The sequence below is a fragment of the Scomber japonicus genome, chromosome 5, assembly GCF_027409825.1.
Source record: "Scomber japonicus isolate fScoJap1 chromosome 5, fScoJap1.pri, whole genome shotgun sequence".
NCBI classification, from domain to species: Eukaryota; Metazoa; Chordata; class Actinopteri; order Scombriformes; family Scombridae; genus Scomber; species Scomber japonicus.
The window spans coordinates 27,033,123-27,286,410 of record NC_070582.1 but is presented as its reverse complement, the minus strand read 5'-3'; the positions used below and the strand labels follow the sequence as shown (position 1 = coordinate 27,286,410).

General features: G+C 40.7%; 11 protein-coding genes and 1 pseudogene across 17 annotated transcripts; 8 read left to right on the top strand and 4 right to left on the bottom strand.

The window, feature by feature from the left end:
- Nucleotides 1–14,448: 14,448 nt before the first annotated feature.
- Nucleotides 14,449–219,477, top strand: has3 (hyaluronan synthase 3). Of its 6 annotated transcripts, XM_053319198.1 has the most exons (6): nt 14,449–14,458; nt 208,297–208,383; nt 212,242–212,335; nt 212,461–213,011; nt 214,732–214,833; nt 215,001–219,477. In XM_053319198.1, the coding sequence occupies exons 2-6, from the start codon at nt 208,375–208,377 to the stop codon at nt 215,928–215,930; spliced, it is 1,686 nt and encodes a 561-aa protein (XP_053175173.1). In that variant the 5' UTR covers nt 14,449–14,458; nt 208,297–208,374; the 3' UTR covers nt 215,931–219,477. The 6 variants fall into 6 exon arrangements, 5 of the variants coding, with proteins under 5 accessions (XP_053175173.1, XP_053175172.1, XP_053175175.1 ...); XM_053319197.1 differs by lacking the exon at nt 14,449–14,458 and having other exon boundaries at nt 208,275–208,383; XM_053319200.1 differs by lacking the exons at nt 14,449–14,458; nt 208,297–208,383 and adding an exon at nt 208,435–209,493.
- On the top strand, nt 37,668–58,525 carry st3gal2 (ST3 beta-galactoside alpha-2,3-sialyltransferase 2). The gene is made up of 8 exons (XM_053319971.1): nt 37,668–37,703; nt 39,414–40,064; nt 53,212–53,271; nt 53,746–53,879; nt 56,339–56,518; nt 56,717–56,762; nt 57,573–57,692; nt 58,352–58,525. The coding sequence occupies exons 1-8, from the start codon at nt 37,668–37,670 to the stop codon at nt 58,523–58,525; spliced, it is 1,401 nt and encodes a 466-aa protein (XP_053175946.1).
- On the bottom strand, nt 68,537–83,705 carry aars1 (alanyl-tRNA synthetase 1). The gene is made up of 20 exons (XM_053319192.1): nt 83,618–83,705; nt 80,228–80,383; nt 79,908–80,096; nt 79,676–79,821; nt 79,013–79,204; nt 78,576–78,720; nt 77,758–77,903; nt 77,505–77,613; nt 77,248–77,398; nt 75,743–75,867; nt 74,739–74,883; nt 74,450–74,628; nt 73,666–73,779; nt 73,362–73,568; nt 72,978–73,162; nt 70,525–70,633; nt 69,925–70,038; nt 69,598–69,804; nt 69,093–69,206; nt 68,537–68,730 (listed from the first exon to the last, which is right to left on the bottom strand). Exons 2-20 carry the CDS (start codon nt 80,369–80,371, stop codon nt 68,551–68,553), a joined length of 2,901 nt encoding a protein of 966 aa, XP_053175167.1. The 5' UTR covers nt 80,372–80,383; nt 83,618–83,705; the 3' UTR covers nt 68,537–68,550.
- Nucleotides 84,452–86,633, top strand: exosc6 (exosome component 6). Its single transcript, XM_053319202.1, has 2 exons — nt 84,452–84,779; nt 85,978–86,633. Exons 1-2 carry the CDS (start codon nt 84,502–84,504, stop codon nt 86,522–86,524), a joined length of 825 nt encoding a protein of 274 aa, XP_053175177.1. The 5' UTR covers nt 84,452–84,501; the 3' UTR covers nt 86,525–86,633.
- Nucleotides 91,384–92,049, bottom strand: LOC128359478 (fibroin heavy chain-like). The gene is made up of 3 exons (XM_053319970.1): nt 92,045–92,049; nt 91,916–91,974; nt 91,384–91,809 (listed from the first exon to the last, which is right to left on the bottom strand). Exons 1-3 carry the CDS (start codon nt 92,047–92,049, stop codon nt 91,397–91,399), a joined length of 477 nt encoding a protein of 158 aa, XP_053175945.1. The 3' UTR covers nt 91,384–91,396.
- LOC128359477 (uncharacterized) lies at nt 105,872–108,459 on the top strand (annotated as a pseudogene).
- LOC128359476 (fibroin heavy chain-like) lies at nt 150,786–151,581 on the top strand. The gene is made up of 4 exons (XM_053319968.1): nt 150,786–150,790; nt 150,875–150,933; nt 151,041–151,465; nt 151,537–151,581. Exons 1-3 carry the CDS (start codon nt 150,786–150,788, stop codon nt 151,451–151,453), a joined length of 477 nt encoding a protein of 158 aa, XP_053175943.1. The 3' UTR covers nt 151,454–151,465; nt 151,537–151,581.
- LOC128359475 (fibroin heavy chain-like) lies at nt 162,140–162,802 on the top strand. The gene is made up of 3 exons (XM_053319967.1): nt 162,140–162,144; nt 162,222–162,280; nt 162,387–162,802. The coding sequence occupies exons 1-3, from the start codon at nt 162,140–162,142 to the stop codon at nt 162,800–162,802; spliced, it is 480 nt and encodes a 159-aa protein (XP_053175942.1).
- On the top strand, nt 175,170–196,576 carry tango6 (transport and golgi organization 6 homolog (Drosophila)). Of its 2 annotated transcripts, none has more exons than XM_053319191.1 (18): nt 175,170–175,307; nt 175,847–176,499; nt 177,024–177,140; nt 177,768–177,927; nt 178,158–178,264; nt 178,977–179,139; nt 179,458–179,525; nt 179,862–179,974; nt 180,723–180,899; nt 181,053–181,179; nt 182,173–182,382; nt 183,916–184,059; nt 185,510–186,055; nt 187,899–187,956; nt 188,102–188,260; nt 191,386–191,537; nt 192,633–192,746; nt 196,315–196,576. In XM_053319191.1, the coding sequence occupies exons 1-18, from the start codon at nt 175,256–175,258 to the stop codon at nt 196,489–196,491; spliced, it is 3,297 nt and encodes a 1,098-aa protein (XP_053175166.1). In that variant the 5' UTR covers nt 175,170–175,255; the 3' UTR covers nt 196,492–196,576. The 2 variants fall into 2 exon arrangements, with proteins under 2 accessions (XP_053175166.1, XP_053175165.1); XM_053319190.1 differs by having other exon boundaries at nt 177,018–177,140.
- A 5,030-nt stretch (nt 219,478–224,507) lies between the features above and the next one.
- chtf8 (CTF8, chromosome transmission fidelity factor 8 homolog (S. cerevisiae)) lies at nt 224,508–227,327 on the bottom strand. The gene is made up of 3 exons (XM_053319203.1): nt 227,193–227,327; nt 226,263–226,386; nt 224,508–225,149 (listed from the first exon to the last, which is right to left on the bottom strand). The coding sequence occupies exons 1-3, from the start codon at nt 227,210–227,212 to the stop codon at nt 224,880–224,882; spliced, it is 414 nt and encodes a 137-aa protein (XP_053175178.1). The 5' UTR covers nt 227,213–227,327; the 3' UTR covers nt 224,508–224,879.
- A 107-nt stretch (nt 227,328–227,434) lies between these two features.
- utp4 (UTP4 small subunit processome component) lies at nt 227,435–235,549 on the top strand. Its single transcript, XM_053319195.1, has 17 exons — nt 227,435–227,519; nt 227,699–227,862; nt 229,255–229,443; nt 229,555–229,639; nt 229,866–229,955; nt 230,077–230,288; nt 230,380–230,551; nt 231,176–231,267; nt 231,432–231,528; nt 231,614–231,678; nt 231,829–231,951; nt 232,044–232,200; nt 233,601–233,707; nt 233,843–233,938; nt 234,089–234,274; nt 234,373–234,483; nt 235,289–235,549. The coding sequence occupies exons 2-17, from the start codon at nt 227,704–227,706 to the stop codon at nt 235,403–235,405; spliced, it is 2,058 nt and encodes a 685-aa protein (XP_053175170.1). The 5' UTR covers nt 227,435–227,519; nt 227,699–227,703; the 3' UTR covers nt 235,406–235,549.
- A 3,074-nt stretch (nt 235,550–238,623) lies between these two features.
- il17c (interleukin 17c) lies at nt 238,624–240,936 on the bottom strand. Its single transcript, XM_053319966.1, has 3 exons — nt 240,895–240,936; nt 240,509–240,735; nt 238,624–238,870 (listed from the first exon to the last, which is right to left on the bottom strand). The coding sequence occupies exons 1-3, from the start codon at nt 240,934–240,936 to the stop codon at nt 238,624–238,626; spliced, it is 516 nt and encodes a 171-aa protein (XP_053175941.1).
- Between the last annotated feature and the right edge of the window lie 12,352 nt (nt 240,937–253,288).

The window sequence follows — 253,288 nt, the reverse complement described above, 5'->3', positions numbered from 1 at the left end:
TCAGTCACCTTCTCTTTCCTTTCCTTTTTTTGTTACTTCTCCTCTCTCCTTCCATGTCTTCTCTTCTTTATACCCTTGACACCCATCTGCCCTTCTTCCAGCTTCTCCCCACTCTTCCTCCCCTTTTGTCCTCTCACCCCCCTTTCCCATTTATCTCTCCGTCTCTCGTTTTTCCCCTCCATCGATTTGCCTGCCGGCGTTGCTAAGAGACACCGGCGGCCGGAGTGCTGTGAAGGATAGAATAGATGGAGGGGCAGTTTCTCCTGCTTGTTGAAAAAGAAAAGAGGTGAAGATTGGAAGGGGAGTTCTGGTCTCTCTTTACACCTCTTTTCTTTCCTTGTCTTCTCCCCTCTCTGTGTTTCCATTGTGTTTGTTGCAAATGGACACTAGATAACATCAGGGGCTGCCAAACATTTAAATGTCAGCATAGTTCCTGATAGATGCAGTTTAGGCGAGAAGGCTGCTGGATGAGATTTCATCTTCCTATCTGATTTTGTTGACAAGCCAGAAACTGTCTGTACTACAAGCGAGGAGATGGTGCAGAGGTCATGATGAAACATGATGACTTTGCATATGTTTTTGGGTAAACACACCATTGATCACATGTTTTCATTTTGTTCTGTATGCTGGTTGAGAAGTATGGCCATTATTCAACACATCTATTTTTTGAATTGTTAAATGCATTTTACTATCTAACATAGAGTGAGACTGACCAGGGGGAGGAGTGTGCATCACCTTACCTACATCCCAATGCCCTTATTTGATCGTACCTCCATCGATTAGTGAGGTAGCATGAAGTCTTTTGCAGGCTGACACGCCCCCTTATTGGATATCAGTTATGGGATGGTGCAGTTTGATGAGACTGCACTGATACTTCACAACATCATTGCAGTTCCAAACTGGACTAGATAGACAGATAACAGATTCAACTCAAGTGTATTATCCCAAGTTTGTTTTCTGATTCATCATCTAGTTAAAAATAGAGAATCTGCCTTATTCATCAGTCAGATACAAAACAAAAGAACCCTTAAAAACTTTATTTATTAGAAAGTTTTTTTCTATTAATGATCTGATCTTTATTATGGAGAAAATTAAAGTCAGGGAGAGTGTGTCTGTCAGTAAGAACAACAATGCAATCCCTTTCTTCTTCATTTATTTAGTCACACGTGAGTCTGAATATCCCTGAGCGTCAAGTAGAAACTATAGTTCCACATCAGATTTATAATTTACACCTTTTCCATTTTCCCTAAAACACAAACCGCTGCCGTTGTTATCAGAAATGGACGTTATCAGAAATGGACGTTATCAGAAATGGACGTTATCAGAGAATTTTTCATAGGAGGAGAACTTCTGGTTGTATAGGGGGTGCACTTGAGGTAGTCCAGTATGAATGGAGGCCTATGGAGCTGTAGCCCCAAAATGTCATTTTCATGGCGTTAAAAAAAATTCTTCCAGTTTTCTGCCAATTTTCTTTATGTTTTCAGTAGAAGCTGTAGAGACAATAGATATAGTTCTATAGTTCAATAGAACTGTAGTTCTATATTTATGGGCAAAACTGTCTCCACTGTACCAAAGGGCATTAGTATTTTTTCATTTCAATATGTATAATTTAAATGTCTAGAAGTAGGTGTAAATAATTATTTTAGCCATTTAGCTCCATTCACTCACATTCATTGAGGACTACCTCCCGAGTACCATGTAGGTGAATTGCAGCCAATTTCGGTACAATGCCATTAATAGGTAGTGAACAGGCTCTCCGTAGAAGGTCTCTGACGTTACTTTGAGTGACGCTTCAGAGGAAAAGACGTCTAATTGAAAAGCAGATTTCCTCGTTTCCTCTTCTCAGCTGTCCCTTATGTCACCACGTCTTCTGTGGGACACTCAAGGAAACGACGGCAGTGAGGGAAACGTGGATGTAATTAACAGAATTGAGATGTACGCCTTGTATTTATATGATCTTTCCTTTATTCTTAACTCTTAACACAGCATGGACTGAGCTATTGAAGCTCCTCCACCATGTTTACTAGCTGATTTTATGGACTGAATGTTTTTGCAATAGACAACATAAAAAGCTTTTTTTTTAATGAGACAAACCTGTTTTCATGTAAGACTTTATCAGTGCTTTGTGTGTATAGAATAATGTGGGTAGCCAGTTTCCTGCGCACACCCAAGATAACTCTGGAATAGGAAGCAAAATTAAAAAACAGTTCACGAGAAACAATAAAAGTACACTGGAGTCAGAGCTGCCTTAAGGTAGTACCGTTCTCTTGTATTTTCAGTTCGACTATGGCAGGAGAAACTGTCGCTCAACATTTTTGTTAAATGTGTCTCTACCTGTTTTATCTGTTTTTAAAAAGCACCGTATGTCAGGACTAAGATTAACCAACGCCTCGTTCACCTCTCCTCTGTCCCTCATCCCATGGGGACATTTTTAAAAGAACATAACAACACAAACTCATCTTCTAAGAAAACCCAGGGGCTTAAATGTAAGCAGGGAGAGTCTCACACTAGCTTAGCAACGAGTCATAACCTTCAGCCTGTCCTCTCGGTTTAATCATGTAACTGGTAAAAATAAACAGAAACGTCAGCAGACTGTCACCCAGGCAAGTAAAATCAACAGTACCAACCACACTCAATATCACAACATTATGTTAGTGTGGCACAGAGTGACAGAAAAAACTGCTTTATGACTCACCTCAACCCCTCCATTATATTTTTTTCCCTTCAGGTTGCAAGTTCCCACACTTTCATCATGTACATCTTAGAGGATTTCACTTTTTGGTGGCCTGTTTTTAAAGGCATTTAGTTAACTTGACTTGTTTTTGAATAGGTCCAGTGTTAATGACCCGCAGAAGCTGCCACACATCATCTATCTCTAATGCATTGAGCTCAATGCTCCAATTCCCACTCTGGATTTTTCCTGGCTTTAAAAGAGGCTTAGATGCTGCCTCAACAAAGCAGGCCTGGCTTTGTAATCATGGCCAATATAACACCTAAACCCCTTCTGTTTGAATTTTATGCTGGTATAGACACTGTTGTGGCGCAGGCTAACACATCACTCTGTTTTAGTTGAGGCAGTATTTAGCTTGTAGATCTACTTTATGCTATGTTTCCATTACTTAGAGGGCCAAAACCAACTCATTAATTTGTCAGAATTCATCACCGCAAATCTACTCTCTCTAAATGTTTCATTTTGGGGTTGTTCTGGTGTTTCATCATGTCCCCCCGGTGGCCTCGGAGCATTTTATCAACATCTACCTCGTCTGTTTTTCTGTCTTATTTCTAATAGGTGGCTCTCAACAGTACAGCCTGAAAAGCCAAGCTAACCTTGTTTAGTCATACGCTATTTACGACTATTTACAAGTGTTTGTTGCTAAGTGTCCAGTAAAAAGAAGTGTTCCCCTCTGTCCATTCAATTCAAATTCTTCCCAAGCCTACAGTCATTTATGATCTTATAAAGGGCGCTGCAGTTAAAATATCCACAAGCGTATAGAGTTGTATAAATCAGCAGAAATGTAGACTCATTTATTATTCTTTATGTTTAATATTTAAGATTTTAAGGGTTTTCATACGCACATAGGCAAACACAAACTCAGCAACTGTGAGAAGCATTAACTGAGCGTGAAAAAAATCACAAACAAGTGCTGTGTTAAAAAAAAGACAAGATATATATATATATATATAATTGTCTACCACAGTTTCACAAATACCCAAAAAGGTGCAGTTTATGATGCATTAGAATCTGTTTACAAAACATAAATCTGTCATATGAGGTGACAGACCATGCAAATTCAAATGATTCATGCAAACTAAGGAACTGTGGGAAAAACTGGAGATAGAATTTGTTTAATTAATGAGAATTGTATGTGCCTGCACTCAGCCACGGTGACAAGACAGCAATGCTTTTGATGTATCAACAGCAGTAAAATTGAAAAGGGCCCGCACATAAATATGTCACGCCATAAAACACACACACACACACACACACACACACACACACACAAAAGCGACAATGACCTTGGAGCTCAGAGAAAGTGCCGTTAAATGTAAAAATGTGCAAGGCTAAACATGCTTCATGTGCTTCAGACGTGCTGTTCATTCTTTTTAAACTGAGCCTGGAGGGCCTTTAACACAACTGTCCAAATAATTGTGTTCTTAACTTGCAATGTGGTGTCATGCCCAGGGCCTGACCCACACTGGAGTCAAAAAATTCAGATATCGCTATATCGTCCGATACAGAATCTATACATAAACACACATTTTTTGCTGCTGTAAGATGGAAATGTAGGAATGTCAGCTTAGTCTTCTTCTGAGTCTAGAGACAAGTTAGGGGAGTTAACAAATTCCTTTGTACAGTACTGTGCAAATGTCTTAGGCCACCACCATCATGCAAACAGAAAATACAGGAACCATGTACACAAAAAGTAACATTAATTATTCAATATTATTATTAATTAAGGTTCAATTCCATTTAGGTTTAAGAGAGCCAGGTTCCTGCTATTGCTAAAGTGTAAGGGGAGGTCACACTAAATAAATAGAAGCTGTTTTCTTTAGGCAAGGCAAGGCAAGGCAGTTTTATTTGTATAGCGCATTTCATACACAATGGCAACTCAATGTGCTTTACATAAAACAGAAAAACATGTAATTTGAGAAACTTAAAACATACAATTAACCCCCACCCCCACCCCCCCATAATAAAAACAAAGTACAGAAAAATAGCAAGACATAAATAAAATGATTGCAGCATAAAATAATAAATTTGCTTTAAAATCATTAAAAGGACATAGAGTGCAAATGAAAGATTAAAATGTAAAGTGCTTTATAAGAGCTCAATCATAAGCACAGGAGAAGAGAAATGTTTTTAACCTGGATTTAAAAATGTTCACAGTTGGGGCTGATTTCAGTTCTGCTGGTAGTTTGTTCCAGTTGTGTGCAGCATAACAGCTAAAAGCTGCTTCACCATGTTTAGTTTGAACTCTGGGCTCAACTATCTGACCTGAGTCAGTAGATCTCAGAGCTCTACTGGGTTTATATTCTACTAACATGTCATTCATGTATTCTGGACCTAAACCATTCATTGATTTGTAGACCAGTAGCAGAACTTTAACATCTATTCTATAGTTGACTGGGAGCCAGTGTAAAGACTTTAGAACTGGAGTAATGTGCTCTGATCTCTTTGTTCTGGTTAAAACTCGAGCTGCAGAATTCTGAATGAGCTGCAGCTGTTTAATGCTTTTTTGTGGGAGTCCAGTCAGAAGACCGTTACAGTAGTCGAGTCTACTTGAGATGAAAGCATGAATCAACTTCTCCTGGTCTGTTTGAGACATAAAACCCTTTACTCTGGATATGTTATTAAGCTGATAGAAGGCTGTTTTGGTGACTGATTTGATGTGACTGCTGAAAGTCAAATCTGATTCTATCAGCACGCCAAGGTTTCAGACTTGGTCCCTAGTTTTAAGAGAGAGTGACTCCAGATGTTTACTGACAGCAATCCTCTTCTCTTTATTGCCAAAAACAATGACCTCAGTTTTTTCCTGATTTAATTGAAGAAAATTTTGGTTCATCCAATCAGTGACTTGCTCTAAACAGTGACACAATGACTGTATTGGACTGTAGTCATCTGGGGACAGTGCTAGGTATATCTGTGTGTCATCTGCATAACTGTGATAGTCTACATTAGAGTTCTGCAGAATTTGACCCAAGGGCAGCATATATAGACTGAACAGAAGGGGTCCAAGAACTGACCCCTGAGGAACTCCACATGTCATAGCCACTCGATCAGATTCATAACTTCCAATGGTCACAAAATAACTCCGCTCTTCCAAGTAGGACCTGAACCAGTCTAGGACTGTTCCGCTGAGTCCTGCCCAAGTTTCCAACCTGTTCAACAGTAAACTGTGATCCACAGTGTCAAACGCAGCACTGAGATCAAACAGGACCAGAACTGACACCTTGCCTGAGTCAGTGTTCAACCTTATGTCATTTAACACTCTAATAAGAGCTGTTTCTGTACTGTGGTTAGGTCGGAAGCCTGATTGGAATTTGTCAAAAAGTCCACTGGAGTTCAAGAAATTACTGAGTTGATTAAAAACCACTTTCTCAACGATCTTGGCTATAAAAGGAAGATTTGAGATAGGTCTGTAGTTGGTTAACATGGAAGCATCCAGCGTTCTCTTTTTTAAGAGTGGCTTAATGGCAGCTACTTTTACAATTTTTTCTGTTTTTTTAATACTGGATACACATTTCCTGTATTTTCTGGTTGTATTCTATTAAATAGACATAATAAATAGAAATAATTATATGTGGTCATTATATCAGCCTAAGACTTTTGCACAGTACTGTATATCTGCAGACTATAAACAAACTGATGAGGGACTTTGATGTGTCAGCTGAAAAAGATGATGTGGAAATGTCTGATTTTTAACTGAATTTGACAGATTTTCCTTCTATTTACAGATAATGGGAGCTGAAGACACACAGTCCTCCCTGACAAGTCTTAGGCCACCATTAGACTTGTTGTTTTAGCAATGCTTTAATGACCATATATAATTATTTCTCAGTCTCTTTATTACAATACAACCAAAAAATACAGGAAATGTGTATGCAGTATTTAAAACCTAAATGGAATGGAGCCAAAATTAATAATAATGTTTAATAATTAATGTTACATTTTGTGTATATATTTCCTGTATTTTCTGTTTGAATGATGCTGGTGGTCTAAGACTTTTGCACAGTACTGTATATCTTGGAATTTCTTGGTACAGCCAGTGAGTGAAAATCTTTTTTTTTCTAGTTTTAGATGTGAAGAACTTCCTTGACCCAACGGTCACGTGATGAGAGACGGGCGAGCCTCCAATCGAGCAAGATCAGTCGCCAGGCAAACAGGGTCGTAAAAGCCAGAGCCCACCACATCGCCACAGAGAGGTTAGTGTCAAGAGGGGTGCCAAAAATGGCTGATAATGGGTATGAAAGCCACGATATTTAACAATTTAACAATAAACACTGTACAGAAACAGTAAACTTAACTGGGAATTTAAGAATTATAAATAACTACAAATAAAAAAACACAGAACAAAAAATTTTAAAATTTAAATGCTGACATACATAACTTTTTAAAAAAAGGGTGCATATCGGAAAACATATACATCAATACTGATACCAATATCTGCTCTAGTCACACCATTCATTTCTCAGAGCAAACCCTAATAACCCTGCACATGTGATTTACAGAGCAGTTACTATAGCAGACAAAAAAAGCAATTCAATCGAAAGTTTATGTCATTAAATTATTTTTTCATGATCACAAAATGCAGTTTATGATTACGTATCGGCTTAAACAATCAATTATTCAATTCAATTATTCAATCAATTATTAAAAAATTGGCGTCGTTAAATCTCTTTCTTCTTCAGTCCGTTGATTGATTCGGGCCACTTAGACACTTAACACATGAAGTCGGTAATGTACACACAGTCGGGCAGAGATCAAGCCTGGCACCAACTACTGGACATCAGCTGACAGACTTAAGCAATGAGCCAAAAGGTTGCTAATAGGATTCTTACATTTAAACCACACACACACGCACACACACACACGCACACACACACACACACACACACACACACACACACACACACACACACACCTCATTATACTCCTGCTGCATTCTAAGAATAGTGAGGACAGATTTGAAATGTAAATCCCTTCTGTCGAGTAACACGACTCTTCACAGTGTGTGTGTGTGTGTGACTGGCCAACCACAGCATCGCCCGCTGAGTCAGCACACAGCAAACTAACTGTTAATGTGTTGGCTTTTAAAAGAAAAAAACAAAGTATTTTCTATCTGAACAAAGATTCACACAGAGTTTTCTTTTTGTACCAGTTTTAGTTTTGAACAGTCTTGAATAGTGATCCCTAGAATGCAGAGTGATGCCACCTCTAAGTTTAGTTCCATATGTGATATATTTTTAATTGCTTCTCAAAATTGTAATAACGTTAAAGTGATAGTGATAGCTTACTTACTAATGTTGTTAGTAAGTAAGCTAAATAAATCATATCATTTTGTCAATTTAACATTACATAACACTGTAAATTTCCCCATTGTGGAGCTAATTAAGGATTATCGTATCTTATTGTGTCGTGTCCTATTGTATCTTATCTTATCTTATGGTATGGTATGGTGTGGTATCTTATGGTATGGTATGATGTAGTATCTTATGGTATGAGATCTTATGGTATGGCTATCTTATATCTTATCTTATCTTATGTATGGTATCTTTTCATATGTTATTTTATCTTATGATATGATATGGTATCTTATTGTATGGTACGGAATCTTATCATATGGTATGGTATCTTATCATATGGTATGGTATCTTATCGTATGGTATGGTACGGTATCTTATCATGGTACGGTATCTTATCGTATTGTATGGTATGGTATGGTATCGTATGGTATGGTATGGTATCTTATGGTATGGTATGGTATTGTATGGTATGGTACGGTATCTTATGGTATGGTATGATATGGTATGGTATCTTATCGTATGGTGTGGTATCTTATGGTATGGTATTGTATGGTATGGTATGGTATCTTATCGTATGGTGTGGTATTGTATGGTATGGTATCTTATCGTATGGTATGGTACGGTATCTTATCATGGTATGGTATGGTATGGTATCGTATTGTATGGTATGGTACGGTATCTTATCATGGTATGGTATCTTATCGTATTGTATGATATGGTATGGTATCTTATGGTATGGTATGGTATGGTATGGTATCTTATGATATGGTATGGTATTGTATGGTATGGTATGGTATCTTATCATATGGTATGGTATTGTATGGTATGGTATCTTATCGTATTGTATTGTATGGTATGGTATGGTATCTTATCTTATGGTATGGTATGGTATCTTATCGTATGGTATGGTATCTTATCGTATGGTATCTTATGGTATGGTATGGTATTGTATGGTATCTTATTGTATGGTATGGTATCTTATCGTATGGTATGGTATCTTATTGTATGGTATGGTATCTTATTGTATGGTATGGTATGGTATCTTACCATATGGTATGTTATGGTACGGTATCTTATCATGGTATGGTATGGTATGGTATCGTATTGTATGGTATGGTACGGTATCTTATCATGGTATGGTATCTTATCGTATGGTATGGTATCTTATTGTATGGTATGGTATGGTATCTCATCGTATGGTATCTTACCGTATGGTATGTTATGGTATGGTATCTTATCATATGGTATGGTATGGTATCTCATCGTATGGTATCATATTGTATGGTATGGTATCTTATCGTGTGGTATCATACTGCATCATATTGTGTAAATAAAGAAGAGGAGACAAACTTATCAGTTGCTACTAAACATGTACTGGTGTTCAGTATTGGTGTGTCATCTTTCACCAACGAGGCATCCTAAAATAAATAATAGTTACACACCAGTTCCATTAAAAGCGAAGAGGGTTGTGTGATTCAGGATCTTGTAAAAACTGTACCTGCAAAAAAAATTCATACTGTGCACAGTTATCCAAATGATAAGAATTTCAGTTCATGATCATGTTCATGTCAAGGTTAGGAGTTCAGCTTTTAAATAATTTACATACTTCTTAATGAAAGCTCTCTTAGGGCACTGCTTGTGTGTGTGTGTGTGTGTGTGCAAATTTGGTCATGACAGCAAGTTGAGTGTGTAATAAGCTGGAGAAATTGTATGATGTGCATCCAGTTTAAACACTGGCTGGAAAAGCCTGCAGTGAAGTCTAGTTCATGGGCCTTCATGAAAGACTTGTGATACAAAAAGGCACCAGGCTGAGTTGACATTGTGCTGGTTTATAATGTGAAACCCCTCCAGTCTGTTAAACTGCATGCAGTAGCATAGAAACGATGATACTGCACGATACTGAATGCATAGCAGGGGGGGAAAAGTGTTCTCCACACGCACACACTCTCTCTCTCTCTCTCTCTCTCTCTCTCTCTCTCTCTCTCTCTCTCTCTCTCTCTCTCTCTCTCTCTCTCTCTCTCTCTCACACACACACACACACACACACACACACACACACACACACACACACATAATCCTATCACTTTAAACTACTTACAGTAACTGTTATTCTCTCTCTTTCTCTGTCACTAGTGCACGCAAACAGTATCCTATCATTGTAAACTACTTAATTATCTCATGTACATTTAACTCCGAACTGTTGACACGTGTATTTGAATCAATGCTAAAAGCTACTTAGCGTAAAACCAAAGGAGAGCTTGTAGCCCGCAGTGTACTGTACTACTATTTATATAAATTACTACGTACTGCTACTATTTATGTAAATAACTGGAAATCAATTAAGTCTGACTTTTGTTTCTATTAATCTTCATTTGTTTGCCATTTCATTGGCCTGTAGAATGGCTTCTGTTCCTGCCAATAAAAGCACACAATCGCTGATGGAAAATTGCATCACTTTTTGCTCATGGAGCAAAAAAAAAAGGAAACATCATTGAAATCAAATTAGTGTCAAAATTAAATGTAATAGATCATGTATCGTGCTAATGTAAAACAAAATTGTGTCATACATAGTAGGAAACAGGAACTGGTATTTTTTTTTGGTAACACACCTGATGGTGATTAGTCACCACTACATTCTACAGAAGTCTCCAATGAAGTGTTAAATCTTTCCAAACACCAGGTCAGAATCCACTTACATGCAATCACTTTGAGTGATTACGTCTGACAAGGAGTCATTCCACAAGGTCTTAGATGACAGAAGGAACCCATCCTGGGCAGAAAAAACGCATGGGGAACTGGGACGCATTCTGTCAATTTCATCCAATGACTCTGCTTTTTGACCACCTTAAAAAAGACCTGGATGAATTGGCAAGAGAAGCTCCCTAGAGAGATCAAAGAAATTAAAATTAAAAAAATGCAACAGAGACAAAAAAGATTCAAGTGAGTACAACATCTATAACTGGAGGAACCTTAAACGAAGCCCCAAAAGATGGCTACATGATGTCAAGAAACTGACCAGCTCTCATCACCCTCAAGTTCTCAAACTATAGACAAGCCAGGCATGACAATCAGAAGAAGGGGTTGAGGCCAAGCAAAGGCCTTACTTAACACAGGAAGAAGACAAAGACCCTGGACTAGCTCCTAGGTCCAACAACGGAGGAAATGGCTGTCTTTAATCTGTCCACTAAATCTTGAAATGAATCTCATCTCTGTGTTAAATAAAGAACTCTCTTTCATACCAATTAACCATGTCAAAGACTTTAGTGTCAAAGTAGATCTGTTTTTCAGAAACATACATTTAAAGGCATTTTTCAAACAAAACAGATCCACCAACTCACCACCACTCACTAGCAACTGGAAAATGAATATTCTCATCACCTAGAGAATATATTCTTATGAAAGAAGTATTTGGATTATGATTTCAAACATATCAATCTTCTAGATGTGTGGATCATCAGAGAGCTTGTATACAGATCTGTTTCAAAAACCTACTGCTAAAAATACTTTACTAAGCGCAGGCTCGGATCATCCCTTGCCGTTAAAAAATAGTCTCCCCTCTAGACAGTTTTGCAGATTAAAACAAATTTGCCAGAAAAACTGATGATTTTGACAGGAACATGAGTGGTATGAAAAACAATTTTCAACAAAGAGGATACAAGAAATCTGTCCTAAATGATGCTGCCACTAAAATAAAAGACAGATCTAGGTCTCATCTCTAAAAAAAATAAACCCATAGCGAAATCAAATGAGCATGTAATATTTACAGCAGCGTATTCTAAGAGTACACAAATAAATATATTTGAATGTGATTGTCAACTCAATGGTATATTCAAAGAATGACATCTTATGCTACATGAAAAAGATAAAAACCTGAGAGACCATGTGGTACATTCATACTTAGCTCCTCCTCAATCAGTACCAGCCCAAGCCAATTTAACACCTTCATCCCTGAGGGAAACAGCTGCTATGGTTGTTGTAGTCAGTGTATTATACTTGAACATTGGAACAGTTGTAAACATCCTCACACAGGTAAAGAGATCCCTATAAAAGGAGTTATTTCATGTTAAGTCAGTCATTTATCATATCACTTGCCTTTATGGTAAGATATATGTTGGAAAGATGAGTAGAGCACTCATATAGCAGAACATAGAAGCACTATTAGATGCAAAAACATGAATTATCCAGTAGCAGCACATTTTGGCAAATTTAGTCATCCAATTTCTTCTCAGATATATTAGTATTGGAAAAGTATCACTCCATCCAGGAGGAGGTAAATTGGGTGTTTTACTTTCCAGGAGGGAACACTGTTGGATGCACCATCTGAGAACCACCTTATGGACTAAATATAGATTATGACTTGAAGTGTTTTCTGTAATATACCTTTATTTATTGTATATTTAGATCAGGTTGTTTATGATGTTCATCCAATATATTTGAATGTACTTAATCCAAAAGAAACTGGACTGTAAAACTAAATATCTATATGTGGTAACATGGTTGTTTTTGTTACTTTATTTGAAGACGATTGATTAGCTGTACATTCTGTTATTGTTTGTTAAAAGGTTTGATTTGCTGAAGGCCCCTTGATTGCTTTGTCTCACCCTCATGATGGAACATGATGACCTGTACGTGGCCTATATAACATACCAGCGCCTGTTTCCTACTATGATTGTTGATATGGAGGAGGGCCTGAGGGCTGAAACATCATCATCTGTAGCTTTCTCAACAGTCAGTGTTGCCTGCTCTCTTTCTGTGTCTGCTTTTTGAAAGCAGGCTGGAGCCAAGTGAAATGGTACCCTGTAATGTGTTTCCTGAATATACCAAGTTAAACAAGCGGGGCAAAAGCACCAGTAAACACCATTAAAATTTAGTCAGTTTCCAGCTGTTCACCCAGACTAAATAGCATAGCAATGCTCAGCAAAAAACTTTCAGCATTTCTCACATGATGAAATCAATTTCCGAAATACCAGATTAGATTTCTGGGCAGTCACGTGCTTTACACTGCAGAGGGTACTTTGGAATTTGAACTCAGCCAAATAATATAAAAATAGATCACCATCTTGTGAACACATCCTGGTAATGTTCATCATATCATTAGAAACCTGCACTGGCGGAAATCAGAACCCCTTTCCAATCTTGTCTAATTAACTCATCAGGAAAAGCTTCAACTAGGTTAATCTGATACCCAGGGAGCAGACAGAGTTTTAATAGTGTCACCCAAACCTAACTGGGTTAGTCTTGTCTCCTCCCCTCCCCTCTTCTCTCCTCCTCTCTTTATCGTTCCTGTACAAATTTTTTGATGGCACAGTCTCTGTCACTTTTTGTCCAGAGGGATTTCGTACTGTGTTAACACACACAGGGTCATCTTACTCATACAGCCTCAAAAAGGTTACTTTGTCTCTCTTGGTGTGCCTCCCTCCGAGTGTATTACTTTCAGTGCGAACTAGCTCAATTGCATAAGACTCTCACAAGTAATGTTCACAGAATAAAGAAGTAGACACACAGCATCCAATTGATGTTCCCTTTACCGCAATGAGAGCTCTGGCAATAGACATGCTGGGTATTAGACAGATGGGCTTGCTTTCAGTGGAGAACAGCATGTTCATGGATGTAAAATAGACAATCAAAATGTTGGTTTTGTTGACAAATGTGTGGACTGCCAGATGCATGCCAACCTGTCTGAGCAGAAACATCTGAGCAGGTGGATCCAAAAAGTACACACTGAGAATACCCCAAGGTTCATTTTTTTGTATTTCACCCCACCCTCCAGGCATAAAAAAGGGAACTAGATATATGTATATATGCAATCAACAGTGAAAACATGAAATGACTTGGGCTACTATAATGACTTTATGAAATTCAGCTTGTTGCACAAGTATACATTCAGTGTTTTTCTGTAGGGTGTCATGGACCTTAGCTTAAGAAACTGGTACACCTATCACAAATTCATTATGGCATTTGTTCACTGATGTGTCATTTTTTTGTGATCATATCTGTATTGAGTTCTGCTGGTGTGTGGCGTCATAAAAAAAAAAGAGGCAAATGCCACTTGTCAGTGTTATAAGGAAGGTCTGCAGGTGGTTGTTCAAATCACTTGTTGTGACAGTCCTAGTTCCCCTCAAGTAGCCCCGAAGCAAGAGAAGCTACCAATTGTGTACCACTCTGCTGCAAAACCTCCTGCAGCTTTATGTAATACGTTGCAATGTCAGGCAGGTGCTTGCAATGTGTCACTGTGTTTGTATAAGGAAGCAGGTGTTAGTTTGGGAGATGAAGTGTGACAGGTGAAGGATCTATCTGTTCAATGTGAGAGGCATGTGCCAGAGGCAGAGACTTGTTTGGAAAAGTTGGACAAACTAAGTTGTGAACTTAGAGCCCGACCGATGTGTCGGTCAACCGATATTATTGGCTGATATTGGCCTATCACAGATATATCGGTACTGGTGAATGTTGTCCAATCTGTGCCGATTTTTTAAAAAGTTATATAAGCAGCATTTTATGTATACTTGATCATTTTTCTTAATTCAACTTTAATATATGCTTTTTTTTTTTGTTCAGTGTTTTTTATTTATTTATAGCTAATTATAATTATTGCATTTCCAGTAGTGTTTACTGTTTCAGTGCACTGATGTCATTTAAACAATAAAGTTCATTACATTCTTTGTAATAAGTGTTGATAACCACATTTGAGGGATCATTGTGTGTTTATGTATATATTCTGTACATGTAACCAATATATCAATAGCAGCATCAGCCCCCCAGAATCAGTCGGGCCCTAGTGAACATACAGTTTAGCTTGTGTAGGCCTTGCATATCTTAAGTAGGCAAATATCATTAGTACTGTGTGTGCATGAATCAATGTGCATCAATCCATCAAAATATACACCCACAACAGCAGCCTGTAAATATACTTTGTGCGTGTGTGTGTGTGTGTGTGTGTGTGTGTGTGTGTGTGTGTGTGTGTGTGCACCTATCTACAAGCTGCGGTCAGTTTGTGTGCATGCTTAGTCATACCTATTATAGCCTCCCTTTTGTTCCAGACGGGTGGCAGGAAAGTAGACAGACCGCTTCATCCATCACATCAGCTTACTGGTCAACTAAGGGCTTTGTTCTCTCAGGATTACGGTGCACTCTTTAAATGTTTCTGCCTCACTTGGTAGCACATGTACAGACAGCCATCATACCTCTTTAACTTCAGTGATGTTCAGATTTGGAGCTTTGAAAAAGCCCCATCCTGCTCCTGCTAGCAAGCAGTTGATGTAGCTGGTTGCTATTTTGTTAGCAGCTCCACAGTTGGAATCGTTACTGGTACCATGAAAATCACTGATCTGAGCCTCATGAGTCTTACCACGTCGCTTATGAACATATTGTCACCAGAAATGTTCATGTCACTGATTTTCACGCCTTCCTCTACAATATTTTCCAGTTAATCTGACATGTAAAGAATAAGCTGCTGGCTCTGTTCCTCAAGTAAAAAAAAAAAAAAAAGAAGTTTCTTTTCTTTCTGTCTGCCACTCTGTTGTATGCCAATGCAGAAAGGAGCGGTTCCCAGGGCTGCTGTCTGTCACGCATTCACTTCACCTTCTTATCTCTTTGTCTCTTCTCACCCTCTCATCTCTCCGCGGAGTGAGGGAAAGCACCCCAAGGGAGAGCGAGGCAGAGCAAAGGGATCCCTCATGCTCTCTTTTCAAGAAACGTCGAGGCCTAGTTAATCAGCTTCCCCCTGCAAAACCAGAGAGGCTCTGCTGCTCTGAACCACACATCTAACTCAAATTTAACACATCAGTTTACAGTGGTTAAGTGAGCATGCATGCCATTTTAATCACATCCTGTGCAAATGAGAGACGAGGGGCTACAACTCTCTCAACATTCTGTAACCAGTGCAGCATTTATACTTTTTCTAAATATGAATCCTTGCAATGTAAACTCCTCCTCTAAAAGAAATGATGTGCAAATTGGAGTGAGACTGGACAGACAAATGTAATTAAAATGTTAATTGTAGGATTACTTATCGTCATGACAACACTGAATTCAGATAGGAGAAGTGAAATGTAACACCAGACAGTATGCACAATGACTCTGCAGCTTTTAGTTGTTCTCAGAAGCTTTGAGGCAAATTAAATCAGAGGTTTGCAGTAATTACTCGGTGTGGGCCGGCTCTCATATATTAATCCCCTGTTGTGTTGTAAATGTAATTGACTTTTTCTATGCTTCTAATTGTTTATCTGGACACAACTGGTAATAGAAATGTTACGCCTGTTGGGATATAATGGTATATTTGCTTTGACTAAGCTCTTACGAAATAATGTCAGACATGCTTTAGTGTTCTGTTGTCAGGGCTACAGTTGCTCTGTAAACTCGCCTCCACTGAAAACTGTCCCATCGTTTCAATCTGTGCACCTACGCCTCAAAATATTGACTATACTCCCTTAACTTATATTGAAATATATTGTCTCACTAGCTGACACGGCTCCTGGCTCACAGAGCTGATTCTTGGTAATTACAGTTGTTAATCCAAAGCTGCTTTTCTCTTCCCATATCCGTTTACATTAGATTAAAGTGATAAAGCAATTCTGTCTCACAGGTGCAGCTTTTATGTTTTGGCTGATAGAAAAACTGATTAATGATCAGCGTTGGGCAGTAACGCAGTCACAGAGGCGTGTGTCATTTGTCTGCTGTACACAGTAAAGTGGAAGTATAGAGGAAAGATGGAAAAACTTCTTGCCATCTGTGTACGTGGCTCATAAGGGAGAGATGCTCTTGTAATGGTAACATTGTTTATAGAGTGTAGACTGGGGTGTCCCCCAGTGTGTTATTCATTATTAGGGCAGAGCATCGTCTAGCACCTAGAGAGCCCAGGGCTTTACTGAGGCAGGCTTACCCAAGGAGTTTGCTTCAAGGGCTGAATTCCAAAGCAGTGTCATCCCTGCCTGCATGTGTTTAGATGGATAGTCTCTGCAGCAGTAGCAGCTGGCACTGGGCCTCAGGACGAAGGACTCTCCTCCTCATCTTCCCTTTTGTATTCCTCTCGCCTCTCTCCTTAGGACTCAAGACTAATGGAAAGAAAAGGAAGGGAGGGTGAGAGTGGAGGAACAGCCTAGAGACACTAGCAGGGAGATTAGAGGGGAGAGAGACAAGTGGTTGGTTCATGCTTTCTGTGTGGCTGGAAAGTGCGGGAGCACCGTACGAATGCAGACATGCCATCTGTGTGCTTTGGCAATCTTGTTTCTTGCACCACCTACTCGGGCTGTCGCGGTGAAGGAATTTCCCCTGCGGTGATTCAGGGTGATTCAACAGCGTGGTATGCCGTCTACGCGGTATGTGGTATCAGCACCAGGGTTTCTTTTGGTGAAAATCATGTCATTTTAGTCTGATGATCTGTTGGCTGAATTGAGCTGCAGTACCTGACTAACACTGGTGTTGTGGCAGGAAACAACCTGACCTGGGATTAATTAATGGAGTCTGGTTGGACGTGACTTTAGATTTCATGATTGGTGGAAAAAACACTTTACCTCACAGGTTAAATGGTAGCCTGGTCGAATGTGTGGTGACCTGGGAGAGTTTCAACATATAACCAAGTCAAAAATTTCATACAGTGTTTTAAACTAATTAGCATCACCACCGACTCCTGTTCAGCTTACCACAAGCCCGGCTCTGTTATGAAGGCTGTGCACCAGCTTAGCTCGTGCTCAGTGCACAAGACACTGTGTGAGCCTGGTGGGATTCTCCAGGACTACTGGTCTGGACTGGGTTGGCCACCAAACACTCAGTGCACAATGCGCTGATGTGTAAAACAAGAAGGGACCTCCGAAGGATCTCCGTTCTTGCATCGCACAAATATAGTTTATAATGTTTTCTCACTTGAAGACAGCAACTATCAAGTTTAAAATCACAACTGATAATTAATCTGCTGTACCTAGCAAGCTAATTAAGCTAAAATAAGCTTAAAATTTAAAACTTAAATTGTTTGTCTCTGGCTCACATTTTAATGTTTCCAGCTGACTTGTTTTAAAATGACAAATATGTAAAAGAGGTATTGATAGATCTATGATATTGTGCTCAAATACTAAAGCAATGTTTCATGAAAAAGTCCTCATCCAGAGGTAGAGTGGCCACCAATCGGAAGATTAGCACTTTGATTCCCGGCTCCTACGGTCCACATGTCAATGTGTCCTTGGGCAAGATACTTAACACCAAATAGCTCCCGATGGCTGTGCCAACGGTGTATGAATATTAGATTCTTCCTGATGAGCAGGTTGGCAGTCTGCATGGCAGCCCCTGTTGTCAGTGTGTGAATCAGTGGGTGAATGTGACATGTAGTGTAAAAGTACTTTGAGTGGTCAAAAGACAAGAAAAGTGCTATATAAGTACAGTCCATTTTCTATCTAAGCTATGAGTGGACAAAATCTCTCTGGTTTAGTGTATTGTCATATGGTGTCGGTAGTTCCAATCTCTTTTTCTTTCTTTTTTTTTAGAGCCACTCCTGGTTGCAGCCTTTTCTGCAACTTTTAAAGCTTCAAATGGTACACAATTTCACACACAAAACAGTAATTGTAAGAGCTGTTTCCAGTCTCTAAACTGTCAAAAACTATTATACTACACATGTTTTCCATCTGAATTTTGTTAACAGCCATTTCTGTTGGACATCAGGGATGTTAAGCACCAACTGGGATTTCACACTCACAGAGAAATGCAGTTTCTGCCAATGTAGCAGAACTAGTCGCTGACAGTATGAAAGCTGTGAACAGGTCAGAACAGGAATAGCAATGATCAGTCTCGTTGTAAGGTGCATATAGGTCACACAGTACTCACCTAAATGCAAATTACAGAACGAATTACAGCGCAGAGCAGATTAAAAAGCAAAAAAAGAGGGAGAGTGAGGGAAGGAGGGAGCAAGTGTGAGAGAATCTTCTTGAATGATGAGAAGCTCGAAGAAAAGGTGAAGTGAGAGAAGTGGGGGTATTTAGATGCAGGAGGTAAAGAAGGCTTAAATGTAAAGCCGCATGGCAGGTATGACAACAGTGTTAGATTGTGTGTGAGAGAAAGTGTTGGCAAGTGACTCAAGTGTTAAGAGAGTAATAGTTACATGTGAATGTGAGCAGTTTTGTAATGGTAAATGAACTGGATTTATATATCACCTATCTAGTCTTCTGACCACTCAAAGTGCTTTACACTACAAGTCAACATTCACATATTCACATGTTTCATACACTGATGGCAGAGACAGCCATGCAGGTGCCTGCTCATCAAGAGAAGGATCTTATCTTACACACATGCCAACGGCAGCAGCCTTTAGGAGCTATATGTTCAGTATCTTGCCCAAGGACACTTCGACATGTGCACTTGAGGAGCCAGATATCGAACCACTGATCTTCTACCTCCTGAGCCTAATCAAAATAATTGAGATCTACAGGAACAAGTGAGAGACAGTAAAGTTACACAAAGAGTCATGAGATGCTAGCATGAATCCATTCTCAAAATACAGGAGATAAAAGTGTGGAAAGGGGAAAAGTAAAGATGAAGAAGGATAGGAAGACTAGCCTATGCCTAGCCTGTGCTCATCATTTTCTATGATTCACACTTATTTATGGTCCCTACAGTAGCACACTTTACAAAATAACCCATCTTAATGTCGTGATGCGTGTCTGAGTAGAATTTCCATACAAATGTTAAGGAAAATCACTTTTATATAGGATTTTAAATAAAATCCTGCCACATGGGGTTTCTATACAATAAAGACAATAGAAAGACAGATTATAGGAGGACCGAAAGCAGTGAAAATGAGTAACCTATGGGAAGATGATAAAGGGTATATAGAATGAGCGGGGAGATGAAAGCAGGAGAGAGAAGTTATTGTCTTTTCTATTTCACCGCTACCTTTATTCAGCCATCAGAGAAGAAATATTGTAAGTGCTTGTAACGAAGGGCCCTTCATTACAAGAAACTATGGGAATGTTTGCACTTTATTCACAGTTTGCACTTTATTAGCAGTTTGCACATTGCATATTTGCACATTGAACTTTTGTTGAGGTGTGGTTGTGTTTTCTGCCAGGCGGAGGTATGGATAGTCTGCTTCATCTGAGGGAGAGAGGAAGTTAGATTAGATAGGATTGTGTGCACACCTCCAGTGTATAGTGTGTATATATGTATATACAGTATCTCACAAAAGTGAGTACACCCCTCACATTTTTGCAAATATTTTATTATATCTTTTCTTGGGACAACACTATAGAAATGAAACTTTGATACAATTTAACAGTAAATCTATATGCTATACAAGCTGTACACTTATATCAAAGTTTCATTTCTATAGTTTTGTCCCATGAAAAGATATAATAAAATCTTTGCAAAAAAGTGAGGGGTGTACTCACTTTTGTGAGATACTATATGTATATATATATATATATATATATATATATATGTAGTGGGTTTGTTTATTCTGGGGGGGGGGTGTAAATAGCGAACAGCAATACAGCATTAGGAATCAATGCATTGTAATAATATTGTTTGTGGGGAGCTGGGAAATCATGTTGTTTAAAGAAACCCGTGAGTGGAGGCCTCCAATTAGACTGGACTGGTGACAGGGGATAAAAGGCGCCAGCTACCATCTGCCCTTGTTGCTGGTCAGGTATCTCAGTCATGTATGCTGCTGTGCTGTGCCGCTGTATGTGGTTTTGTCTTATTTGGTAAATAGGCACCCACTATTTGGTGAAACCTGCTATCGCCTGTGTCTGCATCTTTGCTGCATCATCCAGCCGCTTATGGTCAATCTGACAGTGCTCTTTAAGTGCACCCATTTTTTCCAATAATTGGACAAATGCAATGCTATTCAATTCAGATACAGGGTCCAACGACTCATAAATCCCAAAAATAGAATGTTGAGTGAACAACTGACGAGAGAAGTCCATGTCCTTTTGATTCAGAGTGATGACTCAGTGTTTAAGTATATATCAGTGTATATCAGATTGTATAGACAGACAGTAAAGAAGTTGTGGAGCAATCAGGGAAAACAAAAAGCGGCCGAATTTGCTTCTATATCAACAAAAGTTGGTGTAAAGATGCAAAAAAGATTGCTAAGTTAAGACAGCAGCCCAAACATGGAGACTTTATATATAAGCATCAAGCCATTTAATCACCGTGGGAGTTTTCCTCCTCCATCCTGGTCCTGGTGGTGTTTACATCCCACCCCAGGCAAGACTGAATGACACACTGCAAACCCTGGCCGACCAGATAACTGGCTTGGAACAAAAACACATAGACTCACTTTTCACAGTCCTTGGGGACTTTAACAGAACAAAATTAAACCATGAACTACTAAAATATAGACAGCATATTAATTTTCCAACCAGGGATAGCAACACATTGGACCACTGCTCTGTTCCCCGGGCAGCTTTGGCACACTCTGATCACTGCTTGGTTCATCTAATGTCAACCTATAGGCAGAAACTAAAATCTGCAAAGCCTATGGTCAAAACAGTGAAGAAATGGATCAGTGAAGCAGAGCAGTAACTGCAAGATTGTTTCGACTACTGATTGGAGTGTTTTTGAAGATGCAACTGGCAACCTGAACGAACTGACTGACACGGTGGCACCTTACATCAGCTTTTGAGAAGATGTGTATACCAACCAAGACCTTCTGCACAGACAATAATAACAAATCACGGTTCACAGCCAGGCTAAGACAATTTTGTCAGGCCAAGCTGGGATCCCTACAGAAGTGGGGATGGTGCCCTCTACAAGGAGGCCAGAAACTCACTGACAAAAGATCAGATTTCGCCTTTCCACAAACCGGAACATAGCACTGGTTTTGGGCAGGTGCCAGTTCGTACTTGCTTTAACTAGTGAACCGTCTAAAAAGGCGGCTTTCTTTTCCACAGGCGAGAGAGCCAAGTCATTACTTAACTGTACATGTCTCCGGTTTCCTAGCAACATCAACGCCAACTTCAAGCACTTCACACTCCAACTTAGAAAGTGGCAGTAATGCACCTTAACACTGATTGCCATCCACGATAAAGCAGAAAACAACTTTAAGCAGTGGCAGACTACATCATAGCTTTACTTTCTCTGGTATGTATTGCATACTACTTACTAAATGAATGATCAAGTATCCCATTACCAGCAAACTAATCACACTGAAATATATTCAAGCAAGACATGATTGTACGACATGACTGATGGCCATCTCAACCAGTGTCACACTGTATTTGGTGACCTGCAGTGTGAAGAAGTACCCAGATCCTTTACAGCCAAATTAAAAAATTCTCACCCCTCACCCACTCAGAACACCCCAGAAAACCAGGAGAGCACCAGGTCCAGGCGCTGTCTCCCCCTCCTGTTTTAAAGCCTGTGCTAATACACTGGTTCCAATCGTCACGTAGGTCTTCAACAGATCATTGGAACTGTGTTAAGTCCCCTCCTGCTTCAAAGGCATGCTGGTCCCCAAGAAACCCTCCATCACAGGACTGAATGACTATAGGCCTGTCACTTTGACATCTGTGGTCATGAAGTTCTTTTAACAACTGGTGGTATAACTGAAGAATGTCACAGGACAACTGCTGGACCCACTGCCGTTTACCCACTCGGCTAACCAGTCAGTGGATGATGCAGTCAACATGGGTCTGCACTACATCTTGCAACACCTTGACCACCCAGGGCCATATGCAAGCAAATCCTGTTTGTGGATTTCAGCTCAGCATTCAAGACCATCATTCCAGAAATCCTCTTCAGCTCACTGTATCCCCTAACCATCTGTCAGTGGATCATCAGCTTCTTGACAGGTAGGAAATGGCAGGTGAAGCTGGGGGAAATCACTTCTAGTATACAGACAGTCATCACAGATGCTCCCCAGGATTGTGTCCTCTCAACTGTACCTCCAATGACCCAACTCATGAACTCCTCAAGTTTGCAGATGACACTACAGTCATTGGACTCATACAAGATGAAGATGAAGAAGTTGAACGGCAAGTGCAGTCAGAACAACTCATGACAGTGGAGATAACCATCGACTTTAGAATACATGCCTCAGCATTGCCCCCCACCCCACACACACACACATACACAATCACCGACAAACTTATTTGAACCGTGGAAATGTTTCAAGTTTTTGGGAACTTCTCATGACCTGAGGTGGGAAACCAACATTAACTCTATCCTCAAAAAGAAAGAGGATGTAGTTTTTGCGACAACTGAGGAAGTATAGTCTGCCACGGGAGATGTTGAGCCAGTTCTACACCACAGTGATCGATTCTATTCTATCCATTACAGTGTGGTCCGCAGTAGCCACAAAACAGGATAGGAACAGACTGTATTGAACAGTAAGGACAGCAGAGAAAATCATTGGTGCTTCCCTGCCCACCCTCCAGGACTTGTACTCTTCAGGAACCAAGAAAGAGTCAGGGAAAATCATTACAGATTCCTCACACCCTAGACACAACCTCTTTCAACCCCTCCCCTCTGGCAGGTGCTACAGGACCCTGCATACCAAAATGACCAGACACAGGAGCAGTTTCTTTCTTTTGCCTTGCCTTGCCTTTCATAAATAGCTAAACAGTATGTTCTTCTCTGCCATAGCTTCTCTTGTTTCTTCAGTAGATATAACACCCTGCTTCACATCTACGTACATCTACATACTGTTTTGTACAAACACTTTGATTATACAGTAAGAGTATTTTCTAAATATTATAAAGCAATTGCAAGGAGAGTTGGGATATAAAGAAAGAAGAGGGGGGACTGTTTGCACTGATTTTCTCTGTGGTTCACAATCTGCATCTATTGCATGTGACTGACTGATCATACTGGCTATACATTAGGGCTGTGGTCAAAAAATCGATCCGCGATAAGATATCGATTCACGCTGAAAAAGCACGATATCGATCCAAAAATGTCTGGATCGATCTTTTCCAGGTGACTAAAGGCACTATTTTCTTTGACGCGCAAGGCGCACTATAAAAAGCGAGTGCCGGCTAAACGAAACCGAAACTTAAGATAGCGAGATGGCTGAAGCGGCACCACTAAAATCACCTTCTGGAATGAAGGCTGATGTTTGGCAACACTAGCCTGTCTATGCATACTGTATCTTTACCTATTAAATACATAAAAACATTAAAAGCGGAGAAAACGGTTCCCTTTCCCTCCGTCCAAAATGCTGCCATTACGATCAGCTGATAGTCAGCTGACATGACCGACTGGCCTCTCTCTCTCTCTCTCTCTCTCTCTCTCTTTTTCTCTCTCTCTCTCTCACGGCACCACTAAAATCACCTTCTGGAATGAAGGCTGATGTTTGGCAACACTAGCCTGTCTATGCATACTGTATCTTTACCTATTAAATACATAAAAACATGAAACGGAGAAAACGGTTCCCTTTCCCTCCGTCCAAAATGCTGCCATTACGATCAGCTGATAGTCAGCTGATCGTAATGGCAGCATTTTGGCATTTTGGCGTTTTATTTTTTTTTCAATCAAGCCATCTGTTACATGAACAACCTGTAAATGGCATTTCACAAGTATCTGGTTGTCAAAGACTGGGTACAGGGGGTTCTTGTAGTTTTCCAATATAGAGGGCCACTTAATTTTAATTTATTTATATTTTATTTGGTCATTGTTGTTTAGTTCTGGTCATTGTTTTAATGCCATGGATATGTTACTGAAATTTCAAATAATACTTGGATTTTTGTCTAAAATAAATACTTGATTCTTGACTCTTCTCTCTCTGTGTCCCTCTTACACGTACACAATCACAAACACATGGGACAGTATTTATTTGCATTATGTCTGTAAATAGATCGATATCGGATCGAATCGTGGATCGAATCGGATCGTGACCTTACGAATCGGAATCGGATCGATCCAGGAAATTCGGATCGATTCCCAGCCCTACTATACATTATGCGTTTCTGTGCCACCTCGTGTGAAGCGGCTGCTTTGTTTGCTGATACTGACTTTGTCGTGTGTTGCCAAGTCATTTTAGGCCAGTGTACCTGCTGTCACTTGTTTGAATTACTTTCAGTAGCACACAATAATCTGTTTTTTAGTTACAGGACAAGTATGTCCTAAAACAATAGACACTTTTTTTTCTGTAATCATTCCCCCTGTTCATATTGAAAATCTACAGCCCACCGCCGTGCAAAAAATGTAAAAGTTTATCTGTCAATATATGTCAAAGTTAGTGTTTTTAGAGCCAAAGTCCCTATTTTTCTTACTATGCTGAACAGGGAAACACTGTCAGAGGAAACACAAAGAGGGATTTTTTTAAAACTGAAAAGACTGTAAATGTGTAAAATATCCACATTATTTGAATAACCCTGATGACTGAAGCCTCAAATGACTCCAGATAAACCTTTAAATTAATTTTGTCACAAAACAAAGCCTGTGGATTTTGTCCCCCATCACCTACATTGTAAGAACATTTGGAGCATATCATCTAATGGTTAGTACAAACAAGAGGAATGATTACAGCTAGAAAAATCTGCTTCAGTGTTCATATGGGCTGCTGACTTTTTAAATTACATTTAGAATTAAATTGTTGATAAATAATTGACTTCGCTGTAAATATGCTGACAAACATAAATGACAAGAAATCAGCTATTGCTTTCTAACAGTGTATTTGTCAGTTGATTGAAACAGGTGGTGTGACCTGACATCAAAACAGGTTTCATAACAACCTGTACACATGTACTTAATTTGGGCATCGCCTCACCTCACATCATCACTGCTTTGCATGAAGTTGAATTAAACTATACAACTATACGCTCAGTTTGGTAATAAACCTGAAATGTCCTGGAAATATGAAAGCAAGCTGATTAGACCTTTTCAACATCATGTTTTTTTCTTTGGAGAAGCTTGAATAGCTTTGTTGTTTGTAGCTTATTCAGTATTATTGTAATTATGGTGTAATTCAACAGTATAATAACCTGAGTAATAGAGGCTGATGAATTGCTCATGATGCAACCAACAACAACAACAACAAAGCCCTTAAAGTAACATTTCACTTTTTAAAATATTAATATCTCATCATGTTGCTGTTCTTTAAATGGCTACGTGTAATTAGACTTAATTGTATGAAATAAAAGTTGAAAAGTTGTAGGTGTGTGGTGGAGGTGAAGTAGAATCAGGGAGAGATCATGCCTGAAGCAAATGGTTTCATGGTTTTTCACTGAGCATGTGCAGCTGCAAACAAAGTGCGTCTTGTTAAGTGCTATCCTGTGGTGATACCTCATCCTACACTGTGCTCACTGTTCTGGCTCAGAGATGTAAATTGTGTTGGATAAATGGGACACGGCCTCAGACGAAACATCTCCTAGTCAGCGTAAGGCATTATTTCGTACTAAATTAAAGCTTTGTATGTTAATGGTTTCTGTTTTTCAGTCTTTTTGAGGTTGAATGTGTGTGTATGTGGCTTCAGGCGATGCTGCCGCGAGCTTTTCTCTGTACAACATATTTCCTGGCTGATAACATTGTTGCAAGTTTATGAAATACATATGTTTGGTAATTTAGTTCATGGGAAAAAAAGGTGCTTTAGAGCAGCATTAATTGACTTTTCTGGGACACAGGACACGGTCTAAACTAAATATTTACATATGATCATCTTTTAAAGTTGTTATCGAAAACACACTAGCAAAATTGATTAGTGCAGTTTTAAAGAAAATTGTAAGTAATGCAGAATTGTTATTGTTACTCCTTATTGTCAGATGCTTTATGTGAAGCACTGAGGCTTTTGAGGCTTTTCCTTCTACATGAGCCAGTCAAACAGAGGCCAGCTTATATTATCACTGGTTCCCCAGCGATACGAGGGAATTAGGCAACAATCTCACAGCAGTACAATGACATGACATTACTGTATCATGGAAACAAACAGAACAAAGTTAGTGATTGTTCTTTTGCATTTTTTGTTTGAATTTGTAAATGATCTTTTTCATTATCTTGCTGAATCTGGCTGTAATCTTTGTTCTTCTACAGTTAAGCATCCACCCGAGCCCAAGGGTGTAATTACCCCACCCTTGCTCCCTTGCCTACAGTAAAAGAATAGCAGTGGTAGTAGAGGCGCTGCTACAAATGGAAAGCTGAGTTTTGTCACAGTGGTGAAAATCAGAGCAGTTCATGGTTTAGTTTGACCATATCCGTGACTACTTTGGCTCCTCCTCGCAGCACAGTTGGGCCGTTCAGTCTCTCCTCAATAGTAATCTCACACATTTATTCTCGCTCGCTCTTCTCGTTCTATCGGTCTCACTCTGGCAAAATTACAGATAAAGCATGCTCTACATGACATGTAAACGCATTCACACAATATAAGAGAGTCTTTCACACAAACAGCCACACCATTACTCATTTGAATCCACCAGCGGAAAGATGTCAGATGTGTTTAATTGGCCACTGGGGAGCTAATGGATGGACCTTTTTTTTCTCCCTCGCTCATTCTCTCACTGTACTTCCTCTCTACACCTCCCTTCCCTCTGTTTGACTGTGGATTAGAGTCCAAACTCACTGAAAATAACGATATTTAATACAGACTCACTCAACATGTACGGCTAAGCCGAATACAATGCGTTTCAATCGCTTGATTCAAAATAGGTTGACGACGTCTTTAATTCATTTCATGAGGGAATTCTTCAGTGACTCCGCCATTTAAATGTGTTGCTTGCAGTCTTATCTGCAAATTGATTTTGGCGGTGGCAGCTGTGTTGTGCATTCATAGACTTGACACCCATTGTCACATGAACGGATTAGACAGCTTAATGTTTTACATTCATTTCATGTTAGATGAAATCAGGTAAATTAAATTGGTTTTAAAATGTCCCTCCACTATACAAGCAGATACACCTCATTATAGAGGTCAGCATTACTCTTGAGGTATTTCCTGCTTTGCTGAACGATACCACTGTTCATATCAAACCAACCACTTGTTTGTAATAGTGGCACACTCTGCTGATGGTACCAAAGATCGATACAGAAACCTTGTGTATAACAATGAGCAAATATGAATAGTGCTTCACATTAAAAGGGCCTAAAAGGAGCATAAAAAAGGAACAAAGAAAAATATGAATGTAATATAAGACGGAAAATAAAAATAGTAATAAAAAAGTAAAACTAGTACATAGTAAAAGTAGTAAATAGTAAAAGTATAATACAAAATTTTAAAGGACTAGTGTGTAGAATTTAGTGGCATCTAGTGGTGAAGTAACAGATTGCGACCATCTGAATACCCCTACCATCACCCTCCCTTTCCAAACATGTAAGAGCAATTATGGATAGAGCTGCGAAACTTACAATGTAACACGAAAGTCCCTCTCTAGAGTCGCCAGTGTTTGTTTTGTCCATTCTGGGCTACTGTAGAAACATGCTGGGCTCCATGGAAGAGGAACCGTTCCCTATGTTAATATTAAGGGTTCCTTCTAAGGTAACAAAAACAATTCTTATTTTCAGGTCGTCATACACTAATCGAAACATACTTATGAATATTATATGTAATTTCTGCCAAATCCATTCCGCTAAATGCCACTAAATTATACACACTTCACCTTTAAAAAAAGCTCAGTAGTGCATCAGTGTGAAGATGACTGTCAGAAAAGCTAGTTAAAGGCTTAAGTGAAGAAGTAAGTTTTTAGCTTTCTTTTAAAAATATTTAGTGGGCTGGCTTCCCTGATATCTAAAGGTAGTGTGTTCCATCATTATACCACTCAACCAAGTAGTATTGATTATTTAAGAATAGCACTATTTCAGCTGTTTACGTAATCTTAGCATAGAAAATATTATCTAATGAACCCCGCTGAATGTCCTCTTCACCCCCTGTTACAAAATGTTCTTGTCAGTGATGTTATTGTAGCTGTGGGAGCTTGCCTCCATATTCAAATCCCCATCTGGTGTGATTATCTGTGTGACTCTGTCAGTTTCAATGACCTCTGGGGAAAGTACCGTTGATGCATTCATTAGCAATGCAAAAAAAATTGCCACCGACTTTGTTCACTTTTAAACACCTCTGTGCCCATCGTGATATCATGCATTCAACCCCACCGAACTTTATTACAGAAGTGCAGACACAGAGGTTTCCAAAGGCTGAATGTGTCAGGATGAAAAATGAGGAAATATGCATAACCACTACATTTAATGTATTTTATCTATTTGTATATAGACAGCATTACACTAGGCAAGAATAGCTTTATCATTAAAGTGCACACAGATTTATATATTGTCATATTATGTGGATATAAAAGAGAATTAGAAATCTACTTTAATCAGCATTTAAGAGATGTCTCAGTAGTATTCAAGAGTAAGAAATATAGCTACATACAAATACACGATATGACATGCACAAAACTGTAATTATTTAAAGATTGGACATCCAGTCATACATTTAGTACAAAGTATATTTTTTCAGGTCAGGAGACACTATTCTGAACTGATCCTTTACCATTGGACCCAGGCTCCTCTAATTATAGTCATGCTGACAGTACTAAACTTGGAAATTGCACTCATCAATTGCAGAGCACCAAATTATTCAAAATGCTGCTGCCTGAATCTCACATCACACCCTTCCTGTCCTGTCTTACACTGGCTTCCTGTGTCAGCTGGAGTTTATATGAAAGTTCTTTGAGTTATCTGTAAAGGTTTTAATGGATTTCTGTCTGGCTGTGTTTTTACACCTAGCTCACCCTCTGATTATCTCTCTTGTTAAATCTAAAAGCTGCAACCATCTCTGCTTTAGGTATTAAGCTTTGAAAGACACTAGAAGACACTACACAGTGATCATAGGGAGTTTAAATTTTTAACTAAAAACTTACCTCATCCTCTTTTTCTTACCCTTATCTGTTTAATTCCATATTTTACTTGAATTTCTATCATTATTTATATTTTCTTTTTTTGGTTTTTCATCTGTATAATTTACTGTATAATTGCATTTTCATTTACTGTTGCAATTTGAGAAATTATTTTTGAAAGCTTAAAAAGTGATAAGAAGGTGTAAAATATTAACATGAAATAACTTAATTAATCCTTCCACCAAATATCAGAATACACACATCTTTTAAATGTTTAAATCGTTTGTAACTTTTTGGTATAATTGTGTGTAAAACGTCAAAAAATAGAGGAAAATGTTAACTCGTAACTTTAATGGTAATTTATTCTTTTTCTCCTAACTTTTTTGTCTAACTAATCCTAAATCCTAAATCATTATACCAATGAGACCAGATCATCTTAGATTTTGGTTATTGTAATTAGGCCTGTCACAATAATTATCAACTTATTGTACAATAATGTAATTATCAATATCATTGTGTCTATATATGGACTTATTGTATGATACATGGACATGACCCTGATCATTTTATTGACCTCAGTATTGCCACACTTCACATTAGCAGCTAAGAGTCTATTCATGTCACATTGGCTAAACAAGTAGTGTCCTCCATTCCTCACTGTGTACGTCCTGAGTGGAGACTGCAGAGAAGAATTATTGTGATATTTGATTTTGTCCATATCGTCCAGCTCTACATTCATGCTCAAACATCTGAGTGAAGTAACAATATGCGGAGCACATTTCTGATTGGAATGTCACTTTAAGTACTGCACATTTTGTTTGAAGTATTAAGATTACAGCTCACCAGCAGCTCTCGGGTGATTGTGCAAGATAGATTAGGGATTGGTGGCAGTTTTTTGGGGCAGTAATCCAACTACTTCATTTCTCCAGGTGTGATCAGTCAGTTCCGGGGGGAAAAAAAGAAATGGATTTCAGACAGGTCATTTCGCCGGAGAGTCATTAAATACACCGTAGAATGAAGCCAGACTGTCTTAGAAACATTATGATAAAGTCAGAATAAATTGTTCGGCCTTGAATGAAGAATATTTAATCTATAAAACATTTAATCAGGACATATGGAAAGGCTTATCAAGTAGGAGGAACATGAATTGCATAATGAAGCTCTTTTTGCCAATTAAAATTGAAGGACTAGATTTTTGCAGTCATTTAGTGTAATCAGAGTGGCTGTGTGAGACAATAAACTGAAGGCAGCAATGAAAGAACAATCTCTTTCCATGAGATACAGATATTGGGTTTCCATGGCTACAGCCCAGTTGCAGGGCGAGTCCTTTTTTTTCTCGCATTTTTATAAAAACTGAGTCACTTGTATTTGATGATAAATAACACATTATCTTCTTTTCAAATTGGCAGCTCTTTGACTGCGTGTGGAATGATTTTTCTCATCTCGCTGCGTTTCATTTAATGTTTCTCCCTTCATTGTGTCGCTCGGGGCATGTCAGGGTTTGTCTGTGTTTCCAGATGGCGAGCAACACCGAAGTCACAGACACACACACACACACACACACACACATCCAAGCACAGATAGAAGATCCTGGTTGTTGCTGAAGGTGTTTCATTAAGTGGTTTTCACAGAGATAGATTCCACAAAGGTCTTTTAACCTTTAACTTGACTTTGACTGTAACTGAGGCTCAGATGCTATTAGCGGTGCACCTGCTCTATTAAGATTGTTGTTCTCTCAATTATAATTTATCTAAAAGTTTATGAATGAAAAGCAGGAAATTAGGAAGATAATCATGGGTGGATTTGGATCAGTTCCCACTTGACCTCTCGTCGAGTTCAACTGTGATGAACTTTCACATCTGAATTTGAGCAGCTTACCTCAGCAAGCTGTGTTGACAGGGCTGACCTTAAAGCAAACACAGAGCCAGAGACTCTACAATGGTGGAAGATTTTGCACCTTTTAAGCTGTGTGTCATCATACAGTCTTGAATGGTTTACCCTCCTTATAAGCAACCTTTTCTTAAAAACTCTCTTTACTGACTGACACAATGTTTATATCTGAAAACAAAATGCTCCAGTACAGAAAGAAAATGGAAAGAAGCTCAAGTTTTTATTTTATTTTTAGCAGGTGAATGAAAAAAGAAAAATACCAGCAGCAGCAAGTCTTACACAGTGAGGACAGAGCAACAATATTTGCTCTCTTGAAGCTTGGCAACCAATTACTGTAAAAATGACAACCTGTGACCATGTGACCGTGACACAGCGAATATAAAGAGGAGCAGATTGAGAGATGTCCTGGTCTACACATCATATTCTACAGGCTTCAGAAAACGTACAGATTCCCACAAAAATCACACCATAATCATTTGAACGTGTTTTTCAATGAGAATGTGAATAAATATCGTAATTGTATCGTAAGTATCGAATATTGTAAATCATATCGCAATCGTAATATCAGTAAAAAATAATCACAATCAGAGCTGAAAGGTGACATGGTTGCAGATAGTCAACGTAGTCATGATGGAGAGGGACAGAGAACAAGGTAAAGTTCAAACAGACAAAAAAGACAAAAGGTGGAGATCAAAAGGAAACAAGAAGAGCAAAAGGTGGTGGCATAGCGTTTTGGGTACCTGGAAAGACTGCATTTTATTGTTTCTGACTCACGCCATCTGCAGCGGTGATTGAAATAGAGAGAGAGAGAGGGAGAGAGAGAGAGAGAGAGAGAGAGAGAGAGTGGGCTGATGGAGGGGAACGGTGAAAAATAATGACAAATGACAGCTTTGAGTGGCGTTATGAGAGGGTAAAAAAAATGAAAGAAAGCATGCAGAGAAGTGATGGAAAATGACTAGAGCCTGTTTGTTCCTTTTTAAAGAATTAATCAGAACAACTGCAATTGACAGATGTGTCTACTGTAAAGATGGACACCCGAGAGGATAGAAGAGGAGAGAGATGATGAAGGTGTGTGTAGTGACAGCATCATTTTTATTTTCATAAAAACACTGCAGTTACAGTCATGATTGGAGGAGATGGATGAGGATGAACAAAGGGACCAGAAAGTAATTGGAAACAAATGCTAAATGGAGGAGATAGAGGGAAAACATGGGCGTGGATTAGGGTTAGGGTCAGGCGTTGGGGGAGTAGATCATGAGAGAATGATTAGCAAAAGTCATAACAGCTGCTATTAACAGATGTTTCTACTGTGGGATTTTGCTGACGCCTCGTATTAAACTGTGATGGTGAGAGGAGAGGAGAGGAGAGGAGAGTAGAGTGGAGACGGAGACAGTATTAGATCGGACTCATCCCAGACAGATTAATGGCAGGCTGGCAACAGCGTGTTTAGTGAAAGCAACAGTTTAAGGCAAGTAATTAACATAATTAAAGATGGTAATTACACCTGAATCTCCCGGAAGCCTAACTACGTTCCCCCTTTTCTGCATGTTTATCATCTTTTCATGAAACGCAGACTTGTCAGACTGACGCTCAGTTTTCTCGGGAAAGCCTTCGGTGTCAATCACTATTCAGCAGCAGTGCACAGAAATGTGGAGTAAAGCTGCTACAGGAGCTCAGCACTGTGTGCATTGTGAGGACTCCCTGCTGCTACATGCGGCCCATGCTGTTGACCAACGTGTGCATGAAAGCCGCTTGCAGGGAGGTAGATTCACACTGGAGTTAGTCATTGTTTTGCTCAGTCATTATACACTCTCACCTACAGAATGAAAAGAGGAGGTAAGACTGGACTGAGGGCATCATAGACGAAAGCACTCAACAGGAGGCAGAGCGAGAGAAAAGGCTGACATTTTTCCGGCACCTGTTCAGAGCTGTTCACAGAGAGCAGCCCAGCAGTAGAGTACCGGGTGATAATTGCTAGCTGTAAAAATGTGATGGCATCAGCCTTCTGGGAATATTAAAGGACAATAGGTAAGCCAAAAGCAGGTAACGGAGAGAGCGCATGTAGAGAATTTAGGGGGCGGTGGACGACAGTAAAAGTGACGAGCTTTCTGTTAAAGCCGGACAGAAATCAATGCCAGTGAAATGTTACCGCTCAAGAAGGCAGAATGAAAAGAAAAAAAAACAGACAGAATACAAAACACAGGAGTGGAGTTCACATTCTGAGAGCTGCTTCCAAGATGTATACATGCATTAACACCCAGATAGGTGACGCCTTTGGGATGGTACATTTGAGCTGCAGTATGTTGGTGTGGGACTCTGCTCAGAGTTTGCACTAACCTCAATGCATTATAGATCAACTCTGTTTTTTTTGCATAGCAATGAGATGCGAATGCAGTGCAGAAATGAGCATTTGTTCAACCTGGAAAACCTGGTGCAATAAATCATTTAACAGAAGATTTCAATGACAGATGTGCAGAATCTAAAAGGACATCATGGGTAACAGTGGGACATATAGTGGAAAATACAGACTGTTGTTTGCATTTACAGCTGCTAGGGTCCACAATTATCTGCATTTGTCCTTCACTTTCTCAAAAATGAATAGTGAAGTCAGTAAAGAATGCTCTCACTCGCATTCAGAGCATCTCTTATTAAAACTAAAGGGGCATAAGGCCAGCAAGTTAATTACATCTCTTGGCTTCGGTGACAAATGGAAGGAATGCTAACAAGCCGTTGCACAGAATCTCAAAAAAAATGGATGATGAAGTGGAAAACTAAACTAAAGTTCACGTTATAGCAGAATTCCTGTTACTTAAAGTGCAGTTTTTATGTGCATCTGTTTGTTGTTCGTCAGTGCACTTCTACACCCAGGGGACATCCGTAATGATGAACAGCGAAGTTATGAAAAAGCATCAGGACAGGCTGTAAATGTATGCTACTCTCTGACATGTAACGTGATATTTACAGTAAACACAGAAATAGAACATGAAAAGAAAGAAATGTGTCAACCGGGAGGAAGAAAATTTGTCCTAGTTCCCTGGCGCTGATTAGATGGGTCAAGGTTGGGGACTCTGTGGTTTGTGTTGCCGTAACAACCCCGCATCACTTGGTGGCTGCCATGGCAATACATCAAAAATAGAGTTGGGGAAAATAATAGCTCATTGCTGAGTGGGTGGTTTTTTTTTAGGTTTGTAGGGAGCCAAAAAAGGAGGCAGACTGTCTTCATAATGTAATTAGTTATCACATCCTCCTAAGTGCAAAGGGACATCAGGACATGCCAATACACATGGGAAGACGGATGCTTACAAAGCATTTATGGATTTCAGGCAGTAAAAACTTCCTTATGTAACTGAGGAATCAAACACAGGTAAAATGGAAGCTGAAAATCACATGCTCAGTCTCAGGCGACGTGTACTGTATGGCATTGAAAATATAGGAGGAGGAGGAAGAAATGGAAATTCTGAATATGTGGTGCACCTGATTTATATACCTGCTGGCTGACCACTGCGGCAGAGGAAACTATCTGAAATTTAACATCTGTGAAAAACAGAAGTAAAATCTGAGGCACATTTAGTTATCAGACTGACACAGAAGAGAAGAGACTACAGCAGAGAGAAACAATGAGAGGAGAGAGAGGTGGTGAGATAAAGTGTAATCAGTGGGGCTGCAATAACCCATCTCTCTATTATCACTAATTGTGTTGTTTATTCATTGTCAGGTAGTGAAAAATATCCTTCTGAACCTTGTTTTCCTCCACTGACAGTCTAAAAACACAAAAACAGAATTCTATATTCACTCACTGGCCACCTGTTCAATCTAATTCAATCCAATACAACAGCTCTGCTTCAAATTCTACTGTTATGAAGTTTATACATTTTCAGTTTGTGTTGCGTTGCATTGTCAAAAAGGTGATAATACTACTTTATGTTAATTATTGAGGTTATAGTGGGTGATGGTGATGGTATACATGAATGATGAGAGGTTCTGAAATTATGTATAGAGACTAATTATGCAGGGATGCTGTGAAATATGAACAGTATGTAAAGAGTAACATGTATGGTAATATTAGGAACACCATTTAATATAATGCATCTCAGTACGCCACCACCACTTAGTATGACCTCAGTAATAAACAAAGTAGAATTATCACTTTTATACAATATTAACAAAAACTGAAAATGTGTCAACTTCATAAAAGTAGAATTTATAGCAGAGCTGTTGTATTGGAGGGAATTAGATTGCACAGATGTAGAGGCTGGTGACTGTATTGAATTTTTTGTTAATGTGGTTGAAATGATTATTCAACCATCAAAATAATTCAAAATATTCTTGTTTCAGCTCTACTTTGTATTTTAAACAACAATAATTAGTTTGTGTCATCAGTAAAAAAAAACATTGCAGCAAACTTAAAGATGCATTAGAAAGTTCACTTACAGTGTCTCTCCATTTATCACCATAGTAACAGCAGAACAACAGCTTTTAGACTTTCTATTTACCACAGTAGTCTGCTGCTTGACTTGTTCCCTGACTTTAAATGACTCATAGCAGGTCCAGTCCTTTGTGTAATCATATATTCAACCAGTATTAGATTAGCATCTGTTTACAGCAATAATCTACTCAAATAACTAATTTAGTGACTGATCTTTTAGTTAATCTGACAACATCAAGCTATTATATATTCCCACATACTGCAGATCCTTCCTCTTGCAGGAGGAGTATTCGCTTGCTGATCTTCTATTAAACAAGTATTTCAACCAGTAACCAGTATTCTTCAGAAGCAGAAACCACTTTCTTTGGTGTCCCGTTGCTTTCCAGACACGCACAGCACGCATCAAAACAACCCAGCATCAGATCTTATTGAGCTCAAATCCAAAGAACTGTCCTCTTTGGTTGGACTGGGCTCATTTACATTTTAAGTCTTAGTAAACGCCCTGCCAAACTGAAAAATTGCAGTGGAGCTGAATTTCGCACCCTGATGGTAATTTGCAAGTGGGCTGAGTAAATATCCCCCCACAGAGTCATGCATGACGGCGTGGCACATCAGCAGCAAGCACAGTAGCCACCAGATCTGAAAGAAGTTGGTATGGGAGGTTTGTTTTTCTGCTTAGTATTCTCCCTTGACTCTTTTAGTCTATGTCCTGTCAGTCTACTGCAACATTCCCAATCCGGCATGGTGATATTTTGAAATGACTTCAGGACCAATCTACAGACACACAAGCAGAACTGGAGTTTGCGCCACGTTTAACCTCGTCGACTTTTTAGTGGAATGTCTGACAATGAAATAGGTTCAAATTGGTAAAATGGAGAGTAAAGCAGTAATGTGAACCCCACCCCCCCTTGAGGTCAAGTGGTTAGAGGGCATGCCACTTAATCGCAGCATCCCTGGTTTGAATCTGGCCAGGGACCTATGCTGCAGGTCATTCTCCTCTCTTTCTCTCACAGTTTTCTGTTGCCATTCCTGCCTGTTACTATCTAAATAAAGGCAAAAAAAAGCCCAAAATAAAATTTTTAAAAAGCAGACAAAATAAAAAGAGGGTTGCTGAAGACAAATAGAAATAGAAAGGAAAGAGTTGAGGTGAGCTAGGTTATATTGAGTTTAAAGAAGATGAAAAAAAAGTAAAGGAAGATGATCAGAGGGAAACTGGAGAAGAAATAAAGAAGTTGATGTGGTCAGTGAGCCTAATAGTTGTAAGTGACTGTTTTATCTCTGTGTCTCTGCAGGTTTTCCATGGAACAGGGAACCAGACGTCAAGCCAGACATGGCCATCAGAAATCCCTGAACAACAAATATAAACTCACAAACACACACACAGACATTTGATCATGGAATAAACTACTTCATAACTTTACTGGGAGCAGTGGTTTGTGCCTTAGGAGTCCAGGTTAGTCAGAAATACACACACACCTCAGAAAGGGAGTTGTCACTGCAGTGGAAAGACAGCAGTACAGCTTAGGCCAGTGTATTTGTGAAGGTGAGTGAAGCAGGTGTTTATCAGGCATCGGATGAACATGGGCACGGCAGACAGCTGGCATAAAGTGGGCACTGTAGGGGTCTTAACCTCGGATTACAGTTTAGCAGATTAGAGCTAAGCGGCAGTCACCTCAAGCTCACCAGCCCCATGAAACCTATGCTGCAGGCCAAACACACACACACGTATACACACACACACACACACACACGCTGGCACAGCTGTTGAACACAATTAAATTAGTGCAACTGGCAGGCGGTGTGCAACCCCTAGCTTAACACTGTACACAGATTAAATCACAGGCACAAAGACGCGGCCACGTACGCACACTACTCTGGGACTCGGGACAGATGCCGCCCCCACCCTTCCTAAAGTCGTCCTCTCAAAGCCAGCTGGAGAGAAGATGAGATTTGGGGCTGATTGGTTTTGTCTTTTTATCCATCGCATCCTCTCCGCATCACTCCATCCGACACTATCGCCTCTCTTCTGTGGATGAACCATTGTCATAAAAAAAACGCAAGAACGTCGGCCACTCGTGATGATTTGATTATTTCTCCCAGACTTCTTTTTACTTTTTGGGGGTTTTTTTGTCTTTATGAGGACAAAGTGGAAGAGTGAAAGGACTTCTTGATCAATTCTTTTGTAACTGTATTGGAAATCTTGAACCTTGATTGGATGCCATATCAGCCAGACTTGGCAGAAACTTCTCAGCTTTACTTCAAACTTTCTTTGTGACTGGAGGGGGGAAAAGTGTGAAGAGAAACAGCAACAGAGGAGCTCTTTCATCTCAACATAACTGCTTTTCACCAGGCAGCCTTCAGTGCTTCAGTGAAGCAGGCCGACTGAGACAATGGACTGAATAGGGTGAAAGAGGAGAGGAGAGATCTTGAGACACAGAGAGGAGAGAGAGACTAGGCAAGGTCAAGCTCAAGAGGACAGCAAATAGAGGAGAGTGAAAATTGAGAAAACAGCAGATAGCGGAAGAGGAGAAAAGAAAAAGATGTTTTTTGGGGGGGCTTTTTTTGGTGTGGGATTGCTAGAGACGTGATGGAACACCCTTCAGGCCAGACCTCCTCCCTTTTACCACTCCTCCTCCTCCTTCCTTCTTCCCTCCCTCTCTCCGCCGCTCTCAACTAGTCTGCCAGATTTCTTTGGCGACGTCGCTTCAGTGCAACGAGAGACACGGGGGAGAAAGAGAGAAAGCAGAGCGCCGGAGCCCAGCTCAGCATTCACACAGATGGCAGAGAGAGAGGGACCTGCTGCATCTATCCACATGATGTGCGCTGGATTTCACTGAAGATGGACATTGCAGTTAAAACCAAAGAAGAGGGAAGGAAAAGAGAGAGGTGGATATAAAAAGAGCGCAAAGCCAGAGAAGTTAGAAAGTAAAAAAAAAAAGGAGGGAATGAAGAACGGACTCAGAGGTGATAAAGACAGAGGCTGCGCTCGAAGCTGAGGGGGAGATCACCTCTCATCAAAAGCGAAGGACTTCCGAATCAGTCAGGCTACAGCTGTGTGTAATTCAGTTGTTTGTGTGTGTGTGTGTGTGCGTGTGCGTGTGTTAAGACATTGCTGCATGTCATATGAGCACATAGCTGTGGAGGATCCAGCGGGAGACTGAGAGAAAGCGTAGGAGCATCGCTGAGCGCACAGCTTGACTGAGACAAATTGACTCTGACACATTATCCTCCGTTACTGTGTGTGTGTGTGTGTGGGTGTGTGTGTGTGTGTGTGTATGTGTGTGTGTTGTCACTAGTCTGATACAGTGGGTGATCTCGTTGTCCAGAGTGCCAGTCAAGGGGTCTTCCCAGTCACGCTGACCAGGTCAGGAGGAGGTGGGCTGGGGACAGTGGCAGGCCCCGGGGTGGGGGCATGGCCATGGGGGGGCCGCATCCCGTCCTCCACCCTTCACCGGGACAGGCGTTGGGGCTGGGGGTTCTGGGGCGGGGTTCCGTTCAGGGGAGCTCCCAGACTCTCCGAGCTCAGGCCCTGGCTGAGCGGAGGGGCGGCCGGGGCGGCAGGAGGCGGAGGTAGTAGCGGGGAAGGAGGAGGAGGAGGAGGAGGAGGAGGAGGAGGAGCTGAGAAAGGAGGCAGGGTGAGATGTTCCCGCAGAGTCTGGGTTCTCCTGGCCTCGCTGGTTCTCGTCTTTTTCACCTCGCTCTTCTTCTCCGTCTCGCTCCGGGGAGGCTACGGCTTCAACTACCTGGAGCCCCCCGGGTGGGAGGAGTCCCGGCGAGTGAAGCTGGTGCCCAGCTACGTGGGCGCACACCGGTTGTCACCACCTGACACGCAGCAGCAGAAGACGTGCGCCTGCTCTCGCTGCGTCGGAGACCCCGGAGTTTCTGATTGGTTCGATGAGAACTACGACCCAGATATCTCACCCGTTTGGACGAGGGACAACATGCAGCTGCCCTCTGATGTCTACTACTGGTGGGTGGTAAGTAACAATTTCATTTAACTTTACATTCTGGAGTTCTGTGGCTCATAATGTTCATCAAGTGAGGTAACCACCACTTTGAATATGAAGTGTATTCAGTACATGTGCAGGACTTTGGCGGATGATTTCATAGAGAATCGACCTGATTCACCTGATTTTGGGAAATACACTCATTCACTTTCTTTCGTACAGTTACAGTGATACCACTCTCATCCAGCCAGTTGATTTAGTTTAGCATAAATACTGAAAACAGAGAGGAACTTCTATAACCTGATGCGCCTGATAGTTTGTTACACAGAACCATCTGAGAAGTCGTCCTTAGAAACGGTTTGGAAGAGGGCAGGCACTTTCAAAAAAATACTTAGCAGGTGATTGGATGAAACATCTGTCTATCTCCACCTATAATCGTCTTACCCTGCAAGGCAGCTGGATTCACAAGATCATGCAAGAATCATCAAAGGACGCTGATTGGTTGGAACCACCAGGGGTTTGGATGCAAATGCATAACTTGTAGGGCTGGGTATTATTTAAAATATTACAATACCACTACCAATCCAAGTACCCTTAAAGTGATACTGATACCAACTGAGTACTTTATTCAATATTGATTTATTCGTTCGATACCTTAAAGTTATTGAGAGTAGATATTTCTGTGATGATCTTGAAGATACAAATATGAGGCAAATCAGAAGTTCTTTCTTAATACACCTTTAATGCAGGCCCGGATCGTCAGACAGCATGCAGGATAAATAGAATTGACAGCATATATAGTTTTGCTGGCATGTAAGGTATTTCCCAAGAAAGCCTGGCGCCAGAACATGATCCACTTACCACACCGTATACCAAATGTGGAAGACAGACATAAAAAACATACTAACAGGTATCGAGTACTGATACCCAGCCCTAACAGCTTGACAAGATGGATTCTGGCATGATCTTGTGAATCCAGTTGTCTCCTAAACTGCTAGCTTGGCTCTATCAAATAGCAACAAAGTTTGCCTACCAGCACCTCCAAAGTTCAGTGCCATTTTTTAAAATCTTTTTTTTTGTACAGTTAAAACAAATGTGATGTGACATGTTAATTATTGAGCTTTAAAAATGTTTTTGATGCTCAGCTAAGATAATCTCCTCCTTGCTCTATCCCCGTTTGTAAAACAGAGATAGTAGAGTGGTATTGATCTTCTCATCTAACGTTTGGAAAGAAAGTAAATTAGCATATGGATTTACCTAAATGTCCCATACTATTCATTTATGGAGGGCATTGTCTGTCTGTGTTCGTCAATACCACAAGCACAATCAATGCAATTCCAACACTATGTCTTGTATTCTCTGTTGTGCACAACTAATATACTTATTCTAATGTCTGAAAGTGTCTTTATGCTCTAGCTGAGATTTATCCTTTAACATTTAATGCACTTAAAGCCACTATGTGCAAAATTTAAAAATATTCTGATGGCACAGTTTTGTATTTGAAGAAAAGTTTTAGTAATAACATTTAGATGAAAACTGGTGCAGTCTTTCTGTTGTTTTCAGCTCTTTCATCTCAGTGACACTGGCTCATATCCGTTGGTTGGAAGGGGATAATTAGTGAGCATTGTTGCTTGACACTGTGTATTATATTACCCTAGAGAGCTGCCATTGTCAGAAATTTCAAATCTTGCACACAGGGGCTTTAACTTTACCAAATTATTGTATACATGGTTTCATTTTATTAAAATTTTTGTTGGAATAAAGCTACCAAACCCAACATTAGCATACCTGACAGTTACAGTTTTTTTTCTGATTTAATATCCCTGACCTCATTGATATTCATTAAAAACCCCAAAAATAAGATCACATTTTGCACGCTCTATAATAATTATGCTGTAAACATTGTAACAAAGTCATTTTTCACTATTTTTCAACACTGTCTGTAGCATCATCTAACATTTTCCATTGGTGTGTGTGGCACAGAGGAGGGCAATCAGTTACATGAGAGCACTACATTTATTAGGACACAAACATGGGGGGAGTACATCATAATTACAGATCCTTCTCCATCCTCTTCATCCTCCCTTGTCACTGAGCCAACCAATTCCCTCTTACAAGTTCTACATGCCCTTCATGGCTTGTCATATGTCATGGTGTTTGTGGAGAAGTGGAACATTACTGAGTTGGCTACTTGGCTTTTCTTAAACCACTACAGAGTGCTGTACTGTCTGAAAACTGGAATAAATGCGTCTTCTGAGAAAGTGAGAGGGGAAGGTGGGAAGTACTTTAGTGTTTTCAGTTAACACCCAGTTTTAGTTTATGTGTGTGTGTTCGTCTTTGTGGGTGAGTCATTATCCAATTGAATCTAAATAAGTTTGCGTGTTTCTAGTATGATGTCCAATTGTATATGGTGTCCATCAATGGCTATGTTAAAGCTGGACTCTAGGACTCTTTTGTCACAGACTCTATCGTAACTTACTCCGTCCTCACTGTTGCAGCTGTAAAACAGTGGATGAATAGTTTTGAGCATCACACAACCCCTGCAAAAAGACTCATTTCACGATCAAAATTTGATCCATTGTCAGATAACATTTGAAAAGTCTAGAAGAACCACATGATGAAATTATTTTACCACCATTCAAGATAGCAGCTCAGCCAGCAGAAGTCTCTAGTGTGCTCTGCCTATAGAACATGCGCAGAATGCATTCATCCAGCCAGTGCTGGAATGTTGCCATCAACACCAGATTAAAAACCCTGCTTACTGTGAAATACAGGGAGATTTACCTGGCGCTGATGGGCTTAATCAGCATTATGTGAACTCATTTGGCGAGGGCTTGAATGTAAAGAACGTTCATATATATGTAACAGTTCCGCACTGCAGGTTTAAGGTCCTTTTTCAGAGCTGTAGCATCAGTCCAGCTCTGAAATGGCAGAAAACTGCAAACACAGGCCAACAGCTGCCAAATCATTAGGTCACACTGCAAAGGAAACGGGATGAACTGAGAGGAAGAGAGAAAGAAGAAGAAATGAATGCGAGGAAGAAAAGAGGATAGGATCACATATATAATACAGCAAAGAGGGGAAATGTGGACATTAGGAAGATGGAAGCAGTGAAATGATGAAAGAGGGGAATGAGGGATAAAGCAGATTTGCAAATTAAGTGAAGAAATTGAGAAGGAAGAAAACAATTACTGCATATGATCTAGAACACTAAATGAAGAAAGGCACAGGGCCATAGGAAGCAGGATAAACATGCCAGTCTCTGCATTGTTTGTCTGTTTTTGACCTTGTGTTGTCTTGTCAGGGTCTTTCTGTTATTCTGTACTGGAGAAAACATCACATCTAATTGCATAGAGTAGTCTGAACATGCCATGTTGTCTTATGTACCTGCAAATGTATTGTACACAACTCTTGAAATGTCGACTAGATTTCAGACTTTAAATGCTGTTGTTCCAAACAAGTGCTTGTCATGAATGCATTATGTCAGTTCAAAGTTTTTAGAGTAGTGATTCAGGAATTACTATGATTACGAGGGAAAGTATAGAACAGCTTGTATTCAAATCCCCAAGTCATTACTTTGAAAGAAATGACTGTGTATTTGCTGATTATGTGTTCCTTAATGTGCAGTGTCATTAGCCATAACCTTTTATGAGCTTTTGGAAATGGTTTGCACAAAGTGTGAGGACTTGATTCTGAAATGATCATGACTGGTGATTTTAATATTGACACTGGGAAGACAGGTCTTTCAGGTTACAAGGCTTGTCCCCTGATGGGTCTTTACCAATCGATTAATGAACCGACACGTGTCTTCTTTCACTCTTACTATTACTTACTTTGTTTTAGTGTCCGACAAGTCAAGGATAGCAAATAGTGGTGTTTTATGATTGAGTGACTATTCCTTTGTTCTCTATACAAGTTAGATTAAGAAAAATGTGCTGAACTACCATAACTATAACAATTAGGTCCCTTAATTATTATAGAAAAGAAGCACTCACCCATTGTCTGAGTAGAATGGACCGTTCCCTTGCATTGCATTGTATTGACATGGCATGGTGTTCTTTAATATTTTTTAGAAGAGGTTAGAATAAAACAGGACAGAGCTCTGAATGGATGGTGATAATCTGGAGACTATTAAGAAGATAAATAAACAGTATTTTACAAACAGGAAAACAAGAATGATTCATTTGATTAGTTGGGCAGAATACAAACAAAGTGGAGAATGAAGCAAGAAGAATAACAGATAGTGCCAAAAGGGTTTATTTTAAGGAGAAGTTTGTAGAACATAGGAATGACTCAGGTAAGCTATGGACAGCTCTAGCAACTTGGCTACAGCAAAAGGCTGAACATTACAACCAGTAACATCAGTGACACTGTGTTTGCAGTTAAGAAGTCAGTCAATTACCATGACTGTTTGCTGGATAGCTTTATGGCAGGAATGAGCCGGGCTGAAAAGGTACTTACCAAGGTCAATCAAAGTACATGTTTCTTAGCCAGAATTTCAAAAATCCTGCACAGGACCCTGGTAGGAGGTCTAGTCCTGTTCATGGTACAATGGCCTAGCTTTTTACCTTAAAAACAGACTTCACAAAACAAGGTAATTGGAGTTATTCTTAATCTCCCCATGAGAACTCACCTTGATCCTTCTCATTTTGAGAGCCTTGGGTGGTTGAAAGTACAGGAAAGAGTCTCTCAGAGTGAGTTGTGCATTGTACATAAGATTGTGCATACCTTAGATATTATTTCATCCAGGTCAGGGATATTCACAGCTATTCCAATAGGGGCATTTCCACTGACTTTTTTTCGTCCCAGGTTTCAGAGTAACCTGCGGAAGGGAACTTTTATGTACATGGTAGTAAATCTGTGGAATAGATTGTCAGGAAGTCTTGAAATCATAAGCAGCTTGGGAGGTATCAAGCTGTTGCTTTTGCCTCAGAGGTTATTTACAGTAGGATAATATGTCTGGTAAAAGGTGTCTTTCTTTATCTTATTTTCTTGTTTTTTATTGATGTAGGGTATTTATTTTAATTATTATATACAGACCACGACTTGTATATAATCTGTTGAGGGTGCTTTTAAGAAATGTTGATATATTGATGTGTTTACTGCTGATGTGCAGAGTTTGAATTAGTTTAACTGAGTGGCGAGTAGGGCCAGGCATCATCTAACAAAGCACTAAGGTAGACATTGAATAATTAATAAGTTATAAAGTGAATAACTTGCTGTGTGACAGTGTAGGTACCAGTGATGTTTGTATTGCATTGTATTGTTTTGATGAATGTTTTTGTGTCATTCTTGCAGTATCACATCTGCTGTCTTGACCCCTCCCTTGCACATCCCCATTCCTAAAGGGACCACAACGGAAATAGGCCTTAGGGTGTTATTGTGTTATCCTGACTTTTCCTTTTATGTAAGTGCTCAATGCCATGGCAGGGCTGGTGTTTTTAAAATGAAATTGTCAAATAAAATCAATCTATGTTACAGTATCTTTGGAATATTCTGGTCCGTGATGTTGCAGTCAGCAAACGTTCACTGCTGAAGATCAATAAACCATTTAAATGTCGAGTTAATGGATGGGAGGGAGGAGCTGGAGAAAGAATAGAGGGAATGAACAGAGACCTCATGGGGATTAATGTACTAGCCTCCATATTTTTTCCTAACCAATTTTTGGGTACCATAATGTCAAGGTTAAGGTGGTCTCTTGCTGTCAGGAAACAGAAGACAGAATAAGAGGATATTTATTGGTAAATGGTTTACAAGGCAGAATTTATGGATTAACAATAAAAATTAGTTGTTAAAATGTTCCCCAGTCATCTAGTTGCTTTCTCATTTCTGAGGAAAATTCTTCAGTCGAAAGTGATTTAATATGGAGAGCTGATGTAATCAAACAAAATGTTGAAATAACCTTTCTGCTGTCTGGTTTTTCCTCACTTGACTAGCTGTTAATGCTAAATTCAATCAACCAGTGTTAAGAAAGGCTAAAATGATTGTGTATGTATGATTGGATATATGCTCTTCAATCAACCCTAATGTGTTATTGTGCACTTCTGCCTCAGGAGACTTAGAGAATTGAGCATTAAATCAAAGAAACGTTTTACGGAATGATCAATTCAGCAGTACTTAAATTATTTAATTTGATGAAATGTTTTCACATCTACGATGGAAAACATTTACACTCAACCGCCGCCAGTTTTGTTTGATTAAGACACCTAATGTCTTTGGGGAAATCACTCTACAGGAGGTACTTTTCAACAAATAATTTCCCATTCTACAAATAATGATATTGAAAGCTGAGACAGAAAAAATACTATATAAGGCCGCTGATATAAGAACTAATAATTAGGTTGCACTAGCTATTTTGTAAATCCATTAGTGTGTGTATGAAGACCTTCCTAAGCTTTTAGACTATTAGTAGGGTTGGTCAATTAATACTTTTTTTTTCAATTACAATTTGAAGATACGATAATCAAGATAACATCTGAAATTATGGAGTTTATTCCCTATCTTAATTCAAGAGCATATTAAATGGATTTGAGAGCAGTATTTATTGATTTCATGCTCAGATTTTGTGATATTTTCTCTCAAAACTCTGCTCTCTACTCTCGGTTACAACGCTGCTCGCACAGATTTCCTGCGCTCACACTCGAGTTCTTCCTCTCGCACTCAAGTAGTTTGTGCTCGCGGATCTCTGCTCTGCTCTCGGATTTTTTGTGGCTCAAAGCTGTCAACCAATAGAAGGCCGGCTAGTATTGACCAATCAGACTGTCCCTGTTTGTTTATGGGTGCGTTCGCTGTTTTTCGAGGAGCGTCGCAGACGGGCGGGCACTCTTTCAACCGGGTTTATACACTCCTGACCTCCGCTGCTGTAATAAATGTGGTTTCTTTCATTTTTTTGACCACTGTTGGTCAGTGTTTTGGTTTATGCTTTTGGTTCACTGTCAGTGCTCAGCTGTTTTAAGAGAGAAAGCTCTAAAAATCCACTCTACAAAACCCCCAAATATTGAGCTGTTAATTATGTTTGAGGAGGATTTAGCAGCTAAAGAGCTGAATATTTCCCTCAGAAGTTGTTAGAGAACAAAAACAAAGAGAAAAGAGAGTGAATATTGGAGGTACAGTCACCGGTGTCATGACTCCAAATGAATGATAATGTTGATCCTTTACTGCTGATGTGAAAATAAACAAGTGTTTTATATGACACAGATGATTGTTTTGTATTTGAACAGGTTAGAAGCATAGACATATATATGTCTATGGTTAGAAGGGTCCAAGAACAGTGAACGCACCCATAAACAAACAGGGACAGTCTGATTGGTCAATACTAGCCGGCCTTCTATTGGTTGACAGCTTTGAGCCACAAAAAATCCGAGAGCAGAGCAGAGATCCGCGAGCACAAACTACTTGAGTGCGAGAGGAAGAACTCGAGTGTGAGCGCAGGAAATCTGTGCGAGCAGCGTTGTAACCGAGTGCGAGGGAGCAAATTTGAGCGCGAGAGCAGAGTTTTGAGAGAAAATATCACAAAATCTGAGCATGAAATCAATAAATACTGCTCTCAAATCCATTTAATATGCTCTTGAATTAAGATAGGGAATAAACTCCATATGAAATTGAATCACAAACTGATCTATAACAATAAAGGAACACAAAAAGATGAGTTCCCTTAACTTCTTCCACCCCAACACAGTCATTGATTAAGGACAGTCATATGCAGCCACCTACCCATCCAGCTCTCAGAAAGATAAATAGATAACAGATGCCATCACATTCTTCCCAGCAAAAGACATCTACCCAATTAGCAATGTTGGCAACCATGGATTCAAGAAACTGATAAAAACTTTGGACAAGCATTAACAATGCCAACACGTCACCATTTCACCAGAGTTTCACTGCCTATCCTGTCTAGTAAAAGCTGTAAGGAAGTTGCAAATGATGTGTCTACAGCCAAACACTACTATACCACCACTATAGACAGGTCAGGTCAGGTGGTCAGGTCAGACCATGTGATCCTTACATCTGTCTTACAATTCATTACATCAATGCTGATTTTAGTCTCTCCAAACTGCGTTTTTTTCTTGAATACCATAAGGGGCAAAACATCACTCATCGACTAATGGCTGCATGAGATTTAAATGAGGACAAACTTGTCTGCATCACTGGGGACAATGACTTGAACATAAAGCTGACAGCTGACGTCAATGAATGGAAGAGGTACTAAATATTAAATACAAGATTCTCAATGTGCATATATTTGTTGTAATCTAAGAGAATACAATGAAGGATCCCAGGATCGACCATGCAGTAGGGCTCTGCAAAGAGTCAATGAGCAGTTCCTCCTACATTTGTAGAAAAAAGAGGGTGCTCGCAGAGGCGCAGAAGAAGCTGAATCTGCCTTTAAACGCTCAGTAAAGACAGAATGTTCAACCAGATGGGGATCTAGGAAGGCCATGATCGACAGGGTCGTCAAGCAGCAAGAGGCCATTGTCCAGGTCCTTTTAAACGTCTGAAAGGTCAGACATCTCACCCCCCCCCTGGCAGGACATTGATGTACTGGATGCCATCAATAAGTCACTCAGCCCCCTGGTTGAATTCACAGATGCATTTTCTGGAAAGAAAGTGTGTCATTTTAAACCAACCCTCCACCTATTCAAGAACAGGAGGATGATACAGACCTCACCAAAACATCAAATGACAAACACAACACATCAGCTGGTCGACATGGCCTCTGCACTGGACCCTGACCCTGAGCTATAGTCCTACCTCCAGGCAGGAACACTGGATACTGAGGAGGACCCACTGGGGTGACCTGGCAAGGAAGTACCTGTGCATCCCAGCCTTAAGTTCCTCTTCAAAAAGGGTTTTCAGCACAGGTGGAAATATTGTCACCTGCCTGGGCTCATTTCTGAAACCAACCATGTAGATAGGCTGGTGTTTCTGGCTATAAGCCTCCAAGGGATTACATTACCAAAATCAAGCAGTCCTACCAGCATTTGCCAGTTAGTCTTAAGTTGTAGTTGAACATTTATTTCCATCACTTCTGGACCATAACATTGGGCTAACCAAGGGATTGTTTTTTTATTTTCATATTAAATAATTGTGATCTCACCAAAATAATCTTGATTATGACTTTTGCCATAAACAATCAGCCCTAACTAAGCTAATTTACTGAATTAGGTATTCGCTTTACCTGACAACCCTTTGTGAATGTTGGTATGACTTGGTTATTATATTTGTATACATAGAGAAATATGTGTACTAGCTAGTATTATGAATGTAGTTTAGATTGTGAGTAAAATACCAAATTAAGCTAACGTAGTTATTTGGCTATGTAGGTTAACATTATTGATATACAGCCCTGAGAACAGTTACTGCATCCAGCTCGTAGAAGTGTTCTGCCAATGTGAAATATTGGTCTAAGTGAAAAAGAAAAGTTGTATTTACTTGAAAGTAGTTGGGTAGCTTATATTTTAGAAGTCAGTTGAGGGAAGGAAACAAGATGGCATTTGGCATGGCTGCCAAAAAACATCTGCCAAAAATTAATAGCCCCTGAACAACAGCGGTGAAGCATGCCAAACTGGCTCTGGCATCATGCAGGGAGTCAGAGATTGAAGAGGCAAAGAAAGGATCAAGGGATCAAAGATGATGGAAAAACAAAAGGGGAAGAAGAGTAAGAATGAAAGAAAAATGCAGGTGAATGAGTTAACAGCAAAAGAAACAAAGTCAGAGAGAGTAGAGGGGTGTAAAAGAAAGATTTAATGATCTCTGATCAGCACTGATGAGTAGCACGATGCACCAGCGTCCCAGAGAGACAAAGAGATGAAGAAAGACAGGAGGAGGAGAAACAAAAGAGGGAGCAAGGGAAATTAAAGAGAAGGAATTAGACATGAGGGCAGGAGACTGCTGGAGTGTGTGAATGAAAATATAAGCGAATGAGATCTGTGTTGAGAAAAGGGAATTAAGGCCAATGGTGGGAGAAAGGAAGCAGTGACAAAGGAGTGCAAAAATAAAGATTGCTGTGTGGGAGAGAGGGAGAGCAACAGAAAGGAAAACATGATAATGGAGAGCAAAGGCAGTGTAGTGGCTGCTAATATCCTGGTGAAACTTTTGTGTTAGCACTTTGTTTTTGGGCAGTTTTTGTGTGAGTGTGTGCAGGTGCTTGGTTTCTCTTCAGAGTGAATGCACATTTGCCCATGTGGTTTGGCAGATGCTCAGAACAAGATTTATTTATTTTTTTCAAATCTAATTGTAGGCGGCTTCTGGTATGTGGCATCAGTTCAAAGCCATGACCCCCCCCCCCCCCACCCAAAAAAAAAAACTTGACTATGAGGGCCACAATATGTCATGCTTCTCTGTCAGTCTAAACTGAGTTTGATTTGTTAGAAATTGCCATTGGGGACACCATCATTTGTTACATCACAACAAGAAGAGCACATGCTAACAACAGACAATGGCTGTCGTGCAAGATAATACAGCAGTCAGTAAGTAACTTAAAATGTGAGCATGGATTAAAGACAGCCACAACACAACCATTATTCTTTTTTGAAATTGTGTCATTGATGTAATGCACCTAAAGCCAGATGCAGCCAGCCTCAACCAACTTTAGTTCCAGTCCAACAATCGCCACCTTTTTCATGAAAACTAATAGTTGCAGCAGTTTAGCAGGATTGCAAAGGTCAAAAGGAAATTCCATATATATAAATGCTTTCCACAGGGAAGAACATTTGATAAACAGGTTATTTAAAAAGTTGAAATATCTGTTGTTTTACAGTATGTAGCTCTAAACAAATAGTAAGTCACCCATCCAATGATCAACTAACAATGACTCTTATTATCAATTAACTTGACGATTACTATTTTTGAAATATCTAGGCAATTGTTTGGTCTTTAAAAACTCCTAAAATTGTTTTTTTTAAATGCCTGTAGATAATAGATGCAGATTAATTTTCACATTCATGCTTTGAGTTCTACCTTCTGTTTTACATCTACAGGCAAAAAAGTTCCAGTTGTATTATTTTAACTGGTTGTTTTTGTCAGTAAAAAAGGTTCAATGAAAAAAAAACAGAGGAGGAGGAGGCACATTTGTTCAAACTGGAACAACATTTTTTTGCCTGTAGGCGAAGACATCAACTTGTCTCCATATTCAGGTGTAAAAAAAATGCAGCTGTTACTTTCCTGTCCTGTATCTTACTAAGCTATATGCATATTAAAAACACTTTGCTCTTGCTGTTGTAACATACGTAGGCCTGGGTATCGTTTAAAAAATTACGATACCAGTACCAATCCAAGTACCCTTAAAGTGATAATGATCACATTAAAGAACACTTGCATTGATTGGCTGTGAGCAAGTCCACACAAATAGTCATATTTCCTAGCTCTAGGTGCAAGAAGGATGGATTGCAGGTATCATTTGATGGGAGACATTTGGATACTACTTGGTATCGATTTAGTTGGGTCGATATCTTAAAAGTATTGAGTACCGATACCCAGCCCTAAATATAGGCTGTTAATAATAATAATAATAATAATAATAATGCATTTTATTTAAAGGCGCCTTTCAAAGCACTCAAGGGCACCTTACAAGGCACATATAACACAACAACAGTACATCAAACAATATAAATCAGGTGACATTTAGTGCAAAGATAAAGAATATGAATGTGACTACAAAGTGCATTAGTACAATAAATAAACAAGAATGTGATTGCATAGTCAGTGAGAGACAGAATATGCCACTCTGAATAGGTGCGTTTTCAGGCGGGATTTAAAGATGGAGACAGAGTCTGAAGTGCGAATGTCAGGTGGGAGAGAGTTCCATAGGCGAGGGGCAGATCGGAAAGCTCTTGACCCCATCGTAGTTAAGTTGGCCGATGGGGCGAAGAGCTGGTTGGCAGATGAGGATCGGAGAGTTCGAGAAGGTGTGTAGATGTGAATAAGGTCAGAGAGATATGATGGTGCCAGGTTGTGAAGGATCTTGAATGTGAGGAGTAAAATCTTAATAGTTAGCTTCATATTGTTGCTATCACATCTGAACCGTGAAATGTTGTCATGTGTGCCTGAACTTCTCTTGAGTCTCACCACTTAATATATTGCTACAATTTAACATGAAACAGCCTTAGAAGGAGCACCGTGGTTATTACACATAAAATAACCTCAACATCAAGGACAGTTTGTGTTAATGCATCCACATACTTTTCGGTTCACTTACAATGGTTTATATTTCCTAAAGTGCCATAATCACAATTTTACTAGGGTTTATTTAATGCTTTTTGTATATCATAATGGATTCTATTCAAGCTGAAACACTTTAATGTTGTGTTTCGTGTTTTCAAACAGGAAAGTAGAGCCATTCTCAAGGTAGCCAAAAAGGAAACCCTGAATAGAAGTTTTCTTGCAAAAGACACTAATAGCTTCATGTTCATGGTGTTACTTCTCTATAGAGCCTTTGACAGTCAGGCACTTCAAGGGCAAAATAAAGCAGTGCGGAGAATATTAGAGAAAAAATTACAGCATCCTGTAAAGTATCAACTCCTCCTGTTTCCTTTCATCTCCTCTGCCTCTTCCTGCTCCCTTCCTCTTTACATTCTACACACTCCTTTTACTTTTTTATCCACCCACTATATATGCAGGTCGTTTTTTTGACTCATCCAAGCTGGAGAGCCTTGATGTCATCTTCACTGTCACTTTTGTTTATCCATCGGAGTAGAACTGCTTCGGACATCTCACTTATGTTGATGACTGACAGTGTAAAAGAAAACTTGTGAAGAAACTTTAAAACTAGTGTTAGGGTGATAGGGGTTTTTTTGACTCGCATTGAGAGCAGAAAAATCCTACTCTGCCTTTTCTGTCTCTCATTATACATCCTTCTTCCACTGCCATCTGGTTTCTTATTCAGCTTGTTTTTTGACATGTGGACAGCCATGCCTCAACTCTTCTCACCAGACTCTGCCCAATCTGACTGCATCCTGTCAGTCTGACACATGGTTGTTACCTACACACACACACACACAGGTGCACACACACACACACACACACACACACACACACACACACACACACACACACAAACACGCAGAGGGTAACTCAATTTAAAGTGTGCTGTCAGATTTGATTTGTCTGCAGAGAAGAAACTACACATCCTAACCATACCTCTCTCTCTCTCTCTCTCTCTCTTTCTCTCTCCCTCTAGATGTTACAGCCCCAGTTTAAACCCCACAGCATCCAGCAGGTGCTGCTGAGGTTGTTCCAGGTATTTTATATTATTAATTCGTCTTTTCATTACTCTGGTTCTTTCAAATCAGCCAAGTCATTACTTCACACTCTTGGGGGAAAAGGCTGAAGGGAACAGATAGTCTTTATTAGATGTCAGGATTTATCAGCAACCTGACTCATTCCTTTTAAATGTACCTGTTTATCTTTTTTTTTTCTTTTTTTTTTCATCCTGACTTTCAAAGCAGAGCAGTGCTTTCACATGAGGCTGTATGTTTTAATATCTCAGTCTGGCTCCCTGAGGACAGACGGAGGCTCATTTATTTTTCATGGATGGGTCTCATGAAGAATTCACCCCAGTATTGCGAGCAGGATGTATTTTTACAATCAGGTCTCAGCTACAGGTTAGGTTATTGTATGTATCTTTCTCTCCTAGGTGTCAGAGTCCTCTTTTCATTTCCTCTGTTGCTTGAATCCAGTCTGTTTTAATTCGATCATGGCTGTCTTATCGCAGGTGATTCCTGGAAGGTCGCCGTATGGCTCGTGGGATCCGGGACGCTGCCTGCGCTGCGCCGTGGTGGGGAACTCCGGTAACCTCCGCGGGGCCGGATATGGGGCGACCATCGACGGACACAACTACGTCATGAGGTGAGAGGAATGGATGTAATGGCTAAATGGGAAACCGGGGGAGCAGCTGTAGGACACATGAGATTGAGGAAGATAAGAGCAGGAAGAGATGGACATAGAGGCAAAGATGAAGGCTTCACACAGGATGTGTCATTAAAGTTACATCATGCAAGATTGTGTGTGTTTGTGTTTGTGTGTGCACTAAAAGGAGAAAGGCTTACAGAGAAGCAGACAGCAGATGTGTGCGTCTGATTCTATATTTAATCTCGCTCTTTAATGCTGTTCTGTATTCTACTCTCCTATTGGTTGGCAGGGGGTTCGTGTCACTTGGCTCATGGGTCACCACTCTGTCCTAAGAAGTAGAAACATATAGATTGTGTGTGTGTCTCTATTTAACTCTCTCTCTCACACACACACACACACGTGCATTGAAGCACATAAATCCTTTTGTCTCAATCCATTCCCCCGGTTATTTTCATGCAGCAGTGACGGATCACAGGGGCTGATTGTTGTCAGCTGGCGTGAACACACAGCTATACATTGTTTCCCACAGTGAGTGTGTGTTGCGGCTGCAGAGATGACTAGTATTTTGTGTGTGTGTGTGTGTGTGTGTGTTTGTGCGTGCTAAAGGCATTAGCAGCCATTACATTTTGCACTGTAAGCGGACCTGTGTGGGCAGCCTCCAACCTCCAGCTCCTGTAACACTTTCAGGTTACTGCAGTTTGATTCTCATTTGTTTTTAAAATCAGCTTAGCCCACAGCGGTCCCTCTCCCCACCACCACCCACCCACCTCCTGATGATCAGCCTTTTCAGTCCTGCTATCTCGACAAACATCTGTTTTGCTCGCTGGCATATGGGTAGGCGCACTTGGTGGCCTTTTTTTTTTTTCAGGTGCATCTTCGTGTTTGCATAAACAGCTCACTCCTCCAGACAGTGAGCCACGTCTACTGTAAATACAGCAAAGGTCAGAGGTACACAGACAGAGCAGAGAGGATCAGTTACCGATTATCAATTATACTGCACAAAATGTACTTGAAATATACTGCTGAAAAGTCTTTGTCAAGCTATGGGTAAGGACGACAAATTAGAAAATAACAATGCTACAGTATCAGACAAAAGGCTTTTCCAATGTACTGACAGCTCCCAGTGAATTTGATTTAATTTAAGACATAGTCAAACCCAAAAGCAGATGGTCTTCAGCAGCAGAAGGTCTACACTAGATAGATAAGCTTTGTGTGGTTTGCAAAAGAATGTTTCTGTAATGACATGTTGAGAGGTTGGTGTGAACCACATGAATATAACCATCTACTCTGGTTGCTGTTTTTTGTGGTGCATCTGTGGAGCATCAGCAAAAGCAGGATGATGCAACTTTTTTCAGAAATACATTGTTTCTCCTACAAATGACACTCTGAATTTATAAACAACCTCAATTCAGTACATTCAGATTTCAGTTGCTACAGCCTGATTTGGGTTAGTACAACCAGTGGCATATGGTGACTAATGTTAAACAGTGTAACAGACTTTACAGAGTCATTGTTATGTAATGTTTTACCATTATCCTGTCAATTTTACATGTGGCTACAGTGTAGTCAGGCTGAAAACAATGAATTCATATTTTGGTTACTTGGGGGCAGCACAGCAAGCTGTAGACATAAAGTTGACATTATATAGCAAAGATGTCAACAAGCAGTGGCTTATGTACACATCCAGACAGGGAGCAACATTAGCATTCATTTGGTGTCATGTTTCTGTCCACCAGACGAAGTTCAATATTCACTTTGATTTGGTCTCCTTAAAAAAACCTAAGGGAAATATCTGAATCTTTAGCTGCTACATGGTCCACTACATTCACCAGCTGGTTGCTGACATCGTTTGTCACTTGACACTGGGCAGGAAGCATACAACTGCCTGCAGGAAATGCGAGTGGCAAGAGAGTACCAACACAGTGAAGTAAACAATAGAAAAATGAAACTGGAAAGTGGAAAGTGGTGAAATGCTCTGTAGAGCTGAAAGGGACTCTGGTGATAATTCCCTGTGATTTCATCGCTATATTATACATAGCCATCCAGGTTATTGTTAATATAAAATAGAGCAGCTTTAAGTAGCCTACCTTAACATAAAGACTAGAAGCAAAGAGAGCTGTATACCTAACAACATCTTTAAAGCTCATTAATACACACGTTCAGTTGTTTGTTTTGTTTTGGTGTTTTTAGGGTTTTACTGTATGTTAAAGCCTCAAATGGTGAGCTATACAGGTTTAACACTAAAACGAAACTGGTTCTTAGGTTGTAAAATATTTAACTACTCCTTTAAAAGCCCTTAAGTTGGTTTCAGGAGTTGCTGTCAAGTCAGCATGAGTTTTATGAAACAGAACTTGACTGCAGGTAGAGCTGGAGGCCTTCCACTTTGTTCGCTAACCAAGCGTGACCTGAAAAAACACACATCTCTCACACTGTCCCCCTCTCTCGCACGCCACTAGGATAAACCTTGCCCCCACGGTGGGCTACGAGGAAGACGCAGGCAGCCGTACCACTCACCACTTCATGTACCCAGAGAGCGCCAAGAACCTAGCGGCCAACGTCAGCTTCGTCCTGGTTCCCTTTAAAACGTTGGATCTCGTCTGGATCACCAGTGCTCTGTCCACGGGCCAGATTCGATTGTAAGAAGACACACACACACACAGACACACACACACACACACACACACACTGACACACTGCACAGTTATGAGAAGCCACGAGAGTCACTAGGCTGTAACAACCTGTCAGCTGTCAATCATTACAAATTCATAGCAGCAGCAATCACATAAAGAGCTGATTAAATGCGTTTAATCAATTTCTCCTTCGTTCTCTTTCAGTACCTACGCTCCAGTGAAGCAGTTTCTTCGTGTGGATAAAGACAAGGTGTGTGTCTTCAACGTTCACTGCATTACTTTTAGCCATTCTCTCTCTCTCACACACACACACACACACACACAAAGTAAGATAACAACACATACACATAAGCAGTCACACACACACACACACACACACACACACACACACACACAGCGACCCTGCTTTGCCGCAATTATATCATCCCCTCCCTATTGTTGATGAAGGATTACAGTTAGATTATAAACCTTCCCTTTGTTTTAGATAATCTTCTGCTCACTCTTTAATCTGTGAAGATAAATAAACTCGAACTAATCCCCGCCATGTGAGGACTTTATGAATATGTTCGCCTGGTCAGAGACACAGTTTTTTACACAGCGTCTTTTGGAGCCGACCCAAAAATATAGATTTATAAGATTTACTCCAACTGCGAAGCTCTAAGCAGCCTAAAGCCTTGTTTGTTGGCATCAAACACCACCTGGAGGCAGATGAGAAATTTGTAATTACTATTAATCTGGTTAGGAGTGCTATTAATCTTTCAAAGCAATCAAAACCTTGGGGAGTATTAAAATTTAACATGGTAAAAATCTTTTCCTGTTCATTTGAGCCTTTTGAACATGTAGCAGCTGAGATTTGCATGAGGTCGTCATCCTGGGTTAACAATCGTCTTAGGGATAAAGCCACTTGAATTTTACCTTTCATAGACGGGGAACCATGTGGAGAAACAGATCCTCTTCCTTCCATTGCAGGAGTTTGGGTTTAATTCTATCTCTATCTAATTCAGATTTACAGTTAATTGTAATATTTTCCTTTTTGTCTGCATCTCTGCCCATCACCCAGGTCCAAATCTTCAACCCAGCATTCTTTAAGTACATCCACGATCGCTGGACCAGACATCATGGGCGCTACCCCTCCACTGGCATGCTAGTGCTGTTCTTTGCCCTCCATGTTTGTGATGAGGTCAGTTGTTCTCTTTTTCTCTCTGTGTTCATATAACATACTGTCAGTTCTGGCATCATTTTGAAACTACTTTTGCATCATGTGTAGGGCTGGGTGTTGGTACTCAATACCTTTTAAGTTATCGAGCAGAATAAATTGATACCAAGTAGTATGGAAACGTTTCCTGTCAAACGATACCTGCAGTCGATCCTTTTTGCACCCAAAGCTACAAAATATGACTATTTTTACGGACTGGCTCATAGCACACAAGTGTTCTTCGATTTAATGCAATATATATTTGGTCCACCGCCACAGCAGGTACAACCTGTCAGTGGTGGTGAAGTCGTAGTGAATTTGAATTAGCCTGCTTAACAGTTCAGCAGCCAAGATGCCACCTAAACTCTCTACAGTGTGGCTACACTACATACCTGTTACACTGGATAAAAGAGTGCACAACATGTGGAATGGGTATCGAATGAAGTACTCAGTTGGTATCGGGTACTTGGATTGATACTGGTATCGTCATTTTTTAAACAATACCCAGCCCTGTTCATAGTGGACAGATACACATTTAACCATCCAGAGGAGTCAAGAGTCAATTGAATCGACCCTGTACCGCAACCTGTATGACTAAGAATCTCCACAGACACATTTGTAACCTCAAATTTGCTCTCCTCTAGGTCAATGTGTTTGGATTTGGGGCGGACAGCCGAGGAAACTGGCACCATTACTGGGAGCAGAACCGCTACTCCGGAGAGTTCAGGAAGACCGGCGTCCACGATGCTGACTTTGAAGCTCAGATCATTCAACAGCTGGCCAAGGCTGGCAAAATCACCATATTCCCTGGGAAATAACCAGCAAATCACCCAGCATATCTAAGGTTGTATGTTAAAAAGCTGGTTTGGCAACAGACACTATAGAGGCCACTTAGAATGTGTTAGATATTCTCGCTTTCACTTTTTTGGGCTCCCAGTCTCACTGAACGTGAAACAAAACGGTCACAGAGGAAGTGCAAATGGATTTCAGTTGCCCAACTGGTACCAAAAGGTATCATTCCACTCACTTCCCCTCATGTTTGGGAAGTGGCCCACCAGCCGAGACCCTGATTGGATAAAACAGTGTAGACTCTTAAGAACAAGGATAAGGGAACATAAAGATCCAAATGTAGTTCTGCTCAAATAGGATTGACCTAAAAGTGAGAGTTGAGCCTTAAACTAGACTACAGAGCAATTGGCTCAAGATTTCACCTCTAATGACCAGCGCTGGGATTGAGACCACTGATTGGTTTCCAAGGGCAACTTCAACTCAGGAGCAGACAAAAAAAACAAGTGAGGGCCAGACAGAAAGAAAACTCAACCAATTATCAGAAATACCAACTGTGTCTGACACTGAGGGAGCCGGAGAAGGAACGATCAGATGCAAATGTTCCACTTCTGGGCTCAATCCAGTGGAAATGAACAATGTTCACTGTGGATAAGAATCTAATCCTCACCCATTAACATAAATACAGTGTGCTCGGTGCTGAAAAGGTCACAGAAACAGCACCATCAGCAATCTAGGGGACTATTGTTCTACAGCTATGTGGTTTCTGATGGCAAAAAAAAGTGACACAGTTTGTCTTCACTTGCTTAACTGTGGAATTTGGCAACCACTAGGCACTGCACTAAAGGCCTGCAGACAGTATTGACTCAGCAGACAAACTGTGCAGCTGTGAGAAGCTGTTGCACTGTCGAACATTTTGAGACACCGGGACACATTTTCCATCCCTCACAGAGCCATGGGGCTATGACTTGCTTTGCCCTCACTTGAGAGAGAACCACTCTTCTCAAACTCTTTATGGTACGAGACATCGCTTGCCACTTTTCACTGTCATAACTCTGCTTTACATAAGATCTGCCCCACAAGACAGTCTTACAAGGGTCTTGTGTGACTGTGATGGATTGTAAAGCAGTTGATTATATGATCTGAGGTGACTGCTAAGGTTTATATCAAATGACTGTCCTCAAACAAACCAACGCTGATGATGTGTACCAGACTTAGCAAGGCCTTGACACCTTGCAGCAGACTCACAGAAACATAATCAAGACTTTATGCTTTTGGACGTCATGACTCAGTTCACCGCAGCACTGGCACAAGCCTGCACTTCTACCTTAGCTGTGCTACAGTATGTATTCACAACCGTACAGAGAAGAGAAATATTCTGGGAGAATGTTAGTTTGACTGCGTGAGACTCTAATGAGGCCAAAAGTCCATGTCCTTTCCTGTTTGGATGGAGGCACACTGGTTTCTGGACTGGAGTTTAAATTCCCATGTGGTCTGTCAGGGTCTAATTTGCGAGAGGAGGACTGGAGACAGAGAGCCGAGGCATGTAGAAACCAGCCCAACGAAGCCAGCATGAGAAACACATCATTTGCTCCTGGGTTTTTAAGGATGAAAAGAAAAGACAGCAGTTTGCTTTATGTGCAGCAACTTCACGCTTCTACACAAAGTATAGTGGGTTCACCACTTTGAAAACACTGAGACAAAAAGGACCTCGCTCTACTTCTTTCCCTCTCACAGGCCTAACCCTCCCAGTGGAGTTAGAGATCGTCAGGAGCATTTTGTCCCAGATTAAGGCCCCAGTGATGGGATGAAAGAAAACGGAGAACCCTCTGGATCTGGGAATTATTTAACGTGTCAGCAGCTCGGCTTCATTAACCACTAGCCCTGGTCCCCACTCAGCCAATTAAAACTTCAGATATGTCTGGAGGGGGTAAAGCCACCAGACGCCTTAGACTTCACCTACGTACCGCAGAAACTGCACTTCCTGTTTTGATTTTCATGATGATGGCATATCCCCCTGCAGACTGCAGATTTGATTTATTCGTTTTGTACCGTTTAGCATTGAGTTGAAACTTTGGCTGGATTTATACTGTTGGCTCAACTTAGATCTTTTTTCCCACCCAGGTGGCACATAATGTGTTTGACTACTTTCTGTTATCATAAAGTAATATTCCATTAGAGGAACAGTTTGACACTTTGGAAAATGTGCTTAGTCACCGTCTTTCTTTTTGTTGTTATAGTTTTTTCTTTTAACAAGATATGACATATTAAGCAGTGAGCTTTTGAAGCTTTTGGACAGAAGCAAGCTAGCTGGGCCCCCTATTTCCAGTCTTTGTGCTAAGGTAAACTAAGCTAACTGCCTATTGGTTCTAGCTTCTTATGTTTAGCATACAGACATGAGAGGGATATCGATCTGAGTGCAAGCAAATAAATCCCAAAATGTTAAAAAGTTGCACTATTCAAGCATTAGTTACAAACACCAATCAGCTTTTAACCAGTTTCACTAGACTGTATCAGAAAACAGATCTGAATCATAATCAGAGGAAAAAGAAAATGTGTACCACGATGAGGAAGGAAAATTAAAGTGTTTGGTTTGAGCCAAGGCAGTAAATCCATCCAAAGGTGTCGTGACAGAGATGTTTACTGAGATGCAGCTGGTGGCTGACGACTGAAAGCACTCAGGGTTCCTACGCAAATCTGGAAGTTACAAAGTTTTTAATTCGTCTTTTAAGGCACGATAAGTAACATTTTACACAAAACTGATGTTTTTTCATGCCATTGTTCATCTGTCAGCCATATCAGTTACTTCATTGTTGTGCTGATATCTCTGACCTTTAAAGTTCATTCTCCAGACTCTATTGAACAGAGTCTGGAATGGATTCATTCCAACCCATCAAGTCTCGTTGAAATTATAAATATGCAACTAACATTCAAAGTGAAGTTTAGAAAGAAAACTATTTAGTATGTATTAAGAGTAAAACACACAAAAACATGGCTAATCGGATTATCTCAGATAATCTGTTTATCTGGTAATCTGTCTGTAATGTGATTAGATTGGATTGACAGTGGTGCGGAACTATAAGCAAACAATCCCAACTGATTTCATTGGAACATGAAAACATTTTTGATACATGTGTGACATCACTTTTTTCCAATCGAGCACCACCCGTGTCACTTTTAATGCTTCCTTAAAATCTACGAGAAAACTTTACCAGTGACAAAGAGTTTACCGCCATTATATTTTTCTGTATATTATTTCAGTGACTCATAAGGGTGTTATCCAATGATTGTAGTCTTGGAAGACGGTTAAATGGGTGACCAGGAGATGTGTAGGAACCACGAGTGCCAGCGGCTGCAGCAGATGGTACATTCTTGTGAAGTAAAACCTGTGTACATGTGAGACCAGAGCACATTGTTGAACACACACCCCTGTTGGTGTGTTGTTAAAAGTTAAGGGATGTAACCACGTGACATTATGAAGCTTGTTCTTATTAAATGTTTTCATTTCTTTATGTGTTTTATCCATCTTGCTGACTGACCCTTTTGCTGAGAAAGGTCTTGAAGTAGACAAACACAGATAGAAAACATATTGAGGAGTGTCAGGGGTGATATACTGCCCCCAGCAGGTGATGGGAAGAACTGTGCCTCCTTTGCTCATATCAGTTTTGTGTATTATTGTTGTATTATCTTTGGATGAACTTGTGTAATCACATGTATACCTGTTGTACTTTGATCTGCTTTCAGTGATTTTATCTTTCTTTGCACATAACAGGTTTTATAGGATGCTTTAGTGTTGAGCTGGGCTCATTTTACGAGTCGGTGGGAACGTATTGTTTTTGTTTTCTCTCTTACTGTCACACACATACACAGACACACACACATATACACACACACACACACACATACACACAAACACACACATACGTACACATTCATGCTTTTGTGCCTTGTCCTGCTGCTGGACGTTTCTCGCCTACAGCTGCTTCATCAGCAACACGCACACCTGCTACCTGCGTCTTTTAAGTCTACATAGACTGACACTCACACACACACACACACACACACACACACACACACACACACACACACACACACACACACACACACACACACACACACACACACACACACACGTCTGCTGGCTGAGAGCTGTGTGCCTTCTGAGCTGTATACACACACACACACACACACTTACATAAAATCACACTCTCTGCCTTCTGCTCGGGGTTCAGACGCCTTCTTCACTTCTTACTGCTTTCTACACTGACTTTTTCTTCTTTCTTCACTGTAGGCTAAAAAAAGAGGATGTAAACTTGTAATGCAGTGTGACTCACCATTGCTACCTTTTTGAACATATAGTGTATACTTTTAAGGCATTTCTTCCTTTCTAGATTCTAGATAAAAGAGAGATGAAATAGAGTAGGAGGAAAGATGGCAGACAGAGAGGGTCTTCTGCTGGATACAAGCCCAAAACACTGCAGGTACTTGTTATATCTCTGCGTCTAATAATGGTTTCAAACAAGATATCTGAAGGTTTAAACACATCATTGTACCTCTGGAGTCATGGTTCAGTGTTTTCTTGGAGTCTTTAGGTTTTTTTTCTTTGTTATTGTTTTCATTTTGTCCCCAAGATGTTCCTTTCAGTTTCATAAAAATGAATGTGGAAATTGTTTCAGAGATATCACAGTTTTCATCTGAACATTTTTGGGCTCCCTGGCAGCAGAATAATTACACATTCCTGTCACATTCCTGCCGCCTGTGGTTGGTGGGGGGAAAAAATCTAAATAGCCGGCTGTGCACCCAAACAGGCGAGACCCTGTTCCAGCATGGAAACTGTTATCAGTTCCCTCAATTTCTCACAGTTGTATAGCAGAACATTGTGATCAGATAGAGGGGTGAGCAGGGTGATCCCTCTGCTGTGCTTGCCTGTATTAGAGTGAAAGTTGTTTTTTTTTTTCGTTCCACCTACAGCACACGATCTGTTCCCTGCAGCATTTATCACCTAAAGTAGGTCTTTTCTCACACTGCTGACCCAATACACTGATTATTTTTTCTTCTTAAAGCTGACATCTGTGTCGTCGCTGTGTAAGGAACATCAATTAAGAAGTTAAAGCTGCAAGCAGCATGGAATGGGCCCTCGCACCCCTGTTCTTTTTCATGGCAAAACATCGAAATTCACCGCAATGAAGGCAAAAGATTTTGATAACACTTCTTCTCCAAGGCCTTAAGATGACAAATTTGAAGTCAGTTGGGTTAAATCTGTAAGAGTCATGGAAATGGCAAAAATTGCACCAAAATCAAACATTTGAATCAAAATGGCCAACTTCCTGTTGGACTTATGGTATGGCTCCAGTAGACTTTTTTGTTTTGCTTTACATGATACATATGCATACTAAATTTCGTTCATGTACATCAATCTGTAGGGGCTGAATTTCTTAATTTTCTAGCGGACACTGTTGAGCTATTTTGTGACCTCCATTTCTCCAACCTATAAAATATCAATTTTTTCACCTGGACTGACGTGTGTGCAAATTTTCAAGAGTTGTCGTGCATGCCTAGGCCCTCAATAATGCATTCCTTTTGGAAGATGAAAAAAGGAGAAAAAAAACAATTCCTTCAGATGCAAAAGGAGACATTTTTTGGGAAATGTGGTTCTATATTTTGAGGTGGGGGGTTGTTTTTGCTTTTTTAATAGGTGACAGTCAGTTGCCTGGGCAGCGATGTGTTTTCTCAGGTGAAATCTGAATGTGTGGATCAGTCCAATGATACCGATGACAGAAAACAAGTAGTGCTACGTGAAGCTGACACTCTTGGTGAGTTTCTATCACCAATTTCTTTTTAAAGGTACATTATCTTTTCTTTTTTCTTTTCTTTTTTTTTAATTCCAGGCCAGACTCCCCCAAATCATCTCCACCATTAAAATCACCTTTGTTCTACTTACTTGCTGTCAGTAAAATCCTAGTTCCCTTCACATGCGGGACTATTTTTACACTGGTTTGTCTCACACTAATGCGCTGAGGCACATTGCTGTATTAAAGCCACAGACATACAAACATCATCTTATGACTGATCGCCTGAAAACGTGTTATGGAGCCAAGTATGACTGTAAAAGCAAAAGCAGGCGGCACAAATAACTAGACTCTCACTTTCCTGGATTTTTAGAAAAAGAGGGACATAAAACCTGTGATTTTTTAATTTTTTTTTTTTAATGGGGTAATTAACAGAACAAGTGAGGAAATGAACAAATGGGAATGCACACCTGCTCAGCTCAGGAAAAGCAGACATAAAATATCTGTTAAGTATCTCAATCCCCATATGAATCTGCATTTAAAAGAATAATGTATTAAAAAAGGAGACAGCTGAGCATAAAGGCTGGAAACAGTATGCCTGACTGTGTCTAACAGTGATTTTAAAAGATGAGCCTCGCAGCAACTGGCTGCACTTTAGATTTACCTTACAGACCTGAGAGTGGTATTGATCTTCTTAAATAACATTAAGCAAAAAAAAAATAAAGCCCAAGATATCAGTCTCTTCTTCTAAAACAGCAATGATGAGGGTAAATAGGAAGATTTCTCTCTTGTTGTAGTGCTTTACCTAAAATATGAATCAGAAGCTGATTATTGTGTCTGTGTAACACTAGATAGGAAAATTGGATCAATTTATGGTTGTCCTGCAGAGGAAACACAATCTCGTCTCCAGCTGTAACGAAAGACAATCTGAACCAGAGAGGAAAAAAAAAACTTTGGTACACATCTCGTCAACCACTTTTTTTCTTTCCCTCCTGTTGCTATGGTAAAGACTCAATCTCATTCAGTTGTAATGGAGAATTTCTTTCTGCATCAAGGACAAACGAACGAATACATCATGATGAAAACAGTGCTGGTCGAGGCTGTCGGCATCACAGCCAGGCTGCTGCTGTTACCTTTCAGACTGAGGTGAGAGCATCCCTGGGCAGCTTTCTCCTCATCACCCCCGCCGGTCTGCTTTAAACATAAACAGCTCTAGAGCAGCAGTCACTGAGCTGCAGGCTGCACATATCACACTTTCTCTGTGAATTGTAGCATTAACTCTCATACCTCTGTCAGCTCACCTACTACTACCTACAATCTATACCACTAAATACTGCACTCATCAAGCAGGATAAAGGCTGCTTAGCGAATATGTCTGCCATAACAGCAAACTCACAGTTGGCTTGTGTGAAAGCAAGTCTGTACGATCTTTAAGAAAGAGTATCTCAGTTTGGATGGGTGAAGTCTTTTTAATGTGGGTGGTTTCTTGCTGTCTGGATCATCAGTTAGTCCCGGCTTTAATGTCTCAATCTTCAGTAGGACTACGTTTCGGACAAGGCAGCACACGTGTATTTACTACATCGGAACATCTGAATGATATGTGATCAGACTCTTTGTATCTTATGCTATTGTACAAATAAAAGCTTCATGAAACATGAGTTTGGAGTCTGATGTGTTTGTGAAGTTTTGGCACACGCAGGGAAAAAATAGCTTGGAGTTTGCAGCACGTGTATGACTTAGTTTTGGAGGTACCTTCCAAATTATGCAGACTCATACTTGAACTGCACTCAGAGACAAATATTGTACTTAGTCATTTTTTCAGATCAAGATTTTATACATTAAAGATGATCATAAAATATGCAGTTCAACTATCCAGCAGGATGAAGATGCTGCTTCCACATGAATGAACCAGTCAGAAGATTCTAATAGAAATGACATGCTACATAGATTTCAGTAAGCATTCACCTCTTTGCTTTAAGGGCAGCTTTCCAAACTTCTCTAAGCTGCAGTTAAATAGATCCTAATCAAACACACTGGATTAAACATGATTCAATTAAGATAAATTAGATCACTAACTACATTTAATTCAATAATATCAATAAACAAATTAAAATAATAAAACAAATTTGAATAAGATCAAATAAAATAAATATAATTAATTCCAATAATTGAATAAGAAACAATACAAATTTGATTACTAAGATTAGGTAAGAAATTAAATAAATAAATATGCATTTTATCAATTGCATCAGTTTAATTGTCATTAAAAACACTGAAAATAAAGTTAAATATTGTATGTTGAGTAATATTTGGTGTGAATATGCATCCTGTGTGATGATGAGGTAATTCTACATATAGCATCAATGTCAAGGAATAATATCGATGACAGATTTATTTACTTATTATTTTATGACAAACTTGCAGATTTCATTCTAAATGAAAGTAATTTGTCCTTAGACACCAAGCAAATTTCAACCCAATCAGCTTCATGTATTGCAGTTGGAGATTTTACCTACACTTCTGAAGAGTCAATATTTTTGGCTCAAGAAATAATGCTGGAAAATAGTGTTACTGAATAGTCTGGATTTGTTGGTGAGCTGACTAGTTTCTTATTAACTCAGCTATCTGAATAAGCTTTTAAGGTAAGGTAAAGTCAACTTTAATCTCCCTAGGGGGAAATTCAAAATTGACAACAGTAGTCTTGTAATGATGAAGTGATAAAAAAATTAAAAAAAATACTATATACAATAAACAATCTCTAAAATAATCTAATCATAAAAATACAATATACATAAATTCCTTATACTATATACACAAGTGTGAAATGTTCCTAGATTAAACAGTAAGGATAGAGTGATTTACTATTAGCCTCCTGCTGTCAGGCCTGAACACAGTACATAAAACTCCCTCTCAAACTTTACACCAGCACTGTTAATAATATATGCTTTTGTAGCTCTCTCTTATAAATTTATAGCGCAATCACTTTTGTTCAGTGATCCACATCTCATGATCTCAGTCTGAACTCGGGGGGCTAATTGATCAAATCTGAACCGAGCCGATACTTTAAAGCCCAGGACTCTGTAGCTGCCTCCCTGAATTAATCACCTCTAGACATAAATCACACAAAAAAGAACAAAGGCAGACATTTGGCATTTACCAGTAGTATTTATTCCATACTCACAGTGTGACATTTCTCTGACATGAGACAGCTTCGATGATTAAAAGACATTTTTTTCAACTTTCCTGTGTTGGATCGATATGAAATGTCATGAAGTTTAAGTTACACAGAATATTAGACATGGACGTGATCCCCCTTTTATACAATTCATTATTTATTTTATTTACTAGAATTAAACCTGCTGACTTACAGATAATGGCTTATTTGAAAAAGCAAGACTATGGTACAGCTACGATATCAGTGAACAATCACAGGAGAAAGAGAGGGGGAGAGAGAGAGAGAGAGAGAGTCACGCGGCTCACACAGATGGGACGGCGCTGCTGTTTGGAAATGAGATGAAAAGGGTTCAAGGCGACGTAAAAGAACGTAGTGAGTGGTTTAAAGAGCTGGGGATGACTTTTGACTTTTCCTCTAAATCTCTCATCTCTCTAAATTAAGCCCTGAACTAGTGGAGAGAGAGAGAGGAGAGAGAGAGAGGGTGCTTTGGGGCTTGTTTCTACAGTGAGCAGGAGTCTGAAGTGCAAACTATAGTTTCCTTAGCTTCATCTGCATACTAGGCAAAAAAAAAAAAAAAAAAATCAAAGTACATCCCTTCTTTTTTCTCCTCTGTACATGCTATAATGAATCAAATCTGCACTGGTTGTGAGATCCTCTCTCAGTTAGGGTTAGGGTTAGAGATATATATATTCATTCAAGTAGGTTTCATTTTACTGGAGCAAGTCAGAAAGAAAAAAAAGCCTACTTGTAATAAAAAGTAGTGGTTCATTTACTGCTGGCTGACTGTCAGTAGTCATCTGTCAACATGGCGGGAGTTATGTTTGATTTCTAATCTTTTCGGACCCTGAAGGGAGGAGAAAAGAGGAGATGAAATGAGGAGGATGATGATTTCAAACACTCCCTAAACTTGAAGCACCTGACTGACTCAGGACTCCTCGACCCCCCCCCCCCGTCTTTCATCCCCGTCCTATCTGCTTTAATCCCTCTCATCCTTCCCTTTCATATTTCCGACCTCATCGCCTCCTCCTCTTTCCGCCTCCCACGCCCGCCCCCTCTTCTCCTTTTGTTTTGTTTTTTGTTTTAAACGCTCCTCTCAGTTCTCTCCCAGTTTGAGCCGTGCAAACTCGTTGGCCATCTGTAGCACCTCCTGCAGGCACTGTGTGTTCCTGCCCGTGGCCTGGGCCGACATGTCCTTGCCGCCTCCTTTGCCGTCCAGCAGGGGGCACAGCTCCTGAACCCACTCGCTGGCTTTCAGTCCGCGCTTGGCCACATCCTGGAGACGATGGGAGGAGGGAGGTAAAAGTTAAAATCTGCTGCGGATGTATATTTCTATTAATCAATGCTTTATCTGGACTGTGTTTTTCTTTTTCTTTCTGTCTTCCTGCTTTGTTTATTTGTTGAGTTTCTCATTCATTTGCTTATTATATCATTTTAGATTAGCACTATTGGTGTATGGCTCTGAGGCAGGGTGGATGTTATAAAAATGGACAACATGCAATCCTCTATATTTTGGTATTTCATACTACTGTATTACAAAGCTGTTATGTTGTTGGAAAAAAGGAAAAGAAAATGAAAAGAAAGAAAAAGGTGCTGCGGTTCTTGAGGACAGGATGTGTGAATGATCTGGTGTGTTACCTGTGGAACTTGACACAGGCAGGTGATCTTTCCAGCGTCGGGGTCTACGGTGAAGAGCATAGCAGCGGTCTGAGGAGAGTTAGACTTCAGCAGCTTCAGGGACTCGTTCAGAGCCTGGGGAGAGAGTGAGAGGAGGAAAAAGAGGAAGAGTTGAAACAAGGAAGAGGAAGAATTTTTTTTTTTTTTTTTTTTTTTTTTTTTTAAAGCCTTCTAATCAGCACTATTGATGTTTCAAGGTTAGAAATAATGGGACACAGAGCTGATTTTGGTCCCATGGCAATAGCACAATGATAAGCTATGAGACAGAAATGTGCAGCAGTGCAGCGATAAACTGAATTTTAAATACTGTTTTGGATTTGTGCATGATGCCTCATGAAGTCCTGAGGTTCGGATTATAAACTTACTCCTGGATATCATTGCAGGATATTCTTCTACAAGGTTATGGATATCTTTTGGGCAAACAGACTTCAGTGCATCATTCATCGATCCATTTATAAAGTCTCACCTTAGCCGACGCTCCCGTCTCCATCTCCATCACTAGCAGCGGCTGGTTGGGGCTGCTTTCGATCACCTCCTTGGTCTTCTCCAGGACTCTCTTCTGGATGTCGGCCTTGTAGTTGCGGTCCAGGTCGTCCATGGTCTTCTTCAGGCTCTTCAGGGTGTCCCTCATCTCGTCCTTCCGCCACTGAGAGATCACAGCTGTGCCTATCGACTGCACAGAGGACGGAGAGGTTGATAATGCAGCATGGTTTAGGAGTTTAGGAGGTTTGTCTCACACACACACACACACACACACACACACACACACACACACACACACACACACGCATACCTCCGTCATGTCAGCGATCTCTTTCTGTACGTCCTTATTTGGGGCCGTCTGCTGCTTCACCTTGTCTCCCAGGGCAGACAGAGACTGCTGCAGTGCGTCGGCTTTCCTCTGGGCCTGATGGATGTAAAAAAACAAAACATGGAAGTGTGAGAGTGAAACCAGGAAGAGGAGAGATGTGAAATAATGGAAAAGGAAGCAAAGTGGTGGACGGCAGAAGGCTAAAAAGATATATTTTTTAAAAAGAGGGATCAAACTGTAAGTGTGGTTTAAAAACAGTAAAGATGGATTTGTCCTCAGGGCCTGGAGAGAGAGGGAGAGAGAGGGGGAAGCTTCTTTCCAGCTCCAAGTTCATCACAAGTCAAAAAAACAAGCTTCATCAAACTTTCATCACTGGGGAACTTTTTCTCTCTCCAGGGAATCAAGACACACAGTCTTCCAGTCTGACGCTCATTTTTTTAAGCAGACCACTTTTTCTGTTATGAGTGACGCCAGCAAACTGTGACGAGTCATCATTTCATTTCAGGCTGAGACACATGAGTGTGGGTGAATGCGAGTATACGTGAGCATACGCTGGGAGAAAGTGTGTGTGTGTGTCCTGACCTTCTGGGCCTCTGTTCCTGTCACAGCAACAATGCGGCGGATGCCCTTAGCGATGGCCTCCTCTGAGACGATGACAAACGGAGCGGCGTGACCCGAGTTCTGCAGATGGCTGCGGATAACAGAGAGCAACAACAGTGCCGTTAGAAACACTGCGGTGGTATGGGGGAGGGGGGCGGTGTTTGGAATGGGGGTTTGAGGATGCGGAGGAGGAACAGGAGCGGAGCTGAGAAAAACATTACAAAATAGCAGCAGCGGGAACAAGGGAGTCTTTGAAGTGGCTGCAGATTAAAACAACATCAAAGACAACATCAGAATGCACAAACTGTTTACTAAAGTGGAATTTTTGGTGGTTGAATCAGAACCAGCTCTGAGCACTCAGGCTGGTTTTCAGTACGTGGACACATCCAATATTAACTGATAATCATTTTAAGTTTCGACAGTAATCAGGTGAAATGAAAGCCTTGCTATCATGGTTGGCGGGGGGGGGGGGGGGGGGTATCTTGGCATTTAGGTGATTGTAGCGGGCAGGTCTAATTGCTGGATGTAGCTCTACAAAAACGTTCCAGGCCTTCTTCTCGCACAGCGACGCGGCCGGCTAGCCGTAAAAGAAGCTCAAATCCAATGAATGATTTTACTTTAACACGCTGGTGCTGGAAGCTCTGCTGGCTTCATGCAGATGTTAACATTCATTCAACTGTAATTCTCACAGTTGATGCATGATGCTCTCTTGATCCCAGTTGGAAAAACACGCAGTAATTAAAACGCAACACTTCAGATGGAACGCTGTTTGATATCACATCAGGAGCTTGGACAATTAAAGACCAACAGGTTTCCGCTCTGCTGTTTGCCTTTGTTCTGATACATTCACTCACACATTTGTGAAACTACAGAGAACATTTATCATTTTAGTCATTTTGTCCATCCTGACTAGTTTAAAAAATGTCTCATTTATATTTTTGTTGAAGTTTTGATTTCTCCATTATGACTACTGTCTCATTCAGTTATATCATATAACTGAAGAATCTTTCATTTTATGGCAAAATATTTTTTGTATTAAAAAACCTCCAGTCTTAACTCAATATACAGCAAAAGGGCAGCAAAAACCATTTGGGCTGAATAATGTAATTTCCCCAATAACAATAAAAGACTATATGCTATGCATGTGGAAGGCGAGTCAATATGAACCTTTTCCAATAACAACCCATTACAGGTTAATACTTTAAATATTCTCTTGTTTCCTCACAATAAAAATCACTTGACTGCCACCTGATCAGAATAGGTGTAAGTAAGGCTGTCAGTGTTAACGTGTTAATCATGATGTGATTAAGTGCTGAGCATAAGGCATTATATTTTTTATTGTGTTAATTGTGCTGCTTACTGACTGACTCACTGTCACAGATTACAATTGACCTTTGTTAACTGTGTGTAATGCACAGCATGTGCTCGTATGGCAGGCGTCTTTTACTTCTGCATGTTTCTCAATGTGGAACAGTGTAATCCTTCAAAATAAAATGTATTTCACAGAACAAGCACTTTGAAGTTGTATCCTACCTCAACACCACACTGTTGTTGTAGCATTTCTTTTCTATATGTTTGAAGTAAACACTGTTACCTCAGGCTCATTACACTTCAAGTCAAGTTCATGAAGTTACTTTGCATTCATTTGATTCCCAATCAAGATACACTGGTAAGAATTACTTTAAATTGTTAATATGGACTTAGAAACTGTTGTGAAAAGCACAATAAAGGAATTTTAAACATGATCAAAAATGTGATTAATCGCGATTAACTATTGAAATTCAGCGCTATTATAAAGCAGTTTTTCCAGCAGCACCAACTCAAAATATCACATCAAAATTTCATTAAAAGGTGCGTTCACATCAAATATGGTGTGCCACAATTACACACAAAGTTAATGCAAAAACGCTCATTAGCGTCTGGGTGATGCGAAAATTGTTGAAAATATTTAAGTTGAGCAAACATGTTTTGTGTATGTTGGGGCTTTGCAGAGTGTTGTGTGTGTGTGGAGGAGCAGAGGAACAGAACTGTTGGTGGCTGACACACAGCTGCTGTGTGAGGGGGGAGAGAGAGCCGGGAGCAGAGCTGGGGCCGATTTATCTTCACTCTCGTTTCTCAACCCTTCTGCAGCAGTGAGCCGAGAAGCCACTGAGCTCCACTGACGGCTGTTGTAATGTAATTAGTCTCATTTCGTCCATGTTGACTGCTGACTGGAGGGGAAGTGTATTTAAATGTACTTCATGGAGGTACAGAGAGAGCAGAGGGGGGGAAATAACAAAGAACCAGAGTTCCTCAATCCTACTGAGTATCAGTCAGAGGCTGAACTGAAAACACACACACACGCACAGTCAGTAGCTGTTTACACACAAATGATCCCACCGTCAAACTTGTGCAAGTAACTTCTTTGAGATATTAAAATCAAGCATCATACTCACGTTCCACCACAGAACTCGATGGAGGTGAGCGAACCAGCTGCACTGTTGGGGTCGTCCAGCAGGTCCTGAACGGGTATGCCGATAGACACGACTCGGACGGGGTCGGGGTAAGTCTCATCGAACACGGCACGCAAACCCTGAATGGCCTTGGCTCCTGCGAGGGGGGCTTCCATGGCGTACACGGGCTGGACAGAGCCAAGAACATGAGGGAAAGTGTTGTCAGAGGCCGGTTTATATGGAGCTGATGTTCAGAAATGTTTCCAGATTTAAGTAAAATTGTTATGGGAAAGAAAAATTAAAACACAAACTGTTCCTTATCTCATTGGCAGGAGACTAATCATTTACTTTTAGAGCAAATGTGATCATTTGACTTCCTCCTCTCACCTTGGCGTCTCTGATCATGGCACAAGCGATCTCCTCCGTCCGCCGGACCTCCCCCGTGCTCAGGGCACCTTTAGCAGTGAAATCAAAGCGCAGGCGGTCAGGGGCGACCAGGGAGCCCCTCTGGTCTGCCTCCCCCAGAACCCCCCGCAAGGCGAAGTTGAGGATGTGTGTTGCTGTGTGGTTGCTCATGATGGGCCTACGACGAGCCTGAGGAGAGGAGAGAGAGAGAATCATCCTTTTAACTGGATAGATTCTTACTTTGGTGTCTTTTTGCTGCCGTTTCAAATCCTTTGTAAGTCCTCACCTCGTCTACATGCAGTGTGACGCGGTCTCCAACCTTCAGTGTTCCGTAGACGGTGCCCACGTGGAGAACGTAGCCTCCTCTCACCTGAGTGTTCTTCACTGTGAACTCCATCCGCTGTGAAGAAAGAGAGATACAGCATGGTTAGATGTGTTTTCGTTCTGCAGAAGAAAAAAAAAAAAAAAAAAAAAGCAAAACGCAAGAAAAAGCTGATGGTGCTTAGTGTGTGTATTTTTTGCTCAAGCATTTGGAAAACAAATATATTTTTGAGTTTTAAGAACAGATATGAAGAGAAGATTTATCACGTCAGTCTTTGCATCCTCAATAATAAAAGTCAACACAGAACTGACACTTCTAACATCTGAGTACAATCTTTTGAGACTGATGGTCTGCGAACTGAGACAAATGTGAAGAAGCAACAAAACTGTTTTCATGATTTTTATTATCTTTCATCATCTTTCATCTGTTCTCCTGTCAAACAGGTGATATTTCAATATGTCATTTGGCAGCCTTTGTCTCCTAGATTTCTGGCAGACAGGGCCATCAGCCATCTATTGAGACGAATGTTAGAGAGTGACTAAGATACATCTCCTAAATAAAGAGGTGATTTTATTTTAGCTGTGTCAGAAACCTGATATTGCCTTTTACCAGCAATGAGGGTTTTTAAACCTGTAGCTCTGCCCTGATGAGATAACAGTGGTTTTATCTGAAGGCTGCGTGTGAACCTACAGTGGAGCTCGTTACAAACCACTGATAAGCATCCACTGTTTATTTTCGCTGCACTCACGTCCTCCGTGCTGTCGTCCTCTCGGAGCAGGTAACCCTCGTCAAACGTCTGTCCTCCCTGCTCGGCGTAGAAGGACGTCTGGTCGAGCAGCACACCGCACTCCTGACCCGTGATCACTTCGTCGCAGAAGGCGCGGTCGCGGCGCAGAGCCAGCACTGTGGCTGAGGTCTGATGGAAGTCTGCACAGACACACACAAACACACACACACAGGATGAGAGTCAGTGTGTAGATGTCCTGGACGCACGCTGCCGTCCCGCTGAACCGTGTTTGTATTTACAGAGCTAGTACCGTAGCTGCCGCTGTCGTCTGAGGTGTATTTGTATTTGGGAGAGTCGTCTGTGGCGGGGGTCTTCTTGTTTCGCAGCTCATCGATGGCGTAGATGTCGAGCATGATGTGGTCCTGGTCTCCTGCGCCTTTACCCTGAGACTTCAGCTACATACACACAGAAACTGGTGTTACATTAAAGCACAAACTCTACTACACTTTAAACAGATACAAACACAGACATTAATTGGACATTGTACATAATCACAGCTTTACTGATTAAGAAGATCATCATTTTGTTTACCTACCTGGAACAAAGGAGACATGATATATATATTGGCTAATTAAGGACTACTTATCTTTGTCATTGTAAAACTAAACCTGGCTGCATCTAATAATCGCCTTTGTTTGCTGAAGTGCGTATTTACACAGAGGCTTCATCTCTCTTGCTTGTGTAATGACACTTGAGAACATTTGTATAGTTGAGTTATGAGTTTATTTAGGTGCACCGGTGCAATTTAACGCACATCAATACATTCCATATTTCTTATCAACCTCACAAAAGGATTTCCTGTTAATCTGGATTTCCTTCGATTGTACAGGTGTGTCTGATAAGCTGCGAACTGAGTACATGACAGCATGAGGAGGCACAGTGTGTCTGCTGCTCAACACTATTTGTAAACCAGCCCATTATTCAGGGAGCAGAGCTGTGTGACAGCAGTCTGAGGTAGCAAATATACCAGAAAAGATATCGATTTTTTTTGCAAAATCGAACAACAAGGGATTAGTGCAAGGCTGTAAAGTAAATGAGGGTTTATTTAAACAGCAGGTGCACGGCTGCTGATTCTCACTTACAGTGCAACACCAAGAGAACGCTGACACAAGGCGGAACAGTGCACCCAAAGGAGGGGGACACAAAACACTGTTCGCTGAGGTTTCCTAAAGAGCACAGCTGATGCCAAATTTATCTTCTCGATCCCTGCTCCGTGCCCTCCACCCTCTCCTCCTCCTCCTCCTCTCTCCTCACCTGTGCTGCCTTCTTCTCCTCTTCAAAGGCGGCCAAGTCCACCTCCATACCCTTCTCCTCTGCGATGAGGGAGGTCAAGTCCAAAGGGAAGCCGTATGTGTCGTACAGCAGCCATGCTGTGTCACCTAGAGACGAAAAAAAAGCTACTTGATATGCAGCAAGATGTCCACAAGTCAAACAGTAAACATGTCATACCTACAAAACCATTTTGTCACCATTTCAATCAATCAGTGAGAACTTTCTAGTTGGGAAACAAAGCTTTGACTTTTACTCTTGGTCAGTTCACTCTGAACTCTTTCTGAAATTCTCTCTGTCTCCTCGCTGCTGCCGAGCCTGAGGAAACTGTCACATACGCTGTTTCACCCATTCAGTTGATAGGATAAGATTAGTTAGTTACCCAAGGACTCTGTTTGCTAACATTACCCTCAAATCTAAATATTACACAGAACACATTCAGCCTCACTTCAGGAGAAAATCTTTTTTTTTCTTATCGTTTTTAACGATTGGAGGTTGCTGTTTTTTTAATAAACACAGAGTGTGTTGTGCTGTAGTGAAATATTTTATTACTGTGAGACTCCAGGCACATTGGACATTGATCAATAATAATATTATATTTATCATGACGTGATATTTCTCGTAGCATACAGGAGATGTGAGGACTGTGCTACAGCTGAAAACACTTAAATGTCTTTTTTTTTTTAGGCTGCAAATAATTAACCATAATTGAATGACTATGATTAAAATGAACTACACTTGTATGGTCAGTGAATGCTGCTGAGCCAAGAGTTATGTGGAAAATATATGCATAAAATGTTACAATGTAAATCACCAAAAAAAGTTGGAAACTCCCATATTAGTGATGGAGTTCAGAGTTTGTGAACCTGCTTTCTGCTGTTTGGTTTTTCTAACGATGCAAACTCACTGTCACTCCTGTTTTTAGCATTTTGTAACCTCTCATTTTGGTTGAGTGCACAAGCAATGCTGTAACCCTAATGGGGCAAATAAATAAATGAAAGAGTCTGATGTCGAAAGTGATCTGACAAAGGAATCCAATACAGCGTACACTGATGACCCTTGGAGGAAGGTTTACGAGGAGAGCTGAAGGTGCATCAATTTTCACATCAGTTTACACGTATCTAACACAATTTACAGTGTGAAAGATAGCTTTAGTCTTAGTAGAATATTTTCAAATATTGAATAAGAAAGCTCCAAGACATCATGCATGAAGGTCGGACACACAGGATGAAAGAGGTGAGGCCGATCCATAATGGAAAAGGAAGGAAGAAAGGAAGAAAGGAAGAAAGGAAGAAAGAAAGAAAGAAAGAAAGAAAGAAAGAAAGAAAGAAAGAGAATAAAGCAGGATTATTTAGGGAGAACAGAGATGCTTGATGTATTGAAGCTGTTCTAGAAGATGAAGACTGATATCTGAGAAGCAGATTCAGGAGCATAGAGCATTGAATATGTAGACATACACATAGTAATGCTTTTTATTAAGAGTGTCTCACCTGGGATGGTCTTGCTGTCTCCCAGGCTCATGATCTTCCTATCGAGGATACGGCGTCCCCTGCTGAGGGTTTTAAGGAACTGCATCTCCTCCTCATTAATAATATCCTTCACCATTTCGGGGTCTTTCTTCAACTCTGGGAAGGCATCACCCTGAAAATGAGAGAGACAGAAGATGAGGATCAAAGAAGAAGGTGTTTTTTCCACCCTGAATTAAAGAGAACAACAAGGCAGGTGATGAAAAAAATACAAATCTCACCAGGGATTCAACCACCACATCCACCAGAGAGGCAAAGAAACCTTTCTGAGCTCCCAGCTTCTCGTGGGAGTAACGCACGGCACGACGCAGGATCCTCCTCAACACGTAGCTAAACACAAAACGCTGCTGCTATTAAATGCACGGCACAGTCATACAGAACAGCAGAAATAAAGTCTACTTTCCACAGATGCCGTCTATGCTCTGGGTCATTTTTTTCCCCTCCATCTTTGCTCTGAAAATATTAGTTTCTCACCCTCTTCCTGTGTTGTCAGGCCGACCTCCGTCTGAGAGGGCGATGGTGATGGTGCGGGCGTGGTCGGCCAGCACACGGTAGGCCATGTCGATACCGTCAGTATCCTCGGCGCCTACTTTACCGGTGTATGGTCGAGCACCAGTACCCTGAAACACACATACAGAGCCGCAATGTTGTCACATTAAAAGGGAAACTATTAGTCTATTTTAATATAAAGCAGATGTATGTGTTATACAAATACTGTGAAAGTATTAAAGCACAGGGAAATACACACAGCCCATATTCAGAAACTGTGCCTTTAACAAACTGTTTGGACTTCTGTGCGTTTGTGATGTCACAACTATACACTCAGCATTTACCCTACCGTTGCCTTGGAGGGGTCCAAAGACATTATTTTATTTACCTAATTTATGCACATTTGTTTCATTTCATCTCAGTGAGAGTCTCTACTTCGTTTTGCTGTCATTCATGGTCGCACTACTTTGGATGTCAGTTTTGCAAATCTGTCATTGCACACACCTTTTTAAAGGTTTGACAACATTATCCTCAGTAGTGGCTATCGCAATTCAGAGGCGAGTTTTACCCAGAGCCTGGTTTCACTTAGCTACAGTAGGCTACTGGTAGGGTTACTGCATCCATGACTTGCACAGCTGTAACTACAGTAGGTGCTGTTTGACTCTCTACAATCGCTCTACAATCACAATCCAAACTCTCAGTAATGAAGAAACAGCAGCTCCAAATGCTTTAAACAAGCATCAAGGTGTTTTACCATTATTAGACTTAGCAAACTGAAAATTGCATTTCGGGCCTTTCTGTACCTTCTGAATGGCATCAAAGTATGGGATGAAGAGGTCAGTGTCATAGTTGGACATCTTGTTCTGCAGCACTGACACCAGGCGCTCCAGACCCATCCCTGTGTCGATGCTCTTCTTAGGCAGCGGCTTCAGCTCTGTCTCTGACTCTCTGAGGAGGGTTGAACAGGAATATTTTAACAACACAAGCTGATGATGGAAGATGGCAGTCACCAAAACTGTGCAAAGAATGAGCTACCTGTCAGTCCATATGACTTCATGGCGTGTTTATAAAAAGCCATCAGTGTCAACACAGACTATAAAAAAAGTATCAATGTATTCTTTTTCTTTCCTTGGTTCGGTCCTAAGTAACCAAACTAAGAGATAACAGATGACTAAGCATCACTCAGCATTAGAACCTTTCAACACACTATGATCAGTTTTGGTGTGTTTGAGCCTGTTACCTGTTGAACTGGATGAACACCAGGTTCCAGATCTCCAGGACATTGGGGTCATCCATGTTCACCAGGTGAGAGGCGTCTCTCCCTCCAATGCGGTCGTAGTGGATCTCGCTGCAGGGGCCGCAGGGACCCGTGTCTCCCATCTCCCAGAAGTTATCCTTCATGCTGCCTGGCAGGATGCGAGCTTCCTCCATCCTGACAGAAAGAGAGAGAGAGTGAGTGAGTAAAGAGAGATGATTTAATTCATTCTTCAGGTAAAACAGGCAAAAATTGAGCACATATATAACTATATATCTCATATTTTATTGATGTGTTATTTTCTATCTAAGCAGACGCAAAAGGAAGTACAAAGTGAAACCAGCATACTTCCTCATCTCTGACGAAAGAAAAAGTGGAATCAGGATTGAGTTTAGAATAAAAGAGAGGGGGAAGTGTCAGAGTGGGAAAATGGAGGCTGAGATCTTTGACATTAAATGAATAGCAAATATGATTTCAATGAGAAGAGGGGAAAAGAAGAAAAAGACAATCTTCTAGACTGTTTGTGTAGGCAGTGCGGTGGCTCAGTGGGAGGAAAGGTGATTCCCATCAGGAAGGATCACATGACATTATGCACTATTATTAAAATCCCTTCATCCTTCACAAATCTCATTCCCAAGACAGACTCACCCGAGGTCGATCCAGATCTGTTTGCACTCCAGGTCGGGTTCCAGGCCTGCGTCAGCGTGACCTCCGAAGTAGGTGACGTACAGGCGTTCGATGGGAATCCCAAACTCCTTGGTCAGCAGCTCCAAGGCCATCTTACAGGCCAGTTGCTGCAAAACGAGCAAAGAATTGACATCAGTATAGGCTTTGAAAATCCGCATCTGTGACGTATCTGAAAAGGAGGACGATGTAATACCTTGAAGTAGTCCCCGAACGACCAGGACCCCAGCATCTCGAAGAAGGTGTGGTGGTAGACGTCTTTACCCACGTCGTCCAGGTCGTTGTGCTTGCCCCCTGCGCGGATACATTTTTGGGTGTTGGCGGCGCGACGCAGCCTGGCCATGGGGTGGGACGGATCGATGGTGTTGAGGAAGATGGGCTTGAACTAGGAGGGAGGGGAGTTTTGCAATAAGAGCCTTGTGATTTCAGCAAAAAACGGTGTAAATCAGTGAGTGCGTATGAAGGAGAGAAAAGCTGATAGTCGGAAAAGAAGTGAAGAGAGGCGTGGACAGATACCTGGTTCATGCCGGCGTTGGCGAAAAGCAGCGTGGGGTCGTCCAGGGGGATGGTGGCGGACGAGTGAACATATTGGTGCTCATAGCGACGGAAGAAGTCGATGAACTTCTCGCGGATTTGTGCTGCACTCATTGACGAGTCCATTCCGATTCAGCTCTGTGGACACAAAAAGAACAAAAAAAACATACTAGTCTGAACGTGTAGCAACTGGGCTTTGTTATAAAGTGACCAAAAAAAGAGACAAAGAAAACATTTCTACTAGTACATTTCTACAGTACTTGAATTGTTGTAACTCCTTTTACTAAAAGCAACAGCTCTGCCTGTGTGTGTGTGTTTAAGCTTCTTGTGTGTCTCAGAGTCGGCTGAAGCATCGCCCCTCCCTCACAATTAAATACAGGACAAAAAGCAAACAGGCCTGCAGGTAGCACTCATCTCAGGTGCAGGTTTTACTGCAAATTTGGGTCTGACACTAACGTTCAGGTTGGACTGTGCTAGTGCTGACTCAGCACTTCCAGCGTGACAACTACAGCATAGCATGTTAAAAAACCATTTATTGAAACGTTTGCATGGGCTAGTTTCTGAGTGACGTCCTCTAATGAGGAGACCAAAACGACTAGTTGTTGTTTTGCCTAAAACTGCAAGAATCACAGAAGTAATGGTTGTAAAAATCTTCCTCAACTAAATAAGCTACAGCTACAGCTCCAGAGATCAGGTCAGAATTCTGGATGTTAATATGGTGCAGAGTACAGGCATGTGGTGGATAGTTTTATAACAAGGAAGAAAAGCCCACAGCTCACACCAGGGTTGGGTATCGTTTAAAAAATGATGACACCAGTACCAATCAAAGTACCCTTAAAGTGATAATGATACCAGTTGAGTACTTCATTCAATACCCATTCCACGTGTTGTGACTTTTATCCGGTGTAGTAGGCGTGTAGTGTAGACACACTTTAGAGCGTTTAGGTGGCATCTTGGCTGCTGAACTGTTAAGAGTGCTAACTCAGATTCACCATGACTTCACCACCACAGACAGGTTGTAGCTGCTGTGGCAGTGGGACAATCTCATGTTGCATTAAATCAAAGAACACTTACAGTGCATACAAATAGTCATATTTTCTAGCTCTGGGTGCCAAAAGGATGATTGCGGGTCTGTTTGATGGGAGACGTTTCCATACTACTTGGTATTGATTTATTTCAGTCGATATCTTAAAAAGGTATTGAGTACCAATACTCAGCCCTAATGCTAACATTAATTTCCTTTATGATGAGGCTTCTGTCTTTATAACTCATTGTCTGCTGACGGTTTGGGACAGTTCAGATTTTCCAAGAGATAACTATGTGTGTTATCAGTAGCACTAGCTGCTGTTTGTCACTGGGAATTCATGGGTTCATGTTAGCTTGGGTAATAGATGTGTAAAGTGTGTTGTGTGATACAAAAAAAGTCTTAGAAATGCAGCTGCGCATGTATCCTCATGTTTGTAAATAGAGAAGCAATCTATACTTCTCATTAATGCTAAATAGTGAGTATTTAAAGTAAAGCGCTACAGATTAATTCCTGTCCATAATTTTTCAGATTAATCACATAATCTATAAAAACATGTCACAAAACTGTGAATGTCAACTTGATACTTAGGACAAACATCTTTGTAAAGGTGGACGCGCACCTTTGTCTTGCATCTGTCCTAACAGGCTGTCTTTCCCTCCAACAAATTAGCCTTCAGCTCTTCTTGTAAACCTAGCAGCTCAGGAATCCTGTGAGGCAGGTGAGGCTTCTCTCTCATGCTGCAGGGCACTGCCATCACACTGACAACAGATGTCAACCAAACCATTTTGGAGAACACAGGATTGGTCTGGCCAGGAGGAGCTTCACTAGAGTTTAATAATTACAACTGCTACAGTTCAGGAGTCTAATCAATGGACAGAAATGGATCTGACAACAATGGTGATGATCAATTGATAATTCAAGTCATTTATCATTTAAAAAATGCCAAACACAGTTGGTTCTAGTTTCCTCTAATATGAGAATTTTCTGCTTTCCTGTTCATATCATTGTCACATTAACACCTATGTCATCTTCAGGACAATTGAGATGCACATTTTAAATTATTTTCTGATATGTTAACACTCAATAACTCATCAATTAATTTAAAAAGATGGCAGAGATCGTTGGTAATTGTGGCCCTAATCCTTAATCAGTGACATACTGTGTTATGCAACAACCTAAGGACAACATTTTCCACTTTTTTGCCCTTCAAATAACGTCTTGAGTTAAATTCTAACACCCAATGAAAATGTCTCTGAACCACCTCGTCTCTGGTTTCATCCAGTTTCCCAGGACGTGCCAGGGGTTTAGGCTACTTTTTGTTTTTGTTAACTTGCCTGCTCAGATGAGAAACTGCTGCTGATGTACCTTTACCTTCAAGTATAAAAATAAAATTACGCTGGAAAAAGTAGTGAAACAAAATGTAGTCGTTAAATACCCCTGAAGGCCTTGAATTCAATTAAATCAAACTCAAATATTTTTGTCTTAGAACCAAGTACCATGACTACAGTATCACAGAGACCAGTGTGCAGTCTATAATTAACAAGCAGTTTGAACTCCCATCAGAGGACTCATTTGTAAACTAGCTGGCTAAGGAAACCCCACAGCTGGTGCCTTCTGCTCTCTGGGGCCAGCAAGAGGATGGTAAACAACTCCTGTCCCCATCCTGACTACCACACCAAGTTGACAACCATGGTTAAGTGGACGAGGTGGGTGATGGGAGTGGAAATTTCAGCCTCTGAGAAGAATAGCAAGTAGAAAATGACATCCATGCGAGAGAGGGGGAAAAGGATTTATTACTGACACTGACTGAACGGATTTTGGTGCATTATTGGTCGTTATTTATAATCACTGCACTGATAGAGCTCAGGTGGGTGGATGCTGCATTTCCACACAGTTAAGTCAATGGAGCAGCCCTTTGATTTGTCTGCTAGCTACATATCATAAGTTAGCTTTGGGTTGATGAGGCTACTGCAGGTCTGACAGGTTTCTTTTCCCATGCTGACTAAACATCTGCTCGCCAATACCATCTCTACACCTCCACAAGAAACAAGCGCACATCAATTAGTACCATAAAATAGTGCCAGTCACGCCAGACAAATATCACTCATCTACACCTGACTGTACAGACCGGTATACTGCATTATGAGGTCGTCAGTTGATATTAAAAGGCTACGTTGGGTTGAGGCACTAGTCTGAAGAGCTAACTGTTAGCTGAGAGAGGCTAACCTCAATATGTCCAGCCCGAGAGAGAAAGGCCGTGATTCCAACACACAACCCTAACAGAAAAGCTACTTAGCTGAATGAGACTTCATTTCGACATTAGGTGAGAAAACAATAATACTTACAGAAGTCGCTATTCTCGCAGAATGAAGCCGTAACTGCTCCCAAACACACCGCTCTGACTCCACGCTGCTGCTCGACCTGAAGGAAAGCTTAGAGTCAGTGACACACCCACGGAAGCTTCTCATTGGTCAATCGTACCGGCATTTCAGTGAATCTCAAACCCTATTGGACAATTCTACACTCAATCTTAGCTGAGCCCGCCACATCAAAACCACACGCTTCCGTGGCACGGCTGATGCAATGAGAAGACTCTAGTAGTGTCATACATATACACACTCTATATTCATCTTATTGTGTTTATACACATTTCTACTTCACAGCTAAAAATCGTGATGTGATATATTTTGAATGTCAACACGCTAAAATGTATTTTACATATTTATTTTAGTCTAAAATACAAAATGTGCAATATTTACTACTGTATGTCTATCTGTATGTACTGTATGTATCTGAACAGGATACTGCACATAAACACCACCTGTATGTTAATAAACGTTCTATATTTTTGCCATTTAATATAAACAGAAAGGGTTTCACCTGTATTTAAACATTCATTGTGTGTTTTCCTGAGTATGTTTTTGCTGTTTTGCTGTGTAAGCACATTGAGTCACTTGAATAAAAAAGCCATATTAAAATGTCTATAATAATTGTTGGTGTTATTGTTTTTTTGTTTTGTTTTTTTTGGTGTTCAGATTCTGTAGTATTTAATGCGACATGTATCACAAAATTTGTAATAATTTTAAATTTGTAATAATTTTCTGATGTAATTTCCTGCAGCGGAACCATTTCTCTGTCTGCTCTGTTTCTAGGGGGAAGGATTTCAAGCTGGACTGACGTGCATGCTGTTTTTCTGCTACTCATTCAATTCGTTTAGTTTGTCTTCACCATGCCGACTGATACCAAGCGAGTACGCGGCCCAGAGGTGTCTCAAAGCCCGCTTCTTTTTGTGAGCAAGCCGGCGACCGCCCCCCTCTCTCACGGCCCCAGAACGGACGGTCGGCCGCGGGATCAGGTGGACGTCCGGCCTGTTTTCGTCCGGTGCGGGCTGGTGAGCCAGGCCAAAGGCTCCGCGTACATAGAGGCTGGAAACACCAAGCTGATGAGCTGCGTGTACGGCCCCAGAGAAACAGAGCGGAAAGATGAGACCGATATGAAATGTGGAAGGTTAGAGCCCAACCAATATATATATGTTCGGCGAATATGTTGTCCGATGTTTGTTAAGTTTTTTAAGTTATATATAAGTATCCTTTTATGAATTCAAGTTAACATAGCATGTTGTTTTGTTGTGTTTTTTTATTCATCTCTAATTATAATTATTACATTTCAGCGGTGCTTACTGTTCCAGTGCACTGACGTCATTTAAAGCAATAACGTTTATTGTTAAACTCTAATAATATCCTTTGTTCGTTACAAGTGATTAATAACCACATTTGAAGGAATCACTACTAAACAAAAAAGTGTGTCTGTGTATTATGTACATACAACGTTATCGATATCAGAATTTTTTTGTTCCCTAATATTGGTATCACCCCCCGAAAATCAAGTATCAGTCGGCCCCTATTCCCAACATGGTCCAAAGAGGTTAAAAACAAACTGAAACATGCAATATAAAACTAAACATCAGTGCAAACTAGGCCAGTGCACCTCATTAAAGAAAAAACAGGATTTCAATGACAAGTTTGAAGTTCAAACATTGTTCTTTAAATAAACCCAGACCTTTCCAGAGTTCCTCTTGTTTTTGTGTATATTTAATGGAAGGCTTCTGACTACATTATACAAGAGGCACATCACAGGAACTGGTATTATAGCCATGTGAAGTTTGTACCATTGTTATCCAGGGATATTTATTAGGACATCCAATGATGGTAAATGGAGTGCTTTTATGTAACATCTCTCTAGTGTAACAACAACACAAAGCTCTACACTACATTCCACATTCACATATTCATATACTGATGGTGCAGCCTTCAGGGGCAATTTGGGGTTCAGTATCTTGTCCTTGGACTCTTACACATGTGGACTGGTGGAACTGGGGATTGAACAATAATCACAAACGCCCCACGATGAACATTTAGTGATGGATTTATTGCTGTGATTAGGTCAAAAGGAGAACCCTGGAGTGCTGTCACTGAAATGTATTAACTTTTTTTCTTTCAAAAAGTTACCTGTAACTTTTGGCTATACGGTTTAATACAATTTTAATCATGTAAATCTGAAATTAATCTGAGCTTGGTTGTCCTCAAAGCATCCATGTTACTGGTTCATGTTATATGTTTGAAGTGGGTGTTTGTGTGTGTGTGTGTGTGTGTGTGTGTGTGTGATAGGAACAGTTTATGAGGTCTGTCTCTCTCTGTGTATCCAGGTTGACCACCGACATGCGTTTTGCTCCATTCTCCTGCCCAGAGAGGGGCTCCTGGATTCAGGGCAGTCAGGACAAGGACCTCTCCCTGATGCTTCATGAGAGTCTGCAGCCAGCTGTGTGCCTCCACAAATACCCCCGTTCTCAGATCGAGGTCAACGTCATGGTTCTGGAAAACAGCGGTTCGGTTCTGGCCCACGCCGTCACATGCGCCTCTCTCGCTCTCGCAGATGCCGGGATTGAAATGTACGACCTGGTGCTCGGTTGTGCCATGCGCCAGGACGGCTCTTCGTATGTGGTCGACCCTACTTACATGGAAGAGAACAGCTGCAGCTCAGCTATCAGCGAGAACCAGGGCGGTCTGACAGTGGCGTTCCTACCTAGCCTGAACCAGATTTCTGGGCTGCAGTCGGATGGAGAAATGACTGAAGAGACTCTTACAGCTGGGGTTCGGACCTGCATTGAGGGATGCTATAAAATATACCCAGTCGTCCAACAAGCCCTGGCCAAGGCTGTGCGCAGGGCTGCTCCCCCACCATCAGAGAGCTGAGAGACTCATTAAACAATAACTGTTAAGTTCATAGTTTCCAGTCCTCACTTTGATAACGTCATCTATTTTTCTATGTTCGCTATTAAAATCTTTAAATTAAAATTGATAAAACTTATTGAACTGGTAGCTGTGTTTCATTTTTTTTTAAATATTTAGTAATGTGCTTATATGGTATATGGTATGGGACTTGAAGCTTCAAATTTGCCTGACATTAACCCTTAAACAGGCAGGAGTGGAAAATGATTTGATGTTACTAGTTATCTCTTTTACACCTAAGTAAAACATTTTCATAAATATACATTTAAAATATTTTGGATTTTTTATGAGTTGTATCTCCTCAAAATAGATACGTTGTTCCTATTAAGGTATAAAAATTGTCAAAATGGTAAACAATTGAATACTTTATTTGATGAAGAGAGGTGCTTTCCCTGGTCATTAATATCACAAATACTAGTTTAGATAGTATAGACCTACCACAAGCTTCAGTTCTACCACTCTAGTCCTAACAATTCAAGGCACATGCAACTGAACAACCACCCTAACCAATTATTAACAAGTATAAAAGGTGAACCAGGCTTAACTTTTCTGCAACATGTAATAAGATAAGATATTCCTTTATTAGTCCCACAGTGGGGAAATTTAATTGCAGACGTTAAAGAGACAACAGTAGTAAAATATACAGTTTAAAAAATAGCAACATTATGTACAAGAGTAATATTAGTGGTGAATGATAATATACTTTTATATTGTTATCACTGCATTGGCCAATCACATACATTCCCATTCTACTAGAACGCTACGTTAAATGAACTAGGACCAAACCTAGTTTGATTTTGGTTCTGTCATGTACACCAATCATTTTGAATATGCTGTTATGATGCAGCTTATTAATGTACTATGTAACATTGCAAAAATCAGATACATCCTGTCTCAAAATGACGCAGAAAAACTAGTCTATTCATTTGTTACTCATAGGCCTGACTACTGTAATTCATTATTATCAGGCTGTCCTAATAAGTCTCTAAAGACTCTCCAGCTGGTCCAGAATGCAGCTGCTCGTGTCCTGACAAAAACTAGAAAGAGAGATCATATTACTCCTATTTGAGCTTTGCTGCACTGGCCTCCTGTAAAATCCAGACTAGAAATCATAATCCTCCTCACTTTCAAAGCCCTTAATATCATCATATCTGAAAGAGCTCATAGTACCTTATGTACCTACTAGAACATTGCGCTCCCAGCATGCAGGTCTACTTGTGGTTCCTGGTATCTCTAAAAGTAGAACAGGAGGCAGAGCCTTCAGCTATCAGGCTCCTCTCCTGTGGAACCATCTTCCAGATTTGGTCCGGGGGGCAGACACCCTCTCTACATTTAAAAGTACGCTTAAAGCTTTCCTTTTTGATGAAAGCTTATAGTTAGGGTTAGGGTTAGGATTGTCCTGGACCAGCTCCTAGTTTGTGCTGCTATAGGCCAAGACTGCCAGGGAGAGCTCCTCTCTCCTCCTCCCTCTCTCTATCCATTTACATTCATGTACTATTAATGCATTCACTAACTTAAACTTCTTCCCCGGAGTTCTCTGTGCTCTCATCTCACAGGTAACCTGGGGTTGTAGTTGGGGAATGACAGAATCCTGTCCTGTACATTCTATTTTCAATGTTGATTTTGTGTTTCTCTCTCCTATACTTTCTCTAATCTTATTCTTTATTGATTTGGCACTATATAAATAAAGATTGATTGATTGATTGATAAAAACCATGTCTCAACATCACAGGATTTGGTGAACTATAGTCCTCTATCACAGTGTTACCTTAATATTAGATTTGCTGGAGGTTGTTACTCCAAACATTGACTGTATATACATTAATGGTTCCACATGAGTTCAAACTACGGAAGCATATTGTTGACACACCATAAAAGTTTCACGTTATAATGTGATACTGAAGTTTATCTAGATATATTGAGAATTCAGCACTTTGGAATCCCTGTTACACTAAAAGATTTCTCAAATGTCACATCAGGTAATACTGCACTTTTCAAAGGTCTTCAGGGTAACGGCAACACTCCCATTTTGTTTTACAAAACGAAACTGTGGAGAAAAATTGCTTTTTAGGTCAAATTAAGGACAAAAATGAGGCAATGTGTCACCTTTTCAACAAGACCTCAACAGACCAGTCTTCTTTTGTTGACACCTCTCCTTGAAGACCCACACTCCAGAACTCCTTTACCACCAGCTGTTACTAATGAGCAATCAATCCCCACAGCATTGAGAATCATTTAAAAGCAGTTCTTAGTTCATGAAGACACTACAGCAGAGCTCCTGTTTGGAAGGTTTGCTGCTTTGTTAGCAGGTATGAAATTGGTTTGGTCTGGGCTACAATATTGACTGTAATTGTAGCTAATGTTGCTAATCATGATCTCATTTTAAATGTACAGCCTGTTGGGAAGAAGCCACAAATTAGCTTCAACTCTAACCTGAATTTATCCACCTAACTACACAAGGATGAGGTATGTAATTTACTGTATATTCTTTAAATGTTACCAGAATCTTGACTCAAAACCAAATTTCTCTTTTTAGGCTGTTGTGGATTTCATGCCTGCTGATTGGAAGCATCTCTTGTGTCCCTGCAGGGAAAAGTAAGACAAGAACCACTGAAATCAGACACTATAAAGCTCTGTACTTGACTCAACATCCTGTGATGAATGCTAGTTACTGCTAAAACAAAATCGTGTGTCTCCACAGAATACGGCTCAGGTGCTGCTGGCTCAGGTGCTGCTGACCCAGGCTGGCGGTCTGTGCGCTATTACAGCCCTGTGGTCTCCTCATATGGGGCTGCTTATCCTGCTTCTCAGCCCAGTGGGTATGACAGTGGTGCTCTAGGTGGCGGCTATGGATATGGTGGCTATGCTAGCTCAGGTAGTGGTTCTGCAGGGGGCGCCTCTTACGGCTTTGTTACCAGCTCTGATGCTGGTGATGAAAACCCAGAGGCGGTCTTCAGTGATGTGTCTGATCTGGAGCCAGTCTACGCCTTCAGCTCTCGCTCAAGGTACCAGCGAGGAAGAGCAATGTATACTAAAACTCGCTACACCCCAGGAGAGCCTGGTCCTGTAATCACTGAAGCCTCAAACCAGAACTATCCTGCTAAAGCACCAGCCAAAGGCGGCTACTGAGAGCAACTTGTGGTAAGGTACAACTCACTAATGCATATTCTCAGTATTTACAGTGCACTTTATTTACTGAGTTTCTTACCTTGCAGGTCTCCATGCTGCTCCGGACTTGTAAATCTGACTCTAATAAACTGGCTTTAACAAACCTTTGGACTTTCTTGTACTGATTGTATTGCATTACTTTTGAGAGACAACTTCTGATATTTGGAAGGTTTAATAAGCTGCCTGCAGGAACATGACAACTGTCTCACTCCATCTTAAGAACTTACATTGGTTATCCTCACTTGTCAGTTCTGCATCACAGTCCAGGTCACAATTATGATGCAACTGCAGCATCACTGACAAATGCAGTGTTGGCATGACGATGCTGCAATATGAAGGCCTGCCATTCACAGCAGTCGGACTGAATATGTCCAGCAAAGGTGTCAATCTGAAATTTCTTTTATACTTATCACTCTGAGCAAACGGCAGAAAGAGACTCATAAAAACGCCAGAGGACACAACCTACTGCTGTATGAGCAGCGAAAAGCACTTTGCCCGAATACACAGGTATTGCACTTAATTCAGTGACTCTCCAAGGCCTACAGTGTTTAAAAACAGACAGGAATGAAGATAGAACCCTTTATGAAGAGGGTTTTAGGCTCTTAAAACAAATCCCAAAATCCCTAGCAGCGCCCCTGACTGACAATGCACCATTTTAGTCAATTATCCTAAACTACTCTACATGCACATTCATAATAGTAAAAAGCCACTTAGAAACCCTGTTATATTGGATATAGGTACATTGTTAATGCACAGCATTTTTCACCTTCAATCTTTAAGTTATAAACTCAGGAATCTGTTCCACAGCTACCATCCATACCATATGATATGCTTCCTGATCACACCACAAACTTCCACCCTCAGATCTACCCTCAGTTTGGTTGTCTGAGTCTCAAGTACAAAAGCTCTGTATCATGGAAGGAGGGGAAATTAAGCCTCTTGCTCTGCCACACAATGCTTATGGAACAGCCTTCCTAAACATCTTGGGGAAGCACAGAGCATGGTTTGTTTTTAGAGCCTAAAACCCTCTTCAGAAGGGGTTCATCTTAATTCATGTCCATTTTTAAACACTGTAGGCCTTGGAGAGTCACTGAATTAAGTGCAATACTTGTGTATTTGGGCAAAGTGCTTTTCGCTGCTCATACAGCAGTAGGTTGTGTCCTCTGGCATTTTTAATGAGTCTCTTTCTGCAGTTTGCTCAGAGTGATAAGTATAAAAGAAATTTCAGACTGACACCGTCGCTGGACATATTCAGTCAGAGGCAGACTGCTGTGAATGGCAGGCCTTCATATTGAATGTTGCATCGTCATGAGGCCAACACTGCATTTGTCAGTGATGCTGCAGTTGCATCATAATTGTGACCTGGACTGTGATGCAGAACTGACAAGTGAGGATAACCAATGTAAGTTCTTAAGATGGAGTGAGACAGTGGTCATGTTCCTGCAGGCAGCTTATTAAACCTTCCAAATATCAGAAGTTGTCTCTCAAAAGTAATGCAATACAATCAGTACAAGAAAGTCCAAAGGTTTGTTAAAACCAGTTTATTAGTGTCAGATTTACAAGTCCCGAGCAGCATGGAGACCTGCAAGGTAAGAAACTCAGTAAATAAAGTTCACTGTAAATACTGAGAATATGCATTAGTGAGTTGTACCTTACCACAAGTTGCTCTCAGTAGCCACCTTTGGCTGGTGCTTTAGCAGGATAGTTCTGGTTGGAGGCTTCAGTGACTACAAGACCAGGCTCTCCTGGGGTGTAGCGAGTTTTAGTATACATTGCTCTTCCTCGCTGGTACCTTGAGCGAGAGCTGAAGGCGTAGACTGGCTCCAGATCAGACACGTCACTGAAGACCGCCTCTGGGGTTTCATCACCAGCATCAGAGCTGGTAACAAAGCCGTAAGAGGCGCCCCCTGCAGAACCACTACCTGAGCTAGCATAGCCACCATATCCATAGCCGCCACCTAGAGCACCACTGTCATACCCACTGGGCTGAGAAGCTGGATAAGCAGCCCCATATGAGGAGACCACAGGGCTGTAATAGCGCACAGACCTCCAGCCTGGGTCAGCAGCACCTGAGCCATATTCTGTGGAAACACAGGATTCTGTTTTAGCAGTAACTAGCATTCATCACAGGATGTTTAGAGTAGCATACAGCGGTTTAGTGTCTGATTTCAGTGGTTCTTGGCTTACTTTTCCCTGCAGGAACACAAGAGATGCTTCCAATCAGCAGGCATGAAATCCACAACAGCCTAAAAAGAGAAATTTGGTTTTGAGTCAAGATTCTGGTAACATTTAAAGAATATACAGTAAATTACATACCTCATCCTTGTGTAGTTAGGTGGATAAATTCAGGTTAGAGTTGAAGCTAATTTGTGGCTTCTTCCCAACAGGCTGTACATTTAAAATGAGATCATGATTAGCAATATTAGTTACAATTACAGTCAGTATTGTAGCCCAGACCAAACCAAACCAATTTCCTACCTGCTAACAAAGCAGCAAACCTTCCTATCAGGAGCTCTGCTGTAGTGTCTTCATGAACTCAGATCTGCTTTTAAATGATTCTCAATGCTGTGGGGATTGATTGCTCATTAGTAACAGATGGTGATAAAGGAGATCTGGAGTGTGAGTTAATTAACCTGCACGTTAAGAAGCAAACAATCAAGTGGGCACTTTAGGCCTGTACTATGAAGCTGGATTAACATACCCGGTATATCTCTCTGTTACCTGGGTTGATTTACCCAGACATTCGCAATCCTGATAAACGGTACTACGAAGCTGGTTATCAACTCGGTAATTTAACCCAGGATTTTGCAATCTTGGTCACTGCACGCTCACATAAAGGGGAGGTGTTTGCAGCATCTGACCAATCGCACACATGGAGAAACCCTGCAGAGCAGACTACTTTACCATGGAGGAGCAGACAATTATTCTTCAAAAATATGAAGAATTCAAACATCATCCAGACCAAAAGCAACACTGCTGCTGCAGCAAAAGCCAGGAAGGAATGCCGGCAGAAAATTGCCGACTCTGTTAATGCGTAAATTCGTGAGACAATATTAATTCATCGGACAATATAAACGTAGAGCACTCTGATCACTCAATGTCACTTTATTACAGCACAGACATTTTGGGCAGAGTGCTTCCTCAGTACCCTTCCTTTCGTTGCGACATTAAGTTCAACATTCATTTGACATTCAAAATACAAACCTATTATGCAGTTCAACCATTTGAGTGAATGATGTCAAACCAACTGTATACCATACAGAATAATATCCCTCATGTGCTTCAAGGATTATTTTTTAAATATATATTTTGATCGGGGTTGAGCATAGCTCAGCGGGTAGCGCTCCCGCCCCATGTGTTGAGGCTACAGTCCTCGTTGCAAGTGACCCCGGTTCGAATCCCGAGCCGAGGGGTCTTATCCTGCGTGTCATTCCCCCTCTCTCTGCCTGTTTCCTGTCTCTCTCCACTGTCCTGTACATTAAAGGCAAAAAAGCCCAAAAAAATATACTATAAAAAAATATATATATATTTTGGTCAATTAAAAAATATGAATAAAATTCTGCTTTTCTGCACTTTTGCAGCGATTACTCTCAAGATGTTCTTATTGAGTCTTTTTGTCAGGTTTCCTGACACAAGTTCTGAAACTGGAGTGGTGGTAAGGTTATTTATTTATTCTAATTGTAAAAAAAATCACGAAAAGATATATTTGTAAAATAAGCCTTGAGGCATATCAGGGATATTAGTCTGTATGTTATACAGTTGGTTTGACATCATTCACTCAAATGGTTGAAGCGCATAATAGGTTTGTATTTTGAATGTCAAATGAATGATCTCTTATCCAGAATATAACCTGCTCCGGAGCAGGTTAGCCGTTCAGCATAAGTTACCATGGTGATTTACCCCATAAGAACTGAACCAGCGTCGTAGTACGGAAAACCCAGGGTTAACCCTGAAGTTACCTCGATAAGAGAAAATCCAGCTTCGTAGTACAGGTCTCAGGAGTGTCCTGCTGGCCTAATGCTTAGGGCATATACCAAATAACTGCAAGGTCCACATCCATGTTGCATGTTATATCGCTCTGTCTCTCACTGTCTGCCAAATAAAGGCAAAAAGCCTGACAAAAGTGGAAGAACTATTAGCATGCTTGACAAAGTTCTTCTAAACTATTTTCAAACTGAGTTCAACAAATAGTCAAATGTTAAGAACCCAGATTTTCAACTTGTGTAGACAGTTAGGAATTATTTTAAATATGAATCATATTTAAAATAATAGGGTTATGATGCAGCTTATTAATGTACTATGTAACATTGCAAAAATCAGATACATCCTGTCTCAAAATGACGCAGAAAAACTAGTCTATTCATTTGTTACTCATAGGCCTGACTACTGTAATTCATTATTATCAGGCTGTCCTAATAAGTCTCTAAAGACTCTCCAGCTGGTCCAGAATGCAGCTGCTCGTGTCCTGACAAAAACTAGAAAGAGAGATCATATTACTCCTATTTGAGCTTTGCTGCACTGGCCTCCTGTAAAATCCAGACTAGAAATCATAATCCTCCTCACTTTCAAAGCCCTTAATATCATCATATCTGAAAGAGCTCATAGTACCTTATGTACCTACTAGAACATTGCGCTCCCAGCATGCAGGTCTACTTGTGGTTCCTGGTATCTCTAAAAGTAGAACAGGAGGCAGAGCCTTCAGCTATCAGGCTCCTCTCCTGTGGAACCATCTTCCAGATTTGGTCCGGGGGGCAGACACCCTCCCTACATTTAAAAGTACGCTTAAAGCTTTCCTTTTTGATGAAAGCTTATAGTTAGGGTTAGGGTTAGGATTGTCCTGGACCAGCTCCTAGTTTGTGCTGCTATAGGCCAAGACTGCCAGGGAGAGCTCCTCTCTCCTCCTCCCTCTCTCTATCCATTTACATTCATGTACTATTAATGCATTCACTAACTTAAACTTCTTCCCCAGAGTTCTCTGTGCTCTCATCTCACAGGTAACCTGGGGTTGTAGTTGGGGATTGACAGAATCCTGTCCTGCACCTTCTATTTTCAATGTTGATTTTGTGTTTCTCTCTCCTATACTTTCTCTAATCTTATTCTTTATTGATTTGGCACTATATAAATAAAGATTGATTGATTGATTGATTGATTGATTGATTGATTGATAGATAATGTTCAAAATAACTCAACAACCATGTCTCAACATCACAGGATTTGGTGAACTATAGTCCTCTATCACAGTGTTACCTTAATATTAGATTTGCTGGAGGTTGTTGCTCCAAACATTGACTGTATATACATTAATGGTTCCACATGAGTTCAAACTACGGAAGCATATTGTTGACACACCATAAAAGTTTCACGTTATAATGTGATACTGAAGTTTATCTAGATATATTGAGACTTCAGCACTTTGGAATCCCTGTTACACTAAAAGATCTCTGAAATGTCACATCAGGTAATACTGCACTTTTCAAAGGTCTTCGGGGTAACGGCAACACTCCCATTTTGTTTTACATAACGAAACTGTGGAGAAAACTTGCTTTTTAGGTCAAATTAAGGACAAAAATGAGGCAATGTGTCAACAGACCTCAACAGACCAGTCTTCTTTTGTTGACACCTCTCCTTGAAGACCCACACTCCAGAACTCCTTTACCACCAGCTGTTACTAATGAGCAATCAATCCCCACAGCATTGAGAATCATTTAAAAGCAGTTCTTAGTTCATGAAGACACTACAGCAGAGCTCCTGTTAGGAAGGTTTGCTGCTTTGTTAGCAGGTAGGAAATTGGGCTGGGCTGGGCTGGGCTGGGCTGGGCTGGGCTGGGCTGGGCTGGGCTAGGCTAGGCTAGGCTAGGCTAGGCTAGGCTAGGCTAGGCTAGGCTAGGCTAGGCTACAATACTGACTGTAATTGTAGTTAATGTTGCTAATCATGATCTCATTTTAAATGTACAGCCTGTTGGGAAGAAGCCACAAATTAGCTTCAACTCTAACCTGAATTTATCCACCTAACTACACAAGGATGAGGTATGTAATTTACTGTATATTCTTAAATGTTACCAGAATCTTGACTAAAAACCAAATTTCTCTTTTTAGGCTGTTGTGGATTTCATGCCTGCTGATTGGAAGTATCTCTTGTGTCCCTGCAGGGAAAAGTAAGACAAGATCCACTGAAACCAGACACTAAAAAGCTCTGTACTTGACTCAACATCCTGTGATGAATGCTAGTTACTGCTAAAACAGAATCCTGTGTTTCCACAGAATACGGCTCAGGTGCTGCTGGCTCAGGTGCTGCTGACCCAGGCTGGCGGTCTGTGCGCTATTACAGCCCTGTGGTCTCCTCATATGGGGCTGCTTATCCAGCTTCTCAGCCCAGTGGGTATGACAGTGGTGCTCTAGGTGGCGGCTATGGATATGGTGGCTATGCTAGCTCAGGTAGTGGTTCTGCAGGGGATGCCTCTTACGGCTTTGTCACCAGCTCTGATGCTGGGGATGAAACACCAGAGGCGGTCTTCAGTGATGTGTCTGATCTGGAGCCAGTCTACGCCTCCAGCTCTCGCTCAAGGTACCAGCGAGGAAGAGCAATGTATACTAAAACTCGCTACACCCCAGGAGAGCCTGGTCCTGTAATCACTGAAGCCTCAAACCAGAACTATCCTGCTAAAGCACCAGCCAAAGGTGGCTACTGAGAGCAACTTGTGGTAAGGTACAACTCACTAATGCATATTCTCAGTATTTACAGTGCACTTTATTTACTGAGTTTCTTACCTTGCAGGTCTCCATGCTGCTCTGGACTTGTAAATCTGACTCTAATAAACTGGCTTTAACAAACCTTTGGACTTTCTTGTACTGATTGTATTGCATTACTTTTGAGAGACAACTTCTGATATTTGGAAGGTTTAATAAGCTGCCTGCAGGAACATGACAACTGTCTCACTCCATCTTAAGAACTTACATTGGTTATCCTCACTTGTCACTTCTGCATCACAGTCTAGGTCACAATTATGATGCAACTGCAGCGTCACTGACAAATGCAGTGTTGGCCTCATGATGATGCTGCAATATGAAGGCCTGTCATTCACAGCAGTCTGCCTCTGACTGAATATGTCCAGCAAAGGTGTCAATCTGAAATTTCTTTTATACTTATTACTTTGAGCAAACAGCAGAAAGAGACTCATTAAAAATGCCGGAGGACACAACCTACTGCTGTACGAGCAGCGAAAAGCACTTTGCCCAACTACACAAATATTGCACTTAATTCAGTGACTCTCCAAGGCCTACAGTGTTTAAAAACAGACAGGAATTAAGATGAACCCTTTCTGAAGAGGGTTTTAGACTCTTACATCAAACCATGCTCTGTGCTTCCGCAAGATGTTTAGGAAGGCTGTTCCATAGACATTGTGTGGCAGAGCAAGAGGCTTAATTTCCCCTTCCATGATACAGAGCTTTTGTACTTGAGACTCAGACAACCAAACTGTTGGTAGATCTGTGGGTGGAAGTTTGTGGTGTGATCAGGAAGCACATCATATGGTATGGAGGGTAGCTGTGGAACAGATTCCTGAGTTTATAACTTAAAGATTGAAGGTGAAAAATGCTGTGCATTAACAATGTACCTATATCCAATATAACAGGGTTTCTAAGTGGCTTTTTACTATTATGAATGTGCATGTAGTTTAGGATTATTGACCAAAGTGGTGCATTGTCATATTTAAAATAATTCCTAACTGTCTACACAAGTTGAAAATCTGGGTTCTTAACATTTGACTATTTGTTGAACTCAGTTTGAAAATAGTTTAGAAGGACTTTGTCAAGCATGCTAATAGTCTTCCACTTTTGTCAGGCTTTTTGCCTTTATTTGGCAGACAGTGAGAGACAGAGCGATATAACATGCAACATGGATGTGGACCTTGCAGTTATTTGGTATACTCCCTAAGCATTAGGCCAGCAGGACACTCCTGAGACCTGTACTACGAAGCTGGATTTTCTCTTATCGAGGTAACTTCAGGGTTAACCCTGGGTTTTCCGTCCTATGACGCTGGTTCAGTTCTTATGGGGTAAATCACCATGGTAACTTATGCTGAACGGCTAACCTGCTCCGGAGCAGGTTATATTCTGGATAAGAGATCATTCATTTGACATTCAAAATACAAACCTATTATGTGCTTCAACCATTTGAGTGAATGATGTCAAACCAACTGTATAACATACAGACTAATATCCCTGATATGCCTCAAGGATTATTTTTCAAATATATCTTTTTGTCATTTTTTTAATAATTAAAATAAATAAATAACCTTACCACCACTCCAGTTTCAGAACTTGTGTCAGGAAACCTGACAAAAAGACTCAATAAGAACATCTTGAGAGTAATCGCTGCAAAAGTGCAGAAAAGCAGAATTTTATTCATATTTTTTAATTGACCAAAATATATATTTAAAAAATAATCCTTGAAGCACATGAGGGATATTATTCTGTATGGTATACAGTTGGTTTGACATCATTCACTTAAATGGTTGAACTGCATAATAGGTTTGTATTTTGAATGTCAAATGAATGTTGAACTTAATGTCGCAACGAAATGAAGGGCAATGAGGAAGCACTCTGCCCAAAATGTCTGTGCCGTAATAAAGTGACATTGAGTGATCAGAGTGCTCTACGTTTATATTGTCCGATGAATTAATATTGTCTCACGAATTTACACATTAACAGAGTCGGCAATTTTCTGCCAGCATTCCTTCCTGGCTTTTGCTGCAGCAACAGTGTTGCTTTTGGTCTGGATGATGTGTTTGAATTCTTCATATTTTTGAAGAATAATTGTCTGCTCCTCCATGGTAAAGAACTCTGCTCTGCAGGGTTTCTCCATGTGTGCGATTGGTCAGATGCTGCAAACACCACGTGAGTGTGCGGTGATCAAGATTGGAAAATCCTGGGTTAAATTACTGAGTTGATAACCAGCTTCATAGTACCGTTTATCAGGATTGCGAATGTCTGGGTAACAGAGAGATATCCCGGGTATGTTAATCCAGCTTCATAGTACAGGCCTAAAGTGCCCACTTGATTGTTTGCTTCATAATGTGCAGGTTAATTAACCCACACTCCAGATCTCCTTTATCACCAGCTGTTACTAATGAGCAATCAATCCCCACAGCATTGAGAACCATTTAAAAGCAGTTCTTAGTTCATGAAGACACTACAGCAGAGCTCCTGTTTGGAAGGTTTGCTGCTTTGTTAGCAGGTATGAAATTGGTTTTGTCTGGGCTACAATACTGACTGTAATTAAAACTAATGTTGCTAATCATGATCTCATTTTAAATGTACAGCCTGTTGGGAAGAAGCCACAAATTAGCTTCAACTCTAACCTGAGTTTATCCACCTAACTACACAAGGATGAGGTATGTAATTTACTGTATATTCTTAAATGTTACTGAAATCTCAACTCAAAACCAAATTTCTCTTTTTAGGCTGTTGTGGATTTCATGCCTGCTGATTGGAAGCATCTCTTGTGTCCCTGCAGGGAAAAGTAAGCCAATCAGACACTAAACCTCTGTATGCTACTCTAAACATCCTGTGATGAATGCTAGTTACTGCTAAAACAGAATCCTGTGTCTCCACAGAATATGGCTCAGGTGCTGCTGACCCAGGCTGGCGGTCTGTGCGCTATTACAGCCCTGTGGTCTCCTCATATGGGGCTGCTTATCCAGCTTCTCAGCCCAGTGGGTATGACAGTGGTGCTCTAGGTGGTGGCTATGGATATGGTGGCTATGCTAGCTCAGGTAGTGGTTCTGCAGGGGATGCGTCTTACGGCTTTGTTACCAGCTCTGATGCTGGGGATGAAAACCCAGAGGCGGTCTTCAGTGACGTGTCTGATCTGGAGCCAGTCTACGCCTTCAGCTCTCGCTCAAGGTACCAGCGAGGAAGAGCAATGTATACTAAAACTCGCTACACCCCAGGAGAGCCTGGTCTTGTAGTCACTGAAGCCTCCAACCAGAACTATCCTGCTAAAGCACCAGCCAAAGGTGGCTACTGAGAGCAACTTGTGGTAAGGTACAACTCACTAATGCATATTCTCAGTATTTACAGTGCACTTTATTTACTGAGTTTCTTACCTTGCAGGTCTCCATGCTGCTCCGGACTTGTTAATCTGACTAATAAACTGGCTTTAACAAACCTTTGGACTTTCTTGTACTGATTGTATTGCATTACTTTTGAGAGACAACTTCTGATATTTGGAAGGTTTAATAAGCTGCCTGCAGGAACATGACAACTGTCTCACTCCATCTTAAGAACTTACATTGGTTATCCTCACTTGTCACTTCTGCATCACAGTCTAGGTCACAATTATGATGCAACTGCAGCGTCACTGACAAATGCAGTGTTGGCCTCATGATGATGCTGCAATATGAAGGCGTGTCATTCACAGCAGTCGGACTGAATATGTCCAGCAAAGGTGTCAATCTGAAATTTCTTTCATACTTATCACTCTGAGCAGACGGCAGAAAGAGACTCATAAAAACGCCAGAGGACACAACATACTGCTGTACGAGCAGCGAAAAGCACTTTGCCCAAATACACAAGAATTGCAATTAATTCAGTGACTCTCCAAGGCCTACAGTGTTTAAAAACAGACAGGAATTAAGATGAACCCTTTCTGAAGAGGATTTTAGGCTCTTAAAACAAACCATGCTTTGTGCTTCCCCAAGATGTTTAGGAAGGCTGTTCCATAAGCATTGTGTGGCAGAGCAAGAGGCTTACATTCCCCTCCTTCCATGATACAGAGCTTTTGTACTTGAGACTCAGACAACCAAACTGTTGGTAGATCTGAGGGTGGAAGTTTGTGGTGTGATCAGGAAGCATATCATATGGTATGGATGGTAGCTGTGGAACAGATTCCTGAGTTTATAACTTAAAGATTGAAGGTGAAAAATGCTGTGCATTAACAATGTACCTATATCAATATAACAGGGTTTCTAAGTGGCTTTTACTATTGTGAATGTGCATGTAGAGTAGTTTAGGATAATTGACTAAAATGGTGCATTGTCAGTCAGGGGCGCTGCTAGGGATTTTGGGCCCCATGAAAAGAATCTTTACATGGCCCCCCAACACAGCGGCTATTTTACATATAATTATGCATTTTAATGGTATTTTTGACTATCATTACCATATTTGTGAAAGAAGAACAATATGACAGTTGACATGTACAGTAGGGGAAGAACTGAGCATTCTGAATACAATGGAATTCATTTTGATTCATTTATTTGCTGCAACACTGATTCTTTTTTGATGATTCTCTTTATTGGAAGGATTTACACAGGTAACAACATACCAGTACAACATGACAGAAGACTTCCAAACCCGCAACACTGATTCTTAAATTGGAAATAAACTCTTCCATGAAAAATTAGCAATTATAATCAGTGGAGAGAAAAAAATCTCAGCAAAAACAAAAACACCATCAAAATACAAAATGGCCATATATGATTTCTCATCATTTAAGTAGAACTTGATATATGAAAGAATGGCAAATATATAACGTTGCCGACTGAGTCAAACTTCCCTTTGCAACCTTTCAATCACTGGTCCTTGCTCAACTTTTCTCACCAAAAGCCCAATGCCAAGCCTTCTCACGTGCAAAATCACTTATCAGGTCTTTGAAGTCCAGCTTTCTAGCCAACTGACTCTCAATTGACAGCATGGCAAGACTGCAAAGTCTTTCCTGAGACATTGTGGACCTCAAATAGTTTTTTTGAATCATTTTTAGTTTACTGAACGCTCTCTCACCACCAGCAACAGTAACTGGCAGGGTGCAAAATATGCGCAAATTGATGCACACTTCTCCAAAGATGCTTTGCAGCTGCAGCTTACAAATTGCATTCAGGAGTTCAAGAGGGGACAGGTTAGGGGGGAAGTTGGAAGCATATACACTGTTTAGGTGTCTTACTTGATTTTCAAAATCAGGAGTAAGATCACTAGAATACACAGAAGACATTTTGTCCTCACTAATCTGCCCAACTTTCAGAACAGCAGAAAACTCGTTGACAATATGTGCAGTGCCCTGGAACCTAGTGTCCAAGTCACTGATGATACTGTCCATGGCAGTATAAAACACAGTGTTCCGAAACACTGTTTCTGAACTCTCCTGAGTTGTCTCCTCTTCAGAGGTTTCATCATGGAATCTCCGCCTTTTCTTCTGGCGGCTGGACTCCTTGCTTAACTGAGGTGTAACATTAATTTCCCCAGCTATCAATTTTGCCTCAGCTAGGAGAGAGTCCCATGCATCTCTTAGAGACTGCATCTCTTCTGTCAAGTCTCTGATATTGGCTGCCTCTGTCAAGTGATATTTTTCCTGACTGGAGAATAACATTCCTGTTGTCAATACTTTGCAGTACCTTCAGCCAGACAGTGAGAAGAACAACAGCATCAAATGACATAAAGTATTTCCTCAAACTATTAGCTTCTGATCTTGCTTCACTGGTGAGACTGCATGTCATAACTATGCTATCAAGAGATTTGATGACAGAAGGTAGGTGCTTTGCCACAGGTTTAACAGTCTCAATCCTTGCACTCCAGCGGGTATCAGATAGGCGATGCAATGAGCAACCTGTTTGCTCTTTATAGATGACCCAACGCTCTGGTCTGCCACTTACAAATGTGTACAGGCCATTTATGCAGCCGAAAAATGTGGATACCTCTGGGCTTGACTGTGCAGCATGCACATCAACAAGATTTAATGTGTGGGAGGCACATGGTGAATAAGTAGCCAGCTTGTTTTTCTTCAGTATTTGAGCTAGGACTCCCTTTATTTTCCCTGACATGTTAGCCCCGTTGTCATATCCCTGCCCTCTGCAATCACCGATGTCTATCCCATGGTCACAAAGAACTGCATCAATCATCTCTGCTATCTCACTCCCTGTCTTTTTGTGAAAATCCCTGAATTCAAGGAACCTCTCCGTAATTTCCCACTCATCTTTTTCTTTGTCATATTTAACATACCGTAGTAGCACCACATTTTGCTCCGTATGGGAAATGTCTGGTGTGGCATCACAGATGACAGCATAATATATGGCATCCTCCCGTTCCTGCAGAATTCTTTTCAGAACTCGTCTACCACATAAGTTGATAAACTCATTCTGACTGTCAGAGCTAAGTTGCTGGCCAGAAACCAGGGTCATCAGTCAGATGATCTTCTTCCCTTTCAAAGACCTCAACATCAGCTTGTTGTTCTTCCTGCCTCTCTGTTGTCTTTCTGACTCTTTCTGTATTCAGTCCATCCTCCTCTGAATTCCTTTCAACATCTTCGTCCTCACTCTCTGTCGCCTGTGTTTCTGCACTCACTTTCATCTGTACCCTCTTCCTCCACATTCCTCCCTGACAAACCAGAAGAGGGTCCTGGACTTGGCTATGTAGAGTGTACATGACATACATTAATTATATAGTATTTCCTATAATATAACTATTTGTAATAGCATAGTCACCAACATGTAAACTTCTGATTGGACTGCGAGCAGTCACCCCAGTCTGCTGCACACACCACAGATGTTCTCACTGCACGTCTTTAATTTTTTAAAAGGGTTTATGCTTTTTAAACCATTAAAATTGTTCAAAATTTATTTTATTTAATCTTTCCCATAACAGATTCACCTTTGTATTGTTTTGAGACTGTAGTAAAATGTATTATTATTATTTCAACACACACAGCTGCTCACCTCCTTCCTCATGTGGGGGCACTGGGGCTGGTTCAGGGGCAGGGGAAGTTGGGGGCTGACAGACAGCTGCTGGTGCACTTGACTCTGTTCAGAATGAGGCATCATTTTGACAGAGGGGAGATCAACTATTATTGAATAAGAACAGCTTGATAAATGTTTGACTGGATTGATTATTTAACTAATATAGTAGTAAAATGTAAAAATCCAGAGTTTTCTTGAGCTGACATGGTGAGAAAAGTTGTCTCAAAAGTAATGTAATACAATCAGTACAAGAAAGTCCAAAAGGTATGTTAAAGCCAGTTTATTAGTCAGATTTACAAGTCCGGAGCAGCATGGAGACCTGCAAGGTAAGAAACTCAGTAAGTAAAGTGTACTGTAAATACTGAGAATATGCATTAGTGAGTTGTATCTTACCACAAGTTGCTCTCAGTAGCCACCTTTGGCTGGTGCTTTAGCAGGATAGTTCTGGTTTGAGGCTTCACTGGTGACTCCTGATACTGGTATGACTACAGGACCAGACTCTTCTGGGGTGTAGCGAGTTTTAGTATACATTGCTCTTCCTCGCTGGTACCTTGAGCGAGAGCTGAAGGCGTAGACTGGCTCCAGATCAGACACGTCACTGAAGACCACCTCTGGGTTTTCATCCCCAGCATCAGAGCTGGTAACAAAGCCGTAAGAGGCATCCCCTACAGAACCACTACCTGCGCTAGCATAGCCACCATATCCATAGCCACCACCTAGAGCACCACTGTCATACCCACTGGGCTGAGAAGCTGGATAAGCAGCCCCATATGAGGAGACCACAGGGCTGTAATAGCGCACAGACCGCCAGCCTGGGTCAGCAGCACCTGACCCAGCAGCACCTGAGCCATATTCTGTGGAAACACAGGATTCTGTTTTAGCAGTAACTAGCATTCATCACAGGATGTTGAGTCAAGTACAGAGCTTTTTAGTGTCTGATTTCAGTAGTTCTTGGCTTACTTTTCCCTGCAGGGACACAAGAGATGCTTCCAATCAGCAGGCATGAAATCCACAACAACCTAAAAAGAGAAATTTGGTTTTGAGTTGAGATTTCAGTAACATTTAAGAATATAGAGTAAATTACATACCTCATCCTTGTGTAGTTAGGTGGATAAATTCAGGTTATAGTTGAAGCTAATGTGTGGCTTCTTCCCAACAGGCTGTACATTTAAAATGAGATCATGATTAGCAATATTAGTTACAATTACAGTCAGTATTGTAGCCCAGACCAAACCAATTTCATACCTGCCAACAAAGCAGCAAACCTTCCAAACAGGAGCTCTGCTGTAGTGTCTTCAGGAACTAAGAGGTGCTTTTAAATGATTCTCAATGCTGTGGGGATTGATTGCTCATTAGTAACAGCTGGTGATAAAGGAGATCTGGAGTGTGGGTTAATTAACCTGCACGTTAAGAAGCAAACAATCAAGTGGGCACTTTAGGCCTGTACTATGAAGCTGGATTAACATACCCGGTATATCTCTCTGTTACCCAGACAGTCGCAATCCTGATAAACGGTACTATGAAGCTGGTTATCAACTCGGTAATTTTTACCCAGGATTTTCCAATCTTGATCACTGCACGCTCACATAAAGGGATGGTGTTTGCAGCATCTGACCAATCGCACACATGGAGAAACCCTGCAGAGCAGACTTCTTTACCATGGAGGAGCAGACAATTATTCTTCAAAAATATGAAGAATTCAAACACATCATCCAGACCAAAAGCAACACTGTTGCTGCAGCAAAAGCCAGGAAGGAATGCTGGCAGAAAATTGCCGACTCTGTTAATGTGTAAATTCGTGAGACAATATTAATTCATCGGACAATATAAACGTACAGCACTCTGATCACTCAATGTCACTTTATTACGGCACAGACATTTTGGGCAGAGTGCTTCCTCATTGCCCTTCCTTTCGTTGCGACATTAAGTTCAACATTCATTTGACATTCAAAATACAAACCTATTACGCGGTTCAACCATTTGAGTGAATGATGTCAAACCAACTGTATACCATACAGAATAATATCCCTCATATGCTTCAAGGATTATTTTTTAAATATATATTTTGGTCAATTAAAAAATATGAATAAAATTCTGCTTTTCTGCACTTTTGCAGCGATTACTCTCAAGATGTTCTTATTGAGTATTTTTGTCAGGTTTCCTGACACAAGTTCTGAAACTGGAGTGGTGGTAAGGTTATTTATTTATTCTAATTGTAAAAAAAATTACAAAAAGATATATTTGTAAAATAAGCCTTGAGGCATATCAGGGATATTAGTCTGTATGTTATACAGTTGGTTTGACATCATTCACTCAAATGGTTGAAGCGCATAGGTTTCTATTTTGAATGTCAAATGAATGATCTCTTATCCAGAACATAACCTGCTCCGGAGCAGGTTAGCCGTTCAGCATAAGTTACCATGGTGATTTACCCCGTAAGAACTGAACCAGCGTCGTAGGACGGACAACCCAGGGTTAACCCTGAAGTTACCTCGATAAGAGAAAATCCAGCTTCGTAGTACAGGCCTCAGGAGTGTCCTTCTGGCCTAATGCTTAGGGTGTATGGAAGGAAATCCAGGAGGTAGTAACAGTAGCCAGAGCCAGTTCTGCTCCAGGTCCCAGCCAAGTACCCTATAAGGTGTACAAGCGCTGCCCAGGGCTCCTCCGAATCCTTTGGAAGATGCTGCGTGTGATCTGGCGAAGAGGGACCATCGCGGAGCAGTGGAGGCAGGCAGAGGGCGTCTGGATTCCTAAGGAGGAGAACTCGACCAAGCTGGAGCAGTTCCGATCCATCTCACTTCTCAGTGTGGAGGGGAAGATCTTCTTCAGTGTTCTGGCCAGAAGGATGACAGCCTTCCTCTTGAAAAACAAGTACATCGACACATCGGTGCAGAAGGGCGGCATCCCAGGAGTGCCAGGGTGCTTGGAACACACCGGAGTGGTCACACAGCTGATCAGGGAGGCACGGGAGGGGAAGGGAGACCTAGCGGTGCTTTGGCTGGACCTCGCCAACGCATATGGGTCGATCCCCCACAAGCTGGTTGAGACCACCCTGGACCACCACCACATCCCCTGCAAGATCAAGGACCTCATCCTGGATTACTATGGAGACTTCAGGCTGAGAGTTACATCAGGGAGCATAACATCTAACTGGCACCGGCTCGAGAAAGGGATCATAACAGGCTGCACAATCTCGGTCATCCTTTTCGCTCTGGCCATGAACATGTTGGTCAAGGCCGCCGAGACAGAGTGCAGAGGTCCCCTGTCCAAGTCTGGAATTCGGCAGCCTTCATGGACGACCTGTCTGTCACGACCACTTCAGTGCCTGGCTGCAGGTGGATCCTTCAGGGCCTGGTCAAGCTCATCTCTTGGGCTAGGATGAGCTTTAAACCAACAAAATCTAGGTCCATGGTTCTGAAGAGAGGCAAAGTGGTGGACAAGTTCCGCTTCTTTGGGGACGGCGCAGTAATACCATCAATCACTGAGAAACCAGTCACTAGCCTGGGCAAGGTGTTTGACTGTAGCCTCAGAGACACAGCATCAGTCCAAACAACCATCAAGAGGCTCGAAACTTGGTTGTCTACAGTAGACAAGTCTGGTCTACCTGGTAGGTTCAAGGCATGGTTGTACCAACATGGCATCTTGCCCCGTATCCTCTGGCCCCTGCTAGTGTACGAGGTGACGATGTCTACAGTCGAGACCCTGGAGAGGAAAATCAGCTAATACCTCCGACGATGGCTGGGTCTGCCACGCAGTCTCACAAGTGCAGCACTGTATGGCAGGAGCAACAAGCTTCAGCTCCCCATCAACAGCCTGGAGGAGGAGTTCAGGGTCTCCCGCACAAGAGAGGCACTGGTATATCGAGACTCCAAAGACTCTAGAGTGGCAGCAGCTGGTATCGTGGTGCGGATGGGCAGGAAGTGGAAGGCTCAAGAGGGGCTGGAGCTGGCAGAGTCTCGGCTGAGACACAAAGCACTGTTGGGCACAGTGGCATCTGGGCGAGCAGGGCTGGGAGCCATCCCACAACCACGGCACGACAAGGCTCAGGGCAAGGACAGACGCCATCTGGTCCTGAAGGAGGTCCGAGCAGGTGTCGAGGAGATGAGGACCAGCAGGATGGTGGGCATGCGGCAGCAGGGGGCATGGACAAGGTGGGAAGGAGCGCTGGAGAGGAAGTTGACCTGGAATGACATCTGGAAGACTGAGCCTCAGCGGATTAAGTTCATGGTCCAAGCTGTCTATGATGTACTACCCAGCCCAGCTAACCTGCATACCTGGGGCAAGAGTGACACTCCAACTTGTCCACTCTGTCTAGGAAAGGGGACTCTGGAGCACATTATGAGCAGCTGCCCATCAGCCCTTGGAGAGGGCCGCTACCGCTGGCGTCACGACCAGGTCCTGAGGACAGTGGCAGAGGCCTTCTCCAGTGCAGTGGACAATAACAAGCATGTCCGCAGCCAGAAGAGGATCAACTTTGTAAAGGCTGGAGAGAAGCCACGTCCGCAGCCAACACCATCAGCCAGCCTGCTCTCATCGGCATCGGACTGGGAACTGCGAGTTGACCTGGGCAGGCAGCTTAAGTTCCCAGAGTTTATAACATCTACTTCCTTGAGGCCAGATCTGGTATTGACATCTCCCTCCTCTAAGCAGGTCCTCTTAGTGGAACTGACAGTCCCCTGGGAGGACCGCATGGAAGAGGCCAATGAGCGCAAGCGGCTCAAATACCGAGAGCTCACCGAGGAGTGTCGGAGGAGGGGCTGGAAAGCTCGCTGTGAACCAGTGGAGGTAGGGTGCAGAGGCTTTGCTGCCCGCTCCTTGTGCAAGATCTACACCCTTCTTGGCATCACAGGAGCTGCGAAGAGGAGAGCCATCAAGTCCACCGTAGAGGCCGCGGAGAGGGCCTCTAGGTGGATTTGGATCAAGAGGTCCGAAAAGTGGGCCAACGCTGCTGGGACACAAGTCAGGGCCTGATCAACCCTGGCTGGGTCGCCTGAGGGAGGGTGTCTGATGTTGTGAGACCCGAAACACCCGATGACCTCAGGAAACAAACATCACTGATGATGTGTCCCAGCGCATCCACAGATGTATCTATACACTATACCAAATAACTGCAAGGTCCACATCCATGTTGCATGTTATATCGCTCTGTCTCTCACTGTCTGCCAAATAAAGGCAAAAAGCCTGACAAAAGTGGAAGAACTATTAGCATGCTTGACAACGTTCTTCTAACTATTTTCAAACTGAGTTCAACAAATAGTCAAATGTTAAGAACCCAGACTTTCAACTTGTGTAGACAGTTAGGAATTATTTTAAATATGAATCATATTTAAAATAATAGGGTTAGGATTGTCCTGGACCAGCTCCTAGTTTGTGCTGCTATAGGCCAAGACTGCCAGGGAGAGCTCCTCTCTCCTTCTACCTCTCTCTATCCATTTACATTCATGTACTATGTACTAATGCATTCACTAACTTAAACTTCTTCCCCGGAGTTGTCTGTGCTCTCATCTCACAGGTAACCTGGGGTTGTAGTTGGGGAATGACAGAATCCTGTCCTGCACTTTCTATTTTCAATGTTGATTTTGTGCTTCTCTCTCCTATACTTTCTCTAATCTTATTCTTCATTGATTTGGCACTATATAAATAAAGATTGATTGATTGATTGATTGATTGATTGATAGATAATGTTCAAAATAACTCAACAACCATGTCTCAACATCACAGGATTTGGTGAACTATAGTCCTCTATCACAGTGTTACCTTAATATTAGATTTGCTGGAGGTTGTTGCTCCAAACATTGACTGTGTATACATTAATGGTTCCACATGAGTTCAAACTACGGAAGCATATTGTTGACACACCATAAAAGTTTCACGTTATAATGTGATACTGAAGTTTATCTAGATATATTGAGAATTCAGCACTTTGGAATCCCTGTTACACTAAAAGATCTCTGAAATGTCACATCAGGTAATACTGCACTTTTCAAAGGTCTTCAGGGTAACGGCAACACTCCCATTTTGTTTTACATAATGAAACTGTGGAGAAAACTTGCTTTTTAGGTCAAATTAAGGACAAAAATGAGGCAATGTGCCACATTTTCAACAAGACCTCAACAGACCAGTCTTCTTTTGTTGACACCTCTCCTTGAAGATCCACACTCCAGATCTCCTTTACCACCAGCTGTTACTAATGAGCAATCAATCCCCACAGCATTGAGAATCATTTAAAAGCAGTTCTTAGTTCATGAAGACACTACAGCAGAGCTCCTGTTTGGAAGGTTTGCTGCTTTGTTAGCAGGTATGAAATTGGTTTTGTCTGGGCTACAATACTGACTGTAATTGTAGCTAATGTTGCTAATCATGATCTCATTTTAAATGTACAGCCTGTTGGGAAAACACCACAAATTAGCTTCAACTCTAACCTGAATTTATCCACCTAACTACACAAGGATGAGGTATGTAATTTACTGTATATTCTTAAATGTTACTGAAATCTCAACTCAAAACCAAATTTCTCTTTTTAGGCTGTTGTGGATTTCATGCCTGCTGATTGGAAGCATCTCTTGTGTCCCTGCAGGGAAAAGTAAGACAAGAACCACTGAAATCAGACACTAAAAACCTCTGTATGCTACTCTAAACATCCTGTGATGAATGCTAGTTACTGCTAAAACAGAATCCTGTGTCTCCACAGAATATGGCTCAGGTGCTGCTGGCTCAGGTGCTGCTGACCCAGGCTGGAGGTCTGTGCGCTACTACAGCCCTGTGGTCTCCTCATATGGGGCTGCTTATCCTGCTTCTCAGCCCAGTGGGTATGACAGTGGTGCTCTAGGTGGCGGCTATGGATATGGTGGCTATGCTAGCTCAGGTAGTGGTTCTGCAGGGGATGCCTCTTACGGCTTTGTTACCAGCTCTGATGCTGGTGATGAAACACCAGAGGCGATCTTCAGTGACATGTCTGATCTGGAGCCAGTCTACGCCTTCAGCTCTCGCTCAAGGTACCAGCGAGGAAGAGCAATGTATACTAAAACTCGCTACACCCCAGAAGAGTTTGGTCCTGTAGTCATACCAGTATCAGGAGCCACCAGTGAAGCCTCAAACCAGAACTATCCTGCTAAAGCACCAGCCAAAGGTGGCTACTGAGAGCAACTTGTGGTAAGGTACAACTCACTAATGCATATTCTCAGTATTTACAGTACACTTTATTTACTGAGTTTCTTACCTTGCAGGTCTCCATGCTGCTCTGGACTTGTAAATCTGACTCTAATAAACTGGCTTTAACAAACCTTTGGACTTTCTTGTACTGATTGTATTGCATTACTTTTGAGAGACAACTTCTGGTATTTGGAAGGTTTAATAAGCTGCCTGCAGGAACATGACAACTGTCTCACTCCATCTTAAGAACTTACATTGGTTATCCTCACTTGTCAGTTCGGCATCAGTCCAGGTCACAATTATGATGCAACTGCAGCATCACTGACAAATGTAGTGTTGACCTCATGACGATGCTGCAATATGAAGGCCTGCCATTCACAGCAGTCAGACTGAATATGTCCAGCAAAGGTGTCAGTCTGAAATTTCTTTTATACTTATCACTCTGAGCAAACGGCAGAAAGAGACTCATAAAAACGCCGGAGGACACAACATACTGCTGTATGAGCAGCGAAAAGCACTTTGCCCAAAGACTTGTGTAGGAACATAAGTATTGCACTTGAGTGACTCTCCAAGGCCTACAGTGTTTAAAAACAGACAGGAATTAAGATGAACCCTTTCTGAAGAGGGTTTTACGCTCTTAAAACAAACCATGCTCTGGGCTTCCCCAAGATGTTTAGGAAGGCTATTCCATAGGTACGTAAGCTCTGTATCATGGAAGAAGGGGAAATTAAGCCTCTTGCTCTGCCACACAATGCTTATGGAAGGTGAAAAATGCTGTGCATTAACAATGTACCTATATCAATATAACAGGGTTTCTAAGTGGCTTTTTACTATTATGAATGTGCATGTAGAGTAGTTTAGGATAATTGACTAAAATGGTGCATTGTCAGTCAGGGGCGCTGCTATGGATTTTGGGCCCCATGAAAAGAATCTTTACAGGGCCCCCCAACACAGCGGTGAAATTTTTTGATGCTATTTTACATACAATTATACATTTTAATGGTATTTTTGACTATCATTACCATATTTGTGAAAGAAAAACAATATGACAGTTGACATGTACAATAGGGGAAGAACTGAGCATTCTGAATACAATGGAATTCATTTTGATTCATTTATTTGCTGCAACACTGATTCTTAAATTGGAAATAAACTCTTCCATGAAAAATTAGCAATTATAATCAGTGGAGCGAAAAAAATCTCAGCAAAAACAAAAACACCATCAAAATACAAAATGGCCATATATGATTTCTCATCATTTAAGTAGAACTTGATATATGAAAGAATGGCAAATATATAACGTTGCCGACTGAGTCAAGCTTCCTTTTGCAACCTTTCAATCACTGGTCCTTGCTCAACTTTTCTCACCAAAAGCCCAATGCCAAGCCTTCTCACGTGCAAAATCACTTATCAGGTCTTTGAAGTCCAGCTTTCTAGCCACCTGACTCTCAATTGACAGCATGGCAAGACTGCAAAGTCTTTCCTGAGACATTGTGGACCTCAAATAGTTTTTTTGAATCATTTTTAGTTTACTGAACGCTCTCTCACCACCAGCAACAGTAACTGGCAGGGTGCAAAATATGCGCAAATTGATGCACACTTCTCCAAAGATGCTTTGCAGCTGCAGCTTACAAATTGCATTCAGGAGTTCAAGAGAGGACAGGTTAGGGGGGAAGTTGGAAGCATATACACTGTTTAGGTGTCTTACTTGATTTTCAAAATCAGGAGTAAGATCACTAGAATACTTTGTGATCAGTGGTTGGCACACAGAAGACATTTTGTCCTCACTAATCTGCCCAACTTTCAGAACAGCAGAAAACTCGTTGACAATATGTGCAGTGCCCTGGAACCTAGTGTCCAAGTCACTGATGATACTGTCCATGGCAGTATAAAACACAGTGTTCCGAAACACTGTTTCTGAACTCTCCTGAGTTGTCTCCTCTTCAGAGGTTTCATCATGGAATCTCCGCCTTTTCTTCTGGCGGCTGGACTCCTTGCTTAACTGAGGTGTAACATTAATTTCCCCAGCTATCAATTTTGCCTCAGCTAGGAGAGAGTCCCATGCATCTCTTAGAGACTGCATCTCTTCTGTCAAGTCTCTGATATTGGCTGCCTCTGTCAAGTGATATTTTTCCTGACTGGAGAATAACATTCCTGTTGTCAATACTTTGCAGTACCTTCAGCCAGACAGTGAGAAGAACAACAGCATCAAATGACATAAAGTATTTCCTCAAACTATTAGCTTCTGATCTTGCTTCACTGGTGAGACTGCATGTCATAACTATGCTATCAAGAGATTTGATGACAGAAGGTAGGTGCTTTGCCACAGGTTTAACAGTCTCAATCCTTGCACTCCAGCGGGTATCAGATAGGCGATGCAATGAGCAACCTGTTTGCTCTTTATAGATGACCCAACGCTCTGGTCTGCCACTTACAAATGTGTACAGGCCATTTATGCAGCCGAAAAATGTGGATACCTCTGGGCTTGACTGTGCAGCATGCACATCAACAAGATTTAATGTGTGGGAGGCACATGGTGAATAAGTAGCCAGCTTGTTTTTCTTCAGTATTTGAGCTAGGACTCCCTTTATTTTCCCTGACATGTTAGCCCCGTTGTCATATCCCTGCCCTCTGCAATCACCGATGTCTATCCCATGGTCACAAAGAACTGCATCAATCATCTCTGCTATCTCACTCCCTGTCTTTTTGTGAAAATCCCTGAATTCAAGGAACCTCTCCGTAATTTCCCACTCATCTTTTTCTTTGTCATATTTAACATACCGTAGTGGCACCACATTTTGCTCCGTATGGGAAATGTCTGGTGTGGCATCACAGATGACAGCATAATATATGGCATCCTCCCGTTCCTGCAGAATTCTTTTCAGAACTCGTCTACCACATAAGTTGATAAACTCATTCTGACTGTCAGAGCTAAGTTGCTGGCCAGAAACCAGGGTCATCAGTCAGATGATCTTCTTCCCTTTCAAAGACCTCAACATCAGCTTGTTGTTCTTCCTGCCTCTCTGTTGTCTTTCTGACTCTTTCTGTATTCAGTCCATCCTCCTCTGAATTCCTTTCAACATCTTCGTCCTCACTCTCTGTCGCCTGTGTTTCTGCACTCACTTTCATCTGTACCCTCTTCCTCCACATTCCTCCCTGACAAACCAGAAGAGGGTCCTGGACTTGGCTATGTAGAGTGTACATGACATACATTAATTATATAGTATTTCCTATAATATAACTATTTGTAATAGCATAGTCACCAACATGTAAACTTCTGATTGGACTGCGAGCAGTCACCCCAGTCTGCTGCACACACCACAGATGTTCTCACTGCACGTCTTTAATTTTTTAAAAGGGTTTATGCTTTTTAAACCATTAAAATTGTTCAAAATTTATTTTATTTAATCTTTCCCATAACAGATTCACCTTTGTATTGTTTTGAGACTGTAGTAAAATGTATTATTATTATTTCAACACACACAGCTGCTCACCTCCTTCCTCATGTGGGGGCACTGGGGCTGGTTCAGGGGCAGGGGAAGTTGGGGGCTGACAGACAGCTGCTGGTGCACTTGACTCTGTTCAGAATGAGGCATCATTTTGACAGAGGGGAGATCAACTATTATTGAATAAGAACAGCTTGATAAATGTTTGACTGGATTGATTATTTAACTAATATAGTAGTAAAATGTAAAAATCCAGAGTTTTCTTGAGCTGACATGGTGAGAAAAGTTGTCTCAAAAGTAATGTAATACAATCAGTACAAGAAAGTCCAAAAGGTATGTTAAAGCCAGTTTATTAGTCAGATTTACAAGTCCGGAGCAGCATGGAGACCTGCAAGGTAAGAAACTCAGTAAGTAAAGTGTACTGTAAATACTGAGAATATGCATTAGTGAGTTGTATCTTACCACAAGTTGCTCTCAGTAGCCACCTTTGGCTGGTGCTTTAGCAGGATAGTTCTGGTTTGAGGCTTCACTGGTGACTCCTGATACTGGTATGACTACAGGACCAGACTCTTCTGGGGTGTAGCGAGTTTTAGTATACATTGCTCTTCCTCGCTGGTACCTTGAGCGAGAGCTGAAGGCGTAGACTGGCTCCAGATCAGACACGTCACTGAAGACCACCTCTGGGTTTTCATCCCCAGCATCAGAGCTGGTAACAAAGCCGTAAGAGGCATCCCCTACAGAACCACTACCTGCGCTAGCATAGCCACCATATCCATAGCCACCACCTAGAGCACCACTGTCATACCCACTGGGCTGAGAAGCTGGATAAGCAGCCCCATATGAGGAGACCACAGGGCTGTAATAGCGCACAGACCGCCAGCCTGGGTCAGCAGCACCTGAGCCATATTCTGTGGAAACACAGGATTCTGTTTTAGCAGTAACTAGCATTCATCACAGGATGTTGAGTCAAGTACAGAGCTTTTTAGTGTCTGATTTCAGTAGTTCTTGGCTTACTTTTCCCTGCAGGGACACAAGAGATGCTTCCAATCAGCAGGCATGAAATCCACAACAACCTAAAAAGAGAAATTTGGTTTTGAGTTGAGATTTCAGTAACATTTAAGAATATACAGTAAATTACATACCTCATCCTTGTGTAGTTAGGTGGATAAATTCAGGTTAGAGTTGAAGCTAATTTGTGGATTCTTCCCAACAGGCTGTACATTTAAAATGAGATCATGATTAGCAACATTAGCTACAATTACAGTCAGTATTTGTAGCCCAGACAAAACCAATGTCATACCTGCTAACAAAGCAGCAAACCTTCCAAACAGGAGCTCTGCTGTAGTGTCTTCAGGAACTAAGAGGTGCTTTTAAATGATTCTCTATGCTGTGGGGATTGATTGCTCATTAGTAACAGCTGGTGATAAAGGAGCTCTGGGGCCTGTTTCAGGAAGCAGGTTTAACAAACTCTGAGTTAAAACCTTAACTCTAGGTTGACCAACTCTGAGCTGTCAAACTCAGAGTTTTCAGTTTCAGAACAAGTGTTAACAGTTAGTTCAATCAACTCTGAGTCAAAGTAACTCTGAGTGAAGCTTCTGCATGAGGAGATACCAAGCCCTCATCAATGGAGCACTGATAACATGATTCACCATGACAACAGAAGAAACAAAGGGCTCAGTCCTCCTTCTTCTCCCCAAAGGAGTTAGAAATATTAATGAATACATGCAGATGATGAGTATATATTTAAGAAAAGACAGTCAACAGTGAGTATTAATGAAAAAAAGAGAAACATTTTGTCTCAAGTGGTCGACTTATTCAACATTTATGTTCTGTGTATGTGTGTGTGCGTGGCACATTTAACATTCATGCAGAGTAGACCCCAACAGGTACAAAGCGTAGGCCTACTTGGCAGTAACTGAATATGAAATATAAAAATATAGCTCAAACAAGTAAGGTATTGATTACAAGCAATTGTGGTGTTGTTTAGCCTGCCCTACCTCATTGAACAGCATTTAAATGCTACATTCAACATGTGATATATATTTCAGTAGTTGATGAAATCTTCTAAGCAAAAAAGAGTCAATTTTCCAGCCATCCCAACACTGCCAGTATTTAATATTGTCTATTTGAAACCAACACCTATGCCTTTATACATACAACACTACAAAAGTGTAAATGTTTAAGTGCAATAGTCAAATTTAGTTTTATGTTTGGGAACTTTCACCTTAATTTAACAGTAGCTGGTATAGAGAGAGAGAAAGTTCCTCACTGGTATTGAACCAGCGGCACTGTCACTATGAAGCATGCGCAGTAACCACTTGACAATCAATCATCTTCAAATACTGCATTTGTGACAGCCCGACAGACGGTTGCCTTGGAAACATGAACTTGAAAAGAGAAATTGTTCTGAACTGAGAGCATGTCCATGTCGTGTCGTACAGACGATACGAGGGCTGAGAATATTGTTCAGATAAATTATCGATTATACAGAAAAATGGAAACACTCAAACAGAGCATCATCAGAGAATGATAAAACATCCCAGCGGGGTCTGATCACCCTCTGAAGGAGATTTATGCTTCGTATTTGTGCTTCAATATTAACTGACTCTTTAAGAAAAGGACACTCCATGTCTGACACCTCCTTCAGTCTGCGGGCTTCAACTAAAAAGGAGGAGAAACTCAGGGTTAGTTGAAGAAAACCTGCCAGCGAGCAGGTTAGGTTCACGGAGTATGTTGCCAGGGTAACTGACTCAGAGTTAAGCTGAACTGGCTTTGTGAAACCGAAAAACCAGAGTTTCCCTCATCTCAGGGTTAACCAACTCAGAGTTTTCACTAAACCTGCTTTCTGAAACAGGCCCCAGGACATTGAAAATAAAACATTTGTGATTATATGTTAGTTAATAACTTAGTGTCATTCTTTTTTCTGTATTATAATTTCATCATCATCAGGGGCCTCTCTGGGCCCCCCTCAATCATGAGCCCCTAGAATCCGTCTCCTTTACACCCCCTTTTCGGTGCCCCACAGACAATGCACCATTTTAGTCAATTATCCTAAACTACTCTACATGCACATTCACAATAGTAAAAAGCCACTTAGAAACCCTGTTATATTGGATATAGGTACATTGTTAATGCACAGCATTTTTCACCTTCAATCTTTATGTTATAAACTCAGGAATCTGTTCTACAGCTACCCTCCATACCATATGATATGCTTCCTGATCACACCACAAACTTCCACCCTCAGATCTACCAACAGTTTGGTTGTCTGAGTCTCAAGTACAAAAGCTCTGTATCATGGAAGAAGGGTAAATTAAGCCTCTTGCTCTGCCACACAATGCTTATGGAATAGCCTTCCTAAACATCTTGGGGAAGCACAGAGCATGGTTTGTTTTAAGAGCCTAAAACCATCTTCAGAAAGGGTTCAATCTTAATTCCTGTCTGTTTTTAAACACTGTAGGCCTTGGAGAGTCACTGAAGTGCAATACTTATGTTCCTACACAAGTCTTTGGGCAAAGTGCTTTTCGCTGCTCATACAGCAGTAGGTTGTGTCCTCTGGCGTTTTTGTGAGTCTCATTCTACCGTCTGCTCAGAGTGATAAGTATAAAAGAAATTTCAGACCGACACCTTTGCTGGACATATTCAGTCAGAGGCAGACTGCTGTGAATGGCAGGCCTTCATATTGCAGCATCGTCATGAGGCCAACACTGCATTTGTCAGTGATGCTGCAGTTGCATCATAATTGTGACCTGGACTGTGATGCAGAACTGGCAAGTGAGGATAACCAATGTAAGTTCTTAAGATGGAGTGAGACAGTTGTCATGTTCCTGCAGGCAGCTTATTAAACCTTCCAAATACCAGAAGTTGTCTCTCAAAAGTAATGTAATACAATCAGTACAAGAAAGTCCAAAGGTTTGTTAAAGCCAGTTTATTAGTGTCAGATTTACAAGTCCGGAGCAGCATGGAGACCTGCAAGGTAAAAAACTCAGTAAATAAAGTGCACTGTAAATACTGAGAATATGCATTAGTGAGTTGTACCTTACCACAAGTTGCTCTCAGTAGCCACCTTTGGCTGGTGCTTTAGCAGGATAGTTCTGGTTGGAGGCTTCAGTGATTACAAGACCAGGCTCTCCTGGGGTATAGCGAGTTTTAGTATACATTGCTCTTCCTCGCTGGTACCTTGAGCGAGAGCTGAAGGCGTAGACTGGCTCCAGATCAGACACGTCACTGAAGACCGCCTCTGGTGTTTCATCACCAGCATCAGAGCTGGTAACAAAGCCATAAGAGGCACCCCCTGCAGAACCACTACCAGAGCTAGCATAGCCACCATATCCATAGCCGCCACCTAGAGCACCACTGTCATACCCACTGGGCTGAGAAGCTGGATAAGCAGCCCCATATGAGGAGACCACAGGGCTGTAATAGCGCACAGACCGCCAGCCTGGGTCAGCAGCACCTGAGCCATATTCTGTGGAGACACAGGATTCTGTTTTAGCAGTAACTAGCATTCATCACAGGATGTTGAGTCAAGTACAGAGCTTTTTAGTGTCTGGTTTCAGTAGTTCTTGGCTTACTTTTCCCTGCAGGGACACAAGAGATGCTTCCAATCAGCAGGCATGAAATCCACAACAGCCTAAAAAGAGAAATTTGGTTTTGAGTCAAGATTCTGGTAACATTTAAAGAATATACAGTAAATTACATACCTCATCCTTGTGTAGTTAGGTGGATAAATTCAGGTTAGAGTTGAAGCTAATTTGTGGCTTCTTCCCAACAGGCTGTACATTTAAAATGAGATCATGATTAGCAATATTAGTTACAATTACAGTCAGTATTTGTAGCCCAGACCAAACCAATTTCATACCTGCTAACAAAGCAGCAAACCTTCCTAACAGGAGCTCTGCTGTACTGTCTTCATGAACTAAGAGGTGCTTTTAAATGATTCTCAATGCTGTGGGGATTGATTGCTCATTAGTAACAGCTGGTGATAAAGGAGATCTGGAGTGTGGGTTAATTAACCTGCACGTTAAGAAGCAAACAATCAAGTGGGCACTTTAGGCCTGTACTATGAAGCTGGATTAACATACCCGGGATATCTCTCTGTTACCCAGACATTCGCAATCCTGATAAACGGTACAATGAAGCTGGTTATCAACTCGGTAATTTAACCCAGGATTTTGCAATCTTGGTCACTGCACGCTCACATAAAGGGATGGTGTTTGCAGCATCTGACCAATCGCACACATGGAGAAACCCTGCAGAGCAGACTTCTTTACCATGGAGGAGTAGACAATTATTCTTCAAAAATATGAAGAATTCAAACACATCATCCAGGCCAAAAGCAACACTGTTGCTGCAGCAAAAGCCAGGAAGGAATGCTGGCAGAAAATTGCTGACTCTGTTAATGTGTAAATTCGTGAGACAATATTAATTCATCGGACAATATAAACGTACAGCACTCTGATCACTCAATGTCACTTTATTACGGCACAGACATTTTGGGCAGAGTGCTTCCTCATTGCCCTTCCTTTCGTTGCGACATTAAGTTCAACATTCATTTGACATTCAAAATACAAACCTATTATGCAGTTCAACCATTTAAGTGAATGATGTCAAACCAACTGTATACCATACAGAATAATATCCCTCATGTGCTTCAAGGATTATTTTTTAAATATATATTTTGGTCAATTAAAAAATATGAATAAAATTCTGCTTTTCTGCACTTTTGCAGTGATTACTCTCAAGATGTTCTTATTGAGTCTTTTTGTCAGGTTTCCTGACACAAGTTCTGACACTGGAGTGGTAGTAAGGTTATTTATTTATTTTAATTATTACAAAAAATTGCGAAAAGATATATTTGTAAAATAAGCCTTGAGGCATATCAGGGATATTAGTCTGTATGTTATACAGTTGGTTTGACATCATTCACTCAAATGGTCTAAGCGCATAATAGGATTCTATCTTGAATGTCAAATGAATGATCTCTTATCCAGAATATAACCTGCTCCGGAGCAGGTTATTAATGCATTCACTAACTTAAACTTCTTCCCCGGAGTTCTCTGTGCTCTCATCTCACAGGTAACCTGGGGATGTAGTTGGGGAATGACAGAATCCTGTCCTGCACCTTCTATTTTCAATGTTGATTTTGTGCTTCTCTCTCCTATACTTTCTCTAATCTTATTCTTCATTGATTTGGCACTATATAAATAAAGATTGATTGATTGATTGATTGATAGATAGATAATGTTCAAAATAACTCCCAACACATCACAGGATTTGGTGAACTATAGTCCTCTATCACAGTGTTACCTTAATATTAGATTTGCTGGAGGTTGTTGCTCCAAACATTGACTGTATATACATTAATGGTTCCACATGAGTTCAAACTACGGAAGCATATTGTTGACACACCATAAAAGTTTCACGTTATAATGTGATACTGAAGTTTATCTAGATATATTGAGAATTCAGCACTTTGGAATCCCTGTTACACTAAAAGATTCCTCAAATGTCACATCAGGTAATACTGCACTTTTCAAAGGTCTTCAGGGTAACGGCAACACTCCCATTTTGTTTTACATAATGAAACTGTGGAGAAAACTTGCTTTTTAGGTCAAATTAAGGACAAAAATGAGGCAATGTGTCACCTTTTCAACAAGACCTCAACAGACCAGTCTTCTTTTGTTGACACCTCTCCTTGAAGACCCACACTCCAGAACTCCTTTACCACCAGCTGTTACTAATGAGCAATCAATCCCCACAGCATTGAGAATCATTTAAAAGCAGTTCTTAGTTCATGAAGACACTACAGCAGAGCTCCTGTTTGGAAGGTTTGCTGCTTTCTTAGCAGGTATGAAATTGGTTTTGTCTGGGCTACATTACTGAATGTAATTGTAACTAATGTTGCTAATCATGATCTCATTTTAAATGTACAGCCTGTTGGGAAGAAGCCACAAATTAGCTTCAACTCTAACCTGAATTTATCCACCTAACTACACAAGGATGAGGTATGTAATTTACTGTATATTCTTTAAATGTTACCAGAATCTTGACTCAAAACCAAATTTCTCTTTTTAGGCTGTTGTGGATTTCATGCCTGCTGATTGGAAGCATCTCTTGTGTCCCTGCAGGGAAAAGTAAGACAAGAACCACTGAAACCAGACACTAAAAACCTCTGTATGCTACTCTAAACATCCTGTGATGAATGCTAGTTACTGCTAAAACAGAATCCTGTGTCTCCACAGAATATGGCTCAGGTGCTGCTGACCCAGGCTGGCGGTCTGTGCACTATTACAGCCCTGTGGTCTCCTCATATGGGGCTGCTTATCCAGCTTCTCAGCCCAGTGGGTATAATAGTGGTGCTGTAGGTGGCGGCTATGGATATGGTGGCTATGCTAGCTCAGGTAGTGGTTCTGTAGGGGATGCCTCTTACGGCTTTGTTACCAGCTCTGATGCTGGGGATGAAAACCCAGAGGCGGTCTTCAGTGACGTGTCTGATCTGGAGCCAGTCTATGCCTTCAGCTCTCGCTCAAGGTACCAGCGAGGAAGAGCAATGTATACTAAAACTCGCTACACCCCAGGAGAGCCTGGTCCTGTAGTCATACCAGTATCAGTCACCAGTGAAGCCTCAAACCAGAACTATCCTGCTAAAGCACCAGCCAAAGGTCGCTACTGAGAGCAACTTTTGGTAAGGTACAACTCACTAATGCATATTCTCAGTATTTACAGTGCACTTTATTTACTGAGTTTCTTACCTTGCAGGTCTCATGCTGCTCCGGACTTGTAAATCTGACTAATAAACTGGCTTTAACAAACCTTTGTACTGATTGTATTACATTACTTTTGAGAGACAACTTCTGATATTTGGAAGGTTTAATAAGCTGCCTGCAGGAACATGACAACTGTCTCACTCCATCATAAGAACTCACATTGGTTATCCTCACTTGTCACTTCTGCATCATAGTCCAGGTCACACTTATGATGCAACTGCAGCATCACTGACAAATGCATTGTTGGCCTCATGACGATGCTGCAATATGAAGGCCTGCCATTCACAGCAGTCTGCCTCTGACTGAATATGTCCAGCAAAGGTGTCAGTCTGAAATTTCTTTTATACTTATCACTCTGAGCAAACGGCAGAAAGAGACTCATAAAAATGCCAGAGGACATAACCTACTGCTGTATGAGCAGCAAAAAGCACTTTGTCCAAATACACAAGTATTGCACTTAATTCAGTGACTCTCCAAGGCCTACAGTATTTAAAAACAGACATGAATTAAGATGAACCCTGTCTGAAGAGGGTTTTAGGCTCTTAAAACAAACCATGCTCTGTGCTTCCCCAAGATGTTTAGGAAGACTGTTCCATAAGCATTGTGTGGCAGAGCAAGGGGCTTAATTTACCCTCCTTCCATGATACAGAGCTTTTGTACTTGAGACTCAGACAACCAAACTGTTGGTAGATCTGAGGGTGGAAGTTTGTGGTGTGATCAGGAAGCACATCATATGGTATGGATGGTAGCTGTGGAACAGATTCCTGAGTTTATAACTTAAAGATTGAAGGTGAAAAATGCTGTGCATTAACAATGTACCTATATCCAATATAACAGGGTTTCTAAGTGGCTTTTTACTATTGCGAATGTGCATGTAGAGTAGTTTAGGATAATTGACTAAAATGGTGCATTGTCAGTCAGGGGCGCTGCTAGGGATTTTGGGCCCCATGAAAAGAATCTTTACATGGCCCCCAACACAGCGGTGAAATTTTTTGATGCTATTTTACATACAATTATGCATTTTAATGGCATTTTTGACTATCATTACCATATTTGTGAAAGAAGAACAACATGACAGTTGACATGTACAGTAGGGGAAGAACTGAACACTGAATACAATGGAATTCATTTTGATTCATTTATTTGCTGCAACACTGATTCTTAAATTGGAAATAAACTCTTCCATGAAAAATTAGCAATTGTAATCAGTGGAGAGAAAAAATTCTCAGCAAAAACAAAAACACCATCAAAATACAAAATGGCCATATATGATTTCTCATCATTTAAGTAGAACTTAATATATGAAAGAATGGCAAATATATAACGTTGCCGACTGAGTCAAGCTTCCTATTGCAACCTTTCAATCACTGGTCCTTGCTCAACTTTTCTCACCAAAAGCCCAATGCCGGGGGCGCTGTGGAGCATGGATAGAGAGTAGACGCGTCCTGACCAGCTCCTGCACATTTTGTTAAAAATAAGATAGCAAACTACTCTTTTGCCTTCCTACACGGCCCAATTTTCGTCGATAAGATCCGCAAGATGACAGGGAAAGGCAGTTCTCGCCAAGAACGGGCCGAGAGAGGCCGTTCGACGCGGAATACGGCTGAAGCTAACATTGTTGCTAGCCCGCATCCACATGATGGCGACAACGACTCGGAGGACGACGAGCCTTCCCTCTCCTCTGTGGTCAAGCTGATTGAATCCTTCCGGTACGAATCCCGCACCTCCATTGGCAATCTTCAATCCACAATTGATTCATACACCTCTCGTCTCACAGATGTTGAATCTTCACTTCAAGATATTGACGGCAGGGTTACCGAGCTCGAGGCAAAATGTGAGGCGCTGAGTAAAACCAGCATGGCGCTTGTGTCGAAAACTGAAGACTTGGAGTCCAGAAGCAGACGCTTCAATTTGAGGGTTTTGGGAATCCCTGAAAACACAGAGGGGCCACAGGCAACTTCATTCATGTCAGACGTTTTTGCTGAGCTGCTGGGCATTGACAACTCCGGAGCCTTCCCATTGCTAGATATAGCCCACCGCTCTCTAGCTCCCAAGCCCAAACCAGGAACCCCTTCGCGCCCGATGATTGTCAAGGTCCATCACTTTCAGGTTAAACAACGGCTCCTCCGGATTGCGAGGGAGAGAGCTCCGCTGATGTTCCGCGGACACCAGGTGCGCATCTTCCCGGATTTCACCGTGGACGTCGCTAAACGGAGAGCTGCATTCACCGGCATCAAGCAGAAACTCCGAGCTGCCGAGGTCAGGTATGGCCTCTTGTTTCCCGCACGACTGCAGCTCACATTCAACAATGAGAAGCACATATTCAACACCCCAGAGGCCGCCGAAAAATACTACGAGGAAAAGATTGGCCCAGCCCGGCCACAGCGGACGGGCCCTACATCTCCTGCCCCGAATGGTTAAGTTTTCTCCGGGTCTTGTTATCTCTACACTCAGGGACTATGCACCCGGGCGATCAGGCAGAAATCCGTGGACTTAACGTTTGGGACTAAGTTCTTCACACCACAACGTCCTACTTCAGGGTGAGTCACAGACAATGCGAACTGAACTGTTTTGATAAACTGTCTCCACAATCTATTTACTATGCCACATGATGTATGGGACTGTGGCGGCTGTTACAAAACAGCCCACCTGTTTTTTTTTTCTTTCCCCTCTTTTTTTCCCATTAAGCCTGACTCGACAATTTATACTGCTTGAAACCTGTTTTCTCCAAGTGTTTGGGATGCCACCCGGGTGGCTGGTTGGGATATTGTTTCTTTAATCTGTTGAAATTGTTATTACAGTTTAATTTCATGTGTAAAATTTCTCCTCTGATGGTAGTTTTGCTAATGCATACTTACACCGGGAGTACTGGTCTAGTGCACAGTTTAGATGCACAGTGGTTTAAGATTCTGGTGCTTCGTTTGGGGAAGTACTGGGGGGGTGGGGCGGGCTTTGTTATTTTCATATGTTTTTTATCTCCCACACATGTGTTTGTTTTTTCTTGTCTTTTTGTTTCTTGATATCTCAGGCATGCATTCAGCTATTCAAAACTCGCTTGACTATGGTTGATAGCTCAACAATTAAATTTTGCTCATGGAACGTACACGGGATGCAGAGCCCTGTTAAACAGAAGAAAGTTCTTAACTTTTTAAAGAGGGAAAAGGTACAAATAGCTTTCATCCAAGAGACCCACCTGAGTAATGAGGAGCACCAGAGATTAAAGAGAGACTGGGTTAGCCAGATATTTTATTCCTCCTTTACATCTAGGAGCAGAGGGGTCGCAATTCTGATCCATAAAGCCTTGCCTCTTACGGAAGTGAAGGTCAAGAGTGATAAACTTGGACGCTATGTAATGATCTCGGGGTCTCTATATGGTGACACTGTTTCTTATTTAAATGTCTATGCTCCACCAATATGTCCTCCTGACTTCTACACCAAAGCATTTTCCCTTTTTTCTGATTGGATTGTTGCATCCTCGGTGATTGCGGGCGATTTTAATTGCTGTCTCAATCCCCGCCTAGACAAATCCCATATTGGATCGAGGTCTAATGCTAGTGCTAGTCAGTCACTTGTAGGCTGCTGTAAAGATTTAAATCTCATCGACACCTGGAGGGCCCTCCACCCTACAGACAAACAATTTTCATTTTATTCTAAGGTACACAAATCCTCCTCGCGGATCGACTATTTTTTCACCCCTAGCCACGCTCTCTCAAAAGTGTTCTCATGCTCAATTGGTAATATCGTTATTTCAGACCACGCCCCATTGTTTTTAGTTATGTCTAGTAAAGAACAGCGTCCACCGCCTCAGTGGCGCTTTAAAAACCACCTGCTTAAAAACCCAGATTTTATAAAATGCTTTACTGAACAGTTCAAGCTCTTTTTGGCTGAGAATGATAGCCCAGATGTCTCCCCTAATGTGCTCTGGGAGACTGCTAAAGCTGTGTCTAGGGGCATTACAATATCTTTTTCTGCCCATCTCAAACACAAAAAGGAGGCAGAACGGCAGAATTTAGAACAACAATTAGAGAAGCTCCAGAGAGAATTTGACACCAACCCTTCCAGTGACTTGAGATCTCATATTGATACTACAACAGCAGCCCTAGATACACTGATGTCATCAGAGGCCCAGAAATCCCTGTTCTTTTCCAAACACAGAATGTATGAGTTTGGGAATAAGTCTAGTAAATACTTGGCAAACTTAGTTAAGGCCAGATCTGACTCACAAGCTATTTCTGCAATAAAAGATGGGACAGGTAACTTAGTCCATTATAGTAAGGATATTAATAGAAGCTTTCAAGGGTTTTATGAATCTTTATATAAATCTGAAACTGTGTCTCAATCTGAGGCCCTGATGAAAAATTTTCTGTCAGCCATTACTCTACCTCAGGCTTCTCAGACCCAGAAAGATCTGTTAAACAGCCCCATCTCACGAGAGGAAGTTATTGCTGCTATTACTGAACTGCAAAATAACAAGGCCCCCGGCCCTGATGGCCTGACTCCCGAGTTTTTTATATCTTTTCAGAGCCTGTTAGTCGACCCTCTGCTTAAAATGTTATCCCATTCGTTTAATTCTGGCCACCTTCCAAATACTATGATGGATACCAACATTTCGCTGATTCTGAAGAAAGGCAGACCATCAGACGATTGCTCCTCATACAGACCAATCGCTTTGCTTGATGTTGATAGAAAACTTATCGCAAAAATTTTAGCTAGAAGATTAGAGCGTGTTCTTCCAGACCTTATTTCAATGGACCAAACTGGTTTTATTCAAGGACGTAATTCCTGCAATAATATTAGGAGACTGCTGAATATTATTCAATTTGGCGCAAATCTGAAAGCTAAAGCTGTCGTAGTCTCTCTCGATGCCGAGAAGGCTTTCGACAGAGTCGAATGGTCATATTTACTTAATGTCCTCTCTAAGTTTAATTTAGGAGATAGCTTCATTAAATGGATCTCTCTCTCTTATATGATTCCCCTCGTGCTTCCGTCATTTCAAATGGTTGGAAATCTCCCACGTTTTCAGTTGCACGTGGCACACGCCAGGGCTGTCCAATCTCTCCTCTTCTGTTTGCGCTCGCCATTGAGCCCTTGGCAGAGGCGATAAGGAGCGATCCTCAGGTGGCTGGCATCAACATAGGTCCCCAGAAACACACCATCTCCCTTTACGCGGACGACGTGCTGCTCTTTCTAAGTAACCCTGAGATTTCTATTGTCAGAATTGTTGAAATTATTGGAAATTTCGGCCAGTTCTCGGGCTATGAGATTAATTATTCAAAGTCAGAAGCTAGCACCCCCTGGTCTCCCTCTAGTGCAGCACCTTTTCGATGGTCACCTTCTGGGTTCACTTACCTTGGTATACATATAACTCCTTCCCTCTCTGGTCTTTATAAAACCAATTTTGTACCTTTAATCCGTAAAATTAAAGATGATCTGGCACGCTGGACCAGTCTTCCATTATCTCTTATAGGTAGGGTAAACCTTTTTAAGATGAACATACTTCCTCGTCTGCTTTATGTATTCCAAATGGTCCCAGTTCTTCTGACTAGAAAGTCACTCTCTATCCTGAATAGTTCTGTATCTTCCTTTTTGTGGAGGAACAAACGTGCCAGATTGAAATTACAAAAGCTACATCTTCGCCTAGAAGAAGGAGGGTTATCCTTGCCGAATATTAAATATTATCAACTGGCTTGCCTCGGCCGCTATCTCTGGGAATGGTTTAGGAACGACCCCCGATCTACTTGGCTTGGCATTGAGGCTGCCTCTCTGGATCCAATTCCTCTTCGTAATATTGTATATGTTTCTAAAAAATGGGTGTCGGACAAAGTAAGAGGAAATTTCCTCCTCCAAAACACATTAAAGGTCTGGAGAATTTTCAATAAAATAGGGACTCAGGAGGACTGCCTCTCTCTTTCCACCCCCATTCACTTTTACCCAGAGTTTCCCCCTGGTCTTGAAGACAACGCTTTTCTTTTATGGTCTGAAAAGGGTATTTGTACTATAGGAGACTTGGTAGCCGATGGCACGGTCAAATCCTTCAACCAGTTAATCGAACAATACGACCTTCCCTCCAGACATTTATTTAGGTACCTGCAGGTCCGTAGTTTTATCTCCTCAAAAACAAGGTTATGTCCTGGTGGGTTCTCTAGCTCTAATATAGAAGAGATACTATAGGACCCTGAGCCCCGAAAACTGATTACCAGGTTATATGGTGCTCTGTTTCCCTCAGTTGAGGGCACGGGTCATCTTAAATTGCTCTGGGAGGCCGATCTGGGGGTATCAATTGCTGATGAGGAGTGGGATGATATGTGGTTGAGCTCTATCGGCTCAACCACATAACAAAGTTAAGGAATTTCAATTCAAAATCACCCACAGGCTCCAGATTACACCAGTGCTAAGGAATACATTTAATCCCACACTCTCAAAATACTGTAATAAATGCAAGATATCAGAGGGATCATACTACCATTGCATCTTTGATTGTCCTTTCATTAAAAATTTCTGGAGAATGGTCTGTAAAGAAATTTCTGATATATTTGGTAAAGACCTGGACCTAACCCCACTGTCTTGTATCCTTGGTTTACATCCTGCGCCGAACCTTAATTCTAGTATGCTGAGACTGCTCAATGTGCTTCTGTTTGGTGCTAGACGTTGTATCCTACTTCAGTGGATCTCTGACAAACCTCCAAAGCTACCACAGTGGCTGCAGAGTATGAGAGAACTTATTCCCCTGGAAGCAATGACCTACTGGCTTAAGGACAAACCTCTGTTGTTTTACAAAACCTGGAATCCTTTTTTAGACTATATCGGCATGGAGAGTGCACAGACTCTACAGAAGGGCCTCTATGGTCTCATCTGGTCTGACATTTCTAGAGGGAGCCGCACTTAAGTTGTGAAATCAACCAAATACCATAGTAATGCTGTAATACCTGAATATCTGTTTACCTATCCCTCTGATTCATGACATGTCTGTACTTTACATCTTTTGATTATATCTCCTGTTTTTGTTTTTTTTTTGCCTCTAAACTATTATTATTTGTAATGATTTTTTGTACTTATTATTATTTTATTCATTTATTCTTTCTCTCACAGTGTGGGTTCTTGTTGTCGTTGTTGTTTGTCTGTTCACCACGTTCTGTGTAGTATAAGGCACTTTTATGCTTTTGTACAAGACTTTTCTGTATAAACTGAAAAAGTAATAAAAATAAAAAAAATTAAAAAAAGCCCAATGCCGAGCCTTCTCACATGCAAAATCACTTATCAGGTCTCTGAAGTCCAGCTTTCTAGCCAACTGACTCTCAATTGACAGCATGGCAAGACTGCAAAGTCTTTCCTGAGACATTGTGGATCTCAAATAGTTTTTTTTAACCATTTTTAGTTTACTGAACGCTCTCTCACCACCAGCAACAGTAACTGGCAGGGTGCAAAATATGCGCAAATTGATGCACACTTCTCCAAAGATGCTTTGCAGCTGCAGCTTACAAATTGCATTCAGGAGTTCAAGAGGGGACAGGTTAGGGGGGAAGTTGGAAGCATATACACTGTTTAGGTGTCTTACTTGATTTTCAAAATCAGGAGTAAGATTACTAGAATACTTTGTGATCAGTGGTTGGCACACAGAAGACATTTTGTCCTCACTAATCTGCCCAACTTTCAGAACAGCAGAAAACTCGTTGACAATATGTGCAGTGCCCTGGAACCTAGTGTCCAAGTCACTGATGATACTGTCCATGGCAGTATAAAACACAGTGTTCCGAAACACTGTTTCTGAACTCTCCTGAGTTGTCACCTCTTCAGAGGTTTCATCATGGAATCTCCGCCTTTTCTTCTGGCGGCTGGACTCCTTGCTTAACTGAGGTGTAACATTAATTTCCCCAGCTATCAATTTTGCCTCAGCTAGGAGAGAGTCCCATGCATCTCTTAGAGACTGCATCTCTTCTGTCAAGTCTCTGATATTGGCTGCCTCTATGTCAAGTGATATTTTTCCTGACTGGAAAATAACATTCCTGTTGTCAATACTTTGCAGTACCTTCAGCCAGACAGTGAGAAGAACAACAGCATCAAATGACATAAAGTATTTCCTCAAACCATTAGCTTCTGATCTTGCTTCACTGGTGAGACTGCATGTCATAACTATGCTATCAAGAGATTTGATGACAGAAGGTAGGTGCTTTGCCACAGGTTTAACAGCCTCAATCCTTGCACTCCAGCGGGTATCAGATAGGCGATGCAATGAGCAACCTGTTTGCTCTTTATAGATGACCCAACGCTCTGGTCTGCCACTTACAAATGTGTACAGGCCATTTATGCAGCCGAAAAATGTGGATACCTCTGGGCTTGACTGTGCAGCATGCACACCAACAAGATTTAATGTGTGGGAGGCACATGGTGAATAATTAGCCAGCTTGTTTTTCTTCAGTATTTGAACTTGGACTCCCTTTATTTTCCCTGACTTGTTAGCCCCGTTGTCATATCCCTGCCCTCTGCAATCACCGATGTCTATCCCATGGTCACAAAGAACTGCATCAATCATCTCTGCTATCTCACTCCCTGTCTTTTTGTGAAAATCCCTGAATTCAAGGAACCTCTCCGTAATTTCCCACTCATCTTTTTCTTTGTCATATTTAACATACCGTAGCAGCACCACATTTTGCTCCGTATGGGAAATGTCTGGTGTGGCATCACAGATGACAGCATAATATATGGCATCCTCCCGTTCCTGCAGAATTCTTTTCAGAACTCGTCTACCACATAAGTTGATAAACTCATTCTGACTGTCAGAGCTAAGTTGCTGGCCAGAAACCAGGGTCATCAGTCAGATGATCTTCTTCCCTTTCAAAGACCTCAACATCAGCTTGTTGTTCTTCCTGCCTCTCTGTTGTCTTTCTGACTCTTTCTGTATTCAGTCCATCCTCCTCTGAATTCCTTTCAACATCTTCGTCCTCACTCTCTGTCGCCTGTGTTTCTGCACTCTCACTTTCATCTGTACCCTCTTCCTCCACATTCCTCCCTGACAAACCAGAAGAGGGTCCTGGACTTGGCTATGTAGAGTGTACATGACGTACATTAATTAGTATTTCCTATAATATAACTATTTGTAATAGCATAGTCACCAACATGTAAACTTCTCTGATTGGACTGAGAGCAGTCACCCCAGTCTGCTGCACACACCACAGATGTTCTCCTCTGTTCTTACTGCACGTCTTCTATTTAGTTTTTTAAAAGGGTTTATGCTTTTTAAACCATTAAAATTGTTCATAATGACTTTTATTTTTTTCATTTTAATTAATCTGTCCCATAACAGATTCACCTTTGTATTGTATTGAGACTGTAGTAAAATGTATTATTATTATTATTATTATTATTTCAACACACAGCTGCTCACCTCCTTCCTCATGTGGGGGCACTGGGGCTGGTTCAGGGGCAGTGGAAGTTGGGAGCTGACAGACAGCTGCTGGTGCACTTGACTCTGTTCAGAATGAGGCATCATTTTGACAGAGGGGAGATCAACTATTATTGAATAAGAACAGCTTGATAAATGTTTGACTGGATTGATTATTTAACTAATATAGCAGTAAAATGTAAAAATCCACAGTTTTCTTGAGCTGACATGGTGAGAAAAGTGAGCTAGCTTATAGACCACAGACAGGGACAAAGTGTGTGACAAACCGCTGGTGCTCTACCTGCACCTGATCCAGTCAGACTGAACCATTTTACATAAATAGAGGGGGGGGGGGAAGGGTGGGAATGGGGGGCCCTGCAGGCGTTGATGTTTCCAAAATAAAAGTTATTGTTACCAGGACATTAAAAATAAAATTTGTGATTATGTGTTAGTTAATACCTTAGTGTCATTATTTTTTCTGCATTATAATTTCATCATCATTAGGGGCCTCTCTGGGCCCCCCTCAATCATGGGCCCCTAGAATCCGTCTCCTTTAACCTCCTTTTTAAACACTGTAGGCCTTGGAGAGTCACTGAATTAAGTGCAATACTTGTATATTTGGGCAAAGTGCTTTTCACTGCTCATACAGCAGTAGGTTGTGTCCTCTGGTGTTTTTATGAGTCTCTTTCTGCCATCTGCTCAGAGTGATAAGTATAAAAGAAATTTCAGACTGACACCTTTGCTGGACATATTCAGTCCGACTGCTGTGAATGGCAGGCCTTCATATTGCAGCATCGTCATGAGGCCAACACTGCATTTGTCAGTGATGCTGCAGTTGCATCATAATTGTGACCTGGACTGTGATGCAGAAGTGACAAGTGAGGATAACCAATGTAAGTTCTTAAGATGGAGTGAGACAGTGGTCATGTTCCTGCAGGCAGCTTATTAAACCTTCCAAATATCAGAAGTTGTCTCTCAAAAGTAATGCAATACAATCAGTACAAGAAAGTCCAAAGGTTTGTTAAAGCCAGTTTATTAGAGTCAGATTTACAAGTCCAGAGCAGCATGGAGACCTGCAAGGTAAGAAACTCAGTAAATAAAGTGCACTGCAAATACTGAGAATATGCATTAGTGAGTTGTACCTTACCACAAGTTGCTCTCAGTAGCCACCTTTGGCTGGTGCTTTAGCAGGGTAGTTCTGGTTTGAGGCTTCACTGGTGACTCCTGATACTGGTATGACTACAGGACCAGACTCTTCTGGGGTGTAGCGAGTTTTAGTATACATTGCTCTTCCTCGCTGGTACCTTGAGCGAGAGCTGAAGGCGTAGACTGGCTCCAGATCAGACACATCACTGAAGACCGCCTCTGGGTTTTCATTCCCAGCATCAGAGCTGGTAACAAAGCCGTAAGAGGCATCCCCTGCAGAACCACTACCTGCGCTAGCATAGCCACCATATCCATAGCCACCACCTAGAGCACCACTGTTATACCCACTGGGCTGAGAAGCTGGATAAGCAGCCCCATATGAGGAGACCACAGGGCTGTAATAGCGCACAGACCGCCAGCCTGGGTCAGCAGCACCTGAGCCATATTCTGTGGAGACACAGGATTTTGTTTTAGCAGTAACTAGCATTCATCACAGGATGTTTAGAGTAGCATACAGAGGTTTAGTGTCTGATTTCAGTAGTTCTTGTCTTACTTTTCCCTGCAGGGACACAAGAGATGCTTCCAATCAGCAGGCATGAAATCCACAACAGCCTAAAAAGAGAAATTTGGTTTTGAGTCAAGATTCTGGTAACATTTAAAGAATATACAGTAAATTACATACCTCATCCTTGTGTAGTTAGGTGGATAAATTCAGGTTAGAGTTGAAGCTAATTTGTGGCTTCTTCCCAACAGGCTGTACATTTAAAATGAGATCATGATTAGTAATATTAGTTACAATTACAGTCAGTATTGTAACCCAGACAAAACCAATTTCATACCTGCTAACAAAGCAGCAAACCTTCCAAACAGGAGCTCTGCTGTAGTGTCTTCATGAACTAAGAACTGCTTTTAAATGATTCTCAATGCTGTGGGGATTGATTGCTCATTAGTAACAGCTGGTGATAAAGGAGACCTGGAGTGTGGGTTAATTAACCTGCACGTTAAGAAGCAAACAATCAAGTGGGCACTTTAGGCCTGTACTATGAAGCTGGATTAACATACCCGGGATATCTCTGTTACCCAGAAATTCGCAATCCAGAGGCCTGTACTACGAAGCTGGATTTTCTCTTATCGAGGTAACTTCAGGGTTAACCCTGGGTTTTCCGTACTACGAAGCTGGTTCACTTCTTACCGGGGTAAATCACCATGGTAACTTATGCTGAACGGCTAACCTGCTCCGGAGCAGGTTATATTCTGGATAAGAGATCAACGAGTATGAAAGCACCACCTCCTGACCAATCAGTTCTCTTAGAAAATGATCTGCCCATTCTTACAAGATCCTGTCAACATTGGTGCGTGGATCGCGAGAGGAGCGCTTAGGAGAGAATGAGTTTTTAGGGAATTTTTTTATTGTATAACGTACAGAATAATATCCCTCATGTGCTTCAAGGATTATTTTTTAAATATATATTTTGGTCAATTAAAAAATATGAATAAAATTCTGCTTTTCTGCACTTTTGCAGCGATTACTCTCAAGATGTTCTTATTGAGTCTTTTTGTCAGGTTTCCTGACACAAGTTCTGAAACTGGAGTGGTGGTAAGGTTATTTATTTATTCTAATTATCAAAAACATTACGAAAAGATATATTTGAAAAATAATCCTTGAGGCACATGAGGGATATTATTCTGTATGTTATACAGTTGGTTTGACATCATTCACTCAAATGGTTGAAGCGCATAATAGGTTTCTATTTTGAATGTCAAATGAATGCTGAATATTAAACTAACTTAATGTTGCTTGAAAATACCTTTCATATAGTTTTAATCTCTCATGATCTGCGCACCAATGTCGACAGGATCTTTTAAGAATGGGAAGGCCATTTTCCAAGAGAACTGATTGGTCAGGAGGTGGTGCTTTTATACTCATTGATCTCTTATCCAGAACATAACCTGCTCCGGAGCAGGTTAGCCGTTCAGCATAAGTTACCATGGTGATTTACCCCGTAAGAACTGAACCAGCGTCGTAGGACGGACAACCCAGGGTTAACCCTGAAGTTACCTCGATAAGAGAAAATCCAGCTTTGTAGTACAGGCCTCAGGAGTGTCCTGCTGGCCTAATGCTTAGGGAGTATACCAAATAACTGCAAGGTCCACAGCCATGTTGCATGTTATATCGCTCTGTCTCTCACTGTCTGCCAAATAAAGGCAAAAAGCCTGACAAAAGTGGAAGACTATTAGCATGCTTGACAAAGTTCTTCTAAACTCTAAAATAGTCAAATGTTAAGAACCCAGATTTTCAAGTTGTGTAGACAGGAATTATTTTAAATATGACAATGCACCACTTTGGTCAATAATCCTAAACTACATGCACATTCATAATAGTAAAAAGCCACTTAGAAACCCTGTTATATTGGATATAGGTACATTGTTAATGCACAGCATTTTTCACCTTCAATCTTTAAGTTATAAACTCAGGAATCTGTTCCACAGCTACCCTCCATCAGTGGTGGACAGTAACGAAGTACAAGTAATTCGTTACTGTACTTAAGTAACTTTTTAGCGGATCTGTACTTTACTTGAGTATCATTGTTTTGTGAGACTTTATACTTTGACTCAACTACATTTGGAAGAGGAAAATCTTACTTTTTACTCAACTACTTTCCAAAAACCTGTCGTTCCTTTCAATGTTCCTTTCCACAACATGCATGCATGACCAGCTGCTGTGACAGGTCCAAATGAACGTGCACCGCAAGTGTACCAATCAGAACACATCGTGTGTCGAGCAGTTTTGGCCCGGCCCCCTACCTGGCTACTTGTCCCAACTTGCCTTCTCCTCCATCCATATCTCTATTAGCATTCATTTGACAAAGTTTCGCTGTCCAGTAGCCTGCCCTGCCAACACATGGAAGTTAAAGAAATATGTGTCTAGTGTGGTTTTCCCCCTCCCTATTAATTCCTAATCAGGTGATTTCCATTTAGTATGATGTGCTTATGATAATTTCAAAAGATATCAATACCAGATATCACAAATAGAAAACATTGTGTTTTCAGGGTGGTGTTAGTGGGCTTTTTAACCTTAAATGACTTGATTGAGTGTATAAAGGACATACCAAGACATTGGAACTACATTACACCAAATTACTTTTACTTTTGATACTTAAGTACATTTGAAGCCAAGTACTTTTATACTTTTACTCAAGTCGACATTTAAAGGGAGCACTTTCACTTTTACTGGAGTAATATTTTAGACTAGGTATCTCAACTTCTACTCAAGTACGTGGTCTGTGTACTTCGTCCACCACTGCCCTCCATACCATATGATATGCTTCCTGATCACACCACAAGCCTCTTGCTCTGCCACACAATGCTTATGGAAAAGCCTTCCTAAACATCTTGGGGAAGCACAGAGCATGATTTGTTTTAAGAGTCTAAAATCCTCTTCAGAAAGGGTTCATCTTAATTCCTGTCTGTTTTTAAACACTGTAGGCCTTGGAGAGTCACTGAATTAAGTGCAATACCTACACAAGTCTTTGGGCAAAGTGCTTTTCACTGCTCATACAGCAGTAGGTTGTGTCCTCTGGCATTTTTTATGAGTCTCTTTCTGCAGTTTGCTCAGAGTGATAAGTATAAAAGAAATTTCAGACTGACACCTTTGCTGGACATATTCAGTCAGAGGCAGACTGCTGCGAATGGCAGGCCTTCATATTGCAGCATCGTCATGAGGCCAACACTGCATTTGTCAGTGATGCTGCAGTTGCATCATAATTGTGACCTGGACTGTGATGCAGAACTGACAAGTGAGGATAACCAATGTAAGTTCTTAAGATGGAGTGAGACAGTGGTCATGTTCCTGCAGGCAGCTTATTAAACCTTCCAAATATCAGAAGTTGTCTCTCAAAAGTAATGTAATACAATCAGTACAAGAAAGTCCAAAGGTTTGTTAAAGCCAGTTTATTAGTCAGATTTACAAGTCCGGAGCAGCATGGAGACCTGCAAGGTAAGAAACTCAGTAAATAAAGTGCACTGTAAATACTGAGAATATGCATTAGTGAGTTGTACCTTACCACAAGTTGCTCTCAGTAGCCACCTTTGGCTGGTGCTTTAGCAGGATAGTTCTGGTTTGAGGCTTCACTGGTGACTCCTGATACTGGTATGACTACAGGACCAGACTCTTCTGGGGTGTAGCGAGTTTTAGTATACATTGCTCTTCCTCGCTGGTACCTTGAGCGAGAGCTGGAGGCGTAGACTGGCTCCAGATCAGACACATCACTGAAGACCGCCTCTGGGGTTTCATCACCAGCATCAGAGCTGGTAACAAAGCCGTAAGAGGCATCCCCTGCAGAACCACTACCTGAGCTAGCATAGCCACCATATCCATAGCCACCACCTAGAGCACCACTGTCATACCCACTGGGCTGAGAAGCTGGATAAGCAGCCCCATATGAGGAGACCACAGGGCTGTAATAGCGCACAGACCGCCAGCCTGGGTCAGCAGCACCTGAGCCGTATTCTGTGGAGACATAGGATCCTGTTTTAGCAGTAACTAGCATTCATCACAGGATGTTGAGTCAAGTACAGAGCTTTTTAGTGTCCGATTTCAGTAGTTCTTGGCTTACTTTTCCCTGCAGGGACACAAGAGATGCTTCCAATCAGCAGGCATGAAATCCACAACAGCCTAAAAAGAGAAATTTGGTTTTGAGTCAAGATTCTGGTAACATTTAAAGAATATACAGTAAATTACATACCTCATCCTTGTGTAGTTAGGTGGATAAATTCAGGTTAGAGTTGAAGCTAATTTGTGGCTTCTTCCCAACAGGCTGTACATTTAAAATGAGATCATGATTAGCAACATTAGTTTTAATTACAGTCAGTATTGTAGCCCAGACAAAACCAATTTCCTACCTGCTAACAAAGCAGCAAACCTTCCAAACAGGAGCTCTGCTGTACTGTCTTCATGAACTAAGAACTGCTTTTAAATGATTCTCAATGCTGTGGGGATTGATTGCTCATTAGTAACAGCTGGTGATAAAGGAGATCTGGAGTGTGGGTTAATTAACCTGCACATTAAGAAGCAAACAATCAAGTGGGCACTTTAGGCCTGTACTATGAAGCTGGATTAACATACCCGGGATATCTCTCTGTTACCCAGACATTCACAATCCTGATAAACGGTACAATGAAGCTGGTTATCAACTCGGTAATTTAACCCAGGATTTTGCAATCTTGGTCACTGCACGCTCACATAAAGGGATGGTGTTTGCAGCATCTGACCAATCGCACACATGGAGAAACCCTGCAGAGCAGACTTCTTTACCATGGAGGAGCAGACAATTATTCTTCAAAAATATGAAGAATTCAAACACATCATCCAGACCAAAAGCAACACTGTTGCTGCAGCAAAAGCCAGGAAGGAATGCTGGCAGAAAATTGCCGACTCTGTTAATGTGTAAATTCGTGAGACAATATTAATTCATCGGACAATATAAACGTAGAGCACTCTAATCACTCAATGTCACTTTATTACGGCACAGACATTTTGGGCAGAGTGCTTCCTCACTGCCCTTCCTTTCATAAGAGACATTAAGTTCAACATTCATTTGACATTCAAAATACAAACCTATTATGCAGTTCAACCATTTGAGTGAATGATGTCAAACCAACTGTATAGGCCTACCATACAGAATAATATCCCTCATGTGCTTCAAGGATTATTTTTTAAATATATATTTTGGTCAATTAAAAAATATGAATAAAATTCTGCTTTTCTGCACTTTTGCAGCGATTACTCTCAAGATGTTCTTATTGAGTCTTTTTGTCAGGTTTCCTGACACAAGTTCTGAAACTGGAGTGGTGGTAAGGTTATTTATTTATTCTAATTGTAAAAAAAAATTACAAAAAGATATATTTGTAAAATAAGCCTTGAGGCATATCAGAGATATTAGTCTGTATGTTATACAGTTGGTTTGACATCATTCACTCAAATGGTTGAAGCGCATAATAGGTTTCTATTTTGAATGTCAAATGAATGATCTCTTATCCAGAACATAACCTGCTCCGGAGCAGGTTAGCCGTTCAGCACAAGTTACCATGGTGATTTACCCCGTAAGAACTGAACCAGCGTCGTAGGACGGACAACCCAGGGTTAACCCTGAAGTTACCTCGATAAGAGAAAATCCAGCTTCGTAGTACAGGCCTCAGGAGTGTCCTTCTGGCCTAATGCTTAGGGAGTATACCAAATAACTGCAAGGTCCACAGCCATGTTGCATGTTATATCGCTCTGTCTCTCATTGTCTGCCAAATAAAGGCAAAAAGCCTGACAAAAGCATGCTTGACAAAGTTCTTCTAAACTATTTTCAAACTGAGTTCAACAAATAGTCAAATGTTTTTTTTTAAAGTATATTTTTTCAGGCTTTTTTTGCCTTTAATGTACAGGACAGTGGAGAGAGACAGGAAACAGGCAGAGAGAGGGGGAATGACACGCAGGATAAGACCGCTCGGCTTGGGATTTGAACTGGGGTCACCTGCAATGAGGACTGTAGCCTCAACACATGGGGCGGGTGCTCTACCCGCTGAACTATGCTCAACCCCAAATAGTCAAATGTTAAGAACCCAGATCTTCAACTTGTGTAGACAGTTTGGAATTATTTTAAATATGAATTATATTTAAAATAATAGGGTTAGGATTGTCCTGGACCAGCTCCTAGTTTGTGCTGCTATAGGCCAAGACTGCCAGGGAGAGCTCCTCTCTATCCATTTACATTCATGTACTATTAATGCATTCACTAACTTAAACTTCTTCCCCAGAGTTCTCTGTGCTCTCATCTCACAGGTAACCTGGGGTTGTAGTTGGGGAATGACAGAATCCTGTCCTGCACCTTCTATTTTCAATGTTGATTTTGTGCTTCTCTCGCCTATACTTTCTCTAATCTTGTTCTTCATTGATTTGGCACTATATAAATAAAGATTGATTGATTGATTGATTGATTGATAGATAATGTTCAAAATAACTCAACAACCATGTCTCAACATCACAGGATTTGGTGAACTATAGTCCTCTATCACAGTGTTACCTTAATATTAGATTTGCTGGAGGTTGTTGCTCCAAACATTGACTGTATATACATTAATGGTTCCACATGAGTTCAAACTACGGAAGCATATTGTTGACAAATATTGTTGTAAAAGTTTGACGTTATAATGTGATACTTACGGAGCCCCAGATATGTCATGGGGGGAAAAAAATAATAAGATGTGGCCACGAAATAGCAATTCGTTCCCACAAAGTACTAGTTTGTGGCCACGGAATAGGTAATTTATGGCCACGAAATATTAATTCGTTCCCATGAAATAGTAATTTGTGGCCACGAAATAGGTACAGTCTAACGTGCACTGGACAGCTGGGTGAGCAAATCGAGCTTTTCAAAATGTCTTTGTATTTCATTCCCAGCCTAAAATAACACTCTACCATACTATCCCTGTCCATTGTGTGACAGCTGTTCCTGTTTGAGGAGTTGCGCTTGATTTGCTCATCCAGCTGTGCACAGCTATATTTCGTGGCCACAAATTACTATTTCGTGGGAACGAGTTAATATTTTGTGGCCACAAATTAGTACTTTGTGGGAACGAATTGCTATTTCATGGCCACTTCTTATTATTTCCCCCCCCCATGACATATCTGGGGCTCCGTAGATACTGAAGTTTATCTAGATATATTGAGACTTCAGCACTTTGGAATCACTGTTACACTAAAAGATTTCTCAAATGTCACATCAGGTAATACTGCACTTTTCAAAGGTCTTCAGGGTAATGGCAACACTGCCATTTTGTTTTATATAATGAAACTGTGGAGAAAACTTGCTTTTTAGGTCAAATTAAGGACAAAAATGAGGCAATGTGTCACCTTTTCAACAAGACCTCAACAGACCAGTCTTCTTTTGTTGACACCTCTCCTTGAAGACCCACACTCCAGAGGCCTGTACTACGAAGCTGGATTAACCTATCCAGGATCTCTCTCCGTTACCTGGGTTGACTTAACCAGATCTTCGCAGTCCAGGATAAGCGGTACTACGAAGCTGGTTATCAACTCGGTAAATCAACCCAGGGTTTTCCAATCTGGATCAGTGCGCGTTCACATAAAGGGGAGGTGTTTGCAGCGTCTGACCAATCACAAACATGCAGAAACCCTGCAGAGCAGCCTACTTTACCATGGAGGAGCAGACAATTATTCTTCATAAATATGAAGAATTCAAACATCATCCAGGCCAAAAGCATCTCTGATGCTGCAGCAAAAGCCAGGAAGGAATGCTGGCAGAAAATTGCCGACTCTGTTAATGTGTAAATTCACAAGATCATACAATATTAATATATCAGACAATATAAACGGACAGCACTCTGATCACACAATGCCACTTTATTACGGCACAGACGTTTGGGGCAGATCGCTTCCTCAGTGCCCTTCCTTTCATAAGAGACATTAAGTTAGTTTAATATTCAACATTCAAAATACAAACCTATTATGCGCTACAACCATTTGAGTGAATGATTTCAAACCAACTGTATAACCTACAGAATAATATCCCTCATGTGCCACAAGGATTATTTTACAAATATATATTTTCGTCAATTTTTTACAATTACAATAAATAAATACCGTTATTATGCTCCCTGACACTTTGATCTCAGGATGTCAAACCTACAGAATAATATCCCCCACGTGCCTCAATGATTATTTTTTAAATATATATTTTGGCCAATTAAAAAATTGCATCTATCCCTAAAAGCTCATTCTCTCCTAAGCAGCTTCGTAGTACGGAAAACCCAGGGTTAACCCTGAAGTTACCTCGATAAGAGAAAATCCAGCTTCGTAGTACAGAGGCCTGTACTACGAAGCTGGATTTTCTCTTATCGAGGTAACTTCAGGGTTAACCCTGGGTTTTCCGTACTACGAAGCTGGTTCACTTCTTACCGGGGTAAATCACCATGGTAACTTATGCTGAACGGCTAACCTGCTCCGGAGCAGGTTATGTTCTGGATAAGAGATCAATGAGTACAAAAGCACCACCTCCTGACCAATCAGTTCTCTTAGAAAATGACCTGCCCATTCTTAAAAGATCCTGTCAACATTGGTGCGTGGATCGCGAGAGGAGCGCTTAGGAGAGAAAGAGTTTTTAGTGATAGATGCAATTTTTTAATTGACCAAAATATATTTAAAAAATAATCATTGAGGCACGTGGGGGATATTATTCTGTAGGTTTGACATCCTGAGATCAAAGTATCAGGGAGCATAATAACTGTATTTATTTATTGTAATTGTAAAAAATTGACGAAAATATATATTTGTAAAATAAGCCTTGAGACACATGAGGGATATTATTCTGTATGTTATACAGTTGGTTTGAAATCATTCACTCAAATGGTTGAAGCGCATGATAGGTTTGTATTTTGAATGTTGAATATTAAACTAACTTAATGTCGCTATGAAAGGAAGGGCACTGAGGAAGTGCTCTGCCCCAAACGTCTGTACCGTAATAAAGTGACATTGTGTGATCAGAGTGCTGTCCGTTTATATTGTCTGATAAATTAATATTGTATGATCTCATGAATTTAAACATTAACAGAGTCAGCAATTTTCTGCCAGCATTCCTTCCTGGCTTTTGCTGCTGCATCATCAGAGTTGCTTTTGGCCTGGATGATGTTTGAATTCTTCATATTGATGAATAATAATTGTCTGCTCCTCCATGGTAAAGTAGGCTGCTCTGCAGGGTTTCTGCATGTTTGTGATTGGTCAGACGCTGCAAACACCTCCCCTTTATGTGAACGCGCAGAGATCCAGATTGGAAAACCCTGGGTTGATTTACCGAGTTGATATCCAGCTTCGTAGTACCGCTTATCCTGGACTGCGAATATCTGGTTAAATCAACCCAGGTAACGGAGAGAGATCCTGGATAGGTTAATCCAGCTTCGTAGTACAGGCCTCTGGCCTCAGAGGTCTGTACTACGAAGCTGGATTTTCTCTTATCGAGATAACTTCAGGGTTAACCCTGGGTTTTCCGTACTACGAAGCTGGTTCACTTCTTACCGGGGTAAATCACCATGGTAACTTATGCTGAACGGCTAACCTGCTCCGGAGCAGTTTATGTTCTGGATAAGAGATCAATGAGTATAAAAGCACCACCTCCTGACCAATCAGCTCTCTTAGAAAATGACCTGCCCATTCTTAAAAGATCCTGGCTGTCAACATTGGTGTGCGGATCATGAGAGGAGCGCTTAGGAGAGAAAGAGTTTTTAGTGATAGATGCAATTTTTTAATTGACCAAAATGTATATTTAGAAAATAATCATTGAGGCACATGAGGGATGTAAGTCTGTATGTTATACAGTTGGTTTGAAATCATTCACTCAAATGGTTGAAGCGCATAATAGGTTTGTATTTTGAATGTTGAATATTAAATTAACTTAATGTCTCTTATGAAAGGAAGGGCACTGAGGAAGCGCTCTGCCCCAAACGTCTGTGCCGTAATAAAGTGACATTGTGTGATCAGAGTGCTGTCCGTTTATATTGTCCGATAAATTAATATTGTATGATCTCATGAATTTACACATTAACAGAGTCGGCAATTTTCTGCCAGCATTCCTTCCTGGCTTTTGCTGCATCAACAGTGTTGCTTTTGGCCTGGATGATGTGTTTGAATTCTTCATATTGTTGAAGAATAATTGTCTGCTCCTCCATGGTAAAGTAGTCTGCTCTGCAGGGTTTCTCCATGTTTGTGATTGATCAGACGCTGCAAAGACCTCCCCTTTATGTGAGCGTGCAGAGATCCAGATTGGTAAACCCTGGGTTGATTTACCGAGTTGATATCCAGCTTCGTAGTACTGCTTATCCTAGACTGCAAATATCTGGATAAGTCAACCCAGGTAACGGAGAGATATCCTGGATAGGTTAATCCAGCTTCGTAGTACAGGCCTCTGATCTCCTTTACCACCAGCTGTTACTAATGAGCAATCAATCCCCACAGCATTGAGGATCATTTAAAAGCAGTTCTTAGTTCATGAAGACACTACAGCAGAGCTCCTGTTTGGAAGGTTTGCTGCTTTGTTAGCAGGTAGGAAATTGGTTTGGTCTGGGCTACAATACTGACTGTAATTGTAACTATTGTTGCTAATCATGATCTCATTTTAAATGTACAGCCTGTTGGGAAGAAGCCACCCATTAGCTTCAACTCTAACCTGAATTTATCCACCTAACTACACAAGGATGAGGTATGTAATTTACTGTATATTCTTTAAATGTTACCAGAATCTTGACTAAAAACCAAATTTCTCTTTTTAGGCTGTTGTGGATTTCATGCCTGCTGATTGGAAGCATCTCTTGTGTCCCTGCAGGGAAAAGTAAGCCAAGAACCACTGAAATCAGACACTAAAAACCTCTGTATGCTACTCTAAACATCCTGTGATGAATGCTAGTTACTGCTAAAACAAAATCCTGTGTCTCCACAGAATATGGCTCAGGTGCTGCTGGCTCAGGTGCTGCTGACCCAGGCTGGCGGTCTGTGCGCTATTACAGCCCTGTGGTCTCCTCATATGGGGCTGCTTATCCAGCTTCTCAGCCCAGTGGGTATAACAGTGGTGCTCTAGGTGGCGGCTATGGATATGGTGGCTATGCTACCGCAGGTAGTGGTTCTGCAGGGGATGCCTCTTACGGCTTTGTTACCAGCTCTGATGCTGGTGATGAAACCCCAGAGGCGGTCTTCAGTGATGTGTCTGATCTGGAGCCAGTCTACGCCTTCAGCTCTCGCTCAAGGTACCAGCGAGGAAGAGCAATGTATACTAAAACTCGCTACACCCCAGGAGAGCCTGGTCTTGTAGTCACTGAAGCCTCCAACCAGAACTATCCTGCTAAAGCACCAGCCAAAGGTGGCTACTGAGAGCAACTTGTGGTAAGGTACAACTCACTAATGCATATTCTCAGTATTTACAGTGCACTTTACTTACTGAGTTTCTTACCTTGCAGGTCTACATGCTGTCCTGAATTGTACATCCAACACTAATAAACTGGCTTTGTAAAAAAAAAATCTTTGAAACCCTCTTGTACGTTGACTGAAAACTTGGGTACACAATTGGTCCTGACTTTGGTCTATGATGTGAATGTGGGCCAAAGAATGGATAGATATTACCTGCTGGGAATTGCTTGACCTGTAGCTGTATTCAAACATCTGTCATTGTACTGCACTTAAACTTAGATTACATCTAATTGCAACATTCAATAATATCAACAGCAGATACCCTAAATGACTCACTTGGCTCAATTTGGCTGCTTCAGAGTGGTGTAGATGCATCTCTCCAGCAGCTGGGGGGCTCCTGTAGATATGTCCCAGGTGCATCTGAATAGTTTGGCTTATTGCAAGTACAACTGATAAACCACTTGTGCTCAAACTTACATTACTAATTCATGCATTCCTAACATTAAAGCTTGCGTCAGACATAAGTAACATATTTACACATGCTCCTATGGTTGGTTTAAATCACAAAATGTCAGGTCACTAATGGTAAAACAGCATTTTTCATTAATTGCATGTTTTTACAACACAGTAATCCAGTAGAGACCTAACTTACACATGCTACAATGCCAGTTTACGCATAGCTGGTGCAGAACTGTTTTAATGGCTATAGCATTAGTCATTATCACGGATAGTGGTCAGTGAAATTTCAGCACAACGCATAGGAAGGAGCACTTATTGAAAGAGTTATGTAACTAACTAGACCCCAAACACACCTTAACTAGTGCCATATATTTACGATTGCTTGCTTTGTAGTTATTGATTGTAGCACTACACACCTTCTCGAACTCTCTGATCCTCATCTGCCAACCAGCTCTTCGCCCCATCTGCCAATTTAACTATCATGGTGTCAAGAGCCTTCAGCCGATCTGCCCCCGCCTATGGAACTCTCTCCCACCAGACATTCGCACTTCAGACTCTGTCTCTATCTTTAAATCCCGCCTGAAAACGCACCTATTCAGAGTGGCATACTCTGTCTCTCACTGACTATGCAATCACATTCTTGTTTATTTATTGTACTAATGCACTTTGTAGTCACATTCATATTCTTTATCTTTGCACTAAATGTCACCTGATTTATATTGTTTGATGTACTGTTGTTGTGTCATATGTGCCTTGTAAGGTGCCCTTGAGTGCTTTGAAAGGTGCCTTTAAATAAAATGCATTATTATTATTACTGATTTATAATTGATATTGCAAAAGTGAATAAACTTGTGGATTAAATGATCTTCCTGTGATGTATTGCATACATGGTGATGGGTCAGTGCTCAAATTCAAACCTTCACTGTTCAACTTAGAAAAGTTCATACTTCTCAGCAGTGACATTTTTAATTGAACAGCCTTTGTGAGGTTATATTGACTGTTTGGTTATTAGTCTCTGACCTCAGGGTGATGCCCTGTGATCATTGATTCATATTTACAATTGTATTGATTTTTAATGATGAATTATTGTCTTAAAAAATATTCATTATTGCTAATAGTCAAACTTCACATCCCAACAATGGTTAAACAGCAGTGAGTTTCAAACCAATTCAGATGAACACATTTGCAACATGTGGGTTGTGTCAATGGAGAGGTGAGTTCATCTGGAAGGCACTATGGGGGAATGTCTTACAGAAAATGTTTGGAACCAAGGATTTCTGGCAGCAGGAAGGTGTATGTGTGATTGAGTCAAAATAAACTACAGTGTGTATCTTCATTGTAATGAAGGAATATGTCACCCAGTGCAACATTCCGGGACATTGATGTATTTTTAATAGATTTTGGACAACAAAGGAGGTCTACAGCACAGACCAATAGCATATATCAGGCTTTGATACACAATGCCTATCAGTAAATCAATTCCGAAGTTGGGAGAGGATTAAGAGGAACAGAGCAGAGAACAAAATGCTACAAAGAGGCACCTTTCCTTCAAGATGTCCACTTAAGTTAATTGTTTGTTTCTGAACATGCAGGTTAATTAACCCACACTCCAGATCTCCTTTATCACCAGCTGTTACTAATGAGCAATCAATCCCCACAGCATTGAGAATCATTTAAAAGCAGATCTGAGTTAATAGTGACACTACAGCAGAGCTCCTGTTTGGAAGGTTTGCTGCTTTGTTAGCAGGTAGGAAATTGGTTTTGTCTGGGCTACAATACTGACTGTAATTGTAACTAATATTACTAATCATGATCTCATTTTAAATGTACAGCCTGTTGGGAAGAATCCACAAATTAGCTTCAACTCTAACCTGAATTTATCCACTTAACTACACAAGGATGAGGTATGTAATTTACTGTATATTCTTTAAATGTTACCAGAATCTTGACTCAAAACCAAATTTCTCTTTTTAGGCTGTTGTGGATTTCATGCCTGCTGATTGGAAGCATCTCTTGTGTCCCTGCAGGGAAAAGTAAGCCAAGAACTACTGAAATCAGACACTAAAACCTCTGTATGCTACTCTCAACATCCTGTGATGAATGCTAGTTACTGCTAAAACAGAATCCTGTGTCTCCACAGAATATGGCTCAGGTGCTGCTGACCCAGGCTGGCGGTCTGTGCGCTATTACAGCCCTGTGGTCTCCTCATATGGGGCTGCTTATCCAGCTTCTCAGCCCAGTGGTTATAACAGTGGTGCTCTAGGTGGCGGCTATGGATATGGTGGCTATGCTAGCTCAGGTAGTGGTTCTGCAGGGGATGCCTCTTACGGCTTTGTTACCAGCTCTGATGCTGGTGATGAAACACCAGAGGCGGTCTTCAGTGACGTGTCAGATCTGGAGCCAGTCTACGCCTTCAGCTCTCGCTCAAGGTACCAGCGAGGAAGAGCAATGTATACTAAAACTCGCTACACCCCAGGAGAGCCTGGTCCTGTAATCACTGAAGCCTCCAACCAGAACTATCCTGCTAAAGCACCAGCCAAAGGTGGCTACTGAGAGCAACTTGTGGTAAGGTACAACTCACTAATGCATATTCTCAGTATTTACAGTGCACTTTATTTACTGAGTTTCTTACCTTGCAGGTCTCCATGCTGCTCGGGACTTGTAAATCTGACTAATAAACTGGTTTTAACAAACCTTTGGACTTTCTTGTACTGATTGTATTGCATTACTTTTGAGAGACAACTTCTGATATTTGGAAGGTTTAATAAGCTGCCTGCAGGAACATGACCACTGTCTCACTCCATCTTAAGAACTTACATTGGTTATCCTCACTTGTCAGTTCTGCATCACAGTCCAGGCCACATTTATGATGCAACTGACAAATGCAGTGTTGGCCTCATGACAATGCTGCAATATGAAGGTCTGCCATTTGCAGCAGTGCATCTGACTGAATATGTCCAGCAAAGGTGTCAGTCTGAAATTTCTTTTATACTTATCACTGAGCAAACTGCAGAAAGAGACTCATAAAAATGCCAGAGGACACAACCTACTGCTGTATGAGCAGCGAAAAGCACTTTGCCCAAATACAGTATTACAGTATATACAAGTATTGCACTTAATTCAGTGACTCTCCAAGGCCTACAGTGTTTAAAAACAGACAGGAATTAAGATGAACCCTTTCTGAAGAGGGTTTTAGGCTCTTAAAACAAACCATGCTCTGTGCTTCCCCAAGATGTTTAGGAAGTCTGTTCCATAAGCATTGTGTGGCAGAGCAAGAGGCTTAATTTCCCCTTCCATGATACAGAGCTTTTGTACTTGAGACTCAGACAACCAAACTGAGGGTGGAAGTTTGTGGTGTGATCAGGAAGCATATCATATGGTATGGAGGGTAGCTGTGGAACAGATTCCTGAGTTTATAACTTAAAGATTGAAGGTGAAACATGCTGTGCATTAACAATGTACCTATATCCAATATAACAGGGTTTCTAAGTGGCTTTTTACTATTATGAATGTGCATGTAGTTTAGGATTATTGACCAAAGTGGTGCATTGTCATATTTAAAATAATTCCTGTCTACACAAGTTGAAAATCTGGGTTCTTAACATTTGATTATTTGTTGAAAATAGTTTAGAAGAACTTTGTCAAGCATGCTAATAGTCTTCCACTTTTGTCAGACTTTTTGCCTTTATTTGGCAGACAGTGAGAGACAGAGCGATATAACATGCAACATGGCTGTGGACCTTGCAGTTATTTGGTATACTCCCTAAGCATTAGGCCAGCAGGACACTCCTGAGGCCTGTACTACAAAGCTGGATTTCTCTTATCGAGGTAACTTCAGGGTTAACCCTGGGTTGTCCGTCCTACGACGCTGGTTCAGTTCTTACGGGGTAAATCACCATGGTAACTTATGCTGAACGGCTAACCTGCTCCGGAGCAGTTTATGTTCTGGATAAGAGATCAATGAGTATAAAAGCACCACCTCCTGACCAATCACTTCTCTTAGAAAATGGCCTTCCCATTCTTAAAAGATCCTGTCGACATTGGTGCGCGGATCATGAGAGGTTAAAACTATATGAAAGGTATTTTCAAGCGACATTAAGCTAGTTTAATATTCAACATTCATTTGACATTCAAAATAGAAACCTATTATGCGCTTCAACCATTTGAGTGAATGATATCAAACCAACTGTATAACATACAGACTAATATCCCTCATATGCCTCAAGGCTTATTTTACAAATATATCTTTTCATAATTTTTTTTACAATTAGAATAAATAAATAACCTTACCACCACTCCAGTTTCAGAACTTGTGTCAGGAAACCTGACAAAAAGACTCAATAAGAACATCTTGAGAGTAATCGCTACAAAAGTGCAGAAAAGCAGAAAAGCAGAATTGTATTCATATTTTTTAATTGACCAAAATATATATTTAAAAAATAATCCTTGAAGCACATGAGGGATATTAGTCTGTATGTTATACAGTTGGTTTGACATCATTCACTCAAATGGTTGCACTGCATAATAGGTTTGTATTTTGAATGTCAAATGAATGTTGAATATTAAACAAACTTTTTTTTTTTTTTTTTTTAAGATTTTGTTGGCATAGACACCTTTATTCATCAGTAGACTGACAGGAAACAGGGGAGACAGAGGGGGGCGCGACATACAGCAAAGGACCCCCGATTGGGATTCAAACCGGGGTCGGTTGCGCACATGGCACGCGATCCAACCACTCGACCACCTGTGCGCCAAATACTAAACTTAAACTAACTTAATGTTGCAACGAAAGGAAGGGCAGTGAGGAAGCGCTCTGCCCCAAACGTCTGTACCGTAATAAGGTGAAATTGAGTGATCAGAGTGCTGTCCGTTTATTGTCCGATTAATTAATATTGTCTCACCAATTTTACCCATTGGTCTGGATGATGTGTTTGAATTCTTCATATTTTTGAAGAATAATTGTGTGCTCCTCCATGGTAAAGAAGTCTGCTCTGCAGGGTTGCTCCATGTTTGCGATTGGTCAGATACTGCAAACACCATCCCTTTATGTGAGCGTGCAGTGACCAAGATTGGAAAATCCTGCGTTAAATTACCGAGTTGATAACCAGCTTCATAGTACCGTTTATCAGGATTGCGACTGTCTGGGTAAGTCAACCCAGGTAACGGAGAGATATCCTGGGTATATGTTAATCCAGCTCCGTAGACTACGAAGGCCTGTACTACGAATCGTAGTACAGGCCTCAGGTCAGCTTGCAGGTAGTCACATAATACTTGTTAATATAACCAAACATTGTTCAAATAACCAATACAATTACAATACTGTAAAACAGTGTCATAAACATAGTTTATATCAAATTGGAATACAATGATAAGCTCTAACACATCCATGGTACCATACCCTCCCCCACTTAAAAAGCACTTCATTTTTACAACAATTGATGTATAGTTGGTGCACTCCTGAATATTTTTAATTACCAGAGTAGAGACTTTCATCTTACACCTTCTAAATTAAATGAATTCAAAAGCCAAAGTACAAACTATTAGTGTTTAACTGTAACGCAATGCCACTTTATCTGAACATCAAACCATTTTTTCTTTTCCAGGGTCCATAGACATTTTCACCTTATTTGGAGGAACTGGTCAATGTAACCAGACACTAAATTATGTGCCAACATTAGACTCTTCAAGGTGCCCACTTGATTGTTTGCTTCTTAACGTGCAGGTTAATTAACCCACACTCCAGATCTCCTTTATCACCATCTGTTACTAATGAGCAATCAATCCCCACAGCATTGAGAATCATTTAAAAGCAAATCTTCGTTCATGAAGACACTACAGCAGAGCTCCTGTTTGGAAAGGTTTGCTGCTTTGTTAGCAGGTAGGAAATTGGTTTTGTCTGGGCTACAATACTGACTGTAATTGTAAGTGCTAATCATGATCTCATTTTAAATGTACAGCCTGTTGGGAAGAAGCCACAAATTAGCTTCAACTCTATCCTGAGTTTATCCACCTAACTACACAAGGATGAGGTATGTAATTTACTGTATATTCTTAAATGTTCGAGTTTTGAGTTGAGATGAAATCTCAACTCAAAACCAAATTTCTCTTTTTAGGCTGTTGTGGATTTCATGCCTGCTGATTGGAAGCATCTCTTGTGTCCCTGCAGGGAAAAGTAAGCCAAGAACTACTGAAATCAGACACTAAAACCTCTGTATGCTACTCTCAACATCCTGTGATGAATGCTAGTTACTGCTAAAACAGAATCCTGTGTCTCCACAGAATATGGCTCAGGTGCTGCTGACCCAGGCTGGCGGTCTGTGCGCTATTACAGCCCTGTGGTCTCCTCATATGGGGCTGCTTATCCAGCTTCTCAGCCCAGTGGGTATGACAGTGGTGCTCTAGGTGGTGGCTATGGATATGGTGGCTATGCTAGTGCAGGTAGTGGTTCTGCAGGGGGAGCCTCTTACGGCTTTGTTACCAGCTCTGATGCTGGGGATGAAAACCCAGAGGCGGTCTTCAGTGACGTGTCTGATCTGGAGCCAGTCTACGCCTCCAGCTCTCGCTCAAGGTACCAGCGAGGAAGAGCAATGTATACTAAAACTCGCTATACCCCAGGAGAGCCTGGTCTTGTAGTCACTGAAGCCTCAAACCAGAACTATCCTGCTAAAGCACCAGCCAAAGGTGGCTACTAAAAGGACTCTCTGGTAAGGCACCATTTGCTCAATCTGTTTGTTGTTTATTGATAGTTGACTGACTAAAGTCTCTGCTTTTTCAGGTCTGGTCCAGATGACTCAACTGTTCATCAACAAATGCAAATAAATTGTGGCTGTCATGACAGCCTTTTTTAATTCTTGTCTCAAGGGTTGTTTGTACCAGTATGATCACTGCCTTTATTGTAGGTGAGATTACCAAACACTTTTAAATTTCCATCTGAGGAAAATGGTTTAGAATCACTTTATCTCCAGCATTTTTTTATTTATTTATTTTTTTTTGTTCCAAGTAACTTCTACTGGACATGAAGAATGAGACCAAAAGACTTTCCTGAAAGGGGTTTAAGAGTTTCCCACAAGCATGGTGTTGCAGAGCAAAAGGCTCACTCATGCATGGTGCTATATCATACTTGCATACATATATCATATTCCATAGCTCTTTTCACCTAGAATATTCTCACTGTTTCACATTTAAATTGGAAGTTTGTGGTGTGATTCAGGTCCTCTAGGGAAGCATATTGTATGGATGGTAGCTATGGCACAGATGCCCGAGTTAACTTATGAAGATTAAAGGTGAGAAATGCTGTGCATAACAATGTTCCAGTATAACAGGATTTCTAAGTGGCTTACAATTATGAATGTGCATGTAGTTTAACAAAAGTGGTGAATTGTCATTTAAAAACAGTCAACATAAGTTGAAAATCTTAACATCTGAATTCAGCATTTTAATCTTTTACTTTTTTTTTTTTTTTTTTTTTGGAGTGATACCTAGAGAAACCACATGGTCGCCACTTAAAAGGAAATGGTGGCATAGTGTTAAGTATTGTTTAAAGTCACAATCTAAATGTGAATCATCCTAATGAGAGCTGGAACTGATGTCTCAGGGTTGCATAAGAAAACCAACATCAGCATACAAAGTTATTTTGACATTTGTCTGACTTGAAAGCCATGAATAGAGGTTGCCATTCTGATGGCCACTGCAAATAGGAGCAGTGATAAGGGGCAACCCTGTCTTGTACCTCTATATGTAGGGAAACATTCTGATCTTAACCTATTAGTCATCACTGCAGCTTGAGGTTTATTGTATAACTTTAACCTATTTTATAAAATTATCACCAAGACTAAATTTTTAACTGCTGTTGTATATGATTGCTTGCTTTAGTGTAGTTGTATAATATTTGAAACTTCTGTGCATTTTAAGAGGAGTTTCCTGTTAAAATACGTGTCAATGGTAGCTTGGTGATGGGTCAGTGCTCAAATTCAAACCTTCACTGTTCAACTTAGAAAAATCCTGATTTCATATAATATTTTACAGAGCAGTTCAAGCTCTTTTTGGCCGAGAATGATACCCCAGAAGTCTCTCCTAATGTGCTTCGGGAGACTGCTAAAGCTGTGTCTAGGGGCATTACAATATCTTTTTCTGCTCATCTCAAACACAAGAAGCAGGCAGAACAGCAGAATCTGGAACAACAATTAAATAAGCTCCAGAGAGAATTTAATATTAAGGTCTCAAAGTGATACCACAATAGCAGCTCTGGATACACTCATGTCAGCAGAGGCTCAGAAATCCCTGTTTTTTGATAAACACAGATTGTATGAATTTGGGAATAAGTCCAGTAAATACTTGGCAAATTTAGTTAGGACTAGGTCTGACTCACAGGCTATTTCATCAATAAAAGATGAGACAGGTAAAATAGTCCATTATAGTAAGGATATCAACAGATGCTTTCAAGTGTTTTATGAATCTTTGTGTAAATCTGAAACTGAGCCTCAGTCTGAGGCCCTGATGCAGAACTTTCTGTCAGCCATCAATCTACCTCAGGCTTCTCAGACCCAGAAAGATCTATTAAACAGTCCCATCTCTTGAGAGGAAGTCATTGCTGCTATTAACGAACTGCAAAATAACAAGGCCCCGTGGCCCGATGGCCTGATACCTGAGTTTTTAAAATCTTTTCAGAGCCTGCTAGTTGACCCTCTGCTTAAAATTAGGGCTGTCAGCGTTAACGCGTTAATTGCGATCAAATTAATGCAATCCATAACGCGTTCATTTTTTTTTAATCGCATTTTCAATTTTGCAAGCCTTTTTGTCCCTTCTACTCACCCGTAGACGGCTCCTCTTGCTGTAGCGCTATGCTTTGAAGTGGCCTCCTGCAATAAACCTACCGCGGTGATGGAAAGTAAGAGAGCTACTGGACTTTTGAACGGCTTGTTTAACTTTAAAACATTTCGAGACGGTTCAGTTGACAAGTCAAAAGTAAAATGCAACCTGTGTCAAACGGAGTTTAACTACCACTGAAGTACGTCGAGTTTAACTACCACCGGAGTACGTCGAGTTTAACTAACACTGGAGTACGCGGTCATGGAAAGTAAGAGAGCTACTGGACTTTTGAACGGCTTCGAGACGGTTCAGTTGACAAGTCAAAAGTAAAATGCCTGTGTTAAACGGAGTTTAACTACCACCGGAGTACGTCGAGTTTGAGTTAGCACCTCCACGCTAAACACCCAGGTGCAGCCAAGCGAGCCTCAGCTCCACCAAAGGACCATTTTGGAGTTTGGGAGTCGCAGTGTGATCGATTCCCAGTTAAGACACTCTGGTAAGAAATTCCTTATGGGCTTAAAACTGCCTTGAAATGTAAAATAACAGGATTTTAAACATGCAATTCAAAGTGCGATTAATCGCGATTAACTATGGAAATCCTGTGATTAATCGCAATTAAATAATTAATCGTTTGACAGCCCTACTTAAAATGTTAAGGTGAGTTCATTTGGAAGGCACTGTGGGGGAATGTCTTTCAGAAAATGTTGGAACCAAGGGTTTCTGGCAGCAGGAAGGTGTATGTGTGATTGAGTCAAAATAAACTACAGTGTGTATCTTCATTGTAATGAAGGAATATGTCACCCAGTGCAACATTCCGGGACATTGATGTATTTTTAATAGATTTTGGATTATAATGGAGGTCTACGGCACAGACGAATAACATATAACAAGCTTTGATACACAATGCCTATCAGTAAATCAATTAATTGTTTATTTCAATCTATTTCGATTCGAATTTGATGATATGAAAAATAGTATTTGTAGTGTTTTTCATTTTTCTTCATTAAAAACAAAAAGCAAACAAACTCCAAAGTTGGGAGAGGATGAAGAGGAACAGAGTAGAGACCAACAGGCTAATGTCTAAATTGAAACCTTTCCTTCAAGATTCCCACCCTCATGTTGTGTTCATTTCATGTTAAACAATTTTTGTGTTTCCAGTCAAAAATGACTGTTCCATTAAGACTCATCATAAAAACTGTAATAATACATATATTATCACTATTTGTTGTGTTAGATCTTTTTTTATCAACTTCAGCTCTTGTGAACATTACAAGTTTTGAACTTCTATTTGTTATTTATGGCCTGTATGCCTCACTGATCTGAGGTTATACATCTTGAATTTTAGTTCTAAAAAGCATAATTTCTGGATTATTTTGACCATAAAAAATAATCAGATGAAACATAGTAGGCTATAATGTTTATTACAGACTACTTTGCGTCAAAGTTTCCATTTGTTTTGAAGTCATTTAAAAATTTTATACAGTCACATAAAGTAACACCAGTCAAAAGTGACCGAGAACATTTTATTGTGTACAAAGGAAATTATCCCAAAACTACACTTGACAATTTCACAATATTACAAAATCAGTGTCTTAATACATTAAAGAACAACTAACAAGAACAATAACATTACAATGTTCGTCAGTCTATCAGATGTTTGTGTGTTTAAATCCTCTTTGTAGATAAAGTCATGGAATCTTAGGTCAGTCTGATCAAATTAACTACATTTTTCAGGAGATAAAACTTTTAAATTGGTCAGATATGACCGGAACACAACACAAGAGTTATCCATCCATCCATCCATCCATCCTCTTCCGTTTATTCGGGGTCAGGTTGCGGGGGCAGCAGCCTAAGCAGGGAAGCCCAGACTTCCCTCTCCCCAGCCACTTCGTCCAGCTCTTCCCGGGGGATCCCGAGGCGTTCCCAGGCCAGCCGAGAGACATAGTCTCTCCAGCGTGTCCTGGGTCTTCCTCGGGGTCTCCTACCGGTGGGACGTGCCCTGAATACCTCACCAGGGAGGCGTCCGGGAGGCATCCTGATTAGATGCCCGAGCCACCTCATCTGGCTCCTCTCGACGCGGAGGAGCAGCTGGTCTACTACCCAAAGCTCATGACCATAGGTGAGGGTAGGAACGAAGATCGACTGGTAAATCGAGAGCTTTGCCTTTCGGCTCAGCTCCCTCTTCACCACGACGGATCTGTGCAGAGTCCGCATTACTGCAGACGCCGCACCAATCCATCCTTCCCTCACTCGTGAACAAGACCCCGAGGTACTTGAACTCCTCCACTTGAGGCAGAATCTCATCCCCAACCCGAAGAGTGCACTCCACCCTTTTCCGGTTGAGGACCATGGCCTCGGATTTGGAGGTGCTGATTCTCATCCCGGCCGCTTCACACTCGGCTGCGAACCGATCCAGTGAGAGCTGGAGGTCATCCGAGGTTCGACTATTCGACGGACCCTCCTCTCCAGCACCCCCGAATAGACCTTACCAGGGAGGCTGAGGAGTGTGATTCCCCTGTAATTGGAACACACCCCCCGGTCCCCCTTCTTAAAAAGAGGGACCACCACCCCAGTCTGCCAATCCAGAGGCACTGCCCCAGATATCCACGAGATGCTGCAGAGTCGTGTCAACCATGACAGCCGAACACAAGGGTTAAGTTAATTGTTTGTTTCTTAACGTGCAGGTTAATTAACCCACACTCCAGATCTCCTTTACCACAAGCTGTTACTAATGAGCAATCAATCCCCACAGCATTGAGAATCATTTAAAAGCAGCTCTTTGTTCAGGGAGACATTACAGAGGAGCTCCTGTTGGGAAGGTTTGCTGGTTTGTTAGCAGGTATGAAATTGGTTTTGTGTCTGTTACAATACTGACTTGTTGGTGCTAATTATGTTTTTTTTTTAATGTACAGTTGTCAAGAAACAACAAATAAGCTTCAAGTCTAACTTGACTTTATCCACGTAACCATGAGGTAAGTCATTAACTATACGTTCTTACATGTTATTTAAATCTCAAGGTTCAAAATCAAGTTTCTTTGTCTTGTTTTTCAGGGTGTTGTGGTTTTCTTGCCTGCTGATTGGAAGCATCTCTTGTGTCCCTGCAGGGAAAAGTAAGCCAAGACCCAGTGAAATCAGACACTAAAAAGCTCTGTACTCTACTCTCAACAGCCTGTGATGAATGCTAGTTACTGCTAAAACAAAATCCTGTGTCTCCACAGAATATGGCTCAGGTGCTGCTGACCCAGGCTGGCGGTCTGTGCGCTATTACAGCCCTGTGGTCTCCTCATATGGGGCTGCTTATCCAGCGTCTCAGCCCAGTGGGTATGACAGTGGTGCTCTAGGTGGCGGCTATGGATATGGTGGCTATGCTAGCGCAGGTAGTGGTTCTGCAGGGGATGCCTCTTACGGCTTTGTTACCAGCTCTGATGCTGAGGATGAAACCCCAGAGGCTGTCTTCAGTGATGTGTCTGATCTGGAGCCAGTCTACGCCTCCAGCTCCCGCTCAAGGTACCAGCAAGGAAGAGCAATGTATACTAAAACTCGCTACACCCCAGGAGAGCCTGGTCCTGTAGTCACCGGTGAAGCCTCAAACCAGAACTATCCTGCTAAAGCACCAGCCAAAGGTGGCTACTGAAAGGACCTTCTGGTAAGGTACAACTCACTAATGCATATTCTCAGTATTTACAGTGCACTTTATTTACTGAGTTTCTTACCTTGCAGGTCTCCATGCTGCTCCGGACTTGTAAATCTGACTCTAATAAACTGGCTTTTTAACAAACCTTTGAAGTTGTATCTTGTCCTGATTGCATTACTCTTGATGGACAACTTCTGATATATGGAAGGTTTAATAAGCTGCAGGGACATGACCTTTCCAATTTAAGGGCTACCTTGGTTATCCTCATCAGTTCTACATCAGTCTAGGGCCCTGTTCCATAAATCAAGATTACCAAATAGGCCAGCCTTATTTTGTTAGTCTGGCTCATTTTCTAGAAGATCTGAGGCCTGTACTACGAAGCTGGATTTTCTCTTATCAAGGTAACTTCAGGGTTAACCCTGGGTTTTCCGTACTACGAAGCTGGTTCACTTCTTACCGGGGTAAATCACCATGGTAACTTATGCTGAACGGCTAACCTGCTCCGGAGCAGGTTATGTTCTGGATAAGAGATTAGAGTACAAAAGCACCACCTCCTGACCAATCGGCTCTCTTAGAAAATGACCTGCCCATTCTTAAAAGATCCTGGCTGTCAACATTGGAGCGCTTAGGAGAGAATGAGCTTTTAGGGATAGATGCAATTTTTTAATTGGCCAAAATATATATTTAAATCATTGAGGCACGTGGGGGATATTCTGTAGGTTTGACATCCTGAGATCAAAGGCTCAGGGAGCATAACTGTATTTATTTATTGTAATTGTAAAAAGACAAATATATATTTAAAATAATCCATGAGGGATATTAGTCTGTATGTTATACAGTTGGTTTGAAATCATTCACTCAAATGGTTGAAGCGCATAATAGGTTTGTATTTTGAATGTTGAATATTAAACTAACTAAACTATTACTGTGCCGTAATAAAGTGGCATTGTGTGATCAGAGTGCTGTCTGTTTATATTGTCTGATAAATTAATATTGTATGATCTCATGAATTTACACATTAACAGTCGGCAATTTTCTGCCAGCATTCCTTCCTGGCTTTTGCTGCAGCAACAGTGTTGCTTTTGGCCTGGATGATGTGATTGAATTCTTCATATTGTTGAATAATAATTGTCTGCTCCTCCATGGTAAAGTAGGCTGCTCTGCAGGGTTTCTGCATGTTTGCGATTGGTCAGACGCTGCAAACACCTCCCCTTTATGTGAACGCGCAGAGATCCAGATTGGAAAACCCTGGGTTGATTTACCGAGTTGATAACCAGCTTCGTAGTACCGCTTATCCTGGACTGCGAAGATCTGGTTAAGTCAACCCAGGTAAAGGAGAGAGATCCTGGATAGGTTAATCCAGCTTCGTAGTACAGGCCTCTGGGGTCCTTTGCATAAAGCAAGCTCATAAGTGGCGCTTATTGTCAAACAACTTATTTGCCTGAACAAATAAGATCAGGCTTGAGTAATCAGACTAATTGCATGTGCACGCTGGTAACATGCATTACAATGTTCATCAGTCTATCAGATGTCTTTGCCTGATAACTAAAAACAAGATCAGGCTTCTAAGGCTGTCTTCACACTACAGGCAAATTTTTTTTTTTTTTTTTTTTAGGCCTGACTGTCAACACTGTTTTAGCAAGTGTCCAAATCTGATTTGGCTGTGATGTCATAATTGCAACAACAAACCCTTGAACTGAGCCATTTCCCCAAAGATTATAAGAAAGAGAATATGGTTTGGTCATCAGTCCATGGACTGATTTCGATGTCCTCCATTGATATCAGCTAGCAACTCAAATAAGCACGGGTCTGGTGTTGTGTAGAGACCAGGCAGGGAGTTCCAGTCCTCTGAAATGAGGCCAATGTGGAAGTAACTTAGAACTGCATTCTAGCAAAAGGCAACCATTTTGGTGTCAAAAGGACTTCCGTCTCTATACAAGTCAATGGAGAATTCACCAACTTCTCACTTGATTTCTAACCTCAGTAAATGTTTTCAAAATGTGTATGTGGTCTAAATCGCTAGTTTAAAGCCTTCTTCAATGCAGTATGATCATTTGTGAAATTCTGGCCTCCCTGATTTTATATTTGACGATAAAGCAGGGTATGCATTAGGGCCATAGACTGTATAAAAGAAATGGATCCGTGACGTCACCCATTGGTTTGTGGACTGCTGCTCGGAAGCCAATAGTTTTGAATCTAGGCAGCGCCATCTTGAAAATTTCAGGTACATGCTGGGAAAAATAAAAACACGGATTCTACTTATATGGGCATGAGGCGGGGCCATGAGCGGGGGAGGTTGCAATGGTTGCGAGGGCTGGATCTCGAGGACATTGGGCAATGAACCTGTCAATCACAACGTAGCCACGCCCTAATGCATACCCTGCTTTATCGTCAAATATAAAATCAGGGAGGCCAAAATTTCACAAATGAACATCATACTGCATTGAAGAAGGTTTTAAACTAGTGATTGAGACCGTAAACACATTTTGAAAAAGTTTACTGAGGTTAGAAATCAAGTGAGAAGTTGGTGAATTCTCCATTGACTTGTATAGAAACGGAAGTCCTTTTAACACCAAAACGGTCGCCCCCTGGTGGCCTTTGCTAGAATGCAGTTCTAAGTTACTTCCGCGTTGGCCTCATTTCAGAGGACCGGAACTCCCCGCCTGATTAGGGCGTAGCTACGTCATGATTGACAGGTTGATTGACCAATGTCCTCGAGATCCAGCCCTCGCAACCATAGCAACCTCCCTTGCTCTGCCCCATGGCTCCGCCCATGACCCCGCCTCATGCCCATATAAGTAGAATCTGTGGGGGGTTTTTCCCAGCATGCACCTGAAATTTTCAATATGGCGCTGCCCAGATCCGAAACTATTGGCTTCTTAGCAGCAGTCCACAAACCAATGGGTGACGTCACGGATGTTACGTCCATTTCTTTTATACAGTCTATGGTAGAGACGTAGAGAGACGTCATGGACAGTTTGAGTGTTTGGAGCTGTTCAGACTCAGACACATCTGTCCAAATGCGATTTGAAACTACTTTCCAAAGGTGGTTTCAATCTGGTTTACAAAAATCCGATCTCATGTGATTTATGACTGTTCAGACTAGGCATGGGCCGGTATGAGATTCTGGCGGTATGATAACCATAAGAAAAAATATCACGGTTTCACGGTATGGCGGTATTGCGATTACAGCTCTAAAATGTCCCTAAAAGGAAGAAAAATAAAGACAGACATGTTAATTTAACATGAATATACACTGTAATGACAGTGTGAGGGGTCCTGATACTCTATGCTGCAGCTGCACCACCTGAGGGATTTCTGACCTGCACTTTCTGTCTTTGACCAGACAAAAAACAGCTCATACCTTAGGAACGGTATGACAGAAAATTTGGCAGAAAATTGGATTTTGGCTTGCAGTGTGAAGGCAGCCTAAACTTGGTGGAGGGGGTTTATTCAAACTTCAATGATGTTTTTTCTCATGCACATGTTGGACAATATGAGCATGTTGTTGCATGTGCCTTGTAAACATATGCATCACATTTATGGCACAGTATGCTTGTTTTCACATCTCTTGGCACACACAGACTGCACCTCTTCCTTTTGTCACCTCTCTTGCAGCAAGTGATCTTGCTTCTACCGACCAGACTCTGCATCCCATAAATTGCTGGTAGATTCGTTTCTGGATCTGTACACACCAGCCATAATCAAAACACCCATATATGCTTTCATGTCTGTCTGGGTTACCTCCTTCCAATTGTCTTTGTAAATCTGTTTCCCCTCCAAGTTGGTCATGTTTACCACCATGGTTTTGACGGACTCAGTCAGGAACAGTTCAAAGCAGGATTTGATGTTGGATACGGCATATTTTGTAGGTCCTGGGGTCATCCTGATGACATTTTCAGCTGAAAGCCTACCTTGATTCTCAGGTGAGGATGAAGACCAGGATGAGTTCCCATTCTTTGACTTGAATGTGACAGTAGCCTCAGCACGGCCATCCTCTTGATTGGGAGGAATCCACTGGAGGATACTTCCTCCTCTGATCCATCCTCACTGTCAGTTTCCTGGCCTCTCTCCTCCTCAAGAGCGTGGTGATCAAATATATTATATACAATGAACTGTGAGCAAGACCCCAAAAAAGCATTATATAGGCTACCAAAGCTACGAGAAAAGTTCAATATTATTGAAACAATGTTGCAACTGTCTGTGAGAATGGCCAACAGGTGTTGTTCCAGCAGGAGAGAGACTCTACCAGGCAAAGGTTCCCGTATTGGTTGCCAGGGAACCGAATGTGTGTGTGTGTGTGTGTGTGTGTGTGTGTGTGTGCGTGTGTGTGTGTCCATCTGACAAATGAGGATGAACCTGAGCTCAGTTTTTTACACTAATTGTAGTCTCCCCCATTCATTTGTAATGACCAGTCATTTTTGACCAGGAACACAAAGAGTGTACAAAAGTTGAATAAAACACACAAAATTGTATGCAAATTAATAGAATTTATTTTGTGTGTTTAAATCCTCTTTGTAGACAAAGTCATGGAATCTTAGGTCAGTCTGATCAAATTAACTACATTTTTCAGAGATAAAACTTTTAAATTGGTCAGATTTGACCGGAACACAACACAAGGGTTAAGTTAATTGTTTGTTTCTTAACGTGCAGGTTAATTAACCCATACTCCAGATCTCCTTTACCACAAGCTGTTACTAATGAGCAATCAATCCCCACAGCATTGAGAACCATTTAAAAGCAGCTCTTTGTTCATGGAAACATTACAGAGGAGCTCCTGTTGGGAAGGTTTGCTGGTTTGTTAGCAGGTATGAAATTGGTTTTGTTTCTGTTACAATACTGACTTGTTGGAGCTAATTATGTTTTTTTTTTAATGTACAGTTGTCAAGAAACAACAAATAAACTTCAAGTCTACCCTGAATTTATCCATGTAACCATGAGGTAAGTCATTAACTATATGTTCTTACATGTTGTCTAAATCTCAAGGCTCAAAATCAAGTTTTTGTCTTGTTTTTCAGGGTGTTATGGTTTTCTTGCCTGCTGATTGGAAGCATCTCTTGTGTCCCTGCAGGGAAAAGTAAGCCAAGACCCAGTGAAATCACACTAAAAAGCTCTGTACTCTACTCTCAACAGCCTGTGATGAATGCTAGTTACTGCTAAAACAAAATCCTGTGTCTCCACAGAATATGGCTCAGGTGCTGCTGACCCAGGCTGGCGGTCTGTGCGCTATTACAGCCCTGTGGCCTCCTCATATGGGGCTGCTTATCCAGCTTCTCAGCCCAGTGGGTATAACAGTGGTGCTCTAGGTGGCGGCTATGGATATGGTGGCTATGCTAGCGCAGGTAGTGCTTCTGCAGGGGATGCCTCTTACGGCTTTGTTACCAGCTCTGATGCTGGGGATGAAACCCCAGAGGCTGTCTTCAGTGATGTGTCTGATCTGGAGCCAGTCTACGCCTCCAGCTCTCGCTCAAGGTACCAGCAACGAAGGGCAATGTATACTAAAACTCGCTACACCCCAGGAGAGCCTGGTCCTGTAGTCACCGGTGAAGCCTCAAACCAGAACTATCCTGCTAAAGCACCAGCCAAAGGTGGCTACTGAAAGGACCTTCTGGTAAGGTACAACTCACTAATGCATATTCTCAGTATTTACAGTGCACTTACTGAGTTTCTTACTTTGCAGGTCTACATGCTGTTCCTGACTTGCAAATCCGACTCTAATAAACTGGCTTTTTAACAAACCTTTGAAGTTGTATCTTGTCCTGATTGCATTACTCTTGATGGACCACTTCTGATATCTGGAAGGTTTAATAAGCTGCAGGGACATGACTTCTTTCCAATTTAAGAGCTACCTTGGTTATCCTCATCAGTTCTACATCACAGTCCAGGGCCCTCTTCCATAAATCAAGATTACTGAATAGGCCAGGCTTATTTTGTTAGTCTGGCTATTTTTCTAGCAGATCTGGGGTCCTTTACATAAAGCAAGCTCATAAAAGTGGCACTTATTGTCAAACAACTGATTTGCCTGAACAATACGATCAGGCTCGAGTCTTCAGACTAACTGCATGTGCACACCGTTCACGTGCAGCCCTTGACGTCCAACATGGATCAAATGGATTCACAATGACAAGAGCCACAGAGCAGCAGTCTCTAGCGCGCACACTTCAGACATACGAATTTCAACATCTCACAAAATCCAAGGTAGGAAATTGCTGATCAATTGAATGGGTCTAAAGGCACTCTTGCATTGCCCTGCATACTATGGCAGCTCAATCAAGGGACACGCCTTCACAAACAGTACATGGGGTGAAGTTGTATATAGACTGGACCTTAACAGAAAAAGGGAAATGCCTAAACATGTCTTGACCATTTTAAATGTACTAATCAATAACAACACCTTTTTTAAAACAGTGCTTCCTACCAGTTAAAGACATGGATTCAAATATTACATCCCATCCAAATATTTTTGCAATTTAATATTTGAGACTGTTCTGTCAGGCCTCAATGTTCAATATTAACACACAGACACAAATACACTAAGTTGACTATTTACTCAACTACATTACTGTAGGGCATATGTGAATGTATATTTATCATTCTTCAACTAAGTGAGCTTCTTTTTAAATTATGGTGGTTAATGAAGCCATATGTTAAATCATCTCTTTTCTTTCAGGATATGCAGCAACTCAGGCTAAGTTAGCCTGGTCCGGACCAGGTTAGTTTGCCAGCATAAGTTGCCTGGGTAACTGAGCTTGAACTATGCCAAGCTTGTTTTATGGAACCGAATCTGCTGGAAAATGAGCCAGACTAATGAAATAAACATGCAGTATGGAACAGGGCCTTGGTTCCATAAAGCAAACTCAGCATAGTTCAAGCTCAGGTACCATGGCAACTGATAAACTAACCTGGTCTGGACCAGGCTAATTGTCAGGCTTAGCCATGACACTGACCTGAAAGAAATTATTTACTATGTACTCATATGTAGTGTGTGTGTGCATACATGGAGAAAAAGTATTGAATGCAACTTTTTTTTCAGTAAATATATTTGCAATGAGGATACTCACATGACCACATATAGAGAAATCAAAACATTAAAGCCAATAAAGTGGAATGACACAGGGAAAAAAATAACTAAGAAAAAACAGCACACAAAGGCAAGGAACCAGCTAAAATATGTAAGTAGTTAGACAGTAATTCTACTTCCAATCTGTGCAAGTTAATATCAGCTGTTAGTACATATTGATGAGCTATAAAAAGGTTTTTTGTTACCAAAGTGAAACATCTTATGATCGATAAAAGCAAAGTCTCCCAAGACCTTCGCAACCTGACTGTTGCAAAACATTTCAATGGAAGTGGTTACAGATGTATTTGAACATTTCTGAATCTTCCAGGAAGGACTCATGGGGCCATTATCATGAAATGGGAGGAACATCACTCCACCCAGCAAGACTCCATGAGGAAAAGGCATATTGAAGTTCATTTAAAGCAACATTTTGACAAGCCTATGAAATACTGGGAGCATCACATCACAACATCTTGAAGCTGTCATTACAAACAAAGGATTCTCCACTAAGTATTACATTTTCAGTTAGTGTGTTCAGTACTTCTTGTGTGATTCCACTTTATTATACATAACTTTATATGTGTGGATTTCTTGAGTTAATACCAAAGTCTGGTGAGAATTTCATGTGAATATCCTCATTGGAAATATATTTACTGAAAAAAATGTTGACATGTTCAATACTTGTTTCCCCCACTGACATAAACCACATATGTGTTCATGATACGTCACATTGAGACATTGAGGCATAAGCTTAGTAAATCTAAATGATCCTGACAGAATAATAGCCTCATAAATATTTGAACAAGAAATGTATGCCTTTAACTGCTGTTTTCCTGTTAGGAAACACTGTTTTAGAAGGTACTGGTTAGTGATTAGTACATTTAAAATAACGTCTAAAAGGTAAACTAAGACGTGTTTAGTGGACGCATGTCTAGGGGTTTCCCTTTTTCTTTTAACCAATTAAGGTGCAGCCTAATTAACGACCTCAACCCACGTGATGTTTCTCTGTTAGTCATGACGTGTCCCTTGACACGCTTGTACATGAATGAGTTGCCATAGTACACAGGGCACTGCAACAAGGGTGCACCTTCAGAGACAGATCAGAGCCATTCAATCAATCAGCAATTTCCTGCCAGCCTTTCTCTTGGATTTTATTTATTGCTGCTGTATTACCTCTTTTTGTTATCATATGTTTAAATTCTTCATATGGTCTGCTCTGTGGCTCTCTTGTGGTGGATTTTGTCATTGTGAATCTGTTTGATCTGTGTTCGACATCATGGGCTGCTTATGAATGGTGTGCACACGCAATTAGTCTGAATACTGGAGCCTGTCTTGAATTAGTCTGATTGCGTGAATGTGGATCGACCTTTATGGAACCGCTTTAGCCCGATCTCATTTGTTAAGCTCATTCAAGTCAGGTGTTTGACAATAAGCCCTGCTTTTCTGAGCAGGCTTTATGGAACGGACCCCAGGTCACAATTATGATGCTGCATCTGCAGCATCACTGACAAACGTAGTGTTGGCCTCATGACGATGATGAAGCTGCAATATGAAGGCCTGCCATTCACAAGCCTTATGCCAACGTTCTTCACAGTAGTCTGCCTCTGACTGAATATGTCCAGCATAGAAGGTGTCGGTCTGAATTTTTCTTTTATACTTATCACTCTGAGCAGACGGTAGAATGAGATTCATAAAAACGCCAGAGGACACAACCTACTGCTGTATGAGCAGCGAAAAGCACTTTGCCAAAAAGACTTGTGTAGGAACATAAGTATTGCACTTAATTCAGTGACTCTCCAAGGCCTACAGTGTTTAAAAACAGAAATGAACCCTTTCTGAAGAGGATTTTTAGGCCTCTTTAAGCGACTATGATCTGTGCTTCCCCGAGATGTTTAGGAAGGCTGTTCCATAAGCATTGTGTGGCAGAGCAAGAGGCTTAATTCCCACTCCATAATGCAGAGCTTTTGTACTTGAGACTTAGACAACCAAACTGTTGGTAGATCTGAGGGTGGAAGTTTGTGGTGTGATCAGGAAGCACATCATATGGTATGGATGGTAGCTATGGAACAGATTCCTGAGTTTATAACTTATAATATAGTTTGAAGGTGAAAAATGCTGCGCATTAACAATGTACCTATATCCAATATAACAGGGTTTCTAAGTGGCTTTTTACAATTATGAATGTGCATGTAGAGTAGTTCAGGATTATTAACCTAAGTGGTAAATTGTCATTTAAAATAATTCCAAACTCTTACAAACTGTCTTGTTGAAAATCTGGGTTCTTAACGTTTGACTATTTGTTGAACTCGAAAGTTCGAAAATAGTTGAGAAGAACTTTGTCAAGCATGCTACTAGTCTTCCACTTTTGTCAGGCTTTTTGCCTTTATTTAGCAGACAGTGAGAGACAGGAAAATGGGGAAAGAGAGAGGGCAATATAATATGCAACATGGGTCCCTCGGCTGTGAGTTGAGCTGTGGACCTTGCAGTTATTTGGTATATGCCCTGTAGGTTATCACCAGCTGTTACTAATGAGCAATCATTCCCCACAGCAATGAGAGCCATTTAAAAGCAGTTCTTAGTTCATGAAGACACTACAGCAGAGCTCCTGTTTGGAAAGGTTTGCTGCTTTGTTAGCAGGTATGAAATTGGTTTTGTCTGGGCTACAATACTGAATGTAATTGTAACTAATATTGCTAATCATGATCTCATTTTTAATGTACAGCCTGTTGGGAAGAAGCCACAAATTAGCTTCAACTCTAACCTGAATTTATCCACCTAACTACACAAGGATGAGGTATGTAAATAACTATGTGCTTACATGTTGCCAAAATCTCAATGTTCAAAACCAAGTTTCTTTGTCTTGTTATTCAGGGTGTTGTGGATTTCATGCCTGCTGATTGGAAGCATCTCTTGTGTTCCTGCAGGGAAAAGTAAGCCAAGAACCACTGAAATCAGACACTAAACCTCTGTATACTACTCTAAACATCCTGTGATGAATGCTAGTTACTGCTAAAACAGAATCCTGTGTTTCCACAGAATACGGCTCAGGTGCTGCTGGCTCAGGTGCTGCTGACCCAGGCTGGCGGTCTGTGCGCTATTACAGCCCTGTGGTCTCCTCATATGGGGCTGCTTATCCAGCTTCTCAGCCCAGTGGGTATGACAGTGGTGCTCCAGGTGGCGGCTATGGATATGGTGGCTATGCTAGTGCAGGTAGTGGTTCTGCAGGGGATGCCTCTTACGGCTTTGTTACCAGCTCTGATGCTGGTGATGAAAACCCAGAGGCGGTCTTCAGTGACGTGTCTGATCTGGAGCCAGTCTACGCCTCCAGCTCTCGCTCAAGGTACCAGCGAGGAAGAGCAATGTATACTAAAACTCGCTACACCCCAGGAGAGCCTGGTCCTGTAGTCATGCCAGTATCAGGAACCACCAGTGAAGCCTCAAACCAGAACTATCCTGCTAAAGGTGGCTACTGAGAGTCACTTGTGGTAAGGTACAACTCACTAATGGATATTCTCAGTATTTGCAGTACACTTGACTTACTGAGTTTCCTACCTTGCAGGTCTACATGCTGCTCTGGACTTGTACATCTGATGCTAATAAACTGACTTTGTAACAAATGAAGTGTCCATTTGTACTGGCCTTTTTCATTAGGTTTACAAGGCAACTTCTGAATTATGGAATTCTACAACTGTCTCTTGAGCATTGTGCCTTTTTTTTTTTTTTAAGCCTTGAATGCCAAATTGCTCCTGCATGTGGCTGCATTATTGAGCTTACTTTGTCAAATCGTGCATTCAAACTCTAACTGCAGCTTGCAAGTGTTCACAGAACAATTAAAGGTTGAGATTTTTTAAAATTGAGGGTAAAGTGCTCTGCATAATGAAATATACTACCAGTAAATGTGGTCCTGAAACAGTTAAATACTGATGTACCCTGAGTTTCTCCTCCTTAGTTGAAGCCCGCAGACTGAAGGAGGTGTCAGACATGGTGTGTCCTTTTCTTAAAGAGTCAGTTAATATTGAAGCATAAATCTCCGTCAGAGGGTGATCAGACCCTTCTGGGATGTTTTATCATTCTCTGATGTTCTGTTTGAGTGTTTCCCTTTTGTACAATCAATTTATCTGAACAATATTCTCAGCCCCCGTATCGTCTGTACGACACCACATGGACATGCTCTCAGTTCAGAATAAGTTCTCTGTTCATGTTCATGTTTCCAAGGCAACCGTCTGTCGGGCTGTCACAAAGGCAATATTTGAAGGTGATTGATAGCCAAGTGGTTACTGCTCATGCTTCAGTGGCAGTGTCGCTGGTTCAATACCAGTGAGGCTCTCTCTCTATCAGCTACTGTTAAATTACGGTGAAAGTGCCAAGTGCCCAAACATAAAACTAAATTTGACTATTACACTTAAATGTTTACTTTTGTAGTGTTGTATGTATAAAGGCATAGGTGTTGCTTTCAAATAGACAATATTAAATACTGGCAGTGTTGGGATGGCTGAAAAATTGACTTTCTTTAGAAGATTTCATAAACTACTGAAATATATATCACATGTTGAATGTAGCATTTAAATGCTGTTTAATGAGGTAGGGCAGGCTAAACAACACCACAATTGTAATCAATACCTTACTTGTTTGAGCTATATTTTTATTTTTCATATTCAGTTGCTGCCAAGTAGGCCTACGCTTTGTACCTGTTGGGGTCTGCATGAATGTTAAATGTGCCACGCACACACACAGAATATAAATGTTGAATAAGTCGACCACTCGAGACAAAATGTTTCTCTTTTTTTTCATTAATACTTTTCTTAAATATACTCATCGTCTGCATGTATTCATTAATATTTCTAAATCCTTTGGGGGAGAAGTGGGAGGACTGAGCCCTTTGTTTCTCCTGTTGTCATGGTGAATCATGTTATCTGTGCTCCATTGATGAGGGCTTGGTATCTCCTCATGCAGAAGCTTCACTCAGAGTTACTTTGACTCAGAGTTGATTGAACTAACTGTTAACACTTGTTCTGAAAACTCTGAGTTTGACAGCTCAGAGTTGGTCAACCTAGAGTAAAGGTTTTAACTCAGAGTTAGTTAAACAGGCCCCTGCTTTCTGAAACGGGCCCCAGGTGTGCTTTACCACAAGCTGTTACTAATGAGCAATCCTCACAGCATTGAGAATAATTTAAAAGCAGCTCTTTGTTCATGGAGACAGTAGACACCACAGAGGAGCTCCTGTTGGGCAGGTTTCCTAGCAGGTATGAAATAGGTTTTGTTTAAATTACAATACTGACTTTAATTGTTGGTGCTAATCATCATGTTTTTTTAAATGTACAGCCTATCGGAGAGAAGCAACACATTAGCTTAATCTCTAACCTGAATTAATCCACCTAACTTCACAAGGATGAGGTAAGTAATTAACTGCATGTTCTTATGTTACCAAAGTCTCAACACTCAAAACCAAGTTTCTTGTTTTTTAGGCTGTTGTGGATTTCATGCCTGATGATTGGAAGCATCTCTTGTGTCCCTGCAGGGAAAAGTAAGCCAAGAACCACTGAAATCAGACACTAAAAACCTCTGTACTCTAATCTTAACATCCTGTGATAAATGCTAGTTACTGCTAAAACAGAATCCTGTGTCTCCACAGAATACGGCTCAGGTGCTGCTGACCCAGGCTGGCGGTCTGTGGTCTCCTCATATGGGGCTGCTTATCCAGCTTCTCAGCCCAGTGGGTATGACAGTGGTGCTCTAGGTGGTGGCTATGGATATGGTGGCTATGCTAGCTCAGGTAGTGGTTCTGTAGGGGATGCCTCTTATGGCTTTGTTACCAGCTCTGATGCTGGTGATGAAACACCAGAGCTGGTCTTCAGTGACGTGTCTGATCTAGAGCCAGTCTACGCCTTCAGCTCTCGCTCAAGGTACCAGCGAGGAAGAGCAATGTATACTAAAACTCGTTACACTCCAGGAGAGCCTGGTCCTATAGACATGTCAGTATCAGGAGCCACCAGTGAAGCCTCAAACCAGAACTATCCTGCTAAAGCACCAGCCAAAGGTGGCTACTAAAAGGACTCTCTGGTAAGGCACCATTTGCTCAATCCTCTTGTTGTTCATTGATTGACTGACTAACATCTCTGCTTTTGCAGGTCTGCTCCAGATGATTCAGCTGTTCATCAACAAATAAAATGTGACTTTCTTAATTCTTGTCTCAAGGGTTGTTTGTGCCAGTATGATCACTGCCTTTTCTTGTAGGTGAGATGCCAAACACTTAAACTGAGGAAATGGGTTTAAAATCACTTTCTAATGTGTTTGGAAGCTATCAGCCATGTAGAAATGTAGCGGTGTATCTCCTTGAAGAACAAATGGCTTTTTTTTGTTGTTGACTTGTCTATATAGAAGCCAGACCTTAGTCTGAGGACACAGGTCTGAAGGAAGTTTGCTTTCAGACATGGGGAGCAAAATGTTTCCAGTTTACAGCTTGCTGCTCTAAATCTTCACAATGTTTATATTATAACCATCCTTCAGCATCTCCTAGTTCACAGCCATTTTTTTTTTTTTTTTTGTGCCAAGTAACTTCTACTGGACATGAAGATTGAGGCCAAAAGGGGTTTTAAGTTTACCATAAGCATGGTGTTGCAGGGCAAAAGGCTCATTCCTGCATGATTTCCTACTATTCCATAGCTCTTTCACCTAGAACATTCTCACTGTCACATTGTAATTGAAGTTAATCTGAAGGTGGAAGTTTGGTGTGATCAGGTCCTGTATGGAACAGATGCCTCAGTTTAATTCATAATGAAGATTAAAGGTGAAAAATGCTGTGCATTAACAATGTTTCAGTATAACATGACTTCTAAGTGGCTTTTACAATTATGAATGTACATGTAGTCTAGGATTATTAACTAAAGTGCTTGTCATTTAAAATTCTTAACCCAGATTCAACAGACTTTAACATTTAACTTTTTGAATTCAGTTCAAAAATAATTTAGAGCTTTGTCAAGCACGCTAATCCACTATTTGGCAGACAGTATAGAGACAGGGTAATGCAACATGGGTCCTTGAGCTGTGGACCTTGCAGTTATTTGATGCCCTAAGCATTAGACCAGCAGGGTACTCCTGGACATTTACAATGATTAAAAATGATCAAGGTATTAATACTTTATGTATGATTACTCATCTGCAAGCAACAAATAAAATGATGGTATAGATGGACACAGCACCGTAACACTACCCTCTGCTGGCTAAAACTGGTACATCCAATGAAGAGCAGGTCAGCTTGCAGGTAGTCACACAATACTTGTTAATAGGGGTGTGATGATACACTCAGGTCACGAGACGAGAGTTTAAGAAAACTTCAATGAGGAAATATGACTTTTATTTGAAATTCACAAAATGGAAATAAAGCAGATGCATTTTGAAATGTTTTAACTAATCATCTTGTAGTGAATCACTTCAGTCCTACTTTCTAAATATATAATTATCATATGCAGTATGCAGCACTGTAAAAGGTTTCTCCATAAAGATATTTTATAGATGGATAATTTTGGTATTAACGGAAATAACAATCATAAATACCAAAAAAATTATAAAGGGTAGAACAAATTCTAATATATAAATATAAATTAAATAAAGTATCCAATTATCACAAATTATAACATATTGCTAATAAAAAAACACAGAAATAAAAGTAAATTGCACAAATCCTGTATCACATAAATACACAAGTAGAACAACATATAAATTGTTATGGCAGTGTGACTCATTTTAGTTTTGGCATCATTAAGCTTCCATAGCTGCTCCTCCTACTTCAGGCTCAGTGTAGAGACCTGAGGTCAACTTACCACTGCTCCTCTCCTCATCTCATACTTCTGACTGAGATCTTCTCAACAGGTAGAAGCTGTAACAAGGTTAATGATCCACACGTGACATTATAAAAAGAAGACATGACGTGCAAATGAGCGATAGAAAACCGATGGTCTTTTTTTTTGGTGCGCCCCTTAATTATAGCTTTGCGAGACAACATTCACTTCGAATAATTGGGACGTTTTAGTCTCGTGGCACGAGATCTCGTCACACCCCTACTTGTTAATATAACCAAACATTATTAAAATACAGTAAAACAGTGTCATAAACATAGTTATATCAAAATGGAATACAATGATAAACTGTAACACATGCATGGTACCATACCCTCCCCCACTTAAAAAGCACTTCATTTTCACAACAGTTGATGTATAGTTGGTGCACTCCTGAATAATGAAATATTTTTAATTACCAGAGAAGAGACTTCCATCTCCTTCTAAATTAAATGCATTCAAAATCCAAAGTACAAACTATTAGTGTTTAATATAGTGTTTAATATTAATATAGCAATGCCACTTTATCTGAACATCAAACCATTTTCTCTTTTCCAGGCTCCATAAACATTTTCACCTGATTTGGATGAACTGGTCAATGTAACCAGAAACTAAAATATCTGCCAACATTAGACTCTTCAAGGTGCCCACTTGATTGTTTGTTTCTTAACGTGCAGGTTAATTAACCCACACTCCAGATCTCCTTTATCACCAGCTGTTACTAATGAGCAATCAATCCCCATAGCATTGAGAATCATTTAAAAGCAGATCTGAGTTAATAATGACACTACAGCAGAGCTCCTGTTTGGAAGGTTTGCTGCTTTGTTAGCAGGTAGGAAATTGGTTTTGTCTGGGCTACAATATTGACTGTAATTGTAGGTGCTAATCATGATCTCATTTTAAATGTACAGCCTGTTGGGAAGAAGCCTTCAACTCTAATCTGAGTTTATCCACCTAACTACACAAGGATGAGGTAATTAACTATATGTTCTTACATGTTGCCAAAATGTCAAGGTTCAAAATCTAGTTTCTTTTTGTTTTTCAGGGTGTTGTGGATTTCATGCCTGCTGATTGGAAGCATCTCTTGTGTCCCTGCAGGGAAAAGTAAGACAAGAACCACTGAAATCAGACACTAAAAACCTCTGTATGCTACTCTAAACATCCTGTGATGAATGCTAGTTACTGCTAAAACAAAATCCTGTGTCTCCACAGAATATGGCTCAGGTGCTGCTGGGTCAGGTGCCGCTGACCCAGGCTGGCGGTCTGTGCGCTATTACAGCCCTGTGGTCTCCTCATATGGGGCTGCTTATCCAGCTTCTCAGCCCAGTGGGTATGACAGTGGTGCTCTAGGTGGTGGCTATGGATATGGTGGCTATGCTAGCTCAGGTAGTGGTTCTGCAGGGGGCGCCTCTTACGGCTTTGTTACCAGCTCTGATGCTGGTGATGAAAACCCAGAGGCGGTCTTCAGTGACGTGTCTGATCTGGAGCCAGTCTACGCCTCCAGCTCTCGCTCAAGGTACCAGCGAGGAAGAGCAATGTATACTAAAACTCGCTACACCCCAGGAGAGCCTGGTCCTGTAATCACTGAAGCTTCAAACCAGAACTATCCTGCTAAAGCACCAGCCAAAGGTGGCTACTAAAAGGACTCTCTGGTAAGGCACCATTTGCGCAATCTGTTTGTTGTTCATTGATAGTTGACTGACTAAAGTCTCTGCTTTTTCAGGTCTGGTCCAGATGACTCAACTGTTCATCAACAAATGCAAATAAATTGTGGCTGTCATGACAGCCTTTCTTAATTCTTGTGTCAAGGGTTATTTGTGCCAGTTTCTAAGCCTTCTGTAATCTCACCTACAGTAAAGGTAGGGGTTTTTTTTTTTTTTTTGGAGGGGTAACAAATGGCTTTAGACTTGTCTAACTAGTATCTCTAGAAGCTAAAACTTAGTCTGAGGTCACAGGTCTAAAGGAACTTCGCTTTCAGACATGGGATGCAAAACATCTACACTTGTACATTCTTGCAGGTCTACATGTTCACAACATTTATATTATAACATCAAACATTTCCTAGTTTACAGCCATCATAAATCACCTTTTTGTACCAAGTAACCTCTATTAGACATGGAGGTGTGTTGAGACCAAAGGGCCCTCCTGAATAAAAAGGGTTTTAATAGTCTATACCACAAGCATGGTGTGATTATTTTATACTACACAGCTCCTTTCACTTAGAACATCTTCACTGACATTTTAATTGGAAGTTATATATCACTGTCATGGTGGAATTTTCTTGACTTTATACCAAACTAACAAATTCCTACAATGGGGAAGTGACGTAATGACTCATCCAGTTTGACTCAGTCCCTGATGTGTTCTGCTGCACCCTCAGGTGGTTAAGACTGCTACAACACAAAGGACCCTGTTAAACATGGTTGTCTAGAAGTCCCACAAGTGGCTACTGGTGCAAGAAATCAGTTAAATGTGCAATTAAAACTGAAAGTGCTACTTTGCCCAGTTTGTGATCCAGTGTAAGCACAAGTGTATTTGCTCTACTTTTTTTTTTTTTTTTTTTTAAATTGCAGTAACTTTTGAAATGAAATTTACTTTTTGTTTACAACCATTACTAATGCAAGCCTTCCTACTTTAAAATCTATTTTGAAAGTCTAATCTGGTTTCTTTTGTTCCTTTTGCATATGTGAATTGTGCCTTTGTTTCGATTCTATGCCACTTTTTCAATTTAATTTTCCAAATAAAATGATTCCAGTGACTTTATGTATTATTCCCTGTGTATAATGGAGAGCTCAAATAAACTTTCAAAGAAAATGTCAGCATTGTATTCTACAATCATACAATGAAAGTATGAAGAAACAAGTGACTGGTTAAAATGGGCTCCTACGTCATGAAAATACCTTATATACAGTCTGTGGAAAATACACGTGCGAATTATATGCGCTTGCTTCTGGTAATTACGACATTTCCAACAGTACTATGAATGCAACGTCAGTCAGCCAACCCCAGGAGGATGCGTGATGACGTAACTTCCAGCGCCATTTTGATATGTTTTTAGCAGCATGGCTACATCGGGCTAGTGCACAGTAGGAAACACAGTCAATCATTTCTAGGCTTGTGTAGGAATATAAAGTTAGTTATTTGATGTTATGGTGAGATGACGTCAGCTATCCTCTCTGCTTTGAATATCCTAACGAAACCTCTTGGTGGTAAGTGTGTAAATTGTCGGACTGAGGATAACAAAAATAAACTAACAGCTAATGTAGAGTAGGTAATAATGAATAATTTAATAAATGAGCTACAGCCTTACTTTTAATAATAATTTCTTTCAAATTCAGTGCTTATAACGTTACATGTATCGTATTGCAACTCATTACGAAGTAGTATAGAGTCACATTCAATTAGTCAAATTAAATTTGAGTTATTTTCAGTGATGTTTTGCAGGGTGTGAAGTTAACCTAACAGACTAACAACCTAATATTAACGTCAGGGAAGTTTATCTCCGGTTGGTTGACCACTTAATGCAATTATGTATTTCTCAGTATGTACGAGTTCAGACAGAGATGCAAAGTCTGTACCTTTCTTATATACAGTCTATGGTCTGTACAGTTAAGGAGTCTATGAGCTGAAATACATTAATTTGATCATTTTCAGTACCTTGTTGAGTCATGTACTGAACAATATTGTTGTTAATTGTAATTATTTGTACATAATCCACAATACTATATGTGTGTGTTGTTGTGTGTAGAGGTGCATGATGCTCAGTCCTCCCAGCAGGAGGCTCTCCTGGCAGCTCTGCGGGCCAACAGAGCTCTTCTCCTGGAGCAGCTTAAGACTGAGGGGGGCTTTAATGAGGTGAGGAGGCTGAGGGAGGAGGTGATGGCCGGGGCACACTGGTTCTCCAGTGACACAGACGACACTACATGGGGCTTCGTCCAGGAGTGTCTCCTTCTGCTGCTCACCTTAGCACGACACCTTTCTGCTGAACTGGAGCTTTTCAATCAGACCCCTGCTCCCTCTGCTGCTAAACTACGCACCCCTGAGATGGCTCCACCTTTGCCCCCTGACGTCCTCAGCTTCACCCAGCAGAAGACCCTGGGAGCAGCTCTTCAGTTTGTGGTCTCTCTGGGGCTCAGCCCATACCTGGCACCTGGAGTGGGTGTGCCACTGGGTCGCAGGTCAGCTTTTGGTGCCATGGTGGAACAGCTGGTCCGTGGAAGGGCGGTGTTGGCAGTGGGACGGCGCCTTCTGACTACCACAAATGTCTTGTTGCAGTTGGCAGAACTGACGTCTCTCGCCACTCTAGTGTTCACACGGCACCTGGGGGATGTAATGGCAGCATTGTGCCAGCTTGGCTACCAGCCACACCGTGCAGAAGGGTGCAGCACAGAGGAGGAGAAGGTAACACACCTACATGTTGATTTGGTCATGCTCTGTTGGGCAGGTAACTTAGGAGCTACCTCAGTTATTATGAGCTGGTTGGTGACATCTAATATCTGCTTTATTTTAAAACAACTACATTACAATTAGTGTCAAAGTCCAGTAAAAGATTTCATATAAGTCTATGGATTTATGTGATGGTATTATTTTGGTTCTAAATCCCAGCATGCTTTCAATGCAGGTAGACATTTTAAAGGCTTTATGCTTTTAAAAATGACTAATGTCTAATGTGCAATACACAGCCTATTAAGTGCAATACTCTATTTAAGTTTTTTTTACGTCATTTTCTTACATTATTTATTTGCCCATTGTATACTTGTTTATTTTGTCTGTCTTATTGGTTTGTTTTATTATTGTTTGTTTTATTGACTAACAGCACAGTTTTCAGCACTCCATATCTGGTTGTAGGTCTTGTACAATGACAATAAAGGCTTTCTATTCTATTCTATTTTATTATTTTCGTCATGCAAACATTTTAGATGCAGGAGGTCAGTGCTGAAGAACGTAGAGGTTGCAGAGAGGCTCTCAAAACCCTTCTGGGAAAAGTTTACCAGCCAATTGTTATCAAGGAGCTGCTCATCCTACAAGGTGGACCCAAACAGGTGTGTGAGTGGTTGGGGAAGATTATGGCAGAGTCAGCTGGAATGAAGGGTGTTTTTTGTTTCAGCAGCATTTGAATAATTACATTGTTTTGTTCCATGTTTACCTTTTCTATTAACTTCACCTTTCTATGCTTCTAATTTTCCAATTTACAACAGTTGATCCTTTGAAAAAAGAGACATTTGTAAGTTAGTTCTGTCTGGCTGTCAAGTGAAATTCAAGGAAACATAAAATTAAAGCTGCACATGTGGATTTGTTTTCAGGCTTCTGGGGGCAGTAGAACAAACTGTAGACATAATATGTTACCATTGAAATAACATTAACACTTCATATTATAATCTAAAGTTAATATGTTGATCGTATTTCATAATAACTATGTTTCAGTATGAAAGAGAAGATGGCAGAATCATCTGTTAGTAGTTATCAGATAACAGCACACAGTCATTTCCCACTCAGGGTAATGAAATAATTGTAAATGTGAACTTCTAATTACATAAAACTTTATAAACTAAAAACTTTCAAGTGAACCACAATGATGGAGAAACTGTAATCCTTTCAGAGTTCTCAGTTCAGTTGATGTTCAGGCTCACAGTGGTGCTTCTTTTCATATGTACTGTCCTTCATTCCAGTCCAGACCAGTTGGAAGCTCCAGTGGCTCCAGCAGCAGGGCAGCCCTTGGATCAGCTCCAGCCTGGCTGAGGCGTCTGTGTGGTCAGCTGCTGTCTGAGCGTCTGATACAGCCCAGTGGAGTCCAGGCTGTAGTCAGAGCCATCCTGGAGGGAGGAACAGGTGAGCAGGAGGAGGGTGGAGGGGGGGTTAACCTGAAAAATTACAGCACAAAAGCAACAACTTAGCATTTAATTAGTTTCACTGATTTATCTCTATCACACTGTGCCTGCCTGTATTATATTATTTGTTTAATGTCTTGTATTTTACTTTTTGAATCCATTTTACAGAATTGAACTTTCATTTGCTCATGGTAATCTAAACCTGACTGACATGCTGTTTTTGTCCTTTAGGGGGCGAGTCAGACTGGAGGAAATGTGATGGTGTGGCCAGGATCCTGGTGGCCTGCCCACAACAGTCTGCCTCAGCAGACAGCTACTACAGACAAGTCTGTCCCCAGGTCAGATCAACACACACACACACACATACACACACATACACACACTGGAACACACTAACCAGCAGTGCAGACAGAAAAATGGTATTGATCAAACACAAGGAACATTTCATTCAAATCAATTTAATCACACACACAGTAAAGCATTAAAATGTTAAAATGTGTAAAAACGACAACGCCTGTGTCATATATTTTGTTGAGTTGTGTACTTACATTATTCCAAATATTTTCATTAATGTTCAAAGCAGAGAAATCACTCATTTTGATTATAGTAACAATCCATTTCTTTTGGTCATCTGTCAGGTGTCACATTCCCTTTGAGTGTCAATATTGTAGTTGTTAAGTTTTTAATGAAACAAGCTGAGCAAATGTTAGCAGCAGCTCAACTCACAGCCCCGTGGAATTTTAACGTTCAGTGTTTTTACTGGTTTTAATCACCGGAAAACCTCCTGAACAATGAACACTGAAGGAATCCTAATGAGGAGAAGCTGACTGCAATGACAGCTCTGTTGCTCCCATGATCCCACGCTACTTCATGATATCATCAAACTCCCTCTTTTGTCATAGTTTTGGTGGAGAGACTCCTAGAGGCAGAAAATTACATATTTTGCCTTTAAATGATAATTCCAGTTTTTCCAGATTGCTTGTTATTTTTATGTTTTTGGTTTTGGTGAGACAGCATATTTAAAGTGTGTTATGTGTTTTTTTTCTGCAGATCCTCGACCTCCTGCACTTCAAAGACAAGCTGACAGCCCAGCAGTTCCAGCGTGTGGCCACCAGGGCGGCGCTCTCCGTGTTGGAGGAAAAGCCCAGCTTTGCCCAGCAGTACCTGCTCCCTCCTTTGCTTGCACCTCTCCACCGCTGCACCACTGCTTCCAGTCAGTAACAAAGCCAACATAGCACACTATCTCACATGTTTGATGCTAAGTTACGAAAAAACCTGCAGTAACTTTAAAATAGTATATGCTGGCATTATTTAAAGTAAAGGAACCACTATTTCCGACTGCCCTCTCCCACTCAGTTACACCTAAACATGTTGCATTAAACAGTTAGTCCAGAGATTTGCAGCCTATGTTAATTAATTTTGTCCATGAGGAGAACAGACGGTAGCTATCTTCACTCTATCTCAAATCAGACAGAAGAGGAGCCAGATCCCACCACAGCTGAACTCTGCTCTGCATGTGTGTGTTTTCCAGATGACGGTCCTTGCCTGGTTGCAGTGGAGGAGTGGGAGCTGACGCGCTGTGTGGAGGATGTGTACAAGGTGAGGCAACCCAAAGGTCCCCACTGTATTCCACACTGACTCCCTAGAAAAGGACACACACTGAGAATATTGTGTTTTGAGTAAATACCGTATCTGCCCTAATATAAGAGCACTTCCCTTTTACCGACAGATGTTTTTTTGGAAGACTTTTTAAAGATGCAATAGATTTTCACACTCATCCTGTGAGAAAAATGTTCCCTTTTTCTTTCATGAAATTCCAGCCCTGAGTTTTGGGGGTTTACAATAAGAAAATAAATCAGAATTCTTATGAATAATAAGGAAAAAAAAGATTGGTCATTGGTGATGTTTTTGGTGTGTATCTCTTGCTGCTGTCAGATCTGGGTGGTGGGGAACAGTCCGTCAGCACCTCTCCTTAAATCTCTGGAAGAAGTTCTTCCTGTGATCTTCACACTCTTCTGTTTCACCAAGCAGAATGTCTCCCACCTACGGTAATCTTTTCTCTTCCACTCAGTAACGTGACATTCAACATGACCATGATATTACTTGCTGTCTGATGGTAATGAAGTTATAAGAAGGGAATGTTTTTAAGAAATGACTTTGGTGCATAATATTTATAATAAATATAATATATTAAATTTGAGACTTGGTCAGTCACCTTCTATATTCTCAAAAAATGAAACCCAGAAGACAAAGAATGAGAAAACACTAAATTTCTAGTTCAAAAATAAAGCTGTCAATAATCTCTACTAAACCTATAATTTATAATTTTCCCATGAGCAGAGCCAAGTATTGTGTGTATCAAAGCCTGATAACTGTTATTCCTCTGTTCCATAGAGCTCCACTTTTGTCCAAACACTGTTAAAATCATGGAAGAGACTTCTTCCTTTATTACCATGAACAAGCGCACACACTGTCCTGCCAGAAATACTCACTAGAGGGCCAAACATGGATTAATCCGCTGCTTAAAATAATCCCCAGCAAATGCAGGATTTCCTCTTGTTTGAGTAGCGTTTGCTAAGAACTACACTAAATTACTGAGCCCTTTTACTTTAGTTTTTATATAGAAAGACAAAATAATGTCTGGAATATATAAAAATCATAAATTCCATATATGACCAAGTTAAGTCTCTATTTATTGACTTTCAAAACATCCTGAAACCTGAAACTGGCACTGTTGGAAACACATTATAACACAGAAAATGAGCAAAATGTGTGTATGTTCTCCCTGCTCCACAGCGCCCCCTGTCAGGAGATCTTGCAGTGGTATCTGCGCCACGCTGAGATATCTGCAGCCCTGCCGGCACTGAGGCAGCTCTCAGGCCTGCAGGAGCCGAAGAACAAGGTAGCATCGGACTTCCACTTCACCCCGGGCAGCGATGGAGGAGCAAGGCTCAGCTGCAGAGATGGCTGCAGGTGACTGACGCATTCCTCCATCTCCATGACAGATCAAATAACATATTGTAAATCATTTATTTCATCCCCTCTTCTGTTCCTGTTATTTTCAGCGATGATCACTGTCCTATGTTCTTCTCTAAATGTCCTCCCTCACTGCTCTGTTGTTCTCAGTGATGAGGACGACGCTCTGTATGAGAAGCTGTCAGGGGAGCAGTGGAGGCTGGAGTGTCTGATGCAGCTGCTGGCTGAACTCAAAGACAGCGACCTACCTGGAGATTTCTTCCTGGAGCTGCTGCAGGTGAGCAGTGTTCATTCTGGTGCCTGATTTAGATTTCAGAACATGTTTACTCATTTGATCTTTGTTATTTGTAGTTAAAAAAAATTAAAGACATTTTAGTCGAGTTTTGTTGGTTCCATAGTTTTTTTATTTTTAGTCTTTTAGTTTTTAGCATTCTAAACATTTTGAGACTGCAGCTGTTGAAGCGGAGTATAGGTTTCTGGCACAACTTCACCCACTTCCAAGGTGCACAGAGTAGGGAAAAAGTCTAAAAGGTCAAAGCTCCAGCAACACTTGTGGTCTACAGAACAGCTTTATTAATAGATCAACAGGTTTCACCTTGTGACCTGTATATATCAGGGTCTTCAACACATTAGTATTTAAATAGGGTCTTTTAAAAAGCAGAAAAAATGTAAAAGGGTAAGAAAATATACACAAAATAACCAAATATGTCCAGGCATTTATCAGCCAATGGGGTAGCTACCAAGATGTGACTTTAGGCCAATCAGTATCCCAGAAAAGCAGGGAGGCAAGAGGAGTATCTAATAAGCGACATCTATTTGGTATCCATGTAAGGTAAATATGGCATATGAAATAGGCACAGTTTATTTTTAGTCACTTCTGTATTCATATATTCTGTATTCTGGTTCACCCCTCTGGTTGCATTTTTCTGGTGTATAGTCCAAATATGATGTCACCCATGTTGTTTATTGACTTTCTTTCCAGGAAAATGATTTTTTAAAAACCTTTTTAAATTTGAGACTATAGCCGTTGCCATCTTGTTGTGTACAGTTACCATGATTACAAGCGTTGATTAGTGTAGAAGGCACTATTTACTTGTTGACACACACAGCGTCTTTCAAGGAATATGTTTTGTCAGTTTTTTGTTGATGAATTAACACTGAAGAATACACACACACACACACACACACACACACACACACACACACACACACACACACACAATTGTGAAATATAATCATGTTTATGACACTGCCCCCCCCTTCCCCCCAGGAGCTGACCAGCTGGGCGGCAGCAGAGGAAGACGAGGAGGAGGAGGAAGAGAAACAGGAGTTAGATGTGTCGGCCATGACGCTCCTGGAGGTGGAGCAGCAGCTGCTGGGTCGGGCGGCGAGGCAGGGTCAGAGGCTGGCTTTGCTTCAGGTGCTGGCTGTGATGGTGGAGTGTGTGGAGCATACTGTGCTGCTGAGGAAAAACACACAGGTGAGACAGAAGGAGCAGAAACGCCACAATGTGAAATCCAGGTTCCTTAGCAACCGTGGTACAGAACCAAAGCAGACAGTCGTCAGCAGCGCACAGTTCAGGAGGACATCAGTGCTTTGCCAGCTTTGATTTTGAATGTAATTCCAGTTTTTTAATCTACATTTCATACATTTCGGGAATATGTAAAATTGTTTATTATTATTGCAAAAAATATGTGAAGATGTGTATTAAAAACCTCCCAACCAGTTCATATAAAACACAGTACATCACAGACAGCATGTCATAAAGCCTGGAGTACAGTCAGCCATCTTGAACCCAATAAATGATGTAGACAACTCTCTACAATGACTTTGAAAAAGCTCAGGGCCACTTATTATTTTTTTATATACTTTATTTATTATTATGCATCATGCACATGTAGTATAAGCTACATAGTGATGACTTTTGTGTGTGTGTGTGTGTGTGTGTGTGTGTGTGTGTGTCAACATATATAATGTGATTAGTCATTTTACATGCATAGAAAAAAACAGGCCTCAGTGGATGTTTGATTTTGAGTTTATTTATTTTTCTTTGTTTTTTTTTTTTATTTTTATTTTCAAGTTAAGGACAAATCGCCATTACACTGTGCTTTTGGAACGTCGAGCCTAAGGTGACTTTTACTGTGCTCATTGTAGCTGCTCTGACCCATTTATAACAGAATCAGTAATAAAGAACAGCCTCATTTCCAGCCCGTTTACACTCAAACACAAATGAGCATCTAAGAGACAACAGAAGATGAAGCTGTGGTAATCTGTGCTCAAGCCCACACACAAGAGGCACAAAACCCCAACGTCACAGAGGACCCTGCATGAACATCTGGCCCAGTTGTGACCAGTCTCTGTGTCCTAAAGCCATGATGTGTGCTTGTTTTGTTGCAATCTGCATTTTGTTACCCTTTTTATGTTAAACCTACTGTCTGAAGAAATGCAACAGGCACATGTCACGCCCCGTTTGCTGTTAATTCCTCCTCCTGGGAATGTGTCGCTCTGTTTTCAGCATATTTTAAAAATCTGCTGTGTTCCTGCGGGAGTTGTTTTAATGGAAGCAGGCCACGTTGAGTCATGCTGCTGCACAGAAATAGAATAGTGTCTCTTCTGTGCAGTTGTTGAGGAAGGGGTTGAGAAGGGGGAGGCTGTATGGATATTTTGTGAGTGAACATGCACGCTGGCTGGCTGGCTGGCTGATTGTGTTGGCCCCACAAACATTCCCTCACAGATTAAAAAACGTCTCTGATAAAAACTGGCCTCGCTTCACGGGATAAGCTCTTATTTTTAGATGTTTTACCTTTTGGATGACTTTATAAGGATTTAATGTTTTCTGGGAACTTCCTGAAAAGGTTTGAAAAAGTGTCAAACTCTACTGGTATTACATTTAGCTCTAGCATCATATTTATTAATTATAGCCAATCTACAAGGATTCATGTCTATATTCTGGCCCTCATGTTTCTTTGTGTGAATGATTTATGTCCATGTTTCTGTTTGTCATTTCCTCCAGGTGGTGGACTTCATGGTGTCCCTGCTTCAGAGGGCCTGTGTGGGTCTGGGTCAGGCCTCCAGTCCCAGTCTTGGAAATCCAGTAGAGAGCCAGACGCTGAGTATGGGGATGGGCCTGGTGGCTACTCTGCTGTCTGCACCTCAGGTACTTGTTGCTGAAAACTACATCTGCTACTTCATGAAAGGAAACAGTTGGCTTTAGCTCTTTAAATCATTTAATACATTTATATACATAAAGAGCACAGCCAGTACCTTTTTTACTGTGACTCTATTAGGAGTGAACAGCATGTTTCACCTGTAACTTCTTCAGGTTCACTCAGCAAAATTGCACGAGCATCCACAGCTGTGATAGATACACGTGGGTCACATGACTAATCACCACAGTTAAAGTGAGTTATTTACAATGGACTCTGTGGCCTGTTGCTTATCTCACATCTCATCTCATCTCTAGCAGCTCTAGGCTACATTTACTGCTACTATTATAGTACACCTGAATCTCTGAGCTAATTATTGGTGGTCAAATTGCATTGTTTTTTTTACTGTCAGCCACAAGTCTGTTAATGTTTTAAGAGGGCAAGGCTAAATCAGGTAAAATACTCTTAAGTTGCTCTTTAAATTACTTATTAGAAGAGTCAGCTGCTTTATCTCTCACTCTTCTTATTTTTAACACATAAAAAAATTGATGGTCATCCGGACTCCACTTCTTCTGTGGCATTTGTTGCCTGCAGTATTTTACATTTGTTTGTTCTTGTGCTCACAACAAATTAAAGGACAGGTTCACCATTTTTCAAGTGTGTGTTAAAGCAGCAGTCAGGTGTCCATATGGACAGTGAAAGAGGTTTTCCTCTCTGTAATCATTCCTTCTGTTCATACTGACTATTAAAAGATCTCCTTCAAATGTGCTTTCAATGGAAGTAATGGGAGGACAAAATCCACAGTTTGTCCATACAGTCATTTAAAAGTAGATATGAAGCTTATACTCAGCTTCAGCAGTCTGAGTTAGTCATATAAAGTGTATATCTGACACATTTACATCTTTTTAGCATCAGATTCCCTCTTAGTGTTTCCCTGTTGAGCTGTGGTGGAAGTATAGTAACAAAAAGACTTTGGCACTAAAAAGTCTGTAACGTTGAAACAAAGAAGACTTGATTTGACTCATTTAGATGACTGAAGCTTCATATTAGCTTCAGATCAACTTTTAAATACATTTTTACACAGAAGGAGGACTGAGGATTTTGTCCTCTATCACTTACATTGTAAATGCATTATGAAGGGATCTTCTAATGGTCAGTATGAACAGGAGTAATGATTACAGCAAGAAAACACGTTTACATGTTCATTTTGGGCCTCTGACTGTTTTACAGACTTGAACAATTGCATACTCTTCCTTTAATGGTAAAGACCTATTTAAACATGAGGAAACATTCAAAAAAGAAAAGGATTAGGAGATCTGTCAGACTGTAGATACACAGAGATGATATAATTCAGTATATAAACAATAATCTTTGTGTTATATTTAATAAAAATGTTAGAATCCTCTATGTAAAGCTTTACACTGTCCTAACAAACCTCTCTTCCTTTGTTGAATTTGCCAGCTCACTGCTGAGGATTACTCTTCTATGTCAAGGCTGCTTTCACCACTGGAGACACTATCTCAGAAGCACCCTGAGGTGGTCGTCCAGGAACTGGCCTCAAACCTCAGAGCTGTCATTGCCACCCATGGTGCTTACCAGCCTGAAAACCTCACCGCCGCCACTACTGCTCACAGCTCAAAAGACTGTGAGACAAAACCAAAGAAGAACAACAGTGTGCCTTTAAAGAAAAAGAAAAAGATACATACTGAAGCAAACAACTCACAGACTAGTCCTCTCTCTCCTCCTCTGGACACTAACACACCCAGCAGCACCCACACAGGACACCCTGTGTCCTCTGGAGGGTCTGCAGCAGGAACAAGTCCTAAAAGTGGAGGAAAGAGCTCTGGCAGCAGTGACCCTTCCCCTCCTACCAAAACCTTTTCTGATTGGCTGCTAGAGGCATGTGACCCGGATGTACCAACCAGAGCGTTTGCCCTGAGAGCCCTGACCCGGATGGTGCAAAACAGTGACCCAGAGGCTGTCCTGGCCCAGGAGAAGGTCCTCACTGTAAGTCGGTCATATCATATATCTGTTTCTGTGCAATTGTAAATGTAGCTGGTATGAAAAAAAAAAAAAAAAAAAAGGTAAAGATATGGTGAAGAATACAGAAATATAACAAAGTAGCTTACTTAAATGTAATACCCTGATACTGATCTTTAAATGTCTCTACATTTCAGCACCTAGTAAGTGAAAAATCTGAAGAAACATGTCAGCTAAACAAGTATTAAAATTATAACAATATTGTGTATAATGTTCAGTGGCACAAGGTTTGGCCCTATTTAACAGCTTGTCAGTACCAGTGTGGTGCATTATCCATCTTCAGTGGGTATCCTCATCCTCTCTGGCCCTGATACCTGCTCTCTCTGTGGGCATCCTCTTATCTCTTCTTTGCACCAAATCCCCTACAGACTGGGCCAGGAGAGATCTGGGTCAAGTGTAAGCTGTGAGTCTTTGTCTTTCAGAATAAAATGCTGAATTGTGTCAAAAATCCCATTTCAGAATAAAGTGGGGACATTAATTGCATTAATAGAAAAACATTTTCAATCATCACCAGTGTGTCTTTTATTGATGATTGTAGTCATCAATGGTATACAGAGATTTTTGCATAACAAGACTGTTGTTTAGTAAATGCTATAATTACTACTATAATGATGGTTGCTAATTATTTTTTAAAAAGCTGATGTTCTATAGCAGGGAGGTGAATCTCATTTTAATCCAAGGGCCACATACAGTCCAGAGCAGTCAAACCACTGCATAATAAGCTTTACATAATATATGGTGTATGTTATTACTTTACTATTATAAACCATCTATTTACAAAACAGATGAACCGTCTGAGTGCAATTTCAACAATATTATGTATCAGTGTGAGCCTAGAACGCAGTTTTTGTTTTATTGGTGTTCATCACAGAAAAAGTTTGTTCAAAATAGATAATTCTTTGATAGATGACTTTGATCCGTTTTTGACCTCAATATTGCCACACTTGTGCACATCCTGAGTGGAGACTGCAGATGAATTAAATGTAAGTAACTCTGTCCCCAACCATAATGGCAGTCTGTGTTTTTACAGAAGCGTAGCACTCACTCTCCAATCCCACCCTTCACCCCCCTTGCATTATTAGGCTATTATATTATCATTATATCAGTGGTATAAAATGACAATAATGGCAATGATATTGTTTATCGCAATTATTATCCGTATATCATCCAACAAAAGTAGTTGTCTTGACAGGTCTAGCTGTATTAAGTCAAAAGTTGACTTGGGTTCGAGCAGCCACTGGAGGAGCTGTGCTTCCTGGTGGGTGGATGTTGCTGTATGTGTGTGTAAGGAAGTTGTAACTGTAGGTGGAGGTATTGTCTTTGTCTCCTGAGCAAATAATAAATGAGGCAGTTGAACCTCTTACCCGGTAGGTCAGAAGGGACAATAGTGGTCTCTCGGGACTTGTTAAGATGGTACGGGCAAGAAAGGATAACCACTCATTAAATATTCTCTTTAATGAGAAGCCCCCCCCCCCCCCCCCCCCCACTGTGTGCACCCAAGATAACCATCCACCCCCTACTGACACAGCAGTAGATATTGATTTTTCTCTCTTTTGTGTCATATTTTGGGTGGATTCTCCCATCATACAATCCAAAGACCCCCTTACAGTACCTGAGGGAAACGTTTGGATTATTCCCTTTGATACTTTGTCTCACAGTGTTTTAATGTATTCAGCGCTGTGCCAGTTGATCCTCTTTGGTCATGTTGGTGATATGTTTGATGTTTTTCTCACAGAAATGGCAGAATATTACCAGTAAGGTACCATTGAGGCTGTATGTGTGGTGATTAATCAGATTATGTCTCCTCCAGCTCTTCTTAGAAAACCTGGAGCATGAAGACTCATTCATCTACCTGTCAGCCATTCAAGGTAATACAATGGAGCAGCTTGGCCAAATGTGACACTCACATTGATTTTTGTCATTATTAATCTACAGTTATGGTCTGCTAATATTAACTGGATCAGTTTTCAGTAACTCTTGAAGGCAGATGGACTGAGTGTGTACTGTTTGCAGGACTGGCTACACTGGCTGATTCCTACCCTGAAAGGATCTTGGAGAAGCTCCTAAAAGACTTCCAACATGGCCCCTCACTGCCTACATCTGACAAGGACCACTCCCTGGAGACCCGCCTTAAAATGGGAGAAGTCCTGATGAGGGCGAGTAGGGCTATGGGTGAGCACATTCATGTTTGTATGTATGACCGCACTCCACTGGATACCCATTTTACCATCTGCTTCGAAGGCGTCAACTCATAGTTTTGTGCTGCCACTGTCTCAGCAGTGACTTTCTCAGATTTGGTACCATTGTGCCTCTATAGAGACCAAAACCAAACAGCATTGCACTGATGCTGATGGCTAAATAGATTAACTGTTTTTCTAATAATTTCAGCATGTAACTCTAACCAAAAATCACAGATTAGCTCCTACTGACATTGACATTTTTACCTAGTAACTATTCCCACTTTGCTGCTCTGCAGTCTCTATAAGCCTGTCATGCAACACTTTTGTCGGACGATATATTATCCCAGAAATAATACCAATATATAGTACAATATTGTTGTCATTTTTAGACCATTTTATTTTTCAGTTGAAGGAGGTGTCAGTCAGGAGTGAAGAGTTTTAGAAGAATTTAGAAGAATTTAGGAATATCAGAAGCCACTTTTATATGTTGAGGTGAGAGTGAGGGGGATTTTATGAGTTAAACAGTTCATATAAACATCATTCCTTTTCTGTATTAAAAAAGGAAAACCAAAACAAATTTAGCTGAGATTGTCACTACAATGAAAATAGCTGGTCCACCTTAAAGGTCGGTCCACCTTGAGTGAGCCTGGCCAAGCTAGACTAACCCATTGTGGCTAACTTCAGGGCTAACCGCTTCACTTTAATCAGCAGGTGGCAAACAAGACACAAGAACTTGGCTCAGGGCTTCAGGAGTCGTACGGCAAAAATGATCGAGGTCGTGTTCATGTATTGAACGATAAGTCCATAACGTAAATATCGTGCCAGGCCTAAGTCTGTATTGAGTTAAAGATGCACAAATCAATATCTTTTATGGTAACTATGGATTAAATAATGTGAAAGGTGCGGTTTATAGTGACAAATCCCGATTCCTGAGGGGCAGTTCCCTCAGCTTTCAAGAACTTTTAAACATCTTTTTAGCTCATTGTTTTTGTTGTACGGCTCCTAACTTGGCTGTTTGGTTCACTCCATCTCTCTCATGATCCTGATTCAGACAGCTATTTTCCACAATAAAGCTCCAATAAATCCACTGCCCTGCACCAAACACACAGAGTCAGCAACTAGTTTGTGAACAACACGGGAGCATTTAGCTAGCTTTAGTTAGCGGGGACCAAATAGAGCTAGAGTTAACCCTATATACATTAATCAGGGGGACATAAACTCAGCTTTGGTTTCTGGCTTTTTGCTAACACATCAGCCATGACAACTTTATATGTCACTATTATGTTTTCATCGTGTTGTGCTGCCCCCAAGTGACCAAAAACAGTTAATACAGCTTCAAAACTAAATTGTACCTTTTTTAGAAATGCAACATGTTTAAGGATTGTTTTTTTTATAAAAATTAAATCTTGTAGCACTTCTAAAACTCAACCATAAGTCGATATGTAGCTACATATTCATAATAACTCTAAAAGGACCACTCACCTTACTCTTTAAAACTTGCAGCTCTTTCTCAGATAGCATTCGTTGTTTGTTATGGCAAGGCTCACAAAACGTAAGTTGATACTGGTTCTTGTTTGCAGAATCTGGAGCTGAGTATATGTGAAGGGTTGTCAGAGAGAATAAGAAATGTTTAAAACACTTGTATACGCTCAAAACACCATAGTCATTTGACTTTAAACCTTAACATAATGATAATATGTCTGTTTGTGTGTTGTGTGTTTACATGCATATTGGTGGACAGCTAGCAGCATGTAACTACCACACCACAAAAGCCACAGTGCAGTCTTGTTTTTGCTTGCAGATCTGTGTTCAGAGGGGACCCTGTGTATCACAACCTTCCCCCTGATAGAAAACTTTGTTCTGTTTTTTTTTTTTTTTTTTTTGCTTTCACTGCTTTTATCTGCCAGATTGCCATCGTACCACTTCCCCAGGACAATCGGGGGGTTTATATCTTTGCAGCGAGATTGGATGGAGCTCCAGTTTGCTGCACAGACATCTAGAGAGCCTCTGTGTTTGTCTTGAACCCCCCCCCCCCGGAGTGGCCAAGATTTGCCTTTTGCCAGGCTGTCATTTGTAAATAAGAAGGTTTTCTTAATTGACCGGCCTGGTTGAGTAAATGTTGAATAAATTAATGTTTGGCTCAGCTTTGCTCTGCTCCCAGTTTGCTGGCTTATTGCACATGCAGGGAAGCAACTTGCAGAGCTCTGATGAAGTAACATTACAGCAAATGATTCAACATAAAGACATGAAGTTTATTTATATATAGGAATGGGACGTACTGAATTAACTAAATACAGATCAGCTAATTCAGTAAAAGCTAGGGGAGTGTTACATCTGTTTACCCAGGTGTGTATATGTGTGTGTATGTGTGTATGTAAATCACCGGCGGCTGATAAACCTGCTGACTCACACTCATTCAGACACAGCCATTTGCTTTCATTAGATCTAGTAGAGCCGTGACAGTCTATTGAAACACTCTGTGCACGTTGTTGCTTTGAATCTTGTGACAGGCACGTGCACGCACACACATGCAGGTCAAGCAGGTCTTACTACTACTAGCCAGTCATCTGGTTGTCTCCTCTCCATGGAGGCTGTTGGCGTCTCTCCCCTGCTGCTTGGCAGGAGCAGCTGCAGTCAGCTCTGTTCTTTGTATGCCTGCCGATGTAACAGTCAACCACAAACGCAGCCTGTTGAACTGACTACACTGTAAATAACACTTCATTTTAAACTAACTCACTACTCACCTCCCACCTCCCTTCTACAGCAGTCACCTCGTCTCTTTTGGGTTTTTTTTGTCTCATTATTTTGGTGTTACAGAGCTGGTCTGAACTGTCTTTGATTTTAGCTAAACATTCTACACGTGTCTCTAGACTTTGTCTCAGAAATAACCTCACTAAATGATATTATTGTCATTCGAAGAACATTTTATACCACTGATATAATGATAATATAATAGCATAATAGCAGAATCCCAAATCCTGCTGTGTTGATCCTGAGAGAGCCCACTCTCATCTGCTCACTGTCATTGTACCTGATAAATACATGACTATATTTTAGCACTGTGAATGCATATGAGACATAATACCTGACAACTAACCTCTCCTCCTCCTCTTCCAGGGGAGCTTGCGCCCCACCTCGGTCGTCCCCTGCTGGCCGTCTTCCTGCAAGGAACCAGAGATGTGGACCAAAGCGTACGAGCCAGCAGTCTATCCAACCTGGGGGAGCTCTGTCAGAGACTGGACTACGCATTGGGGCCACTGGCACAAGAGGTGAGAGAGGGAAAGCTCGCAGACATGAACCCCTCGACGACAGCTCAAATGAAGTTCTAGTCAACACTTCTATATTATAAATCAGTGCTGGTGATAGGACAGCACATTTTAGATTGCAAGTAAGCACAACAAAATGCAGATACATATGTTGCATAAATGTTGCATAAAAAGACATCACACTAAATAGTTTTAAAAATTCAGAAAAATATTCAGTTTGTCCCTTTTTTTTCTTTTATAAGTGGCTTTAGTGTAAATCTAATAATGCACTGTATAGTTTACTCTTATAAGGAAATAACAGATTTGGCAAAGGGCATTCTGCACAATCTCATCATCTATCAAATCTAGAAACCCTATATTGGGTGATGGGTGAGTTGTGTGTGTGTGTGTGTGGCTGATTTGTTTGTGTGTGTGTGTGTGTGTGTGTGTGTGTGTGTGTGTGTGTGTGTGTGTGTGTGTGTGTGTGTGTGTGTGTGAGAGAGAGAAAAAGAGAGAGAGAGAGAGAGAGAGAAAGTGAGCAGCTCAAACATGAAAACACGCTCAGTCACTTTGATCAGAGTCTGAGTGGACAGAAACTCAATCCACATTTACATGTGTGGGTCCCAGGCTACAGTGGTTGGAGGCTTAAATAAAGATGCTGCCATGTGTGTGTGTGTTGGGGAAGGGGTTAGGGGGGTTTCGCTGTAGCCTTCTGGCATGAATAAGCCGCACTGTCAGCTTAATGAACAGGGATGCTTATTCATGAACCTGCCCACTTTCACTTTTTTACCCTGACTCTGTGTGTGTGTGTGTGTGTGTGTGTGTGTGTGTGTGTGTGTGTGTGTGTGTGTGTGTGTGTGTGTGTGTGTGTGTGTGTGTGTGTGTGTGTGTGTATGCAACGAGAGATGAACGGCCCATGTTGGTTTAAATGTCTGACCAATACGTCAATCGATCCAGTTCATTTGTGGGACCAACCTCAGCAGTATTGGCCTGTAGCTGACTCCGACTCTTTGTGACAGCCACGTGTCATGTAAAATACAACACAGCTCCAGATGTTCTCACTACTGTAAATGACTGTGGTATAATGTGTGTGTGTGTGTGTGTGTGTGTGTTGTGCAGCTGAGCTCCTGTCTGACTGCTCTGATAAAGACAGAGAAGGAAGTAGAGGTGAGGAGAGCTGCCGTCCACGTTATCGCCCTGCTGCTACGAGGCCTCAGTGACAAAACCACCCAGGTACACACACACACACACACACACACACACACACACACACGACCTAGTACGCATGAAACCCATGCACCCCTGTGCACTGTCTATTTTACATTAAAAGAAAGTTTTTTTAGGCCCTACTTGCAGTATATGGCAGTTTTAGTGGCATTGATGATTTAAGCTCAGGAACACTCATGTCCTCATGAACAGGTGGCTGAAGCAAACCTCACAGATAAAATACAAAATTGTTCTCACATGAAGCCGACAGTGTCAGTAATTTTCCCTTTGACCTTTAGGTAAAACTGAATTGAGGCCCCAGTAAGTATTGAGTGTTTGTTCTTCTGCCACCTCCTCCACTCTGTTCAACAACAGGAAATAAGTGATATTTCAAAGTGTTTCATGGCTGGTAAAATGCTGAAATACTCTTCAGCATTTTACTGAAGAGTAAAATGCTCTTCAGTTTGGGTAATGTTTTTTTCTGTAAAGAAACAAGTGTAGTTCTTTATTTTTGGCTTTCTGACTAAATAAAATCCATGTCCAATATTTGCTTCTACGTAAAAACTTCTCATAGTTCATAGAGCCACCAGACTTTTATAAACTTTATTTTTATAGCATCAATTCAACAGAATATCTCCAAATCTATGTAATCTATGTTTTTGACTGCCAAGGTTAATAATGACAACACACTGAACAAATAAGAACATGAAAAACAGACACTGAGGTGCTTTTACTTTAACTGCCATGGTCCATGACTTATTGAATCTACTGTGTGCTTTGGTCAGTGACTAAGAGCAGTTTAAGGTCAAAGCAGGTGAGTGTCAACACCTGCACCTACACAGAGGTCAGCAGTACTTTAACAGTGATCTCCTATAACCTGTTGAATCTACTGTGTACTTTGGTCAGTGACTAAGAGCAGTTTAAGGTCAAAGCATGTGGGTGTCAGCACCTACACAGAGGCCAAAAGTTCAGAGTAGTAAGTGAGGACACTGGAGTGTTACCATGTGAACCACTGCTTAAGAATGTCTCCTGTTGGATGGATTGGGTGAACACAGTCCAATATAACCTAAAGGACACTTCTGGCACCAACTAGATAGTATACTACTAGTATACTACTAGATGTATACTAGTGTATACAAAGTGACTCCATGCTGTCCTCCTCTTCTGGGCTGGTAAATTGTGGTTCTGGGGGTGTTTTTGAGAGAGAGAGAAACTGTTCTTACAAACATGACAGGTCCTGTAATCTAGTTTCAGTTTCCCTGTGGTCTTCACTGGGATTATAGACTGAATGTGAGCTTCTAAAGCACAGGAAAGACACTCCAAACACCATGTTTTACACTCACACCAGTTCTCTGTCTTTACCACTGTAACGTCCATTCCTCAGTTTCATGAAACACTTTTGAAACCTGAAGAAAGAATGGATTCATCAAACTAAAAACATTTTTTCTAAGTTCTCTGGTAAGAGTCAAAGAGATGCTTGGTCAGGCAGAAGCTCAGTCAGACACATTTTCAGTTTTTGCTTGAGACCCAGTTAAAATTATGTCACCAGTTGGAAGTGTCACCATGGGACTAACACAGGCTTTGGCTACCTTTCAGCAGAAAAAATGTAGTTTTTGTCTTCCTGGAACAAAACTTAGTGAATGCAGTCTCTCATTTTTCATCTTTAAACTCAGCTGCAACAAAACAGTAAATAAATGTATTTTTCCTCATGTGGTAGCTCAGTGGAAACACACCTACAAGAGCTGCTGGCCACTGGCTCAAGTGCGATGTGGCTTTTGAGCCTCTGCCACGACTCCAGTCAGCTGTCCAGCTGCTGGTCCCAGGCCAGGTCCTGTCATTACAGGAACAGCTGGACTCCACCAGATGTACAGGGTTAATAATACACAGAGTAACATGAAAACAGACAGAGGGGACAGACCCTGGTAGACCACAGCACAGAGGTTAGGCTAGGTGAAGCAGGGGATTCAGTGGCCTTGAGAGCTCAGCGCACTGGAACTTAAAGTAAACACATGCTAATAGACTGAAGTAAATGAGGGAAAACAACAAATACAACAAAATACAGAAAACACAACCAAATACTAAAACACACTGCAGACATGGAAACAGACTACAAGTTTAGAATACATTAGAAAACACAACATAAGCATTTTTTTTCACTAAATGCCACATCTGTGTGGTCAAATTGGTGAAGTTCTCTTTAGTTGTTTAATTTGTCTATATGCATGTGTTGTTGAACACTATTTGTATACGGAAAGCATCACAACTGTGTTTTTCAGTCATCCGTGTCATGCACTTCCGAAGGAATCGTGCACTTTTATTTTAATCAATACAGTTATAATACAAGCTGCGTACCAGCTCATGTGTTGTGTATGCTACACATGCATAAATGCAACTCAAAGTATCTTTTAGAAAGATCTATTTTCCTCTATTTTATGAATATAACTAATTTTGTATTGGGTTCTGAGCACTTCTAAAACGCTGGTGATCTATGCTCAACACTGTACTTGAACGCCTCCTGTGTAGGAATTGAAAACTATGACTAAATATGTACATTAATAACCTTTATTTCCATGACTAAAATGAGGCAATGACAAGACAGCAGCAATGTCATTAAATACTAACATGCAATATTGTTGACTAAAGTGGGGCAGCTGTGGCTCAGGAGGTAGAGCGGTCATCCACTAATGGGAAGATCGGCAGTTCGATTCCCAGCTCCTCCAGTCCACATGTTGATGTGTTCTTGGGCAAGATACTACCCCATATTGCTCCCGTTGCTACGCCAACGGTTTGTGTGAATGTGTATGAATGGTTAGTTTCCTCCTGATGAGCAGGTTGGCACTCTGTGTGGAAGCGACTGTCATCAGTGTATGAATGTGTGTGAATGGGTGAATGTGACATGTAGTGAAAAGCACTATATAAGTACAGTCCATTTACCATTTAAAATAGACAAGACTAAAATGTAGTTTCAAAAACTAAAAACGTTGCCAACATCTCTCTTTGTTCTCGTTGGTGAGTGAAATGTTCAATATAATCTGAAGGATAAAAAAGATTAAAATGTAAACAACAACAGCTGTCATCGACTAGAGCTATACAAAAATAGTTAGTTTTCTTTGACTAAGAAAAGACTAAACTGTCCAGACTTTTAGTCAACTAAAGCTTGACTTTAAAAAGCAGGATGAGGTTGACTAAATGTGATAAGAACTAACAATATTTGACACAGGAAGGAGCAAGACTGAATGAACAAATAGCTGACAAAATGAATACTAGTGTTGTGATGATTAAGAAGGAGAGACAGTGCTCCTTTAAAAGTCTAATAAAGGTTTGTGGTTAGAGGCAGGATAGTTGAGAATAGTACAGAGTAACTGTCACTAGCTCTATCATCTCTATCAAGTTTTATCTCTGAAGTCTTTCCATGGATTATCTCAGGACAGGAGTTATGGGATATACTTTAGAACATCTATGAGAGGTCTCTTCTTCATATTAGGCTTCAAATGATTACCTAAACTATGCATTACAAACATCCACTCCAGTCTACAGACCTGTCTAGTGTCATTTCAGCAGCGTAACCTCTGTCTCCCCCCTCTGACCTCTCTAGGTTCTCAGTGATGTTTTGTTGGATCTGTACCGAGCTCTAAAGTGGGTGGTCCGCTCGGATCCAGATGAGGTTGCAGTGCTCCACGCTCAGCTGGCTCTGGAGGAGCTTGATGACATCATGAGGAGGTTCATCTTTCCCCAGCAAAAACTGGAAAAGAAGATTGTTGTCCTACCGTAGAACTCAAATTCTATTTCTGTGGGGTCTTCATAACCCCTTTCATGGTTTGGACTTCATTTTTATATACTAATAGGTAGTACTGATTCTGCCTCTGTGTGGAGTGGATTGGAGAACAAGTTCTTTCTTGAAGAACCTACCCCACTGTGTTTTACTGTACAACTGACCAAAACCACAATAAAGTTTCAATAAACACATATTCTCCTGAAATATTATTATAGAATTAGTCTAATATGGAGGCATTTTGAAACTACTTCCATTATTATACTCATAGTTTTAACAGCTTATCGATCACATATCAGCGAAACACTCAAGATAGTTTTGATTTTGACCTTTTTTTAAAAAAAATCTAGTGAGCCCCTTCAATACTGAATCACTTGAGTGTGTAAAAATCTACATAGCTTTAAGAGTAAGAGTTAATGATAATTGCTTCGCTGTGTCTTTTTGAGGGTTACATCTTAATGTCATTGGAAATATGGCAGTACATGCAGAAATGTCTTATTTAGGATATTTATATAAAAACCTTAAGTGTTGAGTGGATGTACTGCTCTTTATAAATGTGGAGTCCACCAGGGTTTGAACAGGCTTGTCAGGCTCAAGGCTAACAGAGAAGAATGACACATTCCTTCTATTGTCCTCCATCACCCTTTACGTCCATTGAGCGACAGGCTAACAGTGTATGAGGCATGACCTTCTCCGTCTCTCCCTCTGTGTGAACATACAGCAGGCAAACATGACGACTTCAGCCTTGTTTGCAGTCCGTGGATATTTCCCCACCGATGCGGAGTCAAGGTATCACTGTGGCAGGCCGTTTAGAAACACAGGCTATTTCATCATGTTGGCAGATTTAGGCCTCTTCACAGCACCATCACCAAACTACGGCTCTTAAATCACACTTGTGTTTACTTAGGAGGTTATGTATTTTTGTTTGTGCTACCTCAAATAGCCCAAAGAGAGATTTTTAACAATAAACCAAGTAAAAAAAAAAAAAAAAAGAATGTTTGCCAAAGACTAATTCATCATTTATATGTCAAGCAGAGTACATTTCCACAAAGTTAAAGACAACAACCTTTGTAGAAACTGGTGGCAATGCTTAATGTCTAATATGTCTTTCCTGTAGCCAATAGAAACCTTCTAATCAAGAGTCAAGTCTGACTTAGGTTTTCAGGGGAGTAAAATCTTCTTCACAAAGGCCTGAGCTGGAGTGAAGTTGTAGGATTTCATGAGTTCATTTGACTGCATGAATGTTAGCTCTATACTGTTTCTTTCTTTGGATGCTTACAGTATAGTTATTGTTCCCAGTTTTCAATTTGGGAGTCATTTTTTTAGAATGAGGCATTCTGGAGTTATTTTGGTCAAGGTCCTGCTACATGTTATAAATGGAAAACTACATCAGAGTTTTGCCAACACATTGTAGCTGTGCTGTTGTAACTCTTTTAAAAGAAATATACCAAAACCTGAAGCTTTAAACAATCACTCACTTGGTTTGCTGCACGTTAGCATCCTCAAGTCTTCAAATCCCGCCCGCTCACTTTTGTCACTGTATCTTGATACTTCATTGACTCACTAACTGTATTTTTAAAGCTACACTAATTAATATTTTTATGAGTCAAATGATTATGTATAAAGGTGAAAGTGGTCACTCATAGTGATAAATCCATACATAACTCCCAACTAGTTTTTTAGCTAGTTTTGAGCTAATTGTTTTTTGTTTAATGGCCTGCAACTTGACTGTTTAGTTCACTCTCACAGCTCTCATCAGTCATCAACCCGGTTTTAGCTTGTGGACGCAGCTCATTTCAGTGGTAAAACTCTATTAAACTCATTGTACACTTTCTGTCCAGTGCCCAAACAGCAATGGGAGAAAGTTAGCAGCTAACTAGTAAACACAGTGAAGCATTTAGCAGCTAATAAGCCAGATATTTTCCCCAGGAGTTGGCGACTAAGAAACCAGAGCTACGTGCAAATGGAGGGTTTATATAATACTTCTAATGTTGCTCTGTATGGATGTATAAATCAGTAACTGTTAGCCAACATGTTTGATATAACTTCATGTTGTATTTTTTAGCTTGTTGTAGATTTTCTGTGACCCCAAAATTCCCCCCAAAATCTATTCATTTTTAAGTGACAAATATCAACTGCAAGGTATTTTGTCACCAGTCTCACCATCTTTTACTGTATCTCCAGTCACTAGAGGTGTTTGACCTGGTTTGGATTATTTTTCCACATGAACCATTCATACAGAGCCAAAACATCAAGCACTACCAACGGATCTCACCTTGGATACACAGCATAGTTGTATTGCGCCTGCCGCCAAACGTTTTATTTATATAATTATTTTTTGTACAGACAGTCAAAAGAAGGCAGCAAAATAGAGCCACCTTCAAACCCCAGGAGACAGTGGAAGAAGTCCTTAGCAAAGCACTTCTGCCTCCCAGCAACTCACACTTTGGGCTACTTCACAGTACGAGCCTGTCTGTGCCTGCAGAATACTCATTACAGTCAAGGTCAACAGGCTGATTGTGCCTGTGGGCAAGACAAAGGTCTGTTTGAACTAGCTGACATTGTCTTTTAATAGGATATAAAATTGTTCTCTAATCCATATAGTTTTTACCGTCAACCTTGTTTTCCACCATTAATAAAGAGCTAGAAAAATGCTATAAATTAAATGGCAGTGTTAAATTGGATCAGAGATTTTAATCCACTCAGCATGTTGATCAAGGTTGTTCTGACTTTGGAACAGTTGGGGTGCCCTGCTACCATGCTAGCATGTTAACAAGCAGTAGCACACAGCATGAAGAGTTAATGGTGGAAATGTAGTTTAATTTACAGGGAACAAAACTGGATTCCAACCCAAACTGGGTTGTTTAAAAAAATATAAACAAGGGATGTCTTAGCTTTGAGATTTTATAGCCACTTGAGTCAATATTGTTGGAAATAGGAACAGACATATATAGGAACTGTTTTAATCTTAGGACCTAAATGTTACTTTGTCCCATTTCACATCCTCAGTATGTTATTTTTTGTCTAAAAATTAATTCCAAATATATGAAAACAAATTAACATATTTTCACGCTTACATCTAGTAGTAGCCAGCTATTCTCAAAGCTTTGGTTTTATTTGCTCATTTCAGATGTCTGTCTTCACACCAGTAGAATGCAGCTATAACTGGTCTTTATGGGCTCCATAAATCTTGACATTCATAAAAAAAGCAACAACATGATGAATACAAACAAACGAACAACAAAATTCAAATCTAAACAAAGCTAAATTTGCACATAACCTAGAAGAAGATAAGAGACGAGTCCCAGAGATGATTAGACTTAGATGTACAATATAGCAGACTCTGTAGCCTATAGGCTACATATTCTTCTAAAGCTATCCTAACAGCTTTGCATATAATTTGTAAAGCGATACGTCACCTGTCTTATATGAATATATAATGCATAGATACTTGACATTCTGTGTGTTTTAAAGTATTTCGTGTTAATTTTAGATTTAGTTTCAGAATACAAACTCATGATAGACTCATGGAGGAAATATCTATTTATCTGTTAATATAGAATGGTATTGCATGCAATACAGATATACAGTTTTAACTGTCGTGATATGAAATGACTTCATCTTAAAATCAAATACAAATAAAACCAACTCTCATATAAAATAAATATATGACTTTACTCTTTCATAAAAGACCATCTCAGACAATAACAATTCAACAATTGCTTTATTTTTTAGCTTCATTTGACTCTCATCATTGGCTCTGAGTATCCACTGTGGTAGTCTGTCTCACATACGGCCATCTATACAGTTAGTTTTACTCTCTGCTTTCCCACTGAGAGAGAGGGAGAGAGTGCTAACGTGCCAGTCTCTGACTGCTGAAGCCATGAGAGGTCTATTACAGTAATTACTACAGATCACCATGTGTCACAGTCAGCAAGCCAGAGATGAAAATGAAGAGAGGAGTGTAAGTGAGAGAATGAATGCAGGGTGGTTACGTGGAAACACTTCAGCTTTATGTCCTCATTAGAGTTTGTTTTGAGTCAAGTGCATTCTATGTATTACCTGACTGTAATAAAATGTGTTTGGCAGCTGTGTATCGATTCTCTGAGGCGTGCTGCAGTTTGAGTCAGGCTGCCAGCTCGGCCGTGGCCGCGGAACCTACAGGATGTCCGCAGCTCAGCCTCAGAGCAGGAGAGGAGAGGGGAAAAGGAGGGAGGGTAGATAAATAAGCCCATAAAGGATGCTTTGAGTCAGACGGAGAGGTGGAGAAGAGAGGGGGCTCTGGTCAAACAGTCCCCATGCTTGTTGGAGGCTGCTGGCTGCATTGCAGGGAGAGATGGGGAGCTATAGCTGGGGGTGACCAAGGAGGGAGGTAGGGGAGAGAGGCAAGGAGAGGAGGGGGCAGGTGGGAAGGAGGAGGGGGGGGTTGAAGGAGCCAGAGAGAAGGACTGGGGAGGAGAAGCTCAGCAGTGTCGGTCTGCCAGCCAGGCGGGACAGTGTGACAGAGGAGGAGAGAGGGAAAGGAGGATTTAGGCTCTGCTGCAAACAGGGGACGCAGACACTGAGCCGATACTGCAGCAAAGGACGGCAGCAGAGAGAGAGAGCGAGGACGAAACCTGGGGAGGGAACAAAAGATGAATCAGACTTGAGGACGAGGGTGAGATTAAGGCTCACTCTGGCCTTCAACCTTTACCATCACCATCACTTTGGTCCTATGCAGGTAGCTCATTAATGGTGGAAAGCAGGTGAAGGTCCAGCACCGGGATGGAAAGCACCAGAGACGAAGACCAGAACAGCTGCCGCCCCCAACCTGTAATCTACAGATGTAAGACGGCGACAGCATCAGCTACCGGCTGAGCACCTCTGATCACATCTGACCTGGGAGGGGGCTTCATGCCCTGGGACAGTCCTGGGAGATAGAGGGAGGAGGAGGAGGAGGAGGAGCAGGCAGCGGGGAGGCTGGCTCACAGAAGTGGTGGAGGGTGGTGGTTTAAGCTCCCTGCTGTATTTTTGGATGTGGGATCTCCTGAATTAAGCGAGCAAGTTGGAATAAAGATGTAGTGTGAGCTAGTGGAAGGAGGGGGACAGAACAAGGAGAGTGCTGTGCTAAGGAGAGGAGAGGGCTGGACGTCCCGGCTGGACGGACGGACCAGGAGGACAGAGGTCTGGGGGGAAGTCTTGAGGGGGAGAAGAGGACGGAGGGTCCATTGGATCAGGAAGGTAAGGATATTGTTTTATGTTCTACACTAATAGACTACATTGTGTCATTATGATGTAAACTGACCCCCACTGAGACAGAAAGATGAGATAAATCCCCCTTTTGTTGGTCCTCACTCCTACAAGGAACAGCTTTAGCATTTAAACTGAGGTTTAGGATTAAGATTAAAGCCAGGATTAGTTTTAAATTAGACTATTTCTTCATGTGTGGCATGTAGTTGTGAAGGTTTGGGGGAAAGGAGAATGAATGAAAGTATTCACAAGTGAGAGCAAATGTGTTCAAGAGGAGCAGAAACTGAAAGGAAAGTTTTAGAAAAAATGGAGTAAGCAACATTAAAGCTTAGTTAGAAAATGCAGGACAAAGAGTTGAGTGTGTTCAGGCCTGTGTGGTTAGTGTGTTTGCAATGTGAGGTAGAGAAAATATTTTTTCTGTCTGACACTGTGAGTGTGTGTGAGTGAAGTAGTTGACTAAAAATTCAACAGGAGGAAAGGAGGTGTAGAACTGCTGGGAAAATGCTCAGTAATGGCAAAAGAATAGTCTATCTCCCTGTGCGTTATCACGTTGTGTGTGTGTGTGTCTCTCTATTTGTGTGTATGTGTGTGTTACCTCCTGGCATGTACTACACGTGCTGCTTTTTCCCCCTGTGCAGGCAGACAGTGACCGTTAGGAAACAGTTGACAGAAATGTCTCAGAGTGGCTGTTTCAAGACTTCTGGCGTCTCTAAAGAAAACGCTGGAGTGTTTGATTTTCCATGGCATCACTGCCACGCTCAACCTGCCTGCTCTGGTGCTTTTTATACAAAGCCTGGTGTTTGACAGACTACTTATATACAGTGAGACCTCAGGTGAAGTAGACGTGCTAACCACAAAACACACGTTGATCCAGTCAGAAAGGTGGAAAAGCGATAATTTCCAGTTAATGGGGAGCATGAGAAAATAAAGAAGCACTAAAAATAAGATTAAAGTGAGAATGTTTAAGTTTTGAAGTAAGAAATAACACAATCTTTCCTTTACAACAGACTGCTGAATTCACGAGTAAGAAAAATACCCTTTCTCAGCCCAATACACTCAAGAGTTTCACTGATACAGACCAGAATCTTACAGTGGATAATGTTAGCTAATGCTATGAAATCTTTAGATATTGATATGTATCTGACTTTATTTGGTCAGGTTCTTGACTTTTTTCCCACTTGTGCTACTGTATGTTCACAGACGAACATTTTAGTGGTTTCAAGACCATGTTTGTTGTTTCCTCCTCTATTTCATTCGATCTCAGTCTCATGATGTCTTTAAAGCTGCATTCATCAATACACTACTTAATATTTCTATATGTACAGTTCGCCAAATGATTACATGTAATGTGAAAGATGTCCCAAGTAATGACTTATCCACACACAATTATATGCTGAGCACTAAAACAGCAAAGAAAACAACCAGCAAGTGTATGTATATGTGTATGAATGTAGTGAAGCATTAAAGGAGCCACTTATCTTTCTTAGTAGTTGGTGGAGTCCAAAACAGAGCTAAAAGGAGAGTGATAATTGGACTTACTTTCCTTAAAGCGATGGTTCGGTGTAATTTCGACCTAGCATCATATGCACCATGAGGTCTATCTAATCAGTGCCTCAGCCGTTCGTGGTCTCGCGAGATCCTGCACAGCACATCTAGAGATCTGTGCGGGTTCTTGCGATATTTCGATGATGTTTACAGCTTTAGCAGTAGCAGCAGAGTAAAAGCCATCAGGTAAGTGTTTATTTTAATAAACTCCTGGTGTACTTACAAACTTTTCAATGCATGGATTTATGAGTAAAGACCCTATTTGTACTACTGTAGAAGTTTGATAACAATCCAGACATTATTAGTGGGGTCATTTACCAGATACACTGGTGGTCCCGTTAGCGCCTGTACTAAGACATTCAGCTGATGGCTCTAACTCCATTCTTTTCCGACCAAATGAAAATAAACGACTAAGGCGCTGATTAGATAGACCTCATGGTGCATATGACGCTAAATCGAAATTACACCAAACTATCACTTTAAGTGGACACAATACAACTCTGAATGAATGCTAATGTTGCTCTGGATCCTCTAGATGTGTCCACAAGTAATATTTTCCTAACTCGTTAGCCATCTTAAGCTACTGTACAAGACATAAGCTCTGTTTCCACTAAGGAAGTTCCTGGTAAAAGTTAGGACGTGGGACCTTTACAGGAACGTCCTCTCACTCTGTCCTCTTGGCCGTTATTTCTCCATAGCAGAGTAGGATCCACCGGACTGAGGTGACTCGCCGAAAGCATAACAAAGAAAACAACAACGAGGAGGTAAACATGGAGGGAGCTGAGTTGGTTGCCGTGTTTCTGGTGTGTGTTCGTGTACATTCTGGCAGTGTAGGCGCTTTCTGCTACTGTTCATCTTCTGCTGGGTTTTAAAAATGCTGCTCATTTTAGCGCTTACTGTTGACGCCACATCCTGCTTTGAGTACACCCAATCAGCACTGAGTAAACCTCAGTTTTTTGGGGCCGAACGGAGTACCTACCCCGAGGCAGGGACTCGTTTAGCCCCTGTAAAAGTTCCGAGAGATTGTCCTGCGGGGGAGGTTCCTTCTATGGAGACACACACCAATGGCCCTGGCCTCGTAAAATTACCCCGAAGTTCCTGCAGTGGAAACAGGGCTCATATAATAAATGTAATTTGCCATTTTTAACTTGTCTTGGTTCTTCCCTCAAGTGGCCAAGAAAACACGATAATTTAATGCAGCTTTAAAGCCACTTACCCATGAGAATGTTAGGAAATGAAGAATGAGGTGAATGTCCCAAGCTCCCTGTACTTGCCACTTGAGGCACTACTCAGTAAAAGTTACATAGTGTTACTTTAAAACCTCTCAGCAATGTGTGAAGTTAAGGCTGGTTCACAATTTTTCAAGTGTGTCTTAAACCAGCAGTCAGGTGTCCATATGAACAGTGAAAGAGGTTTTCCTCACTGTAATCATTCCTCCTGTTCATACTGACTATTAAAAGAGCTCCTTCAAATGTGAAGCTTATATTCAGCTTCATCAATGTGAGTTAGTCATATCAAGTGATATCTGACACATTTACAGTCTTTTTAGCATCAAATTTCCACCTGGTGTTTCCCTGTTAAGCTGTGGTGGAAGTATAGTAACAAAAAGACTTTGGCACTAAAAAGTCTGTAACGTTGAAACATAGAAGACTTGATTTTCTCATTTGGACGGCTGAAGATTCATATTAGCTTCAGACCAACTTTTAAATACATTTTTACACAGAAGGAGGACTGTGGATTTTGTCCTCCATCACTTACATTTGTAAATGCATTATGAAGGGATCTTCTAATGGTCAGTATGAACCGGAGGAATGATTACAGCCAGAAAAACTATTTCAATTTCATTTGGGCTCCTTTGGGTTATTTTAAATACAGACTTGAACTTGAAGACGTCCTTTAAGATTGTATCCTGAGAGAGTGACTACAGAACATTTGTGCTATAGAGTAAATAAAATAGTCAGAATTCCTTCTCTGGGAATCATGAATATCCACAACAATGTATTTTTAATTAGTTCTGGATCAAAGTGTAAGCAACCAAACTATATTTTTGTACTGAAAAGGAATTATCAAGGTATATACTGTATCAGGTTTAAATATGATCATTTGCTCTATTACACTAGCAGGTAGTGTGTAATGACTTGGCCTGAAAAACAATTCAGGCATTTTTTTTTTTTTTTTTGCATGAATGGTCATCCTGTGACAGCTTCTATCCCTCACACACACACACACACACACACACACACACACACACACACACACACACACACACACACACACACACACACACACACACACACACACACACACACACACTCATCTCCTCAGCTGTGAGTACTTTATTAGGTTTTCCCCAGCTACATCACTTCCTTCATTATGTAGTGAGGTCTGTAAAAGAGGATTTTGTGCTACAGTCACTGGAGAAATCTGAGTGGAGGCACTGACAGAGACCTCTAGTGGCAGAAAACACTGAAACCTTGAAGTCTTTGTATTCCTCATCATCATAGATCTGAACAATAATACTGTTTATTACATCTCTTCCTATCAAAAAGGGTTATTCTGGATCTCTTGAGTGTGTTTTATGCCCTGCTCAGCTTTGACATACCTTATTGATATCATGACTCACATTAGCAGGAACTGTTTAAGGTTGTAAGGATCTGACGGGTGATAACATGTTCAAGTTTTTTCATGCACCAACAATGAATATGTGGAGCCTTTACTCTCTTCAGTGCATTCTCGGACACCTACAACACCACACTGTAGTTCCTTTCATGTGCATCCACCAACCCCACTTCCTGAATGCTTCTTCGCTCCACTAATCATGTCTCTCCCTCCCTCTCTGCTGTCTGATCTCCAGCACTGTCCTGCCACTGGGTTTACTCATATTTTATTTTCAATTCTATTTCAATTTATTTAAATATCGTCCAATCACAGAACAGAACAGAAGTTATCTCAAAGCACTAGACTGTGTACAAAGACACAACATTCCCCCATGAGTAGCACTTGGCGACAGCGATAAGGAAAGGCACAAGCAGAAGCAGGCTGTAGGTGGGCGGCCATCTGCCTTGACCGGCTGGGTGGAGGGAGAAAGATAGAGGGGGAGAAAGGAGAGGAAGACACACACACAGAGAAGCACAGTAACAACAATATTAATAACTGAAATATGACTGATAACAGGAGAAGTCGATGCTTTATTGGTACATGAATATGTACAGATGGAGAGAGGGAGGAGGACAATTTCTGAATGCAAAGTTAGTTTTTCATACCTGTATAAGTAATAAAATACACACACAATATTTTTACAGTACACTTATATCATAGTGAAAAAAGCAAACATATATTTAATGTCTATTGTGCACAAGTATTGTTCATTGTGTGTGTGAGTGTGTGCCATGCTGTTATAACATACAAAATTGCTATTTGAGAGATTTAAAAGGTATTTTATGACCACTGGTTTGTACAATTTAATGTCTCAGCTAAAAGTCTGAGATATAAATTCACCATGAACTGTTCTTTATTAAATATCAGGTTGTATTAAGGGAACAATAGTTTTCTGGCAATTTTTCACAAAAAAAATTCAATTAGCTTGTTAGAAGTTCTCGTAATTTCATCTACTCATTCTCCCTCATTTAACAATCCAGAATCTATGAGTTACTGACTGAATTTGAAGTCGACCGGGTTTAATCTCTAGGAAGAGTTTGTTACAGGCGTGGAAGTGGAGGAAAAATCAAAAATTGGAATGGCTGACTTCCAGTTCCAGTTTTCCAGTTTCGTTTGTCTACGTCCATCTGGAGCGAGGGGCTCAATTTTTTAAATTTGCCTAGGGGATGCTGTAGAGCCATTTTGCAATGCTCATTTCCAGAAACATAAAATATTAATATTTTAGAAGAAGAAAAATAAGAAGCAGAATGAGAGGAATAATAATTCCTGCAGATTCAATAATCATAATGCATTTTATTTATGAGTGCCTTTCAAAGCCCTCAAGGACACCTTACAAGACCCACCTGAAAACAAACTAATATTAGAATATTAGTACAATAGTACAATGGATAAACATCAATGTAGAACTTGAGATGAATGTGATATCATAGTCGGTATGAGACAGAATATGCCAGTTAGGATAGTTGTGTTTTCAGGCAGGATTTAAATGTGAAGGTAGAGTCAGAATTCTGAATGGTGGTCTGGTGTAATGGAGTTCCAAAGGCTGGGGCAGATCGGCTGAAGGCTCTTTGACCCCATGGTGGTTAAATTGGCAGATTGAGCAGAATATACAAATATTGATCAAATCAGAAGTTGAACAACTGGACACAAGATACCTCCCACTTCACTCTAAAGTCCATTCTAAGTGTTTGTGCACCGGAGGCATCATGATTTCACATCACACTTAAATATTGGAATAGGACTGGCTCCAAACTGGTTGTGATGTCTCAATGTGTTGATGTGAGATTTAAGGTGAGAAACTTTCCCCCTTCAGCAGATGAATGTGACAGGAAACTTCTGCCCATACATCATTCTGCACAGACAACAACATCCAACCGACACATGTCACATGTATTTGAGTGAAACAGATACTGCTAATATCATGAATAAAGGTTTAGTAACTGATTGTTCACTCCTGCATATAATATTTTATTTCCGAACAGCCGTCTTGCTCCCCCTCTTCCTCCACAAGTTGCATAAAAGTCCCCTATCCCAGAGCCAAAAGCATCATCATTCATTAACACCTCTCCACCTCCTCACCTGAAATCCCAGCCCATTCAGTCACATGGCCTGGATGTAGGAACTCCTTCCCATATGGCACTGCCACTCCTGGGAGAAATCTAGGAATATTACTTCAGACTTGAGTTAATGTGGTTCATCCCTGGAAATACTGATCAGCTCTGGAATCAATTGGGAGGAAGCATTTTTTTTCTTTGGTTTGTGGCTCATTTGGAAATTTCTTCATGCTGGATACTTTAAAATGATGAGCCAGTGTTCGATCTAGATATGGACATAGACCTTGACCATCTGTACACAAGACTGTCAGATATGTCTTTTTTTGCTACACTTCACTAATATGACTTTGTTTTTCAATAAGAAAGGAAATATTTCTGAAGATTTTTTGCGTGTGGAATGATCAAGGTGATGGCGTCATTCTTAACCTTTTATATTTCACAATTTTGATGATGTGCGGTTGAGTTTCTGTGGAATTGTGTTCAAGTAGAAACTTGCTCTATATATTGTTTCAACTGCTGTTACTCACAAACTGAGGATCAGACTAATTTCTGCCTCCAGACAGATTTTTCTACCACTTATTGAATTATGATTGATTCTGCTGTTCAGATGAAAGTCCTTCCTTTTCATGTTAATGTCACTGTTGTGCCACTGGTCAAATTTGAGTATCCAACAGTCATCCCATAAAACAGATGTGCAGGATTCAGGATAGGCAGGCAGATAACCTGAGGGATAATGGCACCTGTCCCCCCCACAAGTCCCTTCACTAATCCCAGCTCCCAGCCTGAAAAGAACCCCCTCTGGTGACTGTTGCCCTCTAATCAAACAGCAGGTTACTGTCTGCTTGTTATCTAGTCTTTGGCCCCAGGGCTATGCTGCCTCTGCCTGCTGGTTTAATCCACCATGGATCACATATTGAGGAGAAACTCTTTGGTCTGTGATAAACAAGGACTGTATATCACTAAAGAACAATATATATAAAGGCAATATATGACCTTGACTGTGGCATTCTTGACTGTGGCTCAATTCTCCCAAATTAAAAAGCACCCCTTTATTACTTATATATTACCTCTAGTGATATCTATCCTTGTTTATAGGTTGTTGACAGCTGTTGACAGTGTATTATGTAGATTATCCAGAAAATGGGACACTGTTTCTGGAAAGAGATATTGCTGTTAAATCTTTAAAAATATATAATTTTTCAATGCTTTGAGCACCATAATGTAATGACTGGAACACAGTTTGGAATCAAACTCATGACTTGAGACACATCAGTTCACAAACACAGTTCTTTAATCCAAAAACAGATCAGTGACACGCTGGCAGTCAGACACATCAAACAAATCCAGATGCCAAAGGCAAAAAGGCAGAGTCCAAAAACGAGCAAGATTCACAAAAACACACTGAGACATAAATGAGGGAAAAAGGCTGGAACTCTAGACACAAAGGAACTACAAGAAGGGAAGGTGAATAACAAGACACAGGTGTAGACAATCGGAGCGGGGAAGACAATCAAAGGTATGAAACACACAAGGCCAGGAAATTAAGTCATCTAAAACAAGAAGAGAGGTTAGCAACCTATCGAAATAGAACAAGAATTGACACGACAAAAACAGAAAATAACAAAATATGACCTGACACAGGACGAGATGTGATACACTATTTGAAATTCTATTCACCTCCATTGTATTGGGGTTGAAGCAGAGACAGATATCGCAAAAACCTCGATGAATAAACTAGATAATTGAGCTTATTGAAAGTGCCATTTGGATAAACTCATTCTTTAAGATTGCCATGAAACCTCTTGAATAGGTTTTACATTTATATACTTCATGTGTTGGTCATCATTTTGACTGATGCTCTTGTTCAGAATAAGTCAGCGCAAAAGAAATATGAGAAAAAAGGAAAGAATAGAGAGAGGAATTAGGGCAACTGTCGATGGAAAGTTGTGGTTTTGAGATTATTCAGAAGAACCTCTAAATGACAGTGATGACACATGAAAACAATGCCTGAGAGGGAAAATGTATTGTGCATGTTCCAAAACCTCTATCTACAAAATTCCCCTCTCTGTCAGTGGCTGAATATCCTACAGACAGTTCCTCCTGGATAGCCTCTCTGCCATGTAAGAGTGTACGTCTGTGGAGTTAGTGTGATCCATTGCCAGCATATAAATCTGTACATCTACTCAGTGAGCCTGTTAGATCTGCCTGTGCCTGAGTGTCCCACAGAGCTGGATGTAATGATATAAATATCATTCTGTCTGTCTCCCCTACGTGGGCTTGGCCAGGTGGGGTGTGGGGGTGAGAGGGGGGCCAGGAGGTAATTTCATGAATGAAAGGACAGAATTGTTCCTCTATTTCAACTGGTCCCAAGCATTGGCCAAACCCCGGCTGGCCTTTAATTAGAGCTATTTAACCCACAGAGAGGGAAGAAGGGAGAGCCACAGGGATTGATGGGAGGGGTGGTGAGAGAGAGGAAGGGGAGGTGAAGGAGAGGAGAACAGGAGAGCAGAAGGTGTTCAACTGTGAGTTCTTTCTCTTAGAGTGATTGAATGTGCATTTAATCTGAGACAAGCTCTTTGAAAAGATATCAGGATCACACCTACTGTAGCAGCAGTGATAGCGAATGTGAGTGTGAGTAGTAGCAAATAGCATCAATAGTAGTGATAGATGTAGTAATAGTCTTTGTTTTTAGTTATATGTTATCAGTCTCTCTCACTACTAGTCCGAATAATGCTTTTTCAGTGGTTCTCAAAGGTTGCATGTGTGAATAGTAGTCATAGTACTGCTGTGTTGATACTGGCCATTTACCAAAACCACAGTTGTGGATTTTCCACAAAAGCAACAGTAATAGTGCATATTTGTAGCATACAACTTCTAACACAAGCAAATTAATGGAATGAGTTATTATTAGAGTTACAAAATCCACATAGTGAGGAGGTTGGGGTTGATGGATGGGTCAAAAAAAGATTGGACTTTAATCATGAACCTATTAAAAGAGCTGGGTACGGTGGCAGTGGCATTCCTCAGCTTTGCTGCCAATTTGTGTGGCCACTCTGGGTACTGCAACAATAGACATGCAACATGGATCACTATTATAAAATAGACATTTTTAATAATGTTGACCTGACACAAGGTAGTAGCCTAGTGGTAACAGCAATATTGCCATGTCATTACCTTTTTTATGTGAAAGATTTGTTTTGGGGCATTTTTTGCCTTTATTTGAAAGTACATGGCATAGAGGCTGAGAGGAAACTGGGAGAGAGAGAAGAATGACATGCAGCAAAGGTCCCTTGCTGGAATCGAACAGGGGATCTTGTGATTATGTGGCATGCACAGTAACCACTTGGCTACTAAAGTGCTCCATTAGTGGTACCTTTACTAGGAACAATAGTAAAAGCAGCAATAGCACTAGTAGTTCTTCTAGTGTTATTAGTAATGTTAGTGGAATTAATAGTAGTAGCAGTGTTAGAAACAGTGCTAATCTCAAACCATTAGTACCATTACTACTGCTAGCAGTTGCAGTTGCAGCAGTAGTAGGAACAGTAGCGGTTGTACGAGTGAAGTTAGTAGTGGTGGTTGTCATACCAGCAACAATAGTACTTACACTATTGGTGGTAGAAGTATTAGCAGCAGCAACAGTAGCAATAATGGTAGTAGTAGTAGTAGTAGTCATAACAGCAGTTACTACAGTAGGCTAGTATTTTTTTGACTTACACCTTCCTTGCTTCCTGCACCATGATGTCAGTGACTGCTGTTGGTGTGTTTAGCTGATGGTGGCTGATGAAAGGTTTTACAGAAAAAACAGGAAATGGCACATGGGTCAACTAATGAGGAGTAACAAGCTCTCTGTGTTCAGACACCCCACTCCCTGTCTCACCTGACATGTATAAGCAGACCTGTGTTGATACTGCCCCTTTCATGTACTGTACAGCATGCTCACACTCGTCCCCTGTGTGTGTGTCTGTGTGTGTGTGCATGCGTGCTTGTAAGAAGCGAATGATGTGCTATACATGTGTGTTACTCAGTGACACTGTTGTGAATGTCCAGTGAAAGTTAATTCACACACACCGAATCACCTTGCAATTGTAATTTTCTCCTTGTCTTCTCCCTTGGCTCACCCTCTCTATGAAACTCTTTCCCCTCCCTCGCTCTTTTCTTATCTTCACAAATCAACATTCCTCTGATCCCATCTCCTCTTACTTTCTGATTCTCACCTTGGCATATGTTGGGATCCCTGCTGCCTCACATCCTCCTCCACCTCCAGATGCCCGCTCGCTGCAGGAATGCGGTGAACATTGTGCTCACCACCCTTTTTGCTGCGGTGGTCCTATTCACCATCCTGCTGGCCTATGTCACGGGTAAACCTGTTAATAAAAATTCATTTATTCTCATTCATCATGGCTCAGCAAAGTACTTGAGGATAAAAACAATTGAAAGTCACATTTTTCACTTGCTCTCTCTGTGCTCCTGTGTTCATGTAAAGGTTACCAGTTTATCCACACTGAGCAGCACCACCTCTCCTTTGGCCTCTATGGTGCCTTCCTCTCCCTCCACCTCTTCCTCCAGAGCCTTTTTGCCTTTCTGGAGCATCGACGGATGAGGAGCCCCTCTCGGCCACAGCACCTCCGTCGCACCGTGGCCCTCTGCATAGCTGCCTTCCAGGAAGATCCAGACTACCTGAGGAAGTGCCTGCGCAGCATCCGCCGAATCTCCTTTCCTGGCCTGAAGGTGGTCCTGGTCGTAGACGGGAACAGGCCTGAAGACCGTTACATGATGGACATTTTCCAGGAGGTGATGGGCGGGGCTGACCAGGCTGGAAGTATGGTGTGGAAGGGAAACTACCACAGTGATGGGAGTGGTGTAGGAGGTGTCGCAGACGGAGGGAGAAGCACAGTTCACATGGAGGAGGCAGCACGAGTGGCTCGGCTGGTCAGAGGCTGCCGCTATTCCTGTATTATGCAGGAGTGGGGAGGAAAGAGAGAGGTGATGTACACTGCCTTTAAAGGACTGGGGGACAGTGTGGATTATGTGCAGGTAAGGGACTCACACAATAAATTACTTACATGTGCCTCTATATTGAATGTCAAAAACAGGATACCAGACTAAAAGATGGTGCCCATTTACTGAATTAAAGCCAAAATTAAATGATTTCCTGAGTGTTCTCACTCACCTCATCGACTTTACAACAGGATCATACCACAGACCTAAAAATAGCTTTTCTATGGAAATTAAAAACAGTAATGGATTATAAATTCACAACAAAGAGTAATGATTGACCTTGTGTCAGGTCAACAGTCTTACAATGGTCTATTTCAGCAAAGTTTGGTTGTGCCACCGTACCCAGCTTTCTCAATAGGTACATGATTAAAGTTCAATGTTTTTTTGACCCATCCATTCACCCAAACCTCCTCACTATGTGGACTTTGTAACACTAATAATAACTCCACCTCATTCCATCAATTTGCTCTTGTAATCACTTCAGTCATTAAAATTGAAACAGAAAATTAAAAATTAGAAGTTTTAATGCTACAAATATGTACTATTTCAGTTACTTTTTATGTAGCTCCTATCTGCCTCCATAAAAGTGACAGAATCTGTAATGCAAGGGCAAAAAAGAACAACAACAACAAAAAACTCACTTTAGAAATGTGTCCTACTACGGGACATGTAATCTATGAAGACATACAATAGAACACACCTCATTGCCCCGGTCATGTCTTGAATGTTGCCCATTTATTGTTCCAAAACATTGTATTGGTCTGATAAAAACTAGTTTTTCTTGTCATTGAGGTATGACTTTTGATACAGTGTTTGTGTTTTTTGTAGCTGCTTCCAGAAGAGCATCATGTCCTTTTAACTTTTCTTTGTAGTCACTGCAGTGACTGCAGTATATTTTTATCTCCCAGAGAGTTTTCTTCTATTATGTTAACAGATGATTTTGGCAGCAGGCCCCACACAAACACCTAGAAGGTTTTCTAATATTAAGTTAGCAGGTGATTTTGGCAGCAGGCCTGATACAGAAACACTTCCATTAACAGTGTGATCATATGAATGCTGTGTAGCAGCATACATAATCACATTTCATAAAGCCATCAATGAATGCTTATTTATATTCATCTGCACACTCTAAGCCAGTATCATCTAAGTCAGCTGAACTGCTAATTTGATATCTGCACCACTTCTGTGCTAGTGCATACAGATGTGCACATTCCTCTGAATGAAATTGATTTTACACATGAACCTAAATATTGCTTGATTACTGTGAATTCTAACAAAACCATTGGAAAGTCCAACTTTTTTAGTAGTAAAAATAGCAGTAATACTTAATTTGGGTACACTTGAGCTTAAACTGTACCACAACAAAGTTGAGGTATCACAAGGTAAATGTGCATCTATGGGTGACCAACAAACACATAAAAGTTATTATGTAACTGTAAATCTACATCAGACTGTTCATAGTATAAAGAGGTTACCTATTTGCATTTCAAACCCAATAACCAGCTGTTGCATGCCCTCTGTGCCCTTGCCCTGGGTCAAAGGTCATGTACACAGCTGACCCAGAGCTGTGCGATTACAATGAACCAGCTGGGATCTCTGTCAGCAGTCTCTCATTTCTCTCTCAGACTTCAGCATCAATACTACTGAGTGTTGTACAACACCTGAAACTTGACCAGTGGCTGTATATATGAGTATGGGGGCTTGTGTGTGAACCTCATCATTATTGTACCTGTGTGTTTGTTATGTCCTTTTTTAGGTGTGTGACTCTGACACAGTTCTAGACCCAGCATGTACCATTGAAATGCTGAAGATCCTTGAGGAAGATCCAATGGTTGGAGGAGTTGGTGGAGATGTACAGGTAAAAAACAATACTTTCCATTCATGAGAACTTAATGAAGCACCAAGATTGAAAATGAACCAGCAAACTCTTAGGCCATCAAGATTGATCAAAAGCTGACTGCAACATGCCTATAAAAGTAAGATAACCCTTTAATTCCTTTCTTCACTTTATTTCCACTCCTCCAGATCCTCAACAAGTACGACTCGTGGATCTCCTTCCTCAGCAGTGTTCGCTACTGGATGGCATTCAACATTGAGCGAGCATGCCAGTCATACTTCGGATGTGTCCAGTGTATCAGTGGCCCTCTGGGGATGTACAGGAACTCCTTGCTCCAGCGCTTTCTAGAACCCTGGTATCACCAGACCTTCCTTGGCTCCAAGTGCAGCTTTGGTGATGATCGCCACCTCACCAACAGGGTGCTCAGCTTCGGCTACAAGACGAAATACACAGCGCGATCACAGTGCCAGACTGAAACGCCAACCGAATACCTGCGTTGGCTTAACCAGCAAACTCGATGGAGCAAGTCTTACTTCCGTGAGTGGCTCTACAATGCCCTGTGGTTCCACAAGCACAGCCTCTGGATGACCTATGAGTCCGTGGTCACTGGCTTCTTCCCCTTCTTCTTGGTTGCCACGGTCATCCATCTCTTCTACCGTGGAAGGCTGTGGAACATCCTGCTCTTCTTGTTAACGGTGCAGCTGGTTGGGATGTTGAAGGCTACTTATGCCTGTTTCCTGCGTGGCAGTCTGGTCATGATCTTCATGTCACTCTACTCTCTGCTCTACATGTCCAGCTTGCTCCCTGCCAAAATATTCGCCTTGCTCACCATCAACAAGGCTGGATGGGGCACTTCAGGACGCAGGAAGATTGTGGTCAATTTTATTGGTGCTGTGCCTGTCACAGTGTGGACTATGGTGCTGCTCGGAGGTGTGGTGTATACAATCTATTGTGAAACACAGGAGCCATTCAGTGAGACAGAGAAAGCATTATTGATAGCAGGGACAATACTCTATGCCTGCTACTGGCTCATTCTGCTGGTGCTCTACCTGGCAATCGTAGCCAAACGGTGTAACAAAAGGGAAGAGCAATATCACCTGCCATATGCTGAGGCATAAACCTACTACCAGAGGGACTGGTAGGGCATTTGCCCATAAGTTTCACTGCAGTATGATTCTAGCAGGGTCTCTAGTGACCCTTTGAACTGCTAGAGTGATGGCCTATGCACCAGGAATGCAGTCATCTTAATCAGCTGTACTACAAAGGTGTGAATCTGAAATCTGAGCAGCAAGAATCTGATCCAGTTGTGGGAAGACTTGGAGATCCACACAGCTCTTCCACTTATATCATGCTCAATGGTGCTTCACATTGAAAAACCAAACCAAATGGAACTGATCCAGGTTATAAAGTGTTTATACACTTGTAATAATGACACGCTCAAAAGAAATTTAGGTAGTTTATGGGTTCAGGTTAGCTGTATAACTGTGACATAAGGGTGCAGGATGGTGCTTTTAATGATTATAAAGCAAGATAAGGGACACAACAGACTAAGGAGACATAGAGTTCTCGATTAATAGGTGGTTCATTTTTTGTGTTCTTCATTTTAATATAGATGAGATGGAATGAAATGTGACGGGACTGAAAATAGATTTTAAAAAATAGGTTTAAAAAAAAAAAGTTTTGTCAGATTAGTCAAAGCACTACACGAATGGAATCTTAAAAGTGGTGTATTTGCTTAGAAAGTCAATGGAACAATGCAACTGGGCATAAACAAATGGAAATTTGTTCTCTGCGGCACAAATCAAGGCAAAGAAGTATCTGAAACTTGAAACATATTTAACTCTAGTATGAAAGTCTGTGCTAAATTGTGACGCCTTATGATTCTATTTTATTACAATATAGAAAAGAGAGAAAGCAACATAACATAAATAACTTGGTGAATTCTGAGATTAGCCAGAGCTGACACACAAACACACACATCCATTCTACACACACATACACTGTTTATGCATGAATTCCTAGCTAGCCACAGCCAACATCTATACATTTGGTACACTGACCATTTGTGAACAATAAACATTGGCTGCAAAAACAGTCAAGTGGTCAAATTGGAACAAAATCTTGGTTTGCGTTCTCTCTCTACACCAGTGATCATTAGGATTGGGTTAAGTCTATCTTAAAAAATACTCACATGCCATCTGTACAGTGTGGATGGGCACATAGAAAATAAGGTGGGTCTAGGTTCTGAAATGTATATGGTAACCAAAATAGGCCATTACAACTATACTTGACTGAATGCACCACAGTTTAATTATACAAGCATCATCATCATCAGAGGTAATGTTACAGGCACCAAGATGAACATTAACAGCATCACATAGCCTGGCACTGTGGTCACATATTCAAACACCGACACACACTTACACACAAACAAAGAAACAGACACGCGCACACACACACACACACACACACACACAGATGGCAGACGCAGCAACATGAAATCCAACTGTACACCCAACAAAATTGTACTGAATAAACATTAAATAGGCAATAGATTGCTCCAAATTTGTGAATTAACTCACTTTTAAAGATTACAGCAGGAGGTGACAGGGCTTGGTGTTATACACTGAAATATTTCATGGTTCATAGTCCAATGCCAGTTTTTACCTGACCTGAAACTGGTGCAGGAGTAGGTGTCTGGTTTGAGAAGGACATCTTTTTGTGACTGCTTTGTTTCACAAGGGTTTGACCTACATTAATAGGTACTAGCAAGGGGAAAGTAGGCTTCTGTTCCTCTGTGCAGCAGTGTGGGCTGTACACAGTGAAAGAGAAGGGGTTGCATGTATGAAATGCACTTCCACTCAAAAGATTTGACCATGATCGTTTAGTAAACAAAAAGCAATAACAAGAACTGTTTTATTTCGATTGGTTGCATAGGCAGATCATTGAAACTGGAAGATCCAAGAAAAAAGGAAGATTTCTGATAGGGTGGGCCTGAGTGCCAAGTAGGTGGACCCAGGCCCACCTACACTAACAACAATAAGGATATGATGACTTATCGTACAATAAGGTAATTATCAACATCATCATGTCTATGTATTGACTTCTCATATGATACATGGACATGACCTTGATAATCTTTTTTACCTCAATATTGCAACACTTCAAATTAGCAGCTAAGAGTCTATTCATGTCACATTGACTAAGCTAGTAGTGTCCTCCATTCCTCACTGTGTACGTCCTGAGTGGAGACTGCAGAGGCAAGCAGCGCCGCTTATATGAATTAAAGGTAAATAACTCTGTCCCAGCCCATAATGACTCTCTGTTTTTACAGAAACGTAGCGCCCACTCTCCAATCCCACCCCCTGCCCCCTTTGCATTATTATGCTATTATATTGTCATTATATCAGTGGTATAAAATGATCTTCAGATGACAATAATATCATTTACCGCAATTATTTCTGAGACAATATATTGTCCAACAAAAGTAGTTATCATGTTAGCGAAACTGTTTGGGTTTTTCCCTCTTTATGTGATATTTAATACTAGTCCAATGTAGGTTTGTTGCTGTAACAAAATATAGAAGCCTTTTATTAGGCTTCAGAGGAACTTCACAATGCATAAAGACAGTACTACAGGTTGTACTCCTCATCTTTTACAGTGTATGTGTGTTAGGAAGGTACGCAGCCGGTATAGAGAAGTGGAATAATGAGAAACCCAGAACTCTTTCGACACACTGTACATATGGGCATGTGAGTACTGGATAAAGATAGACTAGAACATTCTGAACTTCTGATCTTCTAAAAGTGTCCATATAATGACAGAGACTGCAGCCAAAAAGTCACCAATAAACAGAAAATGCAGAGAATATGAGAAGTTCACCTGTCACACACATTGAAATTGGTTATAATAGTGTGGATGTGTTCAGAGTAGAGGCTGAGACAGCTCTGAGATCAGTCTTTATCAACACTCTCATCAGCCATGAACAGCACAATCATCTGCTCCAGCTGTAATTTTGTGAAGCAGCTATGATTTACCAGAAAAGACAATCTCAACATTTCTGTATATGTGACATACAGTTGTATTTTTGGTGCTGTTGAGCAGTGTCAAATGATTAACTTATTTACTGTACATCCTGGTCCAATTCTCAGTTTACAATCACCAGTGGGTCGTAGTTTCATACAGTGATTCAAAGAATTTTTATATGGTTACTTTTATATACTGTAAAGGTGCCAAATCATGTTTGTGTAATAGTAAAGTTTTACTACGGGACACTATTCTCTTAACTGTGGACATCTGTGTCCTTTTTACGCTAGATGTAGACCTTGTCCATTCATTCCATCATCTACAGTGTAAAGACTAAAGACCAAAGAGATTTCTTCTAAAGTGAGAAACTTGAGAGTTTTGCCTTCACTCTGTCTTTTTGTCTGTGTTTTTCATGCAAATGATTTCAGCTCAATTTCTAAAAGATATGTTTAAAGACTTAAACATCCAGTCCATGTTTCAAGTGTGAGTAGTATCAGCATATGTGTTTTCACTGACATACGCTGTTTTCAATAAGCAGCGGACATTTCCTCTGTGTCATATTGTTTTTCTGAGCAGTCTGTGTAAGTTGAAACTTGAATGTTTTAAAAGGACACATACATTAAAAGAACATTATGTTTACAGGCTTTGTCAGTCTTTTTGATGGTCAACACACAATGCAAGAGCTTTTGCTTCTTCATCTGCTGATAGGTTTCCATCTCTGGTCATCACAGGACACTGGAATTTTCCTAAGTCATTAAAAATGCTTTCTGTTTTTGACACAATCCTTCCATTCATACCAAATACAGCCTGATTCCATGTTCCGATGACTGCATTGGTTTTTTCCTCATGCTGTCTCGTTTAATATCCTGATTATTCACAGTACTGTATGTTCACTTAAAAGGGGGGAAGTTCAGGAATTGATTGGGTGACAGCATCAATGTTCTTATTGAAGGACTGAAATGCTTAGGCATGATAAATACTAAGTGATCAAATTCTTCCCTGTACAATCCCCCAGCAGGTCTAGACTTTACTCTTTAATTTACAGGGACCCAACATTCCTCCATGAGCTGGACTTGGCGACAGCAGCAAGGAAAAACTCACCTTTAATGGGAAGCAAGCTTGAGCAGAAACAGACTAGGTGGGCGGCCATCTGCCTTGACCAGTTGAGTTGAGGAGTGGTCAGTGGAGGTGCACAAATCTCAGAAATTGTATCTTTTGCATTTTTTGGTCACTTTTCAAAAAATGATGAATGTTTGAACTAATTTGAACCAACACATGATTTGTTCAAAATGTATACACAAACTACTTGGCCTAACCCTAAGTTTAGCTTTAAGAGGTTTATTTGCCGTACTCCTGCTGCCAAGCAAACAATCCTGTATGTCAGGTACATTTTTAGAAAAAAAAACAAAACAAAAACAGCAAACGGCAAACAGCCTTCCCTTATGATTTGTCCATCAATGGTTCTCATTTTAGTAAGCAAGTATAATGAGATGGTGTGGTGTCACTAATTTCCATCATTTCGTATTCATAGAGAGGGCACAGATAGGGAAACAGAGTATGCCATGGGCCAGACCATGGATGTATAAAGAGAAGAACTGGATACAGGAAGAGCACTGAGCTTTGAAACCAATTTAACATAATGCTATTGGACCCAAAAATACTTTTTCCCATAGACTTACACTGTGAAAGAAGCGTCTGTAAATCAGCACCCCGTCTACGATGCTTTATCTGGTTCTCTTTATACATTCACAGGTCAGACAGGCAGTGAATTGAATTTGAAATGAAAATGACTGAATGGCTATTTGATACATATCCATGGTACCCAGAGAATGAATCCTAATGACTTTGGTGATTGCCTGACTTTTCCTCCAGCAGGTTTTGGTTCTGGTTTTGAGTGAAATGTCTCAGCAACTAATGGATGGATTGCCATGATAAACACTGTTGGTGATCAATTATTTTTTCTTCTAGCGCTTTCATGAAGTAAAGTCTAATTTGCTCATTAATTTGTTTCATTAAAAATACTTGAAAACTAGGACACATGAAGCTAAACAGGAGAGAGCCACAAACTGATAAGTAGAGACTGCTGGTGCTTTGTTTGCTGCAAAGGAACATACAGTATGTATATATTTGTATATAACTATGCATGTTAAAACATGCTAAATTAAGATGTTGAACATAATGAACAATATATGTGCTAAATATTACAATGTTAGCATTGTCATTGTAAGCATCCTGACATTAGGATTTATCTTAAAGCACCACTGTGCTTAGAGAGCCTAGTGTGACTACAGATCAAGTCATGTTACAACTAGGGATTTAGAGTGGAGGGCAGTTTTTTATTTACCATGTACGTGATGAATATAGCACTGAACAATGAACAAAATAACATAAATATAACATGATATAAGGTACTGTATGTTGAAAACTGAGAGCTGGATTTCTGTGAAATTTAAGTAGATATTCATGATACCCAGAGGATGAATGATAATGCTCTTTGTCCGTAGCATCAGGATCCTGCCACCTACAAAACATCTGTGCCCAATAAATCATAAATTCAGTGGGCATGATCATGCCCCACAGAGGAAGAACCCTTTTACATTAACATTTTCTTTTATGAGTAGCAAAAACAACACCAAAAACCAAACTCATTAATACGTTTTTACACCTGGCTGTGGTATATAAGTTGATGCATTCAAAGAGAAAATATATAATAAAAGTTAACAGGAACAAATCATTTTTTAAATATACCTTGATATGATATTACTGCATTTCATTCCAAACTAGTATGGCCAGTGGATATAGATAAAGAGCTGTTTCATTTATGAGGTTATGTGAGAAGTCTGACTTTAAAAGCATGTTGCGCCAGTGTGGCCAAGAAGTGTGTCTATTTAATGTACTTTGTGTGTGTGGGTGTGTGTGTGTGAGTGAGAGAGATAGATAGAGAGAGAGAGAGAGAGAGAGAGAGAGAGAGAGAGAGAGAGAGAGAGTTTGGGGCAGGTATCTTAATGCTGAGGAAAAGTGAACAGACGCTTTACATCAGCTCAATGAATCGGCCCTTCAGTCACCACGCACTAACAGGGTGGCTGTTTATTTCTGGGGTTACACCTCAACATGGGAACCGCCTTCATCAAACAAACACACGCACACTTACACGCTGTAAATATTCTGGCAACATATGTATGTTAGTACTGAGTCTGTGCACACCAAACTGATCTCTCAGCAGTTCTTTCTACTCATTCCTTGTCCTACTGATGGTAATGTTGGAACTGTGCTCTACAATGATATATCTCAACAACTATTGGATTGTTTACCATGAAGATTTGTACAATACAAATATACAGTATATGGTTGCCAGTTGAGAAATTCTACTGGTCATCACCTTACTTATCATCTAGCGCCACCAGCAGGTCAAGATTCTCCCTTAACCAGTGAAATGTCTCAACATTTACTTCGTAGATTGGCACATAGGTTCCTAGACTATGAATCCTAATGACTTTAATGATCTCCTAACTTTTCAATTCTAGTGCCAATGTATCAACAACTATTGGATGGACTGTGATTGGTACACATTGGTACAGATTGTCACCAGGGCTGGGTATTGTTCAAAAATGATGATACCACTACCAATCCAGGTACCCTTAAAGTCATACTGAAAACAAATTGAGTACTTGCTACTGGTGTGTAGTGTAGCCACACTTTAGAGCGTTTAGATGACATCTTGGCTGCTCAACTGTTAAGTGTGCTAACTCAGATTCACCATGACTTCACCACCACAGACGGGTTGTAGCTGCTGTGGCAGTGGGCCAATCACATGTCGTATTAAATTGAAAAATACTTGCGTTGATTGGCTGTGAGCGAGTCCAATAGTCATATTTTCTAGCTCTGGGTGCAAAAAGGATCAATTGCAGCAGGTATCGTTTGGCAGGAGACGTTTCAATACTACCACTACTTGGTATCAATTTATTTCAGTTGATACCTTCAAGGTTTTGGATACCGATACATGAAAGATATCGAGTACCAATACTCAGCCCTAATTGTCACCCCACTACTTTCCATTTAGTGTCATCACCAAGTCAAAATGTTAATTTGTTCAACACTAAATACACAAAATACCAAATATCTTGAAAATTGACATTCCCACCAGCTGTGTTTGGTGGTAATAAGCAAATGCTAGCATACTAACATCGTAGATTGAAATGGTGAACATGGTAAACGTAACACCTGCTAAACATCAGCTTGGTCACTTGGAGTATATTAGCATTATTACCATTAAGTACTCAAGTACAACCTAACATGTCTGTAGATTGTCTGGTTATCGATGTTATTAATGTGAACTGAATATGCAGGCAGCAAAATGTCAGTAAGTTCTACATTTTTGTGCCCATATAGTATGTATGAGTGTGAGGGTGAGAACGTACTTGAAACTGTTTAGATCATTCCAGAACTACAGCAATATTAGTTGAATCCTAGTTAAGGTAGAGACACGAAAGCCCACACAACAGCTTTCTTGACTTTACCCTTTGTTCATCTTGTTTTAAGGAAAAAGTGGAGTGTGAGTGGATCCCTGTCATCTGTCCTTATGAGAGATTTACTTGGTGGTTAAGAAAACAAAATAAAAATAAATAGTTCAATACAGCCTTTAACTCCTTTAGCCTTTAAAATCTCTACAGACTCAACAGGTTGGGGTATTTATTCAGAGTGTAATTTTATGGCACATTTACATTTCTATTATTCTAGTTTGGATGTCATCAATCAGACATTTTGTTTTACCTGAAAAGCCCCAACAAAAAATTCATATGCCTAAATCTTAATGAATGAGTTCACAAGTTAACACTGAAATAGGTTTATTCTTACCATCATTCCTCCTCATATATAATACGGTCTTGACCTGCTCTATATGAAAAGTGCCCTAAGATAACATCTGCTATGATTTGGAGCTTTATAAATAAAATTGACTTGACTCGACTCCTATTCATACTGACTATTAGAAGATCCCTTCATAATGTATTTTCAATGTAAGTGATGGACAACACAATCCACAGTCCCTCTTTTTGTTACTATACTTCCACCACAGCTCAATATGGAAATACAGAGGGAATTTGATATAGACTGTAAATCTGGCTGGCAGATATCCACTTGATATGACTTATCTCCAATATGTATTTTATGTTATTTACTGTAATTATTAATCTTTCACTGTTAATCACTTTGCATTTAAACTCCAAGGGCACATACTCAATCATTGTGACAGCCATCTGTAGTAGTTTTAGAGGTTAGATTATCACTTCACTGCTGTGGTTTTATTTGTGTTTACATCTAGTGGAAAAGTTGCCTATATATCACTGGTATGGAGTAGATCAGTACTGCTGGATTGATACTTCAATACACACAAGCTACTCATTTGGTATTGATTCTTCTAAAAATGAAAATCATTTAATTTTCATTCATATTTATTCATACTTATCAGCACAAATATCTTTATTTATTTTATTTACTTAAATGTATCATTAATGGCCAGCATGTGTCATGTGATTTGAATACCCATTTAAGAGTAGTACAGTATCAGTATTGTTAAAATTGTATAAAAAAAATATGTTTATCGTATCAAATTGGAAAAAGTTCTGTGTTGCCCCTCCCTAGTATGGACACTTACAGACTCAAGCTGCTGATGTCCAAAACTTTATTTATTTATTTTCACAGAAAAGATTCAAAATGATTCAGCCTTCCTTCCAGAGTGGGATATTTGTTGGTGTGGACAAGCCTTTGAAACAGTCAGGAAAATAATACAACGTTGACTCATACCCGCGAGGAGCCTCATTAATGTCTCTTGATAGAATCAGTTCAGGTAAAAAAGTTTCCCAAATCACGGTATTAATCAATATCAGGGGTGATTCTGATCAACTGAACAACAACTCAAACTGCATCCTATCAGATGTGGAAGGCAATGATTTATACAGTCACTCTTCGTTTCATAAAAAGTCAGTGTGGACCAACTGGATCAGCAGATCCTCCGTCCTGTTTATCTCCATTACACACAACTGCTACACCTTTTTCGGTACGTTAGTGATGATGGGTTTAGGGCGCGTCTTAAAGATCAGCTTCCGCTTGATGAGGGCAGACACAGAGTAAGAAGTGGAGGTGGATTCTTGCTGGTCTGTTTCCATGGATACCTGGGAGGCATCGTTGTTGTCCTGGCTACCTGTGGTGTCCTGTGAATGGCCGGGATGCTTGGTGAGGACAGCGAAGGGTTTCTCCAGTTTGACTTGCTTCCCATATAGAATGTGGTGCCCCACGAGTAGCACCGGCACCCCCTAGTGGAGAGAGGAGGAAGAACATCTGAGTATATAGTGAGAATATAAAAGCTATATTCTAATGATCTATAGGTGAGAAAATGCACTAAGATATCAATACAGTACCTGTACTCCACTGCTCAATATAATAAGTGCAGCCACATTAAAAGCTCAAATACATCAACAAACACTGTAAACTTAGCATTCACAGGCAAAAAAACAAACCATTCTTTTCGTATGCTGTTTGCACCAGGCATTAACATGACCACAAGTGAACAGCCGTGAAACATTACAGTGCAGAAGATATGTACTCAAATATGTCCCAGACCACCTCGGCAAGTGGAATGAGTGATCAGATCACAATTTGTCTTGGTGGTCATTTACACTTGTATTAAGTGCTGTCCAGTTGTGATTGAATCACCTGAGATGCATGTTAATGTCAGGTGTAAACAGGGTCTCTGTGATCAGAGGTGTGCTCAGAGGTTCTAACACATTGTTTTCAAACCATTGAAGTCACTGCAGTAATGCTTTTTCCCACACAAGATCTGAGGTCTTCAAAAAATAAATATCCACAATCTATGGTGGCCCTGAGGTGTAAAACGTATATTTCAGGAAACACAATAACAACACAGTAAACAACATTTCACAAAACACAAAATTCCACAAAGCACAATGGAAAACACAACATTTGACATTCATTGTGTTTCACATTCACCTCAGGGCCACTGTAACAATCTGATCTAAGAACAGGGTAAAATAAATGTATGCTCATTTATAGAATACACACTATAGACAGATAAATACTAGAGCTGAAATGTTTGACCAATTAATCAACAGGTAGGTTGACAGTAAGTTAACTGCAACTATTTTTGTGATCCTGTGTTTTAGCAAATACTAAACAAGCCCTAAAGATAGACATGTACTTGTAATGTCAGTGCTCACCAAAACAGCTAAAGTGCTACAGTGAAATCTTCATTATTTTAATGTAATGTCCTGATTATGATGAGACACCACGCTGCTTTTGTTCTCATCGCATCTGCAATATTTCTGTGCATGCAATGACCAGCCTGGATTCTATCAAATAGCTTACTTAGTTAGTTTCGTTTTAGTTTGGTTTTTCAGTGTGTTGCTTACCTCTGTGGTGTACAGCAGGTCTCCCATCACATTTCCTGCCAGACCAGAGTTGTGTCTGGCCACCACTTCTCCCTGCAGCTCCACCAGCAGCCACTCTGGAGGACTGCTGCCATCCACACTGCCTCTACAGGAGCATACACACACAACATCAGCCAAAGATACCGGGACAGATTTCATTCGTTATAATACAGGATATTATAATGCAAACCCTGTCGGAGTGGGAGCAAACATTTAGTACCAGCACCCCTTTAACATGCGTCCCCACTCAAAGATTAGCTTCCAATATGTATACTTCAATTCAGCATGCTTTCACCTTCCCTCAAAAGCAATAAAATATTAAACGTTTACATTTGATTCTGTTCCTGTGATTTACACTTTATTAGTGTTACCAAGCCAAATAAAATATTTACTGTCTGAATACCTCACTAATGATACCAGTGTCACATCTTGTTTGGTGACCAGATTCTGTGACCCGTCATGTCGGAAGAAATACTCAGACCCTTTACTTAAGTAAAACATATTAATACCACACTGTTAAAATACTTCATTACATTTTACTTGTAATTATGTATGTTTACATCCTTTACTTAAGTAAAAGTATTAATACCAAAGTGTAAACATACTTAAGTAAAAATCCAGCAGTTAAAGTCCTCCTTAAAGAAAATGTGTGTTTTTACCTTAGTTTGTACCTTTAAAGCTTAGCTGGTAATGCTTCCATACTTTTACCTAAGGAGGATTTTATTTGCATATGCTTATATTTTTACTATGAAGTATTTTAACAGTGTGGTATTAGTACGTTTAGTAAAGGGGTTTTAGTACTTCCTCCAACACCTTAGATCACACAATCTCATGGGTCACCAAATACAATGTAACACCGGCAAATATTAGCTATTAAGATAACTACCGTCAACGTCAGTTCACCATTCTTACCTTATAACTATTTGAACCATTGTTCAGTCAGATAGCGAGAACGCGCCGTTACGGTGACATTAACCAAACGGAAAGGACCGATCAATTATGAAAGCTTTAACATTAAAATATCCAGAGTTAGCTTTGATAACAATACAAACACAGTTCAGCCACTGCTCATATTTGGATAATATTTCCCGCCAGCTAAGCGTGCTGTCAATGTGATGACGTATTTCCGTTTTTTTCCAATCACTACCGGTTCAAAGATCCCCAACGTGGCTCCTGATGTTTTCCAGCGTGTGGAGTTATTAGCACACAAAGTTGAGTGAGTGTGGTTAAATACAACAGGTAAGCGCTATTCTGTAGTGAGCGTACATGCTTTATAACGTAAACTAATGAAGCCTGTAGCCTGTGTTCCGTCAAAAACGCAGGGATGTAACGTGTTGGGTGTTTTATGTGCTAACAGACACACATTCACGTGTCTGTCCTCTTCACTTAAGCTACCTGTGTGTGTTTCCACTTCACAGTTAAAATGGGAGATTTTAAGGTGCACCGGGTTCGGTTCTTCGACTACATGCCCAGTGCTATCCGGGCCATGGCTCTCAGCAGCCGCAGTGAGCGGCTGGCCCTGGCCCGGGCTGACGGAGCTTTAGAGATCTTTAACTTTGCTGACAATTACTTCCAAGAAAAGGTAAGAACCCAGAGGAGGTCCAGACATTTTAGCCCTGTGGTGGTTTCAGTGTGATGTATAAATAATTGAACAGCACACCAAGTTGTAAAGGTTTTCCTATTGTGCTTTGTTGGAACAAAGCGAGCTGCAGCTAAATATTCTTTTTAACTAGTGGGTCACTAACACATCAGACAACAGTGAAATACCCTCAAAACGTCCTTAAGTCCAAGGTGATGTTATCAAAGTTGTTGTTTTGATGAGAGTCAAAAGCCCAAAGTAATACAATTTACTGTAATGTAAGATGAGGTTCATTCAATCATTGCAGTCCAAGAAGAAAGTTTTAGTAATACGTTTATTATATTATATAGTGTTATACAGCACCATTAGAAGGTTAGACACACCTTCATATTCCCTTAAATGAGAGGAAATGTGTTCAAACTTTTTTAATTGGAACTAGTTAATAGTATAAATAATAGCAAACACTCCAGGTTTAGTCAAATTGTGGCTGCTTGTTGGGTTATGAAATGGTAAATGGACTGTATTTGTATAGCCCTTTTCTAGTCTTTCTGACTACTCAAAGCACTTTTACATTACATGTCACATTCACCCATCCATACACTGATGACAGGAGCTGTTACACATGGTATCAACCTGCTCATCAGGAGGAAACTAACCATTCATACACATTCACGTTACATACACCGTTGGCATAGCTATTTGGGGTTAAGTATCTTGCCCAAGGACACATCAACATGTGGACTGGAGGAGCCGGGAATTGAACTGCCAATCTTCCGATTGCTAGACGAATGTGTTCCTCCTGAACCACAGCCACTCAGTTATGAATATGCTACAGATAGGCCTGTCACTATAACTACTGTTGTTGGACGATATATTGTCTCAGACATAATAGCAATAAACAATATTATTGTCATTTGAAGATCATTTTATACCACTGATATAATGATAATATATGTAATAATTCCAAGGGTTGGGGGTGGGATTGAAGAGAAAGCGCTACACTTCTGTAGCTTTAGTTAGCTTTAGCTTTAATTCCATGTAAGCTGTGCTGCTCACTGCTGTAGTTTCCACTCAGGACATGTACAGTGAGGAATGGAGGACACTACTTACTTAGGGGCAGCTGTGGTTCAGGGGGTAGAGCGGTTGTCCACCAATTGGAAGATAAGCGGTTTGATTCCCAGCTTGCTCCCGTTGCTGTGCCAAGTGTGTGAATGTGTATGAATGGTTAGTTTCATCCTGATGAGCGGGTGCCAATCTGCTCATCAGGATGAAACTAACTTATCATATGATACGTCCATATATAGACATGATGATGTTTATGATTACGTTATTGTTCGATAAGTTAATTTGTGCAGATGTGATGACCTCCATACTTGTTTTGACTGTGGTGCACAGCTGATCCCAGGACAGGACGGCAGGTCTATTGAGGCTCTGTGCTGGGTGGGTGAGCGACTCTTCAGCGCTGGTTTGAACGGAGAGATCACAGAGTACGACCTGGAGAACCTGAAACCCAAGTACACCATGGAGGCTTACGGAGGACCAATCTGGACTATCAGTAGCAACAGCCAAGGAACACTGCTAGCGGTCAGTCAACACCTTGTGGATATTATTAAGCTTTTCCACCCGGGTTTCCTGGGTTAGAACTGATAGTTTTCTGCTTTAGTTGTTTGATAACTGGATTTTTTTGTGTGTCAGGCTGGGTGTGAGGATGGCACGGTGAAGATGTTTGAAATACTGGAAGAGAAGATTCAGTTTCAAAGGAACCTTGAGAGACAGAGAGGTGAGAGAACAAGCTGTTTCAGAGACAGTCTTTTCAAATGACAGACATGCTCATTAATACATCCCTGTCGCTCATGTGTCATGTAACATCGCTTAATTGAGCTAGAAACGACATTTGTTCATGATAAGTCAGGGTGTAGTTTGGTGTTTTGTTATCTGAATGTGATCCAAGGTAATTATGACTGGGTGACATGCAGTCTTTGATTTCTTTTTATGTGGTCTTCTAGGTCGTATCATATCTCTGTCCTGGCATCCCTCTGATACACTGATAGCTGCTGGCATGATGGACATGATCAGAATCTTTGACGCTGAGACAGGTAAGCAGATACTACTATACACAGAACCCACAATCAGTTCAAATCTTCAACCGTAACGTGAGAAGATGAGCATTGGTATGATTGTGACTCCTCAGCGTCTCTGTGTCTGTGCTGAGTTTAGGTCACGCCACAAACAGACTGCTGGTAGAGAGAGGCTTCGGAGCATCCAAGAGCAGAGAGGTGGTAGTGTGGAGCGTCGTCTTCCTATCTGACCACACCATCGTCAGCGGTGATTCTGCAGGAAAGGTCCAGATGTGGGACGGACTCACAGGAACGCTGATCAGAACTCACCTGGTCACCAAATGGGACGTGCTGGCTTTGGCCGTTTCACAGGTAGAACTAATGACGAGGACACATTACAGAAACCCCTCTAGGCTTTAGCTCGCTTTAGGCTAGGATGATTAATATTTTAAATGTTTAACAGGACGGGAACAGTCTGGCAGCTGGGACATCAGAGGGGACTGTGGTACAGTTCCAGTTCATCTCCTCCACTGTGGGCCAGCAGGATAAGGAATGGGTCCGAACCAGGACCTTTAAAAATCACTCACATGATGTCAGAGCGCTCGTCCACACTGAGACTGCTGTGGTTTCTGGAGGTCAGTGTTTGATCTGCTGCTGTGGTTGGTATGATTTAGGTATATGTTGTGTAAGGATAAGGTTACACATTCACTGACACTGCTGGAAGAAATGCCTGGTTGCTAATAAGGTCACATTTAATTACCTCATTCCTCATTTGAATGTAGCTTAAGACAAAAGCTCCTTATGAGAGAAGCTTTGCCTGTTACACACTGCAGTCTAGTGTTAAACAGCAGCATATTCATACATACTAATGTTATTAATATAGTAATCAGAATGAGTGTTAATGAATTCATAACCTGTAGTCAAACAGCAGAAATGACTTGCTAATGTTATGTTTGTTGGTGTTTTTTAATGCTGCAGTCATTTATTTATGTTTTATGATAATTTTACTTTTATTTCTATGCTAACATAACTGTTTTGCTTTTTTGTGCTAAAGTCACTAATTAGATGTTTATACCAAACGGGGGGAGGGCAGGGTTCTGTGCTGCTGGTTAGGGACTCTGACAGCTCATTTCTCACCACATGTAGAGCTAACCTTGTACAATGGGGGAAAATGTATTGTCTCAAACGTACTGTATCTTAAATGTGAACTTGTCCTTTGAAAAGATGAGGATGTTTTGACTTTTTTAAAATCCTGGCAGGTATGGACACCCAGCTGGTAGTACGACCTCTGCTGGACAAAGTGGAGAAGAACACTCAGGAGTCAGCCCTGCGCAAAATAGCTTTCCCACATGTGAGTACACAACAGAAGAATAGTGAAGATTGTTTGAAAATCACATCATGTAGTGGTGAATATGCAAATTGACAACCGGTGTGTATCATGATCATTAATGCTTACATCTGTCTGTCTCTCTATCTCTTTATCTATCCACCCATCCAATTTTTCTACCTATTTAGAGAAGTCTGGTTTCCTGTGCAAAGAAAGCAGGACTGTTGCTCTTCCAGTTCCCTGATCATTTAGAGCTGTGGAGACTAGGAGAGAGTGAAGGACATGGTGAGGATAAAAACACACACAGTAAAAAAGTGTCTGATGGCAGTGTTGTTATAATGTAATTATAATGTTATATGTTTGTTATCAGGAAAGCCTGGTGACAGTCTGCCTGTAAAGAGGAAACCAGAAAAACTGATTCAGCTCAAGAGGAAGGTGTGTAATATTTAGACATTATTTGCAGACATTCATTTCTCCACAAGGTCTGTATAATCTGTCAGGTGACCTCACTGCTTTTATCTGTTGGTTCAATCTTTGAGTTTTGAGGATATTGTAATAAACTTGCTTGTACGCTGACATCTGCAGGGAGAGGATCACATCTGCTGCAGCGCTTTGTCTCCATGTGGAGGCTGGTTGGCTTACGCTACCGTCTGCAGCGTCCGTCTCTACAGGTTACAGCTGGACAACAACAACATCAGCCTCACAAAGGTGGGCCCTTAAACGCTGACATACAACATATGAGCTTAATATGAAACAAGTTCAGTGAGTGTAAAGTAATGTGCTCCTCCTCCTTCCTCCAGGTGTCCAAACTACCGAAGATCCTTCACTCAGCCCACCAGCTTTGCTTCTCCTCTGACTCCTCCAAACTCTTTGCCTCCTCCAGTCATTCTTCAGTCATTGTTGTTGGCCTCAGCCAATCAGAGTGCAAATACCTCCACACCCTCAAACCCAAGTCAGGTGAGTCTGAGTCCGGAGTCCTTCGTGCTAATGGAGTTGTCTGGGGGTATTGTGAGGAGCACAATCCTAAATTATTGTGTGTAAAGCAAATCAGCGTTAGCATGCATGTGCAAACCATAGACTGTATAAAAGAAATGGACGTAACATCCGTGACATCACCCATTGGTTTGTGGACTGCTGCTCGGAAGCCAATAGTTTTGAATCTGGGCAGCGCCATCTTGAAAATTTCAGGTGCATGCAGGGAAAAATAAAAACACGGATTCTACTTATATGGGCTTGAGGCGGGACCATGGACGGAGCCATGGGGTGGAGCAGGGGAGGTTGCGATAGGTTGCGAGGGCTGGATCTCGAGGACATTGGTCAATCAGGACGTAGCCACGCCCTAATGCATACCCTGCTTTATCGTCAAATATAAAATCAGGGAGGCCAAAATGTCACAAATGAACATCATACTGCATTGTAGAAGGCTTTAAACTAGCGATTGAGACCATAAACACATTTTGAAAACGTTTACTGAGGTTAGAAATCAAGTGAGAAGTTGGTGAATTCTCCATTGACTTGTATAGAGACGGAAGTCCTTTTGACACCAAAACGGTCGCCCCCTGGTGGCCTTTTGCTAGAATGCAGTTCTAAGTTACATCTGCGTTGGCCTCATTTCAGAGCACGGGAACTTCCCGCCTGGTGCAAACACAGAACTACCCACCCAGTAAGAAACTTGCATGTATCCCATAGAGGTGAAATGTAAACAGTCTGACATGCACATGCAGTAATGAATGTATGAATAGTTTAGTTTGCTCATAAATTATAATATTATTATTACATAATTATTATTAAGAAGCAAAACTTAACAGGAGTCAGCCCTGCGCAAAATAGCTTTCCCACATGTGAGTTCACAACAGAACCTCTCACAGCTCATCACAGTTGGTGAAGATTGTATGAAAATCACATCATGTAGTGGCGAATATGCAAATTGACAACCAGTGTGTATCATGATCATTAATGCTTACATCTGTCTGTCTCTCTATCTCTTTATCTATCCATCCATCCATTTTTTCTACCTATTTAGAGAAGTCTGGTTTCCTGTGCAAATAAAGCAGGACTGTTGCTCTTCCAGTTAACACATTGTGTGGATATGCAACTGACATCACTGTATATATTTATACCCATCCATTTCACACAATAAAATACACACAACTGAAAAAGGAACAAGCTGAAGCCCAGAGCTTATTTTTGTCTATCCTATACAATCCATACAATAACCAAGAATATCAGCAGTACAAAAGAAAAAAACAACAACTCTGAATTGTTATCCTAACTCTTTCATATTTCAATCTATTTACATCAAAATCCTTAATTATTGTATTGCTTAAAGGCTTTTTTGAAACTGTGTGTCTGTCCAGGCTCCAGACAGCCAGTCCACTTGCTGCATGCCAGTGAGGATGGTAAATGGTTGGCTACAGCCAACACAGACTGTGAGATCCATGTCTACAACCTTCACAAGCTAAAGGTGAACTGAGCCTGATGTTTTTTGCTTTCTATATGTGTGATATCTTGATGATCTGATGATGATGTTGTTCTGTTTTAAATGCTGCTTAAACCAGTCTGTGATATTAAGCGTCTCTGTGTGTTTGTATGTTTATAGCTTCACTGTACAGTTCCAGTGTACAGCTCCTGTCCCACCGCCATAGCCATCCACCCAACAACCAGCCACCTCGTCGTGGTGCACGCCGACCAGCAGGTAAACACTGCAGCAGCTCTGTTGGTGTTTTTAGTGTGTGATCTCCATACTTAGTTGTGTTACAAATGAAAGAGTTCAGTTTAACTGTCTCAAAGATGATAATGAGATGTTCTTACAGTTTGTGTTTTCTGTCCCGTGTGTGTCCTGCAGATCTTTGAGTTCTCCCTGGTACAGAAGGAATACACAGATTGGAGTCGGAAGCTGCAGAAACAAGGACTGCACCCTCTGTGGGTGGAGAGGGACACTCCCGTTACACACGTCACCTTCAATCCTAAAAACCCAGCTCACATTATTCTGCATGACATGTTCATGTTCTGCATCCTGGACCAGAGTCTGGTATGTTTAAACTGATAACTGTCTGTTCTCAATGAGTGAAATGTTGCATTTAGTTTTAAACAGAGGGTTAAATCATAGTGTCTTATTTCCACACGCAGCCCCTCCCTGAAGCAAAGACTCTGCTCTACAATCAGATGACACTCAGGAGTCTTCCTGAGCCGGAGAGGATCAAACACAACCACGCCTTCAAGATATGCAAGAACTTCCAGGTACCATCATCATATTGAAAATCAACTAAGCAAACAAATAAATAGAAATTGTGATTATATTAGAATAACATATCCACATATTTCTGTTAAGGAGCTAAATAAACAGCCAAATAAGATTAAACTAAACGGTGTGATGCTGATCTTTAGAACATTTACATTAACCATCAAGTTTCCTATGAACATAAGTCATTTTCCACCACGTAACAATTTAACTAACAACAATACATGAATAGTTTAAGTAGTTTATCTAAATGGAAACAGTTGATGAGTACAGTCTAGATGTGCCTTGAGATGACTTTTGTTGTGATTTGGCGCTATAGAGATAAAGATTAATTGATTTAAATAGTGAGCTAAATGACTCAGTTTACTGATCTTGTTATAATAAAGCATGCTCCCTAACCATTCAGCTATCCGGGGGGCATCGAGCAAGACACAAACAAAATACCAACATTTAGTGTGTGTGTGTGTGTGTGTGTGTGTGTGTGTGTGTGGTGCCTGGGTGTAAGGTAGCAATGAATGATTTTCGACATGGTAAAAGTGGGGGGGTCCAAATATAATTTTTAAAAAGTGAGTGGTCCCACCCTCAAACTGTCTGCGACCCCCAAAAGTAATGTATTAACAGTTGAAACTATTAGATAACAGTGTGTTGGAAACTACTGCCATTAAACACAAATGAATAGAGTTTTGAGGATGGAATGCTTCTCACTGTTTTCATACAGAACAGAAAAATGTCATGAGTAGTAACTTGCTATTTAATTTCTCCTTAAACTCTGCTGATATTTTCTACTAATATTTTCTCCCATAGCACCTGATGTGTGTGAGATTACTAGAGGACCATTCTCTGGTCGTGGTGGAGCGCCCCCTACTGGAAATCATGTCTCAGCTGCCTGCTGCTGTCCGACAGAAGAAGTTTGCCACATAAATGAATTAAAACCAGGTTTCATGAACATGTCTGAGCCCAGAGGAGACGAGTGTTACCTTGTGCTCCCACATCCAAAATCATTTTCAAAAACTGTTAATATGTCACCTCTTTGTAAAGAATGTTTTGATACATTAATAAATAGAATTATTTGCTTTCATTTTACTGAGACGTGTGCTGCTTTTGTTGAGTAGAATTAACATGTTTCACTGTTTGCACTGTTTTCTGCTCTTAGGCCAGAGAATAGAACTGACATGTCATCAACTGGCTGCCAACTTCTCTAAACAGAGGCTGGAGGTGGTTTTGTTACAGTTCAACAAAATGTGGAAGATCAGATGATTTTGTGTGTGTGTGTGTGTGTGTGTGTGTGTGTGTGTAGATCACTGTGAACTGAACAAAGCATAATTAAATGTCATATTAACAACATTCCAGACAATACACAGTTTGTTTCACTTCACTGATCAGTAGAACAAGATGGTAACGTGATGCTGAATTATATTATGGGCTGTCTTTATATGACACATTTAAAACTGCGATGAGTTGATAGAGATCTATACTACCAGATGATTGTGAAAAGAAGATTAAATCCCTGAAACAGAGACAAGATTATAAATGGCAAAATGCACATTTATGAACCAAGAAAGGAAAAAAGAAAGTACCCCCCCCCTTTCATTTTTCATTCACAGCAACATCTACAAACTATTTGCACAAAGGTTGTTTTTTTTCAAAATAAATTCCATCCAAGTGCAGTCTTTAATCATAATTATTTCTGATTATGAATTTACAAGCTGGAAATCATACAGACTGGTTTGATGCCTTTGACGCCACTCACCTGTCCAGCAGAAGTCATCTGTGGTACAGCTGCTGTTCTGACAGCAGAGGGTGCTGTAGCACCATTACATACCACTGAATCAATGGCTTATTAAACTGTCATGTAGTGATCAGCTGGTTTTTTAAATGTAGAATTTAAGTTTGAATTTCAAACTTTTTTTTTTAACTCACGTATTTAAATCTCAAAATAAGAACATCTGGGTTCAGTGGTTTGGAGAAACCGACTGATTTCACCTTCTTACAGCGGTACAAAACTTCTTCTGTTGACTGACATGTAAACCTGGATACTTATAATATTTTAATGGTTTTAAGGAAACCATTAAATTCCATTCAAATCTGTTGAAACAGATCATTATAAATTAGGGCTTATTTTGAAAGCAATAGTAACTGCAAAATAAAATAAAATATGTAATTAAAATATTACATTTACAAGAACACAAATAACATCTGAGTTCTCCAGCTGTATATCATTCATGTGCAGTGCAAACAGGTTACAAATGAAAGGAAAAGCCTGCATAAATGAGTGTAGGAATATGTATGACAAATACACAAACTGCCACACAGGTCACAAAAGCTCACTGAATTAGGTTGATGAGTACAAAAATGTTGGGAATCATACTCAGTGTGACACAGTCATCAGATCTCAATCAACTGATCGTCTGTGGGAGATTGTAGAGTGTTCAGAAAGAGGCTGTCAGAGTTCTCAAAACCTCTACTCTGCTACATGTTGCAGTCCCAACATTTGCCCAAAGAACCAGAGGTCAACAGAGATCAACTCCTATATTGGAGCAATACACAGGCCTAAGCTGAGTAGTAAGGTAAGCACAGGTGTTACTAATAAAAACCTTACAATGTAAGTGATGGAGGACAAAATCCACAGTCCTCCTTCTGTGTAAAAATGTATTTAAAAGTTGATCTGAAGCTAATATGAAGCTTCAGCCGTCCACATGAGTCAAATCAAGTCTTCTATGTTTCAACATTACAGTCTTTTTAGTGCCAAAGACTGTAAATGTGTCAGATATCACTTAATATGACTAACTCAGACTGCTGAAGCTGAATATAAGCTTCACATCTACTTTTAAATGACTGTGGGGACACACTGTGGATTTGGTCCTCAATCACTTCTATTGGAAGCACATTTGAAAGAGATCTTTTAGTAAATAATAATAGTAATAAATAATAAATGAACAGGAGGAATGATTACAGAGAAAGGAAAACCGCTTTCATGGTTCATGTGGACACCTGACTGCTGCTTTAACACACACCAAAGAAAGTTAACCTGTCCTTTAATCTGTTCTAAGGAGGTTTCAGTTATAGCTATATGTTCTATATAGTATAGTATAGTTTTTACTAGTATTTATTTAAGGTTTTCATTGTGTTGACAGAGAAGAGGCAGGTCTTTATGAGCAGACTTTCTAATCTTCTACTCTTCTACTCTTATTCTTAGTGAGCTACTGTTCCCTGACTAAAGCTGTTAATGCACCTGCAGTGTATTTCTCAATTTTTCTTACTTACTAGCAACATAAGTACATCATTTTTTTGTACTGCATATTCTGTACCTGGATCCAATTCTGAATAAAATATATTAGCTTCTATGTCCTGACAACCCCTCAGACAGCTAAACGTATTTAACATAATAAAACAAAGTGACATCAGTAAACCTGGGGTAATGGGGTCATAAAAGCAGCTGCTCACTTTGTCCAGTTGGTAAAGAAAAGCCTTGAATGAAGAAACACACTGAGAAATATTCTTTAACCGTTTATTTTTTAATTTATTTTGCTTCAAAGAAGCTGACCTTTCAAGTCTTAGACTTATAAAGTTTCAGTGGGACAAAACCAACACGTTATCCAACATAAATAAATACAAATTCCATCACTGACAAATCCACTCATAATCTATTTCACCCACTCATGAGTGTTCAGTCTTCAAATGCTCAAACATTTCACATGCAAACACACCAAATAAATAGATATTATTAAAATATGTTATCAGTTAAATAGTATATCATTTTATAAAACTATACAATAGCTAGTTTTTCTGATGACGAGGCCATCAATATTAAAACAAGTAAAATACATTAGCTGCACTATGCAGAGCTGTAAACAAGTCATAATTAAGAGAAAAGAGGGCTTATAAAGACCTACAAAACACACATTATAGATGTATTCATTATGATGTTATCATTTTGATAATAAATAGAATGAGTGATGTGACTGTGACTTTTGAAGCCAATATAAGTGTTGGTTGTAGGGTATTGATATAAAAAAACAGGTTAGAGTTCCCTCTGATCACACCAAAGTTAGACATTCCAGAGTATTAAGTGCATTTTAAAACAAACACAACAAGAAGTAGAGCATGTCACTGTGACAGCTGTTCTGATTGGGTCCCCTCTAGGAGTAGGAGGCTACAGCTCTGACACAGGTGCAGCCCACCGCTACAGGTATGCTGACAGGCTTTAAGTGGTATTTTTTCTCTCCGCAGGGCTCCTTCTTGAGAAATAGCTTGCTCTGAATGACGGGGACTGAGTTGAAGTCGTGAGTCTCAACTGGGTCTAGGTTCTTGAACACGATGCATCCTTGGCATAGGCACTCAGCCTCAGCATAGGTGGAAGGGTAGTAATCCACATTGGTTTTGAGTCTGGAAAGGAAGAAGATGTCAGAGTGAGTTGCTGATCTGACTGAGATACATGACATCCGTTAAAATGACACTTTCCGGAAAATGCAGCTGAGTTATGTGTTTTCATTCCTACATCAATAATCAAATGTGTTTTTGGAGATCCAGGGTTTTCCCATCCACACTTTGTATGCTCAGACATAAATAACACATTTTCAACATCACCCATCATTTGCAGGGCACTTCTCATCAGACTGGAGCATATCAAAGCTTCATCACCATGCAAATACTACATTATTACCTACATTTGCAACCCTGTCCTGCAGTCATGGGCAGTTAACTTAAAATCATTTATTTAAGTAAAAGATAATACTTTACATTATGAGCAAAAGTCCTACATTCAAAATCCTACTTTATTTATTTATTTCTACTCTTTATACTCAAACAAACAGTTTATGATGATGATATATATTATACGTAACTATTAAAGCTACACAGTGAGCTATAGTGAATATGAGACAGGGAGATAGGAAGACTCTGGAGCATCACTGGCACTTCAGAAAGCTTTGGAAGACCTCAAGTAAACAGGAAAAAAGCTCTCAGATCAGCAACAAACAGTTAATACTTTGCAATAGATTACAGAGCAAGAGGTGACGCAACTATGTCATTTCCAATGGATGCATGCCAGCAAAGCAGCAGCAGTACTGCTTTGTAGGGACTTCCCCTTCTCTGCAGCCGTCATCGTCTGGAGCGAGCAGAATTAGTCACCACTATATATTATAGAGGGCGTGACAGGTACACAAATGTTGCATGAGACTGCAAATATTCATCCCTCTTCTGCAATCATTTTACTGCACCATATGCAAACGCTATTTTAACAAGATGTCCTTTAAACACTTTTTTTTCATTTTCATTATTGACATTTATGACAATGAAAGCATTTTGAAGATCTCAAAAACACTCTTACAACTTTCTGTGTGTTCCTGATACGCAGTAAGAATTTTAATTTGAGAGCTCAGATTTAAAGTGTGACCACCTCAGCAGCATCCTAGTCCATATTTACATCAGATCAGCCACTAGGAAAACCATGTATCTCCAACTGTAATGATTTTGAACTGGCCTCTTCATTAGATACACCTGTGCAATTTAATTCAATCCAATACAACAGCTCTGCTATAAATTCTACTTTTATTAAGTTTATACATTTTCCAGTTGTTGTTAACATTGTCAAAAAGGTGATAATTATAGTTTATGTTTATTACTGAAGCCATAGTGGGTGATGGTGGTGTACTGGGGTGCATTATATTGAATGGTGTTCCTAATATTTTGTCCACTCCATCAACATACATGAGAAGGGCAAAATATTGTAGGCTATATACACACAACCAGTATACAACCTCAATAATAAAAAAAAAACATAAAGTCAAATTATCACCTTTTTAACAATGTCAACAAAAACTGAAATGTACAAAGCTCAAAAACTTCTTAAAAGTAGAATTTATGGATGAGCTGTTGTATTGGATTGAATTAGATGTGTGGCGCTTTAAATTCAAGTCAATCAGGAGTTACACGTGATCCAATTCAGTCAGCCACAGATTTAGTGTCTCAAACATTTGAAATATATATACATATATTTTTTTTAAATGGACAGAGAGGACTTACACGTATCTCCACGGGGACAGGGACCTGTCCTTGTGGGGCTCCAGCGGATCCTCCTTGAACTGCTGTAACGGGCAGGTCACAGGTGAGGCACGTGGGGCTGTCTTCATAGTGGGGTACTGCAGGTAGTGGTGGCTCAGCTTCTTCTCTGCCACAGCGTTCAACTCGTCCTCATCATAGCACACCTTACAAGTCCACACGGGCACGAAAAATAACCAGATGTAGAGAATCTGTGGAGAGATAGATGGTCAGAGCTGAGCAGCTGGAGGGATGGAGGAGTCAGAGAAGAGAAGAGAAGAGAAGAGAAGAGCAGTCCATATGTGTGCCACTCACCCGTTTCATGTCCATCCTCTTGTTTCAATTGGTCTCTCTCTTCTTTTTCTTCTGACTGTGAACACTCGGGGCTTCTTGGCTTCTTTGCTGGACCTCATCATTGCAACGTCTCTTATTTATATCGGGAAACACCGGGGCATGAGGAAATGGAAATGATTGTTTTGTTTGTTTACTTCCCCTTTCCAAAGTGAGAGTCGCCTATAGCCACTGTGTTAGTAGTAGGCCTGGTCATGTGTTGTCATAGGCATGCATCAGACAACCCAGCCCAGGAATTTTCTCTCTCTCTCTCTCTCTCTCTCTCTCTCTCTCTCTCTCTCTCTCTCTCTCTCTCTCTCTCTCTCTCTCTCTCTCACACACACACACACACACACACACACACACACACACACACACACACACACACACACACACACACAGCTGAGGAGAGATAAGGAGAGGGCCATTAACCATGACATCTACCTTAAAAATTAGGCCTATGTGTGAGTTATAACTGCTATGTCTAAAGATAGCTTTAGTGGGTGGCTACTGTTAGTATTTTATGACTTCATCTCATCATTTGTGTGTGTGTGTGTGTGTGTAGGCTTCAGACTTAAGTTTATGGTAATGTCAGTCAATGCAGTGTTCACTTTAGTTTAATATACTATCTAAAGACTTATACTGGAATATATTTATGTATTTTTTCCATTTATTTGTTTGTAAGAGTAATATTTTTGTTGGTTATTCATTTATTTACTCATTTCAGAACACACTGGAAAGAGAATTAAAGCAATATTACTTAGAGAGTCATACATTTATTTACTTATTTATTTATTCAGAACACTGACAAATAAACATATTAAAAATGTATTTATTTTTTTGTATTTATTTGTTTTATTTATTTCAGAACTTACTGAGATGCTCAATCTTAATGGGCTAAATAATCATGTAAAAAAGAACATCTCTGTTGTGGCTCCCCAGCAGCCAGCAGCCAGTCAGCCCAGCACAGGTGCTGGCAATACCAATCAGCCCAGCTGCTCCTCATCGTCATCAGGACTGACTGAGTATAAGAGGAGGCTGAGAAGGGGCGCCTGTCGCTTGAACATTGACTACTGTGGTTAGTCTAGACTGCTGTGTCTCTCATAGCCTTGTATAATCTTGTGAATGCTCGTTTTCACTGCCTTATCCAGTTTTCCCTGTTTAATCCTGTTCTTCTGTGTTCCAGGCTCCCTCCGTAATCCCAGTGTCTCCTCGCTCATCCGAAGCTCCCCTCAACCGCCTCCTGGATCCTCTTCCCTCACACCTCTCCCTGGAAACTTCCCCCTTACCTCCTCGGTCAGTGTCCCCTCATTCCTAGAGTAAATAAACACTTTTGGACTAAAGAAAGCATTGTTCTGTGTCTGTGTCTCTGTCTCTGGGGTATCTGGCACATTTGGCTACGCCACTATCTGAGCTTAACACATCTCTATCTCTTAAAAAAACATTAGTATAAGCTGGTATTTATTTAATACATTTTTCAGAGCATTCAGGACTAAAACAGTTTGAACTTTATTTGCTCATTCATTTTATTCAATTTAATCCCTTAAATAGTCACAATTAAATATATTACACTTTTAATTCAGGAGGATGATGAGTTGTTGGGTGTGACACAGGTAACTGAAATTTTCAAAAAAGTTTTGTAAAAAACTAAACTAAAAATAAAACTACAATGAACAATGCAAAACTAACTAAAACTAAACTGAATTGCAGATAAAATCAGATTAGTTTTAGTTTTGTTTATGTTCTCCCTCCATTCTTACTGTATTCTGTTCAGGCTGACTTCTTGAAATAACAGGCTAGTACCAGGAGGGAGACCACAAACACCACAAACCTTACCTCACTGTCAGTATCATTTCATCCTTTAAGCTTCTACTAATCAAGGCTTTTCTCCTAATACCTGAAAAACTAAAACTAAGACTAAAACTAAATCAAAACTAAACTTAAACTAGCCAATTCCTCAAAATAAAACCTAAACTAAAAGTACTTCATCACTTGTTAAACTAACTAAAACTAAACTGAAATAAAAAAGCAAACTGAAAAACTAAAAAATAAAAACTAATGAAAATTTCAAAACTATAATAACTCTGGTGTGACATGAAAACAAACAAAAAGAGGAATAAAACACAAACAGAGCATTACTTTCTCTCTGTAGGTTCAAATGTTCACAAAAATATAGTATGTTTTTTTTTTTCCTTTCTTGTGGTATGGTATGGTATCTAATACATGAAACATGTATGGGTGAGTTACACGAGACACATGTAGCCCCGTATGTTTGACCATATGGGGTCTAAGTGGGAACAAAATGAACATTTAATTAATGGGGCCCATTTAGCCAGCCCACATGGGTTTCACATTTAGGGCCCATGTCTCTGAAACAATATGGGGCCCATACAATTTGCCCTGTTTATGCCCAAGCCTGCTTAGCCCACTTACGTCCCTTATGGGGCTCATACAGTCAGCCCACATGGGCTTCACATGTAGAACCTGCAAAATTTGCCCAGTTCATGCCCATGCCCACTCAGTACCAACGTAGCCCGCATTTAACCCATGTGGGGCCCACATGGACATGCTGGCTGGGATACAAAAAAAAACTGTTCTCGTCTCCACTTCCAGAATTTCCACATGGGTGAGTCCCGTGCTCTGCTGTGTCAGATTATGTCAAGGATGATGATGTAATTCAACATTTTTAAACACAGGTTTGTCGATCCCATTGGCCCAAATCATAAAAAGTGTTTGTTTTCATTTTCATCTCCCATGCTTCTTTGGCCAAGAGAATTTCCAGCAGAGGTTTGTTTGGCTGGCATGGTACCAACTAACTGCTGAGCCTGCTCCAAAGGAGATAAGGTGACAGCTTCAGTATTGATATACTTTTGTGGTTTCTGTTGAATGGCAAGAGGCTTAAGAAAGACTTCATTGTGGTCCTTGTATAAATTCTGCTGTTGTGTAATCATATGACTCCACGGTCTCAGTGGTTGATCCTGCTCTGGTAACTGTCACTTACAGTACGTGTCACTAACCTAACACGCACTCTCTCTGTGTACCTGGTTCCTTAGATCCACCTGACGTCATAACCAACTCAGTCAAGTGCTTTTACGTAACAGCCATGAGAGGCAAGGTATATATTTACTCATTAGACGTGTGAAACGTGAAATATGAGGAAAACTGATAACAACCTCTATCATTCTTCCCCAGCGCTGTACTCACACTGTGTCAGGGACAGAGCAGTACAACTCAACAACAGCAGGTGCAGAAAAAAAATACAGAGAAATTTAAATGAATGCTGCACTCTTGGAACATGAATGACATAGACAAGACCTTAAACCTCCAGGTTAACTAAAGTTCAGCACTTTACTTATATAGCACGATTCTAACAAACACAAGTTTTTTCAAAGTGCTGCACCGAATTATACAAATGCATTATAAATGTATTTGTTTTTTTGTACTAAGCACCACTATACTGTTGCCAAATATAAGCCATCAGTAGGTCTATTGGGTTAATTTAGTAGTCTGTAATGATTTGGTGCCACAAACGACTACACTAGCTTGCAAATGCTAACTTGCTAATGCTAGCTTGCTAACTAATTGTCAGTTCCGGTAATCGACTGACGGCTGTGTTTGATTTGAGACAAACACTAACCTGTTAAAATTTGTGCATTGCACAAGTAAGTGCATAGCGTACACAGTGTGCTACACAGATATGTACTAAGAGAAGTATGTGATTTGAGACACAGCAACATTTCTTTATTATCTAGTGTCTATTTTTGTCTCCTGCCGTGTACACTGAGATAAGCCTTGAGGCATTGTCTCTATGCATCATAGCCACATGTTTTTCTTTCGCTTCATTGTTTTCTTTTTCTATTGTTATGGAGCTGTTCTATATGTTCTAAACAATAAAAAAATATATTTTTCAAAAGCTGCACTAATCAATATTTTTGTATGTAAGTAAAAAATGCTGATGTGTAATGTTCATGATATTGCTTGTAGTGATGAATCCACAGAGAATCAGTTCCACTCAGCTCTATAGAGCTTTACTGCTGTTTTTCAGCTGATTGGTTTTAAGGCCCAATTTTAGTGTTTTGGTTGAGTCTCACAGCTCTGAATAGCTTTTTCCTTCTCCATGTGCCTTGGAGGTAGGTGAAGCTTTCTGTCCAAACAGACATCTTCTTGTTTTGGATTTGTGGTAATAAATGTGCTGCCTCCCACAGTTCATTTGGAAGCATGTACAGTTATAAAGCTTTGCTCACTGCTGTGGCTCAGGAAGTAGAGTGGTCATGATATCTGGCTCCTCCAGTCCACATGTTGATGTGTCCTTGGGCAAGATACTTAACCCCAAATTGCTCCTGTGTATGAGTGTGTATGAATGGTTAGTTTCCTTCTGAAGAGCATGTTTAAGTAGGTAGTTTAGGACTTAATACAACAAATATTCCAGCAGTACCCACCACCAATTTAATAATAACTGCACATGCTTGTCTTTTGAACTAAACATGGTGAAGCAGCTTTTAGCTGTTATGCTGCACACAACTGGAACAAACTACCAGCAGAACTGAAATCAGCCCCAACTGTGAACATTTTTAAATCCAGGTTAAAAACATTTCTCTTCTCCTGTGCTTATGATTGAGCTCTTCTAAAGCACTTTACATTTTAATCTTTCATTTGCACTCTATGTCCTTTTAATGATTTTAAAGCAAATCATTATTTTATGCTGCAATCTTATATTTAGCGCTCTATTCTAGCATTTTATTTCTGTCTTTCTATTTTTCTGTACTTTGTTTTTATTATTAGTGTGTGTGTGTGTGTGTGTGTGTGTGTGTGTGGGGGGGGGGTTAATTGTATGTTAATGATTCTCAAATTGCATGTTTTTCTGTTTTATGTAAAGCACATTGAGTTGCCATTGTGTATGAAATGCGTTATATAAATAAAACTGCCTTGCCTTGCCTTGCCTTTTGGCTGCCAACAGGGAATCAGCAGTGAATTCAAGAAATTCCCTAACCTTTACCCTGACCACAGACGGTGTAGATCATGCCAACACAGGGCGTGTAGATTCCACAGTTCCCCTTTTTTCCCCACAAGACATCTGCATATGACATCCCCAATTCAAACCCTGTCAGCCAGACAGGAACATCAGCAATGGTTGAATGGTTACAAACCTCAGACTACATTCATCTTTGTGTTTTTTTCTTACTTCCATTTCCAGTGTTTTTCAAATAATTGCTTTCTATGATATCTGTGCATGCAACCACTATATGGGGAAAATTATGCAAATGTCATGTTTGCTGTGAAAGGTTAACACTGATTGCAGGTATGTGATGGCACACCTAATTTACCTGAGTGTCAGATGTGCTAAATCCACCCACCCCCACCCACTACTTTATCCATGCTTGCGTTGATTATAACCTTCCAACATAAATTGCTGTTTTTTTCCTTGAGCAATGAGAGTGGACATAAATCATCAGCTGTAGAATTGTCCAATATGTATAGGTACAGACCACTGAGCTGTGTTTAACCTGAGCATCAACAACCATGGCTTGAGATTGAAGCTCCAATAGAGTCCCATTCAAAAATAGTACATTTCTCTTTATTAGAAATACTCAAGTAAATAAATGAGTCATTATGGTCTCAGTTTCTAAATTCAGGCCTTCTAATAAGTGTGCTGGTGGTAATTTTGGAAATGATTGCTCCATTAATATGATTTGAAGATGTCTGTCTGCCATATTGGTGTTGATTGACAGCTGTGATTGACAGTTCGCTTACCTGCTGCTCTCCTCGACTCTGGGACTCAAACGGAGTCTGAGTAAAGTCACAATATTTCACTAATTTTAATGTAACTTGATTATGATACCTGTCCAATTACCTAGTTTAGCAAAAGTAGCTAATGTTGGCCCAAGTGTGCAGTACTTGGTGTTCCAATAAGCTAGCGTTAGCTTGGGTCCACGATAGCAGCGTCTGTTACCAGAACATGAAAGACAACACCTCACCCTGGCTCCAAATAAAAAAGATATGTATGTAACTGCTCTCCAGTTTGTTCCTTCATTGTGATCTTGTTCTCTTCAGCCTAGCCAGTCTTTTTGCTCACTCACAAAGTAATGTAACTAGTAGAGCAATTGATTACCCTCTACAGAGAGTAATTAAGTAAAGTAATGCATTAATTTAAAAAAAGAAGTAATAATGGGTAGTTAGGAGCCAGTTGTGGTCCAGTATCCAGTATGTGATGTGAACTCTTGAAGCCTCCAGTGCACAAACACTGAGAACGGACTTGTAGGAGGTTAATGTAGGAGACATCTTGTACCTTGTACCTGTGGCCAAGCTTATTAAAAAATGTAACCAATATCAGCAGAAAAGCGGCAATGAAAGCCACCACCTATATCGATACTAGACATTTTGTTGACTCATCAACCACCCAGGTTGATGTGTGCTTGCTGCTTTATAACGTCACACTACTTCCTTATTTGCTCTCAGTAGACAATAGTGACAAGTCCTACTGCTGCTACAGGGCTTTGTCTCTTGAACATAAATAAACGACTAATGCTGGAGGACATTGTCAAAACTTCTTTCTTCTCCTTGGCCTTGGTTCCCACCTGAATCCATATTTTAGCTAATATGGCTAACCACCATCACAATTATTGAAAGAAAGCTAGAAAATAACATCAAGCCCAATTACCACTCTTGACTAAGATCTCTGTCACAACAAATGTTAGAATTTCCACAGTGCTCCGACCACTGTCTTCCCCTGCTTTATGATAAAGTCTGATGCAATGACGTATGTAGCTAAATAAGGAGTGACATGTGGTTCATAAGAGGAGGTGTTAGCCAACAATTTCCTACTTAGGTTACATAACCAGCAAAGATCAACATTAACATGAACAGTATGAAGTCATGTTTCGATAAACCTGACAAATCATCCGATATTAAGTATCCTTTTAGCTCTCTTTTTTTAGTTTGAACCAAACCAGTTAGCTAAAAACTGCTAAAAATGCTCTGTGGATCTGAGGGGAACTGCTGTTTGGTGATAATTATCTGTGGGTTCACCACTACTGTACATTCCTTTCTATATTTCTGGTAATGTTTCTATTGTTAATTCAAAAATATTGAATACTACAGCTTTAATTCAAATTGAGTTATTAGACCAAGTGTGGAATAAGTATTCAGATCCTTAAGTAAAAAATACTAGTACAGCAATGTAAAATTACTCCATCCCATCCAAGTAAAAGTCCTGCATGAAAAATAAGTAAAATACATAAGTATTATGAACTTAATGTAGTTAAAGTATTACAGTAAAAGTACATAAGTATTATGAGCTTGACGTAGTTAAAGTATTACAGTAAAAGTACATAAGTATTATGAGTGATGTAGTGGTTATCATATATGACATCATTAGATTATTAATACTATAATAAGTATCAGTAACCGGGTTTACATGGAGCCTAATATTCCGATTAGAATCGGTTTAGAAGCACAAACTGAATGAAAATGCTCCATGTAAACACCTCAATCGGAAACAACAGGCCCAAACCAAATAGAATTTAATTCGGTTTCAGAGGGGTAGAATATTCCTTTTCCCAAACCGATCAAAGGTAACATTTTATCATGTAAACGGTGAAACGGAAAGTTGTCTCACTGCGTTCTTTCTGCACATGTTCAGCATTGAGGTAGCCAAAATGCGCAGTGACGTTTCCTCACTTGCAGATATGGCGGCTTCCAAGCAGAGCTACTGGTTCACGGCGGAGAGCTTGTCTCTAATTCAAACTCTAAAATACTTAAATATTATTGCAGGTATTATCGTATGCCGTCTCTTCCTTAGTGCCTCCAGTAGGAGTGCCTTATTATCAAGCTGTTGCTTGAATAGAAGTATCAAAACAATACCAACTACTGTGCTAACCAGATGACAGATCTCCATCTTTGGTCATGTAATGTTTACATCAATCTGTGCATGTCACACAGCTGCAAAACCTCTGTTCACCAGATTGGAATAGATCACGTCACATGTCAACAGTTGTCCTGAAATCTCCAATCAGAATGATTTCAATCGGAATGAAAAAAAGTCTCCATGCAAACCTGGCTAGGTATGTTGGTAGGTGTGTTGGATGGCTGGCTGAAAGCTGTGGACAACTCCTGGAAAGTTCAAGGCACAGGACTTGAGAAGGCAAAGCGGTCCCAACCGCCCATGAAGACCATCACCTTTGTCAGAGCTGGAGAGCACCCAAAGCCTACCAGAAGATCAGCTGCAGGCATCTTGACATCCACAGGTCACTGGCAGCGCTTGGTGGATCTCAATCAGCAGCTCAAGTTCCCCAGCCATATCACAACCACCACCCTGCGACCAGACATAGTCTTGGTGTTTGAGTCCACCAAACAAGTGGGGAGATGTCTCCCAGTCAAGGTGGGGTGCCAGGGATTTGACGCTCACTTTCTAACCAGAGCCTACACCAGCTTGGGCATTGTGGGAGAGGTGAAGAGGTGAGTACTCAGTGATGGATCCATGAAAGAGAAAGAAGGTACAATTCCAGTGAGTCTGTAGTGGGACATTTTGCCAATACAACAGTCCATCTATCAAGAGGGGAATGTCCTCTTGTCAACATGAGTGTGTTAGGGGCATTCAGTTAACTTTCCACTGGTCAATCCCCTCACTGTGTGTCCAGCAGTGTTATCTGATAGATAGACTCTACCTATATTGCACAAAAGAAAGTGAATAAAGATGATGAAACAAATGCTGATGTAATACTGCCAATGACCACTGAACATTGAAGAAAATGATTGTATTGTCGGCTATGTGTATGAAGATATACACATAGCCGAACTTTCAGTCTTTTTCAAGTACATTTAATCAATACTGTACCTCTGTACAATTTTAAGATTCAATCAACTACATTTCAGAGGGAAATATTGTAATTTCTTCACTACATTTATTTGACAGCTTTAGTTACTTTTCAAATTAAAATGTTACATAAAATAACACTTCAGGAGTTTTTAAATGACACTTCACTGTAAAAGATTAAACCAGTGGTTCCCAACATTTTTTGTATTATTAGTTCTAATCAGTGTGTAGAGATGTTTAGGAGCAGTTAGCAATTTTTTGAAGAGATATTTCCCCTCTAAACATCTCACATAGTTTCCTTTTTATTAACCCAAGCCCAAAGAGTAAATTCTTCAGTATTTCCCAAGCAAGTAAAGATTTGAGAAAAGTCTTTTGTTTGTTCTTTTTGCTCTTCCATTTATCATGGTTTCCCTTTGAAAGGGCCTGACCTAAATGGACAGTTGCACATTTGAAAAACACAAACCTCAGTGTGCAGCATTAGTAGATCAGCTTGCACATTTTTTTTGCGGGTGATGTCAAGTTTGCACAGGTTTTTACATACGCAGACCTTTAGTAAATCCGGCCCAGAGAAGAAGCTTTTTTCCACCCATATTTTTGGAATGGAATATTTTTTGTTTTACTAACTTTTTTTTTTTTTTTTACTAACTAATTACATTTCATTTTGCACTTGCAGGCTTTCTGCTCATCCAAACTCTCTATTAAGACACAAAACCCTCATTTAAATACTGCTGTGTGCACCTGTTGTCATTTGTGCAGCTATTCTGTTGCACTGCACACACAATTTAGTACTCTTTATTTGGGATCTTAGTAAATCAGGTCCTCTGTGTATTCTGTCATTGTGCCTCCTTCTCCTCCTCACCACAATAACACCAGTTATGTGTGTAGCTCACGGTCGGTCAAACACCCTCTTTTTCAAAGGCATTATTTATGGAACGCAGTTACCTTCAGCAAAATTACCTTCAGGTTTGGCAAATTGCAATGCATGTGTTAAATTAACATATTTGCATTTTCTCCTCCCTGTATTTTGCACACTGGGGTTAAAACGCCCCATATTGCATATTCATTATAGCAAATGTACTAAATGAACAAGCATGTATTACCATGCCCATTTGAAAGATGCAAGCCTCAGTGCACCAAGTTAGTAGATCAGTTTACACACGTTTTTACATTCGCACACCTTTAGTAAATCAGGCCCATGGAACAATCAAGCAACTAACATCCAGTCCTGCTCTTTGGCATGTATAAAAATACTGAGCAGACCCAGTTGAGTCTGATTTTGTTTTGTTGAAGACGGTAAGAAGAAAAGATCTAAGAGGGTTCATTGATGGGATGCAAGGTGCATTGAAGCTGTTCTGGGAATACATGGTGGCACCTTACTAAGACACTTTTTCTTCTTTAATTCTTCTTTCATCTGTCCCTCGTCTGCACATACATACAGCATGGGGACAGTTTACAGTGGGAAGCAAACAATAACCACCACTTCTGAAAGAACAATTAATCTGATAGAAAACCTTAAATTTATCTTCCGCTAATGTGTTATGAGACACATCACAGTGTATATTCAGAGAGAGAAGTTGGAACTTTCTGAATAGATTTGTGTTCTTGAGAGAGCATGCATTGTGATGAGTAGAGGAAGTCCTGCCTAGAATACTTTTCAGTCAAGTCTTCACAGTCTGAGATAGAAACTGCTCACTTTTAACCACAAATTTCAATTCTGGAGTTCAAGTACAAGTCATATTTTCTTTTATCAGTGTGAACTTTAAAACCACATACAGTATCTCTGTTATACAGAGAAAAGTGTGAACCAGAGCAAGTGCTTTAGTCTCAGTTTAAATAAGCATACAGATTATTTTAGGTTTTACTTGCAGCTTTGTAGTAGCACTGGCTTTGGTAATACTGGTTGGTTAAAACTGGTGTAAGATGGTGGAATTTTGTTGTTTCAGTTATGTTTGTATTTGATACTACACATACTAACACATAGCCAAACCTGTGAACACAAAGTGCTAATGCTAAATTTGTTGCAGAGGGTATTAGCACCAATTCATGTTAAAAAAAATGCATCTTACTGTCCATTCCACAGAAATATGTCCATTAACATACAAGGAACGAATCAAAAATGTTGACTACAGTTTAACATGCTGTTTTCCCTCCTTTCTCTCTCTTAATGGATTTGTAATTAAGCCATCACAACATCATACTCAATACAATAACTAAAAGGCTAGAGGTCATTTCCTATTTTTGAAAAGAGAAATGGTTTAATTTCAGTTCAGTTTTTATTGTGACTAAGCAACAATGTTACAACTTCACAGTTTGCTAACACATGGAAGCATATTGATTAGCTTGTGGTGGATCAGAGCTTTGTCGAGTTTTTCTGCTCAGTGGTTGAATATCGTTTAATGTGGCTTTATGAATTTAGTTTTCACTTGATTTTTAAGGCACATGGGGGCAACATAAGAAGCTAACATTGATATTATATCTCCATATGTGAAACTTGATGACTATTACACATCCAAAAGACACAGAGCTTTCGTCTTATTATAGTTTACTAGCATTCATTCAAAACTGTGTGTGTCCACATCAACATAAATCCATAGATATTATAATATTTATATACACTCTCCTTTTTAGCTCTGGTTTGGACTCCACTGATGGACATTGGCTGATATGCAAGGTGACAACCTGCTCATCACCCTCTAATCTAACACACACACACACACACACACACACACTGCTGGCACAGGCATCTAGAACAATTTGTGCTTTAGTGTCAGTTTCTATGTAGGGGAGACTGGGGAAAGTTGCAACAGGGGACAGTTGCAACAAGTCTTATTTCTCCAATCAGAAGCATGCTAGAGTGATGACACTCACACTACACATGCTCAGTTGGACCATCTGCCCACCAAGAAGAGAGAGGCAATATTGAGCATCTGGTCCTGCTTTTATCAAGAAAAGTTGTTTTGGAGGTATGAAAGTAGCTTTTTTCATGAGCTGAATTTTTGTCATACTGTCCTGACCTTTGGTATGAGTGAATCCACACTTACCTAGTTTGAATCATTGTATTCAGTGACATGGTTAGCATGTGTCAGTGTCAGTGTGGCTAGCTAGCACATGATGTTTTGTCATGACTGATCAACTGCCCCCATGCAAGTTGGTTAGTCATATCAAAGCAGACCACAAAACAGTATTTTTGAAGACTAAGTTCAAAATAGGCACAATTCATGTATTCTATTGTGAAAACAGGAGAAAAGTCCATTTATTTGTTGTCCTATAGTGAATAAATCATCTAAAAGTAGAAATTATATTCGGTTTGTTTTCAGTATGCCAAGAGTGAGGGAAAGAGTCACTAACAGAGGGGGTCCCTTCAATATTTTGGAACGAGCCTCAGATATTGTAAGAGATGAGGGCAAATCAGCCAGGGCAGTAGCCAAGTCCTTCGACATATACCACACCACATTATTCAGGTTCCACAAAAAATACTTGTAAGTGGGACATCAAATAAGATACCGCTGGCCTTGCATCTCCCAAACCAGGAAGTGAAGCTGTAGGTCAGGATGCTTTCAATGGTGCCCCTGTAGAAGGTGGTGAGGCGAAGGGTGGAGAGGCCTGCTTTTCTGAGTCTCTGG

Excerpts from the sequence above, each read along its gene's own strand:
- has3 (XM_053319196.1), top strand. The coding sequence starts at position 212,200 with ATGTTGGGATCCCTGCTGCCTCACATCCTCCTCCACCTCCAGATGCCC. Across the intron at positions 212,336-212,460 it reads CCTGCTGGCCTATGTCACGG|GTTACCAGTTTATCCACACT; the intron begins GTAAACCTGTTA and ends GTTCATGTAAAG. Across the intron at positions 213,012-214,731 it reads ACAGTGTGGATTATGTGCAG|GTGTGTGACTCTGACACAGT; the intron begins GTAAGGGACTCA and ends GTCCTTTTTTAG.
- aars1 (XM_053319192.1), bottom strand. The coding sequence starts at position 80,371 with ATGGACTCGTCAATGAGTGCAGCACAAATCCGCGAGAAGTTCATCGAC. Across the intron at positions 74,884-75,742 it reads AGGAGAAGAAGGCAGCACAG|CTGAAGTCTCAGGGTAAAGG; the intron begins GTGAGGAGAGAG and ends GTGTGTATGTAG. Across the intron at positions 73,780-74,449 it reads AGGACGACAGCACGGAGGAC|CGGATGGAGTTCACAGTGAA; the intron begins GTGAGTGCAGCG and ends CTTTCTTCACAG.
- il17c (XM_053319966.1), bottom strand. The coding sequence starts at position 240,936 with ATGAGGTCCAGCAAAGAAGCCAAGAAGCCCCGAGTGTTCACA. Across the intron at positions 240,736-240,894 it reads AGAAGCCCCGAGTGTTCACA|ATTCTCTACATCTGGTTATT; the intron begins GTCAGAAGAAAA and ends ATCTCTCCACAG. Across the intron at positions 238,871-240,508 it reads CTGTCCCCGTGGAGATACGT|ACTCAAAACCAATGTGGATT; the intron begins GTAAGTCCTCTC and ends CTTCCTTTCCAG.
- LOC128359476 (XM_053319968.1), top strand. Across the intron at positions 150,934-151,040 it reads TTGTGTCCCTGCAGGGAAAA|AATATGGCTCAGGTGCTGCT; the intron begins GTAAGCCAAGAA and ends GTGTCTCCACAG.
- LOC128359478 (XM_053319970.1), bottom strand. Across the intron at positions 91,810-91,915 it reads TTGTGTTCCTGCAGGGAAAA|AATATGGCTCAGGTGCTGCT; the intron begins GTAAGCCAAGAA and ends GTGTTTCCACAG.
- tango6 (XM_053319190.1), top strand. The coding sequence starts at position 175,256 with ATGACGTCAGCTATCCTCTCTGCTTTGAATATCCTAACGAAACCTCTT. Across the intron at positions 179,975-180,722 it reads CAGAATGTCTCCCACCTACG|CGCCCCCTGTCAGGAGATCT; the intron begins GTAATCTTTTCT and ends CCTGCTCCACAG. Across the intron at positions 191,538-192,632 it reads TGGGGCCACTGGCACAAGAG|CTGAGCTCCTGTCTGACTGC; the intron begins GTGAGAGAGGGA and ends TGTGTTGTGCAG.
- LOC128359475 (XM_053319967.1), top strand. Across the intron at positions 162,281-162,386 it reads TTGTGTCCCTGCAGGGAAAA|AATATGGCTCAGGTGCTGCT; the intron begins GTAAGCCAAGAC and ends GTGTCTCCACAG.
- chtf8 (XM_053319203.1), bottom strand. The coding sequence starts at position 227,212 with ATGGTTCAAATAGTTATAAG. Across the intron at positions 226,387-227,192 it reads ATGGTTCAAATAGTTATAAG|AGGCAGTGTGGATGGCAGCA; the intron begins GTAAGAATGGTG and ends ATGCTCCTGTAG. Across the intron at positions 225,150-226,262 it reads ACCTGCTGTACACCACAGAG|GGGGTGCCGGTGCTACTCGT; the intron begins GTAAGCAACACA and ends TCTCTCCACTAG.
- exosc6 (XM_053319202.1), top strand. The coding sequence starts at position 84,502 with ATGCCGACTGATACCAAGCGAGTACGCGGCCCAGAGGTGTCTCAAAGC. Across the intron at positions 84,780-85,977 it reads ACCGATATGAAATGTGGAAG|GTTGACCACCGACATGCGTT; the intron begins GTTAGAGCCCAA and ends CTGTGTATCCAG.
- utp4 (XM_053319195.1), top strand. The coding sequence starts at position 227,704 with ATGGGAGATTTTAAGGTGCACCGGGTTCGGTTCTTCGACTACATGCCC. Across the intron at positions 231,679-231,828 it reads TGATTCAGCTCAAGAGGAAG|GGAGAGGATCACATCTGCTG; the intron begins GTGTGTAATATT and ends TGACATCTGCAG. Across the intron at positions 234,275-234,372 it reads GCATCCTGGACCAGAGTCTG|CCCCTCCCTGAAGCAAAGAC; the intron begins GTATGTTTAAAC and ends TTCCACACGCAG.
- st3gal2 (XM_053319971.1), top strand. The coding sequence starts at position 37,668 with ATGGGCACGGCAGACAGCTGGCATAAAGTGGGCACT. Across the intron at positions 37,704-39,413 it reads GCTGGCATAAAGTGGGCACT|AGTGCCAGTCAAGGGGTCTT; the intron begins GTAGGGGTCTTA and ends CTCGTTGTCCAG. Across the intron at positions 53,272-53,745 it reads TGCTGCTGAGGTTGTTCCAG|GTGATTCCTGGAAGGTCGCC; the intron begins GTATTTTATATT and ends GTCTTATCGCAG.